This window comes from Cucurbita pepo, chromosome 5 (assembly GCF_057944985.1).
Source record: "Cucurbita pepo subsp. pepo isolate OVF chromosome 5, ASM5794498v1, whole genome shotgun sequence".
NCBI lineage: Eukaryota > Viridiplantae > Streptophyta > Magnoliopsida > Cucurbitales > Cucurbitaceae > Cucurbita > Cucurbita pepo.
In genome coordinates, this window is record NC_141802.1 from 13,834,729 (window position 1) to 14,042,998 (window position 208,270).

Sequence of the window (208,270 nt, forward strand, 5' to 3'; positions counted from 1 at the left end):
TTTTGCCAATCACGATGTTTATCCCTTACAAATTGTGGATTATCTAGTGCTTAAGTTAATGTCTAATACATTTATGAATTTTAAAAAATGTTAATATATTAATCCAATGTAGATCCTAGTAATTTATCAGCATGTCCGACGGGTTTCTTGAATGAAACAAGCATGGATCTAGCTTATTAATAAGTACATATATTTTCTTAAATGAAACAAGCTCGTTTGAATCCTTTTGAAAAATATATGTACATATATTTTCTTTTTATTTCATTTTCGAACATGGGTTTTTTTAACTTGTTTTTAATTATTAGTGTTAGTTCGGTTATGATTTCAATTTAATAGCGTAATATTTGAAATTTTGTAAACCCTTTAATAATTGTTGGATAAGTTTTTCCACAAATTCTCTCGAACATAGAAGGTGACTAATTTGTAGTAACATTGTGAGTTTGAATTTCGATTATCACGTGCCCGGCACGCAGAATAAACATTCCCGCCGAAAATCACCGCTGGCGCTAAATGTAGCAATTCAAAATAGAGTATAAATACAAGAAGCAGCATAGAAAAAATGAACGGAGCCAATCACCAGAGGCACAGCCCCATTTGCAATTCCATCATAATTTCTCCAACTCCAAACCCTAGCAGAGATCTCTGAATTCATCCCGAGTCCGACCAACTATCGATCATTGCAGCATAATCTTCTTCATCCCAACGCAAGAGCCCCAAAGAATCCTCTCTCCGGGAAGAACATCAATGCACGATTCCAACTGCGATCTTCTTCAAACTTCCGATCCTCGCTCCTCCTTAAGGAAGCGAGATCATAACAAATTGGCGGAGAAGTGGATTCATTCGATTCATTTGATTCTGCTCCTTATCCAGGTAAATTTGTCGAAGAACTACAAGAATCCGTTTCAGATCTCTTCTGTAATTTCTTCAATCGGAGCGAATCGAATCTCTTGGCGATTGGTTTCTGGTTCTTGCAAATATGATTTGACAGTTTCTTTTACTTAATTCTCCTTCTACGCTCTTCTCTTCCATTCTTCTTTTCCTTTATCGATTTGCTAACATTTCTGCTTATATCTTTTCTTCGAACGCAGTGAGTTCAGAGATCAAGGACGGAAGGAATTAGAGAAGTTCATTCAAGCGAGTTTCTGAAGGCGCCGAAGCACAACGACAATGTCGAACTTGCCGTCTTCGAATTCCGGCATGGTTCGAGTCCTCGGAATCTAACCAGCAGCAGCCCTCGAGACTCACGGATACCGACTAAGGTCAATTGGGCCGATCCATTGAAATGTATTGGGCTACAAGAGCCAGGCCCATCCCAGCCCAGTCCAGCCCAAAAAGTAAGTGCCCATAATCCATTTGAGAGATCTATTTTGTGATTTACACATGAGGCATGTGATTCCATCGCCCTTTCTTTCACTGTTTAGAAACCTTTACCTCAAACAACCAATGCCACGTCATCGCCGGGGACCAACATTAGCCCAAAATTAAATACACAACCAATTTTTTTTTATTAAAAAATATTTGAATCTAGGCTTGATGAAGAGGAACCTTAGGGTCAGTGTAGTAATCATAGCACATTTTTAAAAAAAAATAAAAAATAAAAAAAATAAGTTTAGGAGGCAGTAGGGCGTTTGATGTGACTACCCATTACGGCCATCCCATCATCTCATTCAAGGCCGTGACACTGGATAAGCTAAAGGTAATTTCACGTGCCTGTGGGTCCTACCACATGTGGGGCTTCCTTCCACCTCCGACCAGTGGCATTTTAGGTATTACACTGCCCCAATTTTAATTTTGATTTATTGTAGAAATTGATAGAAATGGACAATCAAAATTTTGAAGAAGATAAGGCCTTGTCATAAATTTATTTTTATTTAATTTTAATTCTGTATTTGAAGGCAAGAGGTTGGGAAATTACCATTTTCTCCTTATTTTGGTGTATTATAATGGTTGGTTTGATGGGAGGCTATGTTTTGTAAATTTCAGCATCTAAAATTGTTGTATTGTAAGTAATTGATGTGTAGTACTTTTTGTGGTCAATTATTGGCATTCCCTTATCAACAGATCATACTCTTCTTTAAATAATTACAAAAGTTTAGGCTAATTTTTCTTTAAATAATTTTTCTCATTTCGAACTCAAATGGAATAGATTCTAAATGGCGTGAAGTGAATAATATGTGAGAGATTATTAGGACAACGAAGTGTCAATAATGAAGGAATTGAAGATAAAATATTGTAATTTTCATTTGATTCTTTAGATATTTATGGGTCATTTGTGGCTCCACATGGAATCCGACACCAAATCCTGTTTTTCTCATAGAGATGGGACAATGTCCTCTTCCAAACCTCCAATTTTATTGTTTTGATCCTTATGTTACACGGGTTTCTAAATGTTTCGGGTCTCACATTTGCACTCTTGTGGCAATGGGATAGTGATTGTGTAACACTTATTCTAACCCAGTGAACAAATTAGCTGTGAGAAATTCAGATTTTATAGATAACGTCGGTGTATGCTTGAACCTCGAATCACGTTTGAGAGAAATATTTTAGAACAGGTAAGTAACAATATTGAAAACAATGTTATAAGCTAAAAATTATTAGATAACAACAACGATTAATGAAAACAATGTTACTCAAGTAGGAAGAACTAACGATTAGTCATATCTTGACACAACTGGAGACATAATTTTGGTGACTAGTCATACACCCTATATTGACACAACATGAAATAGTAAAAACTATGTAAGAGATGTTTGGAACGGGTATGTAGCCATAGACAACACGTCCTAGACAAACATGACCGTCACACCCACACATCCGAAAGGAGAAAAATTCCTAAAATGATGCAAAGAGGTGGTGGGGGAGTCTCCAAAAAGAGAATCCGACTGGGGCGGCAGCAGGGCAAGGTGATAGACAGGGCAAATGGGCGCTCAATGAACTGGTCGGCAGACCCAACGACTCACAGTCTCCCTATTTTTCACAACACCTTTAAATTTTATTTGCCCGACAACCGCGAGAGCAAAAATTCTGAACCACAGAGACATCGAGCTAGCTGGAATTTAAAAAAATGTTATTTCTTTTGTCTTTTTGTACGTTTTTCATTTCTGGATTTAAATCTATTTTATTTTTACAATACCACCCTCCAAAATATATGTGTCGGAAGCCCAAAGCAAAGTCACGAGAGCTTATGTCATACTGTTGTGGAGACAATTTCATGCCCCTAAACTTAGTTATGTCAATAAAATACTCAATGTCGAACAAAGAAAAAGGAGTCCAGCCTCTCGCTTCAAGGACGAATGAAATGATTATCCGAAAATACTATGTGTGAGTCATTTTGGGAAAGCCCAAATCAAAGTCATGAGTGCTATTGCTCAGAGCGCTCAAAGTGGTGGAGAGTTTGCGACGAATGAAATGACCTCACTACCCTCCAAAGCCATCAGATCAATAAAACGTCGTCGTCTCGATTCATGAGTTGTTTACAATCACAATCACATTGACTCGAATGTAAAAACAATCCTATCGAGATTGGACCTAAGGAAATTTTGATTTTTTTTTTTTTTTAAATGTGTCTTTTGTAATTATCTTTACATTAAAAATTATATTTTAAAGAATTTATTTATTTATTTTATTTAAAAAGGGTTTTTATTTTGGCTGACTTAGTTTAATTAATTAGTGTTTTTAGTGAAGTGGATAAAGTTCAGAAGTGCTTGAAAGTAAGGAAATTTATGATTATATATATAATTGTATATTTTGATATTGAGATGTTCATGCAGAGAGCTAATGGAGCCGTTGGAAAAACCGGTGCCGAAGTCGTCGCCTCTCGCGCCATTTCCTCGGGACTCAAGAGGATCGCTCGAGGTTTTTAATCCCTCCGCCACTTATACGTCGCGATCCATCAATTCCATTTCACGCCCGAACTCGACGTGGTCCAATTGGGTGGAGCCACGTAGCAGTGCGGAGTCTGACTCCACTAGACTCGCCGCCGTTCCGACGAGTAAGACCGGCGAGGATATCACGTCATGGATGGCGTTCAAGGATTCGAATGCTTCACCACAATCCAACTCGCCACAAGCTCAGAAGACTATCTCGGCGATTCTCAGCGACAAATCGCCGCCGAAATCAGCGGGCGAAGTAGACTCTGCCGCCTTACGTGCTGCCGAGTGGGGATTGGTACTGAAAACCGATACGGAAACTGGAAAACCGCAGGGCGTTGGAGTTCGAACTTCCGGCGGCGATGAACCGATTAACAAACTGGAGAATTCGAGAAGAACTTCGAATAACTCGGGGCGGAGTTCGGGCGACATGTCGGACGATGTGGGAAGAGAAAGAGGGTTTCCGAGAGTCTCTGAGGATTTGAAAGACGCTCTCTCGACATTTCAGCAAACATTTGTGGTTTCTGATGCTACGAAACCTGATTATCCGATTATGTACGCCAGTGCTGGATTCTTCAAGATGACTGGCTATACATCCAAGGAAGTTATCGGAAGAAATTGGTGAGTTTCTTCAAGCCATTTCCCCCAATTTTTTCTGTTTCAATTCTAATATCAACTTTAAATGTTACAAAAATTCTACACGACATTATTTCAGAAACGATTTATATGGTTGAATTCATCCTTTTACGGAATTCTTAATAAGCTTCAATTTCAAATCGCAGAAGCAGCCAGCGAATTTCTATACGTTTATATTTGAATTCATCATTTATTAACAGTTTCGAGCTCTGAACTATCTTCAATTTCAAGTAGCAAACGGAAACATACTGATTGAGAAAGAAATTGACAGTTTGAGGAAGAGAAGTACTAAATTATTGAAGAGCTGTTCAAAATTCTGGCTAGAACTTGAACTTGGAGAATGAGATTTCATAAGAACAGCATATTTTCTTAGATAGTTCATATTACGTTTCTTATTGAAGAATCTGTCGGTGATAGAAACTCTTAAAAAACAAATCCCAGTTCGTTCTTGACCGTGGGGATTAAATTGGAGTGGCTTTTGCAGTCGATTTTTGCAGGGTGCAGATACAGACCCAGAAGATGTGGCCAAGATTCGAGAGGCTTTACAAGCTGGGACAAGTTACTGTGGGAGGTTGTTGAATTACAAGAAAGATGGGACCCCGTTTTGGAATTTGCTTACTATTTCACCTATCAAAGATGATGATGGCAAGGTTCTCAAATTTATTGGGTCAGTTCTTTATTTCTCTGTTTCTTTAGTGCTTTCAATTGGTCCCCTTGAAATTCTGCAGTTTTTTCTTCGTCTTTTCCTTTCAATTCACTGCATTTTCTTCCTGTCTAGTCTTTGATTTAGAGCTTTTCCTTGATGTCACGAATGAGTTTGTTCTGTGCTGATAATACTGGTCCAACTGCTAGTAAATTTAGATGCCTTTGAAGCCATAAACTCCAATTACAGTATTATTTTGTTAATTAAGAAGAAAAGCAAATTTAGATGTCTTTAAAGTCTCATGAGAATAGTCGAGGTGCATACAAGTGTGCTTGAATAGTGATGGATGTCGTAAAAGAAAGCTTTCGAACATGTCGTACTATGTAGGTTGTAATATGTAGTATTTCGTTAATTAATATGAACAACTAATTTAGATTTCTTTAAGTCTCGTTTGAATAGTTGAGGTGTATACAAGCTAGCTGTACTGACGAATATAGTAAAAGAAAGCTTTCGAAGTTATATAGGTCGTGTCGTGCCATGTAGGTTGTGATATATAGTATTTTGTTAATTAAGACGAACATCAAATTTAGACATCTTTAAAGTCTCGTGAGAATAGTCGAGGTGCATACAAGCTGACTTGAATACTGACGGATATAGTAAAAGAAAGCTTTCGAAGTCATATAGGTCGTGTCATACCATGTAGGTTGTAATATGTAGTATTTCGTTAATTAAGATGAACGACAAATTTAGATCTCTTTAAAGTCTCATTTGAATAGTTGAGGTGCATACAAGCTGACTTGAATACCGACGGATATAGTAAAAGAAAGCTTTGGAAGTCATATAGGTCGTGTCGTACCCATGTAGATTGTGATATGTAGTGTTTTGTTAATTAAGACGAACAGCAAGTTTAGATGTCTTTATAGTCTCATGAGAATAGTCGAGGTGCATACAAGATGGCTTGGATATCGTAAAAGAAAGCTTTCGAAGTGATATAGGTCGTGTCATACGCATGTAAGTTGTGATAGTAATGAAAACAGGAAGATGAAAATTGAGATGCTTTCGATGTCACATAGCTATCATTGGTAGGACGTGATGCAGATATGAAGTCACGGGAGTGTGTTTACGGAGAGGGAGAAATGAACTCAATTATGGGAAAATAATTCCAAAGCCTTGAATTAAGGAGGGGGCATTGTGGGTAAGATCTATGTCTGAGGAAGGGAAGATTATAGCATATGGGTATGCCAAATTCAAGCAGTTTTAATGAAAGAATATGATCTGTGCTACAACTTACAAAAACATATCACATGATGCCAACCATAAATTTCAACCAACTTTTCTTTTAATTGTCTTGCCCACTGGAGTGCTTGTCTTTGTCAGTTTCCCTACTGATTCAATGGCTGATTGTGATAGAATGTGGGTCTTTGTTTCTCTGATGAAATCTTCACCCTCTGATCTTTGATGGACTGTGATTTATGATGGAAGAAGAATGTTGGTTAAGTGATTTTATGGTCGTTTTTAGCTCGAACCTCTTGGTCGAGCGTACGCTCACTTTCATGTCTAATAAGTTCTTAATCTAATAATTTTGAAGTCTGGATGTGACAGAATGCAAGTAGAGGTGAGCAAACACACAGAGGGATTCAAAGATAAGATGGTTCGTCCTAATGGCTTGCCAGAATCGTTGATTCGTTATGATGGTATTATTGCTTCCCTTTCGTTCTTTGTCGCATTCATGATTTCTTTTGGGACCCCACGATTCAAAAGCCTGGAGCCATCTAATTTAATTTGATGTTAGGTAGCCCATTGAGCAAATATGTCTGGAAGAGATAAATAAATGAACTTTTTATTAGAAGAAGATGATTTTTACTGTTTGAATCTGAAACTTTTAAAACTTTTGTTTCTATCCCAATTAAGAGAGAAATTTAACCCACCATGGAAGCTTCCAACATCTGTTGATATTTTCCATGAACATGTAATATCCATTTGTCAGAAATATATTTGGCTGTTAAAAAAAAATTAAGTGTAAAATATGAATTTGGGTAATTTTGAGATACAATTTGGGTAATTTCATTGCAGCCCGTCAAAAGGATATGGCTACCAGTTCGGTAGCGGAGCTTGTGCAGGCGGTGAAAATGCCTGGGTCTGTGTCTGTAAGTGAATCTAGGCCACGGGCTCTAAGTGAATCTACGAACCGCCGGTCAGTAAGAAAATCCGGCGGCGGTGGCGGCGGAGGCGACGGCGGAGATGAGGCATATAGACTTGAAGCGGCTATGGTTAGGCGGAAGTCAGAGAGTGCAGCAGCTTCAACTGGACGACGTAGAAGGTCGATGGAGCGTATCAATGAGCTGCCGGAGACCAAACCCAAAAAGTATAGCCGTCGTTCATTTATGGGGTACGATTTCTTTTTCTTTATTTTTTTTAGGTAAATTATAATATATATATATTATTATAATCACCCATTATAATTTTTGTAAAGAACGAAGAATATTCAAATGATATCATACTCAAACCCGATATCATACTCAGACTCGGGTAGTGTGCCATCTAGGATGTTGGCCTCAATAAAGGGATGGTGTGCCATCTAAGATGTTGGCCCCAATGAAGGAAGATAAACTTAGATTCTTACCAAATATTCTTAACGAAATTTGTTATTTTTTTAATTAGATAAATTTAAATGAACTTAGTTATATAAAATAGTTAGTAGAATTAATTGAAATATTGGATTATTTAAATTAATTAAATACAATAAAATAATTCTCATATGTACGGATTCTGGTGAAAAGTGGAGTACAATTAATATATGAAGACAAATATAAAATAAATGAAAATTAGAAATATTTAATTTATATAAAAAAAAGTAAAAGCTAACTAATTTTATTTTTCTAACAGTTAAAATAAGAATCACAAATAAATAATGATAGGGGTGATTTAATATGTTATTTAAATTCTACATAATTTTCAGTTTTTTTTTTTTTTTTTTTTTTTTCTTTTCTTATGGACTAAATTCAAAGTTTCTCATATAATGTCTTCTTATTATTAAGGATTGTGAGGAAAAGTCACTCGAATACTGAAAGCTTCAACATTGAAAATTGTTCGGACGATGATAATGAGAGCGACGATGATGAGAGACCAGACAGCGTAGACGACAAAGTAAGACAAAAGGAAATGAGGAAGGGTATTGATTTAGCGACCACCCTCGAACGTATAGAGAAAAACTTCGTCATCACCGATCCAAGACTGCCCGACAATCCCATTGTAAGATTCTTACTTCTATTAAGCCCAAGTCCAACCATACCTATCTGCCAGCGGTGGGGTTGGGCTGTTACACTTACCGTCTTGATTTTAAGTAACACATATGTAATGAAAGTAGGAGTTTAATGTTCATTATTCATTTCAGATATTTGCTTCTGATAGCTTCCTGGAGCTGACTGAGTACAGTAGAGAAGAAATCTTGGGAAGAAATTGCAGGCATGTTCAAGCTTCTTCCTCTTCACAAAACCCTGCTTCCAAATTTTAGCTTACACTATCTGTTGCTATTCTGGATGTTGTAGGTTCCTGCAAGGTCCTGAAACCGATCGAGCAACTGTCAAGAAAATAAGAGATGCAATTGACAACCAAGCTGAAGTTACAGTGCAGCTTATTAACTACACCAAAACTGGTATGCTTGAATTCCTGTGATGTTTTTTTAAGTTATTTAGAACTTCTTTTTCTTATTTAATCTCAATTCAGGTAAGAAGTTTTGGAATCTGTTTCATCTACAACCTATGCGTGACCAGAAGGTACTCGTTTCTGAAGACATCAACTCGTTTAACTTTCGAGATCTCGTATTATATGGATGAGTGTGAGATTCCACATCGGTTGAGGAGGAGAACGAAGCATCCTTTATAAGGGTGTGGAAACCTCTCCCTAGCAGATGCGTTTTAAAAACCTTGAGAGGAAGCTCGAAAGGGAAAACCCAAAGAGGACAATATCTGTTAGAGGTGAGCTTTGGCCGTTACAAAATGGTATCAGAGTCAGACACCGGGCGATGTGCCAGCGAGGAGGCTAAGCCCCGAAAGGGTGGACGTGTGCCAGCAAAAACGCTAGGTCCCGAAGGGGTGGATTGGGGGGTCCCACATCGATTGAAGAATAGAACTTGAACATGACTGTACTTTTGAGCTGAAAGAAAAATACTTTCTTGTGCAAACAGGGAGAAGTCCAGTATTTTATTGGAGTACAACTTGACGGGAGTCAGCACGTCGAACCGCTAAGCAATTGCATATCGGAAACTACTGCAAAAGAGGGCGAAAAATTGGTCAGATGTTACTTTTGCACAAGAAAAATGCTAAAGAATGACATGTATTTCATTTAACCAAGCGTGTTGTTGGAAGGGTTCTTCTGCATTTCACGGTCTTGTGACTTGTTTATTGATTGTCCACTTGCCAGGTAAAAGAAACTGCTGAAAATATTGATACGGCGGCTAGAGAACTTCCCGATGCCAATTTGGTACGTGAAATCCATGTATACATCTCTTGAAACAATTTGAAGTTTCAGTTTCTGACAAGAAATCTCTGCAACCTACAGAGACCAGAAGATTTATGGGCAAATCATTCTAAAGTGGTCCAACCAAAACCTCACAGAAAGGATAGTGCTTCTTGGAAAGCTTTCAAGAAGGTAATGTTTAGTTTATTTTCACCTCTTTGCCTGAATTTGAATTTTTACCATTGGATCGTAAATAGTTCGAGCCGTCTTGAAATTAGATGTTGAGAATTGTTAGGAGAGGAGTCCCACATCGGCTAATTAAGGAGTTGATCATGGGCTTATAAGTAAGGAATACTATCTCCCCTGGTATGAGGCCTTTTGGGGAAACCAAAAAGCAAAGTCATGAGAGCTGATGCTCAAAATGGACAATATCATATCATTGTGGAGAGTCGTAGTTTCTAACATGGTATCAGAGCCATGCTCTTAACTTAACCATGTCAATAGAATCCTTAAATGTCGAGCAAAGAAGTTTTGAGTCTAGAAGGTGTAGTCAAAAGTGACTCAAGTGTCGGACAAATTGTGTACTTTGTTTGAGGGTTCCATAGAAGAAGTCGAGCCTTGATTAAGGGGAGGCTGTTCGAGGGCTTCATAGGCCTCAGGGGAGGTACGATGGTGTACTTTGTTCGAGGGGAGGATTGTTGGGAGAGGAGTCCCACATTGGCTAATTAAGAAGTTGATGATGGGTTTATAAGTAAGGAATACTGTCTCCATTCATAGGATGCCTTTTGGGAAACCAAAAGCATAGCCATGAGAGCTTATACTTAAAGTGAATAATATCATACCATCGTGGAGAGTCGTGGTTTCTAAGACTAGATTCTCACAAATAATTGTAACTCGGATGTAGTGTTTGTGGAATTACGTCTTCCCGTTCCTAGATTTACACACATTTTTAGGCAATATATGTACATATGCTTGTGATTTCTCTATGGGGCTCGTTGCATAATCTCTTCTTGAATTTTCGCTATTGTCATTTTCGTCGACTAATGTTAGTTATCCTCTTATGGTACAGATTTTAGACAGTGGAGAACAGATAGGACTGAAACATTTCAAGCCGGTTAAACCTTTGGGATCAGGTGATACTGGCAGGTATGTGTTGTTTCTATCACATTTTTAACATTCTTATTGGTTTAGTATATATTTGTAAGATCCCACATTGGTTGGAGAGGGGAACGAAACATTTCTTATAAGGGTGTGAAAACCTCCCTAGTAGACGAGTTTTAAAACCATGAGGTTGACGGCGATACGTAACGGACTCAAACGGACAATATCTACTAGCAGTGGGCTTAAGCTGTTACAATATTTATCAATAAGCGACCACAAGTCACTATTTCATTTGTTTATGTTGTCGGCTGCAGTGTGCATTTAGTAGAACTGTGTGGGACTGATCAGTATTTTGCCATGAAGGCAATGGACAAGGGTGTTATGCTTAACCGCAACAAGGTTTTGAAAAATCTCTCTTTTAATGCTTCATTTGATAAGCAAAGTATTTATAACTTCGGCTATGAATTTCTTCTACTTTGTCTTAGAAAAAACTCTGTTCTGTTTTGCTGTACAGGTGCATAGAGCTTGCGCCGAGAGGGAAATACTCGACAAGTTGGATCATCCTTTTCTTCCTGCGTTATATGCTTCATTTCAGGTTAGAAAGTTACCGACATTTTCGACATTGTCGACAGCGGACAGAACACAACTTCTTTCAGCTGTTAAAACGACAGACTGTTGACTTATTCTTCTTTGTTTTTCAGACAAAAACACATGTTTGTCTTATAACTGATTACTGCCCTGGTGGAGAACTCTTTCTGCTTTTGGAGAGACAACCTACAAAGGTTTTGAAGGAAGATGCTGTAAGGTAAACTAAACCAAAGCTTGACCGTAATAATCCAAGCTCAAGCCCACTGCTAGCGGATATTGTCATCTTTGAACTTTCCTTTTTGGGCTTCCCTTCAAGATTTTTAAAACCTGTATGCTAGGAAGAGGTTTCCACACTCTTATAAAAAATGCTTCGTTCTCCTCCCAAACCGATGTGGGATCTCACAATCCAACCTTTTTCGGTGCCCGGCGTCCTCGCTGGCACTTGTTCCTCTTTCCAATTGATGTGGGATCTAATCTTCGCTTATAAATACTACTTCCTTCTCTGTGTTTCTTTGCATTGTCTCAAGCCACACTTTGAACACAAAGATAAAAACGAAATGGTTATGAAACGGAGCCTTAGTAACGTGCGGTGAATGTGGATGGATGTAGGTTTTATGCTGCTGAAGTTCTCATTGCATTAGAGTATCTTCATTGTCAAGGGATAATTTACAGAGATCTGAAGCCTGAGAACGTTCTACTCCGGGGAGACGGACACGTGACGTTGACGGATTTTGACTTGTCATGTTTGACTGCTTCCAAACCTCAGGTTTCCCAAATACTTGTGATATAATTTAGGAACCATTTTTCATCATCAGTCATTTTGGCTATAGAACTTCTCTTGATGTGAATTCTGCCATCTGCAGCTTTTGTTTCCAACGATGAATGAGAAGAAAAAACAATCAAGATCTCAACAGGCCCCGATCTTTATGGCTGAACCTATGCGAGCATCGAACTCATTCGTCGGCACTGAAGAGTACATAGCACCGGTTTGTACTACTTGCAAATACTTTTCCATATCTAAAATAAGAAGATCAAACTACGACTCGAAATAACAAATATTTGAACTTTAAAATTTGTTCATTTTCACTATGTTAGATCGTATGATTTGAACACGAGAATCTTTGTTCCTTTATACGTTGTGTGATCAGTAAAGTTCAACATCATTGTTATCGTCGAGGTCTAATTTTGTAGGAAATCATCACTGGGGCTGGCCATACTAGTGCAGTGGACTGGTGGGCTTTGGGTAATTTTCATGATGCTCTTATCTGATTGAAAATGTTTTGAGGATTATATTTTGATTTTGATTGCTTATATATGTTCTTGGATTGTTTAAAAATTTAGGTGTCCTCCTATATGAGATGCTCTATGGATACACACCCTTTAGGGGGAAGACGAGGCAAAAGACTTTTGCCAACGTTCTTCATAAGGATCTTAAATTTCCCAAAAGTATATCGGTAAGGACTTTTGATCCGAGCAAAATATTAGTAGATTTATAACAAGTTTCAAAGTCTTGATGCTCGATATTAGGAAACCACGAAACTCTATAATGATATGATATTGTGTACTTTGAATATAAGCTCTCGTGACGTTACTTTTGGTTTCTCTGAAAGGTCTCATACCAATGCAGATAGTATTCCTTACTTACAAACGCATGATCTTTCTGATAGCATATACAAATCTATAATGTGAAAACTTTCAAACGTTGTGTTTCAGGCAAGTCTCAATGCAAAGCAATTAATCTTCAGGTTATTGCAAAGAGATCCCAAAACTCGATTGGGTTCTCAACAAGGGGCTAATGAAATCAAACGACATCCGTTCTTCCGAGGCATCAATTGGGCGCTCGTTCGTTGCATGGTAAACTACTACAAACTTAATCTCAAGAGAGCTTTATTTTCCACTCATGCTCATGAGAAGCTTCCATTTCCTAACATGTCGGGTTATATTTCAGAAACCTCCCGAGCTCGAAGCGCCTCTCTTCCCGACCACCGATGCCGAAAAAGAAGCTAATAAGGCATCAGATTTTGATGGAAAAGATGTTGAACTCAGTGTTTTCTGATAAGTTCCCTTTCTTTGTTTGATCGCTTTAGAATGTCAAATTCTTTTAGGCTTCATAGCTTTAAATATTGAAAGCTTCTTTAGTGTTTATTTAATCTCTACCCAATGTAATAAGAATATTGTAAGGTGGTGGTGATTGGCTAAATAATCTCTTAGCTATGCTTTCTTTGTAATATTTAATATATATATATATATATATTTTGTCGTCTTTTAAAAATATATATAGTCAAGAAAATTTAAAAAATATTTAAAAATTTTTATTTTTATTTTGAGAATTTATCTAAAAAATGAAGTGTTTTCGAGAAAATAGGTGTAATTTTTTTTTGTCACGATTGTATAAAACACTAGAGAATTTAATGAAACTTAAGGATAATATTGTAATTTTTAAAAGAATGTCTGTATTTTTTAAATAAAGAATAAAATTAAGTGTATTTTTTTAGAATTTAAAACTATACCAAGGGAGTGCATACGAAGTTGAGAAATATATTTAAATTAAAATGTTTAATAAATATTTGATATATTTATTAAATGAGAAAAATATAATTATTATATTTGATATAATAAATATTAAAATAATTAATATATATTTATATCTTAAATAAAAATACATTTAACATTCAAAATAGTTAAATTTATATTAGAATCTTTTATGATATTTAAATATAACTTAAAAGATTTTTCAATTTTCTGCCCAATTCTTTCAAATTTAATTTTTTTTTTTAAAAAAAATTAATTGATATATAAATTAAAAATTTCCAATATTTTACCTATTTTATATAAGTATTTATTTATTTATTTCCCTTTAAAACCCTAAAATTCGGCGGTGTGTTTTTTGGTTTCCCAACTTGACAAGGGGACCGATAAATTCTTCCTTAAACCCTAAAATCGTTAGTGTGAGAGGGCGATGAAGACGATCACCGGAAATGTGGTTTCTTCGAAGCCAATCTCCCTTTCCAAAGCGGCGTCCACTCTCTCCTCCTTTCTCTCCGTCGATAATGGTGCTTCGAAAGCGCTCTGTGCCTACCTGAGACGCGCCTCCACCTCCTTCAACGAGTTAAAGCAGCTTCATAAGGACCTCAAGTCTTCGCGGTCCGATCGGAATCCCCGACATCACGGATTCGAGGTTTCAAGTGGTTTAGAGGCTGCTGTAGATAGTTCACATCGGATTGAAAACGGTGAGAGGATCAAATCTTCTGTATCTGAGAGCAAAAGCGGGAAGAAGCGGCGGGAGAGTAGGGATCGGGATGAGAACGAGCAGGATGGGAAAACAGCAATGGCAAGCGGTGGGAATGGTGATTTTGAGGATGTAGTGGGTGAAGATGGAAAGAGAAGGAGCGACGAATTGAGGACTGAAATTGAAGAAAAACCTAGCCGAAGAGTCGAGGTTGATGTGAAATCAAGCGATAGAGATGAGAGCGTTGTAGGAATTGAGAAGAAGAAAAAAAAGCACAAGAAAAAGAGCAAGGATGGAGAAGATGAACGTGATGCTGAAGTCGGGCAAAGTTACGGTAAATCGCAAACTAGTGCTAATAATGGCGAGACTGAAGCTACTGAAGATTTCATTGAGAACAATGTAGGAAGGGGAAAAGATAGAAAGAAGCATAAGGACAAGAATAATTTGGGGGATGAAAAGAGGACAAAGAAGGACAATGATGATGAAACAGGTCTTGTGGAGCTGTCGACTAAGGATAAGAAGAAGAAGAAGAAGAAGAAGAAGAACAGAGAAGAAGATGATGACGATCTTCAAAATAACAGTGGTGGGGCTATAGAGAAAGAGAAAATGCCAGTTTCGGATACCCAAGAACTGAAAAGGAAAGAAAGTAAGAAGAGGACAAATGGAGACTTGGAAGAAGGGGTAGATGATGGTTCAGAGGAGCAGCAGGGTACAAAGAGAAGGAAAAGAAAGTCATGAGACAAGCAAGGATGAACTTGTAACTCATTATTTGTTAGGAGTTGATGAAGTCTCTGTATTGGAAGATTCCATGTGCTCACAGCTTATTGGAAAAAGTCTGTTTACTAATTGCTACCAATGGTAATAGTTTTGATGCTTCATATCATCGTTCTATTTTGATTGATTACTTATACCAATTTTATCTATCAATTTAGGAAGCTTATGAAAATTTGAGTTCACCCTCTGGCATTCGGTTGATTTTGTCATTGCTTTTCTCAGCTATTTGATTAATGAAAGCTTTCCATGTTCTTGATTGTTTTTCCATGTCTGTTGTGGGTACTAATGTTTTTGTTTCAATGAGGAGCCCATTGATCTCCGATGTTTATGGCAAGAAGCAAGCAACAACTGCGTGGAAGGCAGCTGCTATATGCAAAGAAAACGTTGAAGGTACATGATTTGATGCATATTTATAGTATTGCATCAGGTAACTCTCAGCTGTTATGAAAATTGTTTTGAGTTAATGATAAAAGCTAATGTATTCCTATTCGATCAAGAGATGGATCAGCCTGCATTGCCCAAATGGTTTTGTGCTTGTATCTCATTATGAAACCTGTTGTTCTTTGAGTCATCGGTCGCCGACCAACAAGTATACCGTGGAGTGTTTGCCCCTCCTTTGAGAAGGGTATTGCATGCCTTAAAGAAACCTTTATCTAGTGGTGCCCATCTGTAGCAAAGCTAACTAGACCTTTTACGGCCCAAGCCTTACCGCTAGTAGATATGTCTCTTTTGGGTTTCCCTTTCAGGCTTCTCTTCACGGTTTTAAAACGCGTTTATTAGGGAGTTTTGGGTCTCAAAATGATTCAAAAACTGATAAACGGCGGTCCTTTTGTCAATAGGAATAGAACTGGAAGTTCATGTAGTCTAATTGGTTGTGTTCATAATCCATACTGGATGTGTTCATAATCCATACAGGATAGGACTCCTACCTTCCCAAGATTTAGGGGATTTGGGGTTGAAGTATGCAAGTTCTTTGCCTACTGTATCACCCTCGAGACTGATTGCGAACTTGAACGTTCGAATCCTGGGCCTTGATCGAAGAAACAGAAGAATCGCTCATAAATTTCAAACTTTCTCGAATGACTTCTCATTATTAGCAATCGGCTGTGGTTTGCGAGGCCGAAGAACAAATCGTCATTAGTGATGTGTTGCATCTTTTTTGGCTCTAATTACAGCTTCTATGAGTCTGTATAAGCCAACACTTCCTAATATAGTGTATTGATTACAAATATGTTAAAACATTTAACATTGATTGGATTATTTAACACTTCAATATTTATCTTTTTTTTTTTATAAAAAGAAATTACAATCCTCTTATGAATGTTTTCATTGAAATTGTTTATTTTTAATAATTTATATTTGATAAAGATATTTCTATAAAAAGAAAACACTTTTAATCATTTAAAATTATTCTAGAATCATTACAAACATACCGTAAATTATAATTGTTTCCAAATGTGTTTGTTTTCAACAGTAATTTAATTGAATATAAGTTAGAAATAAGCTTGTTTACAAAATCGAAAAATAAGGTTAATAATTGAATATTTTAGAGATTTAAAAAGCTGTCCAATAAATTATACCTTTCAAGGTCGTGGCTTGTTGGCTTTGCGGGGGCGAACTTAGTGTTACTCCTGCAAGTCACAGGTTCGATCTGTAAAGGTGTCAAGAATCAACAAATTCCACAAATTATAATGACTGATTTATGTTGAGGTATTATAAAATACCTTTTTGGAGATTGGTCAGATTTCAAACAAATAACTCGATTATTAATTTGTTTATAATCACCTGTAAAAAAAAAAAAAAAAAAAAAAAAAAAAAAGAGAGAGAACTTAATAAATACTAATATTTATTTTTTAGGAAATAAAAAAATACTTATAATTAATAATAAGTAATTAATAGAACCGCGTGTAATTAAAATTAATTAGAAGAGAGTTAAGATATAATAACAATTTTGCTGAAAAAATTTATATTTAGTCGAAAATAAATTATAAAATATATATATATGTTTAAGTAGCTTAAAAGTAAGCGATAAGTCACCAAAACTGATCGTGGCATGTTGGCTTGGTGATGGAAATGAGGTGGGCCTTGTTTATCATCAACGTCACAGGTTCGATCCGTTTGGTAAAGAGAAAAGGAAGAAAAACAATTCAAGATGTATTATGCCAAGGTATTCTAAAATACCTTTTTATTTATTAATATTTAAAATAAAGGGTAATTTTTTTTTTTTTATATAAAACAATATATTTAATAAACTGAATTATAAATTTAGTCTATATAATTAAAAAACAAATTAAGAGTTCAAAATTTATGTCTATGGTGATCTAATTACCTAAGAAGGTTCAATTTTATTTTCAAGTAAATTTTAATTGATTGAAATAATTTTGAAAAGGTTATTATTTTTTTTTTATTTATAAATTTTAATAATTTTAGAGAACTAAGGATGTTTTTGTAATAAAAAATATTAATGAATAATTACACGGTTAGAGAAAATTAGATTTTTTATTTTTGTTTTTTGAAAAAAAAAATCCTATAAAAATATATTTAAAATTAATACAAACACAATTGCAGTGCTATCAAAACTAATTTCGAATTTTCTTTAAAAAGAATTAAAAATATAATAACAATGTTATAAGCGAATAATTGGAATATTTGGAACACCGTTTTCTCTTTCGGAGCTTTACTTTAAGGCTTTAAGACATTAGGGAGAAGTTTCTATACCCTGCTTTGTTCTCCTTTTCAACCGGCGTGAGTTCTCACATTAGAGCTTTAGGTCTCAAAATGATTCAAAAATTGAGAAACTTCACTCCTGTTGTCATTGAATAGAACTGGAAGTTGTTCACTTAGTGTATTGGATGTCCATACTTCCTCCACAAGGCTAAGTAATAAGATTAGAGGAGGTTGTACTGAAATGGTGCTGGGTCACAATCGTAATCTTGTGGCAGCGGGACAACGATTGTGGGACACTTGTTCTAACCGAACAAGTTCGTGAGAAATTCGAATTTCATAGACAACGTTGGCATATGATCGGATCTTGGGTCATGTTTACAACAAATGCTTTAGAAAACGTGAGCGAGGAAATACACTTGAAAACATTTTTAAAAAAAGAAACATCATGACTTAAATAGCATTTAACTCAAGGTACAAATAATTGACGGCTAATCGCATCCATCTATAGTACATTTTATGGCATTTTAACTTTGACGGGTGTAGACATGATTTTGGTGAATAGTCAGTAATACACTCCCATATTGACATAACATGAAATAGTAAAAATCTAGGCCTATCTAAGATGAAAGTACGAAAAAGGGGTTTGCAATGGACATGCGACCATGAACAAGCATGATCGAGACATCCAACATGCTTTAACTCAAGATTTTATTGGATTTGGGGTTGAAGTATGCAAGTTATTTGCCCACTGTATCACCTCCGACACTGATTTCGAACTTAACGTTCGAATCCCGAGCCTTGATCGAAGAAACATTGAACAGATTTAAATAAAGCTGTCCAACAGTTAGAACCTTCTACGGTTGTGGCTTGTTGGCTTTGTGGGGCGAACTAAGTGCTTCTTTCCCCGCAAGGTCACGGGTTCGATTCATGAAGGTGCAAAGAACCATTGGAAACCCACAAAACAGATATTGCTGATTTATGTCAGGTATTCCAAAATACCTTTTTTTTTTTCTTTTTGGAGATTGTCAAATTTCAAGAAAATATTTTAATAAATAATAAATATACAACACAACGCAAAAATAATGACGTATGTATATATATATATATATATATATTTATTTATTTATTTATTTATTGAATTAATTAAAAAAAACACAATTGCAGTGCAATTAAAACTAATTTGGCATTTTTTATAAAAAAAATTTAACAAATTATCTGAAAATAACTTTTCCAAATAGTGTTTACCAACATAAAATTTTAATTTAGTCGAATATAAATTATAAAAAATTATTATTTATAAATTAGAAAAAATTATTATTTATAAATTAGAAAATAGTTAAGTATTTAAAAGTAAGTTGAAAGTTACCAACGCTCTTCGTGGCTTGTTGGCTTGGTGATGGAATTGAGAGGAGTCTCGGTTGGTCGCCATGTCACAGGTTCGATCCGTCGTGTGGTACTGAGAAGGAAATAAATAAATAAATAAATATAGGATGATGATTTATGCCCAGGTATTCCAAAATACCATTTTTTGGATATTTTTAAAAATCAAATAATTTTCATTTTCTTTACAAAAATGACATTAATATTTTTATTATTAAAAAATAATGTTACTAATTAAATATTTTAAAATTTAAATAAAAAGCTTTCAGATTACGATAACCTTTCGTGGTCGTGGCTTGTTGGCTTTGTGAGGGTGTACTGTTATATAACGCTCTATTGCAGTCCCCCAAGAAGTCCCAGGTTCGATCCCTAAAGGTGCCAGACAAACCACCAAAACCCTAATATTATTGTCTTATTTATGGTTGAGGTATTCTAAAATACCTTTTTGGAAATTAAACAAAATTTTCAATATAATAAATATAGATTGTAATTATATGACACAACTCAATGATAATGGTATTTTTAAAGGGTTTATTTTAATATGAGCATAACTTAATATATTTTAGTTTATATATTTAAATAAAATCAAAATAATTGTTCTAATCATCAATTTTATGGGTACTTAATCTTTACTTTTGTATAAATCGGATTATTTTTATTATTATTTATTAATTGATTTTTTTAACAACAAAATTCTCTAATTAATAAAATCACTATGCAATTAAAATTATTTATAAAAAAATAACGAAAATAATTTTCGAAAAAGTTCTTACAAACTTGAATTTTAAATTTTGTCCAATTAAAAAAAATTGCTTATAAACTAAAAAAAAAAAAGATTATATTATTTAAAAATAAGTTAAAGAACACCAAAACTCTTCGTACTTCGTTGGCTTGGTGAAGGAAATGAGTGGATGCTCAGTTTTTCAACAGGTCACGAGTTCGATCTCTTTGGTATTGGAAAGGTGGAAACAAAGCAATGTATGATGCTTTATATGCCCAAGGTATTCTAAAATACCTTTTTTTATTTTTTTTCTTTTTTTAATGATTAGATTTTAATTTAATCCTTTATGAGAGTTTCATATTTATAATTTATAAATATAATCAATTTAAAATAGAATATAAAAAATATGTTTTGCTGTATAAATATCTAATTTAAAAATTAAATACTTTATTCATAATAATTATAATAGCTCAAATTCACCGCTAGTACATATTGTTGTCAGTCTTACGATATTAAGAGGGTCTAGCCCACTTTGATCAGTGTCTTGCACCATCCACTAACAATTGGCTTGAACCATTACAATAATTAATTTAAAATTAAATATTATATTAGAAATTTGAAATAATTTTTGAAAATGTAATTTTTTTATACTTTTTAAAAAATAAATAATTAGGGTTTTTTTTAATAAATAAGAAAATGTTTAATTAGACAGTGAAGGAAAATGGAATTAATTTTATTTGGTACTTTTGAAAAGAAGAAAATTGTAAAATTATAATATTGTTGAATATAAAATAATGACATTAAATATATTTAGGAGAGGAAGAGTGGGAGGTGAAAAAGGTAATTAAAAAGATGCTTTCCTCTAATGAAGAGAAATTAGGGTTTGAAAAAAAGGGAAATGGCCAAAATCCAAGCAACTCTTTCTCTGCTTCAGAATCTAATCCCCACTTTTTGATGTTCCCAAGAAAAGAATGCCGCCGCCGCCGTCGTTCTCTTTCCTTATATATTTTCTTCTTCTCTAATCCTCCTTCTCCCAGTCCAAACATGGCGTTTTCCGGCGGAACAGCGCCGCCGTTCTGCGCCCTTCTCCTCCTCTCTCTACTCGCTGCCGGGAACTGCCTCGCTTCAGCCCATCAGGTCTTTTCTTCTGCTCATTTATGCTAATTTTAATTTCCATATTTATATATATCACCTTTTATTATTGTTAAATATCTTATATCGTTGACATATTTAGATTTCTGCAGATACTATGATATGAAATTTACTAAAAAAAAAAAATATCTTATGGTTAGAATATCTTTTTTGATATTCGAATCACTACACAAGCAAGATCGTTCATGTCTGATTTTTTTTGTTGCAAATGGATCTGCGGGTTCACTAATCATTGATGATTCTAGAACTGCTAAACCCACATTACATGCAATAGTACCTAGAATTACTACCGGAAAAATATATAAAAGATCATTGGGCCACGAGGGTTCTCTATAATAATTATGACCCATACCCTTAGCCAATTTAGCTCTTAATACAGGATCATTCAAATCTGATTTTTTTGTTAGTAGGATAGGTGAATTATTATGGATCCATCCCCCGAAAGAATCGGACATGGAATGATTCTCCTTAATCAAATATCTCAATGCAAGAACATTGGTGTGAGATTCGAGTCACTCCACAAGTAAGATTGATCCTGTCGAACTTAATGATTTTACATGCAACCTATTAAGTAGAAATTTATTGGCTAAAAGAAAGCACAAATACTAATTTTAGTACATTTTCTAAGTCTTTCACGCAAGATAACATACATATCTTTATATAGTCTAAACTTACCTGGAGCATTCAAAGAGTTAGTAACTATATTTTATTACCATAATTAGTCACTATGTATGGTCATAATTAACCATCATCTATGGGCATGAATTAAAACATATTTTAATAATTTTGACAACATTTTCTTTACATCTAAGTTGAAGTATATGGTATGATTGATGTTTATTGGTTGGATATTTGTCTTTCGCTTACTATAGGCGCGTATATATTATATATATTATTCTCATATTATTTGTAATTTATTTTTCTCAACTAAAATGCAGAAAACTTGCATGTACTCTGTCACCATTGAAACAACGTGCACAAAGGGCGCCGACACGTCGAACCACGTCAGCCTGAGATTTGGCGACACGAATTCAAACGACATTGTCGTTCGACACCTGAATTCGAAGCACGTGAGGAGGGTGGATTCTTTAGAACCACAAGTTCTGGATGACATGCCAAGAAAGCCGTTTCAAGCATGCATGGTGGATCACTTCCAAGTCACTGCAAAATGTGTCACCTCGCCGATTTGTTACCTTTACCTGAAAGTCGCCGGCGCCGACGACTGGCGGCCGGGATTCGTCCATGTTCGGCTGTCGGAGAGCCCACATCTTAGCTCAAATAATTTCTACTTCCGACGTGTATTGCCTCGACACGTTTGGCATGGATTGGACACGTGTCGTGGTGACGTCACCCCTTTTGGCATCAAACGCAGTAGAAAAGTCTTTGCCGCTAGTAAACATTTTTTAAGGCATAAATTCAATTAAATTCCCCAAATGTAATTAAATGTCATGTTAATATTATTATTATTATTATTATTATAAATTGATAATAATTAATGATATATAAGCTGTTGTATATAAATTAATTTTAACCAAATTACCTAATTTAGATTTTTTTAATATAAAATTTATTTATTTTAATTTAATTAAAAAAATAGTTGTGAAAAAGAGGAAAGACATCAAAATTACGGAATGATGACGTGGACCAAAAGGACCCCCTTCATTTTGATTAGTAGACTATACGTCGTCGTTTTCTTCTTAATTTAATTTAATTAATTTTAATCCTCATTTAGAAATTTGATGCGAAAATTGAATTGGAATTTTTAAGATCCAATAATTATTAATGAAGCTTCAATTTAAATTAATTTTGCAAAAATAAACTTTTTTGTTTTTTTTTTCTGGAGAAATTCAAGCTCTAGCTATTAAATGCGAATAAAGTCTTGTATTATTAATTTATTTTCTAAAAATTAAATAAACAAATAAAGAACATGGCATAATAAAAGTCATTATTTTTCCTAACCTAATTGGAAAATAATAATAAATAATGTCTTCCCCATCTTTATCTTTGTCTCCAATTTTAATCTTCATCCTTACAAAATTTTCTATTTATTTTTGCAGGATCAGGGCAGAGATTTTCCAAAAAAAAAAAAAAAAAGAAAAAAAAAAAAAAAGAAAAAAAAAATCCATCTTTTATTATATATGTATATGAAGTGAGACAAGGCATATTAGGGATTTGGGCAGGGTTGGGGTAGAGCCGTGAATAGGGAAAATAATCTCCCCTCACTGATCCCGACCCCGTTTAGTTAACAGCGAGAAATCTCTTCCCACTCTGTCCCACATTTTTTCGTTTAAACAGGGATTCTTCCTCTCTTCGGGACAAGTCTCCTTTTTAAATTTCACCCCACACTATATGGTTAAATGTAAATAGACGTCACTAAAGTATATGATTGAATGTTAAATGTCACCTCATTTGTAGAACTCGAGGGGAGCGGGGGAGGAAAATGAAAAAGGAAAAGGAAAAGGAAAAGGAAAAGGAAAAGGAAAAGGAACACTTTTGAGAAAGGTGATGTGATGAAACTCAAAAAACATAACTTTGGATGTTTTTTTCTACGTGCTTTTGGTTGATATAAGTTATAGTGGAGACTCATTTTTTGCCTTTTTTTTATTTTTATTATTAAAGATAGATTCAAAAGCAAATGCATTAATCAATACTTATTACTCATCCATTAAAAACCCTTCTTTTGAATCTATCTAAAAGTAATTTCAATGATTTTAGAATAATTATAAATCATTTTAATATTGGCTTTCACAATGGTAAAAATTATTTCAAATTATTTTTCAAAAATAATTCATATTTATTTTCAAATGTGATTAGAATTATCAATTAAATGAAAAATATTATTTATTTTCAATTATTTTAGTACTCAATGATAAAAAGTTAAAAAAAAAAATTAACTAAATACAGGTATATATTATCATAAACATTTAAATTATAAATATTTAATATTTATATTTATGGATGAATATCACTTTCTAAATTGGTAAAAAAATGAATTTTGTACCTAATCTTTGGTAATGATTGGTTTGTTGAGTTTCGTAAATTAAATTAATATTGAAATTTATGATTTGATTAGGTTTAAAAAGTTGAAAAATATTTTTTCAATAAAAAAAAAAAATACTTGGTATGTAAATTTAGATAGGCTAATATTGGAAGACGATTATGTTGACTTATGGTGTGTGCATGAAACACGAGAATGTTGAAAGTTCAATCACCTTATGATGGAGAATGACTCATATTTTACGTCAACGTCAAAGATCCCATCAACTAAAACAAATTCATTATTTTTCTATAAAGGTGTTTAATCACGTTATGATAAGGAACGAACATCAATAACCCATCAACTAAAATAAATTCATTTCTTTCTATAAAGACACCTCGTGTTTCTAGTCAAACTTTAAGTATATTTTAATATTGTTTAAGACATTTGTGAATAATGGGACATAGTTACATGCAAGATTTAATTACAAATTTATTCCAAAAATTTAAAATAAATTTTTGAATTTCAAATTTAATGTAAATACAATAAAATTGATTTTCAATCAATTTAATATTTATTAAATTTTACCCAAAGTGGAAAAGTTTAAAACTAATTAGATTTCAGTATTTTTTTAAAAAAATACTTTATTGCATGTGAAAAATTATATTTGCACATGTTTATTATAATTTTATTTAATTCTAAAATTATTTTTTTAATTACTTATTCTCAAAGAATTCAAACCAACTTCACTTAATATTTTATTTAATAAGTATTATTTCACTTAATATTTTATTTAATAAGTATTATTTGGGTGTAAAATAATTTACACCCAAATAATTGAATATAATCTAAAAAAATTAATTCATAACATTTTACACCCAAATAATTGAATATAATCTAAAAAATATCTTAACCGCATCGAATTCATAACACACCACATAATTATGATAAATTCATAAAGTGGAATAGGTAAATAAACAATAAAACAGACAACAATTATTACAAAACAGAGAAAGCAGCCAAAGTTGATGGGATATTGTACGAATTACTAAGGTGGATAGTGGAATCTAAAGCATACCTCTTCCCTTTTATTCTTGTTCATACGGGAACCCAAGCAGCTTATACTTAGTGGTGTGATCCACTTTCCATCTGGTTGGCAATGGCACACACCATCGAAAGATGACAATTAACTTTAAAGCATTTGGTGGGGAGGCTTCTAAAAGTTCTCCTTGTGGAAACGGAACCTTGTTGACGTTGAGCCATCGCTGAAATTTTGGCAGTGACCTCGTAATTCCTTCACCGGAGAGTATTCTCCACAGTAAAATACACCTGCAACCACCAACAATTCACATGGTTTTACTCTGCTTTCAAATGGGATTTCGTTTCTCGATGCTTTTGTAATTAAGGGGTTGATCACGGGGTTATAAGTAAGGAATACTATATCCATTGGTATGAAACTTTTTGAAAAAACCAAAAGTGAAGCCATGAGAGCTTATGCTCAAAGTGGACAATATCTCCCCTAACGTTGTTACCAGGGTCGTGCTTTTAATTTAGCCTTGTCAATAGAATCCTCAAATGTCGAATAAAGAAGTTGTGAGCCTTGAAAGTGTAGTCAAAAGTGACTCAAAGTGTTGAATAAAGAGTGTACTATGTTCAAGGACTCCAGAAAAGGAGTCGAGCCTCCCCGAGCCTCGCGTAAAAGGAGGCTCTACGGTGTACTTTGTTCGAGGGGAGGATTGTTGAGGATTGTTGGGCGAGGAGTAAGTAAGAAATACTATCTCTATTGGTATGAGGCCTTTTAGTGAAACCAAAAGCAAAACCACCAGAACATGTGCTCAAAGTCGACAATATCATATTAGCTTCACTTCTCACCTATTTCAGAACCTTTGTGTATAGATGCCAACCTTGCGAAAACTTTCTCCCAATCGGGTCTCCCAAAGTTGGTCCTTGTCTGTATTAAAAAACATACAACCCCATATGAGTTTCGTTTGTAAATTTTTGTTTTTGGTAAATTGTGTGTTCGTGATTACCCGGCTTCCAGAGAGAACGTCCACTTGTTCTCCTCTAGATTGCTGAATCTTTTGCAGCATGGTTATGAACACGGACCGCACATCTCCTTCCTTGTACACACAGCTTAAGTGGATATGCATTTCTATTATGTTCTGCAATGATTCAAATGAGATAAGATGATTAAATGCAGGTAGATTGGGTGTAGATTTTCTTGTTTGAACTCCAAACACCGACGTACGTCTTGATTATACTCTGCAACATCATCCAAGACACCTTTGAACCAATCAAACGATGCCTGTTCCTTTGTCACCCAATAGAAATATGCTTTCTGTGGGAGCTTTTGAGCCCCGGCCTGCATTTGCTTTGACTAGTTAGTTCCCATAGTAACAGTTCTAATAATATGTATTAACAGTTTGGTTCGCTTCACTTACAGAGTGGGGATCATTTGTTTTGATGTGGTTTAATAAATCTTTCAAAATACTGATCATCGGAGTAGCCCCAATACCAAGGCCTATGAGCAACAGAACGTCATAGTGTTCATAGCTCTGTGCTGGGGCTCCATATGGTCCTTTGATGAGGATCTGAGGGTATTTGTCACTGCAAATACAAAACCATTCATGGATTGAGATGCCTTGCAAAGTAACTCTGAACAAGGCGAATTCTTACTCACCTTGAATTCGAAGGAAAGTAATCAGAATGCGACTGCGTTTCCTGTCTAATAAGTCCCCCCCTTTTACTTGTACTTTCAGGCACACATATCTGTAAAAATGAATGGAAAAAGAGTATAAACTGACCCACATTCCGTTTATAAGTAAAGAATACATCTCCATTGGTATAAGGTCTTTTGGGGAAACTAAGAGCAAAGCCACGAGAGCTTATGCTCAACGTGGACAATATCATATTATTGTGGAGGGTCGTGATTCCTAACAGCGAAGAACTTTATACCAAACACAGATAAATAAAGGGCATAAGAGTTTGACAGTAGAAATAAATTGTTACGTTTTCAAATCTCCTTCTGAGCTCTCCTGTCCAGTCTCCTAGTGCCCGTATATGAACACTTAAATAGTCATCTCCTGGAGCAGAAGTGATAGAGAATGGATGCCTGTATCAAGTGAAGAACATCCCAAATCAAGTTATCATACTTCCAAACATCCTAAAACAATCATGAGATATTACCATTCAAATTTGGATATATCCGGACACTTAACGAACAGATACATTCCACTTTTATACTTGAATCCTTCAGGTTTTTCCAAGTAAAGAGCTAGAACATTCCCATTATAAACTACTCCCTGAAAGACCCAACAAAAACAGAAGAATTTGTTTAGTTTGCTCGGCAATGCCTCCTAGAACACATAAATGGCCTGCAGATATGCTGTACCTTTTTCACATTGACTTTATGGTTTAATTGGTTGAATTTTATAAGAAATCTCTCACACACATACAGAAGTATTGGGACTGCTAGATACATCCATGTCTGCAAATGGAGATTGAGATCATTGTATGAATGTGTGTATTAACGTTAGATTAATCGAAATACGACGACAATAGACGTACCGTTTTCTTGTACCACTCCCGAGTTAGGAATATGAAATGGCCATGAAGGATGAGTAGGATATAGCACAGAAGAAGCAAATGATGTGCATACCAGAAAGCATTGAAGCCTGCCAAATGTTGAAGCAGTGGCGGCAACTTGTGTTTATGTCTCCTGAATAAAGGAGTTGCCAATGTGAAGCAAAAGAACATTATAACGATCATGAGGATTCCAGTAACACCAGGAACACTTGCAACCAAATCACCGTAAGTTGGCTTCTTGAAGTTGAAATTTGGCCCAAGAGTTGCCATGAATTTGTTCTTTGGGCATGAAATCAACCTTGGAAAATCACATGCCAAATGCATAATGGTATGCAACAAAGTGGCCACTCCAATGACTGCAGCAACAGCCATGTGGAAGTGAATATGATCATCAAAAGGGAATATGGAGTTTAGAGCGGTGGATCTAAGAGCGGTCAATGTGCCTCTACAGACAAGAAACAGAATGAGAGCCATATTGAATTTGAGAGTCTCAGCTGCTCCTTTTGCAATACTAACACAATAACCCATCACTTCAAATGATCCCTCCTCCATGAACTCTATGAACTTCCAAACAAACAGACCAATATTTATTGCTACCCACAGTGTCAAAACCCAGACTCTTTTCCAATTCCCTATGATAAACTCTTTTGTTTCCCTCGCAAATCTGCTGTTTGGAGTTTTGCATCTTCCTAGAATTGGGGCTAATGCCAGAAGTCTAGATTCTTGGCTCTGCAACTCTGCAGAGTTCCACATTTCCTTCACTAGAGCTTCCATATGCTCAATCTATTCAAAGCCACATCAATTCTTTTAGATGAACTTATAAGTGAACAGAAAATTTTCATATTCTTTTTGAAGTACCTCAATAAATCCATTGCCGTCTGGATCAAGCTCTTCCATGATCAGAGATGAGAGTTTTCCAGATTGTTTCTTGATACTTCTCAATTTGTTTGCAGAAGCACTCCACTCCAATACCGTCTTCACTTCTTCCCTTGAGATTTTCCCGTCGCCATTTTTGTCACACCTGGAAAAACACACAGGTTCTTCAGAATCGTCGATTCGAGTTCAGAAGAATAAAGTTATAACATATAAGAAAGTTTTTACAAGTCGAAGAATATCCGAAGCCGTGAATGTAGGTCGTCTTTTATCAAATCTTCCCAAAACGCTCTCAACTCTTGCAGTGTAATCCCTTTTTCTGCTTTTATCTGTCTTTTCCTCGCCAATACATCATACAGTTCCGCAGCAAAATCTGTTGATTCCTTTCCCGCTGACTCCTTTTTCGTCCCTAAATCAGAAATAAAACGCGAAATTCCACGATATTAATATCCAAATCAAGAACAAAGAAATGGAGATTAATCACAAATAGACGGTAAGAATTTCACAAATGCAGGCTCCAAATTTGTCGCGGGAAAGTTTTCCATCATGCGCTTGATGATGAAAACGCTTCTCAATCGTCTTCCACGCTTCCTCTTCTTTTCCAGCAACTGGAACTTCCAGAAACCTCAAAATGTTAAATCCCTTCCGTCGTCCTCCACTTCCAACGACCGGCTGAGAAGGCTCGACGACGGTCTTCTTCACCTCGTCACTGCAATTGCTCTGCTTCGAGTCCGCCTGCTTCACATCTCTTAGTTCGTCTCTTTTCTCATCAGTCACCATGTGATCGATTTCGACGCTCTCCAGCACGCATTCTGCTGGATTTTCTTTCACCCTGTTTTCATCAGAGAACTCCATCGACTTCTCTTCAGAACAACCAAGAAAAACAACAAAGAAACGAGTTGCAGAGTTGAAATTTGGAGTTCTAGTTTCCGGCTATGGCGACTTGAAAGATGAACAGAGTGTTCGTAAGAACGAGGAAGATCATAGCCCGCCTGAAAGCAGCGGTCGACTGAGGACGATGAAGAACACAACTATCCGGTGCGAGTTTTTTAGAACTTGAATGTCTTAATAAATAGTTTAAAAATATTCGGTATTGCATTTTTCAAAATAAGAATAATAATAATAAAAACAATAATCTAAATTTTAACCAAAGTGATTTATTATGATACTTTATTTTCTTCATACATTGCCATAATAACGTTGTATAATACAAAGTTATAATGGTGTATAAATTTGTCTTACAAATATAATAATTAAAATTATAAATTATAAATTAAAAAAAAAAAAACCAAAATAAATATTTTAAACCTACCTAAACTAAATTAATAAAAATATAAAATTCAAATTCAAAATTAAAAAATTTCCACAAATAATAAAAAAAGCTTGAGTTTTCTTATTTAATAATAATTTTAATATAACATAATCTCATTTAAATTTGTTTAATGTAATATTTATTTAGTTATAAGTAAATGAAAGCAAATTATCTTTCCATTCCTATCTTTATTTTTTTATATTCGTATTCAAATTTTGAACGTAGTCATATCTTTAACAACAACATAACAATAGTCGGTAATAATTTGAATTATGCTAGTTTAGATTTCTTTATTTTATTTTATCATATTTTAATGTAATAGGCCTATTTTTTAAACATGTTTTTCATTTCGATAAAGGTGTCATTATTATTGAGGGAGAATGATGTGCACTGGTATGGTGTTTATAACACAGTATATTTCATTAACTGATTTTTAATTAGGTCAAAAAAACGATTAGAAACACATGAAACGGTTCGCTCGGTAAATATCCATATGAGGTCGACCACGAAATTTGGAATTTGATATAATTTTTTTTTTTAAGGAAGCTTCAACATATTTATTTATTTGGATCCACTCCTAAATTAATAATAGAATTAGAAGGAATAATATATATATATATATATAATTTGAAATGAAACGACGTCGTCGAAGGGGATGTGATGAATTGAGATCCAACGGTGAGAGTGGGAAAGATGGGGTGCCCGTGACCGTGCCCGTCAGTCGGAATGGCGATGCCCGAGTTGACTCAGTGGTGTCTGGTGTGTGTGTGTGTGTGTGTGTGTGTGTGTCTGTGAGCCCTAAGCTCTTCTTTTCTCTGATGCTATTGCTATCTTCGTCGACACCAATTCCAACTCCCTCACGCTTTCTCTTTCTTCTGCCCCTTTTCGTCTTTTCCACTTCTCCTCTTCTTCTTCTTCTTCTTCTTCTTCTTCCTCGCAATCCGACGTTCCTTCTCCGTCCACGTCATCTTCGTCTTCTTCAATCCTTTTCGACCTGCTCTTCGTCTCCTTCAACACGGTTATATATATATATATATATATATATATACACACAACCGCCTTCTGGCTAGGGTTTCCATTACTTTTTTTTTTTTTTAATGTTTTCGCGATTTCTTTTCTCTTTTGGTGCCTTCCGATTTCCGCTATGGCTTCTTTGGATATCATCAACAAGTTAATCTAATCGCGAATGAGGTAATTTTTTTTTTTTTTTTTTTCTAAATTCGATTTTTCTCTTCTCTTTATTTTGAGCGTTATAATTGCTGTTTAGGGTCTAGACTTGGTTATGTTCCGGTTTGGAGTTCTTGGAATTTGATAGTGGGAGGAGTTAATTCGGTTTTTGTTCTGTGTTGTCTTAGGATTGATTTGGGTTAAAATAAATGGTCCATGGCTATTGAGAAGAACAATTTTAAGGTTTCGAGGTTTGACTATGAGTTTTCACCTGGGAGTAAGAAGAGCATATCCAGTGACGAGGATGAGCTTCACAGACGTACTTCTGCTGTGGAGTCTGATGATGATGATGATGAGATTAATGATGTAGATTCTGGGGCAGGGTCTGATGATTATGATACTCTAGAATGGGGAGAGGCAGGGGTGGAATTCTGTCATGTTGATAATCAAACTTGCAGCATTCCTCTTGAGCTGTATGATCTTTCGGGTTTGGAAGATATATTGTCTGTTGATGTGTGGAATGAATGCCTCAGCGACGAGGAGCGGTTTAACCTCTCTAAGTTCCTCCCAGATATGGACCAAGAGACATATATGCTCACGCTAAAAGAGCTTTTTACGGGTAGCAACTTCCATTTTGGAAGCCCAATAAAGATGTTATTTAGCATGTTGAAGGGGGGTTTATGTGAGCCGAGAGTTGCGCTTTATCGTCATGGTCTGAAATTTTTCCAAAGGCGGCAACACTATCATCTTCTGAGGAAGCATCAGAACAATATGATTAGCAGCCTTTGTCGGATGAGAGATGATTGGCTTAACTGTAGAGGATACAGCATGGAAGAGAGTCTCCGTGTCTTAAATCTTACGAGAAGTCAGAAAAGTTTCGATTATGAGAGGATCGATGGTTTAGAAACTGACTCGTCAGATAGAGTATCAGGGGAAGGATTTCGGAGAAGATTCAAGGACAAGAAAGTGGCTTCTAAATTGCACAACTTTTCTTCATATAATGCAAGTTCTGACTTAGATTTTCCTTTAGGGGGTCGGTTGACTAATCTTGAAGCACCTGAATATGGAAAGCAGAATTCCAAGGGTATATTTAAGTTGGCCGGATCCAAGTTTCCTTCTCTGATGGAACCTATGGTCAGCCTTCCATCAGCTTATCATGATTTAGATATTAACTCAACGCCCTATAGTTCTATAGGTGATCTCCCTCAACGGAGAAAGGTTGGATATGACTCGGGCCCTATGCTTAGGATAAGGGACGAGACGAGGATCAGTAATGCTACTAAAGAAACGACCAACAGAAAGGGTACCCCACGGGATCTAAGGGCCCCACCCGGTGGTGGGATGGAGAAGGGGGTTCTAGAAGCTAGTAAGAGATATGAGGCTTTGAGGGGTAACATTTTTGACAATTTCATTGGACTTCCTTTGTCATCAAAAGGTGATTTATATGGGAAGAACAAGAATGCGAATTTGGTTCCAAAGAGGAGTGCTGTGGCTGAAAAGCCAGTCAGTATGAGGTCATCCTACAATCCTTCCAAAAAAGCCCAGTCAATTAGGGATCAGACGAAATCTATGAAGCGCGGCGTTTCTCAGCCTCCACATAAAAGTACTAAAGTTGACTCTGAAGGTCTTGCCGGTTCACTCCGACATAACAAGACTCGAGGGAAGTCTTTTGTGACGGATCCACTGCTTAAAAATGCTGGCCGGAGCATTAGGGGCAAGAACTGGAAGACTGCTATGGAGCCTACTGATCTTAACTACGAAGCGTATAGATCTCCCTCTCCTCAGATAAATGAGGGACATGTACCCTCTGAATTAAGAGCTAAACCTTCACAAAAGAAAACTAAAGGAAGATTTGTCCAGAAAATGGGATCAGACCCTGCTTCCTCCAAAGGAAACAAAAAGTTCGTTAGAGGCGAAGAAACTGAATCGGAATCATCTGAGCAGTTTGAAGATGATGAGGATGGCAATCCAATATTGAGGAGCAAGTTGGCCTATCCCAGTGTAATGGAAGTTTCACAGTTTTCATCGTTGAATTCTGGTTTAGAAGCTAAAAAGGTCAAGCATGTCAAAAAAGATATAAAGGAGCACATTGGTACTCTTGATCCAATATCATACTCCAAAAAGACGGTTAATAAATCTCCTCAACATGGATATGCCTTAAGTGGAGTTAACACTATGAATACAAGGCTGGGGAAGATTCAAGACTCTGGTTCTTTCCAAGACCTATCCTCTAAAGTGTCAGAAAAGAACTACCTCCCAGTTTTGGATACATTCAGTGATGATGAAGATGATGATGTGAAGAAAAATTCCAAAATGTTTAATAATGGTCGATTGCAATCAGAATCTAGCAAAAGATCACGTAAATCCTCATCTAAGTCCTTCACTGCAGAGGGAAAACGGAAAGGCAGGGGTAATCATGATCTTTCTGCAATGCAGTCGAGAAATCTTTATGACTATGCTGTTGACGAGGAAGATAATTCCAACGAGATGAGATTATTTGAAGATGATTATGGAGCTGATAGATTTCCACAGGCAGGTTTGCAAAGTGAATCATTTATGGGTATTTCCAGTGAAAGACCTAATGGCTCCCTACTAGGATGTAACTCAGTAAAGAAGAAAAGGAAAGTGAAGGGGAATGTGACAGAAATGGATAAAAAGGATGAAGGTGAATTGCAGAGTGACACCCTCCAACAAGTTAATAATTCCACTCCATTGAAGAAGAAGAAGAAGAAGAAGAAGAGGCAGAAGGCCGACGGTTGTAGTTCTGATGTGGGAAGATCTGAGCCTCCCGCTATAGAAATGGGGACAGTGGATATGGAGCAGGAAACCAAGCCTCAGAGAAATTCGTTCCTGTTGATTACACCTACGGTTCACACTGGCTTTTCATTCTCCATCATGCATCTTCTTACTGCAGTTCGCCTGGCCACGATTACTCCACTTCCCGAAGATATGTTAGAACCCATTAAGGAGAAGAAGAAACGGCATGAGGGTGACTTCGCGTTAGATCTTTCTCATGATAATAAGGCGGATGTAAATAACTTAGAACAGGCTGAGGAAGTAAATGTTCCTTCGCTAACAGTTCAAGAGATAGTAGATCGTGTGAAATCTAACCCTGGGGATCCTAGCATTCTCGAGACGCAAGAACCACTTTTGGATTTGGTGAGAGGGGTTCTGAAGATATTTTCATCAAAAACTGCTCCTTTGGGAGCAAAGGGCTGGAAGATGCTAGCAATTTATGAAAAATCAACAAAAACATGGTCATGGATTGGCCCAGTTTCTCGAAGTTCGTCAGATTACGAGGCCATTGAAGAGGCAGCATCACCTGAAGCTTGGGGTCTTCCCCACAAGATGCTTGTTAAGTTGGTAGACTCATTTGCCAATTGGCTTAAAAGTGGTCAAGAAACTCTTCAACTAATAGGAAGTCTTCCTGCACCACCTGCCTCTTTAATGCAGTTTAACGTAGATGAGAAAGAAAGGTTTAGGGACTTGAGGGCTCAGAAGAGTCTTAATACTATTACCTCTAGTACTGAAGAGGTGAGGGATTATTTTCGTCGCGAAGAAGTACTAAGGTACTCAATTCCCGATCGTGCTTTCTCTTACACAGCAGCTGATGGTAAAAAGTCCATTGTTGCTCCCTTAAGAAGGGGTGGTGGCAAGCCTACATCTAAGGCACGGGACCATTTCATGCTGAAGAAAGATCGCCCTCCACACGTCACGATTCTTTGTCTTGTGAGAGATGCTACTGCACGATTGCCAGGAAGTATTGGCACCAGAGCAGATGTGTGTACGTTGATAAGAGATTCACAATATGTTATGGAAGATGTATCTGATGCACAAGTTAATCAAGTTGTTAGTGGCGCATTGGACAGATTACATTATGAACGCGATCCTTGCGTGCAATTTGATGGTGAAAGAAAATTGTGGGTTTATTTGCATAGAGAACGCGAGGAAGAAGATTTTGAGGATGATGGTACTTCATCTACTAAGAAATGGAGGAGACCCAAAAAAGATGTCATTGACCAATCATCTGATCATGGACTTGTGACAGTAGCTTATCATGCATCTGGAGAAAACATTGGATATGACATTTGCTCCGAGCTCAACACAGATCCCCCGTGTATCGATGATGTTAAAGGAACCGAACAAATTTATGGTGATGTGAGGCAAGTTGTGGAGCATGACATAGATAACAATCATGGGTCTGATCATGACGAGATGTCTCGAAGTCCACAGGTTATGAAGGCTTCTAATCCTATGGAAGAGACCAAGTTGATATGTCAAGAAAATTCCACGAACGAAGATTTTGACGATGAAGCATTTGTGGGACAAAGCCCGGTTGGATTCCTACGTGCGAGCATATCATAATAATTACTGCAGGTAGTCGTCGATCTGGTATTAACTTTTGGAATTCGGATGTCATATACTGTGAATTAGAGCGTCCTTAGTATTTAATGTTATTGACTGAATATTTGCTTTCTACCTGGTATGCATTGTTTTGGTAGTGGGCGTATCTGTTTTTAATTTTCCATTATAAGGTTATTTTTTCCCCTATTAGTCGAATGGATTTCTTATTTAGACGAAAGAAGATCTTTGAGGTAAATTTAGTAAATTATTGAAGTAAAAAAGAACGAAAATTTACATTGTGAAGTTGTAGATAATTCAAGTTATATCTGTGTGTTGATTTACTGCTTATACGTGTCTTTCATGAAGAATAATAAATTATGCTCGAGTAAGATGTTGTTTAGGTAGAGTTAAAGTGCAAGAGTGATTTGCCAGAAAAGATATGTTCTTAACTTGCTCGGATGCTGGGCTCCGAAGGGAGGTGGATTGTGAGATCCCACGTCGGCTGGGGAGGAAAACGAAACATTGTTTCTAAAGATGTGGAAATCTCTCCCTAACAGACGCGTTTTAAAAATCGGAAGCCCAAAAAGGAAAGTCCAACGGTAGGCTTGGGTCGTTACACTTGTCACGTGTGAGCATGGAGTGGCATTAAACTTGTTATTTTATTAAGCTGGCAGAAGATTATTTTGATTATGGGAAAGGTTCTTTTCTGATAAGAAGACAGCAATGAGTTAGATATAAATGTAAAATGTTGGAACTCGTAGATGTGCCACTGAATATGCTTACTGTTTAACTTCTAACAAAGCTTCCACTTGTTTATGTTGCGCAGAGCTAATTTGTGTTGTTCCGGTGAGGCTTGTGACAGAATGAAGGCCGCATTATTTTTGCATTTTACAAGTGTGTATATTGATTGTTCTTGGTGCACGATAGCACAGAAGTGCATCTAAAGCTTAACACAATTGCCTTGACAATGTCTAGCACAGGTATATTGATCTTTTTTTCTAAAGTGTAAATGAGAAAACAGGCCAAGTTCATAAATTTGGTTGGTCTTCTACATATTTATATTAATTAGATGCAGAAAAGGAAATTCTTTTGCTCCCATGCTTGTATTGAAGCTGCAAAATGAAAGAGATATCAGAAGCTGTAGATACTCATCGCCAGCCATTTACAAATAAAAACATGAAAAGATAGATAGGCATTTGAAAGCATGATGATCAAAGCCAAATTAGACAGGTATGATGAACTTATCTCCCTCCAAGTTTGTATGTTTTTGTGTTGGGTTGCTGATAGGTGCTTTCTTTATAAGGATGTGGAAACTTCTCCTTATGACGCGTTTTAAAAACTTCGAGGGGAAGCCCAAAAGTGAAAACCCAAAAAGGACAGGATCTCCTAGCGGTGAGCTTGGGCTTGGGCTGTTTCATTTGATTTGATATAATTTCTGACATCGATGTGTCTAAATCCAAAGCTAGATTCCTTTCATATCACCAACTCAGGATAAAATGGAAGAATTCTATTAGATGGATTTAAAGAAAAACGCTCACAATATGGGAATATATATCCATATGAGCTTATTAGTGATTAAAGTATCTTTTAAGAGATTGAGTATGCTCAAATTTCTCCTATTCACATATGATGTATTTATATAAAGGTAGGGAAAATGTATTTTTGGTCGTTGAAGTTTGAGTTTAGTATCTATTTGGTGATTGAATGCTTCTTCGTATAAGATAGTTTTAGTCTCCGAGATTGCGAAGAAAGTTTGTCTCTGAGATTGAAGGATGTTTGTGATCATTAGTTGTCTAACGAAGAGGTCGTATGGCTACTTTGTTAATTTGGGAACGCTACGATAATATATCCTTTACTAACTAGACTTTCTCTCTCTCTCTCCCCTTTCCTTTTATCTTCTAATAGTTTACTGCTACTACCATCACCAAGCTCCCTTCCATTGGACCATCGGAGGTCTTTAGTTCATGGATGATCACTGAAGGGAGGCTCTCATTTGTTCCAAACTCTGAAGTTTCAAATCTGGAATCATATGGAATAAAGTGATGATTTGTTCATGAAGGGATCGTTGGTGATTGAAGACCATCAAGGACGACGACAACGACAACAACGTTCATAGCAGAATGACAACAGCTTTCACAAGAGATGGGACGAGAAAAAGATAGGAAGATTTTAGTCAACGAAAAGACCTCAAATTGATCGCCCGATGCCTTTTCATTAGTCAACTAACTATCAAATGAACCTTGATCACTTCAAACAATTTTTTGAACTGTATACTTAAAGATCAAATAAACAATATTGTTTCTCAATTTACGTTCGAAAAATTTGATTCATTGATCGTTGCGTATTTGTTTTGAAGAACAAAGTTTATGTTTTTTAAGAGGAAAAGAAATGAAACAATAAAACAAGTTGATTGAAATTATGGTCTACAAATGGGAAAGTTTAATTCAAAATTGTGATGAACTCCATTTTCTCCATATTCGTTGATGGGTGCCCCATGATTGATTGAAGACAGACAAAACTTCCAAAGGAAAGTGAAATATTTAGAGTTCATTCACAATATTATTTCAAAAAGCATTGAGTTCTTCACTTTTTCATGACAATGACTCTTATTCTTCTTCCTTATCTTTTATGGCTTCAACTCGAAATGATTCCTCAACTCACTCGGTTCTCGACTCGACTTAGTTTTAAATCATACGCAATTAAATGGGTATCTATCTCGAAACGCCTTTAATTCCGACTAAAATGACCTGTGTTTTTTGTTTCCATTTCCTGATATGGGCATCTCTAAAATTGCCTTTCGAACATATTGGTTGGAGCTGCTGAACAAAATTTTAGAAGCTTTCTTCCTCAGAGAGGCCCCCCATGGAAGTGGGCTGTACTGTTACAACTTCATTTCTGAGTTTGAATTCCAATTTTTCTTCATAAAGAAACCTTTTTTACCTGCAAGATTCTTTGATGCATTTATGAGGACCCACCCTCAATCATATACGAAACAAATTCAAACATCTGATCTTTTAATCAATGAGATACGTCTTAATTAATGGAGTTATTTTCAGGTGTATCGTCTTCCTTTGTAAGACCCATTAAATAAACAAAAACAAATTCAAACATATGATCTTTTGATCAATGATGTACGTTTTAACCAGTTGAGTTATTTCCAAAATGTGTATATCGGTTGTCGTTTCTCTTACAAGACCCAGTAATTAAACAAAGTTAACTGGTTGAGTTATTTCCATGTGAACCTTTTCCTCTATTCCCTGACCTGATTGAACGAGGTCAAGCTATTTTCCTCTCCTTTCGAAACTATTAGTAAAGTGCGGGATCCCTACAACTAGCATAGCAGCCTTCGATTGAAAAAAGGCTCTAAAGCCCCTACTCCTAAGTTGGAGTAACAAGCAACGGATTGAGCGCGTCTTCTATGAGAGAACAAAGCATGTAGAAGTCGCCTTCGTTAATGTTAATGGCATTTTCTCGGAGAAAAAGGTGATTGCCGAAAAATATGTATTCCTTTAAACCTAATTGGTACATACACAGTTTAAATGTTAATGCTTTTGTATTGAAAAAATAAAGAGTATTTTTCTGTAGTATTATATATATTCTAAATAGTTAGAAAAAAAAAAGTCAACGATAGAAAAAATATGTGTTTTTTCCGAAGACAAAATAATAATAATAATAATAATAATAAATACGTGGCGTCATATTCCACGTCATCATCCGAGCTCGGGTGGTACCATAAGTACTCCCTCAATGGCGCATTTGCAGTCTCCAACTCTCTCGAGCCTCCCCTTCCCCTTCACGCACACTCTGATCTTATTCTTTCTTAAACTCACGCGCCGCCGTCCCAATGACCATCTCCCACTTTCTCTCCGCCGCCTCGCATTCCTCCACCGACACCGCCGGTGTTGATTTTGACTGGTTACCCGGTTCCTCCATCAAGCAATGGAACTCTGAACTTCCCGACAGCTGGGGCGACGGTTCACTGACTTCACCGCCGCAACCCCAAACAATTCATCCACCAACTAACAATATTCTATTTCACCATACTTTTAGCCTCCTCAACCCTTCTCTCAAAACCAATGGCCTTCTTCAACAAACCGGTTCGTCGCCGTCGCCACCGCCACCGCCGCTCTCCTCCGATAACGTCCTACACAAGCTATCCCTTCCCGCCGGATATTTTCAGGTGAGAGGTTTATCATCACTTCAAGATGACACAATTAAACATCATTCCAGAACATGAAACAGTTGATTATTTCCAATAATACAATAATTTATTCACTACTAAAATTTAAAATCCAAAAAATGAGCGGTCACATACCCTTTTTCATTTAATAAATGAGTCAAAAAGTCACATTATTATTTCAGTTTTTTTCAAATAATTTCTCCTATTAATGGAAATATTCAACTATGATGCCCAACCTCCATGCAAAGGATCATTGAAAAAGCTTGGCTTTTCAAGAACCCAAAGAGTTTTTCTTTTTTTCTTTTTGGGTCTCGAGTATAATATTTAAATTAATATATAAATGATGAAATGGGGTATGAATAATAAATATAAAAATGGGTATGGCAGAGGAATAATCAGAGAGCAGAGAGTCCAGTTTCATGTGAAAGTAGCATCGCCATTGAAGGGATGAGCAGAGCTTGTAGGTACAGTCCAGAAGAGAAGAAGGAGAGAATTCAAAGGTATAGGAGCAAAAGAAACCAGAGGAACTTCAACAAGAAGATTAAGGTTTTTTCTTTTTTTTTTTTTTTTTTTTTTGTTCTTTCTTATATTCTTCTTTATCTCAACCTACTTGAAATTATGAAATAATTCTAAAGAATAATTCATTTCTTATTGTACCTACATATAATTTGATAGATTCTATATGCCAACAACCATAAAGTTAGTAATTGGAAAGATAATTTCTAACTTTATAGTATAAATATAATAATTCAAATAATTTAACGGCATATAGTTTGATTATTCACTAAAATAAGTAATTTATGCAAAGTTATTGAGTAATGTTCGTATAGTTTTCAATTTCATCCTTCATCTTTTTGCTTTTGTCATTCAAACTACACTTTTTTTATTTGGATGGTAACCATGAAAAAGGCAGATTTTAAAATTATCACAAAATTGGTCTAAAAAGCAAAGAAAACATTTGTTGAATCACAAATGACAATCAATCAGTCAATCTACTTCATATCTTCACACCATGATAATAATTTTGTAGGCCTTGTTCATATGGCTCATTGTTTTCCAAAATTCTCATAATATTATTTGTGTTCTTGAAGTATGCTTGTAGGAAGTCATTGGCCGATAGTCGACCAAGGATTAGAGGACGATTTGCAAGGTACAACGATGATGTTGCAAAGAATTATCCAGTGCAATGGAGTCATGGGCAAGAGGAAGAACAAGGAGGAGAAGAAGAAGAAGAAGAGGCAAATTGTGATGATAATTGGATCAAGTACTTTGTAGATGCATATTCTACGAATCTTATTCCATGAATCTCTCAAAAGCAAAAAATAATAATGTAGCTCTAGTTGCAATCGGCCTCTTCCATTTTGACCATCTTTCAGTTGCGTGAGAGTTTTACATTGCTTATTTAGGCTTCTCTCTCTCTTTTCTTTTTCTATGTATGGAACCCAAAGTTTGAGTTAGCTCTAACTATATTTGTATTAATAATGGTGAAGGGTAATAATTATAATATTTAATCGATAATGGAGCTCGTTTTCATCTTTTTTGTGATAAGGATTTGACATAGATTGGGATGGACATGGGCAGGCTGAAAGATTGGGCGGGCCGTTTTGGGGGATTGATTCGAGGTGTGTTTTAGTGCTGGGGATAAACGCCAAGATAAGTCAAAAAGGTGGAGAGAATTTCAGTCATTGTCATTTGGTAAGACAACAACAAAAGGGATTGCAACTTAGTTTGGTGACAGTCGCCATCTTCACAATATTAGGTTCTTTCCATATTCTATTCTATACGTCCTTCAATAAAAGTTGCTACCTAGCTTATTCAATACACTATTAAAGAAACTTATAGATAAATATTTATTGAGGATGGTAAGGAGGGAGTCCCACGTTGACTAATTTTGGGAATGATCATCATGGGTTTATAAGTAAAGGAATAGATCTCCATTGGTTTGGGAAATTCCAAAGCAAAACCACGAGAGCTTAGGCTCAAAGTGGACAATATCATACCATTGTGGAGGATTGTGATTCCTACCAATATTGTTTAAAAAAATGTACTGAAAAGTACTATAATATCATAAATAGGATGATTTATTAGTTCACTATTCAAAGCAATAAATACTCACATGTATGATTCCATTTCCACCAATGAAGTTCTATGATGCATCCGTTCGGCTTCACAAGCAGAGTGAGGAAGATTCATTAAGTCTCAAGCCACACAATTGGATCCCGGTGGGCCAGTTGGTTTGGACTCTGTAATGAGCTCAAACTAACTTCTTCACCTAAACACTCAAATATTTTTTTGAGGAGAAAAAAGGAGCAATCTTTTGAAACTCGATAGTGAAGAATAATTCATTGAGACTAATTGGTGCAAAATGTATATCCAGCTATTATAAACAAAATTGAATATATCAACCGAGTAATACCAAGAAAATATTACTGCTAGCTTTTAGTTTTGCGGACCTTCTTGAAGAACAGAGGATTGATTAAGCGCTTGAATGGAAGCAATAGCGCTGGTCGATGTCTCCTCCGTTTTGATCGGTATTTCTCTGAATATGTTTCCTGAACTCTCTTGAAAACCATAGGATTGGTTAACCGCGGAGGATGATGTTGATGTCTCTTTCGTTTTGCACGACATGTCCCTGCGTTTATTAGTTTCAAAAGAAAAAAAAAAATCAAGCAATTGATGGAAACTTGACTCGGTTTTCATAGTTAACAGAATCAAATAGGATATAAACAGGGTTCAATCAAAATGGAGGTTTTAGTTAGTGTATCCCAAACTAAAGGAGTTGGGTATAAGAGTGATAATCTGCGGAGTTGCAACATAAAAGTGAGCCTCCATGTCTTAAACCTCAGTGAGAATTAGGTACCTGTTGACATTACGGCAGATATAGATTGATCTAGAGGTGGAGGATTGACCTGAGGGTCAGCTTCTCCACTTTTTTTCTCTTCCACTAACACCTCAGATGTTTGTTGTCGAATTGAGATCAAATAATCATCTTTTATATCAATCATACAAGAACTAAGAGGAGAAACCCGATCCTCGACTGCTGCTACATCCATAGGCTCCCCAAGTCTTGCACCAACTAAACATTCTTCATCTGTAAATGAACCATCTATTACCATAGTCATATTCTTTTGATTTTCTGAAACCAAATTAGTTGAACTTTTGTCCCTCAACACACTTTCTAAACCAGACAATGTATCAGAACTTCTTAAGCAATACTCATTCCGATGAGAATCAACATCCTCCGACATTGTAGAAGTTTCTTTTCCATCATTTATTAAAACAACATCTAATACATCTCTGGTAGATGTAGGACAATGCACGAACACATTTGTGGATACTACATTTAACTCGCTACTGGGTAGCGGGTTTTGTGGTTGCACATTATCAATGTCCATTCCAATAGGTTTTTCCTGCATTGAGGCCTTGGGCTGCACAATTTCTTCAACAGTGCATTTGTCTTCGTCAGAATTACTTCTAACGTTTCCTGCATCACCAGAGCATTGACGATCGGATGTAGAACAATGTTTACCATCAAGAGGACAGGACTGTTGAATTACTCCATTTACTGCAATTGGTGGCTCAATGGCATCAACAACATGCGACGAGCCTCCGTTATCATTCAACGACACTTTTGCCTCAGAGCTTGATATCACATTCTTGACTAGAAAACCTTGTGGAGGCATGTTGTCAATGACTGAAGTGAAATCAATGGCTTTCACAATTTTTGATGTATTAGAGGCAGCAAAAGATTTTGCTATATCATCCAATAGCAAATCACCTTCGCCACTTGATATAGGATCCCATTTGAACAAATCCACTGACCAAGGGTCATTCGAATCTAACTTATCATCTGATGATATCCTTTCAACTCGAATCGTCTCCTTGTAGAACTGCTTTCTCTTTAAAGCATTAGCTATAAGATTGCTGAAATGCAGTACATATGAAAACTCGTAAATATTCATGGTATTTTTTTTCAAACTACAAGATATTTTTTAATTCTTCTTTTCAAGGACTCGTACCGACAATTTTTTGAAACAGCAGCTTTTGCTCGCTCCATAGAGACACCAAGCAAGGATGACAAGTTTGCAACATCAAAAGGTCCTCTAATTTCATTTACAGAAGAGGCAGCACTAGATAATATGAGATTCTTTCCTTTTGTCCAATCCACCAAGACCTGAAATTTCAATAAGCTAAAGGTCAGATGATAACACAAGCTCGCTCACGATAAGAAATAAGTGTCATTCATAAACAAAAACAAGAAAATAACACCAAGTATAATACAAAGATCTAGAGCATAACACTTCTAGAAGACCACTTGTCCACTACAGCTTTCTATGGACACCCTCTTTTTGAGGAGCATAATATTAGAAAGATTTGTCCGAACACACTTTGGACACGAAAATAAGCATTAATAAGCAAGTATGACACATGTAGTCCAGATATGGATTTTTGCCATCTAACTTTCACAATATTGTCCCCGGGAATGAACTAGAACCTTGATGCTTTATTCTAACCTTGGTAGCAGATATCATTTGCCTCCTTGCATGAACGTCTGAAAGAAGATCAGAGTACATAATTTCAAAGTAAACTCCACGCTGTGAGAAAAAAAGAACATTGCCAGAATATATAAGTCAGTCGCCACTGATCAAAAGGATGATACATTTATTTATGCCATAATAATTCAAGTAAAACAAAACACGAAAGATCAATAATTGACAAACCTGAATTGCAGATTTTATGTGACCTTGCTTCAACCTGAAAGGCAGTTTCTCCGCAAAATCAATTGCAATTATGTCTATCTACGTGATGAAAAACACAGTTAATATGACTAAATTGTGAAAGACAATGGAAAGTATGATAAGTTCGAATTAGGAAAAAAAATGCAAATAGGATTACTAGCTTATGCAAGTAGTATTGTCTCGCAACTCCAAACAAGATCATTGAATAATCTAAGCAAATTGCTAGATTTCACAATAACAAAACAAAATAAACACAAAAATAAACCCGACAAACCTCCAATTTCTCACAAGCCTGCTCAAAAGCATTCTGATTAAGAGGCTTCACAGCAATCAAATCGTAGGTCTTCAGAATGAGGTTGCCAGAATTGACTGCCAGAACCTCCTGCAAACTATTGATACAAATAGTAAGACGCGTGTACTGACGGAAAGGAGAGGACCGCGGGACGCCGAGAAGATTGCGGTGGAACTCCAACGAGGCAGAGAAGGTTGGAAGGATACTTTGAAGTGATGAAACATTAAGGAGAGGAATAGTACAACGGTCCTTATCAGACATCACTCCTTTGATCGTACGATTGTAGGCGATTCCGGAGTAGCCGAGCTCCATCAGTTTGGCCACAATCTTGATGCGATTAACCCTAATTGAAGATGAAGACGAGTGCTCATCGTAAGGAATGTTGAGATCGAAGAAACCCATGGCGATGGAGGAGAGACAGCTTTGAACTGATGAAGCTCAGGGTTTAAGCAGGAAGAACTCAAGAAACGCTCTCCATCGTTGAGGCGCCCCCGAACTGAAGGGTTTAACTGATGTGAACGAAACTCAGAAATCGGACATAATGGACGGGCGGCCCGAAACTGTCACAATTGGGCCAATTTATAGGCCCAATATGAATTTTAAGCCCAATCAATCTGATTGGGCTTCGAGAGATCCGACTTGCAACAAAAATACCGACCCGAAATTCCCAATTCTAAACAAAATTTATTATTAAAAAAAATGGTAATGATTAAGTTGGAGTCTATTTATCTCCCACTTTTAAAAAAAATTAATAAATTTTTAAAGTTTTAATTCTATTTCTAATAAATTTTTAAAATTTTTAAAAATATTTAATAAATCTTTGATTTTTTCTATTTTATTAATAAATTCAATTTTGTATATAATAGATTTTTTTATTTATTCAAAAACTTTAAAATATAAAAATCCTACTAAACAAAAAATAAAAATTTAATGTATTATTAAACATAAAATTAAAGGTTATATTTAATAAATTAATTAATTTTAAAATAATTCTAAATATTTTTAACTTGAAAGTGTAGGGATTAAATTGTAATTTAACTTCTTCTTTTTTATATATAAAATTTAATTAGGATGGTAAATGCTCAATTTTGTGTCCAATTATTACAATGGAAATTGAACTAATTATTAGTATTACTACGTAAAGCTTGCTCCTAATGTAACATAAGATTGGCCCATTACCATAATTAAAATAACTTTACTTTTTTAACAAAATTTAATAAATCTCCTTTTTTGTGCTGTCACATAATTAAAAGCCTCCCATCTATAACCATTATATTAACTCTTCTTTAAATAATATGAAATTGAGTGTGTTATCAACTTACATGAGTACAATAATATAGGCTACCCGTGGCTTGTGTTGTTACAAATTGTATCAAAGTCAAACACCATGCGGTGTGTCAGCGAGGACAAGGGGGTGGACTATGAGATCTCACGTCGGTCAGATAGGAGAACGAAACAAAACATTCCTTATAAGGGTGTGGAAATTCTCCCTAATAAACGCATTCTAAAACCGTGAGACTGACAGCAATACATAAGGAGTCAAAACGGACAATATCTGTCCATATAAACCATCTACAAGTGTTATCTCATCAATGGCTTGTTAGAAATCACGACTCTACACGATAGTATGATATTGTCCAAATTGAGTATAAGCTCTTATGGCTTTGCTTTGGGTTTCCCCAGAATATCTCATACCAGTGGAGACAAGATTCCTTGCTTATAAACTCATGATCATTCCCTAAATTAGCTAATGTAGGACTCCCAATCCTCAACATGTCTCGAGTCCCTCCTCCCTCTAGAAGGCAGTCTTCCCCCCTTTTCACCATCTGCTTAATATGGGTAGGAAAATCCCGAGTCTGAAATTTCATTGGGTCTATCTATCTAAGTTATATGTAAATATAGGAGCCAAAACATTAAAGTTGATTCTCGAGGCAGGTCTAAATTTTCAACCAAACTCGATTTATTTGGTATAAAAGCTCTCTACTCTCGATTGATCCAACCCCAGCAACCCGAGCAACCAGTGTAAAATAGCATACAAAAATCCAAAAAAAAAAAAAAAAAAAAAAAAAAAAAAAAAAAAAAAAAAAACCAAGTTGTTTGGTAGGAGTTGATTGAGAGGTTCCATAGAAGCAAAGCAATAGGTATAATTTGTAAGTATAAATGAAGAAAATGAAAGCAGAAACAGAGCATAGACACTCCCATCATTACTCCCTATCAGTACTCATTTTCCTTTGCTTAAAATGTTCGCAACTTCTTCACTTATTATTTATTTTTATTTTTTTTTAATCTACTCCCCCTACTAAAATTATAATTTTACTTTTTTAACTTTTTAACTGCTTCTAGTAAAACTTAAATTTAAAAAATTACCTTAATTCTATATTATATTAATAAATTTAGAATTAAATGAAAAAAGGGTTATAATTTAGAATTAAATGAAAAATAAATAACAGTTGTTGAATATGTGAGTGCCTACGTGTCAGTAAGACTAAGTCAAACTCCAAATCATGTATTTTTAAATTAATTTTATTTCGTAATTAATAATTACTGCTTTAAATAAATTTTATAGTTTTAGTTTGACTCAAATATCTAATTATGGTTTTATTTTTTTAAAATATATTTGATAAATAATTTTAAAATAAAGTTTAAAGGGAAATGTAATTTAATGGAAATGAAAATGAAATTAAGGGAAATTTCATTTAAAGGGACCACCAAATCATGCCGAATTGTAGCTCGAGCCCGTCCGTTTTTATTTTTTATTTATTTTTTTTTTTTATCTATAAATAAAACCGTAACTAATTTCACAAATCCCTAAACTCTTCTTTACCTCCAAATCCGCCATGGCCTCCGTCTGCATATCGAACTGCATCAACGACGCTCGAGTCCCCGTCCGTCCGACCTACATAAACCTCTACAAGTGGCCGGAATCCGACGCCGAGTTCATCCGATCCGTCAGTTCCAAACTGAATCGAACATCGCGCGTCGTCGACAGCATCTCTTGCCGGCAGATGTATCTCAGAAGTTACACGTTCTCCAGAGAAGAGGATAACGTGGCGGAGAAGACGAACAAGTGCTTCGGCAAAGTCGGAATGCGACAGAAAGCTTCTCGCCGGAGAAATAAGAAGAAGAAGAAGAAGGCCATGGCGGAGGAGGAGGACGAGTCTGAGAAGATCAGGAAGTGTTCGACGCTGAAGAAGGCGAAGGAGTTATCGTGCGCCGCTTTGACGTCCGTCTTCCGGCGGTTGCTATCGTGTACCGCTAAAGTCGACGTGGCCGATAATGCCAGAGAGATCCATTAGCGATTAGTATTTTTATTTCTTTATTTTTCTCTTTTTTTCTTTTCTTCTTTTTGGTTCCCATTGGTCTAAATGGCATCCGATTCAGCAAAGAAGGAATGTTGTTGGTGTACGGAAAATATGTAAATTGGATTTTAAAGTTTTTTTAGAGAGATAATATTTTTTATTTATAGTTTCCATATTAAAGAAAAAAAATATGTGTTGCAATAATGATATATAAGGGTTCTTTTTTTCCTTAATGTAAATTTTAATATTTTCCATAATCTCATATCCCATGATATATTCTAAAATATCTTTAATAAAACTTTTAAAATTAAATTGTAAATTTAAAACTTTAATTTTATATCTAATAAATCGATTTTGTAAAATAAAATAAAAATTAATATTTCAAATCTTATTAGACCCAAAATTGGGAGAAAACCTAAAATATTTTATTTAAAAAATATCTCAAAATTGGTATAAAAAATTGTATGCGTGTTTGATTTGAAATATATATATATAAATTTTGAATATTGGAAAATTAAAAGATTTAATTAAAAATATCTCAAAATTGGTATAAAAAGTTGTATGCTTGTTTGATTTGAAATAAAAAATAAAAAAACAAAATTTTGAATATTGGGAAATTAAATATTTAATTAAAAAAATCCGAAATTGGTATAAAAAGTTGTATGGTTGTTTGATTTGAAAAAATATATATAAAAATAAAAAAATAAAAAAAAAATTGAATATTGGGAAATTAAAAGATTCCTTAAGAATATTGGGAATCAGAAAATTACATAGAAAAAGCTGACATTGGTGAGTGGCTCAATCTCTTTCCTATTGGAAAAACAGAATAGAAATATAATTAATTAAAAATCTGCAAAATCCCATAATTATTCTATTAAATTAGATTGATTTTTAAAAATCTTCAAAATTATTCTAAAATATATTTTAAATTATTTTAAAATCTGTTTAGATTTAAACTTTTAAAGCTCATTTATTCCGTCATAAATATTCAAATTTTAATGATTTTGAAAAAATTTAAATTCAAAAATCAACTTTTGACTATTTTTAAATCGCTTTCATTAAAATTTATTAAATACTTTCTTTATTTTGTCTTTACTTTTTCAAATATTTTCAAATTTTACTCCAATTTTAAAATTTTGGAAATAATTTATTTTTTTAAGCTTAAAAACTTTTTATTTTTTTTTTTAATTTTAAGAATTCAACGTATGATTTTAGTTGAATATAAATGTCTTAATTAGCTAAATTAAAATAATTTTAATTATATATTAAAATTCAGAAACTATTTGATTGGTGGCTTTTAATTTTATGTTTTTATAAATACTATTTGTGAATTTATTTATTTTCTTACCTATTTTTTATAAATGTAGTTTTAAAATTGAAGCCAAATTTTGAAAATTACAAAAAATAATTTTAGAAACTTGTCTTTTCAAATTTGGATAATGAAAGATAAGAAACCCTTTTCAAAAATGGTGAGACAATAAATCCAATTTTCAAAATAAAAACCCAATAACCCTTTTAATTCTGATAATTAAAACTATGTTTTTCTTTTTTTTTTTTTTTTAATAGAAAATTTAATTAACAAAATTAGGTGAAAATAAATTCTATTTTAAATTCTTGCAACAAACTTATCAACTCATTAGCTTCACACAACCATCAAAATTTATGAAACAATTTTATAAAATTATTGTTTATTTGTGTTAATTACAACGAGAATCAACTTATTTGAACCTACGAACAATAATGTATCGAATAAGTCTTTAAACTTTCAACTCCCTAAACTTTAAATAGTGTGAGATCCTGTATGGGTTGAAGAAGAGAATGAAACATTTCTTCTAAGAACGTGAAAGCCTCTTCCTAATAGACGCGTTTTAAAATCACGATGTTGACAGCCAAAGCGGACAATACCTGCTAGGATGGGCTTGAGTTGTTATAAGTGATATCAGAGTAAGATATTGAGCGGTGTGCCAGCAAGGACGCTGGATCTCCAAAGGGAGTGGATTGTGAGATCTCACATTAGTTGGAGAGAAGAACTAAACATTTCTGATGAGAGTGTAAAAACTTATTCTGAGCAAACACGTATTAAAATCGTGAGACCGATGACAATGCATAATGGGCCAAAGTTTTTAGTCTAATTAGAAATACGATTGGAATTAAAAGTGGGTGTTTAATTAGGGTTTTGGGGGAAAGGGCATGTCGGCAAGGAATGATTTTGAAGGTCCAAGCTTTGTCTGTGGTGTCGGGCTGTGCGGTGGGACATGGCTCCACTGGCATTCTAATGTAATTAAGCGCCTCATTGCACGCAATCTGCTATCATTTCTGGTCATGAGTTTAAAGCATCACATTAAACATTATTTTTTTCATCTCCCATCATTCATTCTCATTCCTTGCCCCTTTTCGTTATATTTTACTCCTTACCTACATATATTTTTATAATATAATATAATCTCGTCGCAATGACACGGTATCAACTCATCTCATATTTTATTCCTTTTATATTACGTTTAAATCTTACTTTCGATCGGTACTTTTCATACCTGTTTTTTTTTTTTTTTTCATTTTGTATTGTATTTAATCGAACTTAAGGTTTATGATTTCCAGAAGTGACACGTGTGGCTTAGAGTAAACAACAATTCAATCTTCTACTATCTAAATAAGATTTCCTAAAACTTTTTTTATAAATTTCTAAAATAAAAATATAGAAGGTGCCTTTGTGGCCGATCGAAAATAGGAGAGTCGTTACCTGTAGAAAGGGCGTCAACCCATTGGGGAAGAAGAAAAGTTGTGAGGGTTACGAGAAGGTTAGATGACCTTATTTTATGGTTCAAATTGAGAAACGAATCTAATTTTTAGGTCAATCAATCAAATTTGTTTAGTTCTTTATTAGTTGGTAATGGGGAATGTGGGTGCCAAACATGTCTTTTTTATCACTTCATACGCCTTGAAGAAGCCAAGAAAGCATTTACAAAAGCATGCTACTCAAATTATTCTATGTACAAGTTTACAATTATTGAGTAAATTTAATCCTCAAACTTTCGAATATTGTATAGATTCTTTGACCGACTCGGGAATCGAATGGATTCGAACCGATAAACAACAATTAAGAGACATTGAAACATGAAAGACAACAATGTATGGCAGTAAATGTTCAGAAACTCAAAGAAAACAATATCCAGATGAAAAATGGATCTAAATTGCAGCAAATACATATTCCATGAAAAGATTCAGAGCTAAACACAATGAAGCCTCGACACCGCTACCTACGGAGATCGGGAAGTTTAGGAAAAAACGACACACCATGGTCATTGACGAGATGTTAGCTGACTAAAAAGAATAACAAGACTAAATGTCTAATGATTCTAGACAAACATGAAACGACGACAAAAACGAATATGTTCGATGAAGGGATGCAAATCAAAATCAATCGGTAACGGAGATGCGAACTACCTTGTTCGTTGTAGTTGGTTGAAGTGGTAACAAGTTTGATAGATATTGCAGAGACTCACCAGCACAGCCCCTTCTGTACAAGAGAAGAACCCAGTATGTTACACATGTAGTTTGGCTCCTCCCTCTGCAAGAGAAAAAATGGCTAATAAATGTGAAGAAACACAACTAGAGATTGTCCTGTTCATATACAATGAAGCAAGGAACATTCTCTAAAAGGGTGTGTGCCTACGTCGTTGCCTGAAGTATACAGAACGCCAACGCCACATATTCATCTGCAGCGACATCGGGTCATCGACCCTCAGATTTCACGAGCTGAGAGAACACCCTACTCATGGAAACTCCAGAAAGATCATCCACGCCCGGAACGTTGAACTGTGTAGCAGAAGCACCTGTTTCGATATCATTGAAGTTGTTAATTTGAGGAGAGAGCTCGCCGATCATATTAGTACTGTTATCTTCTGGATCGACTTCGATAACGGCTTCTTGTAGCTGAAGAGCATACTCCAAGTTCCACAAGATGTCTCCCATGGATGGCCGGTCGACTCCATAGTCAGCCAAGCATTTTTCAGCAGTTTCACCAAACTTCCTAAGAGAAGTTGCTCTAATTTTACCTACAAGAGTAGAATCAATGATTTGATCCAACTGCCCTTTCTTCTGCCATTTCATTGCCCATTCAGCTAAGTTTACCATTTCTCTAGGAAGGGTTGGATCTATGACAGGTCTTGCACAAAGAACTTCAAACAAAACAACTCCAAATGAATAAACATCTGATTTCTCTGTCAGTTGTTGCCTCCTGAAATATTCAGGATCAAGGTACCCAAAACTCCCTTTCACAGCAGTACTGACATGGGTTTGGTCTAGATCAGGACCCGTCTTCGAAAGCCCGAAGTCTGCAACCTTCGCCATGAGGTTTTCGTCGAGTAAAATATTAGCGGACTTCACATCACGATGAATAACCGGTTTGGCATAGCCAGTATGGAGGTAATGAAGTCCTCTAGCGGCTCCAATGCAGACCTCAAGTCTCTCTTTCCAGCTCAAACTAGGAAAATCAGAACCATATAGATGACTCTTCAGGGTGCCTTGTTCCATGTACTCATAAATCAGTATCATCTCATTCCTCTCATCACAGTAACCAATCAATGAAACGAGATGACGATGACGAAACTGTGACAGCATCTCGATTTCAGTTTGAAACTCGGCCAATCCTTGTTGGGAACGCGGATTACCCCTCTTTGCAGCAATTTTGGTGCCATCATTCAAAACTCCCTTGTATACTTTCCCGAACCCGCCAATACCAATAACCCAGCTCTCATCGAAGTTATTTGTAGCCTCTTGAACTGTTGCAAAAGGTATTCGATACCCGTAGTTGGAAGCAGCACTTGTGATTGTGCCATTAGAGTATTTACTTCCCATAGTGTGTGACATTCCTCCAGCTGTGGATATCGAAATCCATGATTTCGTCGGGGCCTGATGCATTCCCTTTCTTTTTCGCCTGCACAGCACGAAAAGAACGCCAACCAATATAGCTGCAACAAATGCCCCAATAACCACACCGATAATGACGCCAACATGCTTATTTGAAGAAGTCGAGCCTGGAAAACTAATTACAGAGTCTTCCCCGCTGAGACTGCCAACAGAGTTGCTCATTTTCATGATTTCCAGACCATTTAGAATGGCATTTGGATACACATTGGCTAAGTTTGCTGGGCCAATACTCACAAGAAGTATGTCATTCTTGATCAATCCTGTAACAGAGTCCATATAGTATGGAGTGCCCAGAGCATTAGAAAGTCGAACACTAAGATCCAGATCCCGAACAACCAGCCACGAGTCGACATAAACATTGAAATAAAGTTGGTGTAGAGATTTGCTCACAATGTCACAGAAGTGAAACCGAACAAGGTACTGAAACTCAGGATCAACTTTAAACCTCCATGTCACATTGAAGTTGCTGTTTGGATCGTCCTTCGAGTTCATCTCCATGAGAGTACCATAGACAACATTTGGAGCGATCTCCGGCGCTGCGCCTTCAGGGCTGTATTTAACAGCGGGAATGTTCGAGAAACTTGTTGCAGAATTCTTATTTACTAGAAAGCTTCCATCAGAAACCCAATTCCGTGTAAGAGGATCTTTATCAGGAGCAACTTTTGGGCCACCCACATTAACTCTAGCAACAGTCTCATATGCTAGAGTAGTCAGCCCTTGAAATTTACCAGATGGTTCTAACAAAGTGGCTTCATCAACAATGAGAATGTCAGGAACAGAAACAACTTCAATGGCGTTCACATATGCAATGGAGCCATTAACAGGAGCAAAGATAACTTCAAGAGTATCTGATTTCACATCCACAGAGAATTCTTTGACTATGGGATCCTTCTCTACAACCAAATCTCTCAGCAGAACAAAGTTTTGAGTTGAAACACTAAAATTTGCAGCACTCATATTGAAGCTAGAAAACACAAATGGATAGAAATAGAGGCGGATCCAATGCCTTCCGGTTTTCTTTATTGGAAACGTGAATTTTGATGTTCCAGTAAAGATTCTAGCAGTTTCGAACAGCGCTGAATCATTAGAAGACGAGGTAGGAACTGAAGATGTATTAGCCGAAATGGTTTCTGGAGTGGAAAGCAAATTTGAAGCCAAATTATCGGCCATGAAAACACGATTACCCACAGACACATTCCCCGAAGATCCACAGTCAATGAGATAATTATCTACCGGATTAAACAAACAAGAAATGTAAGGAAACAACGAAATCAACAAACCACCCCAGAGGAGTAATCCAAATCTTCTTCTACAATCCATCGCTACAAGTTTCAATAGCTAATCGAGAAAAAGGACCAGAAACAGAACCTGATTCGAAACAACTTTTGAAACTAGGGTTTACAATGGAAGAACAATCAATAGAATGCGTTTTCAATCAGAATCCAAGAAAACGACCGAGAAATTAGCACTTTGTTTATCATAAAAAATCCAAATAGTGATAGAACCAGATGTATATTCCTCAGCAGGAGGCAAATCTGAAGCAAACAGAGAAGCAACAGTGAATCAAAGTACAATAAATCTGAAAAACCACCAACTGGGTCGAAGTTGTAGGTTTAAAAGCAGATAGATACCCTTCCATTACTACTTGCGATAAGAGCAGAACAAAAACAAAAGAACAATGAAGAATCTCAGAGGAGAAAGCGAGCTAGAACGCGGAAAGAGACAGCCAAGTTCTCAGACAGCTGACTTCGTTCTGGCAAAATCCAAAATAATGAAGTTCATCCCTGAAGGTAAGAAAGTGACAATAAAGAGGTAAAATGAACGCAGAGAAATGGAAGAACAACAGTAGGGCTTTAATGGCGGGATTGAAAAGTAACAGAAAGATATTTAGTGATTGAAAAGACGAAGTTGCAGAAGTTGGGTGAACTGATTTCAGAAACGAACAAGAGAAATTGACGAGAAATGAAAAGCAGAAATTAAATTAAGCTTAAAATAAGATCGGCATTTGGCAGCGTGCTATGGTCAAGAAATTCGATCCGAAGCAATTTTGTTAAAAAATTGAGCGCTCAAGAACAGAGGTTGAGCCGTCCATCACGAGGCAGTCATTTGGGAGCACATGGATTATTCGGTTCTTTGGGTCCGAGTTCTTTTTGATGTTCAAGCTGTATTGATGACCACACAAGCCAAATCCTGATATTTTCCGAACAAAAATATAGTTCTAACTCAATGAACAAGTCAGTTATGAAAAATTTAAACTTCATGGACAACATCGACATAGGCTCGAGACTCAAGTCATGTCTCAAAAAAAATGTTCTAGAAAACGTGAGCTAAGAAATATGTCGAAAACAATATTATAAGCTAAAAGCGATTAGTTAATAACAACGGGTTTGATAGCATAGAACTCTTGGCGAAAAAGTGACAACTAATCATATCCCTCTATAGTACATTTTTTGGCATTTTAGCTCGGACGGATATAGACATGATTTTGATGACTGATCATACACCATGTATTGACACAACTTGAAATAGTAAAGACCTATCTAAAATGAAAAACATGGTCGAGACATCCTATATGTAGCAATAGACAAAATACCTTTGACAAGTATGACTGTGACAATTAGCACATGTGTTTTCCACTTAGTGAGAAAAGGCTTTTTCGAACTAAGTAGAGTTTGTTCGATCTCTGATACATTTAAAAATTAGAGGCTTATAGTTCTAATATGTTGGTAGTATGAACGTGTTCCAAATGGATCTATTGCCAAGAAGATTCAAAAAATATGTCAACAACAGAATTCCTACGCGGAAGGAATCACGGTGTTCCAAATGGATCTATTACCAAGAAGATTAAAAAAATATGTCAACAACAGAATTCCTACAGCGGAAGGCTCAGTTGATTTCAAACCTGTTGCATTAGCGAGTCAAGCACATCAACATTTGTTAGAAAGAACTATGTTTAATTTCATAAATTATGTAAGAGTCAAAGGGTCAATTTGACTCATTCTTTGTGGAGATTAAAGGGGATCGGGAATAAATCTCGTCCACAAACATCTCGAATAAATCTCATCCACAAACGTCTTTTGTCGGGAGACTATAAATACCCACAATATGTTATGTAAAATTATGGATGAATGTAATTCAGATCTCAAATTGAGACCTTTCCATTAGAAATTCGAGCATCATATTTGTCATTTATAAGTTTCAATAATTCTTGTGGTATAGTTGCACCCCATTCAATCAAGTCTTGATCAAGTTAGATTGTGGAGTGACTCAATTTAGAGCAAGGTTTTCAAATCTTGCTTTTAGATCTTTGATCGAAAGAGGTAATCTAATTCTAGCCTTATATCTTGGTTATCGAAATGGAAGTATTAATTACTTTGATTCAAAGGTTCTTGCTTCAACAAAAGCTTGGATCGTTGGGCTGAGGATTAGGGTTGACTTATCACGTGTAACTTATATTGAATTGTTTCTCTCATATATAGGCTCGTATTATTATTGACCGCAAATATGAACATGCCACAGTTAATTGTTTGGCTAGATAAAAGGCGAGCTAGAACTCAATCGAACATTTATACTTTAAATAAATATTTTATTTTATCCATTTATTTATTTTTTCCTATAAATAACTATTAATACGTGGAAATAAAACGTCACAAAATTTTGACATAAGACCAAAAACAATAAAACTATTGGACGAAACAACATGTAAGCCATGTTTGGAATAACTCATTAAAAAGTATTTTTAATAATTAAAATAAAATCAAATTTCCTATAGAAATATTTATTAATTTAAAATTATTTTCTTATAACTAAATATTTTTTTTTAATTTATTACCTTAAATATCCATTTTCAAAAAGTCAAAATGGGTTTAAAATAATCAACTAAAAATATATTTTAAAAAAATACGTAGAAATAAAAAAAAATGACAATTTAGAATTTTATAATAAAGAAATCGTATTTATAATTAATAATATCTTTATATATTGTGCAATTAAATTTTTTATTAATTGTTTTAATAGATTAATCATTTACTATAAGTTGGAGTAAGTTACCAACCTACCCCAACTAGACCACGTAGATATTAAAATATACACGTGGCTTTTAATTTTTTTTAAGCTAATTTTTCCACTATTGTGTTTTTTAATTGCATTACCACCCAACACGCTTTCTTAATATAATAAATATTCAAAGTATATTCTTTAAAATCCTTAAAATTCCTGCTACGCTAATTTCATTAGCGTTCGTGTATAACTCATTTATACATCTCTTGAAGATCTCGAGAGGAAAAAATATTCTAATTATCATAATTATTTGTAACAAATATAAACTATCTGTCATTGTAACCCACTGCTAATAAATAGTGTTTATTTTAATTTACGATGGCGGTGAACTTCACTTCCAACCAGACTCATGTACTGACAAACACAAATGTCTGCAGCTGCTCGTGTAAAGCTGATGAATCCGCTCGAAAGAAAAACATGACCAGGACTTACATGTCCAAAACTTCAACGCCTTATGAAAAAAATCAACCATTTTTGGGCAGCTGGCGGGAGTTGCGCCATACATCATGTCTTTCCAAAATGGACATTTATTCTTTCTTTTGTATTTACTTTTTTTTTTCTTTTCTTTTTATTAATTATTCAAAGCGTAGAAAAATATAGCGCAAACTGACGGTGGTTTTAAATTATTAAATGCATGTTGAAAAATGAAAAAAAAAAATCTAATATTTATGTTGTCCATCCTTAATCGAGCTTTGAAGTTGATTGAAAGTTGCAAGGGAGAGGATCCCGAGTGAGAGGATTGTACTTGAAAATGGAAGCTCGAGCGACCTTCAACAAATGGCACCTGTACCCAAAACCTTCACGTGTTAAGAGATTACAACTCTCTCTATTTTTCACGTGTAGTGATTAAGCGGGGGTGATTGTGATATGAACCGAGATACATCAATCATACAATATGCTTCAATGAAGATGTGAAGAAAATATTGTTGAAATTATCAAAAGATATTTCAATTCATGCTACATTGAAGAAGAATGAAGTTTCATGTCATAAATTTTGGGTGGATTACAATTTAGAGTTATTGTATTTCATTAATGTATTTTAAGTTACAATTACATCATGGTTAATTATTACTATTAAGTATGAATGTTACAACTCTTGGAATGCTTTTAATAGTTTCATTTTGAGACTATTAAAGTCATGTATATTGTATTTGTAAGTAGACTTGGAAAATATAGAAAGAAGCATTTGTGCTTTTCTCTAGCCAATGGCTAAGTTTCTTTGCAATTCTATGTAGTTTAGGTTGCATGTAGAATCATTTAAACTTGCTTGTGAAGTGATTCGAATCTCAAACAAGTGTTCTTGCGTTGAGATATTTGATCAACAAGAATCATTCAAGCTAGACATGATCGATCTTGCTTGTGGAGTGATTCGAATCTCAAACAATGTTCTTGCCTTGAGATATTCGATCAACAAAGTAATCCGAATCTTATTCCCCTTGTATTGATTCCTTATCTTATCAAGAGTGATTCGAATCTCAAACAAGTGTTCTTGCCTTGAGATATTCGATCAACAAGGTAATCCGAATCTTATTCCCCTTGTATTGATTCCTTACCTTATCAGATTGTTTACCAAATACACAGATTTTTGCAAAGTCGTAAGATCATGTATGAGGGTCGATGCTTGCCCAGCATCGAAAGGTCAAGGAAGTTGGTGATATGATGATAGAAAAACCAACGATCAAAGCCCTGGTGCGCGGCGATTGTAACTATAACTGTTCTAAGGTAGTAAACTTCCACGTTGAATAAGTTTCGATACTCACCAAAGATATAACAATTTAACCATTATCTTAGAATGAAGCTAGGTGAAATAGACCTATGCGAGAAAATGCATACTATTTATACCTAAATAGGAATACCTATAAAGCTTAATTGAATTGACTTTGATAATTATACTCGAGCGGTCTTATTATATAAATGTTAAATTAATAAAAATACACTTGAATTTTATATTTACTTAAAAAATACTACTATATTTATAACCGTTTTGATAGTACATACATTCAAACAAGTCTAAAAAATTACCGTTCAATTTAAAAAGTACCCTGACCGTTAGTACAACATTTCAAAAATAATATTGAAAAGTTTGAAGATAATCTATGAAGTGTCGATAGACAGTTTTCATCCATATATTGACGTTTTTAACCTTCTCTTCAATAAAGGTAAACGATGTTAATGTTACTTTTAAAATTTCATGGTTATTTTTCAAGCATAGCATAAATTATGAGAGTACTTTTGAATTTTTTAAAAAAAATTAAGGTCGTGAATCTTTATTTTAAAATAAAATTAAAATAAATAAATAAATATATATATATATATTATTATTATTGAAGGTTTTAAAAGTTAATATATTTATTAATTTAAATATATTATTGGTGGTGGGGCTGTTTTGAGCATTTGGGAGATTTGATTTGATTGGATGGTGGGTCAGCAGTTATGGTTGTTTGAGGACATTCAACAAACAGGTAGTGGGTGAGACGAGGATGTCAAACCAAGCCCCCACCACGACGGTATTTGTTGGCCTCTTTCCACTTTAATTCACCCCGCCCCCATTGCTCACTTTTGCCACCTGAGGTGCAACATTTTTGCTTACAAGTCACCTCGACCGTTCGAGTCCGAGTGATACTTCATAACATCGAGCACAATCACTTGTTGATTACAACTAAACGAGACAACATAAGAAAAATATAAAGACGGCTAAAACTATAATGCTAACATTTGAATCTAACGTCACGTTGAAGAAAAACATCGATCTTCTCATAATGATGTTAGTCGTAGGTTATAATGGTCTAAGCTCACGCTGTTAGTGGACTTTCCCTTATGGGCTTCTCCATTAAGAGTCTTAGGGAAAAGTTTTCACACCCGTATAAATGGTGTTTCGTTTGCTACTCCAATCAATGTGAGATATCACATAGGTCTTTTTTCGTTTGCTTTGCACGAACAAATTTGGAAGTACAAAATGATCGTTATGTCTCCCTCAACGAGTTTCACGTACGGTTAGGTAAGCAGAGAAAACATGGTTCAAACATTGATACATTGATTCATGGCTCGTAAGCTCACTACGTTACATGAAAAAGACTTCAGAAGTCCACATTGTTAGAAATCATCGATCTTCATAATGGTACGATATTGTCCACTTTGAGCATAAACTCTCATGACTTTGCTTTATGCTTCTTCAAAAGGCATCATACCAATGGAGAGAGTATTATTTGATTATTAACCTATCATCATTCCCTAAATTAGCCGATGTGAGACTTTTATCATCTAACACACGTAAGAATTAGAGATTAGGTAATATAAGTTGGTGTATGTCAATTAATGGGTATTACGTGGTTACTAGTCACAACAGACTGTTCCCATTTACAAGTAAAATGAGGTGTCGTATAAAAAAGGATAGGCTGTAACATGTCCTGAATTACGAGTTACGAGTAATTTGTGGCATTTTTCTAAGATTGCACGTGTTCATAATCTAATATTTTTAAAGATTTTACCCATGCTCATGGATTTAATTTTAAATAAAAAAAATTAAAATAGTGTATTATAATGTATATAATGCCAAATTATGGATAAATGGTGAAAAGAAAGGCCCAAAGAGGTTGAGGAAAGCCCTGTAGGCCTTAGGTCCACAAAATCCTCCAATCGCAAAGCGAAGGGAAAGGGCGAAGACTGCGTTTCGCTGCATCACGGTCGCAGACCGACGTTCTTTTCTTCATCCTATAAATACTGTATCACTTCCCGAATTTTGTTCCTTTCTCTCTCTTCATTCTCCTTTACATCTCTCATCTGAATTAGGGCACACAAACACGATCTTTGTTTCTGAACCAGACATCTCTCCGATCTGCTATTCAGGTTATTTCCTATCTCTGATTTTTTCTTATTCAGATTTACTCATTTCGATTTGTTATGAATTCGATTCCTGATCTTCTCCTTCTCGTCACTTCTTCTTCACTGTTCGTCAAATCCTCTGTTCATCTACATTGCCGATCCTAGGGTTTCGGGATTTACTTTCAAGTTCTCGTCGGATGTGGTTCTTTTCTGATGGATTATTAAGTTTGAACTAGTTGAAACTGCGTGTGGTTTAGAAGGACCAGTACAGAAACACTACAATATTTCTCGGTTTGTTTTTAATATTCTTGTTTCGATAGTTGTGGGAGAAGAATTCACTGACTGAATATCTATATCTCGACCTCCCTATGTTTCTCTTGGATTTCCTGAACAAATGCTTTTCAGTAGATGCAGTTAGTCATTTATATGTATAGATGACAATATCGTGTTTGTCTATGGAGGATTCTCAAGAGTTTCGCCCGCTTTTAGACATACAATATCTTTCGAGCTACTGATAGGTTTCCTTATGGCTTGAAGTCAGTTGCGCGTTACTTTTAGTAGTTACACGGGCCCTCCTCATTCATGTTAAACCCATGTTTTTTTTTTCTTTTTTCATTTCTGTTCGACTTCTCTGGCCGCACGTCTTAGTTTAGAAGCCGCCTAGATTCCAGTGACTGGGAGATTGCAAAACGAAACTCAGTTCTAAAAGTGGATGTACATATTTGAAGCATATCTGCACTCCTTGTTTATCATATTTTACGGACTCTACAGCTGGGTTTAGTTTTGGAATGTTTTTCTTACTTTTGGGCTTACTCTTATACTATACTGTTATTTTTCAGGGTGTCATTTGATTAGCGATAAAGCTTTACAAATAGCTTCTCTATCTTTTGGCTTCTCAAGACTGGAACGGCTGTTTCTATGAAGGAATGAAATTTTCATAATTTATATTACTCTCACCTCATGCCATGTCGGGTTTACTTAATGTACTGTCCGCAATCTACATTTTTCTTTAAGATTGCATTGGAACATGTGTATTGGGTTGAGTTACATATTATTTCTTGAAGTTTATTACAGATACTGTCATGCGTTACCAGATTCTGGCAGTGGCGTTGACCTTTCAGAAACTAAGAAATCCTAACCCTAGTTGTTGTTGTTGTTGTTGTTTTTAAGTTCATAGTCTAGTTAGGATTTCAGTTTTTATTGGCTCAATATTTTTTTGTTAGGTAAGAACGTATCTCTTTCAATTATAGAAATTCCATTCAATCGTTTCCAATGTTCTCATTCGGTTTTTGGTTGTTCTAGGTTAATTGAATCTTATTTTTATAACAATCTGCTAAATGATCACGAGCCTTTATTGTGTTAACTTATTTTGACATAGTCTTGTGCATTTTTGTTGATGTTGGTGCTGTTTCACGTGCCTTCATTCTTTATGATAAATAATTTATCTTCTTCTCCCTTTTATGTTGATACATTAAAATTCTACTGTAAACTTTTGTGATTCAAGTTCAAATTTGCACAATAGTACATGATTTTTAAATTTTCAAAGCTCTTGTTCTTCGCAGTCATCTGTTAATGGATCAGCTTCAAATCTTCCAGATGGTACTGGGCGATCTTTTGCTAACTCATTTTCTGGTCAGTCTGGTGCAGCTTCCCCTGTTTTTCATCACTCCGGTAGGTGAATTTGTCTTAGAGTTGTGTAGTTTTCACTCAAATTTATGAAATTGAGAGGTCTCAATTTCAGGAACTATCCAAGGGTTGCACAACATTCACGGAAACTTCAATCTTCAGAACATGTCAGGTGCACTAACTTCAAGAAATTCAACAATAAATAATGTTCCATCTGGTGGGGTGCAGCAACCTACTGGAACAATTTCCAGTGGGCGTTTTGCATCAAACAACCTTCCTGTTGCTCTTTCTCAGGTATCTTTCAAAGTCAGGCTATTTATTCGTAATTACCATCAGTTGCCCCTGTAGTTTCTTTGAGTTGCATTTATTGTGCTCACAAAAGATTAGCTGCTGCATGATAACATATTTTAGACATTTTATCACTCTGGTAAGCAAAGACGAGCACGCTTATTTATGATTAATTCTGAAGTACTGTTGTAATTATCACTATAGAAGACATTTACCATCTAGTAACTGTGTTGAGGAAGAAATGATGGAGGGCTGCTTTACAAATCAGACATCAGATCATGATTTTTATAATTAGCATGGTATAGGGTTTTCTGGGCATGAAATGACATCTTTAATAGATCTAGAAGCAATGAAAGTGAAACGTAATCTTATCCTCTCAAAACCCCGCATAATTGTTTATGTGCTTTCACTACATTTTGACTGTTGCGTTCTCTTCTGTAGTTATCTCATGGCAGCTCTCACGGACATTCAGGAGTCGCAAATAGAGGAGGTATAAGTGTTGTAGGAAATCCTGGATTTAGTAGTAGCACAAATGCAGTTGGCGGTTCTATTCCTGGGATTCTGTCTACTTCTGCTGCTATTGGTAATCGAAATGCTGTTCCAGGATTGGGTGTATCCCCAATTTTGGGAAATGCAGGTCCTCGGATCACAAGTTCAATGGGAAATATGGTAAGTGGAGGCAACATAGGAAGGAGTATAACTACTGGCGGGGGTTTGTCATTACCTGGTCTTGCTTCTCGTCTAAACCTTGGTGCGAATAGTGGATCTGGAAGCTTAACTGTGCAGGGACAAAACCGTTTAATGAGTGGTGTGCTTCCACAAGGTACAATCCCAATCCCTTGAATTTGTGCACAAAATACCTATTTTATGAGGCTATATTGAATGGAAATGCATTCATTACTATGTTTTAGTTAAAAATGTTCTATGCTACTTTTTCGTATATGACATTTTCTTGCTTCAGGATCTCAACAGGTTATTTCTATGTTAAGTAATTCTTATCCAAGTGCTGGAGGTCCACTTTCCCAAAACCACATACAGAATGTGAATAGTCTGAATTCTCTAGGGATGTTGAATGATGTGAACTCCAGTGACAATTCCCCTTTTGACATTAATGATTTTCCTCAGTTGACAAGTCGTCCAAGTTCTGCAGGAGGGCCTCAAGGACAATTGAGTTAGTAACTAGACATTGTTGGTTTTGTTTGTTTTTTTTTTCTTTTTCTCTCTTCGCCAATTTTGATTGTTAGAAATGTCATGTAATTGTTTCAGGTTCCCTGAGAAAGCAGGGCCTTAGTCCTATTGTTCAACAAAACCAAGAGTTTAGCATTCAGAGTGAAGACTTTCCAGCATTATCTAGATTTAAAGGTGCAAATCCCTTCTTTGCTTCTACTAGGTTTCATTCATGTAAATCATAAGCCAAAACTTTGTTTACTGCTCTCTACCCTATTCTTTTTAAGATTAAATACAATAATTTTGGATAACTGTTGTTGGCAATTATCTCAGTTGACCATGAGCAATAGCTGAATAGATTTAGTAGAATTTCAGATTTCGTTTTTCAAGTTTTCCCTTGCAATTATTAAGCTCAAGATCATCTTCATTGAGAGTTCTATTTTTCTGTCATCTGTTTGGATTTTAAATTCATAGCACGTAGTAATGTCTTGCATACTTTGAATATGAAACAGAACACTTTCCATCATTGATTATAGTTCTAGATCTTGTGCAGGTGGCAATGTTGATTATGGCATGGACATTCATCAGAAAGATCAACATGAAAATTCTGTGCCTATCATGCAGTCTCAGCAGTTCTCTGTGGGAACTCCTACTCTCTCATCTGCTGACTATCCTCATTTGGTGATGTGCTGCTTAACAACTTTTCCCTTGTTTTGATCTTCAGATTGGGAGATCTGCTGGATTTAACCTAGGGAGCACATACTCACATCGACCCCAGCAGCAACAGCAACATTCTCCTGCAATCAGCAACAGCACGGTGTCCTTTCCGCCTGCTAATAATCAGGATCTCCTCCATTTACATGGATCAGATATATTTCCATCTTCACATGCTGCATCCTATCACCAGCAGGTGTGCAATTCTATTAATGCAATTCTAAAGGAAGTAAATATTTTTACCTTGCAGGCATAATCAAACTGTTCCTTTACTTACATATTTCCATTCTTGGTGTTTTATCAACTGAAATACAGTCTCAACCTTTTATTCTCAAGTATTAAAAAATACTCAATGGGTTTAAATGTTTCGTAGATCAATCAGTTGCCTGTATGTCTTAATGTCTTCCCCATTGAATTTTTTCAATATCAACATTTCATTTTCATATTCAGTCTAGTGGGCCTCCTGGTATTGGTTTAAGACCTCTGAGCTCTCCTAACTCAGTGTCTGGAATGGGTTATGACCAACTTATTCAGCAATATCAGCAGCATCACAGTCAACCGCAGTTCCGGTTGCAACATATGTCTGGTGTTAGCCAATCATTTAGAGATCAAGGGATGAAGTCTATGCAGGCAGCTCAATCTTCTCCTGACCCATTCGGTTTACTTGGTTTGTTAAGTGTAATAAGGTTGAGTGATCCTGATCTTGCATCCCTTGCGCTCGGGATTGATTTGACCACGTTAGGATTAAATTTGAATTCAGCAGATAACCTTCACAAGACTTTTGGTTCCCCGTGGTCTGATGAGCCTGCTAAGGGTGATCCAGATTTCAATGTACCTCAGTGTTACCTTATTAAACCACCACCGTCTCTACATGTGAGTCTCTTCCCCTTTCCTCTCCCAGTCGACCTGCCTGCATTTTTTATTTTTCTGAACCGATCATTGTTTTGGTTGACTACAGCAAGGATACTTCTCAAAATTCACTTTGGAAACGCTGTTTTATATATTTTTCAGGTGTGGTATATTTAAATAATTTGAACGTATTAATTTTGTTATCTTAATATATATTATTCTGATCTGTCTTGTTCTTCAGCATGCCCAAAGATGAAGCTCAGTTGTATGCTGCAAATGAACTGTAAGCTCTTATTATATACTTACTGTGCCGTTTGTTATTTTCACCAAAGTTATATAAAAAGATAGTTATGGGTAGAATTTTCCCTAAGGGCGATGTTGCCAACATTTTTTTTGTTTGGTAGTTATAATAGAGGCTGGTTTTATCACAAAGAACATCGATTCTGGTTCATTCGGGTCTCTAATATGGAACCGCTTGTGAAAACTAGCTCGTACGAGAGAGGATCTTATCTCTGTTTTGACCCTCACACATTTGAAACTGTCCGCAAGGTCTGGAGTTTATCTATATTTATATGTTTCCATTGAAATGAGTTAATAATAAATAGACCCATCCATTGCTGATGTTACGTTGAATTGTGCTCAGGATAATTTTGTGCTTCACTACGAGATGGTGGAAAAGAGACCAGCTCTACCGCAACATTAGCCATTCTCTTTTTCCTTTTTATTAAATGTAAAAAGGTAATTTGTGGATTTTTGTGTTATTAGCCATAGTTGTGTTTGTAGAAGTAATATTCTGTTAATTTGATAATTTTATATCCATTATGATGTGGGGGCCCCCTTGTTATTGTAATGAGCCGTTTTTGCTTCCCGGAAAAGGACAACTGTAACGAGGCATATGTTTGATCACCCGTCGTTCTACATGATGATATATTTGGTTATTAGCTTAGTTTAGTTTGTTGAACTTTATCATATTAATAATAATACCCAATTGATTAAATACTTTACTGTTGTGATTCTGTGGTTATGGGTTTGGATTCACTTCATTATGTATATTCTCACCACTACTCCACAAATCCCATTATGGTTTGTGCATTAAATTAATTTTATTTCTAGTTATTTTCTTAATTTTACTTTCCTTTTTTTTTTTTTTTTTTCTCTCTCTCTTTTACTTTTCTTTATTATTTCTTAAGAAAGGTTAGAGTCATCGTGATAGAATTTTTTTTATGAGATGTATTTGATAGAAAAATAATAATTATTAGTTGAAGAAAGATTAAAAGAAAAAGTGAATTTTCTTATATAAATGACATTAAATCGTACTAAAATTAAAACTCTTATGATCGATAAATAATTTTAATTAATATGCCAGACGTGTTCTTTTGATAAGACTAGACGTGTTCTTTTGATAAGACTTGGTTCGAATTAGTTCTTATTGATTAACTTTAATTAAAAATATTTAATTTTTTAATCATTCTCATTCTAAAGTATAGAATTGTCAATTTATTTCTTTCTTGATAATTAAAAAAATACAACAAATAAATATGATTTAAATTAATAATTTTAACATAATTCAATTTTTTAAAATCAAAATCAAAATTTTAACATATTTATTTCGTTTAATAATATTTAAGAGTGAAAAAAATTAAAATTCTATTTTTTTAATTGAATTAAAAAAAGGAAGAAAGTCTAATTAGTATTATAATTTTTTAAAGAGAATTAATTTAAAATTAATTGTAGTAATTTGGAGATTTATGAGAATCTAACGTTATTATCACAGAACAAATAAAAAGAGAGGGAAACTGTTTTGGTGGGTAAAGTTTCGGACTTTCTCTGTGATTCTCTTTCCCTCTCTCTTCCATTGGATTTAGGGCACACGAACACAATCTTTGATACTCAACCACACATCTCTCCGATCATTCTTCAGGTACTTTTTCATCTCTGATTTCTTTGATACAAACCAATTCCTTTCCATTTGTCATGAATTCGATCTCCGATCTTCTCTCATTCTCATATCTTCCATATCCCTTCTTCTTCGTCCTCACCGTTCTTCATTTATTCTGTTCATCTATCAATTTCCATCCATTCTAGGGTTCCACCACATTCTTCAAAAGTTCGTGTTGTTTCTTGTTCTACTCTGAAGGATTCTTTAGTCCGAAGTAGTGTTGAAACTGCTTTTGGGCTAGAAGAATCAGTGCAGAAACACTGCTGCATTTCTTGGTTTAATTTTTTTTTTTTTTTTTTTTTGATATATCTATATCTAGAACTCCCCGTAGTTCTCTTGGAGCTCCTGAATATGCTACTATTAACTTATAAATTTGTTTATGGAAAATTCTCAAGATCATCCATGTCGCAGGCCGCTTCAGGCTTGCAATTCTTGTAGAGCTACTGATACACATCCTATGGCTTCGAGTCAGTCTCATGTTACTTTTAGTAGTTCAACAGGCCTTCATTCAGGTTAAACCTATGGGTTTCTTATGGAGGTTTGGTTCTAATACTTTTCATTTCGATTCCACTTCTCTCGCTAGACAGTTTTAGAAGCTGCCTGTACTCCAGTGACTGAAATTGAATGTGAGATGACAAAAAGATACTCAGTTCTAAAAGCGGCCTTGGACTTGTAATTGTCCTTTTGAGTCTACAAGGGAATGGTAATATGTCTGGAACATATCCGTACTCCTTGGTTTACCTATTATAGGCCCTGCAGCCGCATTGGGTTTATTTTTGGTGTTTTTACCTTACTTCTGAGCTAACTCTTAAATATACTTTTATTTTCAAACAGCTTCTCTATCTTCTGGCTCCCCAAAGACTGGAACAGCAGTTGTTTTTGACGAAGGAATGAAATTTGCCTAATTCTTTTTACGCCTACCTCATGCCATGTCGGGTTTACTTAATGTATTGTCAGCTATCTATGTATCTATTTGTCTATGATTGCATTGGGACGTGTATGGAGTTGAGTTGCAGATAAAAAAATTACAAATGCTTTCATTTCTTATCTGGTTCTGTGCAATACTCATTGACCCTCACGTATAGATTGGGAACCTTGTAGGAGAAATTCCAAATCTTGGGGTGTGCGTGTGTGTGTTGTTTTTCCATTTTTTTTTTTTTTTTGTTTTTTTAAAAAAAAAAAAAAAAAATTAATTTAAACTTCATGTAGGATTTTCATTGTAATTGGTTCAAGATTTTCATAGTATCCTTCTTTGTTGGGCTCTCTTTTTGTATGCCCTTGTATTTTTTCATTCTTTTTCAATGAAAGTTTGGTTTCATCTAAAAAAGGTGGTTCAATATTTTCTTGTTGGATACAAATGTCATTCTTTTTATTGTCGAGATTCCATTTTAATTGAATTCCTAATTCTTATTAGATTTCCGACTGATCTTGGTTGATTTAATCTTATGTTTATAACTATCAGCCACATAAGCACGTGCGTTTGATGTGTTAGCTTGTTTTGACGTACTAGTCTGTTTTATGTGCTGCTCTCATTCCTTGTAGTAAATGATTTATCATCCTCACGTTTTATGTTGATGCATTATAATTCTACTGTAAAATTGTGTGTCAAGTTTAAAATTGCTCATGAAAACATGGTTTACTTATTGCCAAAGCTTTTGTTATTTGCAGTCATCTCTTAATGGATCGGCTTCAAATATCCCAGATGGTGCTGGGCGATCTTTTGCTACCTCATTTTCTAGTCAGTCTGGTGCAGCTTCCCCTGTTTTTCATCACTCTGGTGGGTGCATATTCCTGGAGTCTCTTTAGTTAGTTTTCTTTCAAATTTATGAAACTTAGAGGTCTCAATTTTCAGGAACCATTCAAGGGTTGCATAACATTCATGGAAGCTTCAATATTCAGAACATGTCAGGTGCACTAACTTCAAGAAATTCAACAATCAATAATGTTCCATCTGGTGGGGTGCAGCAACCTACTGGTACACTTTCCAGTGGGCGTTTTGCATCAAACAACCTTCCTGTTGCTCTCTCTCAGGTATTTTTCCAAGTGCAGGCTATTTATTCATAATTCAATGTCATCCTTATTAATTGAGATCCTGAGCATGAGTTTTCTCTGAAGTTTTTTTGAGTCAAGTTTATGGTGCTCAACAAGAATTAGCCGTTTATGAAGTTTTTTCTATATGATCACTCTGCCTAGCAAATACAATCACTCTTTTATGATTAATTTTGGAAGACTAGACAATTATTGTTATAAAAGAAATTGACCAGTTAATAGCTTTGTCGATGAAGGAATGTTTGAGAGTTACATAGCGAATAGGATATCGGATCGTAGTGTTTATGATTTGACTTGATATTGGACTTTTTGAGCATGAAGTTTATATTTAACTATGACTTGATATTGGACTTTTTTTAGTTCATAGCTTTACCTTTTTTTATTTATTTACAAACTCTTGTAATTGTTTATGTGCTTTCACTCCATTTTTACTGTTTTCTTTTCTTCTTTAGTTGTCTCACAGCAGCTCTCACGGGCACTCAGGAGTTGCAAATAGAGGAGGTATGAGTGTTGTAGGAAATCCTGGATTTAGTAGCAGCACAAATGCAGTTGGTGGTTCTATTCCTGGGATTCTGTCCAGTTCTGCCGGTATTGGTAATCGAAATGCTGTTCCAGGGTTGGGTGGATCTCCAATTTTGGGAAATGTAGGTCCTCGGCTCACTAGTTCAATGGGAAATATGGTAAGTGGAGGCAACATAGGAAGAAGTATAACTACTGGCGGGGGATTGTCATTACCTGGTCTTGCTTCTCGTCTTAACCTTGGTGCAAATAATGGATCTGGAAGTTTATCTGTACAAGGACAAAACCGTTTAATGAGTGGTGCCCTTCCACAAGGTATAATCCCTTGAATTTCTGTATGAATGCTTTTGTAATTATTTGTAGTAATATTATATCCTCCCTTTTGTACTACTTCTTCTCTAAAATAAAAGGAGCATATTGGAAATGAATCATTTTGTTTTGTTTGTTAGAGTGATGTGCGACATGTGGAAGCTATTTACTCATTTTACTTTGTTTTCTAATTCTATTTTATTCTATGTTCTTATTTATGTGTTATTATTATTATCAATATTTAAAATTTTACATAAGAAACTAGAGAACTTTATTGAACTGCCAAGCAACAAAAAACAAGGGAGATACCCCTGCTCAGCCAATGGTTACAAAATAGAAGTGCAATTTGCAGAAATATGCACAAAATGCTACAAAATTTATGTATGATGTATATGTTATTTATGATATAGTTGTGCTTGTTTACTTTAGTCTGATTAATATTTTAGTTCTTATGCTATACTGACCAAATAATGGAAATGCATTCATTACTATGCTTGTATTTATATATGTATATATGTGTGTATATATATATATGTATGTGTATGTATGTATGTATGTGCTACCTTGTATACAAGTGTTCGTTGCTATTTTGACGTAGATGACATTTCTTGCTTCAGGATCTCAACAGGTCATTTCTATGTTGGGTAATTCTTATCCTAGTGCTGGAGGTCCCCTTTCCCAAAACCACGTGCAGAGTGTGAATAGTCTGAACTCTCTGGGGATGTTGAATGATGTGATCTCTAATGACAATTCTCCTTTTGATATCAACGATTTCCCTCAGTTGAGTAGTCGTCCAAGTTCTGCAGGAGGTTCTCAAGGACAATTAAGTTAGTAACTAGACATTGATGAATTTTTTTAATAAATAATTTCAGTTATTATTATTGTTATTATTGTATATCTCTGCACCAATTTTGACCATTGTTACTTGTCATCGTTGATTTTTAATTTTTTAATAAATAAAATTTAGTTTATTATTATTATTAATTATTTACTTCTAATTTTTTCTCTGCACCAATTTTGACCATTAGAAATGTCATGGAAACATTTCAGGTTCGCTTAGAAAACAAGGTCTTAGTCCTATTGCCCAACAAAACCATGAGTTCAGCATTCAGAATGAAGACTTTCCAGCGTTACCTAGATTTAAAGGTGCAAATCCCTTCTTTGTTTCCAGTCGGATGCATTCATGTAACTCATAAGACATAGCTTCGGTTTTTTCCTCTAATTTTTTTCAAGAATAAGTACAGTAACTTTGGAAAACTATCGCTTGTAAATATCCTAGCTGACCATGGTAGTTATAGCTGAAAAGATTAAATAGAATTTCAAATTCATTATTCAAGTAGGCAATTGCAATTATTAAGCTCAGGTGCTACTTGGTGACTTCTGACTTGTTTTTCTTTTTTCAGCTTGAATTATCAATTCAACTCATCATATAACATACACTAACCTTTTGCGTACTTTGGATTTAAAACACTTTCTTTTATTGATTATAGTTCTAGATCTTGTGCAGGTGGCAATGCTGATTATGGGATGGATATTCATCAGACAGACCAACATGAAAATTCTATGCCTATGATGCAGTCTCAGCAGTTCTCTGTAGGCACTCTTTTGCTCTCTTCTCTGCTGACTATCTCATATGGTCATGGGCGGGCTAGTGATCATTGTTAACATTTCTGTTTTGGTCTTCAGATTGGAAGGTCTGCTGGATTTAACTTGGGGAGCACATATTCACATCGACCCCAGCAGCAGCAACAGCATTCTCCTGCAGTTAGTAACAGCACGGTCTCCTTTTCGCCTGCAAACAATCAGGATCTTCATTTACATGGTTCTGATATGTTCCCATCTTCACATGCTGCATCCTATCACCAGCAGGTGTGCATTTTTATCACTGTAAATGAAGATTCCCCCCCCCCCCCCCCCCCCCCCCCCCCCTGCATCGAAGTTTTCACTTTGCAGGCATCAGGAATTGACCAATATATTTTTATTCTTGGTGTCTTTATTAACTTGAAAGCCAATCATTCCCATGTATTATATGAATTGAACGGGTGTAAATGTTTTGTAGATCAATTATAGCCTATGTCTTAAATCTCTTTTCCAATGAAGTTTTTCAACATCAACATGCCTTTGTTTTTCTTCAGTCTATTGGGCCTCCTGGTATTGGTTTAAGACCTCTGAGCTCTCCTAGTTCGGGTTCTGGAATGGGTTATGACCAACTTATCCAGCAATATCAGCAGCATCACGGTCAATCTCAGTTCCGATTGCAACCTTTGTCTGGTGTTAGCCAGTCATTTAGAGATCAGGGCTTGAAATCTATGCAGTCAGCTCAATCTTCTCCTGATCCATTCGGTTTACTTGGTTTGTTAAGTGTAATAAGGTTGAGTGATCCTGATCTTGCATCCCTTGCGCTCGGGATTGATTTGACCACGTTAGGATTAAATTTGAATTCATCAGATAACCTTCACAAGACTTTTGGCTCCCCTTGGTCTGATGAGCCTGCTAAGGGTGATCCAGATTTCAATGTACCTCAGTGTTATCTTATTAAACCACCACCTACGCTCCATGTAAGGTTCTTTACCTTTTACATCCTCCTCCTAGTCTATGTGAAACTTTCAACAGGTTCTTCTCAACTAATAATTTTTTTGTTAACTGCAGCAGGGATACTTCTCAAAATTTACTCTTGAGACACTTTTTTATATATTTTTTAGGTACGGTATATAAATACTTCAATGCTCTTTTTCTCCTTTTTTTTAACTTCTCTTATATAATTCTGCTCTGTCTTGTCCTGCAGCATGCCAAAAGATGAAGCTCAGTTGTATGCGTCAAATGAACTGTAAGTCTTATTATTGACTCTGCAGTTTGTTATTTTGACCGTAAGTAATTTATGGGCGTAACTTAAGCTTGGACCAACCTTTTTTTGTATAGTTATAATAGAGGCTGGTTTTATCACAAAGAACAACGTTTCTGGTTCATTCGGGTCTCTAACATGGAACCACTTGTGAAGACGAACACTTACGAGAGAGGATCGTACCTCTGTTTCGACCCCCAAACATTTGAAACCGTCCGCAAGGTTTGTACTTTGTCAATACTTTTCATTGAAACGACCTATACCACTGCTGCCCTGTATTCCCATTGTGCTCATGTTGCGTCCATTGGCTTCAGGATAATTTTGTTCTTCACTACGAGATGGTAGAAAAGAGACCAGCTCTACCACAACATTAATTTTTGTTTTTAATAAAAAAATGTAAAGGTAATTCGTGGATTCTTGATATGTAAGCCTTAGTTCTATTTGTAGAATTAATAGTTTGTAATTTGGTAAGCGTAATTGATCATGTAGGCCCTTGTAATTGTAATAAGCCGATTTATTGGGTTTCTTCTCTGCTGTGTTTTACAAGATACACTAGCTTAGCTTGAACATCGTTTATCTTATGAAGGAGCTGTCACATAATTTCTATATTGATTTTAAAAATGAGTCCAGCATAGCATTTCTAGAACTGATGCTCCTTAATTCCAATGAAGTAGGACCCTGCTGTTGCTCGTTTGAACAACCACCTGCCAATCAATGTAAGTCCATTCTTCTACCTTGTTTTGAAACTGTTTTTTATTTTTATTCTTTTTGTTTTTAGAACTATTTTTAAAATCTATATATTTGATGACTTGTAAATGCAGATTTTTATGTTTCTATGTGAATAGAAACAACTTTATAAGTCATTTTTTAAAACACATTTAAATATTTATCTGTACAAGTGGTAGATTTGTAACAAATTTAAATTTTTTTGAAAGTTTTCGATTTTACATCTAATAGATTTATGAATTATAAAATAATTTAAAACTTTCCAGAACTAAATTTGTTATTGTGCAAGTTGAGGATCAATCAGACACAAATTGGAGTCGTCGGAGACATGGATGTGGACGGAGAAGACTTTTACTTTCTCCACCCTGCCTCGTGAATGTCCCTTTTAAATGTGTCTCAAGATGTGGTTTTATCACTGGCAGCTTGAATGTGTTTGAGATAATGTTACATTTTCGACATATAGTCTAACATCGTTGACCGGTTTAGGGTTCACTACACATGCAGCAGATGATCGAGCTTTGAGCCTCGTTTAAGTTAATAACACATAAAGGCAGAGCAGGAAGCAGGAGGCAGGAGCAGCCATGGCAGCCTATGATATCACTGTCAGGTGCCCATATTCATCACCCATATGCATTAATCTTACATCATATATCAACTGGTTTAATAATGTTTTACTATCATTTATTTTTTTCTTGATTTAATAATAATGTTTTACCTTTTATCATTATATAATAGCAGAGCATTTTTTCTTAGGGTTCATGATCGAAAATGGTGAAAATGGTGCAATCATCGCCTTAAAAAAAAAAAAAAAAAAAAGTATACAACAATTTATTTTCATATTGCATACATGTTCTTGAACTCATTGTTAAGAATCTCAGTATCAGACATGACAGAGCGGGAACAGGATTTGGATCTGTTCCCCATTGAAGACCTCCTTATGCTCCTCAGATTTGATGCTTCAATTCTATGTTTAACCACCCAATAGCACATTGTCCCCAATGTGGTGGCCATTATGGTGGTTCCGATCAGCGTCACTCCGATCGCCAGCCACCTCTCTCGCTCTCCGACGACCACGAACGACAGCGCCAAGAACGCCACTGATATTAGTACACAGGCTAGCCACATTAGCTTGTTTATAATAGCCATCATCTGCTTCTTGGCTTGGCTTTCAATAACCACAACTGATGTTTGAACTACCACAACTGCTAGAGATAAGAACAGGGCTATTGAATCAAAGATGAAAAATATTATAAAAGGAGCTCTCGACGCGATGTTCGCTTCACCGAGCGAGAAGCCTGGCGGTATGTCGTCAGGATCGTCCACATACTGACCGGGGACTGTAAATATGGCTGCAAATGCCACTGTGGCTATAAGGACAGCAACCACGGTTGTGGAATTTATGGCATTGTTGAGGCCTTCCGAATGCATTTTGTTTAGGCGTTTTTCGATGCCTTGGACTCGTCTTCGGGTTTGTCGAGTGTGTTCGAGTTGGTGATGAACTTCATGCTTTATGTCACTTACGGTTTGCTTCAATTCCCTTGCTGGATTTGTCACTACTGGCTTGATTGCTTTGGCATTCTGCACACCATGCTCTTTTAGAATCAGAGCTATATCGGAGTTCCCGGTGTTCTCCGCCGTGTCAAGGGCAGTCTCTCCCGACCGGTTTATTGCCTTCGTGTTCGTTTCATTGTGCTTGAGAAGCATTTTAACAATCTGCACATTGTACACCGAAAGTAATGTCACGAAAGCTTTCTAACTTGTCATACACATATGAACTTTGAATCATTACCTCAGTTCTGCCCTTCCTTGCAGCTATATGCAGGGCAGTATTGCCTTTATTCTCAACCATAATCATAGACCGCGGATCCGCCTTGATCAGCTCCTCAACCACCTCAAGGTTCTGCCCTTTCACCGCCATTTGCAGCGCGGTCTGCCCCTTCTTATCGGTCCTTGTCGCGATGATCGGCTCCGTCGTGATGAGAGCTTTAACGACGTCCACATGTCCATTTCTAGCTGCAGAATGCAGAGGAGTTTTGCCATTGCTTCTAGCAATGGTCGCCAATCCGCTGCCGGCTTCCAGCAGAAAATTCACAATCTCTGTGTGGCCTTGTGCTGCAGCCGTGTGCAGCGCGGTCGTGTTCGATATGTCGACGGTCATCGCCAATTCCGGATGAACCTCCATTAGAACTCTCAAAATCTCTGCAAAAAAACAAACAATTGGGAACTGATTTGATCTTTCCGATTTCGATCAAACAAAGAAAATTGATGAAATTTGATGAGAAATAAAACATACCCAAATAGCCCTGTTTTGTTGCAATGTGAAAAGCATCAAACCCATTTCTTGCTTTGATCTCAGCGTCGGCCAGATCGTAATATTTCAACATTTCTCTTACCATATCCACGTAACCGTACTCGGCGGCGACGTATAAAGCCGTCTCGCCGGAATGATTTTGCTTTGCCAATAATTCCCTCAATTCAATCTCGTCGGCTTTCGTCAGAAGATCCATCGCCGCCATTAGATTTCCAGCTCTCGCAGCGGTATGCAATGGGGTGTCATCCCTTTTTCCGGTCAATTGCTTCGTCATCTTCTTCCTTGGCAAGCTTTTCTCCGCCGCCCGCGGCGGAGTTCTGGCAGTTTCCAACATCAGAATCGACGATAAACTTCTTTCCCCCAATTCCAATCACCAAATTAGCCTCTTTTCTTCCTTTTCTGAAGAACCCAGATCGGAAAATCTCATATTTCGTCAAAGATTATCACTTTTTTGTTAGAACAAATCAAGCTCTGTTTTTGTTTTGTTCTTCTGTGCTTCGATTGAATCCCATTCCAATCCCCACTTCTGAAAAACGTATCACGAACAAGCCCAATCAAATTAAACCGAATTCCATCTTCTGTTTACCCTCCAAAAAAGCCTCAAGAAACCCTTTCTTGGAATCAAAATCCCGAAGAAAAATGAAAGAAAAGAAACCCCATTACCTATTTGTGAGGGAAAAAACAGAGGAATCGCCCAAAAACTCTCCGATGATGAACTCACATGGCTATATATACACAGAAAAACACGAAAGCTTTAGCGCCTCATTAATGGCGAAAAGGAAGAAGACGAAGAAATCAAAAAAGGAAACAAGTTCAAATATATATTATTATTATGGAAGAGGAGGAAGACAGCGCACATGTAAGCAACCAATCGAAAAACAACTTTAAAATTTTTGTTTTTCCTTTTAAAAATGTGAATTAAAAGAGACCTTTTAAGATCAAAATCGAAAAGAAAAGGCTTTTGAAAAGTTGGTGATAACGAAGAAGAAGAAGAAGAAGAAGAAGACGAAAGTTGAGAGATTAAAAATTTGTGTAAAGAATCTTAAAATTTTAAATGTTAAATGGGAAAGAAATTAAAGGATGGGATTCAAATGGAGCATCAAAATTAAGAATAATAATTAGGAAATTCTTTATATATATATATAAAACACAGAATTAACATAGCCACTCGCCAAAAGTTAGCGTGTTAATCACGGGCCATGTGGTCGGTTCTTTAGTTAATAATTATTATGAAAAGAAAAAGACATTATAATGATTGCCTCTTCCATTAATATTTTCAAATAATCAACACATTTTTCACAACTCCTCATTTTTCAAACTTTTCTTACCACCAATATGAAAAATCATGGTATGAGATCTTAGACAATATTACTTATTTATACCTTTTAACTTAAATTCAAAGTTGGTTTAATATTAATATACAAACCTATGAATTTTGATTAATTAAAAGTCAATAAAAGCGTTATCAATTATCAAAATGATCATAGGAGACCCTTATATTATTATTGAGTTTAATTCTAATTTGATTTTTGGATTATTGAGTTTTCTAGTTTTGATTGATTTATAGAGTTCAAATATTTTAGTTCTCATATATATATATATATATATATATACATTTGTAAATATGCATATTTAATAAGAAACCAAACTATTTAGTTAATATTAAATTGGCCTATGCAACATAAATATGTATATAATAGCACAAAATTTTGCTTAATTAATAAAAAAGGCTAGATAACAAAAATAAATATTTTGCTCGATATATTTTGAAGTTAAATCCTAATTTAAATATGTATAAAGTATTAATTGAACGTGAGGAGACAGAGTATGAACAAATAAAAAAGAAGAGGAAACAAAATAGAATTCTTTTCTTTTACATATCTATATCCATCCTTTACATATTTATATATGTATCTTCTTTATCTTTACTTGTGTATTTTACTCATCTATAAATAGAGTAAAAAATATATATAGTTTAGTTAGAAGGTATATTTCCAGACATCTTGATGTATCCGTATTTTTCATAATCTATTTTATTAATGAATGTAATAATATCGATTTATACAAGTACAAAAAAAAAGGTTCTCTATTGATTCAAATATTATAGGGATAAGGATAGAGAAAGGAAAAAAAACAAAAACTTCACATAGTACTTTTGATCGAAAAATCAATATGATTTATTTCGTACCTTTCGCTCAATGGAAAAATGTGTCAGATTCTACCTGATCTAACCTATGGGCAAACCAGTTCACAAAAATTGAGGTTAAGAAAGAACATAAGAACATAAAATAAACATTATCTAAACTCAATCAACTGAAATGTATACCTCAACGAAAATTTTATAGAAATTTAGGTCGCAAACTATAGAAATCTAATCTCACCATTTATTGAACTAAAATAAAAAAAATAAAAAAAAAGAAACAAAAACGAAAAGTGGTTGATCATGACTTGAATGTAAGTTCAATTATAATCTTGAATAAAACAAGAGGAGGCGCGTGAGGAATACGAGCACAATCTAGCGAGTAAGTCAACGAGGTAATTAAACTTGGTGATGAGAAGGAATGAATGGGATCAACTTGTGGGGACACGCGGTTGACTGCGATTGGGCTTCACTAAAACAAACAAATTATCCTTGTTGGCAATTACAATTATAGCTCTAAATTAAAATTTACAAAGGAAAAAAAATAATTAATTAAGAATTTGAAATTTATTCTATTTTCTTTTTTATATTTTGAAACATGTACTCCTAATAAAAAAAATTAAAATTAAAATTATTATTATTATTTTAATTAAATTTGATAAATATAGCTAATTTTACTGAAAGTAAATAACTAAATTTAGATATTTGGAAGGACAAAAAAAAAAAAAGTATAAATATTCTCCAACTATTACATATCAGTGAACGCCGTCGTTTTGAAAACCCAAACATAGTATATTGTATTGTATGTAGAATCCGACACAAACTGAAAAAAGCATGTGGTTTATCCAAACTAATAAAATAAGAGAGAGAGAGAGATGAAGAAAAAGATGAATTTCAAGTTCCGACCAACTGTTCATATAAAAACAATACAAACCACCAAAACCAACAGAATTGCCATTCAATCAAACCTCTCACACTTTAATATAACATTTTCTATCCTCTCTCTCTCTCTCCTATAATCCAATAATCTCCAATTCTCATGTTTTTGTCCCATCTAACAAGTTAAACGTTGATTAACATGAAAATTATGTATTCTTAATCCTGTTGATGAACACGACTCTCCACAATGGTATGATATTATCCACTTTGAGCATAATCTCATAAGAGCTTATGCTCAAAGTGGACAATATCATATCGTGGAGAATCGTGTTCATCTAATAAATCCTACCTTATATTGTTGAGTAGGAGACCTTATAATTGAATTGAATGAAATTATTTCATAATACAAATATTTTGGTTCCATTTTTGTCATTTTTTTTTTAATACATAACCTTAATATATCGAATTTATTTGATTCTTGAACGAAAGTATATGTCAAATCACAAACTACAAGAATAAAATATAAAAGAAAGCAAATAATAGTGTGCAAATAGAGGGGGTAGCTAGCAAATGGGACCGAAAGTATTAAATACTTGGAAAATAAGGTTAAAAAAGAGAATAGTGGCTACTGAAATTAATGCCAATTATTTATTTATCAAAGTTTTGCATGGATATGTTAGGTATTAAAATATTATGCCCAAAGGATTGATTGCCACAATATCTATATTTGTTACGATTCTGATGGGAAAGGGAACCAAGATGTCACATGGGCTGCCTTTGTGTTTGTTTGTATCCAGGTTACCCAATAATTAATTTAAAATGTTGTATTATTCTCACCAACATTTCGTTTCTCCTATTACTATTAGTTTCTTGTAAATTCTAAATTAAATAAACAAAATAATGATAATAATATTTTCATGCACCCAAAATTAAATTTTCTACAAAAGAGAATCTTCGTCGGTACTCATCACATGTTATCTAACATGAATAAAATGCAATTTATGCTATTAATTCCTATACTTTAAAATCTCTAAATAAAATATACAAGAATTTAATACAACCTTCACTTTCAATTTTGCATACAATAGATTGTAATTTTTAAAAATCATCAAATAAATCAGACCCATTAGGCACAAAATTGAAGGTTAAGAAACATTATATACTAAATTTCAAGATTAAAATCCTATTATACACACATAAATAGTAATTTGAAGCTTATAATTCAACCTCAAATCTATTTAGTCATCAAATATTAAAAAATAAACTAATAGAAATAGACAATACAAAAAAGTAAGTCCGAACTTTTTTTAATTAGTAAAGACAAGTTATATTCTATAAAAAGGAACAAAAACGAAAACAGAAACAGAAACAAATGTGATCCTCAATTGGTGCGTTATACACGTAACGCGGAAGGAATCTTTTAAAGGCAACTATCCGCACGTGTGGCATGCTTGGTAGTTCTTTGTATTTGGCCCAATTTATCTCACATGAGTGTGGTGCCTTGTCCATGTGGGACCCTCCATGCTCATCGATAAATAGGCATTTTGTAAAATAAACAAATAAGGAAAGAAAGTCCACATATGCCAAAAAAAATCTAGTAATGGGTTGTTGACTGTGGACTTTCGCCAATGAATGTAGCTTTGTTATATAACCATTTGTCTAATCTAAGCTCAGTGTGAGAAACCAAACTGCTGCTATTTCCTCCTTCCATCTCAATAGTCAAGGGCCTATTGATTATGATCAATCGAGTTGACATTTATAACACGACTTATTCATATGGGATATTTACGTGGGATGGGGTGAAATTAATGTCATTCAACTCCAGACATAGTCTTGACTCAGGGTGATGATAAATGATGGGCTCAAACAATTGTTGCTATTTCCTCTATCCATCTCAATAGTCAAGGGCCTATCGATTAGATCAATCGAGTTTTGACATCTATCACACGACTTAATAATATGGGATATTTACTGTGGGATGGGGTGAAATTAATGTCATTCATCTCCCAGGGTGATGATAAATGATTGGCTCAGAGGATAGTCAAATGTTTCCATTTTTTTTCAAGAAGAAAACTTAATCTATCAACAGCTAATCTAGTTTGAGAATCCCTTAAAATAAGCTCAAAGTGTTATGACTACTGTATTGACTGGCATGTTCCCAAAACAAGTTCACAAAAAGACGTTGCTCAAGAAGCATGAAAATTTAATATGAAGCTGACTAATAATGCAATAAAATATGAGAAAGAAAGATCAAGAATTCAGCAGAACAAGGTACACCAGAAAAGTTTATTGAGATATGAGGCATACCTTCATGCTTGGTTTGATCTTTATTGCCTTACTGCAAGCATCAAAACGAGATAAAAAGAAGGGTTGATTAGTAAAGTCAAACCCTGCAGCACAACATTATCATACTTTCCTTTAAATGGAAGCTAAAATGTTATAAGAAATCTCAAGATAAGCTCACCTTTGGATCCCAAGGCGTCCTTTGATTGTATAAGAAGATCATATGAAAAGGAACTAGAGTAACTTGAAAGTCATCCCTATTGTCGCTATTGGGGTAGAGCCCAACATTAGTTAATGATTGAATCTGCCCTTATTAAACACATAATCTATCATAGAGCATTTGCTTGTAATACTATTTAGGGAAAGCTAATTTATTTGACTAATGTAAACTTTGACGAGATGGGTCTGAGTTGCATCTTTTCTAGTATGTAACTTATGTCATAGTAAATCTGGATGGCTACTCATTGAAACTTCTGAAAAAAGATCCCTGGTTGCCAGAAATTTGGCTTTAACTGCAAATACATGTTCTCGAGTCTATTGTTGGATAAATTCCTCAATCCATGTGAAAAGGCTGAGAACTCTAATGATCAGTAATGAACTTATCGCCCTTGGCAGCTTGTAACATCAACTTGTAGAGAAAAAATCCACCATGATGGCAGCCTGGCATTCTGGACGTCATGTTCTCTATATCAATCTGAAACAGGTGAACTCATAAATCTGAAAATCTTAATAAATAAACAAATAATGTTTAATTGTGCTCATAATTCTTGCGTCTTTCTTTTATAATCCTAGCCAAAAGTTGATGCACTACGTAATATCTATAATGTGAAAGAGAGATTGTCAAGTTCACTACATCATTATGATCAGGGAAAAGCATCAATCTATGCATCTAAATCTCAACAAGAACGATTGAATTGCACCCTATTCTAGCCTAGTACTTTTTAATCCTTGCCAAGAAATGATACATCAAATCGAACCTTGTTTCTATGTTGTGGCGAACTATTTGAAATTCAACAACTAGCTTTGCAATCTTTTTATATTTGACAAGGTGAATGAAGTCTTGATTGAACAATCTTCTTCAAGGTTGCATCACTTATGAATTCAACCATAGCCTTTTTAGGTTGAATAGGAGAATTGTAACCAACCTGATAGTTTCTAGATCTTCTCTGATCGTTCAGTGGTATCAGAGCATTTCCTTCGTTTATACCAAGATGGGAGGAAAACCACATGAAATCAGTCAAATCTCTGTTAGAATGGTGATGGGAGGTATACAGGATTCAGACTTGGGAAGAAGCAGTGTAGGGGTCTCTTCGTTTATACCTTGACATGTATCATCGTTGAAAGAATCAACTAATTAATATGTGGAGTGGTTTCAAGTAGCCCTCACTTCTATACGCCATGTCTCCCTTCACCTCAAATCTGTCATGGTCAGTCATCTTCACTTGTATCCTTCATCAACCAATTCTTACTGGAACGTTGAGCCATTTTGAATAATTTTCGAGTATAATTAACTTGAGCTCAACCACTAATGGAAGCTTCAATAAGTAAATGTTGAAGGGAAGTGGGTTTTTAAGCTAGGAGACCTGGCGTTTTTTTAAACTACAACCATATTGACTTGAGCGTATCAGCTTGGTGATCTGCAAAGTTGGCATCAGGATATTCTAGTCCTTCACTAGTTTTGGAAAGGATTGGAAAGGTAGCCTTTAAACTTGACCTACCTACAACAGCGGGGAACCAGTGCACCTTCCATGTTTCACAGCTATAACTCACCATGGGCACCAACTTGAACCCAACACTATTAACCCTCAGCCTGATTCAGTTCAGAGCCGTGGTCCCATGAATCTGCCACTGTGATGTTTGTATTGTGGGATAGACCGAGGAGCCTAACATATCAGCAAGGAAGCCATTGTATTGAATTACTTAGGCTCAAAGAATGCTACGGGGGTCATTCATATAGGCAAGAATATGAGTGAAGTATACGCTTTAGAAGAAGGGGTGGGAGTCTTTTCCTTAAATAATTCTGTTAACAACAAAATGAAGCAGTAGGGACACAAGAAGGGGAAGTAGGGGCATGAAGATGCCAAGAGGGTGATGTAAAGGAGAGGAGTCAGTTGTATTAGGGACTTCTAGCTTCATTTTGGAGAGCAAAGGCCTCTCAAATGTCTGGTAGTTTTGCAATTCTTCTTTGTTAACTAAATATTGTTATTGAATTCACTTTTCAAGCTCATCACAATTCAGATGTGTTTCGGTCTCAGTAAATGGATACACTGATAGAAAAAAAATTGTACTAACCAATGGAACTGTATAAAGTTGAGTGGACTCGTAGCCATCTTGTGCACTGGTATACAAATCTTGAATTTCCACAGACTCCAGACTGCACTTCATGAAGAAAAAAGCTGCTGGTCTAACATTTAGTTCTCTGCGGGATATACCAATAAAAACTGGGTTTCTCTGCGTAAGTTTTAAGAAGAGCATATTACAAAAAGAAAAAAAAACTTCGAAAAGCAATTAATTGACTTGCGCCATCACAACAGATAGCTCCTCCCACTAAAAAGATTAAGAGCCTCTTAGACAAAATATATCATCTAAACTTGTAATTGAGCAGATAAGATGAGTTGAGAAAGGGACTAAAATTTGGACCGCTAGACTAATAAAAACTACAGAAAGTGACGGGGCTTGTAACTATGTTATTACCATCACACATTTAAATTGATGAAATAAACTCTTATCAGCTTTTCTTATAAAAATAGAAATTTTCATAAAATATAAAACCAAAAAAGAAGGTACATGGATAACTTAAATGATGGAAGACACCAAGCACCCTACTCATCATCAGAGAGACGAAGGGATTAACATACAAGGGATTCTGGCGGTACACCAATTTCTTCCACAACTTCACGAATAATGCTGTCAAACATCTCCTGTGAAACCTTTCCGTTAATGGTATTGGAATCTTCAAAACCCTTCACATGGCCATGAGATTCTATCCCAAGCTCTTGAGGCTGCAGATATTGGACATTTTGTTACTGGAAAGTAGATGGGCAGGCACTGCAACAATTTTCAACGGAGGCAGAAAAAAAAGAAAAAGAAACAAATAAACAAAGATTGTGTGCATACAAATATATATACACTGCTTTGACTAATTGAATATCTTTAGTGTATGTGTAAACAAAAACTTGGACCAAATAACGAAGCCCAATGATCTGCTTGTTTTGAGGACAATGGCCATATTCAGAACTCAGCACTATAAACAATCCAAAAGATTAAAAACTATAAACATGACAATGAAACACTGAAATTACAAAGGATATACCTCAGGATGACCTCCTGGAAATACAAAGTGACCTGGAAATTCACCTACATTATTACTTCTTTGCAACAAAACTATTTTCCCATCTGATGTCTCCACAATAGCACCATTACCCAGAGGACTTGAGGTGTGCCGACATCGAATACAGTCATCTGCAGGGAAAAAATTCTGAAAGAAAATTAGTTGCAAATAATCCTACCATTTCAATGGGTTGTGAATTAATTTCCAGAGGATATGCATTCTCGGTCGTTGAGTTTCTAGTATCCAGTGTTTCAAGCAATGAATAAGGATATAAGCAACACTAACTCTAGCATAAACGGTTTGCAAGAACCTAGCAATGTTCAATAAAGGGATCTTGTTTCCAATTCTAAAATCATGGAGAGTTACCTTCTGCTGGAACAAGGAATTTTTCCCACAATGGGCTTAAGTTTGTTCCCACAAAGGTCCTAATAAAAGGAACATGAGAGAAAATTGTTAGTAGACAAAACTGACTTCAATAATAATCACCATGTTCAAATTAGTATCATGCCTTTTTCTACTAGCCACCATTAAAAATAAATTCACATATTTGTTTGATCAATATAATTGCCAATAAATTTGCTAAAAAAAAATGGAATTCTAATTGTTGAAAATAACATAATTATCAATCATATAAGGAACTAAATAACTTGAGAAAGCTACTTCGATAACGGTAGGAAAATAATATTCTTGAAGGTGGAGAAAAAATATAGGTCTCAAACAAGGAAAAAAAAAAAAGGAAAGAAAGAAGACTTCCTTTTCTAGAGAAAAGTATGGCATAAGTTCAACTTCCAATATATTAACAATGGGAAGATTGCCAATGGGATATCACACTTTCCTTCCATTACAATAACTTCTGGGATACTTATCAGAAAAAACATATAGACATAATTCCTAGGAAATCAAAGCTCTTGAAGGACATCAAGCATTAATATGAAAGATAAGGGTACAAAATGAAAAGTCCAAACAAATTTCAAAATGTTAATACTCATCAAATCCTTTAAATTTTGTGAATATATAAATGTAACAGAGATGGAGAAAGACCTATAATCTGTCAAACCTAAGTTGAGGCATATATGGGAATCTTCATTTGAACTTCCTCCTTCACTATGCAATGTTAATCCTCCATACTGAAAATAAATTGGAAAGAGTATATATAGTTGATACCCTATTACCATAAGAAAAAAAAAAAAGCAAAAGAAGGTCTAATATATCTGAAAAGAGGAGATAAAATGATGAACTAATAGACTAATACTAAACGTTACATAATATTCATCAGCTCAAGGATAAGTTTGAATACATTCACTTCCATTACAGGAAATATATATATATGTATGTATATAAAGGGAAAAAAAATGAAGACACCCCATTAAATAGGAAAAGAGACAAGACAACACAAGTAGTATTGTCATTCTGAAGCAGAGATGAAACAAAATTTAGATACAGACTAATACTTTAGATACAGACTAATACCGAACATGATTGAAACAAGTGTTAGTTAAGTGGTTTGCGATTACTTCTAAATAATCTCGATTAAAAAGTAGCTTCAATGCAGACAATTTCACATGTCGCAGAACAGTGATATTACATAAATTATGAATCATGTAATCTATCTAATTGTTGGAAACATATAAAAAAAACTAGTTAAAGCACAAACAACATAATGCAGATAGGCTTAAATCAAAATAAAAACACGTACTCTGAACTTTCTCCCATTGAATAAGGATGAGTTTTTATGAAGCCGTTGGTTCCAAATCTAGGAGCAAAAAGATTAGAAACAATGTTAGGAGGAAAGGAGAACTGAAAACTATATCCACATAGTATGTTTCCAAAGATTTGAGCAACAATAAACTTCTTGGAACCTTCAAAAGAATATATAAACCATGTTTTTGATACGAAACAGGATTCACTTGCCTACAAGACTAACAACTCCTAATCGACGAAACAAATGTAGCGTTTTAGAATATGTAAACACTGGAACAGAACAACTTAAATGCTTCCAAAATCAAGATTGAATCGATTTAACAATTTCAATAGCCTTGTAAACAAATTATCTCCCTAGCAGTGGCTCAAAACGAAATTTCTAAAGTTATAGCATAAGAATATTTATAATAAAACGAACAAGCAAAAAATCCAGCGTCTCACCTCGGAAATGGAATCCTCCAAGCTAGAATCGAGATGCGGAATCCTATCGTACCTCTCGCCAAACGCTACAGAAACCTATCAATTGAGAATTACAAATGTGAATCAGAAATTCAATTACGACTGTGCATATGGATCAGAAAAGATATAATAATGCATGGATTCGGAGAAAGAGAGCGGTAACTAGAGGACCTGTGATGGAGCTAGACCAGATGGACAAGCGATCAGAATCTTGAACGGGGAGCATGGATCATCTGCCTTCTCCATGCTAGAGGCGCACTGCAGATCACCTGCTTGATGATATTTTCAATGGAAGAGAAAACAGTGCTAGTAGTACGATGTTGGTCGACAAATACAGTCTTGGTAAATAAAGGGGCGCGGGGACGGGAACTTCTCCGCTCTTGCTTCCATTTCTATTATTCCAAAATTTTGTTTAAATTAATATTATTGTTTATAAATTCATAAATTTATTTAAAAAATAATTTAAAAGAGTACAATATGATATTATATTGTCCAATCGGAGCACAAGCTCTTTCTCAAAAGGTTTGAGACGAATATGATATTATATTGTCCAATCGGAGCACAAGCTCTTTCTCAAAAGGTTTGAGACGAATGAAGATACTATTATTTGATTATAAACCCATGATCATTCATTACCTTAGTCGAGACGTGAGACTTCATTCACCAACCTATTACATTTTAAAAATTAATATATTTCATGTGCTGTTAATCATTAAAAATTTAAATGAGATAAATAATACCATTTCAAATAAGCTTAGTATTTAAACCTCTGGTTTATTATCAAAATTTCTCAATATTTTCTCTTTCGCCTATTACATATAGTATTGTTACGAGGAGATTTACATGCCTTTATAAAAAAAAATGATCTATTTCTATTTTTAGCTGGTGTAGTGTAACGCCCCTAATTTTCTCTAACCTAATTAGCGACATTACCTTATCCTTGCATAATCGACAGAACAAGAGTTCACACAAGACAGTTTCAATAACGACAATTCGTTCATTATTATAAGCAGTTCATACCTGGAGAAATCGATAACAACAGCCTAGCCTAGAAATAATCAATAGAGAACTAGAGGAACAATTGCAATAACTATGAATCCAAAAGAATCCAACAAGACGCCTACGACACTACAAACCCTCCTCAAGATTTTCATGGCCTTCGCAGCATCCACTGTCAGCCGTACATGGGAGCCTTGCCCTTACTTGAAAATATGGGTAGCACGTGGCTTGAGTATTATATGAAATACTCAGTAAGTTGCCCCACTGTTAGGGTTAAGCATATAATCATACATTAGAATACAAGCAGTCGCACACAATACACATTCATGTCGCACATATTACACCTACATGAGCACAAGTGTCAAAAGAAAGAAACTGAGAGAGGGGTTTGTCTTCCATTCCTTCTCATGGCCTTAGGCCCTTGCTTTGTCCGGGCGGGATGGATGCAGGGTACTTTCCCACACATGACCCACGTGCGTGACTGTGGGCCCACCAGGCGAGTTCGCATGCGAACTCCCTAGGCCTGGCTTGGTCGGGTATGTATGACATACAATACCAGACGCCACGGAAAAGGAGGGCATGCATGATATCGTGGCGAACACAATATCGAATATACGCGTCCATACCATCAATAGCATAACGGGGGAGTGCCCCACATACATAACCATAGCGTGCATAAGGTTCTTAAGGTTTACCCCCATGGCATTACACATCAACGTTCCATCCCTTCACCGCATTACATAGCATAACTGGGTCAAACATCGAGTAAGCATATCGTAGCATACTAGACATCACATTCATGGCATGCGAGATTCTCATTACGATCATGACATGTCAATCAAGCTCATACATACAGGGTAGCAAACCGTGTCACAAATATACATAAACATGGCATACATAGCATTTTACTGTAAGAATCACATACATAAACATGACATACATAGCATTTCAGTGCAAGAAACATTTAACCTAGCATACATCAACAACACACATGGTGCATGCAAGGGCCACAGGGCATGCACCAACATACATACTTAACTAACACCACCAGTAAGGTTACTTACCTCCTTGGCCTTGGCCGAAGTCACCCACAACGCTAACTCCGGCGCCTAACTACCTCCTATAAGATAACATAATACACTTAGAGCCCTTTCACAACTAGCTCTTATGCCTAGCTACCAAGGTACGTCCCTATCGCAAGCTATTTTGTCAAAATGGAGTTATACTGACCTCCAATGGTTGAAACAAGGGTGGGAATGGCTCGAGAAGGGTCGAAAACCTAGAAATCGGTGTACTACTAAGATGTCGAGCTGTCGAGCCGCACTGCCAAGCCGAACCCAACCTAGCCGGGAGTGCACGGAGCCGTCGATGGAGCTGAAACCGACGGGCTGCGAAGAACACTGCAGGCGCAGGGTTTCTGGGCGTGCCTCTGGTTTGGACCGAAAGGGAACGAGGCCCAGTGGTGGTGTCCGAGCGCGACTTTCGAGGTGCAGGCTGCACACTGGCCGAGACGACTCGCGGAATGCCGAGGGTCGACCCATGCCTGCCGCTTTGTCTTCCTCACCCGAAAGCCTTGACAACCCTAATCGCGGAGCTTGGCTATTGTCGCTGGTGGAAGCGTCGTCGTTCGTCCGTCTCTGGGGGCGCGTCTGCCTCTCCTTGCCCCGATGTACACTGGCGTCCGCTCCTACCTAAAGGAGGCGGCCACTGCAACCCTAAGGTTTAAGGGGGTCTGAGTGAATCCCGCCGAGCGCCCCCCCCCCCCCCCCCCTCTTTTTTTTTCCTCCTAAGAATGTGTATCGTTACATGTTAGATCTCTCAACCAACCTCCTCGAGGGCCAGCGTCCTCATTAGTATATCGTCCCGTGTCTGACTTTAATACTAAGTGGAAATAAACATTCCTTACAAGGGTATAGAAACCTCTCCCTAACATACGCTTTTTAAAACTGATGACTGACGCCTATAAGTAACTAGCTAAAGTAGACCGTATCAATTAAAATTTATAATGTAAATCTACAGAATATTATATTATGACTTTACCATTTTTATGTTGTGGTCCGTTGGAATTTATTTGGGGGTTACAGTAAATGCTATTGAGATAGAATGTGAATGGTCTAATAGAATATGAACACGTACATTATTGAATTTAGCGACACCGGGCTGTGACCATACTACTATCTTATTTCTAATTTTCACCCAATACTGTCTTGCCACGTTTCATCCTTGGTTCGGCTGTTTAAATACTATGTGACCAATGGGTTATTTTTTTTCTTTTTAAACACTATCTAGACTCTAGAATGGTCTCTCTAGTTCCTTTTAATTAATTATCATTATTGTTATTTATTTTGAAAATATTTTCTAACCACTTTCATGTGATTACAACCCAAGATACAACAACACGTGAACAAACGTCATAATAAACACATATTTCCTTCCGTGTATTCTATAAAAGTTAGAGATTTATACATTTAAACACATGAAAGTAGTATTGTACCTGTGGTTGGGTCGGTGATTTGAGAATATTCAACTTAAACTATAAAAGTTGAGATAGGCTGTATTTGATTTTTTTTTTTTCAATTTATATTCAGTTGAATTTTAAGAAAATCAAAAAATTTGGTTCAGTGCTCGGGTTGAACTTTTTTTTATTGGGTAAACTCAACCAATTCGATCATGTTAGTATTAATTTTATGAGATGTTAGTTATTAATATAATAATTTTAAAATATATATTTGGAGAGAACTCAACTAAACCTAATTTGAAAATAAAGAATTGAGTTGGGTTAGGTTGTGGATTTGTAACGGCCCAAGTTCACCGTTAGTAGATATTGTCCTCTATAACTTTCCCGTCTTCCAAATCAAAAGAAAAATGGACTCGTTGGGAAGAAAGATGGAGTGCGGTCAGTAGAGCACATGTAAGGTACAGTCCGGTTGATCACGCAACGGATCTCTATCTCTCTCTAAACATCTAAAGATGGGGAGAGATGTGAAAGCAATACTCTTATGTTATGGCCGCCCCCGACTTATGACCTTTACGCTACTACTACTGTGATGTGAGAAGGCATAAGCATCTGTAGAGACATCATCATGATGTACAGCTGAAGTCGCATTTGTTGGTTGGTCAAGAACTTCAATGGTTAAGTAGTATTCCCAAATTTGAAGAACTTTTACTTTCATGTACACTTTTGATTCCTGCATTTTAACTCGGCAATTTGGCTTATTCTTTCGAACTTTCCCTTAAGATTTCAAAACGCGATGATTCATTCCCCTCCACACAGATAAAATCAAGAACCAATCGATAACAACCATTAAACACAAACTTAAATTAATTTCATAGTTAATATCTCCATTTTCACTTTACTTCAACAATCAAAGAAAACAAAACAAAATAAAAAAATATAACAATTAAACACAAATTACAAATTTTGAACACAATCAAGTTACCAAATTATTAAAAAAAAAAAAAAAAAAAAAAAAAAAAAAAAAAAAAAAAAAAAAAAAAGATCAAACCTTATTCAGGGAGTTTGAAGGTAGCTATGTCTTCATGTTGAATCCATCCATATTTTTCAAGAAATGGGTTGGCCAAAGATTCCGGTGGGTACTCATCAATACAATCATCCCAAACATTGCCGCCGTCCAAATCTCTCGCAACCTCCCACAAACAGCTATTGCATTTAAATCCAGCCCCAAAGCTTATCATCAACACCCTCTCCCCTTTCTTCAACCTCTTCTTAGCTTCCATGTACGCCAGAACATACCACAAACTACTCGCCGATGTGTTCCCAAATCGGTGCAATGTCATCCTCGCCGGCTCCAAATCGTACTTCTCCAGCCCCAAACTCACCCCAATTCCGTCGATCACCGCCTTCCCCCCCGTATGGATACAGAAATGATCCACCCCTGTTTTGAAATCCACCGAGCTGGTTTTTCCGCCGCCGCTCTGTTTCCGGTTACCCTTTAGTTTTTTCATGAAACTCATGACTAAAAATTGGAGAAGCTCTCTAATGGGTAAGATTTTCGGGGCGATTTCACGGAGGTTGTCGACGAAAGCCCTCGTCGCCGCCTTGGGGAGGTTTTTCCCCAAATGAAAACCGGTGTTTCCTTTGTCATCCTCTGTTTGGATACAACAACCGTATGATTCATCTCTAGCGCCGTGGTGGGTTCGAATCAGACACTTGAGTTTGAACATTGCTCTGTTTTTCAACGCCGTTTTGTTCGTTAAGAGAATTGCACAGCCGCCGGATCGGAATAAGCAATTTGAGAGAATCATGGATTTGTCGTTGCCGGAATACCAATTGGGACTTAACGATTCCGATGTTACAACGAGGGCGTTGATGTTTTTGTGAGATTTAAACACTCTGGAAACGATGTCGACGGAGATTAAACTAGCGCTGCAGCCCATTCCGGTGAGGTTGAATACCTTAACGTCGTGGCGGAGTTTGTAATGGTTGATGATTCTAGCGGAGAGAGAGGGAATTGACGACAACATGGAGACGTTGACGACAAGAACATCGATGTCGGAAGGGGAGAATCCGGATTTGTCGAATAGTTTCCGGATGGTGTCGTGGAAGAATTCGTCCATTTCGGAGATCCCATCATCGAGAGTCGGGGAATCTTCACGGGCGGCGAACATGATTCTTGGGCCGTAGGTTTGTTCGCCGATGCCGGAGCTGACGACGGCTTTAAGGAGGAATTTGTACTCGTTAAGACCGAGATTTTTGGTTCTTTTAATGACATTTCCGCTGAATTCTGTGTTTAATTTCCTGTCGTCTGTCGGCTTGTAACATTGGTAGCTCAATATGTAGCATTCTTGGTGTCGTTTTTCATGGAAGTGCTTCCAAATTGTGAAGAGGAAATACAGAAATGAGCAGAGATAGAAGAAACCCAGAAGCTCCATTGATAAAGCGATTATGGGCTCTGTTCATACGATGGCTATGTGAGGAGAGAGGAAGAACAGAGGAAGAGAGAGAATGAAACGAAGAACACAAATTATTGGGTTTGGTTTGGTTTGGATTGGAGTACTTTTCTAGCTTCCAAACCCCATTATTTATATAGAACAAATTTAAGTACAACAAAAAAAAAAAATTTGTTTTTGTGTCTAAAATGTTTGATTTTTTTCTTTTCTCATTTAGTCGTTTTGAGTTAAAAAAAAAAAAAAAAAAAAAAAGATTGAAATGGCGTGGAAAGCTCTTCCTAATGGGCGTGTTTTAAAATTGTGAGGTTGATAGTGATATGTAACAGATCAAAGCGAACAATATCTGTTTGCGGTGGGCTTTGTGTGTTATAAATGGTGTCTGAGTTAGTCACTTAATGGTATGAGAAACTGGTTGCAGTAGGGCTAGATTCTCTCTATAGTAGACACGTTTTAAAATCGTGAGGCTAATGACTATATATAATGGGCTAAAGTGGACAATATCTATTAGTGGTGGGATTGAGTTGTTATAAATGATGTTAGAGTTAGTCACTGGATGGTGCGAGGTATTGGTCGGAGTAGGGCTAGACATTCTCCATAGTAGATGCGTTTTAAAAACTGTGAGGCTAACGGCTATACGTAATGGGCCAAAGTGGACAATATTTGTTAGTGGTGGGCTTGTGCTGTTATAAATGGTGTCGGAGTAGTCACCGGATGGTGTGAGGCACTGGTTGGAGTAGAGCTAAACACTCTCCATAATAGACGTGTTTCAAACTGTGAGGCTAACGACTATATGTAACGGGCCAAAGCGGACAATATCCATTAGCAGCGGGCTTAGGCTGTTATAAATGGTATCAGAGCTAGTTACCGAACGGTACGAGGCACTGATTGGAGTAGGGTTAGACGCTCTCTATAGTAGACACGTTTTAAAACTATGAGATTAACGGCTATCCGTAACGGGCCAAAGCGGATAATATTTGTTAGTGGTGGGCTTGGGCTGTTATAGGTGTCGGAGTAGTCACTAGATGGTGCGAGACACTAGTCGAAGTAGCGTTAGACACTCTCCATAATAGACACGTTTTAAAACCGTGAGGCTAACGACTATACGTAACGGATCAAAACGGACAATATCTATAGCGGCGGACTTAGGCGGTTATAAATGGTATCAGAGGCAGTTACCGAATAGTACGAGGCACTGAATGGAATAGGGCTAGACACTCTCCATATTAGACGCGTTTTAAAACTGTGAGACTAACGATTATACGTAACGGGTCAAAACGGAATATTTATTAGCGGCGGACTTAGGCGGTTATAAATGGTATCACAGCCAGTTACCGAACAGTACGAGGCACTGATTAGAGTAGGGCTACACACTCTCCATAGCAGATACATTTTAAAACCGCGAGGCAGACGTCGATACGTAACAGACAAAAACGAACAATATTTATTAACAATGGGTGAGGCTGATGGCGATACGTACCGGACAAAAACAGACAGTATCTATTAGCGGTGGACTATTACACGACTTATCTCATGAGATCAACAACTGCTTGACTTTACCAGATTTAGTTTCTAAGAAAGCTCGTAAGATATTACATCCTAGACAGCGACACTCATTGTCCACTAGCTCAACTTACAACGACTAAAAATATTTTTTATTCATGAAAGTAGAGGATACCCGAACTTAAGGCATGTGTCCTAACCAGTTGACATACGTTAATGTTTGTCGTGGAACAAGAAAATCAAACATTTTCCCATCCAAACACGACCCTCCTAAATCTTAATAAGAACGGAGTCAACGAAGCCAGGTGGTTGAAATTCAACTAAAAGGATATTTATTAGACTAAAAATTTAAGCTTTACAGTTAAGCAGCTTACCCAATTTAGTTAGCAGCAATTAAGAAGACAAGCCAGCCGCTGTGCTTTATTTTGTAGAGGGTCGGGCAACGGGCAGGGCCCAACACTCATATGCCCCAATTAGAGAAGCTATATTAAATTATCATTCTAAAATTAAAAAAATATATATATCCCTTTTATTATATGGTCTGTCACTCATTTTAGGCATAGCGTGGTCTTCGAGCAACTATATATTAAATACAATATGTAGATTTAAACCAAATTTAGAGAAGCATGTCCACTATATCATAATAATAATAATAATCATATTAATAAATGACAAAAAAGAAAAAAAAAAGACGGTAATTATTGTACGAGTGCAAGCTAGGGCTACAAATCAATAATATTAGTGTTAATACGATATCAAAGATCGTCACAGTTTGCGTGAATCTTGCTCAAGTTGAGGAACTTAAGAGGAGGATTGAGACATGGTGCGTGAATCTCAGTTAAAAACAAAGCTACGAGAGCCCGCTTAAGTTGGTTTTTATTATTTATTATGCCAGTTGGTCAAAATGGGAAAAAAAGTTACAATGAGGGTAGTTGTGAGTTTCTATAGTCAATAGGAAAAAATTTATTACTCCAAATAAAAATATATCATTTAATAACATGTGATATTCAATATTTACTACGACCGGTCAATATTAAATTGAATAAAAATATTTTTTTTATTAAAATAAATTAGAATTTTGAAATTTTTTTTACTAATTAAACTAATACATATACCAATCACAATCACAAGATAAACAAGTCGTGAGAGGTTGAATTGTCAAAGTTGGAGGAGCTATCAATGTCACATGGTTAGTGAAAGCTCAAAGTCAAACCCAAACAATTAAGTTAAAAGACATGTCAACTCCAAAATTATGGTTTTTTTTTTTTTTTTTTTTTTTATGAAACGTCAAATCATTTCAAACAATGTATCGATCCCTTAACGTGAATGCACTCGGTAGCTAAAACGTTAAATTATATTTATGCTTAACAGTTTTTTTTTTCTTTTTTGCAAATATATCACGCACGTACTTTAGTTGATTAACTAACCTAAAATCGTTTGATTAAGAGGTTGGAGGTTCGAATCGTTTAACTCCATGTATTATAACATGCACGAGTTTGACTATCAAGTACTGATCGGATAAAAATATGAATTTTCAGCGCTTTTTTTTATTTAAATTATATTTAATGGTGGAATGAGACAAACAAGTCTTTGTCTTGGAAATTTTTAGCCTCCAAATGGTGATATGTCATTGTACTTACAGTTAGTAGCTGACCAAATACAAGTGCCACATTAAAGGATATCACAAACTTGCAAGTTTTGTATTTTTGTTTTGAGATACATAATTTCTATTCGAGGTCCATGAGATCTCACATAGATTCGAGAAGTGAACGATTCCTTATAAGGATATAGAAACCTCTCCTAACATACACGTTTTAAAATCGTGAGGCTGACGGCGATACGTAACAGACCAAAACAAACAGTATTCACTAACAATGAGCTTGGACTGTTACAAATGTATCAAAGCCAATCACGAGACGGTTCAACACACTAGTCGAAGTAGGGCTAGACCCTCTTCACAACAGACGTTTAATGAAAAAACTCAAAAAGGATAGTACCTGAATGAGTATCGATTTCGTTGTGTAACTTTGAAAGACACAAGACACGTAATGAACTGAAGCGAACAATATTTGCTAGCAATGAACTTGGACTGTTACAAAACCTCTCTCCACTCCTTCCAAATCTCATGAGCTCAATAAACATCTCGAATATATAATAATATATAATAAAAAAAGAAAAGATAATGTTAGTTATTTTAATTATTAAATTTTAGGTCTTTAATAGGTACAACGGGTGCTATAAGATTTAGGATAGACAATTACTTCAATCTAATCCATTTTAAATTTTCCAACAAGAAAATCAACCATAAGTCAAACCCTAATTATTTAAGCTTTGAACATATCACGAACGTGCATGTTAGCTAGCTGGTAACACTCGTTCATAATCAAGAAGTCGGGTGTAGCTCGAACAGAAAAAGAAATTCATTAGTTATATAAATATAAACTTATTATAAAACTCATTTTTGTAACGTGTGTACTAATTTTATTTTAGTTTCTAAAATATTATTGTAAAATTTAATCGTTCGGAAAATCATATTTAGAAAATGTAACGACACGTTTATTTATTTAAATATGTTTGTAGAAAACTTATACCCTAAATGTATAATGGGATATAAAAAAGAGCAATCAAAGTAGGAATTTGGTGGGAGAAATAATTATAGATTGGATTTTTAAAAGCAATTAATGATTTATTGAGTCAACTTAATTTTGGGGGAAAAAAGGAATTAAAAAAAGAAAGAAAGTGAATTATACACGCCACTTGCTAACTAAATTTGGTTGTGTAATTTATTATTTTCCCTCTTTTTGTTGATAATTATTTTACGATTTAATTCCATTTAATTGGTTTAAAATAGATATGGGATAATTATTTCATTAATTGGGATGTGGGGTTTTATCAATTTACTTATTTTTTATTAAAAAAAAATCCCGATAATTGGAATTCTACTGTGAGATCCTACATCCGTTGAAGAGAAAAATGAAATATTTCTTTTAAGAGTGTAGAAACCTCTTCCTAATAGACGTTTTTTTTTGTAATCGTGAGGTTGACGGCAAATAACGAGTCAAAACGGACGATATCTGTTAACGGTGAACTTGGACTATTGCAAATGATATCAGAGCTAGACATCAGACAGTGGGTCAACAAAGATATTGGGTGGAGATCCGAATGTAATATTTTTTTTACGTAATAACTATTTAATAATAACATATACAATTAAAAAATATATTTTAAAAAAAATAATAAATAAAGTCACATCAATAAATAATATAGACAAAACTTGTCAATAATAGCTCGCTCGTAAATGTAATCGAATTCTTATTCATATTTAATCATGAAAATAAAAAGACGAGAATGAAAAATAAATTATTATAACTTTATTTGATATACATTTTATAGTCTTGAAAATGAAAAATAATTATGATAATAATGTTAATATTAATATAAACAATAATAGTTATATTTCTTTAAATTATTTATATTAATATAATAAGTTATTTATTTAAACAATTAATTAATATTTATAAAAAATATAAAAAGTTGGTGAAGTATTTAGTTTTGATAGTTACAATTAAAATTTTAATTAAAAACATTATTTGATTATTTAAATTTAACGAATTTATTTCAACTTCCCATAATCCGTTATTTAATTAATACTTAAATTAATTATTTAAAATAAATATAAAATATTATTTATTGCCATTTTTATAAACATAATAATACGACATTTTTAATTGTTTTGAAATCTCTAATTATTTATGTTCGAATATGACTATGAATGGTATAGTTCGTAAGCATTTTTTTTTCTAAAACTTTAATATATATGAACGAATTAACTAAAATTTTAATGGGTAAAAATTATTTTTCAATAAAAATAAATTTAAAAGAGAATAATTTGCAAATTTCGAGATAAATATGGAATTAGTACGTATATTTATATTTTATTGTTTGGTGTGTTTCATTTTAGGTACGTTTGTTGATCTGAGATAGATAATAATGAGCAAAATGTTATGAACATATAATAACGAATAAATATTTTTATGGGTTATCGGTTTAGGGTATCGATATTGATATGGTTCACCGACACGAAAGAAAGGAATAATAAGGGACAAAAGGGAAGTCAAGTTGGAGGGGGAATTAAAGGAGGGGAACAAAAGGCAAGGGCATGTGCCAAAAGAGAGGGCTTGGCTTGGACTTAATGCACCAAAAACCACTTGAGTTTTACAATCCCTTTCTTTCTCCCCCACACCCACTCGATGTTTCCATCTCTATCTCCCTCCCCATAGCCAGCTGCTTCTTTGCACCCATTTCCCTCCTTGCATTTACTCTCTCAGCTTCCCTCTTCTCCCGCTTTTATTGTCGTGTCGTGTCGGTCATATCGCTACTGTAACGGTTGAGCTCACGCTAATAGATATTGTTTTCTTTAGGTTTTCTCTTTCGAGGTTTCTACACCTCTCCAATCGATGTGGGATCTCACAATCCAACCTTCTTCTAGACCCAGCATCCTTACTGACACACCGCCTCGTGTCCACCCCTTTTGGACTCAACCTCCTTGCTGGCATATCGTCCGGTATCTAGCTCTAATACCATTTGTATTAACCTAAACTCATCGCTATTGTCCTCTTTGGGCTTTCTCTTTCGAGCTTCCCCTCCAGGTTTTTAAAAAGTGTTGGCTAGGGAGAGGTTTCCACGGCGTTATAAAGAATGCTTCAAAAATCTCTTCCTCAACCGATGTGGATCTCACAATCCAACCCTCTTTAGGGCCCAACATCCTTGCTGGCACACCACCTCGTGTCCACTCTCCATGGTGGCACATCGTCCGGTGTCTAGCTCTGATACCATTTCTAACAATCCAAGCCCACCGCTAGTAGATATTGTCCTCTTTGAGCTTTCTGTTTAAGGCTTCCCTTCAAAGTTTTTAAAACGCGTTTCCTGCTAAGGATAGGTTTCCACACTCTTGTAAATGCTATTTCAAACAAATCTCCTCCCCAACTGACGTGGGATCTCACAATCCAACCCCCTTCGAGGCCAGCGTTCTTGTTGGCACACTGCCTTGTGTCCATTCCCCTTCGGGGCTCTACCTCCATGTTGACACGTCTCCCGATATCTGGCTCTAATACCATTTGTAATGGCTCAAGTGCACTGTTAACCGATATTGTCCTATTTTAGCTTTTCCTTTCAAGCTTTTCATGAAGGTTTCTAAAACGCGTATAGTAAGGTAAGGTTTTCACACCCTTACAAAGGATGCTTCGAAAAATCTCTCCCCATCCGATGTGAGTTCTCAGAGCTACGATGTCATGTCGAGAAAACAAGGCAAATTACGAATTCGGTTTATTTAGTCTGTATATAATTTTAAATCTTTCGATGTAATTACATTATTATTATTATTATTATTATTATTATTATTATTATTATTATTATTATTATTATTATTATTATTATTTGATCTAAAAAGCTGAAAGCACAAAATAATAATGATCAAAATAAGTTAAGAGGGGTAATTAAAGATTATACAATAATAATTGACAATAACCAGTCAATAATAAAGATTAATTAAATGATAATTATTAATGAATTATTCAAAATCTATTTTAGGTAAACTAATTATGGCTAGCTTTTTTTATTGACATTATTATTGACCAAATTGAACCTAGCTTACTTGGACATATTGACGTGTCACATTTGAGCAAAAGCTAATGGGCTTGAATTGAGAGGCCCAGTTAAAGGTTTAACGTAGAAATGGGCTTTTGTTGAACGAGGGCGGCCCATTAAGAAGAAGAGTTGGAAAAGGATGGACCACAATTATTTGATTTCTCATTTATTGTAAAAAATGGAAAGAATTTTGATGTACATGAATAAATGTATATCATAGTCTCAACGGACAAATCTCCCTCGAGAAGACGGCGAGGAATGGGACGATGAATAGTTCGAGGACGCGCTCCCTACACTTTCGGATCCGGATCCGTAAAAAAGATCCGATAAGTAATTACCCAAATCATCAGGGGAAAGTCTGACAACTGGATCCGACCCGGAAACTCGCCTCGCACGACCCCGATTCCTCGCGTAAAACTCGCCGTATAAAGCCCCGAGTTCCTTCGCCAAGGAGATTTTTAATTCATCGCGAAGCTTTTGATTGGGGACGATCCAGGAGGTCTGTTTTCTGTAAGTTTCTTCAAAAGCTCTGTTGAAATTTCTGAATGATTCTCTTGCATCCTCCGGCGAGATCTCTGCTACAACGTCCGTTGGTAGCGATGAGAAGACTCCGCTCCATCCAATGCGCATGTACTTGGAGGAGTAGAGTTTGATCTTCGATTCGTGCCTCTCAATCCACTCGTCGCCGAGGAGGAATCTGAGATTTGAGTTGCGGACTTTGTCGACGATGTACCGGAGATTGTTGGCTAGGAACAAGTACGAGAGAGCGACGTCGTTGTAATGCTCTGCTTTGCCGTCGAGTTTGCAGAGGAGGACGAGGATCAACCAAGCGAAATGTAAGGTAATCGGATTATCATCTTGTTTTGGCGTTCCGTAGTATGATTCTGGCATTGATAATTGTGTTGGTAGAGGCGAATCGGTCATAATGTCGCTGAGTATTCCACTGTAATCGGAGAGGAACGAAATGTAGTTCATCACGTAGCGAGTGAGTGGATGAACTCCGCCTTTTGGAACAGGCGTTTTCGATGATTCTTTCTGAATAGCCATTTCGAAGTCGGCGATTAATGTGCGAATATTCTGTCCGAGTTTGATCAGTGAATTGATGGCTTGTGACTGTACCATTGATGTTGCTGTGGATGAGAAAATATAATTGATCTCCGGCCAGAGGTCGGCTATGGCTTCGTAAAGGTCTAGGGTAATGAAAATTTTCTCGGGAGTTTTTTTGTATTTTGCAGCTAATTCTGGGAATTCAAACAGAATCATCGCACCGTCCTTGGAAATTTGAGCGAAGCACGATTCTCTAATGGGAACAGAAGCGGAGAAAACATGATCGCAAAGGATTCTCTCTCCTTCGAACAAAGATTTCACTGCGGTTTTCACACCTCTCAACCAGATTTTGATTTTGATCTCCAGAACCTCCCAATCCATCTTCTGAACTTTCGAAAAACTCAATTTCTCAATCCCTAGGTTGTAGAGACTCTCGTCAATAATCGATTTCCTCACAGTTTTATAAATCTTGACACATTCTTTGCCATAGCCAGTGGAGATCATACAATCCGCAATTGCTTTCAAATCCGCCATGGCCGACATCGAAACTCGCTCGACCTCAGTAATTGATTCGTTAGCAAACCGGAACTCATCTTCCAATTCCACTTCAAAATCAGAAACACTGGACCTAGCCGAAACCGTCATCGGCGATTGGACGCTGGAAACCGATTCCGGATACAAATACTCTCGATTCACAGACAAAATCCGGTAAAACTCTTTCTGAAGCCTCTCCATGCCATCCCTCATCAAATCGTGAGCACGCACAAGCCTCTCCGATGACGAATGCCGAGAAGCAAGGCAGTGCATGGCAGCATGTAAATTCTTAACCACCTTAATAAACTGCCGAGCTTCCTCGCGGTCATCCCCTTGAAACAAAGAACCAGCAGCAACAAGATCAGGTCTCCACCTCGCCACAAACGACTCTGCAACTTCGATTGTCTCCTCCACCATAGAATCCGACAAAGTGGGGCGAGACGAGTGAGACGACGACGGCGTGCCCGGTATAGAAGAAGAAGAAGAAGAAGGTGGAGATTTGAAGAACACAGTCCTCATTCCCTTCTGCGGCATCGATTGTAAGTAGGATTTCAAACGAGGGAAAATCCAAAACTGATCCAATTCAGAAATGAAACGAAACCAAAGGAATCCGCGTAGAATTTTCTGGAAGTGGGTGATATTAGAGGTTTCTTGAAGGGGATTTTGATGGGGGAAGTGGATAGCTGGAGGGGTACTTATAGACGAAAATAGGGAAGAAAGAGAAACCGAGTAAGGGGGATTCTTTTTTGTGGTTCCATTGTTGTTTGTGGTGTAAAAAGAGGAAAGTGGAGCAGTAGTTTCTGTTATTGTGCGAGTGGATTCTACAAAGGCATTTATTTGTTTGTTTTCGGTTGCGTGGGGGATGTCAGATCATAGGTGTAGGCCTCCTTTTGCTTTTGGTCCAAATAAATACAAAATAGGAAGAGACGGCCGACCGCCTTGTTCTTTGGACTTTTCTACTACACGCCTTTAATCCCAAGTTTTCTTCCTTCAAAGTCCACTTTTCCCAATTTTTAAACTTCCTTGTGCTTTAATTTTTAGTTTTTTTTTTTTTTTTTTTTTTTTTTTTTTTTTTTTTTTTTTTAAAGATGCACGAACTGGTCTCTCAATTTTTAGTTCAATTTCTTAACCATTAAACTACGTTAGAATAAGAAAATTGCATGTTTATTTTGTTTTAGTTTCTTTTTAGATCCCATCTCGGTTGGATTGGAAAATGAAATATTTTTTCATAAGCGTGTGAAAATTTCTCCCATATGCGTTTTAAAACTGGGAGGTTGACAACTATAGGTAATGGGCCAAAGCAGACAATATTTGATAGCAGTTGGTTTAGATTGTTACAAGTGCTGGCCCCGAAGAGGCAGCCAATATTTGATAGCAGTTGGTTTAGATTGTTACAAGTGCTGGCCCCCAAGAGGGGTGAACTGTCAGATCCCACATCTGTTGGAGAAGGGAACAAAGTATTCTTTATAACGGTGTGGAAACCTCGAAGACGCTAACCTCCAAAGGGGTGGATTGTGAGATCTAACATCGGTTGGGAATGAATCATTCCTTACAAGAGTATGAAAACTTCTCCCCAACAAACGTATTTTAAAACCGTGAGACTGATGACAATACATAACGGGCCAAAGCGGACAATATATGCTAAGTTTAGGCTATTAACTATATCTTATTGAATGAAAATTATAATAGCATTTTTATTGCAAATATTCTTTTAAAATGTGTGAAAATTGGAAAGTAATATGAACCGAGCCTAAAACCAACTAATCAAAAGTCAATTTTAGTATAATTCAATAAATGAATAACTTACATCATAATAGGAAGGTTATTATAAAGATTTTTATGGCTAGAAAAAATTAAAGTTTAATTTCTTATTATTCTAATTATATAGATTAAAATTATAGAAAATAAATTATATTATAATTGAATCTAAAAAAAATGACAAATAAAAATGATTTAATTCCTAATATATGATTTTGCTCTCACCCTCATTCCACAAAGAAGGGCTTGGACCTAATTTATTAGTCTGAATAGATTATTATTAATTATTATTATTATTATTATTATTATTATTAAATCATTTGAATGACATTAAAATATTTTACAAAAAAAAAAAAAAAAAATCACGTGCAAAAGAATTGGATATTAAAGATAATAATTAAATTATTACTTTCAACTTCTATAATTGGAAAGTCCAATCATAAAATGAATAAAAAATTAAAAAAAAAAAATTATGATACGCCTCCTTTTTTTTTGTCACCATTTTTGGGCTCTTTGTTCTTGAAAGTCAAATTATTATTGTTTAATATTTTTAATCCAATTTGAAAATTCAACATTTTCCTCTCCTCTTCCTAAAATATTATTTAACTTAAATGTTAGCCTTTGTCTGTTTACAGTTAGACACACTCAAACCGTTTGAGACTCATTCCCTGTTTTTTATTCCATGTCGTTTGCTTCCTTAATTAAATTTTTATTAAAAAAATAGCCATATTTTAATCTTTTTTAAATATTAATAAAATTTGAAACGTTTAAACACTTAAAAAAAAAATTATTAATTAAAAAAAGAGTCAATTATGAAATGGATTTTAATTAATTTTCTGATTTTATAATCATTAATGTATTCAGTGTGCATATGAGACGACAAAAATTGACCAATTCCTATAAATGAGCGTTTTATTTGAAATTTAAAAATTTGGATAATTTTTAATTTAAAAAATTATTTATGAGACGCAAATATTATTCCTTTTATTTGCATGGAAATTGAAAATCTATTCCCTCGAAACTATAAATAATTGAATTCCAAATTATATATAATAATATAATTCAACTTTTAATGTCAACTTAACTCACAATTATATTCAAAAACTTACGTTGTCAATAAATAAAGAAATATATATATATATATATATATCATAAAAATTATATGATATGGTGTGAGAGCTCATGTTAGTTGGAGAGAAGAACGAAACATTTCTTATAAGATTGTAAAAACCTTTCTCTAACAGACGTGTTTTAACACTGTGAGATTAATGGCGATATGTAAGGAGTCAAAACGGATAATATCTGTAAGCCACTACTCTCTGTGGGAACACTGGCATATTTCATTAAGACCAATCGAGAAAATAATACAAGACACTCGGTAAAAACTATACTTTGTATTGGTTGGGATTTCTTCGATGATGAACTAAGTAGGGTGGAAGAGTATTTATATTATACGATAAGTAAATAAATTCTTGAAATTTCGTTTTTTCTATCTAAATTTATTCATAAAATTCTAAATCATTTTGTTAACATAAATACAGTCGCTCATACAATACTTGGGCTTAACCCTATTTGTGTTAGTGATGATATTTAAACAATATCTGCTCCGATTACATATGCTATTTTGTTTTATTATTTGTATATTTATTTTATATATGGTTTACTAAATTGATTGTTAATAGCATAATTTGCAATTAAGAATAATAGTTAATTTCTAAACTGAAAATGTCAGATTTACCCTCGAAATAGGATGAAAGTTGAAGGGATCAAAGATTAATATTTTAATGATGAATGGAGAATAAAAAAGATAAATAATTTGAACTAAAAAAAAAAAAAAAAATTCAAATAAGAGTGGCCCTGAACACAAGCCACGTGGCGATCATTTGGGGTACTTGAAAACTGGATGTCACAAATTGACTAATTAAAATTAATTAATTACTAATAAACAAAAGTCCAAATTAATTATTATTATTATTATTATTATTATTTGAAGGTGTTTCTGTGGATGTTACAAAATTGTGGTACGTTTTTGGGCTCCACCATTTTGTGTTTGTAGATTTAGAAATACGATTATATTGATACTATATTTATTAACCTTAATTAGTTTATTATAAATTTTAATTTTTTTTTTTAAATTTATACTTTTAATTTTAAATATATTGGAAAAATTAAAAAAGTATTTTCACAATCTTCCTTATGCGAATTAAAAAATCCAAAAAATATACGCACATTTGTTAAACTTAGTCTAAAAATTAGTCAGACAATCAAGCTAATTAGAATCAGGATCTAGAGATGTCTATAGAATGGAATGGAGACAGAAAAGTCTTCTCTATCTCTATGGTTGCAAAACTTTACACATATTTTGAAGGTATTCACACTTAAATTTTTTTACCATTTATTATTCATTTTAAAAAATAATTCTTTTAAATTTTTTATTTTTATTACAATTTTTATTAAAAAATGGTATTTAAATTTTCTTTTTTAATATGTTATTATTAGGGTGGGGCTAGGACGAAGACGAAGAATATAATTTCATTTATAGCCTCATTTATTTAAGGAAAAAAAAATGTTTTCCACTCTCTCTCGGGTTCTCAATCTAACACAGAGAATGCTGGTTCTTTTTTGGACAGATAAAATAAACATTTCTAAATGTATGGTCAGTGTACCACCAAAACCTAATTTCCATTGTACAAATATCAATTTATAGTCACAAAACCGTAACAAGTTTTAGACCCGAAGCTGGAATGTGTTTACAGATGTATTATAAGTTTTTAATGTATTTTAATTGGTCCACACACAAGAATAAAGGATAAATGCCAATGCCTTTTACTTTATTTTTACCATGACTTCCAACCAATAATGTGCTGTATATGTTAATTAATTTAATTAATTACCACATTTAATATGAAAACATGCTTAGTGACAGCTTTACGTTTTTTCTCCTTTTTTTTTTTCTTTAAAAAGAAAAAAAACAAGGAAATTAGATTTATGGTATTGTTTGTTTTTGGCGTGATTTATTTTTGGTATGTTTTTTAGAAATTAAAATCAATCCAATTACTAAACACACCAACAATAATTCTTAAAAAGTTCAAATAATATTTTAATGGTTGTACTTTTAATAAATTTTAAAATTAATTTTTGGAGTTAAATAATAATAATAATAATAATAATAATAATTTGAATGGGATAAAAGACTTTCAAAATTTATAAAGAAAAAACTAATATAATCTAATTTTTTCTAAATTAATTATAAATTTATTATGGGGATATTTTAATTAATTATAGATTTTTTTAAGTGTGGGAATCAAAGTGTTATTTTGAATTTTTTTTTTATTCTTTTTTTAAATACATAATTTTACATATTAATAAACGTGGCCACCACACCACGTAGACTTTGTCAAAACGAACCAATAAATAAATAAATAGATAAACTTTGTCACACGTCAGCAATGAGGGATTAATGTGATGAAACGATGGGCCCACCATTTTGATGGGCCCAGATGGCCGCCCAAAAGAGTAGCCTCGTTGACTTTCTATATCAACATTTTTTTTTTTAAGATAAATTATTTAGAGTTAAATAATTCGAAAAATTGCACAAATTCGCTCTAAATTATGAGGTTTTAATTTAATTTAATCTATTAATCTCATACATTTTATTAAGTTTTTTTTTTTATTATTCCCTTGTATTAATGACAAAGTATGATCAAATTCAAATTTTAGAAGCGTAATTGTAATAACGCTCGTAGTTAATGGGTATTTTTGCAAATTTTTTTTAAGTATAACCTTCGTTTCCTAATTTTAAAACGGTATCTAAATATTTATATTTTAATCAATTTGAACATAGTTTAACGGATGATAGACAATTATGTACGAGTCTATATTTAATGATCGATTAATTCGGGCTTTTAAAGATGTTAATAGGCTGGGCTTCAAAAATGGGCCTGTCAATATATTTATTAAGAAAAAGGTGAGAAAAATAAACGCAAAAAGTCCACCATAAGCGAGTCGAACCCAGGACATCTCGGTTGCTATGCGGTCATTTCCCTAGAGATGTAAAAATTAAGTAATAATAATAATCGTTTTTACTAAATTTAATTATTATTGTATTTTGGAATAAATGAATTACACCAAAAACTTCCCTCATTTTGGTTTGTCCATAATTAACTTTTTACTAACCCGAATTAGTTAAAGAGTAATCTTGTTTTAAAGAAGAAAAATCGTGCACGTTGGTGTGATGCTTTTACGTAGATTTTAGTTCTTAAATTACCACATAAAATTAAATTTACCCTCTCATACTCGAGGAAAGCAACCAAACCGAGATGAATTATGATCACACGAACGAGGGGAGTGTAGGGCGCATGCTCCTTACGAGGTCGATCATGTGAATTCAAGCTTCAACCTAAATTTCTCTATTCTCCTCTATCAACGGTTTGATTCTTTTATTGTCCAATTTTGACTATAATATTAAATCTTAACCTTCACGTTGATATTTGTAGTTCGTATTTTCATGTGTCGGATATTTAGTCTTTCGATTATGTTCATTGGTCTAGTTTCGTTCGTGTTTGACATTTTTCTAACTTATTTACCTTTTGATTTTTTTCGCAATTTAAGTTTGTGTCCGTGTCCAATTTTATCGTCATGAACAACAAAATTGAATATAAGAAAAAAAAGAAAAAAAAAAACAAACAAACAAAATTAAATAATAAAAAAAGATTAGCAACCAGACACAATTATTCAAGAGAGAATAAATTAGGTAAAACAAGTCAAAATATTGACTAAATTTTGACCTAGTGACAGTTAAGATTGACTATTAGTTTTTTTTCCTTCCAAATTATAAGTTTTTAAATTCCACACTAGGGATTAGAAAAACAATACCCACAAGAAAAATGTCATTATTTAATAACAAAAATGCATTATGTTCCAAAAATAATACCATATAATAAAACATAACTCCATGTTCTTCATGTTCTTAGGAGTGGTAGTAATCATGTCACATCAAAAATAAAATAAAATTTTATTATCTCCAAACCTACCTCCCAAACAATATAATTATATTAAAATATATGTATGTATGTATGTATGTATATATATACATATTTATATATATATATTTCTCATGGGTCCCTCCTCCTTCTCCATTTCTCTCTTTGCTTAAAAGCAATTTTTTAGCTCTCATTTTCATATGAACACTTTTAATTACTCTAAATTTCTGAGACAGTGTTCATTCTTTCAATCCCCAAGATGAAAAGATTTGACCTTTTCTGCAAATCCAGAGCTTCCACGGCGGTTCGTTCAAGCTTTGGCTGCCGTCCGGTCGCCGGAGATGTCAATTCCGGCGATTGGAGAAAAGGGCAGCTTCATTTTGAAAAGCCCCGAAAGAGTACGAGTGTTTCCTCTGTGAATCGAAAGAATCATATCGATTTACGAAGAAAAAGCTGTGCGGATATGGATGATTTGAAGAACAGCTCTGTTTCTGGTTCTTCTTCTCGTTATCTGTTGGGCGATTCGCCGTTAATTAACTGTCTTCCGGCAACCGCCGTCGAGGATTTTTCTCAGGCTCCGGCGATGATGAGCCATGGTTCTAAGAAAGCTTCTTCGTTGAGTCGTTCGTTAAGTGTCCATGAATCTCCTTCCTCTGTTCTTGAATCCCCTGTTCTGAAAACTTCTTCTTCAGCTCACTCTCGTGTATGAACAATTATGTTTCTCTTGATCTTTCTTCATATCTTTATGAACAATGGCTTATAAACCCTTTGTTGTTGGGCTTATTTTTGTGTTGTTCATGTTGAAAAGGTGGTGGTTTTGAAGGTGTCATTGAACTGCAAAGGCTGCGAAAAGAAGGTGAAAAGGCATATCTCCAAGATGGAAGGTAATTTTACAACGATTTTGTGTGGATCTCAAACTAGAAAGGGTTGGATGAAAGTCATCGACTAATTTAGGGAATGATCATGGGTTTATAATCAAATAATACTATCTCCATTTGTATGAGGCCTTTTGGAGAAGCCCAAAACAAAGCCACGAGAGCTTATACTCAAAGTGGACAATATCATACCATTGTGGAGAGTCGTGTTTGTGTTGGTTAAATTTTGGGTTTGAATTAGTAGTGTTGATAATGATGCAGGAGTGATATCATATAGTGTGGATTTCACGACAAAGAAAGTGACCATAATTGGGGATGTGAGGCCTGTGGATGTGCTGGCCAGTGTGTCCAAAGTTAAGCATGCAGAGCTCTGGCCATCGCCAAGTTTTTCTTCTTCGTCTTCTTCTTCAACGCCACAATGTTCATCATCATCAACAACAAGAACATTCTAATTAATCAAAGCAAAAATCCCATCTGGGGTTCGTTTGTATGTAAATTTTATTGTTTTTTCTGTGAAGTTGTTTCTGTACTCTTGCATGTCCCTGTTTAGATTTGAGAATAAAAGAAAAAGTATGGCACGTTGTTCTTGAGATTAAATCGATCGATACAAGTTGGTTATGTTTTCATTCATATGGAATTTGAGCTCTTCTACGTCATTTTTATTTTTTTTTACTCCATTCGATCCTTCCTTAAGTCCCATAGGTTTGATCCAGTAGAATCTAACCCATTTTTCATTGAGACAGGTACTTGATCAAAAGTACTAGGTGAAATCCTCGTTTTTCCTCTTTCTCTATCTCTATCTCTATCTCTATCTCGTGGGTAGAGTGTTTGAATTTATCCCTATGTGTGAATCGATATTATTACATTCCAATTCCTTCCTCATACCTCTAAAAAAAAAATTCAAATTGGATCCAAAATTGATGGATTAGTGTGAGCTTATCCATGTGGTTTACGCACTCTTCGAATAGGAATCCATTTTGTGAAAGACTCTAGCTTCTGTGTTTTGGTGGGTCTCCGAGATCCTTTCGACGACCTACATTGTGTTGAAGGGAAATCTATATGATCCCATTGATTGCATAGATCCTACTATAGCAACGGAACCGAAGAAATTATACAAAAAAGACATATTTTCTATTCTATTAGTATTAGTTAGTGATCTCGACTTAGTGAGTCTTTTCTTTCGTGATGAACTGTAGGCACCAATCCTCCATTTTATCTTTGTGGATCAAGGAGAAAGGAGGTCAGTGTGTACCGAATGGTATAAGATCTGAAGATAATCGTCGGCTACTCCTAATAACATTAAGATACAGTTAACAACCGTTTGATATAAGTTCGAAACACAATTTTTAAATCGGGTCTCATAGAATCATGGTGGATTGAAGATAGTTGGTGATGATTATGTTTGAGAAGAGATTGTAGTGGGAAAGAACATGGAGTAGGAGACGTGGAAGAGAAAAGATGATCAAAAGCTTCCAAATAGTGAGAAATTGTAATACCCGAGCATCAACTGAAAGTTTAAAATCTAAGTTTACCTTGAAAGTCGATCTCTCTCAATTTTATTGAAGGTCTTAGAGACCAAAATCGGAGATGAGGCCAAAGAGAAAAATGATGAGGAATAAAAGAACTTAAGAAAAATATAAAAGAAAAATGATAGAAAATTAAAAGAAAAATGATAGAAAATTAGAAGGATGGTCAAGGTTAATCCCTGGAGGGTAATTTGGTCATTATACCCTCCTTTTTAGTAACATACGAATAAAAGAGAAAAAGAAAAATAAAGGGGAAAAGGAAGAGAAGGAAAAATGGCGGAAAGAAAAAGAATATAAATGGTGAGAGAAAGAAAATTCTAGAGAGAGAAGGAAAGTTCTAGAGAGAGAGGGAGGTCACCGCCGCTCCGGCCACGAGGGGTCCGGTTCCGGCCGAACCTTCTTCATGAAATCTTCACAGAACTTAGAGGAGAACATTCTTAACTTTTAGATCATCCAAAACCATCAAGAAACGAGGAAAAATCTAAAGGTAAAGTTCTTGAATCTAGATTCTCGAAATTACTTCAGATCTGTGAGATATAGTAAGAGATAGAGCCTGAAATTTGAGTATGTTAATCTACAGAGGATTACGCTCAAAACCTGTGAAGGAAGTTGTAATCGATTCAGATCGGAAATGGGAGTTTCGGCGTTCGTCAAAGAGGTAGGCATTGATGTTTCTTGCCATTTTCGGACTAAGGTAATTATCCCGGGGATTAGAAATAAATTACAAGAAAAATACCTGCCTAAAGATGAATATACGCTCTACAAATCTCGTGAAGGAACCATGTTGATCCGAGTTAGGTAGAACGAAATGTGAAAATGTAAAGAAAATGGAACAAAGTAATCGAATGCTGGAAATCGCAGGAGAAGGGAGGAGGCTGCGCTTCGCCGGAGGAGAAGGGCCACGTGTCAAGCGTCCATTGGAGAAAAAAAAATCAAAGAAATACTTCGCGTCGGGCGGGATTCGAAGGCCGGCGGCCCGCTACTCGAGTTCGCGACCCGATGACTCGCGCGCAACCCGGACCACCGACCCGGCTTCTCGTTGCCACGCGTCAGCGTAAAAGAACTCGAATTTCCAGCGCGCCCTTCCGGTTTCGAACCGACGACCTCGACCTCGGCTGACCGTTCATCGGGGCGCCACGTGGCAACACCTCAGCGCGCGTCTCCCCTCCCTCATGCGCGTCCGTACGCGCGCGTGGCCGTGCGCGTGTAGCACCTTCCCAGGCGCGTGTGAGCGCGTGAGGTGCTATTTTCAGCCCGTTCGATTTCTGTTTGCCCGATTTCCCTCCCGATTCCAACTCTAACCCTATTTTTATATGGAATAGGTTTAAATGAGAAAACTCAGTATTTGTGGACACTCTATTGGTGTAGAAATGTTTAACGAAGAACACGCGTCAATCAGGTAAGTCACCACACGGAACTTTAGGAAGAAATACTTGTAGGAGTCGCTTGGTTATGCATGCATGCTAGTTTAATTACCTTCGGTGGTAGCCTTCCATGATTGAATGTATGTAATTTGGTTGTTAAGAGTATGGGTGTATTATGTGAAGTATTTTGATAATTATCTGAGTGTTGCAATAATGTTTTAAGCTTCCGCTTTATATGTATATGTTTAAGGAAGACGGAAACTTGTGATCTCTGCGCTCCGGGAGTTGATGGATGTTATCGCCCCGTTGAGCATGTATGTTTACTTTGCATGAATTGTGTATGATGATGCTGGATGATAGTTGTGTGCACACTCAGTTAATTTCTATGACTCACATTTATGATTAAGTCTAGGGATATGTGGTTAGAGTAACAAGACACTAAGGTATAAGACCTAACATTCCCCAGTAGGCTAACAGACCACCACGGCATACGAGCCACCTCTAGAGTACCCTTAGGCTACTTGTGTGTGGATGGTGTTATAGCTTCGTGGGGGACCAGCGGGTTCCTAATCAGGACTCGACTGCTCGATAGCCGTTTAGTATGGGAAACGGGATACCCACGTCGTAATTGACCGTTTAGCTGGATGGAATAGGGGAGGTAGCCCTCCCAAATACAGGGGGATTACCATGGGACTAGGGGGTTGCAGCTCACTTCCTAGGCAAGATCCCAAGTAATCTCATACCCATGCCGAGGTAGCCACTCGCAAGGCACCAGTCCAACACAGGTTAGCATAAAAGGAACTCTAGGGGTATAAATAGAAGGTCTAAGAACCAAAGAAGCCCGAAGGGGGCAAGTCCCAAGGGGGAAGCCCTAATGAGCTAAGACCAGAATCAGATGTTCTAGAGCCAAAGGAAAGTCCGTGGTTGTTTGTTAAGTTTAGGGTGCGACGAGAGCCTACAAGTAGAGCCTACAAGTAGGTGGCTTACTGAGTATAATTTTTATACTCATTCCTTTTTACCCTTCTTTTTCAGGTGCCGGTCGAGGTGGAGGAGCGTTCGAGAGCTGTGCGGTCACAGAGGGGGTCGTTCCGGAGCGTCAGTCTCTTGTCAGTCTTTCGAGTCTTTTGTGTTTCATTTTACATTTGTAATTTCCTTTGTAATAATTTCGAAACAAATCTTCTCTCTCTTGTTTTAAACAAATGGAATTTTTATCTTTTTACTTTGCTTTTCTTTTCTTCTATTTTCTTTTTTGTTTGTTTTCGATTTCGTCTTTTGGTTCACGGTCTGATTTTCGAAGCCTCGAAAATCGGGTCTCGACAGAAATGAAAGGCATGCGGAAGCAATCGTTCGTGGGTGGGCACTCAAACAAGATACTTCTCTTTTCTTTTGCTTCGGTTCTTCTTGTCTGCTGCTGGATGGATCATTTCACCCTTTTAACTAAAAACATTCTGAATATCACTGTTTCTAAACAGCCATTTTTGGACAAAAAACATCCAACTTGGGTACACACTCCCACCCCTGGTGAAGATGACCCACAGCCATGGTGAACCAGACAAGGACAACAAGGTGTAGCTATTGCTCCCAAGTCGGTTTCAACTTTCACAATGGTGGGTCATCTTCTTCCCTACTGAGTTTTCAGTACTATCTTTGCTTCAAACTTTATGATAATCTTCCACACAGACAGGACGAGTTTTTTTTAATCTTACTCATCTCTTTCTTCTTATGAAATCTTTCAACTCATAGCCTAAATCTTAGGCGGCAAAAGTAGGAAAAATAGAACAGAAGAGGTTAATAACAGTGCATGGCTTTTGGATTGTATATTTGTTTGGTTTGAGGAATGTGGTCATATTTGGAGAGGGGAATGAAACATTCATTATAAGAGTGTGGAAACCTCTCCTAGTAGACGCGTTCTAAAAACCTTGAGGGGAAAGTCCAAAGAAGACAATATTTACGGCGATGGGCTTGGGCCATCACAAATGGTATCAGGCTAGACACGGAGCGGTGTGCCAGCGAGGACGTTGGGTCCCAAGGGAGATGGATTGTAAGATCCCACATCTGTTGGAGAGGAGAACGAAACATTTCTTATGAGTGTGGAAACCTCTCCCTAGTAGAAACGTTCTAAAAATTTTGAGGGGAAACTCAAAAGGGAAGGCCCAAAGAGACAATATTTGCTAGCGGTGGGATTGACCAATTTAAAAATAGAGGCCCTTTTTTCCCACTGTGGTAAGTAAAAATAAACAAGAACCAAATTGCAAATTAATATTTGGATTCATCATCATTGTCTACAAAACTGTCCTACGCATGCAGAGAGTTCACAGAGAAGCAACAAGAAAAAACTAGCAAAATTCCAGTTTTTGTACATACCTTCACACCCCATTTGAGTGAAGAGACCCAGTTGGGTTGCCATTTTCTAGTTCATTGTACGAGAAGTTCCTTCTTTTCATTCATAAATTACGAATCTTGCAGTCATACCAGATGCCTGAGATAATGGAATTATACAAGTTATTCAGTTTTTATGATCAATGAATCAAATCATTACTGAAAAAGATCCAAAGCTCTATTGTTACATAACCCTAAGAAGAATGTAAGCAGAACACTTTGCAGATGTGCACAGTGATGCGTGTGCCTAAAGGAACATACCATGGATGAGTGTTTTAATATTGAAGCTTGGCAGACACTGCTCCCTGGATCTCGGGAAAGCTGAAGCCTCACGTGTGGAACACTCTTCCAACTCTCTCCTAAGGCAGGTTTTGAAGTACCTCTATCTCCACCCACCGTGTGGTTTATTACCTTTGGCATTACACTTACATGTTACTGGAAGTCGACACAAAACAAGTGCTTAATTCATTCTCTATTAGATAAATTAAGAATCTCGTAAGTAACAGAAGCAACTTCAAGTGAAAACTTACTAGTACTGCAATATTATATTCATGAGCTATTTTCTTCAATAGCGATCCAGCAGATACCATCAAAGCATGTCCTGTACATACGCATCAAGCATGAACCTTCTTTCCTTATGTATTTAAGTCTTGCAAATAAAATTCTTTTTAATGCATCTACTTCAGCAACATTAAATTAATAACTATCCTGTTAAAACCATAGAATTGAACGTATAAGTGAACGAACTCTGAAATGACAACCCAAGCGAACAAAGAAACAAATGTTCAAGATCGAATCACTACGCATATGACAGCTATTACCATTAGTCATGAATAAACCATCAGAAATATCTTGCCTAAGCACATATATATGTAATACACAGAATTCCTTTGCTGAGTGACATTGCCATGTCTTTGTATTGTCTAAAGAACCTAAAAAATTGCACATGTACTTTCAATCAAGCTTGACAAATTATGCATATACAAAGGATGTACAGTGATCTACATCCAATCATGCGTACCCTGTGAACTACTTCCACCAAGGATAGGTGTAATTAGTGAAGAAATCGAATCTACTATCAGTAACTGCACTCTTCGATCCCCTTTGCACGTCTGATATGATTGTAGTTTGTTAATTGGCATTGAAAAAGTTACGCCGTGGTTAAATTCATCAACTAATGCATGCTAATGTGAACCTGGGATCTCAAATTGAATTCAAGCTGATGCAGCACATCAAAGAATGTGAAAATGTCGTACACAGAGTGGCATGAAATGCTGCTCATTACTTGTTGAAGCATGTTCTGCCCAGTCTATGAAATGGATTTAAGAGACAAATAGAATACTAAATGAAGTTGGAGGTTCCACAAAATATAAACTTGGAAGTTAGAACTGTAAATCTTAATCTAATCCATAGATAATATCTGAATAAGTTCCAAAAAGAAGGGAAATGAAGGCAATCTTTAACCTCTAGCCATTGTTATGGAGAATCTCACAGAACGTTGGCGGAAAATCAGCCAAAGCCATCAACAACTCAAGCAATCCCGGCGGGCAGTGTTAGGAATCACGACTCTCCACAATGGTATGATATTGTCCACTTTGAGCATAAGCTCTCATGGCTTTGCTTTTGGTTTCTCCAAAAGGTCTCATACCAATGGAGATGTATTCCTTACTTATAAACTCATGATCATCTCCTTAACTAGCCAATGTGGGACTCCCCACCAACAATCCTCCCGTTGAACAAAGTATACCATAGAGCCTCGTTTGAGGCCTATGGAGCTCTCGAACAACATCTCCTTAATTTAGGCTCAACTCCTTTCTTTGGTGCCCTCGAACAAAGTACACCATTTGTTCAACACTTGAGTCACTTTTTTACTACACCTTCGAGACTCACAACTTCTTTGTTTGACATTTGAGGATTCTATTGACATGGCTAAGTTAATGGTAGGACTCTGATACCATGTTAGGAATCACGACCCTCCACAATGGTATGATATTGTCCACTTTAAGCATAAGCTCTCATGGCTTTGCTTTTGGTTTCCCCCAAAGGCCTCATACCAATGGAGATGTATTGCTTACAAGTATAAACCCATGATCATCTCCTGAATTAGCCGATGTGGGACTCCCCACCAACAATCCTCGATAAGCAGAAACTTAGAAAGTCAGCAACATACCATGATTCTTCTCAGCTTTCAGCAATCTCAAAATACTTGGATACCTTACTATTTAAAAGCTACACCATAACATTAGAAGATTGTTTAAGGTTTAGAAGAATCAAATACTGTAATGAATTGTTTGGTTTGTTGAATAGCTTAAGTTGCTACCAGCCAGAACTACTTGAGTTGTTGACAGCCCCAACCTGCTGGTTTGCCATGTTCTATAACAATGGCGGAAGGTATATGATTGGAATTTTGGGTGGCTAAAGTGGATATTCTCTGTCCTATAATCAAGGATTTAGTTAGACTTAAACCACAATGACTCGAAGATATCGGTTATTTTCCGATCTTAAAGGAAAAACAAGTCCAACAGGAGCACTTATTTTAGTTACCCGAGCTATGGAAGGTCCGGATTTCCAATTAACAAAGCCTGAGATGCGTTGGGGTGAAAAGGAATTCCCTGTGTCCAAGTAGAAAACCTTTGCATTGTAGTTCGTTGCCACATTTGAAGCAGCTCGCAGGCAAACCTTACCATAATAAAACAGTTCAAGCATATCATATACAAAGCAAACTAATAAAGTACCAGTGGCATGTTAAACAGGCTGAGAGAAATAATTGAAGTACCCAATTATAGAAATTAGGAACCAAGTTTCTAACCCAAAAATCCAACAGTTCCATAACAAAATTCAGGAAGAAACATTTCAATCACGTTCAAATGGACCTCACCTGAGTTTTACCAGAAGAAGATGGCCCAACAATTTCCGTCAACTGTCCCTCACGTAACCCACCTCCAAGCAAAGTATCAACCCTAGTATTTCGCGACGAAAACTTTTTAATCAACCATCCAAAAGAAATAGAATCGACATTCATGGCAGTCAAACAAAACAAGTAATTGAGCCTAAAAGTGAAAATACCCTTCAAAACCAGTGGATAGAACATGCTTATTTTCTCTAGCATCTTCCAAAAGTTCCAAACCGTTCATCCATGGCTGTCGCTCAACATTAATTACAGAAAGGATTTGGGTAATCCCCTGTTTACTCGTACAAATCAGTACAACACAAGCGTAAAAAAGATCAACGTGACAAATGATTAACCTGCTTCAATTTCTCTGACTCAGGCTGATGCTCGGCGAAAGCAGCTAAAACGTAGAGGTCATGGATGAGGAAATCCTCCACTAGCGGCAAAAAAAAAAAAACACAAAACGTAGCCACTCCTTCAGAAATGATGGGGTTCTTCATACGGAATCGGAATCATATCGGAGTAAGTAGAAAGTACCAGTGAAAATGCCGTGTGAAGCACAAAAGCTCTGAAAAGTAGTGTCTATGATTGGGTGAAGCTGCTCCAGAGATTTTAATGGCACCATTTTTCTTCTTCGTGCTCTGCCTTCCCACTTTCAAGTTTCCTATTTTAGGGCAAAGGGAAACCATGTACACGTCACGGTTCCATTAACCTTCGTTTAAAAGGAAAAATCTCAAAATTATTTTAAAAATTACTAAAATTGTGGCTGCTGGGATTCGAGCACAGGTCTCCACGGCCACAACGTGGAATTCTCACCACTAAACTACAGCTACTATATTACTGCAGACATTTTTACTTAGCTAATTAGTATAATACTTTGATTAATAAAAAAAGATAATATAAACTAAAAAAACTGTGGCTGCTGGGATTCGAACCCAGGTCTCCACGGCCACAACGTGGAATTCTCACCACTAAACTATTAACTGCAGACATTTTTACTAGGTAAAACTGTTAAAGTTAGCTAATTAGTATAATACTTTGATTAATAAAAATAGATAATATAAACTAAAAAAACAGTGGCTGCTGGGATTCGAGCCCAGGTCTCCACGGCCACAACGTGGAATTCTCACCACTAAACTATTAACTGCAGACATTTTTACTAGGTAAAACTGTTAAAATTAGCTAATTAGTATAATACTTTGATTAATAAAAATAGATAATATAAACTAAAAAAACTGTGGCTGCTGGGATTCGAACCCAGGTCTCCACGGCCACAACGTGGAATTCTCACCACTAAACTACAGCCACTATATTACTGCAGTCATTTTTACTATGGTAAAACTGTTAAAAATTAGCTAATTAGTATAATACTTTGATTAATAAAAATAGATAATATAAACTAAAAAACTGTGGCTGCTGGGATTCGAGCCCAGGTCTCCACAGCCACAACGGGGAATTCTCACCACTAAACTATTACTGCAGACATTTTTACTAGGTAAAACTGTTAAAATTAGCTAATTAGTATAATACTTTGATTAATAAAAATAGATAATATAAACTAAAAAAACTGTGGCTGCTGGGATTCGAGCCCAGGTCTCCACGGCCACAACGTGGAATTCTCACCACTAAACTACAGCCACTATATTACTGCAGTCATTTTTACTATGGTAAAACTGTTAAAAATTAGCTAATTAGTATAATACTTTGATTAATAAAAATAGATAATATAAACTAAAAAAACTGTGGCTGATGGGATTCGAGCCCAGGTCTCCACGGCCACAACGGGGAATTCTCACCACTAAACTACAGCCACTTTGTTGCTTCAATTTTCATTTTAATTGCTTTTAGTGATAAAAACTGTTAAAATGAGTTCATTAGTATTATTACTTTGACCACCTTGTACAGTAAAATCTTTCATTTTCTTAATTTATATAAATTCATCTAATGGAAAAAAAATTAAAAACGAAAAATGTCATTTAAGAGAGGATAATGTTAATTTCTCACTAAAAAAAATAATAATATACCCATAAATAATTTGAATTTTTTTTTCTACCCTCTAAAGTTTTACCAAATCATTGAAGTAAAATCATTGAAGGTATATCTCGTGTAACTTTATCATCAACCAATTTTAATATCGGCCAAGATAAAGGACTAAATTGAAAATTTTAAAGTAATGAAATTAAATTAAAAAAAAAAAAAAAAAACTTATTTATGATAGTGTATAATGTTCAATATACACAACTATCATGTTAAAATAAGCTTAGCTTAACAAACTTAAAACGTTTGAATTCGATTTGAAGTTTTAACAATGATAATCGTATATTTTTTAGAGTATTAAGTAATTGTTTCCCATTCAAGTTTTGTAGTATTATTTTTCTTATTTTGTAGTATTATTTTTCTTAAGAGTTAGACATCGAACAGTGTGTTAACGAGTATGTTTGCCTCTAAGGGAAGTGGATTGTTAGATCCCAAATAAGTTGGAGAAGGGAACGAAATATTTCTTACAAGGATTTGAAATCCTCTTCCTAGCAGATTGACAGCAATACGTAACAGACCAAAGTAGACAATATCTACTAATAATGAGTTTAGACCGTTATAGTTTCGAAAATACATATAGAAGCATACATATTCCACGTTATGAACGCATTTATACTTGTACCATCATGCTCAAAAATCCAAAATATAACGTTACACCCATATAAATGGAAACTTTACTATCTTTTAATTTAAGAAAATTAGGAACAATGGTCTCCCCCTCCTTTCCTGTGTCATAAAATTTAATCTACTCCCATCCTGCAAAGGAAACATGTGGTCTGTTTATAATGATTTAGCAAGTGCTTAAAAACGGTTTCTAAATCTTGAAAAGAAAGGTTTTTAAGCACTTGAAAAGTCATTACAGACAGGTGTGTTTTAACGTATCGAACGTAATCAACAGGGAAATGAAAACTGGCTTCAGCATGTATCCATCAACAATTTTTCAGGAGGGGAACCTACAAATCTATACTAATTCTACTTGTCTTTGGCTTTTGAAATGTGCAACAAAAGGCATAAAAGTGAGGACCAGTCCAGACCAGAACTTATGAACTATCACATGGTAAATGCACCACAAAACCAACCAATCATGGACCCTCCTTCATGGGGCTTGACGATCGATTCCCGGGGCTTGACAATTGGCTCGTGGGGCTTGAAGATCGGCTCTCTACCGTTTCGGAAGTTGATGGTTTCTGAGGTGCATTTCTCAGGAAGCTTCTAGCATATATCGAACCAAAGACCAAAACCTGAACATGATTTTTGAAAAAAAACACACACACACAAGTTGACATTAAGAACGTCAAAAAGGTCCAATAAAACGTTGACTAAGACGAAGACGAAGGGTTGAAACCATGACTTACAGCTCCAGTACACTGTTCCCAGCTAAGAGGATGAGAAAACCATACACAAGATAGCATGATGCTGACCAACTTCAACCAAAAAAAAAAAAAAAAGAGTATGGTTCAGCATGATAAGAAACATGACAAGTTCATAGGATTTAAGAGCTAACCTGTCTTGTTGTCATTATGGTGGCAAAGGTCAGAGCTCCGAAAGTGCGAATTGTGTAAGAAATAAAAAACTGACTAGCAGTTGCTACCTGGGAGACAAAATTAGTACTGCTCACGATCCACGTATTCGAGCTAAGACTCTTAATAATCAAATGAAACGAGTATGAATGCGAAGACAAACAACTTAAAATCGAACTGGTTACTCACAGTGGAGAGAAATGCTATGTCAAAGAAACAATCCTTGTGAACATAAACAAAATCAATTGCAGGAAGTAGATGGCCTTGTAATATAAGACCTAAATTACAAAGCAAAAGGACTGAAATGAGTATCAATCCAGTAGAAATCAAGGAGCAAAAATGGAACTTTCGCAGTTTATATACTACAGTACTATGCAGGTTAGAAAAGAATAGATTTGATCAATTAAGCCAAATCTCCTTCACAGCAGAGAATTTCGATCTCAGAATGAAATAGTCCAACGTCCAACGGCCTAACATCGCTTCCCCAAGGTCCATTTCCTAGTATACGTGTTGCTTTGGACCCCCATTATCTCATAATCTGAAGGTGAGAGTTCCAATTTTGTGAAACAAGTTCTGATTTTCAATCTTATATGAACGCTCAACGTAACTAATGCTCTTTTCTCCCTCTCCTAAACGTTTTTCTTTTTCCTCTTTTTCATATCATAAGTAGGGCTACGCAATACTCAACTAAACTCATGGAAACACCACTCGTGGCAAAATACGTGGCAAAATACGGGGATGACTTGTGGTTAGGGGTGAAAGGTCAACCAAGATCGGATATAGCTGGTTTTCGATGAAATCTATTTTAATAGAGCGTATGATGTCGATGGCCCAAGGTAGAGCACTCAATGGGCTAGGGTTGCCCCATTTCGTCTTACCAACCCAAGGGAACTTCGAATACAGGCCTAGATCATTTGTACAAACAGACTTTTGGGGTGCTAAGATTTAAAGTCGGAGAGGGAAACAGCCGACCTTCCAGCTGTCTAGGTTATCATGAGACATATAGGATTACAATACCATAGGCATAACATCCTTATTCCTAAATCACCCAGGGCACCAAACCCAAAATTTTTACCCTTTTTTACCTCTTGACCACTAGGTAGCCCCATCAAGTTTCTTCTAAACATTCAACCACAGTAAGCAAAATAAGTATCGTCCAAATCAATTGGAATAAATCATTAAAGGACAAAGTGAGTTTTTACCAGGTCTATAATAAGAATAGGGACGGACCTGTCAAACTAAGAATGCACGAACACAAAGTTGTATAGAAAATTTGGTTGTGTATGTCCATATTATAGCCTTTGAAAAGTTTATCTTGGAATGTGCTTGTAAAGCCATCAAACCTGTTAAATGCATTGGGTATTAGAAATCTTTTGAAGCCAATAAATACTTTCTGTATGCTTATTTTCTCGAGCATTACAGTTTTTCATTAGTGTTCTATCATTTTCCATGGTAGTTTTAAACGTAAAATGCAAAATTAAAGGAAAAATAATCTATCATCCTTCGACAACAATACAATGAGTTACAAATTATTACCCGAGATAACCAACCATAAGTGAGACACCCCAAACCGTGCTTTCCCTTCCGTTATCGTATGGACTAAGATCAGCTGAAGCCTACAATTGGGGAGAAAAAGTAACGAATCGTCTGTTAATGGATTCAGGGTTTCAGGATTAACAACAGAGAAACAAAAACATAATTCACAAGTATTATAATTGCTCATTCACAATGCAGTTGATCGTAATATCTGATCCACTATATAAGAACCTTCAACACTAGCTGCCATATATGTAGTAAGTGGTTTAATCCATGAGTTAGTACCAAAACCCAAAAGGTCGAGGCAGGATGCGACCAATTCCCATCTCATACAAATTCTTAAAAGAAACCAAAAAAGCTGGTGACAACAACGAGAGCATTACCGGGTAGAGAACAAATATCGAGCAACCCAGGGTCACAAGAACAGCCAGCAAATAATCATGACTCTTATATTTCTTTTGCATAATGATGGTGCCCCACACCTGTATAACAATGGAGACAATTTAAAAAATTAGTCAGTCTAGAATCTAATACCCAATTCAATCAACAAAGATGCCCCTCCACTACAAACTGAAGGAAAATCAAATACTCTCACCATGACAGGTATCATTTTAGCACACTTTGCCAGAGTCTGAACTGGAAAGCTGACATACTTAAGCGCCTATAGAAAACCACAAACGAATCACCAATATGACTGGATAATATATCGACTAACAATGATTAACAGTTTAGACAGTAGAAGATGAATATATAGATATACACATTCATATCTAACAAGTCAGATTACCTCGTACTGACACGTGGTTGTCAGTATATTTGTTATCGAAACAAGGCAGTACGTATAAACTGGAGCGACAGGGTCCACTGTCTTTTTACTTGCCTATATATACATCAAGAGAATCAATGGAAACTCCAGAAAAGGAAGTACAATGAATCTAATAGCAATGTTCGAGTCCTTGACATGATAACCAATTGCAGGAAGTATCCAATTATAAGCTCTTACCAGTAGAACACCTGCAGAAACTGCAGAAGTAGTGATACGATTACAAAAAACAAGAAACAAGGAGTGCTTGAAATAATCTTTATGCTCCCCATATGGAACTCTCATGATCTTTTCCTGCAAATCACGGGCAAAGAGAGCTTGAAATCACTTACCAATACAAGTGTCACAAAGGAAAATCAGGCATTAACGTCTGACATAACTATGATATTTATCCCTCAAGGTTTCTGTGTTCATACTCTCTTGTTTTTCTACAAATTTCCCTATTTACATTACTGTTAAAACCAGAATAGATACAGCGAAATCATGCATCAACAACCGATAAAGGCAAAACGAAAGGCGATTGAATGTAAACAATACCCACAAACGGCCAAAATCTTGAGCTAATCTATGAATTAAAACATTCAAAAGCGTTGATTCGATCCAATATCAAACTGAGATGATACCATAAACACAAATTTTCCGACGGATAGATAACAGAAGATTCTACAAGAACAGCGAAAAAGCAAAGAGACAAAAACATGAAAGAATCTTGTAAAAGTAACCTGTAAGACTCCATAGGTGACAAGGGTAGTCATGATTCCAGCTACTGCAACTACCCCTTTCCATAGCTTATGATCTTTCTCGCTAGGTTCGGCCATAACCGAACAATAATTTACTGCTACTTACTTTACTTTATTATCCGATTCTCGACGAACATCGATTCCATTCCTCCAAAATCAAGAGGAACAGCAGCAGAAGAAGAAGAAGAAGAAGAATAAACCCATTACAGCCGTAAAGCTCAGAGATGCAGAGCTGAACCTGTGAGCAAAGTGTCGACGCGGCGAAGAATGGGTAGAGGTTGAAGATGGCCGGTTAATGCAACGGACGAGGATTTCGGATCACAGAGATTCGAGGGGAACTGCGTGTAGGGAAAAAAAGGCCCAAAAAGGTCATTACAGAAAATCGTTTCTCCGGCGTCTTTCTCTCGCTCTGTTATTTGCCTCTATGTTCAATGTTTTTTCTTTTTTTTCCTTTTTTGGGGTTAAAATTTAATAATAATTTTAAAAACTTTTAAATAATTACATTTTTTAAAAATGCCTTTGTGGGACCCATCACTGATCTTCATAATAAAACTGAAACAATACGGTTTTATGGCACGCATTTCCTAGTTTGACCTTTTAATTAATTTTTTTTTAATTTAAATAACGATTATAAAATATTATAAACTAATAAATTTCAATTTATATTTAAAATATTATGATCGACCAATTAAAATTAGAGTTATATAGTTAAGACAAACATTTTTAAAAGTCGATTAAATTATAATAAAGCATATAAAAACGAACTTATCTTAAAAAATTCAATTTCATTTTTGTACTTTTAAATCGTATTAATTTGGTAGGTTAATTTAATAGGTAAAGAATTAGTGTGGTTTGATATTGGTAGAATTTTAATATTTATAAAAATTTATTATTAAAAGTCAACAAATTTCCTTATTTGGAAATGGATAAATTAATTAAAAAATTAAATATATTTAAAATTATAAAGACTAAATCAATCCTTTCCAATAAACTTCCGATTAAATATATTTATAAATTATAAAAACTAAAATATATTTAATAATATCTTTAAATTTTAAAACCAGTTAAAAAAATATATTGAGAATTTAAAAAAAAAAATCTTAAAAAAATATTAAACTTACCAAAAAAAATTAAAAAACATTAAAAAAATAATTTGGGTTTTCAAAAATTTAATTAAAAAATATATGTACCAAATTTAAAAAATGTTTATAAATTTTCAGGAGTAACTTTAAAAATTTTAATAATAATTTTCGACGTGTCAATAGACAATTTTTAAAAAAATTTAAAGGTTGATTGATAAAGGTAAAAAATATTAATATTAATTTTATAATTTTATATTTATATTTTAAACAATAATCTAAGGTTTTTTTTTTTTTTTCTTAATTAATTTAGCCTATTGTCATTTTAAACTTCGAAGGTTGAGACGTGAATACTGTATTTTTAGCGACAGATCTTCATTGGACAAATGAATGGGCTTCTATCGATTTGAACTGGCTTCTTCAAATGCTTCAAAAATCGGCTTGCAAATGATCTGTTCATCAATTTCGTTGATCTGCTCCATGAAAATGATGCATCTCTTTTCAATTACGAGCTCTGCAGAATTTGAGCACGAAGTGTTTGATAATGCACTACTCTTTCTCGTATAACGACTGATTTCGAGCGTCTACAGCATTGCCGATGAAGAATCAGAATTAGGGCAATCGTCAGAGAAACTGAAGACGCGTGATCTGCAGTGAGAGCAAAACGAATGGTCACGGAATCAGGCGCCAATTCAATAACTATGAAACGAATGATTGCAATTCGGTAAGTGTTTAATCAATTTTCATTATTGGAATTCGCCCTAACAAACAGCGCATTCCGTATTGATACTTGGCGTTGATTCGGATTCTCTTCATTATTTGTTAACTGCGTTACAGGAAGCAAACGAATCGTCGAGGTCTTCAATCCATGGCTATGGATTGGCGGAGAAGGATCGTTAGTTTTTTTCCACAAATTGGACCTAGGCCGATCGGAAATCAAACCATAAAGGACAAGGTAACGTCGTTTCAATATTCTCTAGTTGTTTAACAGTTGAAAGACGAGGTATACGGTGGCGAGCATCGAGATTGACCACGGACTCCAGGTAGAGTAATCAGGCGCCGGAATTGGTGGCGGTGAACTCGATGCGTAAGACTACAAACTCGTAGATGAAACGAAAGCATTTGAAGGTAATAAAAGTTAGTGAAGGATTTCAATGATTATTCTTTTGGATAATAAATAAGAAGAATGGGGAATCTTGCACATGAATTTCTCCATCTAAAAGCAGATCAAAATTATATTTAGATGATATCCAAGCAGAAAACGAACAAAGATATTGAATGCTAGACATAATATTCAGACAACAATGCAAGAAGTTAGAGTTTCTTGTCAATCAAATTAACAAGCCCTGCTCCCACGTTTAATTTTTTTCTTGTTTCTTGTCATTTCCTTCTACTGTGGAAAAAAATTGAAGTTTAGATTGATTAGCATGAGAGGATCGATGAAGTTAACTTTAATGTAATTGAAACTTAAAATCACGTCAATAAGACTACTAAGTCATTTTTTACACTGCCAACTCCAGATATTGATTTGTACAATGGTGGTCATTGAATTTTCTGTCTCTTTGCTGCTAGAATCTGAGTGTTAACATTTGGAGCCATCAGCAAGGCACTGTTGAAGCAAGAACCAGAAGGGCCATTGTTGAAGCTAAACATGGAAGAAGCTGAACAAATTTGAGAAGATCCACGAGACATTTCAGTGTGAAAAAGAGAATGCAGTGGCTTTGGGGAAGGGCTACTGGGTTTTGAAGGAAGGTGTTGATTGATGTTCTTAGTGTTGCAGCCATTCACTAGAAGAGAGGGAATCTTGAAGGCTTGCAATGGCGGAGGATTACGCCATTGGGGAAGCGGTCCAGCAACCAGAAGCGTCTGAAGTAAAGGTCCTGCTTCTGTAACAGCTTGCAGAAGCTTGCCTTTCTGAGGTAACGCTTTTCCCTTTACAAGATCATCAATCACTGCAGAAAATGGATCGGGCTTTTCTGTTTTGGGAGTGTCCACGCCTGTGGCCAGAGGCTGCGGGGCATTATACTCCGTGACATATGGCTGATTTACAAAGCTCATTTTGCATGAATCAGCCATGTTTGCAGTAGAGAAATCTGGTGATGAAACTCCATCAAAGAAAGAATCTGCTGGTGAAGAACCATAAGATTGGTGATTATAAGTTTCATAGAGACTGTTTGATTCTGTGATGCTTGAATTTGCTTTGGTGGGTATGTTGAGAGGACTTTCAGCTTGGAAAAGAAGCAGAGCTGGTAATTCAGTTGCAGTAGTAGTTGGCACAAATTTGCTCATCAGTTTCTGCAGCTGATCTCTTGCTTCGTCTCTTTCTTCATATGCTGCCTGCAGGAGAAGAAGTAAGCTCTTCACTTTCTCTTTGTTCTTTATACTTTCTTCATTTGCTTCCATTTTTAAGGACTCTAGTTCGAAAGTCGTCTGCATGAGTTTCTGCTTCAACTCCTCCACGTTCTGCAAATTCAAACTAGATTTGTCAGTATCAGCAGAACAAAAAATTTCTTCTAAATAGATATATAGAATCCCCATTACAGGCTCATTGACAAGATAAGAGAGAGAAAGAGTGGGTAGATAGTGATACACTATTAGGGAATCAGGTTGGAATTCAAAGTCCGTTGTCAAATAATGCTGCAAATTAGGCACCATAAATCAATCCTTAGGAATAACATAAGGAATTATTCTCATCAATACCGACATATTCTTTTCCATTTGCAACCAAACATGCTTAGATCAAAAAGGTCAGCACACACATGTGAACAGCACAAACACTGTTACTCCCCACCCCTGCTGCTACTTGGAACAAGACAAATAGAGCATTTGTAGTTCTTTTCCCCCGCAACAGAATAGAGAGGAAAAAAAAAAAAAAAAAACTTGTGTTGTAGGAAATCATTATGGCATCTAAGTTTGATGACCTTAGACGATCATTTTGCGTTGAAAACAGAAAACAGAGTGAGGGAGGGAGAGAGGAAGATCAAACAAACAATGATTGTAAAGTAAAGGCCTTCAAAAATTGAGAAGACCCAGAAGAAGAAATGAACTGAACCAACTGTTAGCACATGAACAGAGAGAGAAAGAGAGAGACCCACCTCCTGAAATCTCCACAAACTGCTCAAGTCCTCCATGGTTTCTCCTGGTTGCTCAAGAGGGAGTGAGAAGGGAGGAAGATATAGGGGGTGTTTAAGAAAGAAAGTTGGACCTTGAGACATTTATAAATTGATGAGAATGATAGGACAGGACAAGCTATAGAGAGAGAGAGAGAGAGAGAGAGAGAGAAATGTTTTTTTTTTTCCCCACAAAGTTGCAGAGAAAGGTAGTCGGCGTCAAGAAAGAAAAATAATAGAGAAAAAAAGAAAAGAAAAGAAAGGAAGAGAGGGTCATGTATAGAAAGAAATGAAAATTCCAAATTCTACGCCCAAGAACAGGGGCGTATTGAATTCCATTATAAACCCCTTCATCTCTGTGCCTACTTCTCTCTCTCTCTCTTTGCTCAAAAAATGGAAACACTTCTCTCTCTCTCTCTCTCTCTCTCTCTCTCTCTCTCTCTCTCTCTCTCTCTCTCTCTCTCTCTCACTCACATGCAGGTCAAGCAGTAAAGACCGGTTAGATTTTCCTTGTATAAATTCCCATCCGAAACCCACCTTTCTAGATTATCTCCTTTGAAATTTTATTTCCCTCCCACAGATCTCTCTTGTCTCTCTCTATCTACTGTGATATTTTTACGTGTAGAAAGGGGTTGGTACTTGTTAAAGAAATGGGCCCATTAAAAGCCCTTATTGTCTAATTCTTTTTTGTCTCTACAAGAATTTTGAGTAAGAAATTGTGATGCAGATATGCTCTTTGGAAAGGGCTTCTGTAGAAACTCGTTGGTAGAGGTTATATCCACACCAAAATTTACCATATTCGTCAAAAGCTTTTACCAAAATTTACCAAATAACCCAGAAACAGTAACAAAAGCCGCCACAATATCGCCTCCTTCAATTCAACTGCACCACCTCCGGCGACTATGTTTTACGACGAAAGTTACGTAGGTAACAGCAGTGAACGTGAAAGCCAGCGGCAATGAGCGGCAAGCCCTTAAAGTTGGCAGAGGCAGAGTGTGAGAGAATTGGAATCTTTGAGCAAATGGGATGGAAAACGGCGGCTGAAAAGTAAAGGGGTAGGGATTTTTCAAAGCAACACCGTTAACGGTGTCGAGAGAGTTACCCTTTCCTCATGCGCCACCTAAACGGCGGAGAAAAAAGTGACGATCCTCCTCGCCTGACAATAGTATCGCTACGACGGGAGAAGGGGATCTCGCACGATACACTGTTTGATGACGACGAGAGAAAATGCATTGAGATAAACTAGTTTAAACAAATCTATTAAGTCTCTAAATTTTTTATCGAACCTTTTTGTCAAAGTTTCTTCTCTTTTTGTCTCACTCACTCTTTTTTTCTTTGTCATAGGTCCGAGATCCACATCTATGAATTGAAAGGTTAAAATGATCAATTCATGTATGTCCTTATGGTGTTTTAGATGATCCACTATCTACTCAATCACATCATGACACTCGTCTTGTCTCGGCCCTCCCATTACTGGTTGGGCGCCATTACTGTGTCACCAACTTATTTTATTGACACGTGATGTGTCACTCACGACCTACTCTCTTCACGGAAAGATTGTAACATTCTTCTCCACTTAAATTAATCATCGTTTTTTAATGACTTTCTAATCAACGTTTATTTTAGGTTACTGTAATATTCTAAAGAGAACATTTGACATTTAAAAAAAATAAAAAATAAAGTGGGATTCTTTGTAATTTTACGTTACATGAGAGAACTGTCCAAAAAAGAGGAGACCAATTTCGCTTTTACCTCCCTAGCTTCCTAACAGCAACGACTTTACCTGTCGACCAATCCATGGAATATCGCAAAAATTATCAAATTTTAAATATATTATATATACACATGGAACCTTATAATATGCATCAATATTAAACTAACCTATGCTTTTTTTTCCCTCCTCATGATCATGACGTGTGTCAAGACGTCAACCACATACGACCTCCCAGTCTAGAAACATAGCGTTACGTATAATAATTTAATTTAAATATTAAATAATATTTGGAAAATATGTCAAAATCATAATAAGTGTGGGATTAGGGGGATTAATTAGCAGAGACGTCTATAGATTTGGAAGGGGATTGTCGTGGACTGCAAATTCACATGGGAAGTTCGGTATGTGTCTGAGAGGGGCCATTGGGAAGTTGACACCTGGACAAAGGTCGTCCTGCATACGTGGCGCTGGGTTTTCTGCATGATTCGGTGAACCTTTTTTTCTCTCTTCACCGTATGATGTGGCACATGCAACTGCCAATTAATCGTGCTACGTACGTGGCTATTTCTAGCTTGCACGTGCCTGCCCCCCTCCAAATTATATATATATATATTTAATTTAATTTAAATTAATGGTGATAAGTATGAGTTCATCTATGTCCTATTCTAATCCTCACACAACCGTACGGTAAAGATGCTTTTCTTTTCTTACTTTATATTGATGCTTTTTTCTGATATAAATAATTTTTTTTTTAATTATCCCATTTGTTTATGTATTTTAAATATTTATGAACATTATGTTTTTTTTTCCTTGCCAATTCTCTTAATTTTAGATTCCGTCTTTTTATTTGTGACGTTCATATGATTTAATAACCCGAACAATCTGCTTCAACCAATTTAAGGCTTCAACCAACTTGGGTTAGCTTTTTTCGGTTCAAGCACAGTTGAATTTTTTTTAAAAAATTACCATTAAAAAATAATTTTTTTTCGTTATTTGTACCTTTTTTTTTTAATTCAATTTTAGAAAAATTAAAAAATATTTAAATATTGTGTGCCGTTAAAAAAAATTTATTTTTTCTTTACCAATTTCCTTAATTTTAGATTTTATTTTTTTTCCTCTTGCAAGAGTGTTCTAAGACCCGATCACTCGAGCAACTCGCAGTACCCAATTTGGGTTAGATTTTTTTTTCTCGATTTGATAGAGTTGAATTTTTTAAAAACTAGAAAATTTTAGTTTAGTTCGCACGTTATAACTTTTTTTTGGTAGGTCAACTCGATCAATGAAAAACTATAGTTCACAACCCAATCCAAATCTACTTATAAGGTCGTTAGAATTATTATGAATATTAAACGTTTGTAACAAATCTTCCTAATGAGTTGTTGCTCGTAAATATTAGATATTTAAGTTCTACGAGATTTTAGTTATTAACGCAACATGCATTGTAATATCAAATATTAAAAAAAAAAAAAAAAAAAACAAACAATCGATACAACCCGACGCTCTAAAAATTAGATAGCTCGATTTTGAATCTTATTCAAGTCATTCAAGTTACCAACTCAGCCCGCTCCAAAAAAAAAAAAAAAAAAAACAACCCAATCCACCTATGCTCGTACTCATTCGACATTCCTTTAAATTGAATTTAAGTGAGTTGATGTGATGGGACAATAACTTAAATAAATGTTATAAGCCAAATAAAAAGTTCCCTCATTGAAAAAACTAATATATATTTTTAATTATTAAAAGTGAAATTGATTGGACTTAATTTAATTTAATTTAATTTAATTATTTATCACAAAAATAATTTTCTTATCAATTGTGTTTCCTTTTTCATTTTTAAGCAAACATTCAATTTGATGACCCAACTTAAAAGAAATTGATAATTTGAATCATAATTATTTCTATGAATACTTTTCCTCTTTGTAATATAATATTATTGAGTCATAAATACAATTAAATATTTATTTAAATTTAATTCAATACTAATTGGGGTAAGTTCATAAAGCCACTTTAACACATATGTTCACAATTTTAGCAAAATGATTAAAATAATTTTAAAATAGGAAAAAAAAAATGAATAATGATGGGAGTTATTATCTAAATCAATTAAAATTTGATGATTACTGATAGAATAATCAAGGGGAAAAGGGTTTTCATTTTTTTGAGAGAGAAAGTGTTCAAAAAATGGAAGGAAGATGATTGCGACAAATGGTGGTCATAATTTAACCGACGAAGATATTCCAGCAAAATTCTTGGACGGGAAAATTCACTGGGAATAATCATTTTGGAGGTCGGGTTAATTGGGTTTGTCGAGACGGAAAGTGTTTTTGGCAGGGGAAGGAAGAAGAATTCGACAGGTAAATTTCTGAATACTTTTTGAGTTAGGTTGTTATTAGAGTGATTAAAACTTAGAAATGTTGGTTCATAGTTATGATTGCCATGATTATAACCAAAAAGCAACACCCAATGTGCTTGAAAAACTCAATTCTGTGTCATAGGATTCTTAGTTCCAGCTACCCAAGTAATCAAACCCCTTCCTGAGCTTTTTGATTGGTCGTTGTTGTTACTGTATTGTTTGCATTTAGATTGGCTGTATAGCAAAGCGGGAGAGTGCCCACTGAGGGGTATGAATTTCGGGGAGGCAAAGGAATGCCCGCTAAGTGTTTGATAAAAGTCCTCAATGAATTTTTAGTATAGGAGAAGGGTTGTTATTGCCATTTGTCAATGCGTAGGGGGGTAGCATGGTATAATGTAGTGTATGAAGACTGACGGCAGAGGGAGAGACGGGTGGTGGTGGTGGTGGGCTGCATATTTTTGTGACTGTCTGTTGTCTGTCTGTCTGTCTCTGCATATAAACTAACACGTTCAAAGCTCAAAAAGTCAATACATACTTTCATTCTGCTTTTACGAAATGATTAGATTTGGTGGGTGTCTCGGGAAAATATAAAAGAAAAAGGGAGGAGGGGAGAAAGGGGTAATAAAGAGTGGATATTTTTTAGACATAAAAGCTTGGTGAAGGAGACCACCGAACCGAAAAGACAGATGCAAAAGCAATCAATAGATTAGTGGACACAGAAAGTCAAAAACATCTTTTTTTTTTCCTTGGAATAAAATCATGGCCCTTGCAATCATATATTTGAATGCTTAGTATTTTCCAAAGGGGAAATGTTCTTTCCCCTTCATTTATTTCAATCTCCTCCTTCAATTTCTAAGTTTATATCCCATTTCATACTTCAAAAAGCTACAATTATTCCATCGAGTTTATTGTTGTAATGATGTCATTAGTCTTATCTTTGTTAAAAAAACATGATTGATAGTAGTATTCACACGGTTAATTGTAATTGGCATGCATTTATCAGCATAAACATGTTTACACATTCCTTCATTGTTTTTTTTAGTCTTAGACTTTTAGAACTTTAATCTAGTGCTTCAAGTTTGAAAACTCTTAGTTATAAGCTAATAAAAATGAAACATAAAACCATTAATGGTCTATATGTCTTATATCATATCCTGTGCTGTGACTTCTACAACAGAGACTAAGGGAAGAGTTCAAAGATTGAATGTTTAAATTAAAAGTCACGGACGGAAACAAAAGTTTAAAATGTTCTAGAACAAAAATAAAAAAAAAAAGATTCAGTTTATTTGTTTAGAGACCGCATATTTAAATCTTGAACTATTTTTGGTATATATATTAATGAACAGATCTATAGATGTTAAATTGTCCTTTAAAGTGAGGCAGCTAAATAATATATTATAGTAATCCTTTTTCTGGTAAAGTCAAAATTATTTACTCTTTGTTTTTTTAACCTTTTATGGAGTTCTTTTAAGAGTTAATATATTTTTTAAAAACAAATATTTTACAAAAGACTAGTTCTCAGACTAATCTGCATAAAACAAAGGCAATTTTGACTACCAAACATGCAAGCATGTCAAACAAGAAGCAAAAAGATGAATTCCTTTTCATCTATGTTACTGCAGTGTTGCTTGATTTACAATCTTTGTCTCTTTTCTTGTGGTTAACGAGGAATTAGATGGGTCTGAGGAGTTTTCTGTAATAACAAATGAGTTTCTTAGTACACATTGCTCCCCACTTGAATATAATTTTCGAGAAACAAGTTGATTAGACAACTTTATATCAAGATGAAATCATATCTCAAGTCACAATGTTTCAAGCTAGCATAACTGATGGGCACCCTTTAACAAGAAAATATATATCTATACATGTGCCAGACAATTTGTTGATGATAATATATTTTAAAGAAACTACTTGCTGAGACAATATCTTATTTTAATAAGCAAATTAGATTTCAATTCAGCCGCTTCTGCGTCAGATAGCATAAACTCATTGTTAATTAAAAGTGTTCTTGACGGTGGGTTGGTTGGTAGTATCTAGAAAGAAGTTCAATTGAACGTGGAAAAATCAACCAATAGAAACATAATTCAGTGTCACCAGTCCTGATAAATACCATGTATGGCTCATAACTTTATATTCTTCTGCTTTTCCTCGTTTCTGGTCACTGGAAAAATCATTGTAGATTGTGCTTTTCTGGTATCTGTTGGTGAAAGAGAAAAAAAGTAGTAATAAAGACGGAACAAAAAGATGGTATTGATTCCAAACATTATAACCTTTTCCTTTGTTTATCTGCCGACTAACAATCTAGCACTAGATACTATTGAATCAAATTCACCAACTTATGATGATCAAATATATATTGTGATGCCTTCTAATTAAACGAATCAATCAACCATCTAAATTTACCACACCACAATTCGGTTCCTTTCTCTAAACTCAAATTGAGACCGGGAGAGCACACTCCCATTGGACCATATTCAATGGGGATGTTTGGAAGGGATCGATGCTAAGAGCATCTCTTTCTCAGGGAGTCTTTCTTATAGTATTTAATAGACCTTAAAATCCTGAGACTAAGCAAATCTTAGAGAGTCGGGATATTCACTTTACAGAGATAGAAAATGTTTCTTTGTTAGTGGATGCTCAGCTCAGGTCAGGAGGACCCGTGAACAGAACTTTCAGATAAATATTACTATACTCATACGTAGAGTAACTTATATGAATTCAAACTTCTAAGAATAAGTTGTCTACCGGAGATTATACCAGATTGGACTAACCTTCAGTTTCCCTTCTTCTTGTGCTGCTTGCCCAATTTTGATTTCCTTTGCTTGAACAAATGTAGGTACAGTTTCAAGAAAAATAGTGGGTAGACAAAAAGCAGAACCTGAACAACGATATTAGATTTGAGGATAAGTTTTACATCTGGAGTGGTCTCATTTTCAGGTAAAAAGAATAATTTCCTAGAATGATCTCCCGAGTGTTTGAACATACCTTGATGGCATTGTAATAGCTGAAGGGAAGTTTACCGAAGGCATCTGCATAGAGGTTGTTCTTTATCATAAAAGGAATTGCTTGGTACATGAGCCACACTGCACAAATGCTTCTAATAAGTTTACCCATGAACTTTTCCTTGATAAAATAGAACATTAGTTTTTTGTTCTGTGAATCACTCACAGTAAACTATACAAGTAAAAACATAATCTTGGTAATGAGAAGAGGGGATGTTCAGCTCATGGTTTCGATTAGTACGGGAAGCTCGGGTTATATACCGGTATTTAGATTGCATAGAGGAATTAAATCTAGAAACCAAGGTTTATGTAGCATATATTTCGTTCCTTGGCTTGTGATATCGGAAAATATATGGTTTCTGATTGTATTTAAGAAGCTTGGGTTTATATAGCTAGTAGAAAAGATAGCACACCTTTGCCCAGCTCCACAAACACTAGACTATACAAACCCAACCTGTGAACTAAGCACTCCCTTAGATATCAAGTTATAGAAATCAAGATAAATTGGATACTGTGTACTCACTTTCACCAATTGTCACTCCAATTGGATAGAGAATTATGAAGGCAGTGTACCTAGGAGAAACAATAACACAAATTTAAGTATTATAAGTATTTTTCTAATTTTGAGTACATGAAGAACTTTGGAAGAACATTCCGGCAGTACCTAAGATATGTAAGCCAAAATAGGCCAACTCCCAAGCAATTCAAAGCATGATGAGAATATCTGATGACCTGAATCCATTTCATCACAGTAAAAATCCAGAAACCCAATTGAAAAACAAATCTTAAAGGAAAAAGGAAAGAATTTACCTCAGATAAGCTCCAAGCCAGGAAAGTGATGAAAACAGAAGGCAACTGTTGAACCTGTCAAACAAAAAGAAAGAATTATGAAGAACTCCAACAAGGATAAAAAAAAATGCAGCAAAATGAGGAGAGAAACCTCGTGAAGTTGACGAACAACTGCAACCAGAAAATGAACCCTCCCGCCCCATTGCATTAGAGGAAGCAACACTCCAGTTGGTACCAAGCCTGAAATTTAAAGGGGAAAACACTACATTATCAAAATTTAGATATCAAACAAGAGAATGATACAAAAGTTCGTTTAAATTACCAATAGCTCCATGAATAATTTCCAAGAATGCAGCAGTTTGCAGGAAGCCTTTGAAGAAAAAGGAAAGCTTTCAACATTTTCTATCAGATTCTACAAACTTTTCAAGGAACCAAACAAATGGCTTGAAACTTACAGATAAGTTCTCCCACAGAAGAGTAAGCACCACTAGTAGATTTGGTGGCTACAAAACTGTCTAGAAGTCTGTAAAGAGAAATCGTCCTGCCAACAAGAAACACAGATCCGTGGTGACAAAAAAAAAAATAATTAAAAGATAAGGCGAGAAAAATGAGACATACCAGCCAAAAGCTTGGAGGGAGTTGTAAGTTAGCAGATAGAAGTTCGATAGGCGAGACATTCTGTTGTCGGCAGCTTGAACAGTAACCTCCGTCGAATGAAAATGGAAATAGAAATAGAAAGTCGATAAATTTCAATGGGGGATTTGAGTTGGAACTAATGTGGGTTTTGTTTTGATAATTTCTGGGCTAGAAAGTCGATAAATTCCCAGACTTTCTTGGTGATTATTCATTCATTTATTCATTCATTCATTTATTCATTTATTCATTCATTTGTTCATTCATTTATTCATCCAATGGCTTAACAAAGCACATTAAAGTCGAGACATTTTTACTAGACGTTCATCATGAGATTTGGGTAAAATTTTATCCGATGGCCAACAGAATTGAATGATATAAGATTTTGTTGTGTAGGATTCATCCGACGGTTTAGATCCCATCATCTATCAATCAACGCTGGCTATCCCATCAGAAATTAGTAAAACCCAGCCGCCCGTTTCCCCGTTGAGCTCTGGAGGGCGTGAAGGTCCGTCTGAGTACTCATTTATGTGTTTGCCTCTGCCCTATTCTGGCGCATGGGCTGCCCAGAGGTACTCTCTCTCTCTATCTCTCTCTTGCCCGATGGAAATCCCAGCCCCAACTTTTTCTCCCCCTTATGAATGTGGCTGAGAATAATCGGCTCTTGTAGAAGTGATTACTATCACATCCTGCACCAATTGCGTCAAGCATCAGAGTGTGGCAAACTATTGTGGCCCAAAAGGAGATATATACCGTAAAATGTAAGACACGTTGAGCATAAAGTTACATAGGGAATCAATTTTATTCACCAAAATTGGATACGTTGACCCAATGCTCCATTGAGGGCTACTAGTGTTTGCTATTGCTCGTGTTGCATTAACATTTTTCACATGGATGACTTCTAGGTCCTCCTTGAATGTCGTGTCTAATCGATCTGAACACTTCTTAGTCTAACATAAAGGTTCGAGTGACGACACCAATCTCGTTGGTGGCTAATCGAGCGGGGAAAGGTCGGAGTTTGATTGCAAGTGGCTTTTTGGTGAGCTAAAGCTATAGTCAACCCATCTAGAGCTAGCAAAGCTCTGTAAGAAGTAGCATTGCTTGTGTAAAAGTCAAAACCCCACCGCTATGAGATATTGTCCGTTTTGTCCATTACATATGGTCGTCAGCCTTACGGTTTTAACACACGTTTACTAGGGAGAGGTTTCCACACACTTATAAGGAAGGTTTGTTTCCCTCTCCAACCGATGTGGGATCTCACAATTCACCCCCTTAGGGACCCAGCGTCCTTGTTGACACACCACATGGTGTCTCGCTCTCATGTCATTTTGTAACAGCCCACCGTTAGCAGTTTTTGTCCGACTTGGCCCATTACATATAACCTGCAGCCTTATGGTTTTAAAACGCGTCTACTAGAGAGATGTTTCCACATTCTTATAATGAATGTTTCGTTTCCCTCTCCTACCGATGAGCGATCTCACAACTCGATGCCACATTGACGGGTTATAAAAATTAAATCACAACATCAATTAATATTTTTTTTCTATTTAATAAATTTGAGGAGGATGATAGGATACTATTTGCCATTATATCATAATTATTTTTCTTTTGACAAATTGTAGGAGAGATGGCTTTTGGAAGGGCATCAAGTGTATCATACAGTTGAATATGCTCTTCCACTTATCAAAATTTCGTGAAAATTGTAAGTCATTCCCTATCCTATCTCTTACTTCTTCTCCATTTGAAGATTAGGTGAGATTTGATCTTTATATTTGAAAAAGTTAGATACAAAAACCGTTCTTATCGTATGCTTTAGATTATAACGGTTTTAGCATACGATTAGAACGGTTTTTGTATCTAACTTAAAAAAAAAAAAAAAACATGTGGACGAAAACAAAGTTTTAAAACCACTAGAACTAAATTATAATTATCTTTAGATTAGAAGAATGTTATAAATTTGTAATTTAAAGGATAGGATTGATTCGATAATAACATTAATGGAACTCTACTACAAAGAAGATATAACTTAGACTTGGTTAATAAAAATATTTATTAACGTTATACTGTGTCTCAAAAGTGAATTTTTGAAAGTTTTAAGCACTCTTATGTTTGAATTTGGACTGATGTCCCTGTTTCTCTATTGTTATAAACTTCATTGCTTATCCAGAGAAGATTTAAACAAGCAGCCATTAAAACACCTAAAGATCATCACAGCCAACAAGAAGGAAATGGATATACATCCATTATTTTCTTGTTCAACAAAAACACAGCTAAACATAAAACTCCTTACAATATGCATTAGTGAACTACATCACAAAAACTTAGACAACAACAACTACATATACACAAAATTCAATAGAAAAAATTCTGATTAGCTTGAGCAAGGCGTGGCCTCCCGTTATGATCGTCATACCCAGAGAAAATTAGCTTACTCTCTTCCTCCTCCATCTTCCACGAAGAATCCCCACAGTAATACTCCCATGAAGGAGGATTCAAAGCAGGGCAAGAATAGTTGCAGTCTTGGTTTATAATCAACCCCTCATGATCATCACACATATCAATATCTTTCCATATATCATCCATTGAGTATCCATTTGGGTCACCCACTCCTTGATTTTCCTCCCCCTTCTTCTTGGTTGATGATGAAGCCGAGATTTCAGACCCCCCTGAGTCAAAGAACTTCACTGGTCCAGAAGAAGAAGAACAAGAAGAAGAGGAGGAGGAGGAAGACGAAGAACACAAAGCCCTTCTCTTCTCCTGTGCCTTCTTCCTCATATGAGTTCTCCAGTAGTTCTTGATTTCGTTATCTGTGCGGCCTGGTAATTTGCGAGCAATCTTGGACCATCTGAAATGAACAAAAGTGTTAGAGATAAAGAATAAGGGGAGTGAAAGAGTATGGTGTTTTAGAGACCTGTTTCCCCATTTGGCGTGAAGTTCAAGCACGAGTCGTTCTTCTTGAGTACTCATCTTGCCTCTTTTGAGACCAGGATGAAGGTAATTAACCCATCTCAGCCTGCAACTTTTGCCTGTTCTGTTAAGTCCTACAAATCCAAACCCAAATCCCAAATCCCAAATCCCCAAAGAGGTGTTAAAACAGAGGCTTTCGCAACAACAACAAATCATGAGTTTAGCCTACCTAGGAACTGTCTCCCGCCACCTTCAAACCTGAAACTTTGGCAATGAAATCCCATCTTCGATCGCCAAACAAGCCCACAAAGCAAATCAGTTGGATGTCCTCTTGCTCTGTCCATGGACCCTTTCTGATTCCCTGTCCCTCTTCCATTTTTCTTCTCTCACCAACTCATGGAGATTTTAATGGATTCTACCAATATTTATAGCATCCAAATACTAACCAAGTGATGTAGTGGCAGGGCCAGGGCCTCCATTGGGGGTGGGTTTTAGTGATAAGCAACCTTGTGCATATGATGTAAGCCATTATCGCCAAAATAATCAATGCTGGCGATTGATATGTCGATGTAGCTTTCAAAAACGCCTCCTCCTTTAAACCCAAGGGTCGATGAACTCTTCCTGTCTTTAGTGTATTGTATATACATATTTTAATCGTTTTCAACAAACCGCACTATGGGGATTTTGGTTGATAAAAAATTATGAAAACCCACGTCGGGATCTGTTGGAATTTCAAATAATGTGGTGATTGGGACAACTGGAGGAAGAGGAAGGCAGGCAGGCAAAGTGTTCGACAAAATGCCCCAGAGAGTTCCAATGTGGAAAATGTTAGTGTCTGCAGTAGAAGAAAGTTAGAAGCTGGTCAGTGGCATCCCTTTCTGAAAATGCGTGTCAAAATCATTTGTAATTCGAAAAGACATCATCTAAATTCCACCAACAACAGCAAGAGAGGAGACTAGGAACCCAATTTGTAGCGAGATTTGATCAAACAAGCTGCCCAAGAAGATGCCTCCAAATCATGTTAGCTCCAAATCAAAATTTGCAGCCCTGTTCTTAGTTAGTAATTTTATAGTTAGATTTTGTTGAAGGATTAAGAAAACGTTGATGAAATTATAGGGTACACACAAAAAGGGGGGGAAATGGTAGAATTCAATCGAAACCCCACTAAAAATAAGACACTGATTTCGCCCAAAAATCCTATCCATACCCTTATCTTATCATATTAACTTCCATCATAATCTTGTCAATCCCACCCCAAAATGAAGCATCCCACCATTTTAGGACTAATAGTACTAACAACAACTTTTATATATATATATATATATATTAACTTCTATTTATTAATGTCAGATCCTACCTATGAACAATATTTGGTTAAAATCATTGAGTTGTTACAAATGATATCAAAGCAAGATATTGGGCAGTGTGCCAGAGAGGACGCTCGCCCTCAAGGGAGGTGGATTGTGAAATCTCACATCGGTTGAAGAGAGGAACGAAACATTCCTTATAAAGGTGTGGAAACATCTCCCTAGCAGTTAACACGTGGACAATATTTTTTAATGGTGGGTTTGGGTTGTTACAAGTGGTATCAGAGCCAGACATCGGGTGGTGTGCCAATGAGGACGAGACATCGGGTGGTGTGCCAATGAGGACGCTGGTCCCCAAGGAAGGTGTATTGTGAGATCCCACCTCAGTTGGAGAGGGAAACAAAACATTCATTTATAAGGGTGTGGAAACCTCTCCCTAGCAATTAGAACCATGAACAATATTTGTTAGCGGTGGACTTGGGTTGTCACAAATGGTATCAGAGCCCGACATCGGGCGATGTACCAGTGAGGATGTTGGCCCCAAGGTTGGTAGATTGTGAGATCCCACATCAATTGGAGAGGAGAACGAAACATTCCCTAAGGGTGTGAAAATCTCTCCCTAACAAACGCGTTTTAAAACCGTGAAGCTAAGATTGACAACGATACGTAACGAGTCAAAACAGACAATATTTGCTAACAGTAGATTTAAACTGTTACACAAAAATAAATAATTTTACTCGTAAAAATAAATTGATATACATTAAGTTAGTCTAGAAATATGAATTAGAAGGAGATACCATCTTGATGTAAAAAGGAAATTGAAAAAAAAAATAATAATAAAAATAAAAAGAGTTTGGGTTGGTAAAATGAGATGACAGCACTATGAAAACATATGATAAGGTGGAAGTGGAATATGGTATCACCTAAATTCAAATACAAACAAAAGGGCCAATAAAATTTTAATATTATTTGTAAGAAAATTAATAATAATAATAATAATAATAAAATAATGTGGGTGGCTATAAATATTATTATATTGCCTTTTTTGTCCTTCAATTCTTCCATTCTATGACCTTTTTAAGTGCCAACATTTTTTTTCCAAAAAAAGAAGAGATAAACCACTTGTGACGTGGAAATCACCACTTTCAACCTTCCCCATTTATTATTATTATTATTATTATTATTATTATTATTATTATTATTATTATTACTATTATTATTATTATTATTATTATTATTAATTTCATTTGATTCGAGTAACTTTTTGGATTCGTTGTCTAATTCATAAAAACATTTTTAAAAGTCGATCATCAAAATTATAATTAATATTTTTAAAATTCTCTTATTTTCTAAAAAATTATAATATTACTTTTAATTCTAAACAAAATTAAATATAAATATTTTTGTTTTTGGTTATTATAGTTTATTCCCTCTGATTTACTTTACTTTATAATCTAAATATATATTCTCCCAAATAAATTAAATATAAATACTTTTAATTCACTCACTTTATTGACATTGTCATCATTTTCAATTTCTATTCTTACATTAACCGAAGTCAATTTAACATATGATGTGGCTTGAGTTGACGACGACGATACTAATAAGTTAAAACGAACAATACTTACTAGCAATTGGCTTGAGTTGTTACACTGTGTAGAACCCAATTGGTCGAATCAATAAGATATAAGATAGAGTTGTTCGTTATCTTCTTATTACGAGTCAATTTGCATTAAATAAATGATTAAATTTATTTAAATTAGATGAATGTACACGTTATGCCACATCACATGATTTTACATACGCATAAATGGGCAATGATTTGTATGATAAATAAAATATTAAATTTATAAGATAATTAAAACTATGCGAAGAGATAAGGTAATGTATTATATCTATATGTATATGATGCACAATAAAACAAGATTTGAATTTTATTTTCATTAGGTATATTGGTTGATGATCAAATCATATTATAATGGAGACATCATCAATTTAATTTAATTTAATTTAATTAAATCTCAAACTTTGGTTTTAGTGGGTTTTTTCTTTTCCTATCTAGAAACTTGTTACAATCTTTTAATTAAATATTTTTTTTACTATAATGTCTCGCTTTAACTATACATTGCTCTATAATGGGCCGGTTCGAAAATTTAAATTGCTTTTCACCCCTTTATTTATAAAAAAAATTAGAATATGGTTTTTATTATTATTATTTTTACCATTTGACTCAGGGTATTTTGAGGTAAAATTACATAAATAAAATAGTTGTGGGTCATTGTGAAATTAGCTTAAAGATAATACGAATGAAACGGAGGAGCTTTTTGCAATTTTCGGTTTTTGATCACGCTCGATAAATGGGCCGTTGACTGGGCTTGACTGTGGGCAGCGATGAAAAGCCCATAGATGATTGCCAGCCCAATTCAGCCCAATAACTATCTCCGCCAATTTTCTTTTTTTTTTTTTTTTTTTAATTTCAATTTTTGTTATTTTAAATGGGAAATAAATGTAATAATACCACCAACACGGTGACGACATTCGGATTTAACGTGTTTAAATAATTCTTTTAATTTTTTTTAATTTAATATTATATACACAGAAGAATCACGTTCAATCAATAATCTAAAGGAAGAATCACGTTCAATCAATAATCTAAAGGGTATACAGGTTGGGTGTCTTATTTTGGTAACACAACCCATTTTGTAATAGTTACAAATGATTTGATCCAAATTATTCATATGAATACGAAGACATACGAATAGTGGTATCACGGTCGCAAAATATTTAATATATATTTTTATAAATTTATCAATTAAAAAGATTAATATTTCACAAAATAATCATATAAGGTCATGTCTACGAGGGTTCGTCTTTTAGCAATCGTTGGAGAAACCGATATAATTATATAATTTTCTAATGTGTAGACGAAGAAATATTTTATCCACGACGTAAATTTAAGATTTAATTTATATAAATATTAATTTAAGAAAATATTATTTAAAAAATGATGACCATTAATAATTAAAAATTAAAAAAAAAAAAAAAAAAAAAAAAGATTCCAGAAATGTTGGGGGTGGCAGAAGAGTTTGAAATTCTCAAACCACTTATTCATTACTAAGAAACTTCCTTTACAATTACATCAAATCAACTCCAAATTTTATTTTATTTTTTAATTAATAATAATAAATAATAATAATAATAATAAACTTTAAACTTAGTCTATTCATTTTGTAAATTCTGTGTATTTTCCAAATTATGTGCTGAGATCTTTCTCACTCAACTACTAGCTAACCTTTTTATTTATTTATATATTTATTTATTTATTTATTTTGAATTTTCTTGGTGGTGAGACTTAACTTAAAAGTCTTTTATTATATATATATATTTATTTATTTAAATGTAATTTGACTACAATAAAACAAATTAAAAAAAAAAAAACAGATATATATTTATGAGTATTTTACTTAAATTTTTATGGGTATTTTTCTAAGAACAAAGACGTTAGGTTGAGAAATTGGTAAGTAAAGTAACCAAACTTTTAGGTTCAAAAGTAAGAAGAAAAGTATTCTTAAACATGAACGATCTTCGTGTGATTTTTTACCAAATACGACTAATATATGAATTAATTATAAGTCATTAATTATCAACACGTTACTTATAGTTGCTATTACGTTTACAAATATATATTTTTCCACACGATATAAAGGAAGTTGTGGACCAACTTGACTAGACAAACAAGTTAGAGTACTAGAAACCTTGACTAATCAACCTATTCATCCTATTATATATATATATATATATATGAAGTTGCTCAGTCATTGTGGAAATATTGTACTTGTTCAAACATTTTTTTTATGACTCATTATTAGCGATTATCAGTTATTTACGAAAGACTTGAAAATTTATAAATCTCAATTATTTAGTTCATCTCACATAATATCGTTACTTAAGTAAAATGGTAAGACGTACTTAGATCAATACAATTTAGATTCTAAAAAATTTAGAATAAACTTTACGATTAATTATAATATTATTGTATAATACATTAAAAAATTATAGAAGAAAAAATATTTAGTTAATCTATGCGTTCCAATCATACATTATCTAATTCACGGAGAATAAATACAAATTCTTTCTTAAAATTCATACATATCTTATGTTATATAGTTTAAAATTTTAAATATTTAACACGCTAAAAATGTGCAACATTTAAAAATCAATTATACCTATATATATATATATATATATATATATATTCCAAAAAAAAAAAAAAAAAAAAAAAAAAAAAAGTCTTCTATTCCCACCTCACTCACTCCTAAAATCTAAGAAATAACATAGTAAATTAACCTATCATTTAATTATTTAAAAAAAAAACCATATTTACAATTTAAAAAAAAAAAAAAAATCAAATATCAAACCATAAAAAAAATAATAATTAATTAATTAATTGGAAAATTGTTTACAAAGATATGATGAATTTTCAGGTTAATTTCCATTATATTCAAGTCAAGCCTGTAAAGTGTGTTTAATAAGAATTATAATAATTTTAATTACATAATAAATCCCACTAATTATATTTTGGTACCCACGCGCTTTGACACTAAATAATCCAATAAATATTTAAAAAAAAAATAAAAACGAAAAAACTGCTGTGAACAGAATCAGAAACGTCACGGCACCTTCCGGCCACGTTCTGCTTCTTCACCTTACGCGCTCCCTTCTTCAACCCTCTTCCGCCGCATCCACACGCCCAACAGATTTAGCCGACAGTGTTCCATATATATATAATATTTGCACTCGCTTCCATTTCCGATATCCAAACCGATCCGATCCGATTTGATCCGATCTGATGAAGAGAGTGAGATTTGAATCTGAAATTGACTCATTACTGATGGCTGATTGCTTGATTTCCTTGTCCAAATCCAAAACGGAGTCGTTTCGCCGCCGAGTTTTTGTCTGCAAGACTTGTAATCGGGAGTTTTCCTCGTTTCAAGCTCTCGGCGGCCACAGAGCTTCTCACCGGAAGCCGAAATTTCCAAGCGATACTTCACAGAATAACGCGATTAAGTCCAAGCCTCATGAGTGTTCCATTTGTGGACTTGAATTTCCGGTCGGTCAGGCGCTCGGCGGCCATATGCGCCGACATCGGAATTCTTCTCCTGTCCCTGTTAGTTTGACGCCGGCGCAACCTGTCTCCGATGACTCCGATTGCGACAGTGGTAATGGAGTCGTCGGAATGGATTTGAATTTGACGCCGTTGGAGAATGATCTCGTCCGGTTGCAGTTGATGGCCCCGCCGGTCGGTTGCTTGACGTAATTCCTCTGTTTCTTGCAGATAGATAGACTACATTTTTTTATTGCCACGTGGCCTTGTATTTATGCCACGTGTCTCGTTCATTTATTACAGCGTGTCCTACTTTTTATTTTCTTTAAAATTTTATTTGTTTCTTAATATTTTGAAGAAATCATTATTAAATTTAAAAACCAAATCAAAAGAAAATTTTAATAAATTAATAAAATCCTTCACATAATTAAAATTAATTTAAATTATTATATCAAATTTATACCGATGAGGAACAAAATAATTAACATGATAATATTATTAATTTTAAATTAAAAGATGGTTAAATATGGTAAATTTAGTTGCTTATATTCAAATTAGAAAAATAAATAAATAAATATTTTTTTTTTTATTATAGAACGTGTGAGATCTGAAGTCAATTGAAGAAGGGAACAAAACATTTATTATAAAGGGTGTGGAAACTGGAAACATCTAATGGGTCAAAATTGACAATATTCACTGTTCTTTCAAAGCTCTCTTAAATCACATTTTAAGCTCTTGAAGAAAAAAAAAAAAAAAAATTAACTGGCAGGTTGCCTATCCTTCATTCACGATTTAGTTGACTAGACATAACTAACAAAACTACCTAGAAAGAGTCGTTTTCTTTTCAAATAGTTTTCGAATCAAATGGTAGTTTTATGATGATGATATTTGTATCTCGATATTGGATGAGGGCGAGATACGGGTATTCAACTCTCGGAATCTTTGCCGCTCATCCTTTTGTACAAATCCTGTATAAATTTAAAAATACATTTAATGATCAAATTTGAGGATGAAAAAAAAAAAAAAGAATTAGAAATCACCTGATCCTCGCTAAAGAATGAATCTGGTGATTGAAAAACCATGCGATCGTTTCCTCTTGCATTCTCACTATCTTGTGGTGAATTAGGGTTCCAATTCCATGGCGAAAAGAACGAACGATCCACTTCGAGAAACGACGTGAGACTATTATAATCTATTTCAAACTCTTCGCGCGGAGGAGGCGGCGGCGGCGGCAGCTCCTCCTCCTCCTCCAGCAACTCTAGAGAAAACATATGTTGAAACCATGCCCATTGGAATTGAAGCTGCTGCCATAATTCATCTTCTTCCTCAAAAATAATGTATATCGGTTGAAACATTGTTCGTGATGGCTGATCCTCCATTATACCGTAAACGTGTTATTAAGATCACTAAAAATCGAGTAATTGTGAGATTTAAATGAAATTAATAACTTAAATAGAGGAGCGATTTATCTTAGATTTCTTCTTGTCCAATAAGGAAACGGAATTCAAATTAAGTCTTCACATTTTCAAATTAGTTTCAATAAATAAAATCTTTCATGTAATCACTTCATTAAAATCTCTGGGATATGATATATAATCTATTTTAAATATTTTTTAACTTCCACTTTTATCTTAAAAAATATTCTTAAATATTTTAAAATTTAAATAATACCTATAAAAAAAATAGATAAATAAATGTTATTTGGAGCGTAGATAAATAAAATTTTAATCCATATATTAATAATAAAAAAATTATAAACTTTTAAAGTTTATTTTTAAAAAAAATGTATTTTTTAAAAGTTTAATCCTAATTACGTTTAATTTGTGTTTGTTTCTAATTAATTCTTATTTAGTTTAATTTTCGGCTGTCACATCACTTAATTCCTCGGTTCATGATTTTTGAACGATCAATTTCATTGAAGATCGTTCTTCGCCAATCGGAGAATTTCATTCATCGTAGTTTCCAGAACTGCATTTTACCCGATTGGATTGTTCTCTCCCTCCTGAAGCCATCATTTTCGTCCAATTTCGTCGCCGGAGTAGCCTCGCCGGAACCCTGCTGTGTCGAAATCCAGTAATCAACTGACGGTATGTTCTGCGTCTACACTGGAATGGTAAAATGAAGTTGAAATTTGTGTTTCCGCGTCCATTTCTAGGTTTTTCTTCTGTTTGAAAATCGCATGATCGTTGTTGTTTCGTTATGTGTGCAAAAGAAAAGTAACGCCTCCTTTTCTTAAACTGTGTGTATTTTTTGAAAATATGAGTTGGGTTTTCTCATTGATTCTGGTGCAGAGAAGTGGAGAGGTTGAAGAAATTTGGTAGATGGTTCGTTCTACAAGGAACCTCCGTCTTTAGTCAAAATTTCTATGGAGTTTTGAAGCTTCTCCGCGAGTACTTCGAACTATAAGAAGAATCGAAATGGTATGCTTTCAATTCTCCAAATATGAATTTCTTGGTTTGTTGCTTAGGATCGTCGCGTTTGAGCAAAATCTCATGAAACAATCCAATTGAATTGAATTTGTGAATAGAAACAGTTCCCTATCTTAATTTGAAATAGTTTGAATCACTCATATTCATAACCAAATCCAGGGCATCTTTTAAGGTTTATTTCAGTGCTGTGGTCTTGAATGTTTTTCTTTTGTCTTTAAAGTTATGAAATAGGGTTTAGTGACATTGATGTTCTGGATATATAACTGGCTTCCTGGTTTTATCACTCTAATGATAAGTGTCTGTGATTGTAATATAAACTCAATGCTTTTAGGACTCGAGACTAGCACGGTTGTTCTTATATATGAGTAACTGGAACATAAATGTTAGGAATCACAAATCTCCACAATGGTATGATATTGTCCACTTTGAGCATAAGCTCTCGTTGGTTTGCTTTGGGCTTCTCCAAAGGGTCTCATACCAATGAAGATGTATTCCTTTACATCCCAACAATCCTCAACAATAAAAACTCAAAAGAAAAGTGATGAAAACCAAAAGTGTGACTGTTATTAGTCTTTTGGCATTAATTCCTTTCCGATTTCTTCTCTGAATTTCGATTATTTGTGATGTTCTGTCCAGAACGAAGGATTTTGGATTACGAAGGGTCTGGGGCATGAAAATGATTCACATTCAACTTTCGGCAGCCCTTCATTATCAGACGCAAAACGAGCACGTCACTGGTTTATCGATGGTTGTGAGACACAGGTTTTCCCGAACAAGAAGCAAGCAATTCCAGCTCCAAATAGTAAAATGACAGGAATTCTGTCAAATGTGAATGTTCTTCATTGGGAGCAGCATACTGATAATTATCAATCTGTTTCACATCGACTTATTGGTTGCGTATTCGGACCCGAATCACTAAGGTCTGCTGACTTACCTCTAACAAAAACATCTTCTGTAATTCCTGATCATTTTGATCTCAGGAGAAAAGGTATGGAAGACCAATATGGAGATGATGCATCTATATCTCATGGGTTGGAGGATCAGGTTAAAGATAATGTACATGATCTGCAACCATGTCCAAGAAGTAATTCTAATAGGGACGATGACGGTCAACAAGCAATAGAAGGTCGTCACTACAAGGAAATTGAAACGGGTCTCGTATCGATGGGATCGGCCTATATTAAGGAGGATGACAGCTTCAGTTTGATAAATCAAACTGCCAATGATGGGGATCACCATTTTGGGTTACTAGATCATAGAGGGAAGATAGACGACAATGTTGTCTCCATTGATGATGATTACGGTAAGCAGGATCCAAATATAATCTCGTTTGGAGAATTTCCTGATGAGCAAGATATCATCCCCTTAGGCAGGTCTCTTGGAAGCCACGACTCGACATTCTACGAATCTTCATTCCAACCATCTGAAGTTGTTGGTGTCACGGATTTGGAACCATCAAATTTTGATGTACTTGTAAGCAGTCCTCAGATAGCTATGCAAAAGCTATGCAAAAGCCTGATAGGACACCAAAGAATAGACCAGACTACAAAACGAGGAAAGAAGCTCCAAACAGCTTCCCTTCAAATGTTCGAAGTTTGATATCGACTGGTATGCTCGATGGCGTTCCTGTGAAGTACGTTTCTGTAGCTAGAGAGGTAACTTTCTTTTCTTCTTCACACTATTTACACTTTAAGTTCGGCTTGCCGTGTCGTTAGCTCATACTCTTCGCTGATTTTATCAGTGGCTTCGTGGAATTATAAGGCAATCTGGGTATCTTTGTGGATGCCAATCTTGCAACTTTTCCAAGGTAAGTCATCAAAATTTGTCCTTGATGCAAGAGTTGAAGATGAATTCAGTCAGATCTAACTCACCCTTTGTGTTTCCTTGGAAGATGCTTAATGCGTATGAGTTTGAGCGGCATGCTGGCTGCAAAACAAAACACCCAATAATCATATATACTTTGAGAATGGGAAAACTATTTACCAGATAGTACAAGAACTAAGAAGCACTCCGGAGAGCTTGTTGTTTGATACAATTCAAACCATCTTCGGTGCACCGATCAATCAGAAATCTTTTGGGATTTGGAAAGGTAAAGATGCAACTCTTACTCTTTCCCCTTTTAAGTCTTTAAAAATATGTTTTGTATTCATTTTTTCAGAATCGTTTCAAGCAGCTACGCGTGAGCTTCAGCGCATATATGGGAAGGATGAACTTAGCCTTCAGTAGAGTTCATTGCCAGTTCTGTAAATGTAGGACGAGATTAGGTGGATACTGTGCAGAGAATCAAATCAGGTTTTACTTGCTAACTGATTTATTGGTTTGGTGGTTTAAATTCAATTTCGTATTTGCCATTGCCAAGAAAAGAGGCAGTCAGTCATGTATCAAGTACAGTGAAGAAATGGGGCTAGAATTTAGATTTTACACCTTATTTGGAGTGTTTGTGGTGACCATTCTATGTTGGAAACTACATCTTCATTGTAAATTGTAAATTGCTTAGAATGAAAACTTGATTCTACTTCTGTGAGATTTTGTTGCTTTAGTGATGCATTGGGGATGGAGGAGGTGGATATTGTTCACTTTCGACTTGTCCTCCATCAAAAGTTTCAAAAGTTTTAAAACACGTATGTTAGGAAGAGGTTTCCACACCCTTATAAAGAATGTTTCGTCCTCCTCTCCATTGATGTGAGATCTCACAATTTAGCTGAAAGCTGAATCAGTTTCGTCATAAAATAGGTTTAAGGTTTAGCCTAAGGCAACGTTAGCAGAAAAGAGATGGAAGGCATTATTTCGACATGCTTATTTCGAATCCATGTCGAAATTGGCTAGTGCAAAGATGATCATTGATGCATCTATAGAGATGATGGATCAGTTATAGCAGCCGCCTTTTTAAAAAGATCACTGATTCCGAATAACATAGGATATAGTATGTAGCATGGGAAAGTAAGTTTTCTTACAGCATCCTCTTAGAGAAAATGAGTACCATTAAGAAGATACGTTCATCATCTTAAAGTCAAAATAGTTGAATATATACAAACCATCCGGTAGCAAACAAATAATTGGGATAACATTGTTTCTGAAAAAAGCCAAAATGAAAAGGAAACAAATAAATCTCTTTATAATATAGACATTATCACAAATGAAATTCTAAAACATGAAAAGTACCTATCTATCTATTACACACTAAATGAAGTTCAAAAGAATCACAAAATAGCTAATAGATGCGCCCATCAATGAAGTATGACAACTTCAATATATGACTACTTCAAAGGGTTTGACCATCTTAAGAACCACAGCAGGATGATTTTTGTGCAGCCTGACCAGCATTGGCTCCCTGGTCTTGATTGATCTTGATCGTCGAAGGCTGCAAACGTAACAAAAACCACACGTCTTCGGTTCATTAATCAAGAATAATTATAATACACAATGAGAAAATAAAAAGTTCGAGCTTTGGTTATTTCTTGTTTTTTTAGGTGAACTATAGCAGAAGAATTATAAAATACCTCAGACTTTGAATCGGTATCAGAGAGACGTTGCTTAATATCCCTTCCTATTGAAAAGAAAACTTCTTCCACATTAAGATTTGTCTTCGCACTCTGTAATGCAAATACCAAATATTTTTCAGCTTACATTCACAAACTATTATGGAAAAATTACACAGGAAGAAGAACAAGCGACTCACAGTTTCAAAGAATTTGATCCCATACTCATCAGCAAGCGCTTGTCCTTTGGATGTAGGCACAGCCTGTAATATAAGGATGTTAAAAGAAATGGTAACAGGCATGGCTTGAGAGAAAGATAATCTTAGTCGAGGATTCTTCAAGAAAGATACCCCTAGATATCAGTTTGGTAATATTATCTGAGGTCCAAAGCATATATCAACAACAGTTGTCTAATATGCCACAAGGTTAGTAGCACAACTATTTAAAGTTGATGCCTTTCTTTTCAGTTTTCATAAGCAGAATGGAAGTAATAACATACCCTTTTGCTTTCGTCCATGTCGGCCTTGTTTCCTACCAGTATCTTGTTGACATTATCAGAAGCATGTTGTTCGATATTACGAATCCAATTTCGAATATCTGAAAAGCATTAGAGAATAAGGAGTGAGAAGGCAAAATGATAGAGAAATGGAAGGAGCTATGAAACATCCATAGGACAAGGCATCATAAATGAAAAGATGAAATCATATTTTGGATCAAATGCAAATATACAAGAACGAATATAATTTGACAAAAGAAAAATCTGCAAAAAGAAATGGCAAAATGGTACTTACTGTTGAAAGATGATTCATCTGTTACATCGTAGACCAGCAAAATGCCCATGGCCCCGCGGTAGTACGCTGAAAAAACAAACAGGTAGCAGAACTATTGAGAAACTCTGCTCATTGACAATTAATGCTACAGCAAAAACAAAAATCCTGATAAAGAAAATACTCAAAGAAAAGAGAATCAATATCAGGACGCTGAACTCCAAGTTCAAATAGCAAAATTAAAACAGTTAGCCATTCCACGAAAGATTTACAATTTAGGAAGAAATCCAGTAATGAATAGTCACAAATCAAATTTCATTAAAATATAACATATTCTATCATGATTCTAGCTTCTAGCAATAGACAAGTCCATGATCATGGAGGTAAGAAAAGAATACCTGTGGTGATCGTACGGAACCGCTCCTGACCAGCGGTGTCCCAAATTTGGAGCTTGATCCGTTTACCATCAAGCTCAATGGTTCTGATTTTAAAATCAATACTGCAGGAGGGGAAAATGTCCTAGTTAGTTCAGAAGGAAACTTTTTAAGTGCATAAATTCATCCCATAATCCCATAAGAAATGGGAAATACATTCATATAGAAAATTATACACACCCAATGGTAGTAATAAAACTAGTGGTGAAGGAACCATCTGAGAAACGTAAGAGAAGGCAACTCTTACCAACACCTGCAAAAATGACCAACAAAAATGAACAGAACCAAAGGAAATCATTAGGTAACATTGCAATGTGAACCAAATCTGTTAAACAGATACAAAAACAGCACATCGATATAATAGAGATGTTCAAATTTACATCATGGAATACACCAAATCAACCAACACGCGTCCTGAATCAACAAATCAAATTCAGCGTAACTAAAATTATCATCCACACAAACTGAGAGATTCGAGAGAGCAGTCCAGATCCAAGAAAAACAAGCATTCTCAATCAATAATTATCGCGTTTTTCGAATCAACAGACCATTATAGGATAACCTCAAAGAAGAAACTAGAAAATGAGGCTCTATTTGAATCCGAAAAGAAAATCACGCACCGCTATCGCCGATTAACAGAAGCTTTATGAGATAATCATAATCCGCCCTAGCTCTTGCAGGTGGAGCAGCCATAACAATTCCAATCAAATCGATTCAACAGAAATCCCCCTCTGCAATAACCTAGAACACAATGAAACAAAACAACCACAATCTCAACAAACCTCAACGAGAAAGAGACGGAACGGCAGAAAAACCGCAAATGCTAGAGAAATGTACCGATTCCGAGACAGAAAACGAGAGAACAGCCGTCAACCGAGTCACCGTCGAGGCGGTTGCGGTGGCGCGTGGGAGGTTAGAGAAAGATTGACAGCGATTTTAGCCAAAAAAGGAAAAAAAAAATTCGAGCGGCTCTCCACCTGTAAAGAGACCTCCTTTTTCTCGGACTTTATTCCCTTTCCCAGGCGGAAGGCTTAAAATGACGGAATTACCCCTTAACCAAATGAAATGGTTATTAAATTTCTTTGACCAATCATTTACAGACAGCTGTCTTACGTGTTCCTTAAACTTTCTTTTATGCCACGTGGGTAGCTGGTTTTGTGACCGTGTTGGATTCCCAAGCATTATTGATACCGAAAGGAAAAATTAGTTGTCAATGCGCTGGCCACCTCAGCAAATTGGGTGACGTGGGCTCCTTCCCTAATACCAAATAAAATAACGCTAGTGTATTTATTTATTCCCTACATTAATATTAAAACTACAAATATATTATTTTGTTTTATATTCTTTAAATCATTATTGGAATTAAAAAAAAAAAAAAAAAAAAAAAAAAAAAAAAAAAAAAACTAGTTGTACATTGTCAAAATAATTTTTAAATTTTTAAATAAACACTATGGTCTCGTGGCTTTGATTTGGCTTCTCCAGAAGGCCTCGTAACAATGGAGAGTGTATTCTTTGTTTATAAACCCATGATCATTCCCTAAACTAGCCGATGTGGGACTTTCATCATCCAACAGAAATCCTTAATTTTTCTCTGAAGTTGATTGAATCTCTCCTTATCTGATTATAGTTACTTTTTCCTAATCTTCACCCAAGTTCCTAAACTTCTCACTACAAATTCCTTCATTATCTTGAACGTGACACTAAAGGTTTCAAAATGGGTTTTTTCTTTTCTCTTTCGGTACATCGCTCCGTAATCAAAGAGCAAAAGAACCAACAAGTGGGTTGTGGTGACGTCAGAATTTACACCCATTTGTATCTATTTAGTAATAGCCTCCTAGTTTCTCGGATCCGGACTCTCAAAACTATATTCATATTCTTAAATATATATATAAAATAAAAATAAAAATAAAAATAAAAAATGTAATATAATTAGTATATATAAAAGTGGGGTTGTATGAAGCGTAATTAATTAGTGGCGTTTGAGGGAATTGAAATGGGGAGGCTATTTCTTGTTGAACACGATCCAAGAGAAGGAGTTCTAAAGGCCTGCAAATTTTGCAACACTTACATCGCCTTGCACCAAAACATAACCGAGGACACCTTCGTAATTTCCCTTTTCTTTTATTTTCTTTTATTTCTTTATTTCTTTCTTTTTACAGTTCTTGAACAACCCCTAACAATGGCTGCCTCTTTCTTTTCCCCATTTTCTCCAGCCTTTCTGGCCATCCTCCCAAGGCTCCATCTTCTCTTCTACGTAACTCACCACTGATTATGCATTAATTCTCATTAATTCTCATTAATCTTACGCTAATCATACTTAATATTTTTTAATTTTTATTTATTTAGGGTGAATTTGGTGGAAAATGACGGTGGAGCCAATCAAGATCTTACTTCTCCTGCACTTTTTCTACAGCTTTACTGTGTCAAATGTGGCGCTTTCATTGGATTCCGACAATACGTTAGTTTTTTTTTTTTTTTTTTTTTTTTTTTTTTGAGTATTTATTTTATAATTTATCTCAATTTTAAATTCATTTGTTACATAATTTTCAATTAAAATGGTTTTAACTTTTTAATCTCTATATTATTTTTTTTCAGTACGACAGCACCCGACGTCAAGGATTTAGTTTCCTTTGCCACGAGTAAGGACTATCCCTCGTTGTATATAAGTTTATAAGTTTTATAAAATAAGATGTACTTCCGTTTTTTTTTTTAATTAAAAAAATATTATTTTAAAAAATTATATATATAATATATATATATATATACACACGAGTCTTGATCAAGATTTAGAATCTTTATTTAACATTCTACGGATTTAATATTTTTTTATGCAAAAACTAAAATTATTTATTTTAAATTAATTTACGAGTAAACATTATTTGTTACCATCTTTTAACATATTTTATTCTTACTCAAACCACTCAATGTTCTTAGCTTATTCAATTTAATCGTGCAATTTATTATTATTATTTCTTTTTAGGATGATTCAACATACTAATTTTTGAATTAATTGTAAATTATATATAGATCTAAGTTGTATTAAAGGTCGTGAATTATTTATCTTAGGAAGGTGGTCGATATTTTTACAAATGGAGATTAAATGATGAATTACTACAATACGGAGGTTAGTGAATTTAATCTTTTCTGGATTTTTTTTTTTATTTTTTCAAGTATAATTTACTAAGAAAACAAATATAAATTTTGGAACAGGTACATTTCTCAAGGATTCATCAAGAACAACATTGAGGATTGAAGATTTGTTTACTTAAACTGAGATTTGAAATTTGTTTTGTTCTTGATCAATGAATTCCATGAATATTTGGCCTCGATCGATCTTGATTTGTTTAACGTAATTCCAACCATAATTATTCTAGAGACGTAAGAACAGAACAAGTCATCAGGTTGATTCCTCGCCGGTAAATTGGTAAATTAAACATATCGATTACATTAATCTCTAGATCTTCGTCTACGCTTACCACAAAACATAGAACCCTAAATTACAGATTCATTCACCGTTTAAGTCGACTTGCTCGGCGACTTTCCTCCCTTTGATGGAGATTTCGGCTCTTTAACAGCCTTATCCGTCTTCTTCGGCAACAGAATCGGATTGATATTTGGAAGAACTCCACCGCTAGCGATAGTTACGCCGGCTAGCAATTTTCCGAGTTCCTCGTCGTTCCTGATCGCCAATAGCACATGCCTAGGAATGATCCTGTTCTTCTTGTTGTCTCTAGCAGCGTTTCCAGCCAATTCAAGAACCTGTAAATCGGAGAAATACAAGATCAGTACAATGGCGATTCTGTTGGTTAAGATGAAGAGGAATCAGAAATGAACGACTCGTTTACTTCAGCGGCTAGATACTCCATCACGGCGGCCAAGTAGACTGGAGCACCAGTGCCGACACGTTGAGAGTAGCGCCCTTTCTTCAGATAACGAGCGATACGGCCGACGGGGAATTGAAGACCTGCCTTGACGGATCGAGAAACCGACTTCTTCTTCTCGCCTCCTCTTCTTCCTCCGGCGCCTTTCTTTGCCTTTGCGCTAACCTCCATTGGATCGTGGTTGAAGGATTTACGGCGGCTGGAGAACTACTGGTGTTCTAATCGACGGTGGTGTAGAGAATGAGCGGATTTGGTTCGGTTCAACAAGGGAAGTTGTTCGAGGTTTTATACCGCAGCGGGAACCGGCCAATGCGTTGGGCGGATACGAGCTCTACTTGATCGACGGTTGTGAATGATTTCTTTTCGCGATCCGTGGCGTTTTAAGATGGACCAATGAGAAACGAGTATAGAGATTTGAATCCTTTGGGGGTTTTCATCGAAAATTTTCAAATTTCCCGCTCAATTTAGAATTTGACGTCTTTCATTATTTGTTAAGGTAATTTCAATTGTTTCTGTTTTTTTATTACTTACCTTATTAATGATAAAAATAAATTGATTAACTTCTTTAAATAAACACTAATTTTGCGACGTTTTTTAAATAGTGTTCTATTGATCGGGTTAATACACGTGTCTGAAAAAACCGAACAACGTATGTATTCATAGCTCTTAGCTCTAGTATATACTTGTCATCGATCGAAAAAGCTCGGCACCACTTAAGAAGACAGAGTAATACGGAAAAACGTATAAAAATATACTTGGTAAGCACTCAAATCATAGGTTATTTGTCATAAATAAGACTCGGTTAACTCCTATGAACTATAAATACATTGAAAAGTCTTACGTTCGGTTTGACTTAACTCAACTGAGTACGTGATAGGATTTTCATTATGGAATATGAAATAAATGAACTATTCATTCCCTCAACAAACACATTTGAAACAGATTTAATTTTATTATGGATTAAAATAAAATATTGATTAAGATAATAATAACTCAACCTTCTGGAATCTTCCTTAGTACGACTTTAACGCCAATAAATTGGCGTATGGGAGAGCCTCTTTTAAAATTGAGAGAATTTTGTGTACGAGAAATTGTCAGGGATAACTATACAATTCGACCCTAGAATTCTATTTATATGACTTAAGAGAAATTATTTATAATGATTGTAAATGTGCAGTATCGATCCATCCACTACCTCGATCCACTTGGCTACATTCGCCCCTACCTCCGCACAGGTTGCGGTCTCGAGATACGATTAGATTCTTACCCTATGACCGCTATCAAAGAGAAGCTTTTTCCTATACGAGAGTTGCAAGTCGTTTTGGAATTAGGGGAAGCAAAGCTTCAACAAGTTGCCGGCCTCCTAACAAAGCTTCAAACAAAGAGGTTAGATTGTGAACTTCATTGATTTGACTGAACTTGACTTTAGGTTAGACTGTGAAATTAAAGGTCGGTGCTTTTATCATATTAAAACTATTAATATAATTCATTTTATAATTATTACAAATAATTTTATTCAAATTGTCAATGAAGAGACGTGTGAGTACCAAAAAAAAATATCTTTTAAAATAAAACTAATGTTTTTCATTCAAATTAAAGATATTTTTTTGTTTTAAAATAATTTAAACACATTATTGAAATATTCGAAAGTCGAAAAAAATAAAAAATATATTAATTTGAATAATTAGAGATTTGTATTAATATAAATTAATAAATAATAAGTTTAACTGACCATTAAAATTATTTCATAAAAAAGATGATTACACAGCCGAAAATTTTAGTGACAAGTCATCCATCCGCAACAGTCCAAAATAACCAATGGAAGACGCCCACGTCGATTTCCGACTTGGCTTCAGGTCCACCCTTCCCACGACTTCTCTCGACCGTCGATTCATCACAAACCCTAACGCTATCCGACGCATTCCATTTAGCCACATCAGCAATCTGTGGCTCCAACCATCAGCCAATCAGAAATCAAATAGATGAGATATAAATATCCATCAACGATCCAAACACCGTATTGATTTCTATTCAATTCCGATTGCTTAGACTTTCAACTAAATTTATCCTTTAAATCTTCTAAGCATCCAATGGCGCCAAAAGCCGAGAAGAAACCCGCCGAGAAGAAGCCGGTGGAGGAGAAGAAGGCCGTAGCCGAGAAAGCCCCAGCGGAGAAGAAGCCAAAGGCTGGGAAGAAGCTGCCGAAGGAAGGCGCTGCGGCTGCCGGAGACAAGAAGAAAAAGAGATCGAAGAAAAGTATTGAGACGTACAAGATCTACATCTTCAAGGTGCTTAAGCAAGTTCATCCAGACATCGGAATCTCCAGCAAGGCCATGGGAATCATGAACAGCTTCATCAACGACATTTTCGAGAAACTGGCTCAGGAGTCTTCTAAGTTGGCTCGCTACAACAAGAAGCCGACCATCACTTCCAGGGAGATTCAGACTGCTGTGCGGCTTGTTCTTCCTGGTGAATTGGCTAAGCACGCCGTTTCTGAAGGTACCAAGGCGGTTACGAAATTCACTAGTTCCTAATTGCTCTGTAGTTCATGTGAGGCGTTTTGATTTCGCCGTTTATGGAGGATTTACTTGAAATTGAAAATTGAGGAATTAGGGCTAGGGATTCGGTTTGTTCCTCTAGATGTTCCATTTGATTCTGTGAATTATTAACAGTTAGATAAGTCTGATATGTATATGCCGATCCTTTATCTGGTTGATTACGATGAACTTCTTTCCATTAACGAAATGTGTAAGACATAAGTTTTGAAAACAAGTAAAATCTGAATCAACTGAAAAGAGATCATTCGAACTTAGTTATGATTTGTAAAGAAAAGAACACTGCAAGTATACTTCGTATGTAATTCTCTCTTAATGATGATGTGAATCAACTTTGTGATCTCTGACAAACTAAACATATCATCACTATCTCTTGCTAGGATAAAAACTATGAATACAATTAGGAGTAACCTTAAATCTAAGCCTGAGGGCATGCGTGGAGAGTATTAAAATATGATCACTAGTGCCTGGAGAATGTTGAAATATGAGTATATTGTATATTTATTTTTATGAATAAAATTATCTTGATATTTTATAAAAATGATATCATGGAAAAAAATTTAGATATTTTAAAAGTAGATCGACTAGTTGTATTATGAACATGTCTCCACTTTATCTAAGTTTTGATTCAAAGAAATACAAAGGATAGAGTGTAATAGTAGTTTATACGAAATGTTTTTTGTAATATTTTTTCGATTGGTGTTAAGAAAAAATGTAAATATTTCTACAACGATTTGTATTCAACATGGGTATGTCGTGGAAGAGTAGTAGTATTCAAATGTTAGTTGATTATTCGTTCGTGGAACAAAACTATCCCAATATAGAACCTCTTGCAAAATATTCATTTCGGGCATGTAATAATCAACACATACATTAATTATATGCATTAACATGTAGATATATGGGGAAAACATTTAACACTAATAAACGCGTGAATTATGATAAGTAGCTTACATAAGAATACTCGTTATATTTGTCCGAGTTGAGTTGTCCAAACCCAACCATCCTTAACACGTGAGGATACCCATGTTAGCTTTGAATCCCTACTCTTTAATGTATGTTGAGGATTATTGAGATTAATACTCGTGCATTAATTAATTAAGAGAAAGATCATGAGTTTATAAAAACGTAACAGTTGTTTTGGGTAATAATTTTTGCTAACTTATGAGACTAAACATCAATTTTATTTTTAAAAGAAAAAATGGGTACCCTGAAATTGACAAATATGGCGTCATAATCGTTTAAAACAGGGCAATATTTGGTTACAGCTCAGCAATCCGCAACATATCTGAGGATCCAATAAGATTCTACCACGTGGCTCTCTGTATGGACGACGAGGTGGCTTTTTCTTAAGTCATTGCTATCATAGACCGTCGATTTATTACCCATCGTAAACCCCATCTAACGTACTATATAAAGCCAGGTCAGCAATCTGTGCCGAAAGTCATCAGCCAGTAAAGACTAATCGACAAAAGATATAAAAACATAAGCCCAAGCGAAAGTATCAGAGCAAACAACTTGCTGAAGTTGTACGATTCCTCAACTTTCCACCGCCTTTTCTTCAACCAAGCAAATTCCAATGGCACCGAAGGCCGAGAAGAAGCCCGCCGAGAAGAAGCCGGCGGCGGAGAAGCCAGCCGAGGAAAAGAAATCCGTCGCCGAGAAAGCACCGGCGGAGAAAAAGCCCAAAGCAGGGAAGAAGCTTCCGAAGGAAGGCGGCGCCGCTGCTGTAGACAAGAAGAAGAAGAGATCGAAGAAGAGCGTAGAGACTTACAAGATCTATATCTTCAAGGTGCTCAAACAGGTTCATCCAGACATAGGAATTTCCAGCAAGGCCATGGGGATCATGAATAGCTTCATCAACGATATCTTCGAGAAACTTGCTCAAGAATCATCCAAATTGGCTCGCTACAACAAGAAACCCACCATCACCTCCCGGGAGATCCAGACCGCCGTTAGGCTTGTTCTTCCTGGTGAACTGGCCAAGCACGCCGTTTCTGAGGGTACAAAGGCGGTGACTAAGTTCACAAGTTCTTAAAACCCTAATTAGGCGAAAGAAATTGAAAACGGAAACGAAGTAGAGTAGAACGCTGTTTTAATTATTACGATGTGTTTATGTATTTGTGATCTTTTGGGTTTCTCAATTTCTTCAAATATAGTTGCTTATGATTTGTGAATGCTTCTTTGATGCTTTATTGGCTATCTGATGCTCTTATCATGAACAATTTCCCATTTGAATTTGATGGGTTTGGTTAATCTTCTGCCGTTTGATGTTATAAATGAGTATCTGCTTCTACTTTTTTTAGGGTCAATATCAGCAATGCAGTTCATCCAACGATAAACCTAATCCGAATTATAGAGCTATGACACAATCAAATCCGAACGAACAAAATGTTGAATTGAATCGTACCAGTCTTTACTGGGGGTTATTACTCATTTTTGTACTTGCTGTTTTATTTTCCAATTATTTCTTCAATTAAATAAAAGAAAATACTAAATAATAGTACGAATTATCTTATCCCATTCGGAAGGATATCATCTCATAATTATCTATGACTGTTTCTGTCTCTAGCACGACCACTTGATGAAATGGGGAGGGAAGTGGGACAAATGGCCGAGACTACTGGAAGGATTCCTCTTTGGACAGTACCTTGTCTCGATCACTTTCCTATGATCTGACGGGTTGTAATTGTTAGCCATTTCCAATGAATCTGACTTGGTATTTTGAGTGTTCTTGTTTTGATCGTCATATGTTGATGTTCTTCACTTGAATGGCATTGCTTGACGTTCTTGGACTGATCATATTGCTTAATCTTGTCTACCAATTTATCTGGTGGTGGTGTTGTATGAGTTATGGCGGCTGTTTGATATCAAATATACACCCAGCAGTTGAAATCAAGCCAAAATGAATAGCACTTGGGTAGTTGGGTGCGCCCATTTTTCTGTCTTTCTGTGTTCTATGGCTACATCAGGATCCCGCTGGACATTCCCGAAGGTGTCTTGTGCTTGCTGGTGAAAATGGTGGAACATTCTCGTTTTGATTTCTTCGTTCCTACTGTCTTGATTTCTTCGTTCCTACTGTTTCTGCAGCTTTAGAGACCACAAGACCACGACCCTCTACAATAGCATGTTATGCTATTGTCTCTGCTTTGAACATAAGTTTACATTTTGTTATACACTTGAGTCATTTTGATTATACATTCGAGACTCGTAACTTCTTTATTCGATACTTTAGGTTTAGATTCTATTGACATGGCTAAGTAAGGACTTAACTATACTTTCGAGGCTAAGTAAGGATTGAATTCTATTGACTTTAACTATACCTTTGAGGCTCGCAACTTGTTTGTTTGTAGAAGGGCTTGACTACACCTTAGAAGCTCTAAACTTCTTTGTTCAACACTTTATGATCGGATTCTATTGATATGATTTAGTAAGAGCATGATTTTGATACTATGTTAGAAACCACGACTATATTATCTATTTCGAGTGTAAACTCTTATGGTTTTGCTTTTAGCTATCCTAAAATGTCTCGTACCAATAGAAACATATTTGTTACTCATAAATTTCTGACCGTCCCCTTAATTGGCAAATGTTTGGACATCTCTCGATTCAATCCAAGATAATGACAATTGCACATAGCCACACTTTTGTTTGGCTTGTTTTTCTTGATGAAAAGGGGGAGAAACTATGTGCTACAAAGCAAAAGTGTAGGGAATTTCCATGGGCCTGGAGAGATTAATGGGCCATTGGAAATGGACCGGTCCATGATTTTGAGCCCAATTGTAAATGTTATTTAGGTTTACCACCGTTTAGATAGGATACAAACTATAACTAATATTTTGACAGTTTAAACTATTAACTAATATCTAAAAATGAGAAAAATATATAACTAACTAATTAATAACTCATATCTAAAAATGAGAAAAATATATAATTAACTAATTAAATCTTTTAAATAAGATAAAATATATTGCTAATCAAATTCTAAGATAAAATATACTATTAATCAAATCCTAAGATAAAATATACTACTAATCAAATCCTAAGATAAAATATACTACTAATCACTCCCAAAAAATAATACCTAAAAATAAAATAAGAGAAAATATATAACTAAGTAGATAAGATAAAATATATGGTTGATCAAATCCTAAAATAAAATATACTAATAACCACTCAAAAAAATTTAAAAATAGAGAAAATGTATAACTAACTAAATTGTGTAGATAAGATAAAAGATACTGCTAATCAAATTCTAAAATAAAGTATACTGTTAATCAAATCCCAGAAGATTATCTTATACGGCTAATCAAATCCTAAGATAAAATATACCCTGCTAATCAAATCATGAGATAAAATATAGTACTACCCACTCCAAAAATAGAGAAAAGAAATATTAATAGGTAAGATATACTCTATAACTAATTATTAAAATATATTATTTAAATATCATATCTTAATAAAATTAAATTCGAAATTTACCCGACATATTTTATTTTTTAGTTTCAAATAACAAATCTAATAAAATTAAATTCGAAATTTACCTTACATATTTTTATTTTTTTAGTTTCAAATAACAAATCTAATAGTTGTGAGTTGAATAAAAGAGGTAATCAATACGACGTCGTAGCGGGCAAACAACGCGTAGAAACCACGACGCGGTCCTCTGAAGTCTTTATATGTTCAGAGAAAAATCGGCATCAGCCCTCAATTTTCTCCCAAACCCTTCACTCTCGACGAAACTGCGAAACCCTAATTTTCTCCTCTCTCTCTCTCTCTCTCTCTCTCTCTCTCTCTCTCTCTCTCTCTCTCTCTCTCTCCCCCTTACTCCCTCTTTCGACTGCTCCTTCAGTGTTTCTGTTAAATTTCTCTTTGAACATGGCCGCTCCTTTGGATATGAGTCTCGATGATATCATAAAGAACAACAAAAAATCCAGATCCGGAATTTCTAGAGGTCGCGGTAGAGGGTCCGGACCGGGTCCCGTCCGTCGAGTCCCCAATCGCGCCGCTAATCGCACACCTTATTCCGCTCCCAAGGTATAGCTTTGAGGATTAGTTTCTTGCTGCCGGTTTTCCTCTCTCGAATTCTGGGTTGAAGTTTTGATTTGTGATTTTGGTCTTAGGCGCCGGAGACGACCTGGCAGCATGATATGTTTGTCGATCAGGGCGCGGGTTTCCCCGTGCAAGCTGGACGTGCCTCTAGCATTCAGACTGGAACTAAGCTCTACATATCTAATTTAGATTATGGTGTCTCTAACGAAGATATTAAGGTATTTATACTTCTTGCTGATAGGTTAAATGATAGGATAGGTTTCCTTTTGTTGTTTTTGTTTTTGCTGAAAGTGATGATTTTCGCAGGAACTTTTTTCTGAGGTCGGAGATATGAAACGCTACGGTATCCATTATGACAAAAGTGGCAGATCCAAGGTATTCTACGAGGCTTGGCGCAATACTGGGTTTAGACTTCTAGTGAATTTTGTATCTTGGTCGAAGTTTAGAAATTCTCTTTTCCATAGGGAACGGCGGAAGTAGTTTTCTCACGACGAGGAGATGCTGCTGCGGCTGTCAAGAAGTACAACAACGTGCAGCTAGATGGAAAACCGATGAAGATAGAGATCGTTGGAACTAATATTGCCACTCATGCTGTTGGTCCTCCCGCTGCTGTGAACCCTTTCGAAAATTTCAATGGGGCTCCTAGAAGGTATTTATCAGTATACCATATTTCTGCTCTGATCCTTGGTTAGGTTTATAATTGGATGCAACAATTGGCTGCAACTTGCTTTTTCAAAACATATTTCGAATTTCAATTCGTGTTTGAATGTCAGCTAATTTGCTATAAGCTACTTTTATGTTTTGGAATCCTATACATATAGATATAACTTTGATAAATATTAGAGTTTTGTTTTCCTTGTATTAATGATTTTAATTTCTGTTTATAAAGAACTCTTACTGCAGTTTGCTTATAGCTGTTGGAGTAGTGAACTTAATGTTTATTTTAGGTTGTGATATGCTTGTAATACTCATTGTCTAGAATTATAATTTTTTTTATCGGGTATTTTTATTGCAGAACGGTTTTCCATGTGGTTTTTTACTTGAATCAATTTTTTTAACCTTTGCTATATATGTACTTATGTGAGCCATCGATTTTCTATTGTATGCACTTGTATCTGAATCTCTTTATTATTTTTAGGCAAGTTTGTTTCCCTTTGGTGCTATTCATTTTATAAGTAAGGCTACCATCCTCTCAGTCATTCTACATCAAATTGACATTTTTTTCCTGTTAAACAGGCAACAAGGTAGGGGTGGTCTGCCATCACGTCAACGTGGTGGTCGAGGTTCTGGAAGGGGGCGTGGGCGGGGAAGAGGCCCAAGTGAAAAAGTATCTGCCGAAGATCTTGATGCCGACTTGGAAAAGTATCATGCTGAGTCGATGCAGATAAATTAGTGGATTCATACATTATTTGGTTCTGTCACCTTCAGTTGTTCTCTGTATCACCACCATTGTCTAAGACTTCGCAGAAAAGGGCTATGGTTATCCTTAGAGTTGGTTTGAATTTCTTACAGCTTTTGGGCTTTCTTTTATTTAGATTTTATATGACTTCAGCATGGTAATGTAATTGACGAACAGTAGTCAGTGTGTACTCTGCTTTCATTCATTAAGTCCTTTCTGTTTCATTTAATGAGTTGGGAATCAAAGTGGATCTATTTCTTCCCACCCTTTGCCCGATCACATCTGCGAGGATGATGTTGGTTTGATAAAATACCACTCCCAGATTGCACAACAAATGAGTTGCAGTTCCTTATTGAGGTAGATATCTAAATCTATATTCTTGTCAGTTGATTATCTTTCTTTCTCCATTGTATCTAACAAATTTACAATTTCCCTTTTTAATGTTTTTTCAGGGAACTTCAACTCCACAAAACTAATATGTAGGCATGAAGTATTGAACTTGTCAAGTGTTGGGTAATGACTAAAAGATGAACACACTTCATAGCATGCTATGGGATCCTACTCTGAGTCAAATTATTCTAAGAAACTACCAAGATGATTTTGTTGCCTTTTTGGACTACGGAATCTTCATCTCTGCCTGCATTTTATCGTAAAAAGACCTGCTTAACAGGTGATATCTTTATCATAAGTAATTGTTGGTCGAACTCCTGCAACGTGGTGGTATACTACTGCTGTGCTCATGGTGAAAATCCGCAGAGCCGTGAATACATGAGAGCAGGCAGGCATATTTGAGGTACCATACCATCACTGTTGAGGACAGCTCCAAGTTCTTTTCTTTTTCTTCTTTCTTGAATTTCTGCCTAGTGCTAGCATATGATCTTCTCTCCTAAGATGATTGATTGATGGCATTATGAGATTTTGGCGGATGATCAATGAGCGCGGTAGAAACTTCATCTCTTGGCAACATTTAAATACCCATATTTTCATTTGTTTTTTTTTAAGTTAAAACCAACGTGCCCTGTGGATTGTGTTGCGGTGTGTTATTTATTGATGATACTGGTACCTGAGCGTGGATTTTTTAACATCACTGCATTTAGAACCCAAAAGTGGCCGGCTGTGAAGTTTGGATTTCAGCTTCTTCATCTATTGATTGACAGGAAGTGTCTTACCTCAAGCTTGTGCCTGCATTGGTGATGCCTTAGTATTGTTAATATTGAATGTATCTGGATCTAAGTAAGTTTTGTAATTTGTTAGTTGGTTCACAATTTGTAGTGTGTGATTTATGGATATGTTAAGAGGTATGTTAAGTGGTGTTGTGGCATTAATTTCCTCCATTATGGTAGCTGGTTATAATAAAGTCATTTGACAATCTAATTTTTTCAAAATTTCTTATTTATTGTGTTCTATATATTATTGAAGATGGGTTTTGTTTTGTTCCAATCATTAATTAAAATATCAAATTGGATAGTAATTATGTGGGCCCATTAAAGGTTTATCTAATTAAGAACAGCGAAACTTGTCGAGAGCCCCACTGGTGTGAAGGCACATGTGATTGCATGGTGCTGACAGCGATAATCAATTGTGCCATTTCTATGGCCTAACTTCCAACTTGTCTATTTGATTTCGATTCAATAAAAAAATACTTTAAATGGGTCGAATTGGCTGGAGTCGGGCGGTGGTGTTAGGCCTGGTCCACGCAGTTGGTCCAAAGAAGCCCATAGTTGAGGCCCAATAAGAATGGATTGGATCGAAATTAGTGTGTAGGGTTGGTCCAAAGAAGCCCATAATTGAGGCCCAATAAGAATGGATTGGATCGAAATTAGTGTAGTTAGTCCAAAGAAGCCCATAGCTGAGGCCCAATAATAGTATGGATTGGATCGAAATTAGTGTGCAGAGTTGGTCCATCGAAGCCTATAGTTGAGGCCCAATAAGACTGGATTGGATCGAAATTAATGTGTAGTTGGTCCAAAGAAGGCCATAGTTTAGGCCCAATAAAACTATGGATTGGGTCGAAATCCGTGGAGAAGGTGGTAGAAGATACTAGAAAAGCCCCCGAAACCACTGGCATATTCTGTTGCTTCCTATTTAAATGCCTTTGATCCCAGCGGTGGAAGAGCATCGACAAACCACAGCAAAGCAAACAAAACTCCAATTCTATCAATCTTCAATATCAGTTTTAGCAATTCTATCTACTAATTCCCCAACAACCATGTCGCTGATTCCAACCATTTTCGGTGGCCGCCGGAGCAACGCCTTCGATCCCTTCTCCTTTAACGTTTGGGACCCTTTCGAAGGCTTACCATTTTCAAGCTCATTGGCCAATGTGCCTTCCTCTGCTGCTGGTGAGACCTCTGCTTTCGCCAACACCCACATCGACTGGAAGGAGACACCAGAAGCCCACATCTTCAAGGCGGATCTTCCCGGGATCAAAAAAGAAGAGGTCAAAGTCGAAGTTGAAGAGGGCGGAGTTCTGCAGATCAGCGGAGAGAGAAGGAAAGAAGAGGAGGAGAAGAACGAAAAATGGCATAGAATTGAACGAAGCAGTGGGAAGTTCATAAGGAGATTCAGGCTACCGGAGAACGCAAAAGTGGATGAGGTAAAGGCCGGCATGGAGAATGGGGTGCTGACGGTGACGATGCCTAAGATTGAAGTGAAGAAGCCGGGAATCAAGACCATTGACATCTCTGGCTGAAGTCGGAAAACAGAGTGGCTTACAATGGAAGGTCATAAAAACAGAGTGATCGGTCTGGTCGTATACTGAACACAGTGTTGCACATTTAGTCGTTGATGTATAAGATACGAATATCTAATTTACTTAAACTGATTGATGTATCGGTTAATTCACATTTAGTCGTATACGAATATCTAATTCATAAAAGCTCTAACAATCCTCAACAATTTCTCATAAAAGTTCTACCTCCATTCGAAACTCGGTATTTGGAAATTTCTAAACCAAGTAGCCTACAGATTCAGAAAAGAACAAATCGATCTATGTTGCAAAAGAGAAACAAAGATCATGGAAACAGTAAGCACAATTCTTCATTTCAAAATCGGAAAATTAGAGAGCAAAGTTGGCAAAATGTATAGCAACAGAGACAGAGAGAAACCAGTTCAATATCCAAGATCTATAAACCTAGCCTCCAAAACCGTACAGAGTCCTTCCCTGCCTCTTCAAAGCATAAACCACATCCATGGCGGTCACCGTTTTCCTCCTAGCGTGCTCGGTGTAGGTCACAGCATCGCGAATCACATTCTCCAAGAAGATCTTCAAAACACCTCTGGTTTCTTCATAGATCAATCCACTGATACGCTTGACGCCTCCTCTACGAGCCAAACGACGAATTGCAGGCTTAGTAATCCCCTGGATATTATCTCTCAAGACCTTCCTGTGTCGCTTTGCTCCTCCCTTTCCCAAACCCTTGCCTCCCTTACCACGTCCAGACATTTTCGGAGAGAACTGAAGAAGAGGATTGATTGGGAAATTTAAATTTGATCGTAATGAACGAAGAAGAATGGGTGGGGAGTATTTATACGAGTGCAAGTTGAGCGCGGAATTATTTTGTTCGTTGGATCGTTTGTTAATCGACGGCTAGAAAGGTCGATCCACGTGAAGCTTCCGCGGATTTGGAATTTGAAATGTGATTTTTGGCGGGTAGAAGAGAAATTTGTAATTGCCGGGAAATACCCAAAACTTATGCGCTCCGTTTCTTTTTGTTGTGAATTTTAAAACACCAAAATAATTCTAAGGTGGTTTTGTAAAATTATTTAAAAATTAATTAATTAGAGAGCTATATAAAGTAATTAAATTAATTTATTATTGGATGATATGTCACACTAAAAAAAGTTTATTCAACTCAAATGGCAAATGGAGAGAGTATTTCCCCTTAATCGAGGTTCGACTCCTTTTTCTTTACCAATCTATTAGCACAACTAAGTTTAGGGCATGACTCTTATACCACGTTTGATGAAGCACGACTCTCCACAATGGTATGGATATTGTCCACTTTAAGCATTATTCCTCCTTAATTGAGGCTCGACTCCTTTTTCTTTTGGAGTCCTTTGTTCAACGTTTGAGAATTTATCAATCTATTGACACGACTAAGTTTAGGGCATGACTCTGATACCATGTTGGATGAAACACAACTCTCCACAATGATATGATATTGTTCACTTTGAGTATAAGTTCTCATGGTTTTGATCTGGGATTTCCCAAAAGTTCTCACACCAATGGAGAGAGTATTCTTTGATTATAAACTCATGATCATTCCTTAAATTAGCCGATGTGTAACTTTCATCATCCAAACGTGAGCACATAGTTCATCACCAGTTTTAATGTATGTGCATGCCAAAGGCATATAATTCATCACCAATTCTAATTTATATGCATGCCAAAAGTTGGTTCAAAATATATTATAAGGGGAGACGTGTAACTCTTAATTCTTCTTGAGCTTTATGGTATAAACATGTAAACTTACTTATGGGTGGGAGTAAATATTGCATAATCATTTCATCGATTTCGAAAGAGCACAGTATACATCAATCATATCAAAATCACATTATGAAAATTGTGATACCAAGAGAGAAATATATACATATACATACATATAATATAGTTGAGCTCCGCTACCACTCTTACAAGTATGTAGCCCCATGCACTCCAATTGTTGCCACCTCTCTTATTTGTTCTTTTCTTCTTCCTCCTCGACACGATTACACACCAGTTATTGTTGCCTGACCTTACTCCGTCGTTGCTCGTCCACTTCATATCACTTTGTAGTAGGCCAAACTTAGTGAAGGAACTCCCAAAAGCTACCATTTGCATGCGTGCTGTTGCCACTATACTCATCCACTTTGATGCTCGTCCGGGTCACACCATCAATGAGTATCCATTTGAATGAAAATAATGGTGAGTCTTGAGAGCCTTGTTATTTCATACTCAATTTCAACTTCGAGTTGTGACTTGCCAATCACATTCACTTATGAATTTTCGGTATAACAATCTGCTTATCGACCTAATCTTTGCGTACGAGAACGGTGGGAATCCTTATGGTTCCTCGGTCATGCCAAAGGGTTGAAGGACGCAAGGCAGAGTCAAGGAAAGCAGGAAGCATATTCCAAGATGCATAGTAGTGGGGTTGAGTGTTTTGACATAGAAAAACAAGACAGAAAAAGGATGACAGGACGGTGAGAACTGGGAGAAAATTACCTCAAATTTTCAACCCTAAGAAGGTAAAAAGCTAGTGGATTTTGAATAGTTATAAAGAACCTGAAAAGGGTTTGAATCATGAATTCATGTCTATTCCCAGCATACAATATAACAAAAATTTACTGAAAAAAAATGCCCGAACTCTAATGTGTTCGTGAGATCCCAATTGGAGAGGAAAACAAAACATTACTCATAAAGGTGTGAAAACTTCTCTCTAACAAACACGTTTTAAAACTTTGACTAGAAGCTTAAAAGGAAAAACCTAAAGAGAATAACATCTATTAGCGGTGAGCTTAGACTATTATAAATAGTATTAGAGTCAAGACACTGGGCTGGGTGCTGTGCTAGTGAAGACGTTGGCCCCCAAGGAAGAGTTATAAGTATTTGGAAACCCCTCCTAACAGAGGATTTCAAAACCTTGAGGAAATACTCTGTTATGAAATGCTCTGTTAGGAAGAAGGCAAATCAGACAGGCATGTAAAACTTGAATTACAATCGTTGTTTTGATTTACAGGCAGCATATGACACACCATAGCGGTAGCTAAACTTAACGGGTCATGAACACTAGACTGTAAAAAGCTAGAAAACAAGAAACAAAATCAGAATCTTTCATGATTTCACAAATAAGGAGACTACTCAAACGCACCATAGAAACAAACAACAATGAAATCCATCCGTGCATAAATATATAGAAGTTACCTGGTAACTGAGCTTTCAAACTTCTCCATGAAAAGCACAGCAGCATGCAGGGCAGCTTTACCATAGGAAATTATCTTCAAACAACGAAAAAGACAGTCCCGGGAGAGCTTTAAAGACGGCAGGCACCCTAATATGGCTTTTCACCTAAACTGCTTTTCTATGAATCTTTCATAAACATAAACTGGTTAAAAGTTAAAGGTTCTGAGCATAAAAACAATCATTCAGAGAAAGGATGAGGAAATTTGAAGCTTACAACATTGGATCAGACGAATAGATGTTCAATTCAACCAATGCTTCAAAAGATATTCAACTTCCACTTAAACTAATAGGTAAAATTAATGACGAAACGGATTACATATGATGCATATCCGGAATCTGCATACGGATACGAGCATTCCACGAAATTCAAGGAAGTTAGATCGTAAACTAGAAAGCGTTAATTCGAAGAAATGAGCTAAATGTCAATAAAATGAGGAAATGGATGAAGCCAAATCGAAGTTTTATAGAACATCTCTTCAATAGAGTAAACATTTCATTGCTTCCCGACTAATGAGGAATTAAATTACAGAAAAACCTATAAGTGCGCCTACGAGATACTAGATCAAAAGAAATGATCTACAGTCATTCTACAAATTAAACCCTAAATCTAACCTCCAAAACCATATAAAGTCCTTCCTTGCCTTTTCAAGGCATAAACCACATCCATGGCGGTCACCGTCTTCCTCCTGGCGTGCTCGGTGTAGGTCACAGCATCACGAATCACATTCTCCAAGAAGATCTTCAAAACACCTCTGGTTTCTTCATAGATCAATCCACTGATACGCTTGACGCCTCCTCTACGAGCCAAACGGCGAATTGCAGGCTTAGTAATGCCCTGGATATTATCTCTCAAAACCTTCCTGTGACGCTTTGCTCCTCCCTTTCCCAATCCCTTGCCTCCCTTACCACGTCCAGACATTTTCACAGAGAACTTTCGAGAACGAACAGAATTGAGTTGGTTAGAAGTTTTGAATATGATGTATGAATGGTACCGATTCCGGGTATTTATGGGAGTGCAAATTCGAGGCCAAATTTTAGAGCTAAGCTGGGAATACTTTCGCCCGTTGGATCTTTTGTAGATCGACGGTTGTGAAGATCGATCCGCGTGAAACCTCTCGGGATTGTGCTTTGGAAATGTAAATTTGTGTTTTATTCTTTTTAATGTTGGCGGGCAACGGGAAATTCCTTGATCCGGGCAGCGGGAAGGCACAAATTTTGGTAAAAAGTCGAATTTCAATTTACAATTACATTAAATTCATTTGTGGCGCCATTATATTTTTAATCGTAAAAAATAAATATCAATTTAAATCAAATATTAGCATAACTACTACAATTAACTCCATTATTTAATTTTTATAAATATTTCAAAATTATTTTTTTAATTAAAAATTTTGTTAAAATATTGGAACAAAAAAAGTACCTAACTAAAATTAAAATGAATTTAGTAAACTATTACTCTTTATGGTACATTTGTATGATAATGGAAATATTAAGGCTGGTATTGATATTGATACACCATTTAGAAAAATTAATAATGGGAATCACATCCGCTATCCATAAGCCAATATGACTGTCTGTGTTTAACGGGGATCATACGTGTAGCAGCTCAAGCCCACCGCTAATAAATATTGCTCGATTTGATCCCTTACGTGTTGTCATCAGCCTCATGATTTTAAAACGTGTCTATTAGGGAGAAGTTTCTACACCCTTGTAAGAAATGTTTCGTTATTCTCTCCAACCTAATGTGGGATCTCATAATCCACCCCCTTGAGAGCCCAGTGTCACAATCGCGGTTTCTAGGCAGCGGATTTGGCGATTGTGCGGCACCCACTCTCAGCACTGAGTGGGTTAAGCCTACTTCGAAGTACGTTGCCTACGGTCAGGCAACGTGAATACAAACCTCGGGTCTCGATTTCAAGAGAAGATTTTAGAAAGAGAGGGAGAGAGGTTTTAGAAAAAGAGTTTAGAAGTAAGAGAGAGATTGGTGTTATATGGGAACGCAAGCAAAAAGGCAACAACAACGGCTTACTGCATATAACTTATCGGGTAGAGAGAAGTTGACAACTAGTTGTATCCCCCTATAGTAGATTTTGAGGCATTTCATGTCTACCAGACGTAGCCATGACATCGCCGAAACGTCATATTCTTAGAGAAAATAAGAAAGAAGCAATACAACATGAAAGCGGTTAAAGAAAGCAATAAAGTAGTACAAGGCAAGGGTTTCGGCGTGTCACGGGCATGCGGCCATGGGCGACATGCCTTGGACAAGCATGATCGTGACATCCTCCCTCACTTAGTTGGTTGACGTCCCTGTCAACCGTCTCATTTCTTTGAATTCTGCGATGCGGTTGTCTACAGGTCGTCGGCACATTCCCAGCTGATTTCTTCTTCTGGAAGTCCTTTCCACTTGACTAAAAATTCCTGTAAGTTACACGTAGGTTTGCCAATGCGACGGGTTCGCTCAGCCAAGATCTCTTCTACTTCCTTCTTACTCGAGTCCTTCATCGTTATTGATGGTCGTGTCACTTGGTTGCGCTGCTGGTCGTCGTCGTTTGGATGGTATGATTTGAGGTTGCATACATGGATGACAGGGTGAATTCTCATCCATGTAGGTAGTTGGAGACGATATGAAGTCCTTCCGACTTTCTTAATGACCTCAATTGGTCCCTCATATTTTCGCACTAGTCGCTTGTCCCGATTCCCCCGGAATCTAAATTGTTCTGATCTCAGCTTGATCATTATTTAGTCACCATCTTGGAACTCTAATGCTCTTCGTTTGCGGTCTGCCCACTTCTTCATTCTTCTGTAGACTTTCTCTAAGTACGCTCGTGCTCGTGCTATTTTGGAGGTCTGCTTCCACTCTTTGGTGAAGTTGTACGCTTGAGGGCTTCTCCCACCATAAGGATGGTCAATGACATGGGGCATGAGTGGTTGTCTGCCGCATACTATTTCAAAAGGGGTTTTCCCTGTCAACGAGCTTTGTTGCCAATTGAAGCTAAGCTGAGCAACATCGAGCATCTGAACCCAATTCTTTTGTCGCGCATTGATAAAGTGACGTAAGAACTCCTCAAGCATACTGTTGAACCTTTCTATTTGTCCATCAGTTTGGGGGTGATAACTCGAAGAGACATTTAGGCTCGACCCCAATAGTTTGAACAATTCAGTCTAGAAGGTCCTTGTGAATCTCGGATTGCAATCGCTGACAATGCTGGTGGGAATACCCCAATAGCCAAGCATGACTTGCGGGTTGGGATAAATGTGACATATTTAGAGAATCTGTCGATGATGACCAAGATCGACTCTATTCCTCCTACTTTGGGGAGGTGTGTGATGAAATCCAGAGAAACACTTTCTCATGGTCGAGACGGCATCGGTAGTGGTTCTAGTAGTCCCGCAATTTTGTTTCTCTCAACCTTGTCTTGTTGGCAGATAAGACAGGCCTTTGTAAATTGTATCACATTGTCGCGGAGGTTCGGCCAATAGTACCCCTTTTTAGGAGGGGATAGGTTCTTTTTCACCCGTTGTGGCCTACCCATGGTGTGTCGTGACATTCTTTTAGTAGAAGTCTCCTCAAGTTCCCCGAACGGGGATGTAAAGACGATTTCCTTTGGTGAAGAGTAAATTGTCTTCGACCCAAAATTGGCAAGTCTTCCCCTCTCTGGCTAGCTGCATGATGGCCTGAGCAGCGGGGTCTTTGGCTAGGTGTTCCTCGATACTTCCCCATATCGTTCCTGTAATACCCATCGGATAAAATATAAAAATAAATAATAATAATAATAAAATAAATAAATAAAAAGAAAGCGTGGGCAAGTGGCACTGTGCCCTGCCACCGTCGAAAACCGCAGGCAGCAAAAGACAGTCGCGATTGAGACCCACAAGCGCCCTCTGATCGATTAGGGGAAAAGTTTGAGGATTCTTACTGCTGAGGCTCGAAGCTTGAGGTTAGTGGAGACAAAGAGTCGAAAGGGGCGGAAGGAAACGGAGAATTGAGATATCACTTTGGATTGCGGTTTCTAGGCAGCGAATTTGGCGATTGTGCGGCACCCACTCTCAGCACTGAGTGGGTTAAACCTACTTCGAAGTACGTTGCCTGCGGTTAGGCAACATGAATACAAACCTCGGGTCTCGATTTCAAGAGAAGATTTTAAAAAGGGAGGGAGAGAGGCTTTAGAAAAAGAGTTTTGAAAGCGAGAGAGAGAGAGAGATTGGTGTTATATGGGAACGTAAGCAAAAAGACAACAACAACGGCTTACTGCATATAACTTATCGGGTAGGGAGAAGTTGACAACTAGATGTATCCCCTTATAGCACATTTTGAGGCATTTCATGTCTACCAGGCGTAGCCATGACATCGCCGAAACATCATACTATAACGACCCGACTTATCATATAAGTAGCGGTCAGGGCCGTTACGAAAAATAATGTGATTTATTTGGAAAAGAATGAAAACCATGCAAAACGATCATTTATTAGAAATCAAGTGTGGGGTACCCCTTTAAAAATTTTAAAAAAGCAGTCTACATAATGCCATCGGCCCAATAAGGGAGTTCCTTACGATTTATGGTTGTCGGCTATTGATGAAATTTTTCCAAGCATGAAGGGTCCGGAGGAACATAGATTGAGTTGCATGACCTACCTGTTACGCGAAGATGCTAAACTGTGGTGGCAATTAGCCTCCCGGGCGATTGTTGCAGACGAGGATGACATCACCTGGAGGCAGTTTAGAACAGCATTTCTCCGAAAATACTTCAAACCAGTGGTGCAATATAAGAAGCAACGTGAATTTCTAAGCATAGAGCAGGAAAACAGGTCAGTAGAGGAGTATGAACGAGAGTTCACCCGTCTGTCCCGTTTCGCCCCAATAGTCTCAACAGAAGAGCTGAAAGTAGAATGTTTTGTTATGGGTTTGCGGCACGATGTCCGAGGAGCAGTGTCAACTCACCTTCCACCTGACTATGCAACAGCACTCCGACTTGTCGAGACGCTCGACGATAGAGAATATCCAACAGAAGACACCCAAACCCACTTACACACGTCAATTGACCAGAAGAGAAAGAGAGAGCAGACGTCACCTACCTCCTCAAAGGTACCTTGGCACCAGGCCAAGACAAATTTAAACCAAGAGCGCAGGCAACCAGAGGCTCGCCCACAGAACACGCCACGTGACAGACCACGTTGCACAAACTGTGGGAGACGTCACCCAGGAAAGTGCAGGTTTAAGAGAATAGGGTATGTTTCAACTGTCACCAAGAAGGCCACGTTGTCGCGCATTGCACCCAAGAGAGAGCAACTAGTACCAATAGACCCCCTGGTAACCAACCGACCTCAAACCCGAGGCTAGCTCCGCAACAAGGGCGAATGTATGCTACCACTCGCCAGGAGGCAGAAAACTCCAACACTGCAGTCACAGGTACGCTCTCTATTCTTGGATACTACACATGGGTCTTATGTGATTCAGGGTCAACCCACTCTTTTATCTCCACCAATCTCGTAAAATACGCAAGAGTAGAAGTTAAACCGCTAGGGTACGGGTTGTCTGTGGGTACCCCGGTAGGGGTAAGTATGGAAGCCTTCGAGAGGGTAAAGGATTGTTAGTTGTGTGTGTCAAACCACACAATGGATGTGATCTTAGGGATGGAGTGGTTAGCTAAAAACCATGCATCCATCGATTGCTTTAACAAGGAGGTTGTGTTCAGACCTCCTAGTCAGCCAAGCTTCAAGTTCAAGGGGACAAGGATGGGAACGGTCTCGAGGATAGTCTCGGCATTAAAAGTAAGGAAGATGTTATCCTAGGGTGCTTGGGGGATATTAGCTCATGTGGTGGAATTAGGGCGAACCGAGGCGAGCATTAACTCAGTGCCAGTAGTGAGAGGATTTGTCGACGTGTTCCCAGAAGATCTCCCAAGCCTACCCCCGTAGCGTGAGGTGGAATTCAAAATTGTACTTGAGCCAGTAACAACCCCTATATCAAGAGCCCCATACAGAATGGCCCCTACTGAACTGAGAGAACTAAAGTTGCACCTTCCAGAGCTACTAAACAAAGGCTTTATACGACCAAGTATCTCTTTGGGGAGTCCCAGTGATATTTGTGAAGAAGAAGGACAGCTCTATGCGCTTATGCATGGACTATCGGGAACTTAACAAAGTGACAATTAAAAACAAGTATCCTTTACCCCGGATCGATGACCTGTTCGATCAGTTGCAAGGAGCAGTTGTGTTCTCAAAGACTGACTTATGGTTAGGCTACCATCAGTTGAGGATTAAAGAGAGTGATATCTCAAAGACAGCCTTTCGCACAAGGTATGGACATTACGAGTTTAGGGTAATGTCGTTTTGCTTGACCAACGCTCCAGCATCATTTATGGGGTTGATGAACATAGTGTTCAGAGAATTCTTAGACAACTTCGTGCTCGTCTTCATCGATGATATCATTGTGTATTCCAAGACTAGGGAACAACACAAGGAACATCTCAGGAAAGTGTTGACCACTCTGAGAACGAACAAGTTGTTTGCAAAGTTCTCCAAGTGTGAATTATGGGCAGAACAGGTGGGATTTCTTGGGCATGTAGTTTCACGAATGCGAATCACCGTAGACCCAGCAAAGATTGAAGCGGTGACGAATTGGCCTCGCCCGACCACAGTGACTGAGGTACGAAGTTTTCTTGGTCTAGCAGGGTATTATCGGCGGGTTGTGCAGGATTTCTCCAAGATCGCCACCCCCCTCACTGAGTTGACCAAGAAAGGAAAGTCGTTCACCTGGAATGATCAGTGCGAGGATAGTTTCCAGGAACTTAAACAGAGGTTAGTAATAGCCCCGATACTTACTGTGCCGTTAGGAGATGGAGGCTTTGTAGTATACTGTGACGCTTCAAAAAGGGGGTTAGGGTGTGTCCTCATGCAACATGGGAAGGTTATCGCCTATGCTTCCCGCAACTAAAAGAATACAAGTGAAACTATCTCACCCACGACCTAGAACTCACAGCAGTGGTATTTGCACTAAAGATTTAGAGACACTACCTTTATGGAGAAAGGACCCAAATTTTCACTAACCATAAGAGTCTTAAATACTTTTTTACTCAGAAGGAGTTAAACATGAGACAACGCAAGTGGTTGGAGTTGGTTAAAGACTATTACGTGGAGATACTCTATCACCCGAGAAAGGCGAATGTGGTAGCTGATGCGTTGAGCAAAAAATCAGCACATACGTCTGCTCAATTGGCCCAGTTGACGATACAACCGACCTTGAGGCAACGTCTTATTGATAAACAACATGGTGATCCAAATTTGGTTGGAAAAAGACGTTTGATAGATGTCAATCAGACAGAGGAGTTTTCATTGACAGTCGATGGGGGGCTCTTGTACCATGGGCAGTTATGTGTGCCAAATGAAGAAGAACTGAAGGTAGAAATCCTAACCGAGGCTCACCACTCACCATTCGCCCTACATCCTGGCAGTACCAAGATGTATCAGAATTTGAAATGACATTATTGGTGGCAGAATATGAAACGTGATGTGGTCGAGTTCGTGAGCAAGTGTTTGGTTTGTCAACAAGTCAAAGCCCTAAGGCAGAAGTCGGCGGGGCTATTACAACTACTTAGCATATCTGAATGGAAGTGGGAGAACATCGCCATGGGCTTTATCGTGTGATTACTGAGGACGGCCAGAGGCTACACAGCTATATGGGTTGTGGTTGATAGGCTCACAAACTCAGCTCACTTCCTGCTAGGGAAGTCCACTTATTCCGTGGATAAATGAGCTCAGTTGTACTTGAAGGAAGTAACAAGATTGCACGGGGTACTAGTATCCATTGTGTCAGATAGGGATCCCTATTTCACATCAAAGTTTTGGAAAAGCCTTCAAAAAGCGTTGGGTACACGGCTAGAGTTTAGTACAGCATTCCACCCACAGACGAATGGGCAAACTGAACGCTTAAACTAAATTCTGGAGGACATGTTACTGGCCTGTATGTTGGACTTTTCCGGTAGCTGGGACACACACTTGCATCTATAATAACAGTTATCAAGCGACGTTGGGTATGACACCTTTTAAGGTCTTATACGGGAAGAAGTGTCGATCCCCAGTGTATTGGGATGAAGTGGGAGAACGCAAGTTGTTGGGCCCCGACTTAGTGCAAGCAACTAATGAGGCTATCCAGAAAATAAGGACTAGAATGCATAAGGCCCAAAGCAGGCAAAAGAGTTATGCCAATGTGAGACGAAGGGATTTAGAGTTTGAGGTGGGAGACAAAGTATTCCTTAAGGTGGCTCCCATGAAAGGCGTTCTTAGGTCCGGGCGCAAAGGAAAGTTAAGCCCACGCTTCATTGGACCATTTGAGATCTTGGAGCGAGTGGGACAAGTAGCTTACCGGTTGGCCCTACCACCTGTACTCTCAGGAGTCCACAATGTGTTCCATGTATCGATGTTGCGACTATACATATCTGACCCATCGCATATGACAGATTTCAAACCTCTACGGTTGGATGGGTTTGAACTATGAGGAAGAACCAGTGCAAATTGTGGATAGAGAAATGAAAACCCTACACGTATCGAGAGATCGCGTTGGTCAAGGTATTATGGCGGAATCACCAGCTGGAAGAAGCCACTTGGGAACGAGAAGACGAAATGATGAGCAAGTACCCTGAGCTCTTCAGAGCGGAAAGTAAGTAGCGCAAGCCTTATGTATTTAAGTGAAGCTTTCGAGGACGAAAGTTTCTTTTTGGATGGAATATTGTAAGAGTTATAAAAAATAAGCTCTAGGGTTCAGCATGGCAGTCAAACCCTTAGCCAGCCGCAGCTCGCCGCTCTTCCTTCTTTCTACTGCCGCCCGTGGCCCTTCCTTCTCTCTTTTTCACTTTTCTTCCTTAAGTCGCTGCCACTCAACGCTCACGGTCCCGCAACCAATTGTTTTCCACATCGCTCTGCGCCCCTTCCCACATTAAAAAACCCCCGCCCAGCACCCATATCGTCGCCGCGAGGGAACGCCATCGTCGTTGCCAGAACCGACCTCAAGAGGATTAAACGCAGCAAAGGTTCAACGCCTACGTAGGAAGAAGGCTCAGTTCGAGGGGAGTCGGACCGTCGTTGATTAGGAAAGGCCAAGAAAGTAGCTCCTCAGGTAAGGGACACACCTATTGAAACTAAACAATTTGTTTTTTTGAAAAATGGGTCGAACAGAATTGTCCTATGGCTAGGTGCTGTGTAATCTGATTGCCGAGTGTAATGTAATCGCTGTGTGTGTAATCTGATCGCTGTGTGTAATTGTGTGTAATCTGATTGTTGTGTAACCTGATTGTTGTGTAATCTAATTATTGTGTAGTCTGGATAGGTGTCTATTGTCGGCATATTGTGCTTATAGGTAGCCCCGGTTAAGGGGTTTGTGGTAATAGTTACACGCTGTGTGTTTCGGGTAATCAGCCACCAATAGTCACCTTGGGGTGATTCTAGAAAATGACTATCCAGGTAAGGGTTACACGCTGTGTGTTTCCTGGTAACCAGCCGTTGATAGTCAATTGAAAGAAATAAGGAGGTGAGGTCCTTGTGGTAATGGTTACACGCTGTGTGTTTCGGGTAACCAACTAGGAATAACCACTTTAACGAGTAAAGGTGGCGTTGATGTTGTGGTGGCAATAATCACCTGCTGCGTGTTTTGGTTGATCTCTTTATGACGATTGATATGTTGACCCCAATAGCGAGTTCCTTACTGAGTATTTTTATACCCATCCTGTTTTTAACCATCTTGTCCTGTTTTTAACCCTGTCCTGTTTTTAACCCATCATATTTTTAAAATGATTTTTCAATATCTTGTCCTGTTTTTAACCCTGTCATCTTGTCCTGTTTTTAACCCTGTTTTTCAATATCTTGTCCATCTTGTCCTGTTTTTAACCATGTCATCTTGTCCTGTTTTTAACCCATCTTGTCCTGTTTTTAACCCTGTCCATCTTGTCCTGTTCCTACGAAGCTGTGGCATGGAGGTGATGAGTAGGATGCCAAAGTCAGACAATTCAAAGATTTTTTTTTTTTTTTTTTTTTTTTGTAACGGGTCAATTCAAGGATTTTTATGTTTTATAGTCTCATTTTGTGGGAGAGACGTTTCCGCACTTTTGTTATTAATTTAAACTATGTTTTTAACCCATCCTTTTGAGTTTAAAGTTTCCTACTTTAGGCGTCATTATTTTTTTTTTTTTTCAATTTTTAGAGGGGTACCCCGCACTTGATTTCTAATAAATAATCGTTTTGCATGATTTTCATTCTTTTCCAAATAAATCACATTATTTTTTTGTAACAGCCTTGACCGCTACTTATATGATAAATCGGGTCATTACACATACTCTTAAAGAAAATAAGAAAGAAATAATACCACATGAAAGCGGTAAAAGAGAGCAATAAAGAAGTACAAGGCAAAGGTTTCAGCATGTCACGGGTATGCGGCCATGGGCGACATGCCCTAGACAAGCATGACCACATCCTCACTGGCACACCATTGAGTGTTTGGCTCTGATACCATTTGTAACAACCTCAATCTATTGGTAGTAGATATTATCCACTTTGGCTCGTTACTTATCACCATCAAGCCTCACAGTTTTAAAACACGTCTACTAGGAAGAGGTTTCCACATTTTTATAAACAATGTTTCGTTCTTCTCTCCAGCCAATACTAGTAGGACTAACTTGAGTAAACAGATTCTAGTTTTGTATTCCATGCAGACCGGCATAAATCTCCACTTCCACATTTCAACTAATTTCAAGATGGATTAATCTGGAATATTTGCAGACCTGATAATACTAATAATAACCTCCCATTATAAGGAAACGAAAGAGGTTATTATCGGGAGAGCCAGTACGGTTATTATCGGGAGAGCCCGCGCACTGCACAGTACTTTAGTTGACAGTGAAAGCTATCAGAGTCAGATTTCAAATGAGTATCCCCAGCAGTTCTGTTTTGGGCAGGCTGGTGGCGGTCAGATGGTCTAATTCTGAGTCATGTCCCATTGAGGATAGGATCTGGATAAGGTCTCTAACAAAAACTAAGCTGGACTAAGTTGAGATGAAAATCAGGAACAAATGATGGCAATAAATCAAGAAGTTAAAGATCACAGACCTGCACGCATGCCCTTGACCGCTTGAGAGAATCCCACCTCTATACCCACTTCAATGCTGGATAGCAGAAAACCTGCAAAGCCTTGAGGTCTCGCTTACAAAAATGTTAAGTAGAGTAGACTTTCTCAACTTTCTGAGTTCTAACAAATCTCTAGCATATTCAACTTGAAGCACGAAAAATATGAATTATCAAACTGCAACAAAGCATTTCTACTGTGGTTAAGAGAAATTGGATCCTGAATAACATTCTTTCAAATTGCTTTGCAGCAAGAAGCACCCACGAAGCAACTTAATATATATATATATACACAACAAACATCAACTTCAAGAGTCATACCTGACCCTGAACTAGGAGAAGCGACTCCCGTTGAGAAAATTTGAACATCTGTACGCTGCTCTTACACATGCAACACCATTTGAAAGAAACAATGTTACATTTGAAAGAAACAATGACTTAACATTGTTGGATAAAAATCCCACATCTGCTAATTTAGGGAATGATAGTTTATAATCAAAGAATACTATCTCTATGGAACGAGGCCTTTTAGGGAAGCCCAAAACAAAGCCATGAGAACTTATCATATAATTGTGGAGTCATGTTCATTTAACTTGGCATAAGAGTCATGCCCTAAACTTAGTCATGTCAATAGAATCCTCAAATGTCGAACAAAGGATTCCAAAAGAAAAAGGAGTCGAGGCTCCTCGAAGGCATAGTAAAAAAGGACGAAGACTCCAAAAGAAATAGAGTCGAGCCTCAACTAAGGGGAGGTGTACTTTGTTCGAGGGGGAGGTGTTGGATGAAAGTCCCACGTCGGCTAATTTAGGGAATGATCATGAATTTATAATCAAAGAATATTATCTCTATTGGAATGAGGCATTTTGGAGAAGCCCAAAGCAAAGTCACTAGAGCTTATGTTCAAGGTGGACAATATCGTAACATTGTGGAGAGTCATGTTCATCTAACAAACATCACTTCACTTTGAACAAAGTTGCTACTAGCTTCTGGATCGATCTATAAAAATGGAGTGTTTCAAAACGCATCATAAGGATAGTAACCGGAACTCCATAGGCTTGTCAACCTGCAAAATCGTTAACTAAATTACTACATACCCACATGATCAAAAGCAAAATAAATGCTTCAACAGTGATGAATAAGCAAATTTATGAAGTACATCTATCACTGGATATGAACAGAAGAGTTTTTCAAATTCTAAACTCAGAATTGCATAATGCCTGAAATCCATACCAGCCAGAAACAAAGAAACTAAAAATTGTTTCTTCTTGATGCCAACAAAGTTCTGTAAGAGATGTTCTTTTCCAGGAGTTCACATGCAAATTCCTAGAGCATATGAAGTTGATCTAACTAGAGAGTCAAGGAGAAATAGTCATCTAGTGGTAATAGAGCAATTCAATCCGATGAACTTCACATGAATCCAGAAATATATGAGGCTACAATTATCCTTGAATTTCCGTATTGGCATGCATTGCAATTATCAAGAATCTCTTACATTCAGAAGATACACGTTCAACCAATGCAATTGATTGATGTTACTTATTGGATTTGAAAATTTCTAAAACTGACAAGATACCTCCAGAGATAAAGTTTCCAGTTGCCTAAGAACACCGGTTCTTGCTCATTGCAAAAATTTCGTGATGTAGCTGGTTCATTCGTTCAACAATTATATTTAACGTCATAATGCCTTAAATTTATCGATTGTAAAGGAAACATTAAACGTGTGATGGCGAGACCGATCTGTAGTTTCTTGTACAAGATGAGACGTTTAAGATCAGGTTACAGATTCAATTTTCTAGTTGACGAATCAGATAAACAGATGAAGGAGTGAGACAAACGATTAGTAAATAAGAAGCATAATTTGACAATAAACCAGTGTCTTCTCCAACGCAAAACAACTCGCAGAACCAAAGATAACTAGCATTTCTGAGACATACTATACAATCATTCTTAAAATCAAGCCATAACCTAACCTCCGAAACCATACAAAGTCCTCCCCTGCCTTTTCAAGGCATAAACCACATCCATAGCAGTCACAGTCTTCCTCCTCGCATGCTCAGTGTAGGTAACAGCATCACGAATCACATTCTCAAGGAAGATCTTCAAAACACCTCTGGTTTCTTCATAGATCAATCCACTGATACGCTTAACGCCACCTCTACGAGCCAAACGGCGAATAGCAGGCTTAGTGATTCCCTGAATGTTATCTCTCAAAACCTTCCTGTGACGCTTTGCTCCTCCCTTTCCCAAGCCCTTGCCTCCCTTACCGCGTCCAGACATTTCACGAACGATTAAGGAGAACGAACAGTAAGAGATTCGAAATTCTGAGTTTGACTACGGAAAAGTGGTTTAGGGTATTTATAATATGAAAGCGCAATTCTGGACTGGCTTTCAAATTCGGAGAAGAATCGCGTCATCCGTTGGATTCTTTGTGAAATCGACGGCTGAAAAAAGAGCGATCCGCGTGAAACCTATGCGGATTCGAGATTGGCGGGCAGTGGGAAATTTCTGAACCGGGCAGCGGGAATTTTAAATTTGCTGCCCAAAATTACTTAATTATTTAATACGCCCAAAAAATTAATTTTATCACGAAACAAAATATGTAAAACGATATATAAGTAAGAAATATAAATATAATGCAAATATTCAATATTATTTATCGTAATTAGAGATGGTTATTTAATTAATTAATATATTTCTTTAAACAAAGCAAAATATTTAGTGTCAAATATTGTTTAATAATGTTTCAATATTACTATGTAATAAACATTTAGCCATTGCTATTAGTTGTTAAGGAAATTAATATATATCAACGAGGGCTCGTCTTTGATTAGCCATTTATCATTATCTACTATACGGAAAATTCAAGATTACCAGTATAATGTCAAATATTATATAGTTAACATACAAAGTGATATTACTCGAGTAAAAACCTAAACGGAATATAGTGTTGAACAGAACTCTCTATGGGAAACCTTCGCACTCTTTATTAACACCAATCGAGAAGAGAATACAAGACACTTTGTAGGATATTACTATTTTTATTGTTTTTGGACTTCACCAATCGACAAGATCATACAACACACTCTGTAGAATACTACTATTTTTATTGTTTTTGGACTTCTTTCGCACTTTTTATTAACACCAATCGAGAAGATAATACAAAACACTCTGTAAAATACTACTATTTTTATTGTTTATTTATTTATTTTTCTTAAAATATATGTAGTATTTTTCCTAAAATATTTACTAATATACAATGGACTCATACAATTATTGGACTCGACCCTGTTGGGCTAAGGATGATATTTAACATTAGAGTCGAGCTAAGGATGATATTTAACATTACTCACGCACACAATTTATTGGGCTAGGGATGATATTTAACATTACTCACACAATTTATGTTTATAATTATGTGCAGGTGCAGGAGGCTAGGGCAAGATCTACCAAAACTTCATCACCATTTCTTCAAATTGAGTTAGTTTAATGATAAAATGATCGATGATTGAGAAATCAACAGCACGGTGCTGCTAATCTTTTGACACATTTGAAGAAGTAAATATCCGAATTCATGCATAGTAGCGAAGAATCTGGCAAGGCTCGAAGACCTCTCCAAAGAAAAGAGATATCTATCGTAATGGAATTAGTATTCATCTCTAAGCTCAAGAACGCACCACCATTCATTTAAACATGTTCATCCTACAAATAATATGTTCCAACACTCATTCTTCTCAACAAACAATCTAAAGATTCGGTCTAAGCGTAATACATGTTCATAGTTTTAGTGGTCAGACAATAATCACACGACGAACTAGAATTTCATTGCCAGAACAACGATGAACAGCGATGAACAGCTTCAGAGAAAGACTAACAGAAATCTCAATGACTAGGAAATTAAATCCTAGATATACAATCATTCGTGAAATTAAACTCTAAACCTAACCTCCAAAGCCATACAGAGTTCTTCCTTGCCTTTTCAAGGCATAGACCACATCCATGGCGGTCACCGTCTTCCTCCTGGCGTGCTCGGTGTAGGTCACAGCATCGCGAATCACATTCTCCAAGAAGATCTTCAAAACACCTCTGGTTTCTTCATAGATCAATCCACTGATACGCTTGACGCCTCCTCTACGAGCCAAACGGCGAATTGCAGGCTTGGTAATGCCCTGAATGTTATCTCTGAGTACCTTTCTGTGACGCTTTGCTCCTCCCTTTCCCAATCCCTTGCCTCCCTTTCCACGTCCAGACATCTTTTCGACTGAAGATTGAAGAACGAACTGCAAGTGAGATGGTTTCGGATTTTGATTTTGGTGCCGAACTGTGGCGATTTGGGGAATTTATGGGAGTGCGAATTCCGCGCCTAATCTTTTTGAGGTTCGTCTGGAAAGCGCGTTGTCCGTAGGATTTTAAGTCAATCGACGGTCTTGAATGTCGATCCGCGTGATACCTTCGTGGATTGTGCTTTGGCCGTGTAAAGTGATTTTTGTTTTGGCGGGCAGGGTCAAATTCCACGAACCGGGCCCAAAATATGGGGGAATAAAAACCCCCCATTTTTTAAAAATTTCTATTTTGAAATTACAATTTTAGACTTTTTGTTTCGTTTAGAATTTTACTCTTTTACCTTAGAATTTTATTCACAATTAAAATTCTTAAATTAATAATTACATCAATTTAATATTTTACAAAGACAAAGCGTATGCATAAATGAGTAGGGTTTGGTAGATGTTTCCATCGGTGAATATGAGTTGTGTTCCTCCATCCCCGCAAGGGCAGAGAATCCATCACTGTCTCGGCTGTGCTATCGGAGGCTCTGGAAAAGTCGGAATAGAAGAACACTCATCTTTGAGTGGGCTTACTAGTTATTCGATACCGGAAAAGTCGGAATAGGAGAACACTCATCTTGGAGTGGGCTTACTAGTTAGATGCTTTCAGCAGTTATCCACTCTGCACTTTGCTAACCAACGTTTACCGTGGGCACAATAACTGGTACACTAGAGCTACGTCCTTCCCGATCCTCTCATACTAGGGAAAGGTCCTCATATTGCTCTAACGCCCACACCGGATATGGACCGAACTGTCTCACGACGTTCTGATCCCAGCTCACGTACCGATAATTTTTTTTAGACCAACAAAAAAAAAAAATTCAAATGGGTTAGATTGACAACCGAAATCGAAATACACATCATTATACTATAAAATACGCCAACTTCGTCACTCTTATGATTCAATTACTTGAAATTATTCGGAGTAAAAACACTTTCTTAGAAAGTCCAATACTGCTAGTCTGCTACAAACAAATTCACGTACTAAAACTGATACCAGATATTATTATTAACAATAACATGAATAATACCATGCATTTTCCTATCTGCAAAATGCAGAACTAGCATCATTTATAGATAAAATTCAAGCTCCCAACAGACGAAGCAGGCGGACTCAGTCCTTTCCTTTCCGATCACGACGACGGGAAGAAGATTCGATATTCAGGATCATATGCACTGACAATAACAGCAAAGAAAGCCCATATCATAAGGATGCTTATCACTCCAGTTCTTATCATCTGATCGAAGTTTCCATGTAAGTGATTTTCGAACTCAAACATCTGAGACCGTAAGATCGAATCGTCCCCATGAATTCCCTCAGTAATCAACTCTCTGTTCACCGTCTCATTTGTATCCAGTCGCTGTATATCGTGGAAATCTACTTTTGAACAATTCGTGCAGGAGCATTTACCACCAAGATATCTGGGCAGTGTTTGCAGGTACTCAGATAGAACCTTTTCATATGTAGTCTCCCCCTCAATTTTCAACTTTTTCCGGGTAACAGGTTTCAAGATCTAGTATAAATAAACCATACTTTGTTAAGGAGAACTGAAGATTATACTTCGATTCATAATCAAATTATCAGCAAGGAGAAACAAAGTGCAAAAGCTGGAGGAATAATCTTACTTGAATAAAAGTTTGAGCAAGAAGTCGAACAACGGGAGGAAGCCGAATGACGAACAAACAGCCGAGAAGGTTTGGGAAGTGATCTTGCAGAAGGGAAGAACAATATCTCATCATTTGCATGGGAACTCTAAAGGGAGTTAATCCTTCACAATCCACTAAGACTGTGATTTGGGAATTTTCTGCATCAACTAACTCAACGACCCCATGTTCGACCTGAGATACTGCGATTAAAAAGCGTATTATACAGTCAACACGCTAAAGAACGACCATAACAAGGAAAGCAAATCATCTTATTAACAATGTAAGGGTGATGCCTAATGCTAAACAATGTTAAAATCAGAAATAGTCTTTCCAGCAATCTGGATATTGATCACACAAAAATTTATCATAATCAAGATTCTTGTTAGAAATTAAAAGATCAATATTGTCAACCTTTAGTAATAATGAAAATAGGTAAATTAAATGCACACTATCAGCACCTAAAACCTTCAAAATTTTTGTCACAATTAGGAAAATCAAGAAAAAGTTCACCCTCAAAATTAAGCAAACGGCTCCTATTGAGTAAAAAAGGGAGAAGTTGATTTCTAAGAAGTCGGTCGGAGTTAAATATTGATAAAATTAAGAGACATACTGATGGCTTGGGTAAAACGGGGTTTATCTTCAGACGACAAGCTCATGCAAGCCAGCCCAAGCCGTACGATGAGGCAAGGCCTGCCCGTCAGATCAAATCCATGCCAATAGACCATATGTGACCACATATCAAGCTCTGAAGATGAAAGTATTTTGTAATTTTCTCTCCAGCGAATTGTCTTCTTAATTGAAGATAACAAAGATGTAAAGTCACCATTTGCAGCTGTATAGAATCTTTGAAGCTCATTTTCATTAAATCTGAATGAAATAAAAATGTGGTAATTAGCTGCAAAAAGGGAAGCCTATGAATTCATGCACAATCCCACCAATAACAACCACCTATAAACACACACAGTCAAGTTAAACCAAGCAGGCATATAAAAAAGGAGATACTGAGAGTAATTAATAGGAGGTATACAGAACTTTTAAGTTAAATAATACTTGGTACCTGTTGTTAATATTAACATAGGTCTCATCATATTCACAGAGTCCTAAGGCTAAATTTTCAGTCTTGCATCTTCAGTCAACAACAGCTATAAGATCTACAGCAATTCAAATTAGAAATTACCTTTCTGGCAAACTAAAACCCTGACTTTCCAGCTCTTTAGAAAGGGAAACCAACCAACTTTCAGGTTCAGTACTTTGTGGAGCCTCATCACAGGCCCTGCAAATTATGTGAACGATTTAAAATTTAATAGAGTGCAGAGATTACAGAAAACACCCAAAAGTCCGAGCAGAAGTTAAACAAATGATTCTTTAAAAAATCATCAACATTGAAATAGAGAGAACATTCACAAAATGTTGGAAAATGGTGAATAGACAATTACAATCGAATATTAATATCGACATTGAAAATGTCAAGGGTTGATTTTCCAAAAAGTGTCAATAGAATGTAGAAGAAAACATTGATACATATAAGGGAGAATGAAGAAAGGTGTGGGTTGTCTATCCCCCATTGAAAAATAAAAAGAAGATGGGAATCTGCTACGAGCTTTTAGCTTAACAGTAACTGGAAGTAAAAATAAATAAATAGCTGTCCATTGATGGGGCAGTGATTAAATCGGTTGACATATCCTAAGCATTTATGTTTCGTGGAAGTAAACAACCTGCCATTAACGTTGAGGAAGAACTAAACTATCCCATATAGATATATAACATACATTGAATACCGAAATGTGGACATGTCAACTGACTTTTTATTTCTTGATTCTACTTCTAGACTATAGTAAAAATAACAAAGGTCCTTTCAGAATTTTGATCTAAAGCGTAAAAGTTAAGCCTTCTAGTGCCATTTCAATACAGTACCTTGCATCTGTGGGAGATTTTTCAGAAGATAGTTCTGAGATCATTTCAGAATATGAAGGGGAATCATTGATGTCATCTGAGTTACCACCCACAGTCTCTGTCTCTGTCTGATCAGGGAGTGATGTTGCTATTGATAGTACAAGTATTGGCTTTGACAACATCTGGAAAAATAAAGGTAATATATAATGCACTGAAGAAACAAAGCATATTAAGAATTTAAGATGGGAAGAACAGGAATCATCGGTTTCCAAAGTTCAGGAGACTGCATCTGCAATTCTTGCCATCTTGACTAAAGCAACTGAAGGATGTAGATCGCGCACATGTTTGCACAAGTAACATTGGTAAGAAAATGAAGGTTTTGAGTTAAAGAGCAACTAAGCTTTAGCATATTTCAGGAATTAGCTTAACATCCCGTTCCACGTTCAAATTATGATTTAAGATGAACCAATTGAGGCAAGCACTCCACATTATCATGTCCAATGCAGAATAGGGTCTGCATAATTAACTACCATTGAGCAGGTTATGGACATTATCAAGACATAAAAGGGAACATGCTTAATAAACACGCTGCACATACAAGTAAACATAAACCAACAACTTACACTCAACAAAATAATGTGAGAACCATAATAAGCAGATAAGGCCAATGAAGATTTCATCAAAGACTAGATCATATGGGTGACTTGCGTCTAAATTACGATGTGAAAGTCATAATTAACCAAGTTAACAGAACAGACCTGCATGCCTTTGACTAAACCTCTGAAAGGAGTCCATCTCTGAATCCACTTAAATGGTGGATAGCAAAGAACCTGCAAAGCTTGAAGACCTCGCCAAGCAAAAGGACACCTAAACTTTGAGAACCTTCTAACTGTCTCTAGCGCAGCAACTTTGAGCAAGAAAAGTGTCACCTGACCAACTGCACCATTCACAATTCTGCTCTGTCTAAATGAAGTTACACTCCGTATAGCATTATTTGAATATGCTTTTGAGTGAGAAACGGCAATTGAGCATCCTCGTGGTTTTCTACTTCCACCAACACCAACTATACCTGATCCTGAACTAGGTAACGTGTCCTCCATTGAAAAATCTTATGAATTTGCAACCTGATCTTCTACTAACAGCAGAACTTGAAGAGGGAGAATGATCGTCTGTCCTTAATAAAATTGCTACAAACTACCGGGATCCTACGCAAAATAAATAAATACATAGTACTGCGCAAAGCACTTTTTTAGGATGATAAAGCCACAGAAAGTTTCCTCATGCATCATCCATACAAAAACAACGAACAGGCCAAGACTGTAAAGATTTCAGAAATGAAGATTGCTGAGTATTGTCAACCTGCAAAATCGTAAATCAAATTACCATAAGTCAACCTATCCCCAAGAGACGATCAAATGCATTAAAACCGTTAAATTAAAGAAGAAAAAGACAAAGGAATTAAATACAACACATCGAATCCAAAAAAACAAAACGTGGATTTCAAAGAGCAAACAGAAACCACGCATAAACCTATTTCCGCACACGAACAAACTGAAACCACACATAAACAATACAACCTCAAACGTTTACATCTCCGAATCGGAAAATTAATCGCCAACAACACAAGCATCGTTTGCAAACAAAAATCATCATTATTCGTTCAGCAAAGCATCCGGATCATTCAATTATCACAATTGATGCAAAGAAAACACGAAATTAAGGAAAATAGTACCAGGAGTTGATTTGAGGCGAAGTGTCGGCGTAGTATCTAAGCGGAGAACGGCATTTGTGTGTTCGATCGGGTGTGTGAACGGAATGGCGACGAGGGAAGTGAGAAAGAAGGAAGACGCGGGAGGGTTAAAGGTCAGGACGTGGGCTGTAGGCGCCTTATTCTTCCGTTGGGTTCAGTAGAGAAAGGGGCTAAAAGGTAAGAGATCGGGCGTAAGGTGCTAATTTGTAGAATCAAAAGGATGGTGTGAGCTCACTTGTCTTCTTACACGCTCCATTCATTGCCCTTTTTAACTGACCTTTTAACACTCTCACTTAAACTTACACTCGAATTTCGTGGAATCTACTTTGAATGGATCGGTGAGAGATTACTTACCGTTAGATAAATTGAGTAAATTTCTATTTTTCTGTTACAAATATGTATATATTTATTTATTTATTTTGGCTAATAACTCAAAATACTTTTATTTCATATATTATAATTTATTTATTTTGGCTAATAACTTTTTATTTTCAATATGTTATAATTTATTTATTTTGGCTAATAACTTTTTATTTTCAATATGTTATAATTTATTTATTTTGGCTAATAACTTTTTATTTTCAATATGTTATAATTTATTTATTTTGGCTAATAACTTTTTATTTTCAATATGTTATAATTTATTTATTTTGGCTAATAACTTTTTATTTTCAATATGTTATAATTTATTTATTTTGGCTAATAACTCATAATTTCACAATCAACCCTTATAAATATTATACTTATATATTAAAACATTAAAAGTTTTTTGGATAATGATTTTAATATTTAAGTTAAATTGTTATAATATTAAATTTTAATTTTTTTTTAGAAATTAAGTTGGTAAACATATATATATATTCTTTTTTGTGCATTTCTAATAAAAAATGAAAATTATGGGTTCCATTATAAATTAAATATAGTATATCCAACCCGAATCGGCATATTTTTTTTTTGTTTTACGCCCCGTAGTTCTTCTTCAGCCAAGTTTCGGCAGGTGCAGGTACAACTATTAGTAGAATAACAAAAATGTGTTCCTTGTCATTACTATGTTTCCTCGTCCACAACTATTTACTCGCGTTGAAGAAAAATTCTTACATAATCAATTTGGTAGGAATGAAGAATAAAAACAGGAAAGGGAGGAATAAATCCTGAATATGTAGGGATAATTTTGCAGAGATGAAGAATAAAACTAGGACCGGAGAAGAAGGACTCGGAACTCGTGAACATCTTTTAGTTATAAGAAGAATTTGAAATATGGCTAATTGACATATTCGTTTTAAAATTTTTATTATTTAAAAAATCCACCATTATTTTTTAAATTTCATACTAATTTCAAACTTATTAGAAAGAGAAAAAACCTTCAAAACATTGAACCTAAAGAATGCTGTCTCTAACGTTCACAGGAAGCAGCAGCTCTTATGGGAGAGGCGTTTGATGAAGATGGTGCAGATTACGATTAGTCTCGGCTGGGAACGCGAACGTCGGAGCCGAGGAAGTTAATGTTGGGTCGTTGGGGTGGAGGAGGCAGGGAACAGAACCGAATTTACATACTCATCTTCTTCAATCTCCTCAACTTTTCATTAACGTACATCAATAATCGGTTCTATAAACATCATAACATGTTCTAATCGCACTTTCAATCTGATTAAAAAACAGCGAAATGCGAGAATCAGACCCGAATAATCAATCAAGGAAGCAAGGGTAGCTAAGAACACATAGAACCAAAACAAAGCTAGTTTCAGGAGATGAAGCTAATATGTATTATTGGTTCAAAAAGAAAGGGAAACATGATGATCAAGTAGCAGTTAATCCAAATCAATGCATTTACAATCTTATTGTATAAATAAGATTAAATCTGGCAGTTAAGCTAAGCTTGGTGTAAGGTGTTATCTATTCATGATGAACAGCACAAACATTTCTCAGCAACAACTGTGTGCCCGCCGCCATTCTGAAAGAAACCATAATGTTCCAATCAGATAAACTTGGGCAGTAGAAGATGGTATTTAAGATCAAAGGAAAAAAATAGATTAAAACATATTTCCCCTTTTAATTTCATAAACACCAGCAGTTCTTTTGCTACGCCCTTGCGAAATCACACCGAAAAACACCCTTTATATCCCTCCGATCGGTGCCTCCTTCAAGATAACACCAGCTCGTTTGCTCCGAGATGAGGGCGAAGGCAGACACGAACTTCATGTTCTTCTGGACCAACGCGATGTTTAGGCACCATTATCTCTAGACCAGTACCTGTCTCATCTCCATATGCTTCTAGCTTTGCATCGTCCGGGATCCTGGTTGGTAACGGAATTTCCCTTATGAACTCTCCCGGAGGGCAGTGCTCAGGTGATGGATCGGTGAGCTTGAATGTTCTGTCGTTTCTTTTCACAAAGGGCATGCATCCTGTGCTCACTGATGTTATCTTTACAACCCCATGAGTGAGGTTGTTCCACCAAGTCACTTTAACTCGTTTTAGATCAGCTAAAGGCAAGCTGACGATTATTAGGTATCCTTGCTCGTCCTCGTAGATCGTTTTTGCAGCTGTAACAGGACCGTAAACGTTCCTCATTGCCCCACTGAAATCATTTAACCATGGAGGTTCAACTGGATGGATTTCTATATCCTGAACTCTCTCATTATGTTGGCTAATGAGCAAACAACAGTCTTCATCATTCCCATGAAGAAACAAATCCTTCTTCCGCTTGTTGCCTTTCGGTGACAGATCCATCCCTCCACCATTTACATGGTTTGTTGGTCGGGTTGACAGGTTAAGACTAGCCCCATTTAACAATTTTCTCGGAGGAGGATGCGAGTTGGTCTTCAAGGGAGGAAGGGGTCTTTCCAGCTCAAATTCTGTGCTGGGAAGGTTCCTCCACGAACAAAACTCACTTGCTTCTGGTGGGATAGAGAAGTTAAGATCCCTCCCTGTAAGTTCTATCCATCTTTTCTGCTCCTCCTCGTCAAGACCTTTGAGATTAGGCGACGGAAGTAAATCGATGCCATGCACACATTGAGGATTCGACAAGCCCCTGTAATGCTTTCGCTGCATCTTGTGAGACCGAACAAACCCCCTGTCAACGCTATAAGGGAAAGTGCGTTCACCTTGCCGAGAATGTCCATTCATATAACTCCTGAGCTGCATTTTTCCAAGTGCATTCTCTGGCCTTTCCTTAAAAACCCACATATATATATTCTCCATATCATGTTGAACCATGAACCACTCAAGGTCTAGATCAGACTTGTCAAACCCAGAAACCCCATTACTGTCCCGAACGATTTTGCACTTCGATTTCTCATTCAACACTGGCTTAAAATAATAAGTAAAGAAAAACCAGGCACCCCACACACTGTCTAGTCTCTTTGAGAACTTACGTCCAGTCTTAGGCAGATTAAGAAGAGCATCAGTTTCATTAATTTGGGTTCCCAGACTAACATCCAACATGTCAAAAGGGTCTGAATTCCAGGGCTGTGGAGGAGGACTGCACTCGGCTGAAAGCGGAAGATTGATATCGGGCGGTCGGGAAAGAACAACAGGTCGATTCAACTCTCGCTCAAGTTCTTCATGAGACATAGAACTTGAATCCATTGACAATAGTGTAGATGGGTGATGATTTTCCATAGACAAACTCGTTAACAAATCCTCTCCCATGTCCTTTCAGCGCTCAACCCAGAATCAGTCCTTATTTACTCACAGTTCCAATAGGAAGAAACTACCACCTCCTAACACATCCAGACAAATCCAGCTTCCCAGATAAAATCAAACCCCATACTCAACAACAATCAACAATTTTCACCACCAAATTTCACCTCAACATTCAAAATCATCGTCTACTTCAACAATCAAAATTGAAACTCCCAAACAAAACCCACGAAAACGATTGGGAAAAAAAAAATCCCAGAATAACACAATAATCAAGACGAAAAAAAAAACCCTAGATGGATATAAACAATAAATTCGCATACAGCAGAGTTCCAAAAACAAAAAGAAAGCGAACCTATCCAAGATTTGTGTACGCCAATAATTCCGAGAAATATAGAACAAAGAAACGAAACAACTTACAATTAGTATTAGAGAAATTAGGGCAATCAAAAGAGATTCGAATTTCGCGATGGATATCCAATTGCGGAGAATTACAGAGCCCTTTTACAGACCGCAAGAACAACGCTCATCTCCCCCTCCAAATCCAAAGCCCTCCGGAGTCCAGAAAGAGAGAAGTGACGAAGAGTTTGAGGAGAACAACAACGATAACGGTGTCCGTTAATCAGACCGCTTAACTTCGACGGAGTTATTATGAAGTAGGTTAAAGAACAACGACGGCGCTTACTAGCGGTGACGGCGCTTATTTTCATTTTTCCCTTTTCTACCCTTTTCCATTTATTAGCCAAGGCTGTGAATGTGATGTAACATATGGGCCATGGGCTCATTTGGTATTGGGCCCAATATTTCATAGTCCATATTATTGGGCTAAGACTCGCGTAATTCAAGGCCCATCACAGTATTCGGCCCATTATGTCCTGGTCCATCTTATATTTACAATATATTTTTATATTTTCCAAAAAGGAAAAATCGAATTATTATAAAATTATAAAATATGCTAATAATAATCAACATATGAAATTATGCAATCATGGGAAACTTTTTGTTGGTTAACTCGTTCAAATTAAGAAAAAAAAAAAAGTCAAATACGACACGAGCTTTTGAACTAGATTTAATTTGTTATTATCGACATTAAAATTTGTAAATAACCAGAGATTCAAAATTTAAATGAGTAAAAATATTTTCATTTAACGCGAAATTAACCATACGGAGACTCGCTCCACGCAGGATAGAAGCACATGAGGGAGTGAATATATATATATGTATGGTTTTAAAAATATTCCCACTTTTTTTAGTTTTAATAAAATCATTAAATTTTTATAAATATTTTTAAAATTATATTTTTGGTATAAAAATCGTTAAAAATGTTGAATAAAAAATGGAGGGTAAAATTGTCAATAATTGAATCGATTTTTTGTGTCATTTAAAATATTTATGAAACGTCAAATGGATTACATTAATTAAGTACTTATAATTTAGTCTACTTCTAATAATCGTTATCTCGTGTAAAAATAAAAATGAATAAAGTAACACGCGATTAAATAAATAAAATAAAATAAATTTATACCTTACATAAAAATTAAAAATTAAAAATAAAAAAACACGTTATATAATAATTTTAAATAAAATAAATTATTTATGGAAGGTGAAAAAGAGGAGGGAGGAGGATTCTCCTGTGTTGCATTCAAAGGCAATCAATGGGGAAAAAAGGAAAATAGTATAAAAGTTGGTTTACACGCATTTGGCTAACCCACCCATGTGAGCTGCCATCCAAGCAACCCCCACATACTACTCTTTCATTCCACTCTCTTCCAAAATTCCCCTAATTCTCTTAGTTTAATCTCTGTGGGCTTCGTTTCTTCTTCATCTTTTGGATGATTTCTTTCTGAAATTAATATGAATCGGATTTTTGTTCGCATCTGTTGATCGTGCCTGCTCCTTCATTCGTTCCGCTTTTTAAAGGTAACTTCCTTTTCATTACGCCTTATTCTCTCTCAAGAACATTTCTGGAATTGCTTTTGCGTATGTTTCAGGCAATAATCTTACTGATTCTGAAGCGTTGTTTTGTTCTGTACTGTTTTGTTTACTGTTCTTGAGGCTGTTTGGTTATTGTTGCGCTGAATTTGAGGGTTTCGTCGATTTCTTGTCATGTTTTTATGAGGTTTTAGATTGTGGAGTTCTATTTCTGTTTTGGAAAGCTTGGGAGTTTCTTTTCATTACGCGTTATTCTCTCTCAAGAACATTTTTGGAATTGCTATTGCGTATGTTTCAGGCGATAATCTGAACTTACTCCTCTTTTCATTACACGTTCTGAAGTGTTCTTTTGTTCTGTTCACTGTTCTTGAGACTATTTGGTGATTATTTTGCTGAATTTGAGGGTTTCGTCGATTTCTTGTCCTGTTTTTATGAGGTTTTAGATTGTGGAGTTCCATTTCTCTTTTGGAAAGCTTGGGAGTTCTTTTCATTACGCGTTATTCTCTCTCAGGAACATTTCTGGAATTGCGATTGCGTATGTTTCAGGCAACAATCTGAATCTACCTCCTCCTTCCATTACACTGAAGCGTTCTTTTGTTCTGTTCTGTTCTGTTCACTGTTCTTGAGGCTATTTGGTTATTATTGCGCTGAATTTAGGGATTTCGTCGATTTCTTGTCCTGTTCTTATGAGGTTTTAGATTGTGGAGTTCCATTTCCTTTTTGAGAGATTGGATTTAAGGTTTTGATTGTTAATGGCGGCGATATGAGATTCTTCCCAATTTAGGGGATATGATTTCTTTCAGTGGATTAGGAATCGGATTGAGTTTGGTTTTCGGGTGCCTTCTGTTTGCTCTTGTTGCCGAGCTTTACTATCTGTTATGGTGGAAGAAGAGAAGCTTTAACTCAGAGGTTGAAGATGAATTCACCAGTTATGCTAAGGAGTTCTTCCATCTAATTTGCTGGAGAAGGAGTTCCTCTTCTTCTTCTTCAATTCAAGCCAACAATTCCCTAAGAAATCCAGAAATTAGAAACCAAGAACCCGACATTGAAATCGGTTCTAGCAAGGATTTGTTGTTGAAATCATCTGGAGGAGAAGATGGAGTGGAGTTAGAGCTGATGAGGCTGCATAATCTTGCAGGCCCTCCAAGATTTCTCTTCACCATTAAAGAGGAAACCAAAGAAGATTTAGAATCAGAAGATCGAAGCAGAAAGGGATCAAGAACAAGAAGCTTAAGTGATCTTATCTTAGCTCTTGATACTCCATTTCTCACTCCCTTGCCTTCTCCTCCATTCAATCCACCCTCTCCCTTGAGTTCTTTCAAACACCATGGATTCAATATAAACCCACTCTTTGAATCATCAACAGATTTCGATTTAAACAGGCTCATATCTTCACCTCCCCCAAAATTTAGATTCTTAAGGGAAGCAGAAGAGAAACTGTACAGAAGATTGATGGAAGAATCTCAGAAAAAAGCTTGTAAAAATGGTGGGTCGATTCAAAATCCTGAAACTCCAGCCATTTCCAACCCCATAGCTGCAGCTGAAGACGAAGAAGATGATGAGGTTTGTTGTACAAAAGAGAAAGAGCTTCAAAATCATTATGTCTCACAGTATTCTTCAAGTTCTTCACAGATTCATTCTTCAAGTTCTTCACAGATTCTTCCTTTAGCTTCTTCTCCTCCTTCAGGCCGTAGATTTGATCATGTTTTCATTACATAGGTCTTTATGATTGAATTTGATCGTTCCTTTCAAGTTCTTCAAGTTCTTCAAGTTCTTCACAGGTTTGATTGAAATTTAGTGAATTAATTGTTGAAATTTTGGAAATCTGACACTCTTTCGAATATCGACAAAACCCAATTATTATTGCATTGTTTTGTTCAACACCCAAGATAATGTTGATGAAATTTAGTGAATTAATTGTAATTTTGAAAGGCTTGTCCTTTTTGGTAATTTCACTCTTGTTCTTTCCTAGCTTTAAATTCCCCCCAGTTTTTGTAGTGAGAGAACTCTTGCATTCATTGTTAAATTACAATTTAAACCCGTTATTTTCCTGAAATAATAAAATCTATTTCTTTAATTTCTCTCATTATTGTTGTTCACACATGAAATCAGAATCTTCTTTCATTTTCAAACTAAAAATAAAAAAATAAAAAATATTGAACTTTCATTTTCATAGAATTAAATTCTAACATAATAAATTTTGAATTTAATTCCAATCCTTGAACTAATGGATAAATCATTTAATAATCATTTAATTTTTAGTTTTTAAAAAGCAAGCTTATCATTATTAATTTTTGTTTATTTCTTAACTACGTTTTTTAACTATGTTGTTTAAAAACAATTTTGAAAATTAAAATTAATGTGGTTTTCAAATAAATTTGATAATTTTTTTTTTTTAGAAAAAGAAATACGATACTTGTAATAGAAAAAATGATGAGAAAATAATTATCGTATTTAAAATTTTATCGTCAATTTTTATTATTTTAACATATAAACACATCTCATTATCATCACTTTATCAATATCTATGCAAGAAATTCCACTAATCTTTTAATAAATTGTATTGAATTTTAACAATTGTTTTAATTACTAAATATAAAAAAATTAATTGTTTGAAAATAATATAAAACATAAAATGCTGACGTGGTAAATGAAAACTTCACAATTAATGTAAACATCAGTCATTTTGGCGTATATGAAACTCAAAATTGAATGACAAACAGTTAAAAAAAGGACAGAGACCGTTTTAACTGAGGGAAAGAAAAAAAAAACAAACATGTATCTTTCTTTACCATAAATAACGTTGCAATTTGAAACTTTTTGAAAAACTGTCACAATAAAATAAGAGAAAAATCAATTTCTACTCCTAAACTTAATATATATCAATTTAATTTATACTATTGATTAGGTTCTAAAAAAATATTGATTTTTATGTGGGCAAATTGGTAAATATATTTTAGAAAAATATAAATATAAATATAAAAAAGATTTATGTTAATAAAACCCAAAATTTTAGAAATATAATTGATTTTTTTCCCTAACAATAAGATAATGTAGAGTGGTTTTTAAATAAAATAATATTATATTGAATTACAAACGAGGCTATGTCTATTTAGTCTATAAATTTAAAAATAAAAAGGTTAATAAGTGAGAAATAATTAAGTTTCTTTATAATTTTATGTATGTTTAGAATCATTCAAGTTAGACATAATTGATTTTGCTCGTAGAGCCGTTCGAATCTCAAACAAGTGTAATTACCTTTATATTACATTTTACCCTCATTGATTGAGAATCGTATCTATGGCTACAACAGTTTTACCGGTCTACCTATCCCCATTAATTAATCCTCGCTGACCACATCCAATATAAAATCATCAAATCAATAGCAATAAGTCCTATTTGAAGAAGCTCATATACAAAACATCTTGAAATAATACCAAAAGCGGGAAATTCAACTAACCAAGAATCAAAAGCTGAAATTTCACCTCGACCATCAATAAATTTAGCAATATTCAATCAACCAACTTTAATTCCATCGAAGTAATTTAAATTTAATTTAATGGATAAATAAAAAATTAAAAAATGTGGAAACAAAAATAATAAAAGAATAGAGTGATTAGACTAAAGAAAAAAAAAAAGAATAATAATAAAAAGAATGGGATTGTTTACCAACAGAATCCTTTTGACAATAAATGTTGCAATTTAAAAGATATTTGGACCCAAAAATAATAATAATAATAATAATAATATATATTTTAAAAAATAAAGTAATTAAAATAGAGAAAGAATGTTATTGTGGAAGCGTTGAAACGAAGGGCACTGAGTTAGCTGTCTCTGTGGGTTATTTGATTGAAAAGGCCAATAATAATAATAATAATAATAAATAAATAAATAAATAATAATAATAATAATAACAATAAAGAAGGGGAGACCGAGACAGAACATGGTTACATGTTGGAACAAAGAGTGGGGCCCAGTTTAAGGTGGTCCATTGTAAAGGGTCAATTAATTGGTTCATTGGGCTGACCCCATTTCCATTATTATTCCATCCCCCTTTTCAAGTTCGAATCCTAACTCCTCCCTCTTTTTTTTTTTTTTTTTTTTTTTATTATTATTATTATTATTATTATTATTATTATTATTATTATTATTTATTTTATATAATATTTATCATTATCTTATTCCCATATTCATGTTTTAAGATCAAGCTAACACATTAACAATTAATAATAATAATAATAATAATAAATTCGTTTAACTTTTAATTTTGTATTTAATGGGTCGTTGAACTTATAAAAATACTCGATACGACAGTTTAAAAACGTATCATATACTTTCTTATCTATAAAGATTCTTTTTGTAAGATAGTTCAAAAAATTTGATTTTTTTTTTAAATTTTGTTAGACGACTCTCTACAATGGTATGATATTGTCCACTTTGAACATAAGCTCTCATGGCTTTGCTTTAGGTTTCCCCAAAATCTCTTGGAGTTAGTATTTCTCGCTGTAGAGGGTAAATCTTATTTGAATATTTGAAAATAAATCAATCAGATGTTTTACATGTTTATTTTTTTTATTTAAAAATAAAAAATTGAAGAAATCAAACGGGTCGGTTCATTATTTAATAAAAACTTTTTTTTTAGATTAGATCTAAAAAAACTTTTATTTTCGGACACAACTAAAATTTTTGAGAGTCTCATTATTTTTAAAAAATATAGATTTGAAAAAGGAAAAACGTGTGAATCTAATTATGTGATAAATAGGAACACAACATCATGACAATGAAACACAGCCATGATTTACAATTATTAAAGCAACCATCGTACGATGAATCGAAGGTTTCATGAACAAAACTGGGCTCCGCCGGTTGCCTGTCGGTCCACGAAAACGGCCCATGTTTTAGAGAAGTTTTTGGGCTCAAGCCCAATAGAGAATTGGATCAGCCTCCCAAAATGGACTGAGTTGAGATAAATGGGCCATAAGGAAACATCGGGCCCATATTTTTTTCTTCTAATTTTAAATTCATCCTTTTTTTACCACAGTTACCATTTGATTTTGGATTTATTAAAATTACTTACAAATATATTTTATTTAATTATTCATTTATAGTAAAATGACGTATAATTATAAATCGAGGTCATGAGCACTCCTAAAATTTGTAAGTAGCTACCATCACGAACAAGTTAAGACAGTATTTGAATATAAGGGTATCATTGTAAAAATTCAGAGTGTCTGTATAGGCTTTTGATAACTATTACAGTAAGAAAATTCCATCAATGAAAATCCTCATGAATCTCTTAGAAAATTCATGAACTTTGGGTTCTCGTGTTCCTCATGAAATTTGTTCAAATCCTCACGAATCTCTTAGAAAATTCATGAACTTTGGGTTCCCGTGCTCCTCATGAAATTTGTTCAATTCCAGCCAGCTCGCCCCATGTCTATTTCTGTCGAGGTATGGTCAGTGGTTGCAAAGGTTCGGATAGCCACAACTATCTTAGAAAAATAATTTTGTGGTCAAAACGTCTATGATTTGGGTCTTCTTCCCTGATTAATGTCGTGATCGAAGCAATTTTTAGTTAATTTTTATATGATTAACTATGACGTTAAATTGTCTTACGATATATGCGATCGATTAAAAAAATGAAACTAAACTCCAATCATACAAATAAAAACGATAACTTTTAAAATCATACGGACCCAACGAGATTTGAGTGTGTTGGTGGGATGGTCAAAGAAAACATGAAAGATGGACCGCACTGAGCCACTACGCTTTTTTTATTTCGTACCTCATCCCTACCCCCATGCATTACGTGATGAACCAAAACTTATTCTTTCTCTCTCTTACTTTCGTTCGTATAACTATATTATTATCGATACTTTTATTCAAGGATGAAGCAAGTGAACCCAATAGGCCCCGCTCCGCCCCACCCCTACCATGAAATTACGTTGATGATGCTAGTAATCGTAATGGTAAGAGCGAGGAAAGTTGTCCTTTTCCTTTACGGTCCACACAACAGAGTCGTGTCAGGTGAAAATACACGTAGTAACGTACAAACATAATAAATCTACACATATTTCATCGTATCATTGTGAAAGACTTTTTGTTTATCTTCTTGAGTTCCTGGAAACTCTGTTCACATGCTAGAGTCTAAGCAAAGGGCTTGCCCTTCTTGGTTAATTGTGTTAGCGCCGAGGAAATTTTGGAGAAGTCCTGAACGAATCTTCTGTAATATCCAACTAGCCCTAGAAAACTCCTCACCTCTGTGACTGTGGTCGGCTGTGGCCACCTCATCACTGCTTCTATCTTAGCTGGGTCCACTGTAATCCCCTTGCTTGACACCACGTGACCCAGAAATCCAACTTCAGACAACCAAAACTCACACTTAGAGAACTTGACATACAACTGCTGGACTCTCAGTATTGTCAAGACTTTTCTTAGGTGTATTTCATGATCTGCCTCTGACTTAGAGTATACCAGAATGTCGTCGATGAACACTATGACAAAAGTGTCTAAGAATTTCTTAAACACCATGTTCATTAGTTCCATGAAAACTGCTGGTGAGTTGAATTTATTACATATAAATGATTGATGGGTAAGGACCTACTTTGTCTCGTTTTCTTTTCTCGATTCTCCGAATCATGTCATCCCGAGATCTTTTGTAGAGGCAGCTACATGCTCATGCTCCCTACGAAGCTAGGGTTTTTTTTCTTCTCTCTCGTTTCGTTGAAAAAACGCTTTTTTTTTCCCCTTCTTTCTTAAGAAACAGACAAATAATTGAACAAATTGTATCCAACACATTCTAAATGTTTGGACCATAAAAAGCAATTTTTTTTTCTCTCAACTACCTACCCAAATTGGATATGGTCTATATATATATATATATATATATATTATAAGTAAATTTATTTATTATTATTAAAATAAAAAATAAAAAAAGTTGAAAAAGATGGATAATCTTGGGTGCAATTATTCTTGATGAAATTAATTGAGGTAGGAACCAAAGCATCTGCCATCCACAATTTTAAAGTGACATTTTGTAATGGGTCTAAAAGACAGCTACAAGACAAATAAGCCCCACATTTATTTATTTATTTATTTTTATTTTTCAATTCTTAAAGTATATATATATATAATCCCACATCGAGTGGAGAAGTGAACGAGTATCAGTGAGGACGTTGCGTCTCGAATGAGGTGGATTGTGAGATCTCACATCGGTCGGAGAAAGGAACGAAATATTGTTTATCAGGGTATAGAAACCTTTCCTTAGCCAATACATTTTATAAACTTTAAGGGAAGCCCAAAAGAAAACCCCTGAAAAGGACAAAATATCTGTTAGTGGTGGACTTGAACTACTGTGTATATATAACATTTTTTATTTATGTGCTTATCCATTAATTAAAACAGGACATCTCTAAATTTTCTCATGCCCTATATAATTAAAAAAAAGTGACAATCAATAATTAGTGTTTACCTATGAAAGTAGGATAAAATGTTACCGTTTAGGTTTTGTAAGCTGACCCCACTTAGTATCTATCATTATATATCTAAATTAGGTCAAGACCGTCATAGATAAAAACAACTTTTTTTAAGGATCTTTTTACTCATACGTGTCTCGAATTAAGTTGAGCCAGCTATATCTACCATGCTTCAAGTGGGATTGTTATCAACCAGTGACGTAATCTAAGTTAAATTCTACACGAATCATTCGAGAATCACTACTAATATGTATCTTCACTGCACTTTCACGAAATTTCCTCCGATCATAAACCCTAATTTTTTTTTCTTCACAATAAAAACAAAAAGATATCAAAAGAAAATTGTGAGAGATTAAAGGGTTTCCCCTCTTCCCCCTCTTGCCTTTGCCTTTAATTTCCTTTTTCCTCTTCCCTTTAGCTCTCAAAGATCCATTCTTTTTCATTGAAAATGGCTCATTCTTCTCTTCCAATCTTCGTCGATATGCCGAATTGGCCACCGGTAACCTTTCAATTCTTTCGAGTCTTTCGTGTTCTTCTGTTTTTCGGGTTCAATTCAGAGTTTAGTGATCAATTTGCTTAATGGGTTTGGTTTTTTTTTTTTTGGATTTCTATTCATGAATCAGTCAAATCAGCCACAAGGAAATGATCAGCATCAACTTCCGGCGTTCATGCTGCCTCCTCAGCCAACGGCGGCTCGTGGCAGCGGAGCCCGACCGGGTTCTATGGCGTACCGAGCACGGTTGGCGATGGTACCGCAGCCGGAGATGGCACTAAAATGCCCACGTTGTGATTCTACAAACACCAAATTCTGTTATTTCAATAATTACAGCCTTACTCAGCCGAGACACTTTTGTAAAACCTGCCGGCGGTACTGGACCCGCGGCGGCGCTCTTAGAAATGTGCCCGTCGGTGGAGGGTTTCGTAAGAACAAGAAGAAGAAGAAGAAATCTAACCGATCTAAGTCTCCAATTGCTACTCAAATTGAAATGGGTAAGTGTCAAATTCATCTCTTTTGATTTAAATTTTTTGAATTTTGAATAAAAAAAATGTTTTTGAATTATTTATTTAAGGAAATTCAAGAACAGTTGAGAGCCATTTCCCATCACAATCTTTTCAATTACCTTCAATTCCATCTCTCTCTCGCTTTGGAGCAAACAACTCAGCCCTAAACTTCGCCGGAATTCACATCGGAAACATAAATTCCGGCAGGGAATTGGAGCAATGGCAGCGTTCTCAGCAACAACTGCCGTTCATCATCGCCGGACTCGAACCACCGACTCCCGCCACTGCTTACCCACAAAACCTTCAAACCGAAGTCGACAACTTTGGTTGCCACCAACAAGTTCAGAATTCGACACCCTTTTTTAGGATTCCAATGAAAAACAAAGAACAAGAACAAGAACAAGGAATTTTATCGAACTTCTTACGACCAGCGGATCAAAACAGCCACTTTTGGGGATGTGATCATCAAAATTCATGGACGGATTTATCAGCTATCAGTTCATCTTCAAGCAGCCATCTTTTGTAAGAATTTATGTTAATGTAACCTTAAAAAAAACAAAAATAAATGTAGAGAGTCAATATCGTGATGTTCTAAATTTGGTTTGTCGTGTTCTTATTTTAAGAAAAACCCCTCCTTTTTCTTTGGGTATCAAATTATTTGTTTAATGTCACATATTTTAATATAATGTTATATCATAGTTATGAAACAATAGGTTCATGGGTTTTTATGATATGGTCTGAACGTCTCAAAAAAAAGTTTAAAAATATCTTTATCGTTAAAGTTTCGATAGAAACCGGTAAAATTTGGTTTCATCAATATCCTTAAACTTTCAAAAACTTCAAAAATACCTCGAACTAACGATCGATGATAGGAAAATAATCGAGAAACAGTCCCTTACGAGCACAATTAAATGGCGGAGAGGAGTGAGAAAAGTGGTCGGAAGTTGATTGTAGTGTGAAAAAGTTGTGGTGAATGCTTTTTTTAGTCTTTTAATGGTGGTTTCCATATGAAAATATTGATGGGTAAAGAAAATAAGTCTCCTTTTACCCCACTTTTTCATCATCAATTTTACAGCTTTACCATTAAGAGACGAGAATCTGACAATAGTTCTTGGGAGTAAGAGGATTTAGTGAGCATTTTATTCTTTGAATACAATAGTTACTCTCAAAACTCTTTCGTTGCAGATGAACAATTATTTTAATGAGTAGGTAGAGACGTCTACAAAGTAGAATGAGAATAGAAAAACCTTCTTTCTTTCCGTTTTTGTCACATATTTCAATCTTCAACTTTACAAAATTTTTCATTTATTTTCGTAGTTGAGATTCCCAAAATTAATGTGTGAAAATCAAGTTCCCATATATATATATATATATATATATATATATATATTTTTGAAAGAAATTTTAATTAATACTTTATATTAAATAATATAAAACATCCCAATAAATCTATTAATATTTCACAAATAAAAATATAATATAATATTCACCATAATTTCTAAAATATAAATTTTCAATATTACCATACCTTAAAAAAAATATTTATATATATATATATATATAT

General features: G+C 35.8%; 35 protein-coding genes, 3 long non-coding RNA genes, 5 other non-coding genes and 4 pseudogenes across 75 annotated transcripts; 21 read left to right on the forward strand and 26 right to left on the reverse strand.

Annotated features, from left to right (window-relative positions):
- Nucleotides 1-3,697: 3,697 nt before the first annotated feature.
- Nucleotides 3,698-13,523, forward strand: LOC111794399 (phototropin-1). 2 transcript variants are annotated; one of them, XM_023676381.2, is made up of 21 exons: nt 3,702-4,490; nt 4,990-5,172; nt 6,751-6,842; nt 7,222-7,537; nt 8,187-8,400; nt 8,543-8,613; nt 8,697-8,803; nt 8,875-8,924; nt 9,335-9,439; nt 9,571-9,630; nt 9,709-9,798; nt 10,676-10,752; nt 11,022-11,106; nt 11,222-11,302; nt 11,409-11,512; nt 11,905-12,061; nt 12,159-12,281; nt 12,487-12,538; nt 12,637-12,749; nt 13,009-13,149; nt 13,244-13,523. In XM_023676381.2, exons 1-21 carry the CDS (start codon nt 3,778-3,780, stop codon nt 13,349-13,351), a joined length of 3,042 nt encoding a protein of 1,013 aa, XP_023532149.2. In that variant the 5' UTR covers nt 3,702-3,777; the 3' UTR covers nt 13,352-13,523. The 2 variants fall into 2 exon arrangements, 1 of the variants encoding a protein (XP_023532149.2); XR_015421201.1 differs by lacking the exon at nt 12,637-12,749 and having other exon boundaries at nt 3,698-4,490.
- Nucleotides 13,524-14,161: 638 nt separating this feature from the next.
- Nucleotides 14,162-15,418, forward strand: LOC111794461 (uncharacterized). Its single transcript, XM_023676492.2, has one exon. The coding sequence runs from the start codon at nt 14,255-14,257 to the stop codon at nt 15,260-15,262; it is 1,008 nt and encodes a 335-aa protein (XP_023532260.2). The 5' UTR covers nt 14,162-14,254; the 3' UTR covers nt 15,263-15,418.
- Nucleotides 15,419-20,947: 5,529 nt separating this feature from the next.
- On the forward strand, nt 20,948-22,692 carry LOC111794489 (embryo-specific protein ATS3A). 2 transcript variants are annotated; one of them, XM_023676528.2, is made up of 2 exons: nt 20,948-21,203; nt 22,157-22,692. In XM_023676528.2, the coding sequence occupies exons 1-2, from the start codon at nt 21,021-21,023 to the stop codon at nt 22,640-22,642; spliced, it is 669 nt and encodes a 222-aa protein (XP_023532296.2). In that variant the 5' UTR covers nt 20,948-21,020; the 3' UTR covers nt 22,643-22,692. The 2 variants fall into 2 exon arrangements, with proteins under 2 accessions (XP_023532296.2, XP_086980425.1); XM_087124299.1 differs by lacking the exon at nt 20,948-21,203 and adding an exon at nt 21,637-21,741.
- A 2,389-nt stretch (nt 22,693-25,081) lies between these two features.
- On the reverse strand, nt 25,082-29,709 carry LOC111794405 (putative respiratory burst oxidase homolog protein H). Its single transcript, XM_023676388.2, has 13 exons — nt 29,160-29,709; nt 28,882-29,062; nt 28,639-28,801; nt 27,763-28,563; nt 27,587-27,682; nt 27,382-27,497; nt 27,205-27,307; nt 26,876-26,964; nt 26,637-26,802; nt 26,444-26,557; nt 26,226-26,357; nt 26,068-26,146; nt 25,082-25,524 (listed from the first exon to the last, which is right to left on the reverse strand). The coding sequence occupies exons 1-13, from the start codon at nt 29,506-29,508 to the stop codon at nt 25,412-25,414; spliced, it is 2,502 nt and encodes an 833-aa protein (XP_023532156.2). The 5' UTR covers nt 29,509-29,709; the 3' UTR covers nt 25,082-25,411.
- Nucleotides 29,710-30,721: 1,012 nt separating this feature from the next.
- LOC111794392 (uncharacterized) lies at nt 30,722-37,782 on the forward strand. 5 transcript variants are annotated; one of them, XM_087124094.1, is made up of 5 exons: nt 30,722-31,156; nt 31,321-35,509; nt 36,303-36,706; nt 36,780-36,868; nt 37,382-37,782. In XM_087124094.1, the coding sequence occupies exon 2, from the start codon at nt 31,349-31,351 to the stop codon at nt 35,495-35,497; it is 4,149 nt and encodes a 1,382-aa protein (XP_086980220.1). In that variant the 5' UTR covers nt 30,722-31,156; nt 31,321-31,348; the 3' UTR covers nt 35,498-35,509; nt 36,303-36,706; nt 36,780-36,868; nt 37,382-37,782. The 5 variants fall into 5 exon arrangements, with proteins under 5 accessions (XP_086980220.1, XP_023532133.2, XP_023532134.2 ...); XM_023676365.2 differs by lacking the exon at nt 36,780-36,868 and having other exon boundaries at nt 36,303-36,456; nt 36,546-36,706; XM_023676366.2 differs by lacking the exon at nt 36,780-36,868 and having other exon boundaries at nt 36,303-36,456; nt 36,552-36,706.
- Nucleotides 37,783-39,041: 1,259 nt separating this feature from the next.
- Nucleotides 39,042-45,192, reverse strand: LOC111794415 (protein GAMETOPHYTE DEFECTIVE 1). Of its 2 annotated transcripts, XM_023676406.2 has the most exons (8): nt 44,670-45,192; nt 44,378-44,455; nt 44,171-44,251; nt 43,676-43,830; nt 42,517-43,580; nt 42,110-42,288; nt 41,773-41,928; nt 39,042-39,674 (listed from the first exon to the last, which is right to left on the reverse strand). In XM_023676406.2, exons 1-7 carry the CDS (start codon nt 45,087-45,089, stop codon nt 41,911-41,913), a joined length of 1,995 nt encoding a protein of 664 aa, XP_023532174.2. In that variant the 5' UTR covers nt 45,090-45,192; the 3' UTR covers nt 39,042-39,674; nt 41,773-41,910. The 2 variants fall into 2 exon arrangements, with proteins under 2 accessions (XP_023532174.2, XP_023532173.2); XM_023676405.2 differs by lacking the exons at nt 39,042-39,674; nt 41,773-41,928 and having other exon boundaries at nt 41,972-42,288.
- On the forward strand, nt 39,321-41,189 carry LOC111794487 (uncharacterized). Its single transcript, XM_087124251.1, has 3 exons — nt 39,321-39,656; nt 40,044-40,202; nt 40,748-41,189. The coding sequence occupies exons 1-3, from the start codon at nt 39,321-39,323 to the stop codon at nt 40,958-40,960; spliced, it is 708 nt and encodes a 235-aa protein (XP_086980377.1). The 3' UTR covers nt 40,961-41,189.
- Nucleotides 45,193-47,474: 2,282 nt separating the features above from the next.
- Nucleotides 47,475-48,146, forward strand: LOC111794509 (uncharacterized). The gene has a single exon (XM_023676550.2). The coding sequence runs from the start codon at nt 47,525-47,527 to the stop codon at nt 47,981-47,983; it is 459 nt and encodes a 152-aa protein (XP_023532318.2). The 5' UTR covers nt 47,475-47,524; the 3' UTR covers nt 47,984-48,146.
- Nucleotides 48,147-51,059: 2,913 nt separating this feature from the next.
- On the reverse strand, nt 51,060-55,055 carry LOC111794404 (receptor-like protein kinase HERK 1 pseudogene; annotated as a pseudogene). Its single transcript, XR_015421171.1, has 2 exons — nt 51,660-55,055; nt 51,060-51,554 (listed from the first exon to the last, which is right to left on the reverse strand). The product of XR_015421171.1 is annotated as a receptor-like protein kinase HERK 1 pseudogene (transcript).
- A 5,608-nt stretch (nt 55,056-60,663) lies between these two features.
- Nucleotides 60,664-66,439, forward strand: LOC111794416 (putative NOT transcription complex subunit VIP2). 5 transcript variants are annotated; one of them, XM_023676414.2, is made up of 15 exons: nt 60,664-60,820; nt 61,636-61,779; nt 62,359-62,467; nt 62,538-62,716; nt 63,152-63,200; nt 63,315-63,533; nt 63,672-63,881; nt 63,977-64,072; nt 64,431-64,516; nt 64,602-64,787; nt 65,042-65,464; nt 65,550-65,602; nt 65,682-65,723; nt 65,845-65,989; nt 66,084-66,439. In XM_023676414.2, the coding sequence occupies exons 2-15, from the start codon at nt 61,762-61,764 to the stop codon at nt 66,141-66,143; spliced, it is 1,875 nt and encodes a 624-aa protein (XP_023532182.2). In that variant the 5' UTR covers nt 60,664-60,820; nt 61,636-61,761; the 3' UTR covers nt 66,144-66,439. The 5 variants fall into 5 exon arrangements, with proteins under 5 accessions (XP_023532182.2, XP_023532179.2, XP_023532181.2 ...); XM_087124380.1 differs by adding an exon at nt 60,962-61,087 and having other exon boundaries at nt 60,678-60,820; nt 63,152-63,533; XM_023676411.2 differs by having other exon boundaries at nt 63,152-63,533.
- LOC111796299 (small nucleolar RNA snoR35) lies at nt 62,387-62,467 on the reverse strand. Its single transcript, XR_002815344.1, has one exon. It is a non-coding gene; the product is annotated as a small nucleolar RNA snoR35 (small nucleolar RNA).
- A 781-nt stretch (nt 66,440-67,220) lies between the features above and the next one.
- Nucleotides 67,221-75,357, forward strand: LOC111794417 (putative NOT transcription complex subunit VIP2). 16 transcript variants are annotated; one of them, XR_015421257.1, is made up of 17 exons: nt 67,775-68,082; nt 68,214-68,326; nt 69,048-69,156; nt 69,232-69,410; nt 69,881-70,262; nt 70,874-71,083; nt 71,307-71,402; nt 71,764-71,849; nt 71,943-72,125; nt 72,392-72,814; nt 72,906-72,958; nt 73,042-73,083; nt 73,176-73,320; nt 73,413-73,500; nt 73,773-73,814; nt 74,091-74,431; nt 74,709-75,357. XR_015421257.1 is itself a non-coding variant. In XM_087124385.1 (16 exons), exons 4-16 carry the CDS (start codon nt 68,309-68,311, stop codon nt 73,470-73,472), a joined length of 1,986 nt encoding a protein of 661 aa, XP_086980511.1. In that variant the 5' UTR covers nt 67,234-67,361; nt 67,791-67,891; nt 67,967-68,082; nt 68,214-68,308; the 3' UTR covers nt 73,473-73,627. The 16 variants fall into 16 exon arrangements, 11 of the variants coding, with proteins under 11 accessions (XP_086980513.1, XP_086980509.1, XP_086980517.1 ...); XR_015421259.1 differs by having other exon boundaries at nt 74,311-74,431; nt 74,703-75,357; XR_015421258.1 differs by having other exon boundaries at nt 74,311-74,431.
- Nucleotides 69,076-69,156, reverse strand: LOC111796298 (small nucleolar RNA snoR35). The gene has a single exon (XR_002815343.1). It is a non-coding gene; the product is annotated as a small nucleolar RNA snoR35 (small nucleolar RNA).
- Nucleotides 74,634-77,132, reverse strand: LOC111794428 (ankyrin repeat-containing protein At5g02620). The gene is made up of 3 exons (XM_023676441.2): nt 76,118-77,132; nt 75,614-76,023; nt 74,634-75,537 (listed from the first exon to the last, which is right to left on the reverse strand). Exons 1-3 carry the CDS (start codon nt 76,467-76,469, stop codon nt 74,659-74,661), a joined length of 1,641 nt encoding a protein of 546 aa, XP_023532209.2. The 5' UTR covers nt 76,470-77,132; the 3' UTR covers nt 74,634-74,658.
- A 4,545-nt stretch (nt 77,133-81,677) lies between these two features.
- NUDT9 (nudix hydrolase homolog 9) lies at nt 81,678-87,308 on the reverse strand. The gene is made up of 9 exons (XM_023676498.2): nt 87,100-87,308; nt 86,911-86,985; nt 86,465-86,521; nt 85,810-85,895; nt 85,135-85,193; nt 84,751-84,899; nt 84,296-84,439; nt 83,730-83,888; nt 81,678-82,131 (listed from the first exon to the last, which is right to left on the reverse strand). The coding sequence occupies exons 1-9, from the start codon at nt 87,172-87,174 to the stop codon at nt 82,018-82,020; spliced, it is 918 nt and encodes a 305-aa protein (XP_023532266.2). The 5' UTR covers nt 87,175-87,308; the 3' UTR covers nt 81,678-82,017.
- A 3,912-nt stretch (nt 87,309-91,220) lies between these two features.
- LOC111794443 (3-ketoacyl-CoA synthase 12-like) lies at nt 91,221-92,940 on the reverse strand. The gene has a single exon (XM_023676465.2). The coding sequence runs from the start codon at nt 92,818-92,820 to the stop codon at nt 91,435-91,437; it is 1,386 nt and encodes a 461-aa protein (XP_023532233.2). The 5' UTR covers nt 92,821-92,940; the 3' UTR covers nt 91,221-91,434.
- A 7,186-nt stretch (nt 92,941-100,126) lies between these two features.
- LOC111794419 (exocyst complex component EXO70H1 pseudogene) lies at nt 100,127-102,268 on the reverse strand (annotated as a pseudogene).
- Nucleotides 102,269-108,418: 6,150 nt separating this feature from the next.
- Nucleotides 108,419-109,810, forward strand: LOC111794486 (uncharacterized). The gene is made up of 3 exons (XM_023676521.2): nt 108,419-109,008; nt 109,114-109,189; nt 109,442-109,810. The coding sequence occupies exons 1-3, from the start codon at nt 108,565-108,567 to the stop codon at nt 109,630-109,632; spliced, it is 711 nt and encodes a 236-aa protein (XP_023532289.2). The 5' UTR covers nt 108,419-108,564; the 3' UTR covers nt 109,633-109,810.
- Nucleotides 109,811-110,977: 1,167 nt separating this feature from the next.
- LOC147792677 (uncharacterized) lies at nt 110,978-113,289 on the forward strand. Its single transcript, XR_015421125.1, has 3 exons — nt 110,978-111,193; nt 111,287-111,364; nt 113,103-113,289. It is a non-coding gene; the product is annotated as an uncharacterized LOC147792677 (long non-coding RNA).
- Nucleotides 113,290-114,298: 1,009 nt separating this feature from the next.
- On the reverse strand, nt 114,299-118,033 carry RAD51D (DNA repair RAD51-like protein). 2 transcript variants are annotated; one of them, XM_023676497.2, is made up of 10 exons: nt 117,877-118,033; nt 117,696-117,775; nt 117,516-117,631; nt 117,328-117,409; nt 116,994-117,128; nt 115,645-115,758; nt 115,471-115,561; nt 114,980-115,050; nt 114,711-114,860; nt 114,299-114,549 (listed from the first exon to the last, which is right to left on the reverse strand). In XM_023676497.2, exons 1-10 carry the CDS (start codon nt 117,962-117,964, stop codon nt 114,511-114,513), a joined length of 966 nt encoding a protein of 321 aa, XP_023532265.2. In that variant the 5' UTR covers nt 117,965-118,033; the 3' UTR covers nt 114,299-114,510. The 2 variants fall into 2 exon arrangements, with proteins under 2 accessions (XP_023532265.2, XP_086980136.1); XM_087124010.1 differs by lacking the exon at nt 114,299-114,549 and having other exon boundaries at nt 114,711-114,884.
- Nucleotides 118,034-118,575: 542 nt separating this feature from the next.
- TRNAH-GUG (transfer RNA histidin (anticodon GUG)) lies at nt 118,576-118,647 on the reverse strand. Its single transcript has one exon. It is a non-coding gene; the product is annotated as a tRNA-His (tRNA).
- A 260-nt stretch (nt 118,648-118,907) lies between these two features.
- TRNAH-GUG (transfer RNA histidin (anticodon GUG)) lies at nt 118,908-118,979 on the reverse strand. Its single transcript has one exon. It is a non-coding gene; the product is annotated as a tRNA-His (tRNA).
- A 1,043-nt stretch (nt 118,980-120,022) lies between these two features.
- Nucleotides 120,023-124,440, reverse strand: LOC111794458 (UDP-N-acetylglucosamine (UAA) transporter family). The gene is made up of 11 exons (XM_023676487.2): nt 123,978-124,440; nt 123,436-123,549; nt 123,220-123,312; nt 123,028-123,093; nt 122,816-122,914; nt 122,433-122,512; nt 122,127-122,239; nt 121,086-121,174; nt 120,881-120,967; nt 120,732-120,800; nt 120,023-120,617 (listed from the first exon to the last, which is right to left on the reverse strand). Exons 1-11 carry the CDS (start codon nt 124,071-124,073, stop codon nt 120,459-120,461), a joined length of 1,065 nt encoding a protein of 354 aa, XP_023532255.2. The 5' UTR covers nt 124,074-124,440; the 3' UTR covers nt 120,023-120,458.
- A 974-nt stretch (nt 124,441-125,414) lies between these two features.
- Nucleotides 125,415-126,363, reverse strand: LOC147792679 (E3 ubiquitin-protein ligase ATL23-like; annotated as a pseudogene).
- On the reverse strand, nt 126,216-128,879 carry LOC111795055 (uncharacterized). The gene is made up of 2 exons (XM_023677287.2): nt 128,170-128,879; nt 126,216-127,537 (listed from the first exon to the last, which is right to left on the reverse strand). The coding sequence occupies exons 1-2, from the start codon at nt 128,287-128,289 to the stop codon at nt 126,617-126,619; spliced, it is 1,041 nt and encodes a 346-aa protein (XP_023533055.1). The 5' UTR covers nt 128,290-128,879; the 3' UTR covers nt 126,216-126,616.
- Nucleotides 128,880-132,005: 3,126 nt separating this feature from the next.
- On the forward strand, nt 132,006-138,736 carry LOC111794528 (uncharacterized). 2 transcript variants are annotated; one of them, XR_015421145.1, is made up of 5 exons: nt 132,006-132,252; nt 135,088-135,188; nt 137,072-137,247; nt 137,346-137,436; nt 138,298-138,736. It is a non-coding gene; the product is annotated as an uncharacterized LOC111794528 (long non-coding RNA). The 2 variants fall into 2 exon arrangements; XR_002815095.2 differs by lacking the exon at nt 137,346-137,436 and having other exon boundaries at nt 132,011-132,252.
- On the reverse strand, nt 134,179-136,982 carry LOC111794491 (Protein-tyrosine phosphatase-like, PTPLA). Its single transcript, XM_023676530.2, has 10 exons — nt 136,661-136,982; nt 136,498-136,583; nt 136,365-136,412; nt 136,194-136,282; nt 136,064-136,117; nt 135,918-135,985; nt 135,777-135,826; nt 135,237-135,334; nt 135,023-135,129; nt 134,179-134,448 (listed from the first exon to the last, which is right to left on the reverse strand). The coding sequence occupies exons 1-9, from the start codon at nt 136,717-136,719 to the stop codon at nt 135,025-135,027; spliced, it is 657 nt and encodes a 218-aa protein (XP_023532298.2). The 5' UTR covers nt 136,720-136,982; the 3' UTR covers nt 134,179-134,448; nt 135,023-135,024.
- Nucleotides 138,737-138,845: 109 nt separating the features above from the next.
- LOC111794481 (transcription factor MYB59) lies at nt 138,846-140,581 on the reverse strand. 4 transcript variants are annotated; one of them, XM_023676514.2, is made up of 3 exons: nt 139,841-140,581; nt 139,587-139,716; nt 138,846-139,520 (listed from the first exon to the last, which is right to left on the reverse strand). In XM_023676514.2, exons 1-3 carry the CDS (start codon nt 139,956-139,958, stop codon nt 139,028-139,030), a joined length of 741 nt encoding a protein of 246 aa, XP_023532282.2. In that variant the 5' UTR covers nt 139,959-140,581; the 3' UTR covers nt 138,846-139,027. The 4 variants fall into 4 exon arrangements, with proteins under 4 accessions (XP_023532282.2, XP_023532283.2, XP_086980202.1 ...); XM_023676515.2 differs by having other exon boundaries at nt 139,812-140,581; XM_087124076.1 differs by having other exon boundaries at nt 138,846-139,716.
- A 5,088-nt stretch (nt 140,582-145,669) lies between these two features.
- LOC111794508 (zinc finger protein ZAT11) lies at nt 145,670-146,343 on the forward strand. The gene has a single exon (XM_023676549.2). The coding sequence runs from the start codon at nt 145,739-145,741 to the stop codon at nt 146,204-146,206; it is 468 nt and encodes a 155-aa protein (XP_023532317.2). The 5' UTR covers nt 145,670-145,738; the 3' UTR covers nt 146,207-146,343.
- Nucleotides 146,344-147,887: 1,544 nt separating this feature from the next.
- Nucleotides 147,888-150,946, forward strand: LOC111794439 (uncharacterized). Its single transcript, XR_015421024.1, has 6 exons — nt 147,888-148,080; nt 148,285-148,413; nt 149,059-150,077; nt 150,164-150,229; nt 150,314-150,511; nt 150,581-150,946. It is a non-coding gene; the product is annotated as an uncharacterized LOC111794439 (transcript).
- Nucleotides 150,947-151,511: 565 nt separating this feature from the next.
- LOC111794493 (ras-related protein RABE1c) lies at nt 151,512-154,107 on the reverse strand. Its single transcript, XM_023676532.2, has 9 exons — nt 153,940-154,107; nt 153,723-153,843; nt 153,283-153,355; nt 153,067-153,167; nt 152,693-152,758; nt 152,401-152,498; nt 152,102-152,164; nt 151,923-152,015; nt 151,512-151,783 (listed from the first exon to the last, which is right to left on the reverse strand). Exons 2-9 carry the CDS (start codon nt 153,793-153,795, stop codon nt 151,703-151,705), a joined length of 648 nt encoding a protein of 215 aa, XP_023532300.1. The 5' UTR covers nt 153,796-153,843; nt 153,940-154,107; the 3' UTR covers nt 151,512-151,702.
- Nucleotides 154,108-155,057: 950 nt separating this feature from the next.
- LOC111794538 (protein yippee-like At3g11230) lies at nt 155,058-156,428 on the forward strand. Its single transcript, XM_087124330.1, has 5 exons — nt 155,058-155,206; nt 155,316-155,356; nt 155,449-155,560; nt 155,698-155,741; nt 156,169-156,428. The coding sequence occupies exons 1-5, from the start codon at nt 155,096-155,098 to the stop codon at nt 156,200-156,202; spliced, it is 342 nt and encodes a 113-aa protein (XP_086980456.1). The 5' UTR covers nt 155,058-155,095; the 3' UTR covers nt 156,203-156,428.
- A 53-nt stretch (nt 156,429-156,481) lies between these two features.
- Nucleotides 156,482-157,250, reverse strand: LOC111794511 (histone H2A). The gene is made up of 2 exons (XM_023676552.2): nt 156,948-157,250; nt 156,482-156,861 (listed from the first exon to the last, which is right to left on the reverse strand). Exons 1-2 carry the CDS (start codon nt 157,152-157,154, stop codon nt 156,619-156,621), a joined length of 450 nt encoding a protein of 149 aa, XP_023532320.1. The 5' UTR covers nt 157,155-157,250; the 3' UTR covers nt 156,482-156,618.
- A 1,747-nt stretch (nt 157,251-158,997) lies between these two features.
- LOC147792680 (histone H2B) lies at nt 158,998-159,705 on the forward strand. The gene has a single exon (XM_087124125.1). The coding sequence runs from the start codon at nt 159,074-159,076 to the stop codon at nt 159,515-159,517; it is 444 nt and encodes a 147-aa protein (XP_086980251.1). The 5' UTR covers nt 158,998-159,073; the 3' UTR covers nt 159,518-159,705.
- A 1,326-nt stretch (nt 159,706-161,031) lies between these two features.
- LOC111795056 (histone H2B) lies at nt 161,032-161,715 on the forward strand. The gene has a single exon (XM_023677288.2). It carries the CDS (start codon nt 161,118-161,120, stop codon nt 161,574-161,576), a length of 459 nt encoding a protein of 152 aa, XP_023533056.2. The 5' UTR covers nt 161,032-161,117; the 3' UTR covers nt 161,577-161,715.
- Nucleotides 161,716-164,277: 2,562 nt separating this feature from the next.
- LOC111794484 (THO complex subunit 4A) lies at nt 164,278-166,218 on the forward strand. Its single transcript, XM_023676519.2, has 5 exons — nt 164,278-164,575; nt 164,662-164,808; nt 164,897-164,965; nt 165,055-165,239; nt 165,827-166,218. Exons 1-5 carry the CDS (start codon nt 164,417-164,419, stop codon nt 165,981-165,983), a joined length of 717 nt encoding a protein of 238 aa, XP_023532287.2. The 5' UTR covers nt 164,278-164,416; the 3' UTR covers nt 165,984-166,218.
- A 249-nt stretch (nt 166,219-166,467) lies between these two features.
- LOC111794498 (17.8 kDa class I heat shock protein-like) lies at nt 166,468-168,867 on the forward strand. The gene is made up of 2 exons (XM_087123907.1): nt 166,468-167,715; nt 167,844-168,867. The coding sequence occupies exon 2, from the start codon at nt 168,079-168,081 to the stop codon at nt 168,679-168,681; it is 603 nt and encodes a 200-aa protein (XP_086980033.1). The 5' UTR covers nt 166,468-167,715; nt 167,844-168,078; the 3' UTR covers nt 168,682-168,867.
- A 136-nt stretch (nt 168,868-169,003) lies between these two features.
- On the reverse strand, nt 169,004-169,498 carry LOC111794521 (histone H4). The gene has a single exon (XM_023676565.2). The coding sequence runs from the start codon at nt 169,432-169,434 to the stop codon at nt 169,123-169,125; it is 312 nt and encodes a 103-aa protein (XP_023532333.1). The 5' UTR covers nt 169,435-169,498; the 3' UTR covers nt 169,004-169,122.
- Nucleotides 169,499-172,376: 2,878 nt separating this feature from the next.
- On the reverse strand, nt 172,377-172,920 carry LOC111794519 (histone H4). The gene has a single exon (XM_023676563.2). The coding sequence runs from the start codon at nt 172,850-172,852 to the stop codon at nt 172,541-172,543; it is 312 nt and encodes a 103-aa protein (XP_023532331.1). The 5' UTR covers nt 172,853-172,920; the 3' UTR covers nt 172,377-172,540.
- Nucleotides 172,921-179,999: 7,079 nt separating this feature from the next.
- On the forward strand, nt 180,000-181,148 carry LOC147792681 (uncharacterized; annotated as a pseudogene).
- Nucleotides 181,149-183,956: 2,808 nt separating this feature from the next.
- Nucleotides 183,957-185,381, reverse strand: LOC111794518 (histone H4). Its single transcript, XM_023676562.2, has 2 exons — nt 185,016-185,381; nt 183,957-184,108 (listed from the first exon to the last, which is right to left on the reverse strand). The coding sequence occupies exons 1-2, from the start codon at nt 185,320-185,322 to the stop codon at nt 184,104-184,106; spliced, it is 312 nt and encodes a 103-aa protein (XP_023532330.1). The 5' UTR covers nt 185,323-185,381; the 3' UTR covers nt 183,957-184,103.
- Nucleotides 185,382-186,702: 1,321 nt separating this feature from the next.
- LOC111794520 (histone H4) lies at nt 186,703-187,370 on the reverse strand. The gene has a single exon (XM_023676564.2). It carries the CDS (start codon nt 187,293-187,295, stop codon nt 186,984-186,986), a length of 312 nt encoding a protein of 103 aa, XP_023532332.1. The 5' UTR covers nt 187,296-187,370; the 3' UTR covers nt 186,703-186,983.
- An 860-nt stretch (nt 187,371-188,230) lies between these two features.
- Nucleotides 188,231-192,898, reverse strand: LOC111794437 (uncharacterized). Its single transcript, XM_023676452.2, has 7 exons — nt 192,640-192,898; nt 191,666-192,266; nt 190,929-191,089; nt 190,192-190,287; nt 189,625-189,881; nt 188,994-189,214; nt 188,231-188,881 (listed from the first exon to the last, which is right to left on the reverse strand). Exons 2-7 carry the CDS (start codon nt 192,005-192,007, stop codon nt 188,501-188,503), a joined length of 1,458 nt encoding a protein of 485 aa, XP_023532220.2. The 5' UTR covers nt 192,008-192,266; nt 192,640-192,898; the 3' UTR covers nt 188,231-188,500.
- A 1,478-nt stretch (nt 192,899-194,376) lies between these two features.
- LOC111794433 (uncharacterized) lies at nt 194,377-196,720 on the reverse strand. Its single transcript, XM_023676446.2, has one exon. It carries the CDS (start codon nt 196,304-196,306, stop codon nt 194,798-194,800), a length of 1,509 nt encoding a protein of 502 aa, XP_023532214.2. The 5' UTR covers nt 196,307-196,720; the 3' UTR covers nt 194,377-194,797.
- Nucleotides 194,377-197,136, reverse strand: LOC111794532 (uncharacterized). The gene is made up of 2 exons (XR_002815106.2): nt 196,718-197,136; nt 194,377-194,608 (listed from the first exon to the last, which is right to left on the reverse strand). It is a non-coding gene; the product is annotated as an uncharacterized LOC111794532 (long non-coding RNA).
- Nucleotides 197,137-197,938: 802 nt separating this feature from the next.
- On the forward strand, nt 197,939-200,179 carry LOC111794467 (uncharacterized). Its single transcript, XM_023676500.2, has 2 exons — nt 197,939-198,217; nt 198,741-200,179. The coding sequence occupies exon 2, from the start codon at nt 199,019-199,021 to the stop codon at nt 199,946-199,948; it is 930 nt and encodes a 309-aa protein (XP_023532268.2). The 5' UTR covers nt 197,939-198,217; nt 198,741-199,018; the 3' UTR covers nt 199,949-200,179.
- A 5,779-nt stretch (nt 200,180-205,958) lies between these two features.
- Nucleotides 205,959-207,347, forward strand: LOC111794468 (dof zinc finger protein DOF3.6). Its single transcript, XM_023676501.2, has 3 exons — nt 205,959-206,203; nt 206,328-206,694; nt 206,775-207,347. The coding sequence occupies exons 1-3, from the start codon at nt 206,153-206,155 to the stop codon at nt 207,230-207,232; spliced, it is 876 nt and encodes a 291-aa protein (XP_023532269.2). The 5' UTR covers nt 205,959-206,152; the 3' UTR covers nt 207,233-207,347.
- The last annotated feature ends 923 nt before the right edge of the window (nt 207,348-208,270 follow it).

What these genes read in the sequence shown, in the direction of transcription:
- LOC111794405 (XM_023676388.2), bottom strand. Translation starts at nt 29,508, where the DNA reads ATGGAGTTCTCTGATGAAAACAGGGTGAAAGAAAATCCAGCAGAATGC. An exon ending in ATAAAGTCAATGTGAAAAAG is followed by an intron (nt 27,498 to 27,586) that starts GTACAGCATATC and finishes TGGGTCTTTCAG; the next exon opens with GGAGTAGTTTATAATGGGAA. An exon ending in ACGTTCTCTCTGGAAGCCGG is followed by an intron (nt 26,147 to 26,225) that starts GTAATCACGAAC and finishes TTTTTAATACAG; the next exon opens with ACAAGGACCAACTTTGGGAG.
- LOC111795056 (XM_023677288.2), top strand. Translation starts at nt 161,118, where the DNA reads ATGGCACCGAAGGCCGAGAAGAAGCCCGCCGAGAAGAAGCCGGCGGCG.
- LOC111794392 (XM_087124093.1), top strand. Translation starts at nt 31,349, where the DNA reads ATGGCTATTGAGAAGAACAATTTTAAGGTTTCGAGGTTTGACTATGAG.
- LOC111794486 (XM_023676521.2), top strand. Translation starts at nt 108,565, where the DNA reads ATGAAAAGATTTGACCTTTTCTGCAAATCCAGAGCTTCCACGGCGGTT. An exon ending in CTTCTTCAGCTCACTCTCGT is followed by an intron (nt 109,009 to 109,113) that starts GTATGAACAATT and finishes CATGTTGAAAAG; the next exon opens with GTGGTGGTTTTGAAGGTGTC. An exon ending in GCATATCTCCAAGATGGAAG is followed by an intron (nt 109,190 to 109,441) that starts GTAATTTTACAA and finishes ATAATGATGCAG; the next exon opens with GAGTGATATCATATAGTGTG.
- LOC111794433 (XM_023676446.2), bottom strand. Translation starts at nt 196,306, where the DNA reads ATGGGAGAGGATTTGTTAACGAGTTTGTCTATGGAAAATCATCACCCA.
- LOC111794467 (XM_023676500.2), top strand. Translation starts at nt 199,019, where the DNA reads ATGATTTCTTTCAGTGGATTAGGAATCGGATTGAGTTTGGTTTTCGGG.
- LOC111794511 (XM_023676552.2), bottom strand. Translation starts at nt 157,154, where the DNA reads ATGGAGGTTAGCGCAAAGGCAAAGAAAGGCGCCGGAGGAAGAAGAGGA. An exon ending in TGGAGTATCTAGCCGCTGAA is followed by an intron (nt 156,862 to 156,947) that starts GTAAACGAGTCG and finishes TCCGATTTACAG; the next exon opens with GTTCTTGAATTGGCTGGAAA.
- LOC111794487 (XM_087124251.1), top strand. Translation starts at nt 39,321, where the DNA reads ATGACCATCTCCCACTTTCTCTCCGCCGCCTCGCATTCCTCCACCGAC. An exon ending in TTCCCGCCGGATATTTTCAG is followed by an intron (nt 39,657 to 40,043) that starts GTGAGAGGTTTA and finishes TGGGTATGGCAG; the next exon opens with AGGAATAATCAGAGAGCAGA. An exon ending in ACTTCAACAAGAAGATTAAG is followed by an intron (nt 40,203 to 40,747) that starts GTTTTTTCTTTT and finishes GTGTTCTTGAAG; the next exon opens with TATGCTTGTAGGAAGTCATT.
- LOC111794493 (XM_023676532.2), bottom strand. Translation starts at nt 153,795, where the DNA reads ATGGCTGCTCCACCTGCAAGAGCTAGGGCGGATTATGATTATCTCATA. An exon ending in GTTCCGTACGATCACCACAG is followed by an intron (nt 152,759 to 153,066) that starts GTATTCTTTTCT and finishes TTGTTTTTTCAG; the next exon opens with CGTACTACCGCGGGGCCATG. An exon ending in ATACCGATTCAAAGTCTGAG is followed by an intron (nt 151,784 to 151,922) that starts GTATTTTATAAT and finishes TTACGTTTGCAG; the next exon opens with CCTTCGACGATCAAGATCAA.
- LOC111794509 (XM_023676550.2), top strand. Translation starts at nt 47,525, where the DNA reads ATGGCCTCCGTCTGCATATCGAACTGCATCAACGACGCTCGAGTCCCC.
- RAD51D (XM_023676497.2), bottom strand. Translation starts at nt 117,964, where the DNA reads ATGGTGCCATTAAAATCTCTGGAGCAGCTTCACCCAATCATAGACACT. An exon ending in CCGGACCTTCCATAGCTCGG is followed by an intron (nt 115,759 to 116,993) that starts GTAACTAAAATA and finishes TCCATTTCATAG; the next exon opens with ACTGGGCAGAACATGCTTCA. An exon ending in TATTAAAACACTCATCCATG is followed by an intron (nt 114,550 to 114,710) that starts GTATGTTCCTTT and finishes CCATTATCTCAG; the next exon opens with GCATCTGGTATGACTGCAAG.
- LOC111794428 (XM_023676441.2), bottom strand. Translation starts at nt 76,469, where the DNA reads ATGTTGGAAACTGCCAGAACTCCGCCGCGGGCGGCGGAGAAAAGCTTG. An exon ending in AACAAAACAGGGCTATTTGG is followed by an intron (nt 76,024 to 76,117) that starts GTATGTTTTATT and finishes GTTTTTTTGCAG; the next exon opens with AGATTTTGAGAGTTCTAATG. An exon ending in CAAGGAAGGGCAGAACTGAG is followed by an intron (nt 75,538 to 75,613) that starts GTAATGATTCAA and finishes TACAATGTGCAG; the next exon opens with ATTGTTAAAATGCTTCTCAA.
- LOC147792680 (XM_087124125.1), top strand. Translation starts at nt 159,074, where the DNA reads ATGGCGCCAAAAGCCGAGAAGAAACCCGCCGAGAAGAAGCCGGTGGAG.
- LOC111794417 (XM_087124387.1), top strand. An exon ending in AGGTTCTCAAGGACAATTAA is followed by an intron (nt 71,084 to 71,306) that starts GTTAGTAACTAG and finishes GAAACATTTCAG; the next exon opens with GTTCGCTTAGAAAACAAGGT. An exon ending in CTTTTTTATATATTTTTTAG is followed by an intron (nt 72,959 to 73,041) that starts GTACGGTATATA and finishes CTTGTCCTGCAG; the next exon opens with CATGCCAAAAGATGAAGCTC.
- LOC111794437 (XM_023676452.2), bottom strand. Translation starts at nt 192,007, where the DNA reads ATGGAGGACACGTTACCTAGTTCAGGATCAGGTATAGTTGGTGTTGGT. An exon ending in CCGTTTTACCCAAGCCATCA is followed by an intron (nt 189,215 to 189,624) that starts GTATGTCTCTTA and finishes TTTTAATCGCAG; the next exon opens with TATCTCAGGTCGAACATGGG. An exon ending in TTGCTCAAACTTTTATTCAA is followed by an intron (nt 188,882 to 188,993) that starts GTAAGATTATTC and finishes TATTTATACTAG; the next exon opens with ATCTTGAAACCTGTTACCCG.
- LOC111794468 (XM_023676501.2), top strand. Translation starts at nt 206,153, where the DNA reads ATGGCTCATTCTTCTCTTCCAATCTTCGTCGATATGCCGAATTGGCCA. An exon ending in ATATGCCGAATTGGCCACCG is followed by an intron (nt 206,204 to 206,327) that starts GTAACCTTTCAA and finishes TTCATGAATCAG; the next exon opens with TCAAATCAGCCACAAGGAAA. An exon ending in TGCTACTCAAATTGAAATGG is followed by an intron (nt 206,695 to 206,774) that starts GTAAGTGTCAAA and finishes TATTTATTTAAG; the next exon opens with GAAATTCAAGAACAGTTGAG.
- LOC111795055 (XM_023677287.2), bottom strand. Translation starts at nt 128,289, where the DNA reads ATGTCTCAAGGTCCAACTTTCTTTCTTAAACACCCCCTATATCTTCCT. An exon ending in GTTTGTGGAGATTTCAGGAG is followed by an intron (nt 127,538 to 128,169) that starts GTGGGTCTCTCT and finishes TTGAATTTGCAG; the next exon opens with AACGTGGAGGAGTTGAAGCA.
- NUDT9 (XM_023676498.2), bottom strand. Translation starts at nt 87,174, where the DNA reads ATGGAGAAGGCAGATGATCCATGCTCCCCGTTCAAGATTCTGATCGCT. An exon ending in TTAGGTTTGACAGATTATAG is followed by an intron (nt 85,194 to 85,809) that starts GTCTTTCTCCAT and finishes TCCTTTTATTAG; the next exon opens with GACCTTTGTGGGAACAAACT. An exon ending in GTGTACCGCCAGAATCCCTT is followed by an intron (nt 83,889 to 84,295) that starts GTATGTTAATCC and finishes AAACTTACGCAG; the next exon opens with AGAAACCCAGTTTTTATTGG.
- LOC111794520 (XM_023676564.2), bottom strand. Translation starts at nt 187,295, where the DNA reads ATGTCTGGACGTGGAAAGGGAGGCAAGGGATTGGGAAAGGGAGGAGCA.
- LOC111794538 (XM_087124330.1), top strand. Translation starts at nt 155,096, where the DNA reads ATGGGGAGGCTATTTCTTGTTGAACACGATCCAAGAGAAGGAGTTCTA. An exon ending in GGCTCCATCTTCTCTTCTAC is followed by an intron (nt 155,357 to 155,448) that starts GTAACTCACCAC and finishes TTATTTATTTAG; the next exon opens with GGTGAATTTGGTGGAAAATG. An exon ending in TTTAGTTTCCTTTGCCACGA is followed by an intron (nt 155,742 to 156,168) that starts GTAAGGACTATC and finishes TATTTATCTTAG; the next exon opens with GAAGGTGGTCGATATTTTTA.
- LOC111794498 (XM_087123907.1), top strand. Translation starts at nt 168,079, where the DNA reads ATGCCTTTGATCCCAGCGGTGGAAGAGCATCGACAAACCACAGCAAAG.
- LOC111794491 (XM_023676530.2), bottom strand. Translation starts at nt 136,719, where the DNA reads ATGTCTCGCCTATCGAACTTCTATCTGCTAACTTACAACTCCCTCCAA. An exon ending in TCCCTCCAAGCTTTTGGCTG is followed by an intron (nt 136,584 to 136,660) that starts GTATGTCTCATT and finishes TCTTGTTGGCAG; the next exon opens with GACGATTTCTCTTTACAGAC. An exon ending in TGGAGTGACAATTGGTGAAA is followed by an intron (nt 135,335 to 135,776) that starts GTGAGTACACAG and finishes GCATTTGTGCAG; the next exon opens with TGTGGCTCATGTACCAAGCA.
- LOC111794518 (XM_023676562.2), bottom strand. Translation starts at nt 185,322, where the DNA reads ATGTCTGGACGCGGTAAGGGAGGCAAGGGCTTGGGAAAGGGAGGAGCA.
- LOC111794416 (XM_023676411.2), top strand. An exon ending in CCCTGTTTTTCATCACTCCG is followed by an intron (nt 62,468 to 62,537) that starts GTAGGTGAATTT and finishes TCTCAATTTCAG; the next exon opens with GAACTATCCAAGGGTTGCAC. An exon ending in AGCATTATCTAGATTTAAAG is followed by an intron (nt 64,073 to 64,430) that starts GTGCAAATCCCT and finishes GATCTTGTGCAG; the next exon opens with GTGGCAATGTTGATTATGGC.
- LOC111794489 (XM_023676528.2), top strand. Translation starts at nt 21,021, where the DNA reads ATGTTCCCAAGAAAAGAATGCCGCCGCCGCCGTCGTTCTCTTTCCTTA. An exon ending in GCCTCGCTTCAGCCCATCAG is followed by an intron (nt 21,204 to 22,156) that starts GTCTTTTCTTCT and finishes ACTAAAATGCAG; the next exon opens with AAAACTTGCATGTACTCTGT.
- LOC111794443 (XM_023676465.2), bottom strand. Translation starts at nt 92,820, where the DNA reads ATGGAGCTTCTGGGTTTCTTCTATCTCTGCTCATTTCTGTATTTCCTC.
- LOC111794519 (XM_023676563.2), bottom strand. Translation starts at nt 172,852, where the DNA reads ATGTCTGGACGTGGTAAGGGAGGCAAGGGATTGGGAAAGGGAGGAGCA.
- LOC111794458 (XM_023676487.2), bottom strand. Translation starts at nt 124,073, where the DNA reads ATGGCCGAACCTAGCGAGAAAGATCATAAGCTATGGAAAGGGGTAGTT. An exon ending in GTGCATTCTTAGTTTGACAG is followed by an intron (nt 121,175 to 122,126) that starts GTCCGTCCCTAT and finishes TTTGTAATTTAG; the next exon opens with GTCTTATATTACAAGGCCAT. An exon ending in CCATAATGACAACAAGACAG is followed by an intron (nt 120,801 to 120,880) that starts GTTAGCTCTTAA and finishes TTTTGGTTGAAG; the next exon opens with TTGGTCAGCATCATGCTATC.
- LOC111794481 (XM_087124076.1), bottom strand. Translation starts at nt 139,958, where the DNA reads ATGGAAGAGGGACAGGGAATCAGAAAGGGTCCATGGACAGAGCAAGAG. An exon ending in TTTCATTGCCAAAGTTTCAG is followed by an intron (nt 139,717 to 139,840) that starts GTTTGAAGGTGG and finishes TTGGATTTGTAG; the next exon opens with GACTTAACAGAACAGGCAAA.
- LOC111794461 (XM_023676492.2), top strand. Translation starts at nt 14,255, where the DNA reads ATGAAGACGATCACCGGAAATGTGGTTTCTTCGAAGCCAATCTCCCTT.
- LOC111794399 (XM_023676381.2), top strand. Translation starts at nt 3,778, where the DNA reads ATGGAGCCGTTGGAAAAACCGGTGCCGAAGTCGTCGCCTCTCGCGCCA. An exon ending in ATCGTTGATTCGTTATGATG is followed by an intron (nt 6,843 to 7,221) that starts GTATTATTGCTT and finishes ATTTCATTGCAG; the next exon opens with CCCGTCAAAAGGATATGGCT. An exon ending in AATTTCCCAAAAGTATATCG is followed by an intron (nt 12,750 to 13,008) that starts GTAAGGACTTTT and finishes GTTGTGTTTCAG; the next exon opens with GCAAGTCTCAATGCAAAGCA.
- LOC111794508 (XM_023676549.2), top strand. Translation starts at nt 145,739, where the DNA reads ATGAAGAGAGTGAGATTTGAATCTGAAATTGACTCATTACTGATGGCT.
- LOC111794484 (XM_023676519.2), top strand. Translation starts at nt 164,417, where the DNA reads ATGGCCGCTCCTTTGGATATGAGTCTCGATGATATCATAAAGAACAAC. An exon ending in CACCTTATTCCGCTCCCAAG is followed by an intron (nt 164,576 to 164,661) that starts GTATAGCTTTGA and finishes TTTTGGTCTTAG; the next exon opens with GCGCCGGAGACGACCTGGCA. An exon ending in TTCAATGGGGCTCCTAGAAG is followed by an intron (nt 165,240 to 165,826) that starts GTATTTATCAGT and finishes CCTGTTAAACAG; the next exon opens with GCAACAAGGTAGGGGTGGTC.
- LOC111794415 (XM_023676405.2), bottom strand. Translation starts at nt 45,089, where the DNA reads ATGGGTTTCTTCGATCTCAACATTCCTTACGATGAGCACTCGTCTTCA. An exon ending in ACATAAAATCTGCAATTCAG is followed by an intron (nt 44,252 to 44,377) that starts GTTTGTCAATTA and finishes TTTTTCTCACAG; the next exon opens with CGTGGAGTTTACTTTGAAAT. An exon ending in ATCTGCCGTAATGTCAACAG is followed by an intron (nt 42,289 to 42,516) that starts GTACCTAATTCT and finishes TAATAAACGCAG; the next exon opens with GGACATGTCGTGCAAAACGA.
- LOC111794521 (XM_023676565.2), bottom strand. Translation starts at nt 169,434, where the DNA reads ATGTCTGGACGTGGTAAGGGAGGCAAGGGTTTGGGAAAGGGAGGAGCA.